Here is a 228,631-nt window from a genome sequence, read left to right as displayed (position 1 = left end):
CCTCTGTGAGCATATCATGCATCCGCCCGCACCCGGCCCCAAAGGTCAGAGAGAAATAGGTTACGGTCCGCACGTAAATGCTCTGGCGAAGGCCGAAAGGTTGAAAAGTTAGAATGATAAAACTTGAATAGTTGACGCGCTCAATTTGCTGGAGTTTCCAAAAGTTAATCTGGTATGTAGTAGTGTAGTGTTTCATATCACACCAAGTTCTCTATAATCACATGCTCTTCAAAATACATAGTTGGATACATTGGTAATATATACTGAACAAAAATATGAACGCAATATGCTACAATTTCAAAGATTTTACTGAGTTACAGTTCATATAAGGAACTCAGTCGACTGAAATAAATAAATTAGGCCCTAATCTATGGTTTTCACGACTGGGAATACAGCCGTACATTTGTTGGTCACAGATACAAAAAAAGGAAGGGGCATGGATCAGAAAACCAGTCAGTATCTGGTGTGGCCACCATTTGCCTCATGCAGCATGAAACATCTCCTTCGCATAGAGTTGATTGTGGCTCTTTGGAATGTTGTCCCACTCCTCTTCAATGGCTGAGCGAAGTTGCTGGATATTGGCTGGAACTGGAACACGCTGTCGTACACGTCAATCCAGAGCATCCCAAACATGCTCAAAGAGTGACATGTCTGGTGAGTATTCAGGCCATGGAAGAACTGAGGCATTTTCAGCTTCCAGGAATTGCGTACAGATCCTTACGACATGGGGCCATGCATTATCATACTGAAACAGCGGGTGATGGCGGCGGATGAATGGCACTACAATGGGCCTCGGGATTTTGTCACGGTATCTCAATATCTCAGTATCTCAATATCATTCAAATTGCCATCGATAAAATGCAATTGTGTTCATTGTCCGTAGCTTATGCCTGCCCATACCATAATCCCACCGCCACAATGGGCCCTCTATTCATAACACTGGCATTAGCAAACCACTCGCTTACACGACGTCATACACGACGTCTGCGGGTTGTACGAACTAGCAAATTCTCTAAAACAACGTTGGAGGCGGCTTATGGTGGAGCAATTAACATGAATTTCTCTGTCAACATGGACATTCCTGCAGTCAGCAAGCCAATTGCAAGCTTCGTCAAAACATGAGACATCTGTGGCATTGTGTTGTTTGACAAAATTGCACATTTTAGAGTGGCCTTTTATTGTCCCCCAGCACAAGGTGCACCTGTGTAATGCTGAATCATACTGAGTCATGCTGATCCACATTTTTGGGGGGAGAAATAGGCTTTTTGTGCGTATGAAACATTTCTGGGATCTTTTATTTCAGCTCATGAAATATGGGACCAACACTTTACATGTTGCGTTTATATTTTTGTTCAGTGTCTTTCTTTTGCATTGAAAATCAAGGGGGAATTCCGACCCGAGTTAAATTGAATATAATTTCCTTTTTATACACTTTTCTCTCTACGCTTCTTCTGACCTTGACTGAATTCCCTCATAATTCCACCACCTCTGCGTGCGAGAAATAAGGTCGAGCAACCTGTACGTTCCAAGTGGAACAACATCTACTTTATTTTCCCCCATAGAAATAACACCTTTCTTCATGTACTTTAAATGACAAATTGATAAGAGCCTGAGCTGTTGATAATAGCTAGGTAAATGAGTAAGCCATTTGGATACATCTTTTTATTTTATTTAACCTTTTATTTAACTAGGCAAGTCAGTTAAGAACAAATTCTTATTTACAATGACGGCCTACTTGTAATGACGTCCTACATGACATTCTAGACGATTCTGTGCTTCAAATTTGTGGCAACAGTTTGGTGAAGGCCCTTTCCTGTTTCAGCATGAGAATGATGAGTTAGTTCTTTTGAATCAGACGTGTAGTGCTAGGGCAAAAACCAAAACGTGCACCCCGGGGGGCCCCTAGGTCCAACTTTAGGAAATCCTGTTGTAGATTATTTAGGCAAATTTTTGGTCTGAGTTCCATAATGATTCAAATAGGCTAGATGTCCCAAATTATTTGCACAACGTTAGTGTAACATGATCCACTAATGCTAGCGACCCTCAGGAACAACCACACAGACGTGGCAGAGGAGAGAAAGGTCAACGGAATGGAATGATGCAAAATGTAGGCTACAATTCAAGGAAACGAGCACTAGGTGACAGTTATGAATGTATGTGGGTATTACTGATGGTGGATTCCGATACTGGCTAATATTTAACATGATACAAATTGTAAAATAAAACAGAGAAAAGCCTGGGCATATAATAAAAACGTTTTAAAGTGCACACGTCAACTCGGCAGGTCTCCAAATTTCATCCACGCAAATTATGAGGGCATACAATTACAATTCGGAAATAACGGCAGAGCTATTTATAGCCTACTTGTTGAAAAAGGGCCACAATACATGTCATTTTGATATGATTTTCAGTTTACTTCCATATCACTAGTTTCCAGTGGTGGGCCGTCAGGGCCTGCAAGGCCTTCTCTGCTGGCCTAAACATCATCAGAATATAATTTTTTTTTAAAATATATTTTCCCACAAATATGTATTAAATGATTCCCCAGAGTAAGAGTTATACTCTTCATTTCATAGCTTTCCTCTTGGTTGCACTGCTTCCAGCCCCAGGTTGAGATTTTGAGGGCTGGTCTTTATGTTAGATCTTTTATCCAATCATATTCAGCCATCATGTGTTGCCAGGGGTCTAAAATCTGCCCTCAGGCCTTCAGAATCAACAGTGCGGGCGCTTGTAGCTTATAGTGAATGGAAATGAAAATTTAGTGTCAACCAATCAGCTTTAGAGTTGGCTATTGTACACCTTCTGGCTGGCTCCAGTGTTACACAGGAGCCAGCTAGCAGGCGTAGTGCGTGTACGTCTTTTGATTGGATTACCAATATTGAGAGGCAGGTCCTATGGAGATCTAGGAAACTGAATTTGATAAACGAATTAATTCGCGTACTACTAAGCTGTTTTTTCAACCCACAATGGCGGAAGGAGGAGAAGATATCGATTTGGTCGAGGATATAATTATAACGCCATTCTCAAGACGAACTTTTCAAGAAAAGTTAGACATTGTAAGGAGAGGTCGCCCGACGCCACAAAGCCTGTCACAGGCGGGAAAGTGCTTCGTTCGCTCGCCACTTTCAAAGTTTCAACTACGAGCGCTGTCAATGGCTCACAGGCTCCTTGGCTCCGAGAAGCACTGCAAACTGTACTGCTGGGAATGCCTATTATTTGCAAGTGATCGATTTGGTGTTTGGAGCCACACTGGCTTTGCAAACTTGAGTTGTCTAACCAAGGCAGCAACGAGACACCAAAGTACGTCTGGGCACTAACAAGCAATGGTGCTTTTGAAAACTTTTGGGGACACCGGAGTGGATCTACAGCTCAAAGAACAAACGCGCAGGGCAACGGAGCTGCACAATGAAAAGGTGAAGGGAAATATTGAAAAGACTCATTGATTGTGTCATGTTTTTGGGTAAACACTGTTTACCCAAAAATGTCAATTTGTCAATTTCAAGGTGACGCAACGCCTGGTTATAATGCGTTTCTGTCTAAATGTATAGTTTCTAGAGCCATGGCATCATAATGAGGTGGATTAATTCGGGTGGGACTGTGTAGTACCTCACTGAAGGCCCAGGCCCCAGGCCCACGGCACGCCACTGCTAGTTTCACATTAGTCTCCAGTGATCATAAGGAAAAATCATCTAAAACAATTACTACGTGTATTTACAATCCCCTTCCACAAACGGATTACATACTCATTTACCTGTAGCTCTTATAAATGTATAAATTACAGTGCATTAGAGAATGCTGTTATTTCTATCTGAGAAAAAAAACAAAGTAGAGGCTTTTTCAACTTGGGACTGGCATGTTTGCTCGACCTTATTCATGGTTTCCTCGCACTTGAAGGTGGTGGAATTATGAGGGAATTAAGTCATGGTAATAAGGCGTATCTGTAGACGCACCTTCATTTCTTTGAACTCCACTCCACGCCGAATGAATAGCAGGTGAACAGCACACTATTCTCATGCTTAAACTGAAGGTCAGAATACACATAGAGATAAAACGTTCCATCACCAGCGCTTAACTAGGGTCGGGAATCCCCCCCATTTAAAAAGTCTTGTTGAGTGATGCAAATTCCATACATCTTACATGTCAATAATAAATAATCACTTTGGGAGAAACATATGTTAAATAATAACATGAAAACCATCTGTGCCCATTGCAGTTGGCTGTGCTGCATGTGTTCTTCAATTTGAGGACAGTAGCTTTATGTTGACATGTGAGGCATTCACTGCAGGAGTGGCCTACGCACTGCCCCAGGAAGTGAATTCATGAAAAGTAGATTGAGCTCCAGTTGAAACAAACCTAGTGACTCACTGATATACTGACACACTAACCCAGAGACCCACTACACTGTGCCACTAAAACCCTAATCCTAATCCTGGCCGGCAGCAGCACTCTACTTAATCTCCAACGCAAATCCCTAATACAGGGTTTAGATGTCAGCCACAACCTGTATACAGGATGTATCCCTCCAGGGGACAGATACTGTACATAGTAAATCAAGGAGAGATGGAATGATAAAATAGGTTTCCATCTAATTGGCAAAAGATTTATGTGAATATTCTAAATTCTTGATGAAACAATATGAGCGTTTTCCCACCAGAGTGATTTATTGTGGATAAAAGGCTGTAGGCCTACGTGATGACATACAGTACCAGTCAAAAGTTTGGACACACCTACTCATTCAAGGGTTTTTCTTTATTTTTTACTATTTTCTACATTGTAGAATAATAGTGAAGACATCAAAACGATGAAATAACACATACGGAATCATATAGTAACCAAAAAAGTGTTAAATCAAAATAAAGTTTATTTTTGAGATTCTTCAAAGTAGCCACCCTGTGCCTTGATGACAGCTTTGCACACTCTTGGCATTCTCTCAACCAGCTTCATAAGGTAGTCACCTGGAATGCATTTCAATTAACAGGTGTGTCCTGCTAAAAGTTCATTTGTGGAATTTCTTTCCTTCTTAATGAGTTTGAGCCAATCAAGTGTGTTGTGACAAGGTAGGTGTGGTATACAGAAGATAGATCTATTTGGTAAAAGATGAAGTCCATATTATGGCAAGAACAGCTCAAATAAGCAAAGAGAAATGACAGTCCATCATTACTTTAAGACACGAAGGTCAGTCAATCCAGAACATTTCAAGAACTGTTGGAGTTTCTTCAAGTGCAGTCGCACAAACCATCAAGAACTATGATGAAACTGGCTCTCATGAGAACCGCAACAGGTAAGGAAGGCCCAGAGTTACATCTGCTGCAGAGGATCATTTCATTAGAGTTAACAGCCTCAGAAATTGCAGCCCAAATAAATGCTTCACGGCGTTCAAATAAGAGATACATCTCAACATCAACTTTTCAGGGGAGACTGCCTGAATCAGGCCTTCATGGTCGAATTGCTGCAAAATAACCACTACTAAAGGACACCAGTAAGAAGAAGAGACTTGCTTGGGACAAGAAACACGAGCAATGGACATTTGACCGGATTGAAATCTGTACTTTGGTCTGAAGAGTCCAAATTTGAGATTTTTGGTTCCAACCGCTGTGTCTTTGTGAGATGCAGAGTAGGTGAACGGGTGATCTCAGTGATTTATTTAGAATTCAAGGCACACTTAACCAGCATGGCTACCACAGCATTCTGCAGCGATACGCCTTCCCATCTGGTTTGCGCTTAGTGGGACTATAATTTATTTTTCAATAGGACAATGACCCAACACAACTCCAGGCTGTGTAAAGACTATTTGGCCAAGGAGTGTGATGGAGTGCTGCATCAGTGTGAAGGAAAAGCAGCCAACAAGCGCTCAGCATATGTGGGAACTCCTTCAAGACAGTTGGAAAAGCATTCCAGGTGAAGCTGGTTGAGAGAATGCCAAGAGTGTGCAAAGCTGTAACTACTTTGAAGAATCTGAAATATAAAATATATTTTGATTTGTTTAAATGAACACTTTTTTAGTTACTACATGATTCCATATGTGTTATTTCATAGTTATGATGTCTTCACTATCTACAATGCAGAAAATAGTCAAATTAAAGTGAAACCCTTGAATGAGTAGGTGTTTCCTAACGTTTGACTGGTACTGTAGTGCACATAAAAATAACTTGTGGTTAAATTCCCATGTACCAAATAAAAAATAAAAGTTAAATGGTTTCCCTTCACATTTTCATCTCTACTGTTGTTTTTCCCCCAAAACTGTTGCGTTATATAGCAAATGTGTCCACTCTAGTCTTGGCACATGCGCTCTAGCCAGCAGCTCGCAGATACAGTGCGGGTAGCTTACCTACATGATGAGATTACTTTCAGCAAGATCATTTTTAATCGTCAATCGGCAGCCAAGCATCGATCCTCATGTCACCAGAATAACACCCTCTATATTTATTGGAAAGTAGCATCAAGCTCATCACCGTGCACTTTCACCACCCCGTAACTTATTTCATCTGCAGCCTAATAAACTATATGCTTGAATGCCCTCAACATAGTGATATGCTTCCTGGTGTTGATAACTGGAGTTCATTGGGCTGTACTTCTCACTTCATTAAGAGTAGCCAGAGACAAGGTGGGAAATCTTTGGAGAGGGATAGAAGGCCAGCCCTACCCTGGTGGTAGAACACTCTCCCTGTAGCTGTCAGGTAATACCAACAAAAGGAAGAGGAAGCACAGGATGCTAACTAATAGGCTACTGAGAATACAACTTAACACTACAGAGAAATGTATAGCAAATACAAACAATATGACATCACCGGACTGCAACAGAAAAAGCATTGCAATCATATATTGTCTCAAACACACAATCCTGTGGTGTATAACAATTTCCATTTGGACTTTCCCTATGTGCTATAGGAATGGCAACAGTGTCTTTTTGTAGAGCTACAATAGAGCTTTTACCCTGGTCCCTGGCCACTGTTGATGATGTAAAGGTAAAACCCTGCAGGCCACAGAGCTCAACTATTAAATTACTCGGATGTGCTTCTCAAGGATTCAGAGAGAGAGAGAGAGGAAAGGGGGAACGAGCGAGCGAGAGAGAGAAAGAGAGAGAGAGAGAGAGGGGGAGAGAAAGAGTGCAGTATAATCAGGAGTCTATAATCACTCAAATCTTTGGATAGAGTCTTACAGTTTATAATAGTTAGTTGATCTTTATTTGATAGCCCTTTGATTTTCTGGTATTTCCACAGTATGTTTCTGGTATTAAGATTACCTGGTAAGATGGTCTTTACTTTCTAGTACTGAAACGGCTGTAAATTAATGTTACCACATGCCCTTTCTTTCTAAGATGCAGGCTTATTCCCTCCTTTCCATTTCTCTCTATTAGTGTCAGCTGTCCACCACTGTCTCGTTGACCTATCCACCCCTTCCCTGACATGAGAGACCTGCAGGAAAAGTGAAACCTAATTAAAAGGCCCCTTACTGCGTCTTTCTCTGTCAGAGGTCCCAGTCAGACCACTCAGGGTTTCTGTCACCTCACCTTTTTTTCTCCTTTTTTTATTTCACCTTTATTTAACCAGGTAGGCCAGTTGAGTTTAAGTTCTCATTTACAACTGCGACCTGGCCAAGCTGTCATGGTCCTGACCTTATTTCCTTTGTTTAGTCTTTGTTTAGTTGGTCAGGACGTGAGCTGGGTGGGTGTAGTCTATGTTATGTGTTTCTATGTGTAGGTTTGTCAATTGGCCTGATATGGTTCTCAATCAGAGGCAGGTGTTTTGCATTGTCTCTGATTGGGAACCATATTAAGGTAGCCTGTTTGCACTGTTGGTTTGTGGGTGATTGTTCCTGTTCGTGTTTTCATGTATTTTGTGTTTCCCATGTTCAGGACTGTAGCTTCTTTGGTTTTCGTCTGTTTATTGTTTTTGTTCGTGCTGAAAAAGTATTCCAATAAATATGGAAACGTACCACGCTGCGCTTTGGTCCTCCTCTCCTTCCAACAACGAGAGCTCTTACACAAGCAGTGTGACAAAAACAACAACACAGAGTTACACATGGGATAAACAAACGTACAGTCAATAACACAATAGAAAAATCTATATACAGTGTGTGCAAATGTAGTAAGAACAGGGAGGTAAGGCAATAAATAGGCCATAATGGCGAAATAATTACAATTTAGCATTAACACTAGAGTGATAGATGTGCAAATGATGATGTGCAAGTAAGTAGAGATACTGGGGTGCAAAAGAGCAAAAATAAATAACAATATGGGGATGAGGCAGTTGGGTGGGCTATTTACAGATAATACTAGGTACCTGCATGCATGTACCTAGTATTCCATGTTGTGCTCTTTTTCTCAACCATGCATGCAAATGAAAAGATAAATAAAATATAAGTTAAAAATATAGATCTTATATGGCCTACACATTACAGAATATTTTAATCATGCACATATGATCCTATCTCTTAACCTTAGTGCACCATTATTCACCAACAAAGTCTGTGAATGTACACATACAACAGCCAATGTAAACATACAAGACCTAGGGTTAAGGCTGTAGTGTCTGCTTTTGCCTTGTGATGTGCGAGCCACCTCAAATAACTCTTAATCACCAGGCTGATCCCATTACGACAGACAGTTATCTGATATACATCAGCCCTGTGTTACATCACTAAAGGGCTAGTTGCCCCACATTGAGGTGAACTAGCTCAGTACTCAGTAGGGTTGAATATTTTCCAGGTATTTCCCGCTAAAACCAGAAGTGTCATTCTAAAGGATCGAAAACAATAGACAGAATCATGTTGTCACGACTTCCACCGAAGGTGGCTCCTCTCCCTGTTCGGGCGGTGCTCGGCGGTCGTCGTCGCCGACCTACTAGCTGCCACCGATCCATTTTTCCTTTTCGCTTGTGTCTGTCTGTATTGTTTACACCTGTGTCCTATTAGTTGATTTCAGTGGGTTTATTTACCTCCGCTGCCTGCTAGTCTTTGTGCGGGATTGTTTGCTGTGGTTACTTTGTTAGGGGTGCGTGTCTGCACCACAGGGTTTTCTTTCACACGGCAGTTGTACCGGTTTGGTATGTGTTTAGGAGTAGAGATTTCTCCCCCGTGTGTAGCGTTTAGTTCCCTGTGTGTGTCGACCTCGTTTGGGCGTATTCCCCCCCATGTTGTTGTTGAGTTGGGACTTCGGAATAAACTATTGTGCCACTGGGACTTCCTTGCTCTCCTGCTCCTGATTCCTGCACCTCTCGCCTTCAAGGAGGCACGTAACTCATGTGCCATTCTATGTGCCTGTCTGGAGTAAACCTGGCACCATCCCTACAGTGAAGCATGGTGGTGGCAGCATCATGCTGTGGGGATGTTCTTCAGCGGCAGGGACTGGGAAACTAGTCAGGATCGAGGGAAAGATGAATGAAAGCCAACTCCGGAGCGCTCAGGACCTTAGACTGGGGCGAAGGTTCACCTTTCAACCAGGCAACAACCTTAAGCACACAGCCAAGACAACGCAGGAGTGGCTTTGGGACAAGTCTCTGAATGTCCTTGAGTGGCCCAGCCAGAGCCGGGACTTGAACCCAATTGAACATCTCTGGAGAGACCTGAAAATAGCTGTTCCAACCTGACAGAGCTTGAAAGGATCTACAGAGAAGAATGGGTGAATCTCTAAGAATACAGGTGTGCCAAGCTTGTAGCGTCATACCCAAGAAGACTCAAGGCTGTAATCGCTGGGGTCTGAATACTTACGTAAATATGATATTTCAGTTTTTTTTCTTCTAAAAACCTGTTTTTGCTTTGTCATTATGGGGTAGTGTGTGTAAATTTATGAGGAAAAAACAATTTCATCAATTTTAGAATAAGGCTGTAACGTAACAAAATGTGGAAAAAGTCAAGGGGTCTGAATAGAGGGCGAACTCCAAATACTGTTGCCATGTTGTGCAATGCTGTGCTCAAGCATGAATTCCACATCACAGAGAGTTTCTCTCTTTTCAGGATTCACTCAATAGGCATGTCAGAGACAAGTGCGTCAAAACATACATCAAGGTGTTTTTTACTCTGCCGTCCCACAGGCACAGGGTGTATTAAGCTTTCCTCATGCTCTTGAGGAAGTTTATTGTCAATGGCGACAGCAGTGGCCACAGGCAGAACATCACTACTGGTCCCCACCAACGTCTCCACCCGATCACAGAGGGTGAAGTATGGTTTCAACATGTTGACATGACACAGACATGACAGACATTATTTTTCCGGTACTGATGATTTAATCCATATTTTTTTTAAATGTCACTATTTGGTAAGGGCCTGAAAAGCAAGCTTCCAACTGTGACCCTAGAACTGGCAACAAAAACAGGACTAGGTCACCCACATCTAGTGTGGCTTCTGACCTTTTGATCGTACCAAACGTTCCTTTTCATTTGCGCCCTTTCCAGATTCTCACTGGCAAACTCACAGGCACGGTTCAATCTGTATCCAAAAGCGCTAACGTGCTCCAACAGATTTGTTTTTGTGTTTAAGGTGTTGCCCTGCAACAACCTCTCTCTCAGCAAGCTCAAAGGACCTCTGACATGATGTCCTAGCACGAGCTCATTCGGACTAAAACCGAGAGTTCCCTGACCAACTCCCACGCTGCAAACAGCACGAGCGATCCCTTCATTCCAGTCTTTCTCAAACTCAAAGCAGTAAGCTCTCAACATAGACTTCAAAGTCTGATGAAATCTCTCAAGAACACCTTGAGACTCTGAGGCACTAGAAGGGCAATGGGCAAAACCCCCAACTGCTGTAGCACTTCCTGGATGTTATTTGACATACAATTCGAATCTTGGTCTGATTGCACTACTTGCGGAAGTCCAAACATTGAAAATAATTTCACCAGGGCCTTAACAATACTGGGAGCTGTGATTTTCCTCAGTGCAATGGCCTCAGGGAATCTAGTGGCAGCGTACATGATGGTCAAGAGAGACTGATTACCACTCTTTGGTTTGGGCAAAGGACCAACACAGTCCACCAGAACAGTTCGCTGAAAGGTTCGTCAAAAAGCAGGAATAGGCTGCAAAGGTGCAACCGGTACAGCTTGATTTGGTTTACCCGTCCAAATGCAACAGGATTTACAGTAAGCCACAACATCCTGTTTCAGACCAGGCCAAAAGAAGTTACGCATGATACGGTCAAACGTCTTGTTGACCCCAAGATGGTCTGCCATACTACCATCGTGAGCCAACCTCAGCATATATTGTCGAAGTGTAACTGGAACGACAATTTGAGATACACTGGACCAATTGTCATTCCCAGAAGTGGAGCGAGAATGCCATTTCCTCATTCGAACACCATTTCTGTCAAAGTAACCCACACAAACTTCATCAAACTCCGGACAAACAGTATCTCAGAAAAGAGTCTGTAGAGGGAAACATCTTTACTCTGTTCAGCAATGAGCTGCTTCCTAGACTTTGATGTGCCAACTGCAGGGACCCTCTCTGTCTTCAGTGGTCCTACAAACTCACTCACCTTTGGGGTTTTCAAAGGAGAGGTCAACTCAGGAGGTTTACCGAAATCAGGATCACTCAAACGTCTTGAACAGATCGACCATGGTGGGATCAGGTTCCTCTACTCTGGGTTCCTTACAAACAAGAGGATTTGGCATGACCTTCCTTCCAGACAAATAATTTCCCAAAATGAATGAGACTCCCTTCACTGCTAGGCTAGGCCTCACTCCAACGACAACAAAACCAGAAGCAAGATTAGACTTGAGTTCCACTAACACACTGTAACCAGTTGATGAAGTGTCAGACAAAGGCATAACACCCTACAAAATGAAGGATTTGGCTGCCCCAATGTCTCACAGTATCTTACCGGCTGCTCAACATAATTGCCACTTGGCAGAGACACGAAACCGTCTGAATCAAAGGGTTCATACACATCGGATCCAAAATCTTGTTTAGGTGATACACCAGTCCCAACCAGAGACTTGATGGGCTGGAGGGCTCCCACAAGAAGAAACTCCTTTTCTCTCTCTCTATTTCAACTTTGAACACTGAAAGACATTGTGTCCTTTGTCACAGCAGTAATGACAAACTGGTGGATACTTCAAAACAGTTTTCGGCTGATCCTTATCTTTTGGGATTGTTGAAAGAAAGACTGAAACCTCGCAGTAGGACGTGGCTTCTCTGGATTGCTTTTTGAGTAGGGATAACTACTGGGTGCTTTGTTTGTGAAGGTAGTTTTATGTGTCAACACAAACTCATCTGCAAAGACTGCAGATTTCTCAGGAGTGAGATCCTTGTGCTCATAAATGTAGGTACCATCCCTTTCATAAAGGCAATTCTTCAACTGCTTGAGAAGTATGAGTGTCTTTAATTCAATCCTCAAGGTCCTTGACCTCTTGAGAACCCCACCACCAATCAAAAAGTCATGCTTGTTCCCTTGCGAACTCAACATGGCTTTGTGATTCGGTCTTTCGTAATTTATGGAACTGTTGTCTGTATGCCTCTGAGACCAACCAACTCATGTGCTTGAATGATAGCAGCTTTAACAGTGTCATAATCTGAGCGCTGGTCAAAAGATAAAGCGATGGACACTTTCTGGGCTTTTTCCCACAAGAACACTTTGAAGGAGCAGTGACCAAATATTTTGTAGACATTTGAGGGATTTGGCAATCGGCTCAAACAGGGTAAAATATACATCCATTTCCTTTTTTTGTTGAAAGGCGGTACAATCCGGCTGTTCCGACCAAGATCAAACTCTGTTGAGTGTGTAGGATGGCCTGATTTGTTTCGGAGTACTTCCAGATCTATCTCTCTTTGTCGCGCTTCCAGCTCCATCTCTTTTAACCAGATGGTATGCGCACGTTCCCCTAGTTCTTGTTCTAGTCTGCCTGCACCTCTTTCCATTTCCTTGTGCTCAAGGTCTAATATCTGTTGATCCCATTTGCCTTTAGTTCTACCTCTCGCAGTTGCACGTCTACAGGGTGTACTCTATCACCCATAGGAACCTTTTCATCATCCTCCCTCTCCGTAAGGATTTCCTCCTCCACCAAAGCAGTATAGACCAGCATACGGACTAGACCGGACATGGTCTCCATCACGCACATGTTGATTTTGTACATCCACACCAGACACGATCAGGACACGCCGTTTGAAATATCTAAACAAACTCTGATCCAACTATATTAATTTGGGGACAGATCGAAACGCATTAAACATTCATGGAAATTTAGCTAGCTAGCTTGCTGTTGCTAGCTAATTTGTCCTGGGATATAAACATTGGGTTGTTATTTTACCTGAAATGGACAAGGTCCTCTACTCTAACAATTAATTCACAGATAAAAGGGTAAACTGAGTTTGTTTCTAATAATCTCTCCTCCTTCTGTCTTGTTCTTATTTTGACTTTATATGGCGGTTGGCAACCAACTTTAAGGTACATTACCACCAACTGGACTGGAGTGTGGACCTCAGATCATCTTTCAATCACCCACGTGGGTTTATGCTCCTAAACACCAATGAGGAGTTGGCAGAGCAGGGACTAGCAGCGTATCAAGCATAAAAAATAGAACCAAGTTCTATTTTAGCTCCTGGCTATGCAGATGCTTGTTGACAGGGGCAAGCAGTTTGGATGAAATGATTGAATAACATTTATTATTACATTTATTACATTTATTTTACCACGCTCGCACACATAACGGGCGGTGTGGTCAGCATGTAACTCTGACTACTGCTTTTGAAATTGCATGTGCAACTTTGATGTCATAATGCTTTGTAATGATAAGCAGATTCACCTTTGTATATTTATCTAGTTTCTCCCATGTAGGGTCTCCACAAATGCTTCCAACTTAAAGTCCATGGCTTTTTGTATATATACCCTACGCCTCTTGGTGGCTGTCAGTGACAAACTACAACAAAAGTGTCTTTTGAACCCTCAAATATCTGGGCACAGTAGAGCCTCAGAGTAAGTGATTAGAACGAATACCATACTCACGAGAAACAATATCCCAGACTAGCCCCGTTTTGTTACATTCCCTAGCAAGAAACCAAAAATGTCGCACAAACAGAAAGGGGGATCTAGGCGGGGTTGTGAACAAAAAATGGGAGTGTCCACTGAAAGTTTAGTAGCAACAACAACTGAGACCTAAAATATACCGACCATGAGCTACCACTAAATTTGCTCGAGAAGAGACAAACAAAATAAAAACCCACACCAAACTTAAAGATAGGGAGCGAACCACAAAGTGGAGTAAAATGAAAAACAGGGAAGATCAGATAGGGAGAGCCAACTAAAAGTGTTAACCCTCCACATCTCTCAAGCCAACTGGAGAACTGGGTAAGCCGCTCTTAAATATCACCTGTACATTAAATGAAAAAAATATTTAATTTATTTAACTAGGCAAGTCAGTTAAGAACAAATTCTTATTTACAATGACGGCCTACCCCGACCAAACCCTAACCCGGACGACACTGGGCCAATTGTGCGCCGCCCTGTGGGACTCCCAATTACAGCCGGTTGTGATACAGCCTGGAATCAAACCAGGGTCTGTAGTGACCCCTCTAGCACCTTAGACCGCTGTGCCACTTGGGAGCACACTTGGGAGCCCATACTGGCTTAAGGTGAGACCAGTTGAAAGAGAGAGGTGGTTTGAAGTGAAGGGACAGGGTTTACATGTCTCTTGAGGAGGCTAAAAAGAGATTATGGCTTGGAATAGTTAAATATTTTCAAAAGGAGTCTGGTAATTGGTTAAGGGAGGTGGATTGGAGTTAAAGAGAGAGGAGGTTTAAAAGACTGAGGAAGGCAGAGGATGGGTTTGAATCTGTTGAAGCTAGCAATAAGGATGAACCAGACTTGTGGAAGTCTACAATTTATTTTCTGAGGTCTTGGCTGATTTCTTTGGATTTTCCCATGATGTCAAGCAAAGAGGCACAGAGTTTGAAGGAAGGCCTTGAAATACATGCACAGGTACACCTCCAATTGACTCTAATTAATGTCAATTAGCCTATCAGAAGCTTTAAAAGCCATGACATCATTTTTTGGAATTTTCCAAGCTGTTTAAAGGCACAGTCAACTTAGTGTATGTAAACTTCTGACCCGCTGGAATTGTGATACAGTGAAATAAGTGAAGTAAGTGAAATAATCTGTCTGTAAACAATTGTTGGAAAAATTACTTGTGTCATGCACAAAGTGGGCGTCCTAACCGACTTGCCAAAGCTTCCAAACCCACTAAAAAGGGTTTGGAAGCAAGTGATGAAGACAGGATATTCACAACTGCTGAGGAGGAGGAAGATCACGTGACCGTCCCTCTGCTCTCATGGATCCCGAGTTGGGACGTACCAGATACTGCTGAAGCTGGTGCCCCCCTTGACCAAAATAGGGACAGAGCCCCATCTTTTTCCGTCTGCGTCGCTCAGCCGCGAGGGAGGCATGTGACTCCTACCTCCATAGTTTCAGGCTCTGATAGAGAGTGGTCACTGAGGGAGGGAGAGAAGTGATGAGGGTACCGATGCTCCCGAAGTAGGTTATACAGATGGATGACCATCGCGATGCGTGCGTCCAAGGAGAGGTTGTCATCTCGACATGCCTCCTCTCGCAATCCTCTTCTGAATAGCTTACAGAGCGCCGGCCCATTCCATCCGCTGGATGCTGCTACTGTCCTACTGTCCGGAAGGTGAGCCGTACTCATCCTATCATAGTTGGAGTCGATGCTCACCCCCCTGCCCTTCGGTGGATTATCGAAGATACCTCTGAGCAGAGCCATGAACCCCTCATATGAAGCCAGCTCCTCTTCTCCTCTCTCCCAGATGGCTGTAACCCACTACAACGCCCGCCCAGTCAGCAGAGAAATAACGGTGGCAACCTTGGACCTCTCGGTTGTGGGAGCTCCCATCTGGTGCGCAAAATAGAGGTAGCACTGGAGTAGGAAGCCACAGCATTTAGATGGTGTGACGACCCTCCCACTCTGTCTGCCGTATTCTCTCTTTGTTCTTGTTTCCTTCTTAGGATGCCGGTGGGCAGAGTTGGGAGGGTCGTCAGTTACATGGGAAACACCTGGGCCCGCTGTGTCATAGGATAAATACACCACTTCCCCATTCATGTAGGAGACTCTCTCCATGCAGACACCTTTACAGTTTTGTTGTGTATTTTGGTGGTTTTTGGTTGTTTGCTTTAGCACCTTTCAACACCCTGCATTATCACATTCATGCATGCAAAACACTCACTTACACTACTGATTACACACACCATTGTATATTGTACTTAGTTAATAAATATATTTTGTTATTCCTTATCTCCACGTTGTCTCCCTTTTGTTACGGGCTTTGAGCCGATTCGTGACAGATGGGGTGAAGTGACAGGAGTGGTGTGGTAAGGTGTGGGGTACACTGTAAAAATTATTCTGGGGTGGAATTGAAGTTGACAAGAAAATGTACATTACCAGTCAAAAGTTTGGACACACCTATTCATTCAAGGGTTTTTCTTAATTTTTTTACTATTTTCTACATTGTATAATAATAGTGAAGACATAAACTATTAAATAACACATATGGAATCATGAGGTAACCAAAAAGGTGTTGAGCAAATCAAAATATATATATTTCATATTTGAGATTCTTCAAAGTAGCCTCGCTTTGCCTTGATGACAGCTTTGCACACTCTGGGAATATATATATTTTTTTTTACAGTTTATGTTCCAACGAGGACAACGTACAGGGGCTACTAGATTTAAATAGTCCAATGATCCAGCGAGAGCCTTCATCGGCACACTTCAAGGAATTAATGTTATGGTCTTGTTGTTCTTCCCACCTTAACCCTCACTTACACTCTTAAGGCTTGCACACCGCACATCGCACCGAATGTGGATCTACCATTCGTCTGCCGATCGTTCAGCGCGCTGTGTTTTAGGGACCACCCTCTGTAGATGTCTGATGCTACATGTAAAAATGGTGTTAAGTCGGTTCGCAAATTACATTCAGAAGTGCTATGTACGCCTACTCTCGGTCAGCAAACGTTATTGGTCTGTCTGAGCCCGTAACAGCTCTTACAGCACCGAATTTCTTGAGACCTAATTATTTCAGTTTGAAGTGAATGGAAAATACCTGGCAACCTCTTAAAGGGGCAATCCGTGATTGGTATATCCATTATGGACTTTTAAATGTAGCCATTGATTCTTGAAGAATATAACTTATGAGTTTATGCCATATAACTAATGATCTTAATTAAACTGTCTTACCCCACCAGAACCCCAAAATATAAGATTTATTTACTTTGTTGTTTGTAAACAATGTCATTGTAAACTAGCAAACTAGCTAGTTAAAACTGTTAGTCCTTGCATCTAGAGCACTGTATTAACTTGAGAGGGGCTACATTTCCCTTAGTCTCATCCTTAATCTGTTTACCAGAGAATTTGGCAGGTCAGCCCGTTCGTTGTTTTTTTAATCCCAGACTGCTGCGTTAATTTGACAGCTAATGGTAAGTGGCAGGTAGGGAGTGTTTCCAAATCAAATCAAAATGTATTGGTCACATACACAATTTTAGCAGATGTTATTGCAGTTGTAGCAAAATGCTTGTGTTCCTAGCTCCAACAGTGCAGTAGTATCTAACAATTCACAACAATACACACAAATCTAAAAAGTAAAAGAATGGAATTAAGAAATATATGAATATTAGGACGAGCAATGTCGGTGTGGTGTTGACTAAAATACAGTAGAATAGAATACAGTAGATACATATGAGATGATTAAAGCAATACAGTATGTAAACATTAAAGTGACTAGTGTTCCATTATTAAAGTGGCCAGTGACTTCATGTCTAAACGCGAAGGCTTCTCCTGAACTCTTGAGTTAACCAAATGCATGCAACATGCTTTTTACGGAATCAACTTTTTACCACATGTATGCCTACTCAGCTCACAGCCCCATCGTGATCTGTTTAAGCCCTGTTAGTGGACTATAAGGACATGGAAGATACCGTATAAGATATAGCCTATGTTAACATAATATATAACGAGCATATACTGTACAAACAGCTTTTAGATTATTTTCTACACAGCATGTTGTATATTGACTGTTGCATATTCTCTGTGATATTAAGGATCAACAATATGATTAGTAGATGCAGTCAATTTATTTGCACTTATTTGCACAAAGGCCTGTGTTTAATTGTTTTACTTGTATTATATCAGCTTCATCATGACATTATTGCTTGTGGTAGTATACCGTATCTGTATCTACTGTATATTTGGTATAGATGGATTAGCTGACAACGTCGCAAGGATTACGTGCGCGCTTCCATGGGGCAGAAGTCAGCGTGTTGTTGTGATTCTGGATGGCCAGGTTGCTAGCAAGAATGACAAGAAACTGTCATGTGGGGAATCGTAAGTGGCTCGTTTCAGCTAGTTTCATCTTGTTCTTGATACCATGTCTTCTTTTGAGGTGGTTCGACTGATTTCATAACAATGCTAATACGGCCAGCTAGCTAACCAACAACTGTAATGATGCATTTGAGAGACAACAAGTGCTCATTGTGCATATGCATTTATTTTTTCAATACACATTGGAGACGAAATATAGCTTACATGTTGTTAACAACCTAAGCCAACTCCGTCTGTTTTGCCCCATAGTTGCGCATCCATCAGTTTTGTTGCTAAACAACCAACCCGTCTATTTGTCCTGCACATTATTAATGTTTTAAATAGCAGCGCTCTTGTGAGTAAGATTTATAATGTATTCATAACAAGAGGCAAATAAACGTAACCTTGAATGGTTTTACAATCCAAATGACATATATGCATGGCTAGAGGCCAAACAGTGGTGTAACTTTGCCTTTATATCAATATGGGGTATCTACAGTTGAAGTCGGAAGTTTACATACACTTAGGTTGGAAACTCGTTTTTCAACCACTCCACAACTTTATTGTGAACAAACTATAGTTTTGTCAAGTTGGTTAGGACATCTACTTTGTGCATGAAACAAGTAATTTTCCAACAATTGTTTACAGACAGATTATTTCACTCACTTGTATCACAATTCCAGTGGGTCAGAAGTTTACATACACTAAGTTGACTGTGCCTTTACACAAAAATTCCCCAAAATTATGTCATGGCTTCAGAAGCTTCTGATCGGCTAATTGACATGATTTGAGTCAATTGGAGTCTGGTTCACCCTTCGGAGCAATTTCCAAACGCCTGAAGGTACCATGTTCATCTGTACAAACAATAGTACGCAAGTATAAACACCATGGGACCACGCATCCTTCATACCGCTCAGGAAGGAGACGCGTTCTGTCTCCTAGAGATAAACGTACGTTGGTGCGAGAAGTGCAAATCAATCCCATAACAACAGCAAAGGACCTTGTGAAGATGCTGGAGGAAACAGGTACAAAAGTATCTATATCCACAGTAAAATAAGTTCTATATCGACATATCCTGAAAGGCCGCTCAGCAAGGAAGAAGCCACTGCTCCAAACCCGCCATAAAGAAGCCAGACTACAGTTTGCAACTGCACATGGGGACAAAGATCGTACTTTTTGGAGAAATGTCCTCTGGTCTCATGAAAACAAAATAGAACTGTTTGGCCATAATGACCATTGTTATGTTTGGAGGAAAAAGGGGAGGCTTGCAAGCCAAAGAACACCATCCCAACCGTGAAGCACGGGGGTGGCAGCATCATGTTGTGGGTGTCCTTTGCTGCAGGAGGGACTGGTGCACTTCACAAAATAGATGGCATCATGAGGTAGGACAATTATGTGGATATATTGAAGCAACATCTCAAGACATCAGTCAGGAAGTTAAAGCTTGGTCACAAATGGGTCTTCCAAATGGACAATGACCCCAAGCATACTTCCAAAGTTGTGGCAAAATGGCTTAAGGACAACAAAGTCCTTATTGGAGTGGCCATCACAAAGCCCTGACCTCAATCCTCTAGAAAATTTGAGGGCAGAACTAAAAAAGCGTGTGAGAGCAAGGAGGCCTTCACACCTGTCTCAGTTACACCAGCTCTGTCAGGAGGAATGGGCCAAAATTCACCCAACTTATTGTGGGAAGCTTGTGGAAGGCTACGTGAAACGTTTGACCCAAGTTAAACAATTTAAAGGCAATGCTACCAAATACTAATTGAGTGTATGTAAACTTCTGACCCACTGGGAATGTGATGAAAGAAATAAAAACTGAAATAAATCATTCTCTTTACTATTATTCTGACATTTCACATTCTTAAAATAAAGTGGTGATCCTAACTGACCTAAGACAGGACATTTTTACGAGGATTAAATGTCAGGAATTGTGAAAAACAGAGTTGAAATGTATTTGGCTAAGGTGTATGTAAACATCCGACTTCAACTGTATATAGTGGTGGACTCTGAATGAGGTGTGTTATGTATTTTGTGTTTTGCTATTACTTACCTACCTATGATGTTACACATTCCTAGACATTCAGATCAAGGGGTTGGTGTGGTGTCAGAAAGGGACCCATGCCCTTTGCCTGCGTGGTTGGAACCCCCCCCCACTGTAAAAAATTTTGTTTCAATAATTTGTTAATTAAATTTTACCTGTAATTTCAGAAAAAATCCTACAGCCAGACTGAGCAAAACATAGATTGTGTGTGTTAAAAGCCAAATAATGATTAACTAGGCTATTGAATCACCAAGACCTATTAGATTATAGTATTATATTGATTTACATTTTTAATACAATCTTTCCTGAAGTTGCATAAAACCTTGATAACTCTCATAGCACACAATCACAGTTACAGAGGGTGTGAGATGTGTGTATCACTTGCGTTTATCTGCTTTCTCTGTGTGACACTGCCCTCTGGTGACGTTGAATAAAGCATAGAGATTGTATTGAATAGAGGTATTGGTCCCATACCCATGGTTATATAATACATTTGCAGTACTATTTGTCATTTGTATGATCATCAAAAGTGAGATGTTTTACATGAATGACTTGAAAACAAATTGTATTATGTTTAAATGACCTTTTATTCGGGAAATGTTACGTTTATGTATCATAAGAGTATATGTATTAGATAATTGTTATGTTTAAGGCCAGAAGGACCATATTCTAATAGGGTAATTTTCCCCCCTTTATCATATCACAATCAACTTCTACCAGTTGAATGTGGACACAAATTTTTGGTATATTTTTTTCTTCTGAAATATTGTATTAAAATTTGCAAATTAGGTGATACCGTGTTAAATATGTACATATTTGCATATGAAGCAAATACCTTTTTCTGGACACTGGATGAAGTCAGTCTAAATATTTTGGTTTCATTTTGTTAAGATACTCCAGGACCAGACTTATACATAGCAGATTCTGGATAAAAACATTTTTTTTTTGTACAACACTAAAGAAAGGTACTAAAATGTTTTTGGGGCATATTTTTCAGAAGAAAATGAATAAAAAAATGACAACATATCAACAATTCCCTATGTATAAGTCTGGAGAATACATCTACGGATAACCACACACATTTTAATGAATGCTTCTGAGGCTGAGGAAAATTTGTGTGGGAAGAGTCTGACTTTCAGAAAATGGCAGTTAAAGACAGTGTGTTTTATTAAGTGCATTTTGGAAATGCCAGAGACATCAAATACTGCATTAATACTGCATATACATATGTTTATATACAATACCAGTCAAAAGTTGACAGACCTACTCATTCAAGTTTTTTTTTCTTTATATTTACTATTTTCTACATTGTAGAATAGTAGTGAAGACATCACGTAGTAACCAAAAAAGTGTTAAACAAATGAAAATATACATTACTTTAGATTCTTCAAAGAAGCCACCTTTTGCCTTGATGACAGCTTTGCACACTCTTGGCATTCTCTCAACCAGCTTCATGAGGAATGCTTCTCCAACAGTCTTGAAGGAGTTCCCACATATGCTGTGCACTTGTTGGCTGCTTGTCCTTCACTCTGCGGTCCAACTCATCCCAAACCATCTCAGTTGGGTTGAGGTCGGGTGATTGTGGAGGCCAGGTCAATATTATGTTTACCATATATTAAGTATATAAATGTACATCTACCACAACTAACTATATTAAACTACTGCATACAGATGTAAAAAACACAACTTATAACACACATAGACATATAACCAGTAACCATCCCAGCTAGCTCAGGAAAACTAGACCATTAGTAGACCTATAGTTACTAAGGCCCACTAATGTGCTCCTATTGAAAAGCACAAGTCCACCTGACTTGAATGAAAGGTCTCCGCACTGACTGTGTGGGATCTCCTGCCAAATTGCAGAGTCAGGTGAAGCATATGGTCGCTGCATCTGTTGAGTCTGTAAGCTCCTATCCTATGTTGGGACCAAAGCCATGACATTCATTCACAATCTGATTTAAACACTGGCCATATGTTGTCAATGGACTCTTCATTCCTTAGTCAGCTCACCAACTGGCATGGCTCACCTCTCATGTTTCACCTGAGGGTGAGTAAGCATGAACAAACAATAATTATACTAAGATATAATTATATATACATATTCATGAATGAATATATATAATGAATATATATATACATTCATTAATTCATGAAATACATTCATGAATTCATGATATACATTCATGAATTCATGAAATACATTCATGAATATGTATATCATTAATGAACAATTAATATACTGCTAATATGTTAGGTTATAATAGATGCAAGCTATATATGTTAGCTTTTCATGTAAACACTTTTGTTAACACTTTATATTATAAGTTGATCTTAATATGTGATATGTTACAATGTTGTTACTAGAGTAATTACAATTTTACTCAGGTAAAATATCTTGATGTTAACTGTTACCAAAATACATTAGCCTACTCTAGTAACAAAATTATATTAACATGCTGTATAGCAATTATGAACATTGAATCTGTAATTTTTCTGTATGTATTTTTTACAAGTTTACTATGACTATTTTCCCATCTATTTGGCAACAGATTTTCATGCGAATATTTAAAAAAAATTGTCAATAACAACACAACGTGTGTTATATTGCAAATGTGCCCACTCTAATCTTGACACACGTGCTCTACGGAACAGCTGGCAGATACAGTGTGGGAGAATAGCCTACGTAATGAGATTATTGTGGACAAAAGAGCGAGATTTTTTTTATCTGTCAAAAGGCAGCCAAGCATCGATCATCATTTTTCCAGATGAAGACCCTCAATATGTATTGGAAAGGAGCACCAATCACCGCGTGCTCTTTCACACTGCATTGTGAAATTGATCATAATTTGTTTAATCTGTAGCCTAATAAACTGCATTCGTTCCCAAGTGGAGCAACATATAATCGCGTGACTATTTGCGCATAAAGGTATTTCTTTCGCTATTTCTCGCAATATTCATTTTACCGACACAAAAAGATACCACCTTTTCTAGAGCATTTTATTTTGACAACATTTTGAAAGTTTACTGACAAATTTGCTGTTTCCAAAAGGCCTGGGGTGACATTTTTTATCCGACATATTTAACTCGCACAAAAAGGTCGGGCGGAAACCTGGTTCTAGGTCAATATTGTGCAATGCGCCTTCAATCTTCAAAATGTATTGCGTTCCTAACCTACTGTATGCATTCCCTCCTAAAACGTGGTGGTCTGACTCCATTCCAGGTTTTGCGGTGTACCTTGGATTCCAGTAAGGCGTAACATTCAAGAATCAGCATCCCTAGTGCCACACACGCTGCTGCTCAAGAAAGAAAAAGTTTTATACCTAAGCGTCAAATGAGACCGGTATCATTTTAAAACCACCATATGACCAAACAATTTAATAAACGGTTACAGATAAGTATCATATGGTAAATATGATAGTGAATTATGATTGTAATTGACAGTAAAACAAATGAATATGTAAAAAAATAATAATAATGTAATTGTAATATAATCTGTTTTAACATATGGTTTATTCTGTTCGCTTGCATTGCATGGTCTTTAGCTAGTGGAAGAAACTATTATTGCACTCCAAGCAGCCAGCATGGTCTTTCTTTTTTATAAGAAAAACAAAACGTGAACTTCCTGTTTCGGGGTGGTCCACATACTTTGGGAAAGGAGGGAGGGGGGGAGTGGGGAGGAGAAGAGAGGTCTCGCATTCCACCATTGACTGTGGAACCAACTTCGGGTTTGCGGGCGTTTGGTTACCGAATATGGGGTTTGTTCAGTGCTGTCCTGCACACTGATTTCGTGAATTACCTATAAAGAAAACTATGGAAAGAAGCTCGTAAAAAATTGGACAAAGACGTGAATTGAACACGGGAGGAATAGAAGAAAGAACTAAAGGATCATTCCTGCAGCTCCATCTGTATGTCTGCCAGAACGCAGAGAGAGAGGGAGCTTTATTGGAAATTCTTGAACCCCCAGCGGGACGCAAGAGATCTCATCCCCAAGCTTCCAAAACGTCCAAAGTATTGGGATCAAGTCAACAAACTGATGCAGACGTCTTCAACTTTTCATAGAAGGTATTGCCGTGCTTAATCTATTCAGTCTCCATTCTACGTTACCGAAAATCGTTGATATGAGTGGTTTTGCAAGGACAAGTGGTACTGAAGGTGTCTTTGTTGTTTGTTTCTATGCAAGTCTTATTTTGATTGACCAGTCATGTTGACTATATATTATTGCTATTGTCAGATTGCTGTCACCTCGGGTGAGGATGGTCTAATTAGGATACATTCAATCTAATAGGTGACGGTGGTGCGCGCTGTGTTTACATTGAATAAACAGATTTAATCAATGTTAGCCAAAATTTCAGCAAATTAATTGTCTTGAGTTATTTAAATGTATTGATTGTAGGCTATTGCTGTCAGTGGCGCACATCTGAAATATCTTCAGTGAATAGTACATTTCAATAGAATACCTTATTTTAACTAGTGAATAATGCCTCTCATTTTCAACTGAGCGTTGGACATTCCCAACTCATCTCTCACTTCTCTTCTTGGCTTGTAATTCTTTCAAAGTGTTGACGGTTGAGAATAGCCTTTCAAGAGTCAATGCATGTTTTGGCGTTTGTCTTTGCACCAAGAGATTTTGCTTATCGTGCCTAAAAAAAATAACCCGAGAGTTTTGGAATTACACGTCTGACGCGTCCCACCAAGACCTAGTAGAGGTTTCGACAGTCTATTAGGCCTGTGACACAGCCACACAGACTCAAAAGCCATGGGCCTGCACGGCTCCTCGCCATGTGTGTCCCAGAATTCCACAGAGGGGTTGTAGGGGCGCATGATAACAGCTGTTTCTCGTAACCTGAAATACTTGAGGTGCCAATATATTTTTCAAATGTCATCTGTCAGGACACCCACAGCCACAGCAAAACAACATCATTATTGACCAGATATGTAGGCCTATGACATAAGATCCAAGTTCTTTGGTGATCATGTTTTTCAAACTTACTTTCTTTCTTTCTTGAGAAATGGCCCAAACCACAATATGAAATCACACATGAAGCTTGTTCATCTCAGTAATTACTCTTAAAGAGTTTTTAGGCGTTGATCTGCTAATGTGGTCAGATTATGACCCGTAGACAACTTTAAACTAATATAGAGGGTTTGTCAATACTAGACTGACCTCAACAGGCAAACCCCTTTGTATCCTTTATTGACAAGGAGGAGAGCCAGAAGACTGTTGTATGACAATCAACACACTCCACAGCCACAATATCGCTCAACATCAACAAATAATGCCTGAATGTTTATCTGGTCTGGTCACACAGTCAGGGAAAACCTAACCTTGCGACCTGATAAGAAAAATCTCCTGACCTTATGGGACAACATGGGACATAATTACTGATGAAATAGAAAGGGATTGAGATTTAGAGCAGCAAGGAGATGAAAAGAGAGGAGAGGACTGAGGAGATGAGCAGAGAGGATGAGAGAGAGAGGAGAGGAGAAAATAGGAGAAGAGAGAGTTGCACTTGTCCCATGACTGGTCTGTGGTCTGTCTGGTTGGTGTGAAAACCTCTGCAAAGGATCTTCCTCCTCCCCCTAGTCTTTATCAGAGTGTGATGGGCCTGTGTTATGGCCAAAAGGCTCCCCGCTAGGACAGGGCTTAAACAAATAAGGTATACAGGAAGTATCTCTCTTCCTCTATATGGCAGCTACCTATCGGAGCAGTAAGATGACTTGTACTCTGTTTTATCACCAGCTAGCTGATAAGTCTGTTTTCTCATGTACCTCAGAGTTGATCTATCTATTTATTTAAACAGACGGCTCAGTTAAGAAGCACATTCTTATTTAGAATGATGTAATTGAGAGGCAATGTTTTTATTACTGTATTATCATTCATCACTGAAGAAAACGGTTTGATCGTAAACATAGCCTATAATGTTTTGAGAAACCTATTTATCATAAACATACATATTGTGACTAACGGGTGAATGTTTATGGAAACATAGGGAAGTGGTCTTGAATTATGGTTGGAGTTTTCAACGAGGCGAGCGTTCAGCGGAGTTAGACACACTCTGGGGATTGTGTCAGTCTGGAAGTCCCTTTCCTACAAAGAAGACCGCAAACAAATCAAAGTGAATACAAATCGAAAGTCCCGGTAAAGACGTAGAAGAAACCAGATTTTGGAAGCTGGCACTAAGCATTGCCGAGAACACACTGGACGCAGGCCAGACAAGACCATGGCGGACCACTGCCGGGCAGACCAGGCAAGCAGCAACAAGTGGTGTGTTTTTGTCCAGCAGATTCCATTTTAGTCCGCTAACCGTGGTACACGTCACGTGACTCACAGCATTGGTCACATCCCCCCTCCCACCTCTCCAAAAGAGAGAGAGAGAGACCACCCTCACTGGGATCAGAGGCCCTCAATCAGGCCCTTTCACACCCTGTGAACCTGAAACAATCCGGCTTTAATAGCAGCTGTCTTTCCCAGGCCCATGGACCTTTAGAGCGGCTGCAGCACTGCCATAGGCCCTCTCAGAGCAGAGCGACTGCAGCTAGCCTAGCGCTGTGTGGTGCAGAGAGCCAGGGACGTGGGACTGGGCTGTGGATGCACCAGGGGAGTCACACACACGTGTTAGCACATGATTCTCGGTGCTCCTAGACCCCTCTCTTTCTTTCTTTATCCCCCTGCAACTCTCCCTTTCTCCCTTCATAATTGTGTCTCATTTTCTGTGAGGATTGGACAAAAAGAAAGAAAGGGTGGTTTTTTTCTGTTCATTTCTCTCTTGCCGTGGTGTTTTGGCATGAAAGCGTGCCCGGTGGCAGTGCTGTTTCTCAGTCTGTTCCGCCTCTTTCTCTCGCTCCCTCTCCTTTCTCCATCTCCTTGAAAGTTGTCGGTAGTTTTATCTCTTCTTCTCCAACATAATAACCGAGTTATTGGTCACATTCCTTGAATCCCTACTGCATACTAACTTAGTTATAAACGTCTTCCCCATAAAACCCTTGATGAAACAGCTAGTGTGGTTAGTCTGCCTTAGAAGGAGGGGAGGAGTGGGGGAGAGAAAGAGAATAGGGGTGGCGGAGGAGCACTTGCTTTACTAAGTAGATGGTTGACACAAGAGGGCAAAGGCATTAGACATTTTGAAAGGTTGAATGGCATTAGCGGTGGATCACACAGAAGGGAATGGGGAAACGCCATAGTCATGGGAAATATCTGGAACATGGTTTTTCACTGTTGGCAGGTTCCATTGAATGGCTTGGAAATTGGCTTGAGAAGTTAAATTAAATGAACTTTCAATTAAAGAAATGTCATTTACATATTCTCATCCCCCAAATGTTTTTATTTATTTTATGTTCATTTTTACCAGGCAAGTCAGTTGAGAACAGAAAACCTTTCACCAATGCCTAGTGATTGTGTCTCTCTGAGTATCTATTCTTACATCAGTTGTAACACAATCAACCGTAATGATTTCCAAGTAGTTAAGAGCAGAGGAAGCTCAAAGTGGGTGTGTGTTCAGAGCCCGCGGGGTGTCGCCTGTGTGTGTGCGTACGTTTGTGTGCGTATGTTTGGCATGCACATGTGTGTGTGTGTGTGTAGTAGCATGTGTCAAAGGAATGTGTGGTGTAGTAGTTCGGGTTGAGAGAGAGGCAGAGATAGAGATAGGGGGAGAAAGAAGGTGGGAGAGAGGGAGAGAGAGAGAGAGAGAGAGAGAGAGAGAGAGGACAAGTGAATTGAAAGAGAGAGTACTGCTGCTGACAGTAACAGGCGGAAAGGGGAAAGGGGGATACCTAGTCAGTTGTACAACTGAATGTCTTCAACTGAAATGTCTTCCGCATTTAACCCTCTGAATCAGAGAGGTGCGGGGGTCTGCCTTCATCGACATCCACGTCTTCGAGCGCCCGGGGGAACAGTGGACTGGATACACCTCTTCTCTCTCTGATCCAACAGGCCTTTGAATGAGGGTGGCGGACTGGGGGAGACAAAGGGAAAGAGAGAAAGAGCGATGGAGAGAAAGAGAGAGGCTGCTGATGTCCCATGTGGTAGATATTAAAAATAAAGCGGGTGGTAATGGGAACCAGGTGAGGGACACACACACACACACACACCCATGGGAGTCGTTACGCCACCACGGTGATCCTTGCTCATTTCCATGTTGTGTTAGCATAGCCCGTCACAATGAGGTCCTAGGAACTGATCAGGGTTTACGGACAGGTACTGATCAGGATCAGTCAGTGGATGTATAGGGGTCAGATAGAATAGGACGAAAGCAGAGTGAAACATTATGAAATGAAATGGCAGTCAGTGGCGGAAATGGAATTCGATAGTGGAGTAAATGGTAGTCAAGTGAATGGGGGTTTGATAGCCAGTCAGGGCACAAGGTGAATGAAACATATTCTATCTGTGTGTGATGAAAGAGGAAAGGTAGAGAGGAGGAGATAACTACAGCCCTTTGGATTTATTTTCTTCAAATCACAACTTGCATTGTCTTGACTTTTGAAAATTGTTGGCTGAACAGGTTGATGTCCTAAATTGTCAACATCATCCACCATCCAGTTCATGTTAAAATGAACAGGACATGCAAGACAGAGCTTCGTATCTGTACCGATTGTGTTCACAATTGAGCTAAACAAGCAAATCTAAATGATTGAATTGGAATATTTGTAAGTTAACAATAAGTCCTTATCGCTTCATGTCTTGTACAGGTTATACCGCACTTGATTGAAAACATCGACGCAAAATACAATGAGGACATTCTATTTGGGGTTGCCGAGTTGCTGAGTGATCGCTTTATCTTTAAACTGTGTGTGTGCGTGTGTGTCTGTGTGCGTGCATACGTGTGAGTGCGTGCGCATGCATCTGTGTGTGAGTCTGTGTGTTCTCTAGTGAAACGCTGTTGATGACTCACACGGTGTCGTTCTCTCTGCAGACAAAAAGAGCCGACGAGACAGTGTTCTTTCATTTCCTTCTGTTGCAATGGCAACCAGGCGTTAGGGTTCCGTCACCCGAGTGATTAGAACACTCTGAATTTTGAATGTTGATGTTCTCTCTCCTCTTCTCTTTCCTCTTTTCTTCTCTTCCAGCTTTCTGTAAACTTAACAAATCAGAAAATCCTCCAGAAACAGATCACTAATCCAAACGCCCTCAGCAACATTTAACACGGGCCTATAAGACTGTTAAACTTCCAGTCAAGTCAATAGCGAAGCTGAGAAGTTCATACACAGTCACTTCATTTCCACAGCGTTTATGTGATAAGCTATTACATTTTACTGCTGGAACAATTATTTCCGACTTCCAGTGGAACTGGAAGGAACGCAGACTTCCGTACACGCACGCACGCACGCCCGCCCACACACACACACACTCTCTCTTCATTGCCTCAGCGGTTAGAACATTGCGTGTGTTGATGGGCCTCCAACCCTCCACAACAAATCTACTATCACAGCTCTGAGATAATGATCCAGATCAAGGAGGGAGTTGGCTGGCAGAGGTCCTGATTCCTGAACCGACAGCCCTGTTCTGTCCTCACCAGTCCCACACCAACACACTGACTACAGGAAGAAGATCCTTTGTCCTTTCTCTTCTGTGTGTGTGTGTGTGTGTCCTCTACCTCTGTCTCTGTCTGTCGCCCTCTCTCTCTTTATCTCTCTATCCTTTTTACCTCTCTCTCTCTATCCATCTCTGGCTTTGTATCACTTTCATGTGCATCTCCATTTACTTGTAGTTCATATTCTGTTTCACTCTTTCAGTGACTAGTAGTAAAACAATAGTAGCTTTAATATGTTTGTTGGGTTCAAAATATGTTGTTTTAATATGTTGTTGGGTACAAAATCTCACGATCGCACACCACTTAAATCAGATCAAATCAGCACACGTGGTCATAACGTTATCGTAGATAATTTACTAGACGTTTATAGAGTAATGTTGTAAATGACACACACACACCTAGATAAGTTACCAGGTAGTTATAGATAGAGTCATGTCAAAAGTAAAGGAAATCACTGAAGCTGGAGACTTATATCTCCCTCACTAACTTTAAGCATCAGCTGTCAGAGCAGCTTACCGATCACTGTACCTGTACACAGCCCATCTGTAAATAGCACACCCAACTACCTCATCCCCATATTGTTCTTTTTTGTTGTTGTTGCTCTTTTGCACCCCAGTATCTCTACTTGCACATCACCATCTGCACATCTATCACTCCAGTGTTAATGCTAAATTGTAATTATTTTGCCACTATGGCCTATTTATTGCCTTACCTCCCTAACATTACTACATTTGCACACACTGTACATAGATTGTTCTATTGCGTTATTGACTGTACGTTTGTTTATCCCATGTGTAACTTTGTGTTGTTGTTTGTGTCGCACTGCTTCGCTTTATCTTGGCCAGGTCGCAGTTGCAAATGAGAACTTGTTCTCAACTGACCTACCTGGTTAAATAAAGGTGAAATAAAAAATCAAATAAATAAAGTGACACTCAAGACTAGATACTGTACTTCACTAGTTGTAAGTAAAAGGACAGACACGCGACTATATACTTTACTAGACATAGATAGAGTGATAGAACACACAAACATGACAATATACTTTACTAGACATAGATAGAGTGATAGGACACACAAACATGACAATATACTTTACTAGACATAGATAGAGTGATAGGACACACACACACGACAATATACTTTACTAGACATAGATAGAGTGATAGGACACACACACACGACAATATACTTTACTAGACATAGATAGAGTGATAGAACACACACACACGACAATATACTTTACTAGACATAGATAGAGTGATAGGACACACACACACGACAATATACTTTACTAGACATAGATAGAGTGATAGGACACACACACACGACAATATACTTTACTAGACATAGATAGAGTGATAGGACACACACACACGACAATATACTTTACTAGACATAGATAGAGTGATAGGACACACACACACGACAATATACTTTACTAGACATAGATAGAGTGATAGGACACACACACACGACTATATACTTTACTAGACATAGATAGAGTGATAGGACATACACACATGACAACTAAATGCCACAAGCACAGTCACCCCAAACAAGTTGTAGATAGAGTTATGGTCTTTTCAGACAACCAGTGGCCATCGTTAGCAATGTCGGAAGTAAGGTGAGGCACAAACATGCAACTAAATGCCACAAGAACTATCATGCACCATCCCCAAGGGATTCTTCTTTTTTTTTTAAAGACAAAAACATACAAAATAATGTATCTTTCGTCTCTCTGTGTTTTATGCATTTACTTCAATTTGCAAGAGGCTAAATGTATCTCACCGGAGAAAGCATCCGAGAGAACGAAACAGTGCCCTTCTGTCTCAGTATGTGTACCCAGTCTATCTGACGCTGTCGGGACAGAAAGACTATGATATTGTTGCTGCCCGAGTGGCGCAGCGGTCTAAGGCCGTGCATCTCAGTGCTAGATGTGTCACTACAGACCCTGGTTCGATTCCAGGCTGTATCACAACCGGCCGTGATTGGGAGTCCCATAGGGCGGCACACAATTGGCCCAGCGTCGCCCGGGTTGTAAATAAGAATTTGTTCTCAACTGACTTGACTTTTGGGGGATTAGTTAAATAAAGGTTAAATAATACAAATAAATAGTAATAATTGAATGCAAGGGAAGCCAGTGAACATCTGGCCTCCATTTATTTAAAAAATAATAGCCAATCAGCATTGAGCTAAATTGAGTGAGCTCAGATGTGAATGGTCCTGGCACACCCCAAAAAAAGTGTCAAGGGAAGCCAGTTTGGATTTGGCTTCAGACCAAATGCCGTTATTGACAGAAAAAAAACTTGAATTGTTGCGTTGTGTTGTTGTCCTCCGGTGGCTAGCTAGCTAAAACTGTCTCTTTCCTAAATTAGCCACGGAGATAGGGATTTGGACATGTGGTTTTACTTAATTCTCCGTACCGGCCAATGGTTATAAAGGTGATTCTAATCCAACCATAAATTCATACATTGTACCGCTGGCTTGAGAGGATAGAACTTAAACGTGTAGCTAGATGTAGTATGCTAATGTTAACTAGCTGGCCTGGCGCTTTGTTGCTCATGAAAGGAAGTTGGCTAATGAGCAAATATTTTTGCATCACCGTGCTTGACCATGCTGTAGATCATGTAACTGTTTGTTACATGCAATATGTTTTGTGGACTTCACCGGACAGATGTTGCTCTCCGGTTTTGTAAACTGTGTCTTCTTATTGTCTCGGCCTTCGGCCTATTTGTCACAGTGTCAAGGCAATTGAACTAACAGGTTATAGAGCAAACGCTGCAATTATCATTAACACATAGGTTGTAATATGTTTTTTTGGGGGGGGATTGGCTTCCCCGGGTGATTTTACCCACACACTGCTACTGCTGAGAAGAGCACTCAGTATGAAGCCATGTCCAGAAGATTCCTACTTTTGACTAAAACTGTCTTTTAGAGAACTCTAGAACTGACTTTATAGAGCAGACTACAACTGATTCCAGAGTGATTAGAATTAGAACTGACTGTAGAGTTCTAAACTGTTAATTCTACACAGTGCTTTGACGTGACAGGAGGAGATTTTACACCGCTCTATCTGTCTGACACACCTTCTAAACGAAGGGACTTCTGAAGATTACAAACATTTACAAAAAATGACAAAATCTGTAGGATTTTATGATTTTCAGAATGAAACGTTTGACAACAAGCAAGGTCCAGGTGATTGTGTTCAGTTCTAGATGTGATATTTTAGCGATATTTGTAATCAGACATCAATTTTACGATGAACCAAAACAGGATACACAACACAACAGCAAACACAATAAAGCCCTCGTTGTCTTTTTGGGGGGGATTAAATAGACTAAAAGTTGAGTAAGTTGTTTGCTCGTTCAAGCTACATCTGTGCTTTGTATTACGTTTCTGTTTACTCATGTTGTATACAAACCGGTAAATGAAACTAGTCAATTAATGCATAAAGGAATAGTCAACTTCCTCTTTGAAAAAAATATGAAACATTGAGACAACTGTTAGTAGTTTTCAAGGGGGGGGGGGGGGGGGAACAATATGGAAGTTACATTTACCCCTTTTGATCTTAACGCTTCTACCAGCGTACGTTTGAATCTTCTTTATCTAACACTTTATGTGGCGAAAGCCGAACAATACAAGTCTCTCACACACACACAGCTAGCTACAGACACACTGATAATACGCACACGTAGCCAGCTATACACCAATACCAATACTGTTTCTGTTCATTCAATGCAACTCACAAGACAAACCCAATTAAGCTTAGAAAAATAATATTGTTGGCAGGAACTGAGAAAGAGTTCGGTTTCATTACCGCTGGGATTCTCTCTCTGGAAAACGACGGAACCAAATAGAGTGAGAGAGGGTGAAAGTGAGGGGATTTTAGAGGGGGGAAAGGAGAGAGAGAGGAGAGATAGAGAGGGAGAGTGAGAGTGCATTTTAGAGGAAGAGAGTAAGAGAAAGAGAAGGAGAGAGGAAAAGCAGAGAGAAAGGGAGGGGGGGGGGGAGCTAGAGACGCAGATTGTTTTAAATCCGCCGTGAGTCAAGCTTTCAAATTTATGCCCATAGGCTGCTTCTTGGGTGGGCTGCAGGCAGCAGCGGGGAGAGAGAGAGAGAGAGGGAGAGGCTGGAGTAGGAAAGCAGGGGAAGGGAAAGTTGCCGACTGATTCCACACTGCTCAGCTCCAGCTTTCCTGCTGGAACACATTTTACAACTCAACCGTCCTGGTCTGACTGGCAGCACACCTCTCCTTTCTCCCCCTCTCGCGCGCTCTCTCCCTCTCTCTCTCTCTCTCTCTCTTTCATTCTACTCCTCCATGGGGCTTGTTTTTTTACTCATCCCTTCAGTCTTAATGTTTGGATTGTCTCTGAAATAGTATTTCCTTTAGGTTAAGACCACAGACCACAGGCACGGACCTTTTGGGGGGGGGGGGGGAGGTGCTCAAAATGAAGAAGAAAAACCGGCACCCCCCATTCCCCCCCGAAAATGTTTTACTTTTTTGATCAGAAATACAGTGTCGACATTGTTAATGTTGTAAATTACTATTGTAGCTGGAGCAGATTTTTTTATGGTATATCTACATAGACGTATAGAGGCCCATTATCAGCAACCAACACTCCTGTGTTACAATGGCACGTTGTGTTAGTGTTCTGATTAAAGAAGCAATAAAACTGGCCTTCTTTAAACTAGTTGATTATCTGGAGCGTCAACATTTGTGGATTCGATTACAGTCTCAAAATGGCCAGAAACAAATAACTTTATTCTGAAACTTGTCAAGCTATTCTTGTCCTGAGAAATGAAGGCTATTCAATGCGAGAAATTGCCATCTAGTACAACGTTGTGTACTACTCCCTTCACAGAACAGCGCAAACTGTCTCTAACCAGAATAGAAAGAGGAGTGGGAGGCCCCGGTGCTGTGCTAACATAATTGCAAAAGGGTTTTCAAATGATCAATTAACCTTTTAAAATTATAAACTTGGATTAGCTAACACAACGTGCCATTGGAACACAGGAGTGATTATTGCTGATAATGGGCCTCTGTACGCCTATGTAGATATTCCATTAAAAATCTGTTTCCAAATACAATAGTCATTTACAACATTAACAATGTCTACACTATATTTATGATCAATTTGATGTTATTTTAATAGACAAAAAATGTGCTTTTCTTTCAAAAACGAGGACATTTCTAAGTGACCACAAACTTTTGAACGGAAGTGTACTTTGTTTACAAACATTGGCGTAAAATACGCTTATATTTTGGGTTCTGGTGGGGTACGACAGTTGAACTAATCCATATGGCATTTCTAAGTTACATTCTTCAAGAAACAATGGGTACATATCATTCATTTATACATTCAAAAAATGTATTTAGCAACTGCAGATTGCCCCTTTCGTGTTATTCAAGGCTCGAGTGTGTTCTTGTTAACTCATGCAGAAAAGGAATGAGGAAGAGTGTGCGTACGTGCCTGTGTGATTCTGTGCATGCGTACTGACTGTGTGTGTCCTTTTGAAATATGCTCTCCATTCCAAATAACATGTGTTTACATAATAATATGTTCTTTTCCATGAAGTGAAAGCAAGCAGTTTATCCAATGGTCAAAGAAACTACATGATTTGCCAAACTTCTACCTCGCTGAGAAGAGGGTATACTAAGTGAAATGACATCACGCACACACAGAGAGAGAGAGAGAGAGAGAGAGAGAGAGAGAGAGAGAGAGAGAGAGAGAGAGAGAGAGAGAGAGAGAGAGAGAGAGAAAAATAAATCCTCCAGTCAGGCCTTGGATCAGATAAGGGGTAATTCTGCCTCATGTGTTTCATGCCAGTATCCCAATGTTTGTTTTGTACAGCATGAGAAAGATCAGGCTCGTCTGCTCAATTCAAAATAGGCCTGTCAAATGTTTAAAAAAAAAATGTAATCGAGATAATCGCAGGAATTTGCTTTGATTAATCATGATTTTTTATTTTATTTTTTTATTTTTATTTTTCAATTTTTTAAATTTTTTATCCCCTTTTCTCCCCAATTTTTCGTGGTATCCAATCGCTAGTAATTACTATCTTGTCTCATCGCTACAACTCCCGTACGGGCTCGGGAGAGACGAAGGTCGAAAGTCATGCGTCCTCCGAAGCACAACCCAACCTAGCCGCACTGCTTCTTAACACAGCGCGCCTCCAACCCGGAAGCCAGCCGCACCAATGTGTCGGAGGAAACACCGTGCACCCGCCCCTTCGGTTAGCGCGCACTGCGCCCGGCCCGCCACAGGAGTCGCTGGAGCGCGATGAGACAAGGATATCCCTACCGGCCAAACCCTCCCTAACCCGGACGACGCTAAGCCAATTGTGCGTCGTCCCACGGACCTCCCGGTCGCGGCCGGCTGCGACAGAGCCTGGGCGCGAACCCAGACTCTGGTGGCGCAGCATAGCACTGCGATGCAGTGCTCTAGACCACTGCGCCACCCGGGAGGCCCCCGATTAATCATGATTAATCGCAAATTCAGAATTTGATCAAATCGAGCTGTAATTTCCGATTTTTGTATATATAAAATATTGACGTCTTGATTTTGTCCAAAGTAACGGTTAGCAAAACCAGGTAAATTGATAAACGCACACTTTCTTTAACCTCAATGTCAACTTGTTTTGACATTGTTGTTTTTCACTGTATAGATTACGCATTTTGAACGTTTTCAGTATATTTTCAACACTTCCAGACAATGTTAATAATCAAACGCATTTACACATTTTCAAATACATTCAAATCCCTTTTAGGCCTGTCTATTAAATGTAACAAAAACCAATGGACGGCTAACAATAACAGAAGATACAAATAGCTAGCTAGGATGAAATGGAAGGCTAGCTATCGCCTATCTATCTGTAAACAATTGTTGGGAAAATTACTTGTGTCACAAAGTAGATGTCCTAACTGACTTGCCAAAACTATAGTTTGTTAACAAGAAATTTGTGGAGTGGTTGAAAAACGAGTTTTAACGACTCCAACCTAAGTGTATGTAAGCTTCCGACTTCAACTGTATGTGTATCTGATAAGCACGTACTCACAATGTCTGGATGTCACATTTCTATCTTACAATCCGGGTGTGCTAGGTATATTGGATAGCATAGCTAGCTGTGAGTGCTAGTTAACTAGCTAGCTTAAAATGCGATTTTTCACGTGTGAAACTGCAAATGTCACATGTCTTTTGTAAGGGTTTCTCTCTCAATGTGCTCTCTCTATTTCTCTCTCTCCACCTCCACATTGGTTGCTCTATTTCTATATGAGCTGGGCAATGTTAACTCACTCAGCAACAAACAAATTATGAAATTATGTTTTTCCTTTTAAGATTTAGAAAGGGATACCAAAACGACGGTCCAGAGTGAAGTGGCTCTACTGTCTAAAGCCGTCATTGGAATGAAATGGGGGAAAACAGTGTAGTACAATCATTTCCGTTCGATATCCTGACTAACAGCTCAAATAGATATTCTTGTGTAGAACAGATTTCTTCGTTTTGTATCGAGTAACCTCCGTTTCTGCATTCTCTTACGTTGAAGGGCCATGTTTTATGTTCTCTGTTCTCTCTCTGCACACCAGCCTATGGGCCCTGGAGACCATTTTCCTAGACCTGTGTTGTTAGTTATCGGCTAGCATGAAGTGGAGAACCTTTTCTAGTAATTAATGGCCACAATTATGCAATGGAGGCAATGGAGGAGGAGAAGAGGGGTCTAGGGGGCCTGCTCTCTACTCTGCAATGAATACCAGATGTCTCCCGGCCTGGCCCGGGTCTGGTCTCTGAAGAGTTCAATTGTTCTCAAACACTTACAGTGGGGTCAACCTGTATACCACGGCTGTTTCCCAAATGGAACCCTATTCTCTATAGTGCACCACATTTGACCAGAACTCCAATGGCCCTGGTAAAAGTAGTGCACTACATAGGGGATAGGAAGCCATTTGGGACGCTACCCAAGCCCTCTGTAGCCCAGTCCACCCCCAGTCAATCTATCCCCCAGAGCCCTACGACAGTAAATAATAACCACCCCTTAATGGTTTACAAGTCTTTCAACAACCATAATACCCTCATGTTGAATTACCTCACAGAGATGTAGACGGACAGGCTTGGCTGAGCTGGCGCAGGAGGGTGAAATATGCGCCGGCATTGCGCCGCTTTGACAAAGATTATAGTCGAACTAAGGCCTTGAACAAATATTGAAGTAAAACATTTTTAAAATGTCTCTCTCTCTAGTTTTCACCACTTCCAATGGCACTTGTTTCAGTGCAGTGTGTCTGTCGGCGTATGTTGTGGTGTAACCAACATCTTAACTTCAGATTATTCATTCATTCAGCTGAGCCAGCGGATTCAAACAGCAATTAAATCATCATCGTCTGTGGTTCTGGTGTAGTACCTTACTGAAGGGGGGGGAAAAACGTGTTTAAGTGCGGGAATTTAAAGAGTGTCAAGTTATTGAACTGCAGCCTATAGGAATGTGACGGCCCAAGTCAACCGCGATGCAATAACCGGAAGACAAATCGTTGGCAGAACACATCAATGAATGCCAAACAACAACCACGCAAAACGTGTCTTCAGTAAACAACAAATGCCTCTTCAGTAACGAACAAAAATACTGGGCATTAAACGAGACACGGCAGCTAGTTTTTTCTTTACTAAATTAGAGAGTGAGTCTGGCCTTTTGGGGACCGGGTCCTTTTTGACCACGCACCAAGCTGCGCAGGTCTCCTCGCAGGGTATAAGATTCATCACCTGCATGTTGTGGTTGTCTGGAGACTGATGTGATTTGGAAGGACCAGTAGGTTTCACACCAATGACTGGCTAGAGACAGCGACTGTCTCGCTACTGTGTGCATGTTACTGTCACGCCCTGACCGTAGAGAGCTTTTTATGTCTCTATTTTGGTTTGGTCAGGGTGTGATTTGGGTGGGCATTCTTTGTTCCTATTTCTATGTTTTCTATTTTGTTGTGTGTGGTTCTCAATCAGAGGCAGCTGTCTATCGTTGTCTCTGATTGAGAACCATACTTGGGTAGCTTTTCCCCACCGATGCCTTGTGGGTAGTTATTTTCTGTTTAGTGTTTTCTGCACCTGACAGGACTGTTTCGTTTATCACTTTGTTGTTTTTGTTATAGTGTTTAGTATAATTAAAAATCATGAACACTTACCATGCTGCGCTTTGGTCCGATCCTTCCTCATGCAACGATGACCGTTACAGTTACTACTGGAGCAAGACCTTTTATCAGGCCTACAATCATCACTTGCTCTTTTGTTTTACTAATTTGTGCTAAATCTCGTAGTAAGTCTCCAAACCTAACTATTTTTAGTTCTTTTGTTATTTTGTTTACAAAAATATCTAAGAAGGAATTTTTTTATGAAAAAAAAATGTGTGGTAACATTGAAAAGGAATGGGGGGGGGAATTGGAATTTCAGTTTCCTTCCTGAATTGCCTGAAGGGAAATGTAGTTTAGGAAGTTCAAATCAGGAAGGCTGGTCTGAATGGCTCGCCCATTTTTTAAATGAGTAATCTCATATAATTCACATCGCATAGAAAGTACTTACACTGAGTGTACAAAATATTAGTAACACCTGCTCTTTCCATGACATAAACTGACCAGGTGAATCCAGGTGAAAGCTTTGATCCTTTATTGATGTCACTTGTTAAATCCACGTCAATCAGTGTAGATGAAGGGGAGGAGACAGGTTGAATAAGGAGGTTTAAGCCTGGAGACAATTGAGACATGGATTGTGTACTGTATGTGTGCCATTCAAAGGGTGAATGGGCAAGACAGAAGATTTAAGTGCCTTTGAACGGGGTATTATAGTAGGTGCCAGGTGCACTGGTTTGAGTGTGTCAAGAACTTTTTCACGCTCAACAGTTTCCCGTGTGTATCAAGAATGGTCCACCACCTAAAGGACATCCAGCCAACTTGACACAACTGTGGGAAGCATTGTAGTCAACATGGGCCAGCATCCCTGTGGAATGCTTTCAACACCTTGTAGAGTTCATGCCATTGAGGCTGTTCTGAGGGCAAAAGGGGGTGCAACTCAATATTAGGGTTCGATGCCAGCTGCCCAGCATAGGGCAACCTTTATCAGCATCTGGCTCTGAGGAGCATTCCACAGAGACGAGGTCTACCGCAAACTATTTAATAATAGTCCATATTGTATTCGGTATCTGTTGTCATTCAGTTAACCCTGTACTCGATTGAAATGGAATTGACCCTGTCGTTCTGGTCTCCTCAGACCCTTAGTGTGATGACCTGTGGCTGCGCTCTGCTTGAAGACAATGTAACTGTCCTGCCTTCTGCAGCTGTTGTCACAACCTCCCTCCCAACCTGTCATCTTCTCCTCTCCTGGAGACTCCCCCGCTCTTTTCCTCCTTCTCTCCTTCCTCTACCTCTCCAAGGGGACACAGGAGGAGTGCACCTGCCATTGGAGGAGCGGGGGAGTGTGAGAGAAAGAGAGAAAGTAAAAGAGGAAAGGAAGGAAGGATGGAAAGAAAGGGAACTGGTGGGGGGAGAGAAAAGGAGAGGAGGAAATTATCCCAGTTAGTCAAATCAAATCAAACTTTATTTTTGATTTGTCACATGCGCCGTGTACAACATGTGTAGACCTTACTATGAAATGCTTACTTACAAGCCCTTAACCAACAGTGTGTGTGTGTGTGAGAGCGTAGCCTGTGACAGTGTGTTGAAGCTCAGTTTGTGTGTGTGTGTGTGTGTGTGTGTGTGTGTGTGTGTGTGTGTGCGTGTGTGTGTGCGTGTGCGTGTGCGTATGTGTGTGTGTGTGTGTGTGTGTGTGTGTGTGTGTGTGTGTGTGTGTGTGTGTGTGTTTGTGTGTGTGAAAAGGAAAGTGTGTGTATGTGTGTGAGAGGCTGTGAGATTGTGTTGTGGCCCTGTGATGCAGGTCTCTCTCTTAGTGTTGGCCTGTTGTGTAGATCCCGGACTCCTGCTGGGCGTTTACACCCTGCTCACCCTGCCTGGCTTTAATACAACAGGGTCAAAACAAGATCTCTACTACGCTCTACTGAGCTCGGCCCTGCTCTGCTTCTCATAGGCAAGTTCCCAAGTTCTTCTGGGTTCCCATCTCTTTTCATGTCTTCTCTGCAATGCAAATATCTTCCCAGAGTAGGAGTTTGTACCAATGTTGCTTGTCGAATAGTAGATTCAGGACGTTTTGACAGAAGAGTTCACTCTGAGAGATGTAGAAAGATTCTTATCAGTGTTGTATCTTGAGTCTATTGTTCTTTATAGTTGATAAAGGTGTGTGTGTGTGTGTGTGTTGGGGATTTGCATGCTGATTCCCGTCACACCTGAACAAACACTGCGAGGCTACCTGAGACCCCCATGTATGGCCCGCCAGGTAACAGACCCATATTGACATTCTATCTTACAATCTCGGATGCTTCCTTCCCCACATGAGGGAAGCTCTGGCAGCTAGCCACTCGGTCTTGTGGTGTTGCAAACATGAACAGGGATGCAGCCACTGCACTCCCTGAATTGACTGAATGGGAAAACTGAATTGACCCAAACCCTGACCCACATGGGGCCGCAAGTGCTCTATAGCGGATGACAGTGCACTTGCCGTGGCAGGAACTGTGGGACTGCGGGCCGGGACCCCGGGTCCTGTTTCCCAGGGTGTTGATCAGAGCTGAGTGTTTCCCCAGCCCGAGTAGCAGGTGCAGTCCACTTGTCTAGTTCACTTGTCTTGTTTTGTCCACTTTGGATGGACAGTTGCTCCACTGTGGCACATTTATTATCATTTAGGGACCCTAATTATTTGGCACCACCTGCAAGAGTCCCTTTCCTTTTCACCAGGCCCTAATTTAGTGACAGGAAATCATCTGCTTTGGTTTGATTTGGTGAAAGTTAAGCTTTGACAAAGACCACACATGTTTTTTAAAAGAGCATCATGAAATTAAATTAATATATCATTGTTGCACGGGGCTCTCGTTGCGCCCGACTGGCGCAGCGGTCTAAGGCACTGCATCTCAGTGCTAGCGGCGTCACTACAGACACACTGGTTCAAATCCAGGCTGGATCACAACCGGCCATGATTGGGGGTCACAATTGGCCCAGCGTCGTCCGGGTTTGGCCGGTGTAGGCCGTTATTGTAAATAAGAATTTGTTCATAACTGACTTGCCTAGTTAAATAAAGGTTAAATAAAATTAAAATAAAAGTTGTGTTCATCTTTTGGTGTTGCTGTCATTTTCATTTGTTTGTAAGGCTCTTATATGGGATCAATATCATGCCAAATGTATCCACAAATGTAAATAACCAATCCACAAATGTAAATCACCTTCCACAAATGTAAATCACTTTCCACAAATGTAAATCACCAATCCACAAATGTAAATCACCTTCCACAAATGTAAATCACCAATCCACAAATGTAAATCACCAATCCACAAATGTAAATCACCTTCCACAAATGTAAATCACCAATCCACAAATGTAAATCACTTTCCACAAATGTAAATCACCAATCCACAAATGTAAATCACCAATCCACAAATGTAAATCACCTTCCACAAATGTAAATCACTTTCCACAAATGTAAATCACCAATCCACAAATGTAAATCACCTTCCACAAATGTAAATCACTTTCCACAAATGTAAATCACCAATCCACAAATGTAAACCACCTTCCACAAATTTAAATCACCAATCCACAAATGTAAATCACTTTCCACAAATGTAAATCACCAATCCACAAATGTAAATCACTTTCCACAAATGTAAATCACCAATCCACAAATGTAAATCACCAATCCACAAATGTAAATCACCTTCCACAAATGTAAATCACTTTCCACAAATGTAAATCACCAATCCACAAATGTAAATCACCTTCCACAAATGTAAATCACCAATCCACAAATGTAAATCACTTTCCACAAATGTAAATCACTTTCCACAAATGTAAATCACCAATCCACAAATGTAAATCACCAATCCACAAATGTAAATCACTTTCCACAAATGTAAATCGCTATCCAAAAATGCAATCCACTATCCACAAACACCTTTTGATTTGTATTTGTAAATCGATATATTGCATTATAATTGATTTATAACTGCAGATATGCAGGTCATTTCCAAAGGCCTTAAAGTAAAATGACTGCCATGAAGACAAATAGTTCTCACGCGTAGAAAGCGTTTTGTAGTCGTAGAAACAAAGTTGATCCCAATGATGCTGTTGACCCGGATCACTGGTTGCTGCGGAAAAGGAGGAGGTCAAAGGGGGGTGAGTGTAACCGGTGTGAAATTGATAGCTAGTTAGCGGTGCGCGCTAATAGCGTTTCAATCGGTGACGTCGCTCGCTTTGAGACCTTGAAGTAGCCGTGCTCTGCATTGGTCGCGGCGATGGGTAACGATGCTTCGAGGGTAACTATTGTTGATGTGTGCAGAGGGTCCCTGGTTCAAGCCCAGGTTGGGGCGAGGAGAGGGATGGAAGCAATACTGTTACAAAGTCTGATCCCATATCCTACTCTTCCCCTCTACCTTTTACATGCCTCTCCTGGGGAAACGGTTAGAGGCCTCAGGAATACTTATGTCTCCTTAATGCTCATCATCTGTGCAACATGAGACAGCGGATGGTTTATAATCACTTACAATGTACGACACAACCTTCACATTTAGTGGTGCTATCACACTGGCCAGCTAATTCAACTATTTGGGTGATGAACAGATGTACACCGCAATAGTGTTGCAAATATAGAGTAATCTAGGGATATGGTTTCGATTATTTACGTTGGACATACTATGGTTGCACATATGGTTAACATATTATGGTTACCGTACCATAATTTCTGCAGCCTCGAAAGGAAGGCATCAACGTGGTCGAACTAGAGGCCGCCATCAATTTATACAAATCGCTTTCTATGGGTACAAACCTTTTTTGCTATGAATACAAATCGCTTTCAACGCGATAACTTTTCTTCTACGCGCGATAACTTTTTGTCTTTCTCTTGTCGTCAAATCCCTGCCAAATGTCAGGTGACCAAAGCGCTTCCAAATATGGAGTTGCAGGTTTTCCATATCTGTCATGTTTGCACATATCTCTCCGATGTGCAAATCTTTATGGCAGTCATTTTACTTAAGCCCTTGGAAAGGACCTGCATATCAGCATTTATTTAAAAAAAATCTAATGCAATATGTAGATTTACTCATACAAATCAAAAGGGGTTTGTTTGTTGATAGCGATTTACATTTGTGGAACGTGATTTATATATGTGGATTGGTAATTTACATTTGTGGAAAGTGATTTACATTTGTGAAAAGTGATTTACACTTGTGGATTGGTGATTTACATTTGTGGATTGGTGGTTTACATTTGTGAATACATTTGGCATGATATTGATTCCATACTCTTCAGCTGAGTTAAGTCATCATATGGAGGAAATATCTCTCGTGTAAGCACATGCCCTCTCATGCAGTTAAAACTTATTTATCGATGGTTGTCTCTCACCGCAGCTGTAAAAGAGAGTTCTGCTCAGCGCATGTGCCGTGTGTGACTGGGTGTTGGGGGGGAAGGAGAGGGTTGAGGAAGGGGGTGGATGTTGTGCAATAAAAAGGACTTTTGTTCATTACTGGCAGAGATCTGAGGTCCACGTCCTCAGGGAGAGGGCTCAGCCAAGGGTAGGTCATCGTTAGGTACCGTAGTGTGCTGGACTCCTCCTTGGGTTAAGGGGTCATGGACTCGATGTCCAGCTAAACCTAGGGTATGGAAAAGTGTGTGTGTGTGTGTGTGGGGGGGTTAATTTACTACATTTCTACACAATTTAAATACTCTAAAACTATAATTGGAGAACAGCAAAAACGAACAAAAATGACCCCAGCCATTAATTATCACCGCAATATTAGGTTTAAATGTCTGTGGAATGGCACATACAATGTCAACCACTACTCAACCTCATCATAAATGTACTCATTTACTTGTGGAGCGGCGCATACAGTGCAACATAACATAGATGCATAATACAAGCTGTCAAGACACAAGGCCGACTTCAAATGCCGACATCCATAGGCTGCATCAGTTTCAAGTTTGGGGAGAGAGAAAAAATCACCCTAAAATTGCACCTTTAAAATAAAGGATTGTATTGGTCATCACATTTGCAGACTAATGTAAGTTAGGCTAATATTCCTGTGATGAGTAGATTGCATAGTCATAATCTAGGCTAATAATATAACTCAATCACTGGTATAATTCAATCATCCATATACATTCTTATTCCATTCCTTTACTTAGATGTGTGTGATTTAGGTTTTTGTTGTGTAATTGTTAGATATTATTTGTTAGATACTAGAGGTCGACCGATTATGATTTTTCAAGCCCGATACCGATGCCGATTATTGGAGGACCAAAAAAAGGCAATACCGATTAATCGTCCGATTTTATTTATTTATTTGTAATAATGACAATTACAACAATACTGAATGAACACTTTTATTTTAACTTAATATAATACATCAATAAAATCAATTTAGCCTCAAATAAATAATGAAACATGCTCAATTTAGTTTAAATAATGCAAACACTAAGTGTTGGAGAAGAAAGTTAAAGTGCAATATGTACCATGTAAAAAAGCTAACGTTTAAGTTCCTTGCTCAGAACATGAGAACATATGAAAGCTGGTGGTTCCTTTTAACATGAGTCTTCAATATTCCCAGGTAAGAAGTTTTAGGTTATAGTTATTATAGGAATTATAGGACTATTTCTCTCTATACCATTTGTATTTCATATACCTTTGACTATTGGATGTTCTTATAGGCACTTTAGTATTGCCAGTGTAACAGTATAGCTTCCGTCCCTCTCCTCGCCCCTACCTGGACTCGAACCAGGAACACATCGACAACAGCCACCCTCGAAGCATCGTTACCCATCGCTCCACAAAAACCGCGGCCCTTGCAGAGCAAGGGGAACAACTACTTCAAGGTCTCAGAGCGAGTGACGTCACCGATTGAAACGCTATTAGCGTGCACCCCGCTAACTAGCTAGCCATTTCACATCGGTTACACCAGCCTAATCTCGGGAGTTGATAGGATTGAAGTCATAAACAGCTCAATGCTTGAAGCACAGCGGAGTACTGACGGCAAACGCACGAAAGAGCCTGCTGCTGCCTACCACCGCTCAGTCAGACTGCTCTATCAAATATCAAATCATAGACTTAGTTATAACATAATAACACATAGAAATACGAGCCTTAGGTCATTAATATGGTCAAATCCGGAAACAATCATTTCGAAAACAAAACAGTTATTCTTTCAGTGAAATACGAAACCATTCCGTATTTTGTCTAACGGGTGGCATTCATAAGTCTAAATATTCCTGTTACATTGCACTACCTTCAATGTTATGTCATAATTACGTAAAATTCGGGGAAATTAGTTTGCAACGAGCCATGCGGCCCAAACTGTTGCATATACTCTGACTCTGCACGTGCAATGAACGCAAGAGAAGTGACACAATTTCTCTAGTTTAATATTGCCTGCTAACCTGGATTTCTTTTAACTAAATATGCAGGTTTAAAAATATATACTTCTGTGTATTGATTTTAAGAAAGGCATTGATGTTTATGGTTAAGTACATTCGTGCAATGATTGTGCTTTTTTCACAAATGTGCTTTTGTTAAATCATCCCCCGTTTGGCGAATTTGGCTGTCTTTGTTAGGAAGAAATAGTCTTCACACAGTTCGCAACGAGCCAGGCGGCCCAAACTGCTGCATATACCCTGACTCTGTTGCACAGAACGCAAGAGAAGTGACCCCATTTCCCTAGTTAAAAGAAATTCATGTTAGCAGGCAGTATTAACTAAATATACAGGTTTATGGCGTTGATGTTTATGGTTAGGTACACATTGGTGCAACGACAGTGCTTTTTTCGCGAATGCGCTTGTTAAATCACCCTTTTGGTGAAGTAGGCTGATTCAATGATAAATTAACAGGCACCGCATCGATTATAGGCAACGCAGGACAAGCTAGATAAACTAGTAATATCATCAACCATGTGTAGTTAACTAGTGAATATGTTAAGATTGATTGTTTTTTATAAGATACGTTTAATGCTAGCTAGCACCTTACCTTGGCTCCTTGCTGCACTCGCATAACAGGTCGTCAGCCTGCCACGCAGTCTCCTCGTGGAGTGCAATGTAATCGGCCATGATCGGTGTCCAAAAATGCCGATTACCGATTGTTATGAAAACTTGAAATCGGCCCTAATTAATCGGCCATTCCGATTAATCGATCGACCTCTATTAGATACTGCTGCACTGTCGGAACTAGAAGCACAAGCATTTCACTACACTCACAATAACATCTGCTAACCATGTGTATGTGACCAATGCAACTTGATTTGATTTGAGCACAATGCATGCCTGAGCGCATAGTGACATAGAGTGGGCCTAATCAGAGACATTTCTTCTCCTTTCTTTGTACGGGAAAGATGTGGCCTTTCATCCATTTCTACTACACAGAAATTAGAAGCCTGCTCTGCTGACACTAACGAACAGATCAGTAGAAACCACCTTGTCTTGAATGCAACCATCTAATCTAGGCCTACGAAAAGGGGGAACACAAATTGTAAAATATGACATCCATCTAGCCTGGAGGAGGAAATTATTGTTGGCCCAAAAACTTCCCAGTGGTACTGTTCCAATGATAAAGACAGTGAATATGCTTGCACTATGGCTGATGCTCTTCGTTGGCGGCGATAAGATAGGCTACTGTTCGCTCAATTGGGAGTTGAGAATTTGGATAACTAGAGACAGATTCGAGTATGTTCTTTGTCTTCTCGGGAACAGGGGGTCCTTACTACAGTTTAAATGCATATGTAATTACACTGTAACAAGTATTGTAATTATGAGATGGGCTCACCAAAAAAAACTTCCAAAAGGACTGATTCGAGGTAGAAGGAGTTGGAGCACTCGACAAAAATAAGCAGAGATTGATTTATTTTAGCTCACTTTAATCCATTGTACCTTTTGGAAGTATTTTTGGTAAGTGCTTCTCATGATTTTTTGTCATTGTTGTTGAGCACCTCTCCTTTGTTTGCTGTAGTGCGAAGGCCCACTCGAACAAGTATTGTAATTAATTGTAATAATGAATAGTTTAGCTGTACTAACAACATGTAGCTGGTGGTAATTGCAGTCTGTAATTACAAAGGTGTAACGACAAATGCTTGTTACCGCGCTTGTTACAAATGCCCACGTTTCCGATAGCATCCGACTGCACTATTTTTCAGCCTGCATAACCCACATAAGTGTTAGCCAATTGAAAGCCAACCACCTCATTGACACAGCTCTGCAATAAAAGGACTCTGGAGACTGATGCCCACCCCCAGGTCAAGCTTTCATTTGAAATGCATGGCAGCATATGGCAAAAAACAGTGCATTTGACCTGAATAGCAACAGTAGCTAAGGAGGGTGGGGCTTAACAATGGGTGATTTACTTTATTATTGATCAATCAACCATTTTTAACAGTACTTAACAGTCACAGTTAAAACTGTGAGAAAGTCATTCGGCGCTTGCCAAATTGTGAGCCTATAAAAGGTCCAATGCAGCAGTTTTATCTGAATATCAAATCATTTTTGGGTAACAATTATGAAGCTTACTGTGATTGTTTTCAATTGAAATGGTCAAACAGAAACTAGCTTTTTGGTAAATAGAAATTTCTCAAGCTAGAATTTTGCTAGGACTGTCAGGAAGTGGTTTGAGTGGGGAGGGGAAAACTGGAAATGTACTGTTATTGGCAAAGACGTTTGGAACTCTCTTTCTTCTTGGTTTATTAATTAATTTACCGCAGGGAGATGTCACCAGGCAGGCCAAAACTCAATTCCAACAAAACAGGCTGTATTTTCAAACAGCTCTTACACTAAAAGGGCATTATAATAATTTTCACAATTTCACAGTATTATTTCAACTAAGTGTGGACATATATATAAAACACAGGAAAATCTCAGTTTTGAGTGCGCTGGGTCTTTAATGTTGTTCAAGGCTGGAGTGTGTTCTTGTTAACTCATGCATAAAAGTACTGAGAAGGAGTGTGTGTGCGTGCTTGTGTGTGTACTGACTGTGTGTGTCCTTTTGAAATATGCTCGCCAGTCCAAATGACATGTGTTTACAGAATAACTATGTACTTTTCCATCAGTGAAAGCAAGCAGTTTATCCAATGGTCAAAGAAACTACATGAGGGTATACTAAGTGAAATGACACACACACACACACATAAATCTCCAGTCAAGGCCTTGGATCAGATAAGGTATAAATCTGCCTCTTATTTGCTTCATGCCAGTATCCCAATGTTTGTTTTGAACAGCATGAGCAGGATCATCTCTCTCTCTCTCTCTCTCTCTCTCTCTCTCTCTCTCTCTCTCTCTCTCTCTCTCTCTCTCTCTCTCTCTCTCTCTCTCTCTCTCTCTCTCTCTCTCTCTCTCTCTCTCTCTCTCGCATTCTTGTTCTCTCTCTCTCTCTCTCTCTCTCTCTCTCTCTCTCTATATGTATTATACATCTCTCTGTCTCAGAATATTGACTGTTAAAAATAGGGCTGTCAAACGGGAAAAAATTGAATCGAGTTAATTGCAGGAATTTGCTGTGATTTGTCACGATTAATCGCAAAATTCTGAATTTGATCAAATTGAGCTCTATTTTAAGATTCTTCACCATGAAAGGGCAAAACACCTTCACTTCAAAACAGGCTGAAATTTCAGGCAGTCTTTTCAAACAGTTCTTACACTAAAAGGGCATTATCATAATTTTCACAATTCCCCAGTATTATTCCAACCTCGTAGGGTGGATGTAATGCGTCTGTGTGTAGCTGGTGAGATGAGTCAGGCGCAGGACAGCAGATACTCAATAATATAACAATACACGTCGTATAAATACAAGGCCACAAATACGGACCGCAATACAATAAACAATTACTCACAAACAAACATGGGGGAACAGAGGGTTAAATAATGAACAAGTAATTGGGGAATTGAAACCAGGTGTCTAAGACAAAGACAAAACAAATGGAAAATGAAAGTGGATCGGCGGTGGCTAGAAGACCAGTGACGTCGACCGCCGAACGCCGCCCGAACAAGGAGAGGAACTGACTTCGGAGGAAGTCGTGACTGTGGAAATATATATAAAACATAGGTAAATCACGTTTTTGACTGCACTGAGCCTTTAAGCTTGGTTGAATAATGGTTTATAAATGCACTTAAAATGGTTATAAGACAACCGCTTATTTCATCATGTAACCTTGCATGGGTTTCGCGGTTGAAGAACATTCTTACTTTTCGATGGGATGCATTGGTGGACTTATTTATCTCAGGAATTAAGATCTGCCAATTTGCGCAACATGCTCGAAATAACAACAACCTTGAACGTGCCCATTATTTTCACACTGACATCCTAGTGACAGCAATAGCGATGTGTGGGTAAAATCACTAGGGAAGCCAATTACGTTCTTTACTCCATAACCTGTTAGTTCAAATGCCTTGGCACCGTTATATATAGGCCTAAAGCTGAGACAATAAGATGACACAGAGTCAGAATAAATTCAACCACACTTTTGTTACATCACAAAACTGGAGAGCAACCTCTGTCCGGTGAAGTCCACAAAACATATTACATTAAACAAACAGTTACATGGCACGTTAATGTTTCCAACATTTTTTGACTACTAAACAACGATTGATTTAGAACCACGGAGAGTTACCATCCTCCTCTCTTTCATGTTGACGAAACAGTCTATGACTCTGACATACATTACATGCCTTTAGTTTTTGTTTTCCTAGGCTACCTGGATAAAAGGCTTGCTCGGTAGCCTATGTTCCTTTCATGGGCAACGATGAGCCAGCTAGTTAACATTAGGATACTACATCTAACTACATCTAGAATTTCCATCCAGAGGTACAATGTATGAATTGATGGTTGGATCAGAATCGCCGTTATAATCATTGGCCAGTATGGAGAATTAAGTAAACCCACAATCCAAATCCCTATCTCCATCCATGGCTAATTTAGGAAAGGGCCAATTTTAGTTAGCTAGCTAGCTAGCCACCGGAGGACACTAACACAACGAGATGCAACAATTCAAGTTTTTTCTGTCAATGACATTTTGCTCTCGATGTGATTGCTGAGAAGCCAAATCCAAACTGGCTTTCCTTGACACTTTTTTGGTGTGCCATGACCATTCACAGTTGAGCTCACTCAGTTTAGCTCAACGCTGATTGGCTATGATTTTATACCTTTTTATCAAGGGAGGCCAAAGTCTTGCTGGCTTCCTTTGCATTCAATGCTTCGGGCGGCAACAATGCCATACACTTTTTGGCCAGACAGTATCAGATAGATGGGCTATACATACAAAGACAGAGGAGCTCTGTTACGCTCGCTCGGAGGCTTTCTTCGGTGAGATACATTCAGCCTCTTGCAAATTGAAATAAAATTATGAAACTAAGAGAGATGAAAGATACATTCTTTTACATGTTGTTTTATTTTTTGTCTTGGTCAATTTTGTGGGGAAGCCAGGCTTTCCTTGGCATCCATGAATACACTCCACTGAGTGACAGTCCACTGGGTTGAGTTCGAAAAGAACGTTTTGTGCAAAATCCAGACATAATAGATGGCCTTGAAAGAAACAAAGGGCTCTATTCAATCTGTAAAGCTGAAGCATTACAGATTCTGCCGTAGAAATTGAAAGGTAATTTTCGATTGAACCAACATATACAGCGTTTATACCGTGAATGTAGCCTCCGCTAAAGCGGGAACATTGCCTATACATTTAAATCCAGCTGTAAAGCCGAACTTCCGCATTGCAGATTGAATAAAGCTGCAGACAAGAAAAAAATGTCCACACACGAGAGCGAAGGTAGGTTTTCCATGTAATTTGTTAACCTTTTGGATACAGAAACAGTGGCAAACGCTAGCTATCTAACCAACTACATGCAATGTTAAAAAGAGCAATTAGCAGATGTTAGCTAGCTAGGCTACTCATCATACTTACTATGGGCTGAAGATGTTATTGAGTAGGCCTATATTTTTGTTTAATCTAATTCATTAAATTATTAATACAACAATAAAATATATTATTATTTTGTAAGAAATGTTTGATTGTCAATACCACGCTGTCTCGCGAAAAAAAAAGATGTGATGTGATTCGATAGCTAGAATGAGCTGTGGCGCAAAGCAGCCTTGTTAGAGCCGATTTGGACATATTTGTATAAAAGACTGAACATACTGAGCTCCATGTACATTTGTGTAAATATATTAAATATTAATGTATATGATGAAATATTAGGTACGTACCTTTATGATTTATATTTACCTGATTGAGATATATTCATTTGTTGTTAGTGTAACTCAGTTTTTGGCCCCCCCTCTTCCCCATTCATTGTACTGTGTTAAATGTGTTAGTATAAAGGCAGGAAGTTGGGCCTTCGGGGGAAGGAGTCCTTGCTAGACACAGTAGCGGTATAGTTTTTTGACCATACAGACATACATACAGACAGGTCATATTATGTATTTTCCATATCAAGTAATCTATGCTTTAAGTTGATTGGATAATAATTTTTTGTTAGATATAAGAAGAATAAAACATTTTGTTGCATGTTTGGCCGTTTGGAAACGTGTGGACTGTATGCGTACGAAACAACCCCGCTTCAGGCTTGGGCAGTGGCTATGGTAAAGAGGAAAGGAAGCCACTACAAGCCTCATAAGCGTTTTCCGTAGGGCTGACCACATTTAGTCAACTGGTCGATTGTTTGGTCGATAGGCTGTTGGTCGACCGAGATTTCTTTAGACGAGCAGTCACAAAAAAATATATCAAAAAATATCGTGGTGTACAAGTCTGATTTGCGTCTGTCTGAGTGGACTGATCCACTGTGGAGTCCGTGGGGATGTCACAGTCCATCAGTCTAATAAAGACATGTCCTACTGAAATTGTATATGGTTACGTTACATTAGAACAATGGTGCAACATGAATAAAAATCATATTATCTTTTAAAAATTATACTTTCTCCCGCGTTGGATAGTGGTTGCTGTCTACACTTTTTTCCGTTAGAACAGCCTCTCTGCTATTATTGGTCATTTATTTCGTGTTGTTTACACTGTTCCAAATGTTCAACATATATTCATAATGATAACAGCAACGCTCCTTTTTCTTGATCACCTTCTTATTGTTATTAATAATATTATTGTTATGATCATAATAATGTAGTCATTAGTAGGCTTAGTATAGCAGCCTTGTATAACCACCATTGAGCTCTAGGCCTAAGAGCGCTTCCTGTTTTGTCTTAACACTGTAAATGACTTAGACCTATATTGAAATACTTATATTAGGCTACTATATCAATCAATCATTCATTCGTGGGTGTCATCACACAGCATAAAAGTCATTCGTGATTCGAAATGCAATCCAGTATTTTAGTTTTAAAATAAAATAGTGAGGCGTGAATAATTAGCTGAAACAATAAATAAAGCGTTCCATTTCGGGAAATTGCATTCACAAATGAATGTGACTGTTTTCAGTCGACAACAGACTCTCTGGTAAGCTTATCATTTATTTAGTGTTGTGTACATTGTTCTAAACGGTCAGACAAACTATATTGCAATCTATAAGGCACCTGTTTAGAACACATAATATGCATGCAGCGCTTGCTCCTTACCTTATTTTTCTTGATCTCTGGCATTTTCCACAACTAGTAAAAATGATTCCACACATCTGACTTTCCCTTTACTTCCTGAGCAACCAGTAAACATTCCCCCGTTTCGTGTTGATTTGTCATGTCCTCTGCATACATTTTGCTGTAACATGTGATTATGATATGCTGTAGGTCAGGCCCTAATGTGCCCTATTCAGACAGGATTCGTTTTACTGAGAGAGGTCGGGTAATGTAATCATGTGCACGAGCACAAAACACCACATCTATCATTTTAGTCCCATCCGAATCGGCCATGTCAGTAATGTTTACATGGCAGGAGAGTAACAATTCCAGCCAGATTAACCTTCTGTTTTTTTGGTGAACTCCAAGTTCCTCTGATAATACTAGTCCCGTGCGAATCGACATCCCCGTGTTTTGAGAGAAATGTCTGAGTTTGACAGGTGTTGCTCGCGGTTTGTGCAAGAAAAAACATTCGCTAAATTGAACTAAGTGCTGCGCATAGCCTATATATGGATGGCCTACATGTAGCCTATCAACTTTCACAGTGAATGCTTTTGTTTATATGTTTTGTGCGTATAAATTGAATATTGCCAAATACATCAGTAAAAGATATTGAGGCTATTTAATGCAACCCCCCCCCCAAAGATCTTTGGAAATTATAAGATAACTTTCTCATCCATAGCCTTAAAACGCATCTCAAGTGCAATTGCACCGTTTAGCTCACATCAGAAGGCTGGGAGGCATGTACGATGTACTGTGGATCGCTAAAATATCTTAATCATTATGATATCACCTCCTCTATTCGTTCAAATATTTTTTTTATTGAGCACACACAAGAATGGTGTATAGGTATAAGACAGGTATACAATTCTTATCTAAACATAAAAGAGCAGACAGAAACAAAAAGACCCAGAGTTCTGGGTACAAAACAAATATTACAAAACAAGACATACAGAATAAGGACAGGTAGAAAGAAAGAGGGTAGGTGTCACCCCCCACTTATTCCCCCCCTTTATCACTCCCCCTCACCTCCTCTATTCAAATATGATGATGACAATATACCCAAGATGCTTTGGTATGGTTTAGAAACTTGTGAACCTAGCTCGAGTTATCAGCGCGGCCCTTTCACCTGGACATGTTGAAATACTGTATCTTCACGCCTACAGTAAAAACTTCCAGACTTCCATCACAACTGTCAATTTATTAAAATGTTTTTAAAAATTATTACAGGGGGCAGTTTGTAAAAACAAATCCCGTCCGAGTCGTCCTCTTTAATAACGGACCTTCTGGAGTAATAATTACATAACCAACGTTCTCTAGTAATACTAGTTCTGTGCGAATAGGTCTTTGGTCAAGTGCACGCGATGCGTACATGTGTCAAGTAAAGAGAGCGAGGGTCGAGGGAATAGGGAATGTTTTTCCTCAACAAATGAGGGATTTCGGGTAACAGAACTTTTCAGACAGAAATGGCTGTAATTATGTTGCAGCTCCAGCAACACGGACAGCGCGATAAACACTGATGTTCTGAGGTGGTCGCTACAGCAGGGAGGAGAGAGAGACAACGGGTGCTAGTCACAGTCACTCGCTGTCTTTTTTTTTAACACAGCCCAGCAAGTCTGAGCCCTGCCCGACACAAACAAATCAGTTGCTGGTCGGCAAAACCTCTAGTCATTTCTGTATCTTAATTATTTAATCAAAGAGTGTGCTTAAAGCATCAGACAAGCCGCAGTGAATATAGTTGATTTGATTAAAACTCATAGGATGTGTCACTATATGGAAAAATACACGTTTAAAAATGTTGACCAATCGATTGGTCGAAGAACAGACGAGTTGGTCGACCAATATTTTTTTGTTGCCCGGGACCGCCCTAGTTTAAAGTCAGACATTCACGCTTGCCATATAGAGTTGAAATATCTAGCCAATACATTTTGAATTTAATAACATTGCATGTAAAAAAGCTTGTCAGAGCTGTAACTATAACATTGCGTGTAATTAAGAGCTTGTCAGAGCTGTAACGCATTGACACTTTGGCAAGTACAAATGAATAGGATGGGTAATGTACTATATAAGTACACATTAATTACAAGTAAGTACCCTCAAGATACATTTAATTTTAGCTAGCTAAATACTGTTTAACACGTAGTAATGACATTGTACTGTAAATATAACATGTACTCTGCGGTGTACTAGTGTGTTTATCCTCCCACTTGGAGGGCAAGGTTCAGGTTGTCATAATGGGTAACGTACAAATTAATTATAACTTTCCATACCCTAGCTCAAGACCAAAAATATGAAGTAGCCAATTTTTTTTTGTCTCAAATCATTCCAATCCAGATTAAAATGCAACAGCTGTTTATCGTATTAGTGGCTGGCTTTAGGACCACGTGGAGCATCGCTCGGAGAGCAGCTGCCAGCCTGCTCCCTTCTCTCTAACTTTTAGAAAGCAGAGAGCAGAGACAGTGCCAGTCTGCTTTGCTAGTCAGCCATTTAGGCAGTGCGCCGATTCCTTTGAATTTGATGTTGGCATTTGAACTCGACCTTGTAAACCTTGTTGTAATATGATAGCCACGGGTACTTTGAATTGGCAATTGGGAGGTGAGGGAGCCCTCCTTTTTGGTGACCATTCAAAACCAAAAACGATTTTATTGCTATTAAAGTATAGGCTGTGTCACGCCCTGACCTTAGAGAGCCTTTTTATGTCTCTATTTGGTTTGGTCAGGGTGGGATTTGTGGTGTTTTCTATGTTTATTTATTTCTATGTTTTGGCCGGGTATGGTTCTCAATCAGGGACAGCTGTCTATCGTTGTCTCTGATTGGGAACCATACTTAGGTAGCCATTTTTCCCTCCTGTCAGTGTGGGTAGTTAACTTTGTTAGTGACACTATAGCCCTGTTTAGCTTCACGGTCGTTTCTTTGTTTTTCTTGTTTTGTGGGCGACATTTACTAAAATAAAAAGGAATATGTACGCTCACCACGCTGCACTTTGGTCCACTTCTTTTGATGGCCGTGACAGGCTGTGATAGCTGTAGGCCTAATTGATATCTTCATTAATTTGCCCAGTAGGCTAGCGCAATTTTGGTTTCATGTATTGGTATGAAAATTAACACAACTGATCAACTTGCTATTTATAGCATTTCCCCCAAATAAATATCCTGTTTTTGGCGTCAAAGACATTAACAATTGTATGCTATAACACATGTACGTTGTCATGCAGTGACAGAAAGATAATTGATGCAAATCATTAATGATTTAATTGGATTAACGTTTTTTTTTTTTACTTCTTGCTGTAGGCCTACTTCATCATCATCCTCTGCCTGCATCCCTAATCGTTACCTGTAGCCTACCTGCTTCTGGTATAATACATTTCCACCTCTTACTCTATCAGTCTTGCTTGTCCATCTTCCTCAATTAAAATGAGATACTTTTACAGATAAATCTTGACGGCAAAACGTCATTAACTATTGCTAAGTTATTTAGCTATAGTGTGGATGTAGGGTTGTTTTTTAAAGTATAATAATCACCCATATAGTGCAACTACTGCGTAGGCAACACAATAGTATCAGACAGAGACAAGCTGGCCCGTGAAAAATGCGCAAGCCGGGCCCTTCGTGGCTAGTATTTTGAAATCAATATTCTTGGAGCCACATTGTTAATACAAAATGTTTCTATATTCTCAAAGCCTCCTTGTTGATGCTTCACTCTTCGCAGAATGTTTCCTTTCCCTGGCGAATAATGCAACTGCAAAAATGAGCTGGGCGTACACATGAGGAACATCTCTGAATCCAGCTCAACGAGAAAACGTTGGTGGGAAGCACACGGGACAATAACACTGTCATGGTACACTGTTCATATAACCTATAGCAGGGGGTCAGGAAACTTTTTCATGTGGAGTGGCAATTTACAATTGATCCTACCATTTCTAAAAATCTGTGAGCCAGTTATGATTTTCATATATGAATTGTAAGGCTACCTAACTGTGGCCCAAAAAATGTGTAACTGCCCAAAATTGAAATAATTCTACAGCTGGCTACTAGACAGAGGCTCAGTCGATTGTGCACCACGCCATGGAGCTCCACTATGCCTACTTGTACCGAGGCGCTGTCCATTCAGCGGTGCTGAATCACAGGCGTGGTCTTGGCTCCCTTTTAAAAAAGACCTGTGTAGATTTTCCTTTTGTATTTCATGATTTTCGTCATTCTTTGGTCTAGTTTGTTTGTCTTCATGCGTCCTTTTTGATTGTAGGCCTAAGTCAATTCTTTGATGTAAGGCTATGCATTTTATGCATGTGTAGGATTTATTCTGGCATAGTTTGCATTCGCGGTCAGCTGTTTTATGCAGCAGTTACTGTCACATTGACGGTGGCATTTGAAGTCGGCCTAGTTGTGACTCGATAGCGTGTATTATACATCTATTTCTTGTTGAGCCTGCACGCAGTTCCACAGACCTTTAAACCTAATTGATGTCATTTTTGTTTGTTTTTGCTGTTCTCCAAATAGAGTGTGCAAAGCTGTCATCAGGGCAAAGGGTGGCTACTTTGAAGAATCTAAAATCTAAAATATATTTGGATTTGTTGAACACTTTTTTGGTTACTACATGATTCCATATATGTTATTTAATAGTTTTGATGTCTTCACTATTATTCTACAATGTGGAAAATAGTAAAAATTAAGAAAAAATGTTTGTCCAAACTTTTGACTGGTACTGTATATTATATAACCTATTGAACGCGCCACCTATGCCGACATCAATGTGAAAGTAACCAGTGCATAAAACAGCTGGCTGCGAGACTTACAAGGCCAAGTTGAAATGCTGACATCAAATTCAAAGCAATCGCCAAACTGCCTATACGTGATCCTAAAGCCAGCCAACCAGTACGCTGCCATTGCATTTGAATCAAGATTGGAATGATTTGAGTCCTCTCTCTCTCTCTCACTCTCTCACTCTCTCACTCTCTCACTCTCACTCTCACTCACTCACTCACTCACTGCTTCCTCTTCTGTCAAGAATGCGGGTGTAGTGTTTGTCCTCCAAGGTAACCAGTGAGAGAGAGTTCGCTACTGCCCTCAGTGTAGACCATAGGAAATTATCAGCCAGGGGTTTCATGGAAATCTCTTGGCCTGTGAGTAGATGGGGAATTTTGCATTATCGATTTATTATTACATCTTTATTGTTACATATTATGTATTTAAGGATGTTTCTAAATTGTATTTAATTCCTAGACATGTTCTATATATAGTGGAGCTCTGCCTCTCACCTTTTGTGTCCTGCTTCTCAAGCCTTTCACTCTGGCTTCCTGTGTGATATACGCCTGCAGGTAAAGAGAACAAGTTCAGTCACACATGCTGAATCTTGTCTGTGTGTGTATGTCTGTGTGTGTCTGTCTGTGTGTGTGCGTGTGCGTGTGCGTGTGTGTGTGTGGTAGACATAGGGGTGTTTTCTTACGTGGGTGGGGGAGCCTGTCTGTCTGTCTGCAACATGATTTTTTTTTTATTAATTTGCAAAAGGTCACCACATCTCTGAATCAACTGTCTCAGGTTTCCTAAACACAACGTTTTGTTTGTGAGTTTTGTCCCTCAGACAGCCAATGGTCTTCTACGAGACAGTAAAACATTCACTATCTCTGGTTACAATGGAAAATAAACAGGGAACGTTCAGCTTGATGGCTGGGCTGCACAGAGGAGGTGCTTCATTTAAAGCATCCCATTTTCCCATCAAATTTTCCCTCAAGATTTAAGCCAGATCATCAGTTACAAGGAGTGATTTAGGAGAGAATCTGTAGCATAATATCAACTGTATATCTCTGGAGCAAGTGTAAGTACGGTGTTAAGTACGGTGTTAAATCAATCTGTAGACACAGTACGCCTGTTTGCTTCTTATTTTCTCTTGGTCGCCCGTTAAGAGTTGACTGTTGGTACATCTGAGGTGTGTGGGTGCGAGGCTAACCACTGTGTCATAGGATATGCTGGGATGGTTTTCTCTTCTGTACACACACACACACACACACACACACACACACACACACACACACACACACACACACACACACACACACACACACACACACACACACACACACACACACACACACACACACACATGGACACATGTAAAACACACACATGCACACACAAACACTCCTTTGGGCCCATTTATACACACGACACACACTGGTCAACAAGAGTTGTTTTAACCTCTGCTCCCCGTCCACTCCTCACGCACACTCTTCACACAAGAAGTACACACACACACACACACACACACACACACACACACACACACACACACACACACACACACACACACACACACACACACACACACACACACACACACACACACACACACACACACACACACACACACACTCCACCACAGCCCTCAACCCGCAGACAGTGATAATTCACTGCCTCATCCCTCTTCTCCTCTCCTCTTTGCAAACACACCACAAAAAGAGGAGAGCAAACGGTGTTGACTTCTCTCGTAGAGTAGCGTCCTCTCCTCAGAGCTCTTCCGCTAACTGACCCAGGCCCTCTGAAGAGCTGCAGTATAACAGGCATGAAACAGGCTCTAACATTGGCTTTTGTGTGTTAGGAGGGTCTTTACATAACCCACATAACCAAGCCGCATTGTCTAGCAACCAGCCGGCTGCTGAAGAGGGAGCCTTGTAAAGAGAAGAGAGAAGGAGGGTGTTTGTGTGGAGGGCTTGTTGAGGGGAGAGGAGAGGTCTCTCGACCCAACCGGCAGGGAGGGTTATCTGGGATGCAGGCCAAGCCGTTAAAATGCTAATGCCCTCTGGGTAGCCTGGTCTGGCTAGTCACAGGCTTTGACACAGCTCTCCGCTAGCTAGATTAGCAGTACAAATCACGGCATCGTTAGGACATTTTACCTGTTTATATTGAGATGAGTTATGGCCACATGTTCGGAAACTGCTGCCAATTTGAAATGGTCAATGCTTGTAAAATGGAAATACCTACATTAAATTCTATTTCAATAATACATTGGTATGTGGAAAATTACATTGGGTATGTGGAAAATAGTATAGTGTATTATGAAAAGCATTATTTTTATTTATTTTTATTATTATTTATTATTTTACCCCCTTTTCTCCCCAATTTCGTGGTATCCAATTGTTAGTAATTACTATCTTGTCTCATCGCTACAACTCCCGTACGGGCTCGGGAGAGACGAAGGTCGAAAGCCATGCGTCCTCCGAAACACAACCCAACCAAGCCGCACTGCTTCTTAACACAGCGCGCCTCCAAACCGGAAGCCAGCCGCACCAATGTGTCGGAGGAAACACCGTGCACCTAGCTACCTTGGTTAGAGCGCACTGCGCCCGGCCCGCCACAGGAGTCGCTGTTGCGCGATGAGACAAGAATATCCCTACCGGCCAAACCCTCCCTAACCCGGACGACGCTAGGCCAATTGTGCGTCGCCCCACGGACCTCCCGGTCGCGGCCGGCTGCGACAGAGCCTGGGCACGAACCCAGAGTCTCTGGTGGCACAGCTAGCGCTGCGATGCAGTGCCCTAGACCACTGCGCCACCCGGGAGGCGAAAAGCATTATTTTAATGAAAACATTATATGGAAACAGTTAAATACTGCAAGATGCATTTTGATAAAGAATGAATAGTGTTAGAGGATTAACAGTGATATGGGATAAACATTGATAAACAGAAGGCTACTGATGCTCTGACTACGTTAGCTATGTACCCAGAGTGACTGAGTGTGTGACTAAGTGAGGAGCCACCCTGTCCCACCAGGTGTTCCTGGTACTTTACAACGGCATCATTGTGACTTCCTGCTCTGATGATAATGGTCCATTTAGCTGAAACTGTCAACCCTCCTGTTCACCTCACTATCCCCCTCCTTACTGTTCTGTTCCTCCTATCTGTCCCCCTCTACTCCCCACGGGATAAAAGGAAGTGATTATTACCTCTGTGACATGGCACCATTGTCTCGCAATACACAAAGACAAGCTGTCCCGTTGGCTACTACCACACTGCTGTTCTCACTATTGTCATTTGGCTGTCAGGCTGTGATCAGGGATGAGTAGTGGGATAGAGGGGTACAGGGTGTCGTGGAGAGGTTGTGGGGACTGCGGAGCCTACCTGGGTTCAAATACTATTCAAAATCTTTCAAATTACTTTGAGCGTTTGCCAGATGGGTGGGATGTACACTTTTGGGACTTTTCTATTGGTTTCCTCACAACAGGCAAGGTCAATCAAGCAGAGTTATTTGAAATGATTTCAAATAGTATTTGAAACCAGGTCTGGTGGGATCTAGGGAGGTGTTGATGGAGAGGTGGTGGGTGTTAGCTGCTATAGAGGCTTTGTAAAGATGGTGTGAAATGGGAGCATTGGTATTAAGGGTCTTATCCCAGTCGGGGGTCCATTGTGTGACAGGCCGAGCCCCCCCTACCAGCATCCATGATCTCCCCCATTCTCTCTCTCTCTCTCGCTCTTCATCTCCCTGTATCTTCTCCCCTCCTCCGTAATTGACAAGCTGTCCCAAACAGCCTCCTCTTCACCTCCCTTCCTTCTGCCTGGAGATGAGACACACTCTCTTTCAGGATTTACAACATACCTGCTAAACCACAGACACACCAACAGGCAGGATTCACAGTTTAACACCACACTTTCTTGGGATGACACTTGCGGTCTCTCAGCAGTGTGCCATTGTCCCATTTGCCAGTTTCGACGCATTTCATTATTTATATATAGGGCCTTGAGTTTTTCCTGACCAGGCGACCTAGTCAGGGAAAACGCAGGGCCCTATTGTGTAATGGCTATTTACAATGGAAACATAAGTATAGTTGCATGATGAAGTAGCTAGGTATAGCCTGTGTCACTCAACAGGTGGCCTCGTGAATTCTCACATCCTATCAAAAAGCCCAAAGAAAGGATTGGTGTCATAAATCGCTTGCTTTTCTCTCCGCCACTTACGTCCGCAGGCAATAGCGGTGCACTTGAATGTGTGTGCTTGGGAGATTGCGGGTCGGCCGGGGGTGTGTGTACATACACATATTTGCACAGTGTTATCCAGTTTGTGTGGGGCCAACAGCAGTCGTGCGATTGTCAATAGTGGAAGTCTATATAAAACTCATTGACAAAGAGTGAACAAACAGCATTGGTTTGCTCAGGACTTCCTAACAAACACTCTGCAAGGAGAGAGAGGGAGAGAGTCAGGTGGAGAGGGAGAGAGAGAGAGAGAGGGAACATTGATGGAGGGAGAAAAGAGGGAGGGACAGAGGGAGCCTTGGATGGGAGAGAGCGGCCGGCAGGGTCCGGCTTAGGTTACGCCCCGGTTCTCTACCCTTCTCCCAAAGTGTGCGCTTGCACACTCCCCGTCTGTCCACGGCATAGCAACACTCACGCAACCCCCAAATAGAAGAGTTGTCCTCAGGATGAGGCTACTGTGTACTACCGGGGATGTTGGCCTGATGATTATGTGACAGCGGCAAATGCTACTGCTCTATCGGTTGGGCTGAGGACAGGACAGGAGAGAGGACGGGAAAGGAAAGTGGAGCCTCATAGAAAGTTTCACTCGTAGTAAGACTGAGTGGAGTGGAGTAATGTTGTTGTAGTCCCCCCCCATCCCCATAGTAGTGGTTTGGCCCTTCCCCTGGGCTGCACTGTCTCTTGGGATAAACTACTACAATAGGGGGTGTTAGGGTTAGAATGCTAAAGCTCTTGTGCAAACAGAGTTCTTGAATGAAGGGGACATTAAAAAAAATCTCTCTCTTCAGCCTTCACTGTCAGATCATGACCATCACTTTCCCTCCCCGTTTGAGACAGGAATTTGGACAGGATCCCTAAACTTTAAATGGGAAAATAGTTCCATCCTTTTTGGGTCTGGAGGGAAATGATGTGCCTCGTTGTGGAGAGGAAAGGATGCGTTACAGTATATAAGATATTGGACTAGAAGCAGGGGATGAGTGGGGAGACTCAGGAGAGAGAGAGAGAGAGAGCGATAGAGAGTGAGAGAGAGCGAGAGATAGAGAGAGGATTCAGACTAAGAGGTGAAAGCCAGGGTGATTCAAATTCATCCCACGGTGCAAACAAAAGAAAGAATGAAAAAAGAGAGAATGCAGCAGGAGAGAGAGAGAGAGAGAGAGAGAGAGAGTGGAGAGGGGGTAAAAGATTTGGGTGAAGAAAAGATTGTAAGCCTCCCTTGTAACCCTGTGGATCCCTGAACAGTTCCCCCTAAATCACAACCCTTTGACTCAAAACACAATTACCCCTGTAGAAAACGGAAGAGAGGAGGCGAGAGAAGAAGGGAAATGGATGGATGAAGAGGGAGGGAGGGAACATTTATTATTCCACAGCCCCCCCCCCCCCCCCCCTCACCAAAGTTCCCTCATTGCTGAACAGGAGGTCAACAATTGACTCGATTACTAGACAAACTATCCAAGGGCCCCTCTATACACTGCCCCCGTCCTCTTTTGGGCCCTACACACCATGTACTCCCTCAGCCCCCATGGCAGCCCCCGGACTCTTGGGACCACTGTTGATTTTTTTTCTAGACCCCTTTATTGATGAGCCAGGTCCTTAGGGGTAAATGTTTGGCCCTTTTCAGGTACCCCTGTCTGGCAGTCGCTCTCTCCGCTCTGGCCACACACTCCTCCCGCTCGCTATAGTTGAACCTTTTCAGCTGGTGAATGATTCTCCTCTCCCTCCTTTTCTTTCTGAAGAGCCGGAGGGAGAAGGGAAGAGAGGGACTAGAGAGAGAGAAGGTAGAGAGAGAGCAGATGAAGGACTAGAAGCCCCCTTTCTTTGTCTGTCTTTCTAGCAGCTAATGAATAGGAAATGGTGGATGTCCCCCCCCCAAAAAAAATTCATCACACAGGTGTTTTATTCCCGATTTTTCTTAATCTTGTATCTTGTGGAACTTAAATCTTGCGGGAAATTAATACTGATTCAAATGCACATATGAATGTCTGGATTCCTTCCAGCACTTTATATGAGTGAGTATTTTATAGACTTATCCTAACATACTATACCGAAAGCAAATACCACCAGCCTATGGTTGTGGCAACAAATGAATCTGAATCTGAATGTAAAATGATGGAGAAATATAATTCAGCTGCTGCTTTTCTCAGACGCAATGTGAATGGGCGACTCAATGAGGTAAAAACACAAACACACAGCTGTGGGATGGGGTGGGCTGAGCTGACGACCCTACATTTATAAGGTCAGACAATACAGTGAGGAACGGCCTCCAACAATAGCCTTCAGTCTCTCACGTCACTCAAAAGGATCGTTCAAGCATAGAGGAGGACGAAGACGCTACTCGGCTCGCTCTCTTTCTGTGTCGTTTTCTCTCTTTCTCTCCCCCGCCTTCTCTCTCCCTCTCTCTGTCGCTCTGTCTGAGTCCTCCTATCGCTCTCTCTCAGTGGGAGAAAAAAGAGGGGGGCATAAATGCCACACACAGTCATTGACTCACCCACCCTGCACAGCTAACAGTGCTCTACTCACAGACAGATTTGTGAAGCACTCTGCTTCGTCCTTTCAGATAGGGAAAATATTTTCTACTCCTTTACATGTGTGTGTGTGTGTGTATGTGTGTGTGTGTGTGTGTGTATTGAGTGTATTTACATGTGTACATATGTTTCATTTGTATCTAATGGCTGCATGCTAACCGCTAGCTAGATTAGTGATAGGCAATAGCTAGTCTTCTATTTCATCCTAGCTAGCTATTTTTATCTTCTGTTATTGTTAGCTGTCCATTGGTTTTTGTTACATTTAACAGACAGGCCTAAAAGGGATTTTTAATGTATTTGAAAATGTGTCAATGTGTTTGCTACTGGAATGAATGTAAACAAATCATTTTCTACAAGGAGATGCTTTTGAAGTAGGACTGTCAGAGTTAATCAGTTAACTCTAGTTAACTTTTTGTCATTTTTGTCCACAATTTATTTTGAAACGTGATTAATCACATTGTCTGGGAGCATTCAAAATATACTGAAAACGTTCAAAATGCGTAATCTGTACAGTGAAAAACAACAATGTCAAAACAAGTTGACATTGAGGTTAAAGAAAGTGTGCGTTTATCAATTTACCTGGTTTTGCTAACCGTTACTTTGGACAAAAGCAGGACGTCAATATTCTTGAAATGCATTGTACAGTATATACACAACAATCCTAAATTACAGCTCAATTTGATCATATTCTGAATTTGAGATGAATCATGATTAGCCAAAGCAAACTCCTGCGATTATCTTGATTACATTTTTCCCAACGTTTGACAGCCCTTTTTTGAATTGAACAGTCGAGCCTGATCTTTCTCATAACGTACAAACCAAACATTGGGATACTGGCATGAAACACATAAGAGGCGCAGAATTACCCCTTATATGATCCAAGGCCTTGACTGAAGGATTTCTCTGTCTCTCTCTGTGAGTCTGTGCGTGTGTTCGGTGTGTGTGTGTTACGTGGGTGCGAGCATGTGTATTATGACCAGTCCACCCCCACGTGTTATGGTTGGTTTGAATGGTTAATTTGCCAATTAGTTGCTGACGAGGATTATCCCCATTCCTTACCCTTTGTGATGATTGATGTGCTGCTCTATCTATCCCTCCACCCGTCAACCCCTCTACTCCTCCACCCCTGCTCGTCTGCCTGCAACCTACGCTTCACTGACTAATGCTTGGATATAGAGCAAAGGAGTCAGGAATTTAGAATTTGAATCTTTCAAAAAACTCTCATGTGATGGGATGTGTGTTCTGTAAGAAATGCATTCTTCAATCAGACTGGTTATGTGGTCAAGGTTAGCAGAGTTTGGAATGTTTTCCACCTGGCGTATTGCGCTAGACAGCATTTTACAGTCTAGTTTATTCTAATCTCAATGATTCCGGTTAAATTCTCATCATCGGGTTCACACTCTCTCAGCTTCGTCTATATGTTATATCTAGTTACAGTTGTGGGCACTAACAATTCGTTTTGTAAATCACTGTAATGCGCTACAGGTTTTTGTGACAAACTATTCGCGAGAAGACATTAGACTAGAGCAGTGGTTCCCAACTCCGGCCCTTGACTACCCACAATAAAAATGTGTTTTGTTGGGGGTACGCGAGGACCAGAGTTCGAAACAATTGAACTGGAGCACTGTGTTATACACACATTGTGGCAATTGTTCTGCCAATACTGCAGTGGTAACTCAGATTTTAGATCAGTTTCCCTCTCTTGGTTCTGAGTGTTTAGCTTCCATCAGCAGTAGGCCAGACAAGAGCTTCTCCAAGTGACACTTCTCTGGAGAGGTGCAAGTCGTTCTCTGCCCTCTCACTCATGATCTCTGTTTTCTGTATATCTCTCTTTGTGAGGACACACACACACACACACACACACACACACACACACACACACACACACACACACACACACACACACACACACACACACACACACACACACACACACACACACACACACACACAGCTTTTCCAGAGTCCAGAGCCTGTTCTGTTGATGAGGTGATTTGTTGCCTCTTAGTTATGTAAATGGACCTTAATTGTGGAACTGTTGGGATGCCCCCACTGCCTACCCCTCACCACCCTCTGTCCCTGTGTGAAAGGAGACATTCTGGGCTTCAGGAGTTGTGTGAGGGAGGACAATGGTTCTCTGAGAGAGTTTGGCTGGGCTCAGTGGCTGAGAGGAGATCTGTGACACTGTGTCACAACACTGGCTACAGGTGTCCTTCTTAGAGGACAGGGGGACAGAGGGTAAACACTCATGCCTTTATCATCTGTGTGCACACATGGTGATGAGGGAGGGATTAGTGGTGTGTTAAGGGGTCACCCGAACTCAGCTAGCCGAACTGAATGAGTGTGCTCTCATACTCCCTTAAAAGTAGAAATAGTACTGTTTGTTCTTCTTGAGACGCCTTAGCTAGTATACACTTCTTCAAAATAGTCAGAATTAATCTAAGATAATGTTTTTACCGAACATATCTTTGTCGTGCAATTTTACATTTAACTAAGATGTTTAGTGCAGTATTTTTCAATAAAAAAAGTTTGTATGAGAACGAGTCGTCTCTCGTTGAATGAAAACAAAGACTTTATTGAAGAATCCCTACTCTTGACCAATCACCAACGAAGGGGCGTAGACTTCGGCTCCAAACTTCGTCTTGCCTCCAGAATTTTTTTTTGTGTGCCACGAACAGCTGAAAAAACCCTCAACGTTGTCCAAAATGAACAAAAACGTCACAAAATGTCGTCGTAATATATTCAGGGAAGCATGTGGACGCCTTTTGTCTGCAAAGCCTATATCACAGTATGTCTTAAACCATGACTACATTGTTCTTATGTTGCATTTTAATATTGGCATGAATCGTACTCGACACTCTTAGAAAAATAAGTTCCATAGAACCACTTTTTTTTTTTTGCACTTCCTTCATATATGCAACCCCTTAAAGTTCTATATAGAACCCTTTTTTACTAACAAAATAGTAATATTACTATGAAAATAATATAATAATTAATGAAATAATGCACAAATGAATGTCATTATAATCACATTCAAACACAAAACAGTTTAGTTAATGCAAACTGTTTGGAAATATGCACTGGTGGCCAGGGAGGCTCTTTATTTGAATGATAGCCAACACCAATATTGGTCATTCTGGATGCCTTCAGTGGGTTTATGCCTTCTTTATGGAGCAGTATAGTATGGGTTAATGCCTGGCTGGTTCCTGAGAAGAATAAAAAATGAGCAGTAACTTCAGTCAATCTTATACCTGCAGGAATGAAGACAAAATGCTCTGCAGACATACTGTACACTCAGTGGCCAGTTTATTAGGTACACCATATTTTATTTTATTTTATTTTATTTCACCTTTATTTAACCAGGTAGGCTAGTTGAGAACAAGTTCTCATTTGCAACTGCGACCTGGCCAAGATAAAGCATAGCAGTGTGAACAGACAACAACACAGAGTTACACATGGAGTAAACAATAAACAAGTCAATAACATGGTAGAAAAAAAAAAATATAAAAAAAAATATATATATATATTAAAAAAATAAAAAATAATAAAAAAAGAGAATCTATATACAATGTGTGCAAAAGGCATGAGGAGGTAGGCAATAAATCAGATAATTACAATTTAGCAGATTAACACTGGAGTGGTAAATCATCAGATGATCATGTGCAAGTAGAGATACTGGTGTGCAAAAAAAGCAGAAAAGGAAATAAAAGCAGTATGGGGGGGGTGAGGTAGGTAAATTGGGTGGGCTATATACCGATGGACTATGTACAGCTGCAGCGATCGGTTAGCTGCTCGGATAGCAGATGTTTAAAGTTGTTGAGGGAGATAAAAGTCTCCAACTTCAGAGATTTTTGCAATTCGTTCCAGTCGCAGGCAGCAGAGAACTGGAAGGAAAGGCGTCCAAATGAGGTTTTGGCTTTAGGGATGATCAGTGAGATACACCTGCTAGAGCGCGTGCTACGGGTGGGTGTAGCCATCGTGACCAGTGAACTGAGATAAGGCGGCACTTTACCTAGCATAGCCTTGTAGATGACCTGGAGCCAGTGGGTCTGACGACGAACATGTAGCGAGGGCCAGCCGACTAGGGCATACAGGTCGCAGTGGTGGGTCGAATAAGGTGCTTTAGTAACAAAACGGATGGCACTGTGATAAACTGCATCCAGTTTGCTGAGTAGAGTATTGGAAGCCATTTTGTAGATGACATCGCCGAAGTCGAGGATCGGTAGGATAGTCAGTTTCACTAGGGTAAGTTTGGCGGCGTGAGTGAAGGAGGCTTTGTTGCGAAATAGAAAGCCGACTCTAGATCTGATTTTGGATTGGAGATGTGTGATATGAGTCTGGAAGGAGAGTTTGCAGTCTAGCCAGACACCTAGGTACTTATAGATGTCCACATATTCTAGGTCAGAACCGTCCAGGGTGGTGATGCTAGTCGGGCGTGCGGGTGCAGGCAGCGAACGGTTGAAGAGCATGCATTTGGTTTTACTAGCGTTTAAGAGCAGTTGGAGGCCACGGAAGGAGTGTTGTATGGCATTGAAGCTCGTTTGGAGGTTAGTTATCACAGTGTCCAAAGAAGGGCCAGAAGTATACAGAATGGTGTCGTCTGCGTAGAGGTGGATCAGGGAATCGCCCGCAGCAAGAGCAACATCATTGATATATACAGAGAAAAGAGTCGGCCCGAGAATTGAACCCTGTGGTACCCCCATAGAGACTGCCAGAGGACCGGACAACATGCCTTCCGATTTGACGCACTGAACTCTGTCTGCAAAGTAGTTGGTGAACCAGGCAAGGCAGTCATTAGAAAAACCGAGGCTACTGAGTCTGCCGATAAGAATATGGTGATTGACAGAGTCGAAAGCCTTGGCCAGGTCGATGAAGACGGCAGCACAGTACTGTCTTTTATCGATGCCGGTTATGATATCATTTAGTACCTTGAGCGTGGCTGAGGTGCACCCGTGACCGGCTCGGAAACCGGATTGCACAGCGGAGAAGGTACGGTGGGATTCGAGATGGTCAGTGATCTGTTTGTTGACTTGGCTTTCGAAGACCTTAGATAGGCAGGGCAGGATGGATATAGGTCTGTAACAGTTTGGGTCCAGGGTGTCTCCCCCTTTGAAGAGGGGGATGACCGCGGCAGCTTTCCAATCCTTGGGGATCTCAGATGATACGAAGGAGAGGTTGAACAGGCTGGTAATAGGGGGTGCGACAATGGCGGCGGACAGTTTCAGAAATAGGGGGTCCAGATTGTCAAGCCCAGCTGATTTGTATGGGTCCAGGTTTTCCAGCTCTTTCAGAACATCTGCTATCTGGATTTGGGTAAAGGAGAAGCTGGGGAGGCTTGGGCGAGTAGCAGCGGGGGGGGGCGGGGCTGTTGGCCAAGGTTGGAGTCGCCAGGAGGAAGGCATGGCCAGCCATTGAGAAATGCTTGTTGAAGTCTTCGATTATCACGGATTTATCGGTGGTGACCGTGTTACCTAGCCTCAGTGCAGTGGGCAGCTGGGAGGAGGTGCTCTTGTTCTCCATGGACTTTACAGTATCCCAGAACTTTTTGGAGTTAGAGCTACAGGATGCAAATTTCTGCTTGAAAAAGCTGGCCTTTGCTTTCCTGACTGACTGCGTGTATTGGTTCCTGACTTCCCTGAACAGTTGCATATCGCGGGGGCTCTTCGATGCTATTGCAGTTCGCCACAGGATGTTTTTGTGCTGGTCGAGGGCAGTCAGGTCTGGAGTGAACCAAGGGCTATATCTGTTCTTAGTTCTGCATTTTTTGAACGGAGCATGCTTGTCTAATATGGTGAGGAAGTAACTTTTAAAGAATGACCAGGCATCCTCAACTGACGGGATGAGGTCAATATCCATCCAGGGTACCCGGGCCAGGTCGATTAGAAAGGCCTGCTCGCAGAAGTGTTTTAGGGAGCGTTTGATAGTGATGAGGGGTGGTCGTTTGACCGCGGACCCGCAGCGGATACAGGCAATGAGGCAGTGATCGCTGAGATCTTGATTGAAGACAGCAGCGGTGTATTTGGAGGGCAGGTTGGTCAGGATAATGTCTATTAGGGTGCCCATGCTGACGGATTTAGGGTTGTACCTGGTAGGTTCCTTGATGATTTGTGTGAGATTGAGGGCATCTAGCTTAGATTGTAGGACTGCCGGGGTGTTAAGCATATCCCAGTTTAGGTCACCTAACAGAACAAACTCTGAAGCTAGATGGGGAGCGATCAATTCACAGATGATGTCCAGGGCACAGCTGGGAGCTGAGGGGGGTCGGTAGCAGGCGGCAACAGTGAGAGACTTATTTCTGGAGAGATTCATTTTTAAAATTAGAAGTTCGAACTGTTTGGGCATAGACCTGGAAAGTATGACAGAACTTTGCAGGCTATCTCTGCAGTAGATTGCAACTCCTCCCCCTTTGGCAGTTCTATCTTGACGGAAAGTGTTATAGTTGGGTATGGAAATCTCAGAATTTTTGGTGGCCTTCCTAAGCCAGGATTCAGACACGGCAAGGACATCAGGGTTGGCAGAGTGTGCTAAAGCGGTGAGTAAGACAAACTTAGGGAGGAGGCTTCTGATGTTGACATGCATGAGGCCAAGGCTTTTTCGATCACAGAAGTCAACAAATGAGGGTGCCTGGGGACATGCAGGGCCTGGGTTAACCTCCACATCACCCGAGGAACAGAGGAGTAGTAGGATGAGGGTGCGGCTAAAGGCTATCAAAACTGGTCGCCTAGAGCGTTGGAGACAAGGAATAAAAGGAGCAGATTTATGGCCGTGGTAGAATAGATTCTGGGCATAATGTGCAGACAGGGGTATGGTGGGGAACGGGTACAGCGGAGGCAAGCCCAGGCACTGGGTGATGATAAGAGAGGTTGTATCTCTGGACATGCTGGTCTCAATGGGTGAGGTCACCGCATGTGTGGGAGGTGGGACAAAGGAGGTATCAGAGGTACGGAGAGTGGAACTACGGGGTCCATTGCAAACCAAAACAATGATAACTATGATAACTAGCCTGAACAACAGTATACAAGGCATATTGATATTTGGCAGAGACATACAGTAAGGCATAAAGTGATTGCAGGTCTTGATTGGGAGAGCTAGCTAAAACAACAGGTGAGATAACAGCAGCTAGTCAGCTAACACAGCAACAGCAGGTAAAAATGGCGACGACTAGGCAGAGAGGGTCGGATTAACTACACACAGAGCCTGAGTTAAAACACAAACAAACAGAATGGAGTACCATGAATTAATGGACAGTCCGGCAGGCATCAGCTATGTAGCCAGGTGATCATAGTGTCCAGGGGGCAGCCGTAGATGGAGCAGGGAAGTCGCCGCTAAGCTAGCACGCGGTGTTTAAAGTTAGTAGCCCGGGGGGGTGAGTCTGCTCAGACGGAGGCCGGTTGAGGGTACAGCGGATGGGGTATTCGTCTGCAGACCAGATGTGGTCGTGTCGACAGAGAATCCAAGCCGGATGGCGAAAGAGAGGTTGTGATTGTAGAATTGTGTTTGCTAACTGATGCTAGCTTCGTAGCAGTGGCACTAGCTGTGCTAGCTGCGTTAGCTGCAGGCTAGCTGTGAGGATCAGAAGTAGTGGCTCAGGGATTACGGCAGGAATCCGGCGTTGTTGTCGAGAGACAGTCCGATGCTGGTAAATTGGTGAGTAATATCCAGGCTAATATCAGGGCTGGTGTCTGTGCCGAAGGTAAAAGCTGCTAGCATCGGTTAAAAATGGCTAAGTAGCTTGTAGCTGGTAGCTTGTAGCTGGTTAGCTACTGGGGGTTCTTGAATGTGTTCCGAAGTTTAAAAAAATAATAGCGATTCCGTACCACATTGGGTGAGGTAGGTTACCGGAAGGTATAATTGAATTAAAAATCGAAAAGAGATAGCAAAAAAAATAATAAAATATATACAAGAAGTACGAAAAAATACAAACGTGCCCGGGAGCACTAAACAGACACGTCTACACTGCTACGCCATCTTGGATCATATGATACCGGTTTGGACACCTGTTTGCCTCTAGAATAGCCTGAATTCTTCGGGGCATGGAAACGTGTCTCAATTGGTATCAAGGGACCTAATGTGTGCCAGGAAAACACACACCATTACACCACCAGCCTGCACTGTTGACACCAGGCAGGATGGGACCATGGACTCATGCTGCTTTTTGCCAAATCCTGATGCAACAGGCACCGGGATTCGTCAGACCAGGCAATGTTTTTCCACTCCTTAATTGTCCAGTGTTTGTGATCGCGTGCCCATTGAAGCCGCTTCTTCTTGTTTTTAGCTGATAGTAGTAGAACCCGGTGTGGTCGTCTGCTGCAATTGCCCATCCGTGACAAGGACCGACGAGTTGTGCGTTCCCGAGATGCCGTTCTGCACAGCACTTTTGTACTGCGCCATTATTTGCCTGTTTGTGAGCTGCCTATTAGCTTGCACAATTCTTGCCATTCTCCTTCGACCTCTCATCAACGAGCTGTTTTCGCCCACAGGACTGCCGCAGACGGGATGTTTTTAGTTTGCCGCCTCATTCTTGGTAAACCCTAGACACTGTCGTGCATTAAACACCCAGGAACCCGAACGTTTCTGAGATACTAGAACCGGCGAGCCTGGCACCGGCGATCATACCACGCTCAAAGTCACTTAGGTCTCTCATTTTGGCCGATCTAACATTCAATTGAACAGTTACTGAATGCCTCAATGCCTGTCTGACTGCTTTATATAGCAAGCCACGGCCACGGCCACGTGACTCACTGTCTGTAGGAGCGAACCATTTTTGTAAACGGGGTGGTATACCTAATAAACTGGCCACTGAGTGTATCGTTATTTTAAGACTGACTTACATGCTGTTGTTGACATCAGCATCAGCCAGTAGAGGGATTCTCTCTGCCTGATAGTTGAGTTCAGCGGAAAATGGCTAGTCCCCCCATTCGAGTCCACCATGAAATACTGAAATAAAAATAACAATTAGCTAATTGTCAATGTCAGACTGGGTCTGTAGTTCTATTTGGCACGTTCTATATGTAAAATGAACGTTTGTTTGTAAGAGTTAGCTGGCCTGTCAAATGGCTAGCTAATTCAAAGGGCCTTAGCTAGCTAACAAATGGTAGTCCAGTGGTCACCAACCTTTTCTGAGTCAAGATCACTTTCACAGTCAAAAAGCCAGCCAAGATTTACCGCTCAGATTGATTTAAAACACAACTTAAAAAAATGTAACATTAACCTAATAAAAACAGTTCTGTAGGAATGAGGTTTGGGCTATATGCCTGGCTTGCCAATATTGTTCTTCTCAGGCCATATTATATTTCAAAACTTGAGCTTCGATAACGAAACAGATCAGTTGGTGTAGCGCTTCCGAGGCACTGCGGAGCATAAATTGAAATCATTTGCTTTTTTATTTTACTGGACTGATGGTACCTGCATGTGATGGTCATGGTCCTTTCAAGGCAACTGGGAACTCTGGGGAGGGGGGGGGTGAGGTCAAATAATGACGTTAGTGATCTTCAGGGCGGAAGGGCGGAGCTCTAAAAAGATTGCCAGAGTTTCCGATTTGGAATTCCGAGTTGGATGACTGTTAAGAAAATAATAATCACAGTCGAATCTAGTTTTTTCCTGAGTTCCCAGTTGTTTTGAACACGGCATTAGTATCGGCGTAGGGAGGGAGAGAGCAACAAAGGTTCCGACTCTCACGGTCCCTGCTCTCTCCTTCCTTTCCTCCGGTGAGACCGACCAGAGAGAGGGGACACCATCTTCCACCTGATGTCAAAACTCGAGTTTCTGCCTCATGCACAAATGTATGTTGTTCCTATGATCAGAGAACGTGAAATATGCCTTGATATTAAAATAGACAACACGAGCGGCTATTAATACAAAAAATGCTGGGCTATCGATACACTTGGCTACGCATTCATTGCAGCGCGTGTTGAAGTATGGAGAAGCTGTAATGCGCTACAGGTTTTTGTGACAAACTATTCGCTAGAAGACATTAGACTAGAGCAGTGGTTTCCAACTCCGGCCCTTGAGTACCCACAATAAAAATGTGTTTTGTTGGGGGTACGCGAGGACCAGTTGGAAACAACTGGACTGGAGCACTATGTTATACACACATTGTGGCAATTGTTCTGCCAATACTGCAGTGGTAACTCAGATTTTAGATCAGTTTCCCTCTCTTGGTTCTGAGTGTTTAGCTTCCATCAGCAGTAGGCCAGACAAGAGCTTCTCCAAGTGACACTTCTCTGGAGAGGTGCAAGTCGTTCTCTGCCCTCTCACTCATGATCTCTGTTTTCTGTATATCTCTCTTTGTGAGGACACACACACACACACACACACACACACACACACACACACACACACACACACACACACACACACACACACACACACACACACACACACACACACACACACACACACACACACACTGGATTACCAGAGTCTGTTTCGTTGATGAGGTGATTTGTTGCCTCTTATGTATATAAGTGGGCCTTTATTGTAGAACTGTTGGAATGCCCATTCCCTTGGCAAAATTATCAAAATGTTTGTGGAATGAAGCAAGCATGAACACAGCTCAAGGTGGACTTTCTTTAGTAAATAGCCCTACTAGTTCCATACGATTCCCTTGTGTTTCGAGTAAGTGTGTGTAGTAGTTCAGACGAGAAAGGGGCGATGGGCACTGCAGGGAGAGAGTAGCACAATGACACGAGCCCTTGTGAATGTGTTGGTGACGTAACATAATGAGACACACGTATCCACAAGCACACACACACACACACACACACGCGCACGCATGCAGACCTGGTACACAAACACTCTCCGCTGTCTGTCTGTGAACTGATGAAGACAAGTCTTGACATGTGCTTTCAGCTGCTAGTTCAGATACAAGGCAATCACGCAGAGACATAGGCAGGAATGCTGTGCAGGAAGACAAGGAGTCCTTGCCGATGCCTCTCGAGGACAACATCGTTTGAAGTAGACATTTTTGGCAAAAAAAAATGTACTTATTTCAAAATGCTGATAAAGGGCCCCTGGGTTATAACTACGAAAACTTTGGGCCCTGCCTTGAGATATCAGGAAGTTTGTCATGTCCGCCATGCTGTCATGCTGCCGCGGTAAACCAACGATTTGGGTCGACGTCCATCGTGGTTTCTCCCACAGTCTGCCCTCTACACTCGCACACACACACACTCAGGGTGTGTATTTCCGCTGTGTCCACCCCCGTACCCCTGAAATCCCTCTTCCTCTCTCTATTGTCCAGAGGTTTCTAACAGCTGCCTAATATTCCCCTGTTATAGCCGACTCTACTCTGGGCCCTGTTATAAAAGTGGAAACAGACAGACTAAAAATACCCTCCTGGCTCCAAACTCCCCTGCTCTGGCCACCCAGGACCGACCGTTATGATTATTATTTCTCTTGTAATCACTGCGGTGAACTATAAACTGAACACATTATTATTTGGTTTGGCTTCTCTAGTACTCCCTGCTTAAAGGGCAAGCTCTGTGTGCGCGCGTGTGTGTGCATTGCGAGCATGTGTGTGTGTGAGTGTTGCATGCGGAGGCTTTGACGAGTATTGTGCATAGCTCAAAGCGACAGTACCGACCTGGGTATCGCGAGGACAACAGAGAAGGAAAGAATGAGTGAGAACAGCGAAAGAAGGAGAAAGCGAGAGAGACACGGAGAAGAAGAGAGAGAGGCTCTCGGTGATGTTCAGAAGCGGTGGTAAAGTTGAGGAGGAGTGCTTTTGGGGGGGAGTAACGATGACAAAGTCCTTTTTTTCCCCTGTTGGGTTTCGGTTGTTTATCCGTTGGTGCTGTTCCCTCTGAGAGAGCTGCAGCTGGTTCACAGCTGTGAATCAGTCTATTCCTACACACACTCCTCATCTGCTCTATCCAACCATCCCTCCCTCTTCTCCCCTTCCCTATTCCCTCTCCCTCGCCTCCTTAAATAGAGTTCAAAGAGATGTTTGTGGTTCGGGATATTACCAACCGTGATAGGTTACGGGGCTCTGGTGGAGAGGAAAGTGTAGTAGGATGGAAGGAGATGAAGAGGTGGTTGGAGGTAAAGAGAGAGAGTGTGTAGTGAGGGAGGAGAGGGTGGAGGTTAAGAAAGTGGAGAAAGAGAGAAGGTCGAGGCTAGGAGAGTGTAGTGAGAGAGGAGAGGGTGGAGGTATAGTAAGAGGAGTAGAGAGGGAGGAGAGGGCGGCAGGAAACCGCCAGTATGTGCAGGATGGTGGGTGGGTGGCCTGAAAAGAGGGAGAGAGGTAGGGAGGGAGAGGAATAGAGAGGGAATGCAGTGGGAGTGAGTAAAGGAGGGAGAGAGGGAAAATTGAGACGGTAGAAATGGAAAAAAAGTAGGGAAAGGAAAACCTCCACAAAATGTTTAGTCACAACGGCTATTACTGTATTACTGCAGTCTCTCTCTTTCTCTCTCTTTCTGTCCAGTGAATTCTACTGTGTTAACCGATTTAACAAGCATGAGGTATATGCTTCTAGCAGGTGACAGGAGGGACAGGTGTGTGTTGCGGTGTGTTTAAAGGTGTTGAGCAGCATGTGATCTGTCATCAGTCACTCAGTCGCTGTAGCAACAAGGGATCAACGTTTCAGTCTGACAGTTATCCTGAACACAGCATGGGAAAATCAGCAGCAGCCTACCAGCCTATCAGAGTTAACTGTAGTCATAACACACACACACACACACACACACACACACACACACACAAAAAAAATGTGTTTACATGGATACAGTCATATACTGTATATGCCCTTTTAGCAAACACTTTTATCTAATGTGATTTACAGTACAGTGAGTGCATACATTTTTTAAATGTTTATTAGTGATGCACGGGTTGACTCATAACCCGCAGTCCCCGCGGTTACATCCTTATATCCGCAGGGCGGGCGGGTTTATGGTCATGAAATATTGTGTGGATGAAAGGCGGGTGGTTGGCGGGCTGGTTGAATACAGATGAAACAATACATAAAAAAATCCATAAATATATCATTCTTGTGCAATTCATATCTATAGGCTACATTGAAGTTTTTCTTTCATAATTTTTATCTGCCATTAGTGCGTAAGTCTGAGCTTTAGGGCCTAACTGTACGCACGCCAAATGCACGCCAATCGCCAAATGCCTTTTGGGGACTTCGGTAGAAAAGGTTACCGTCGATCCACTGAGGCAAAAAGGACAATGTCGGAGTTGAATTCCACGAGGACAATGTCGGAGTTCTCAAGAGTTGAATTTAATAAGAGGAAAGCTGTGAAATGGAGAGTTGAAAATAAAGAGAAGGGAGGGCCAGAACAGTAATGTTTTGGAAAGATTTTGTGAGATGGTAAAAGAGAATGATAGTAGTGCCGGCTATTTCATGTGTGATGATTGTGAGGCGCTATACAAATTAGATGGGGACTTCAAATATGGCACGTCAAGGGAACTGTAGCCTTCTGTTCAGATGGGTTAAATGGAATAGGAACGGAAATATAGGTCTATAATCTCTCACCTAATATAATATTAACTCCTGCAGAATTAATCATTTCTTGCAGTAAAATTATACACCAAATGTACATTTTGACTCAGAAACAGGAGTGGAGAAATAGGATTTCTTTCTTTCAGCATCTTGACAGAATGTGAATGCGCAGTTAGGGAGTGTCTGTAAAGGTGCAATCTTTATCAGCATCATGAAAGCTGATAGTATTTCAACCACATCAAATATGTATCCAAGCTGACCAGGAATCTTAACAGAAACATGTTGGGTCATTTTCACTGCTTTTCATTTCCTTAATACCGCTCAAACTGATGTCATTTTGAAAAATTGTGGGGTTATTGCTTTTTCTCCCAGGTTCCTAAATGTCACTTGGGCGATAAAAGCAGAGATGAAAGAGAACTTTACCGATGCCAACTAGATTGAAGCATTCATCGACTTAGGGTTTATTTAGTCTTCTAGGACAGTAACAACAGAAGCTGCATGTATCTAATTATAGACTAACAAATAGTCTACCAAAATATCGGAAATTATAATCCAAAACATATCTGAATTAGGCTTAAAAACCAAAATCACGCACCCCCCTGTCAAAAAACATTCCGCCATCGCTGACTGTAGAGCACATTTTCTATCGGCCTATTTGCAGGTTATGGTCAGAGATTTTCACTTTATCACATAACAGTATGCGGGAACAGTTATGGCAATGTACGGCATACACCGATTATAGAAAACATTAAGAATACATGACACAGACTGACCAGGTGAATCCAGGCGAAAGCTATGATCCCTTATTGATATCACTTGTTGAATATACTTCAAATCGGTGTAAATGAAGGGGTGATTTTTAAGCATTGAGACAATTGCAACTCAATATTATGAAGGTGCTCCTAATGTTTGTTATACTCAGACAGGTTATTAGCAATTGCAGGCGGGTGCGGAGTGAACAAACAGCTGACCCGTGCATCACTAACATCTATCTAATCCCTGCAGGAATTGTTAGCAATTGCAGGCGGGTGCGGAGTGAACAAACAGCTGACCCGTGCATCACTAACATCTATCTAATCCCTGCGGGAATTGTTAGCAATTGCAGGCGGGTGCGGAGTGAACAAATAGCTGACCCGTGCATCACTACCATCTATCTAATCCCTGCGGGAATTGAACCCACTGCATTGGCTTTGCTAGCGTCACACTCTTACCAACTGAGTCACACGGGACCACACATATAGACACATACATCCATGAGCTTAAGTAGGTGGAACACTTGGACAGGGAGATTCTCATAGACTTGTACTGTAGTAATTTCTTGCCAATGGGTCCAACTCCAAATGTAGTATTAATATGAATCGTACATTAATATACTAGCTACAATGCTTCCTCTTGGAGAAAAAAAAGTGTATAATTTTTACAACAGTTAACTGTTCACTGTGTTGTTTTAGGCTGGCTTGTCCAGCAGGGCAACAATGTTTTGCATTTTTGTTCATGTAGTCCGGTGGCTGGACTGTCTGGCAGGGCGTATACAGTATAATACAATGGCCTCTCCACACTGGCCTTTAGTCCTGTAGATACTCACTGATTGGCCCCCATTACCCCAGCTGACAGGAATTCAGAGAGGGAGTGGCCAGGAGGAGGAGGAGAGAGAAGAGAGAGGGGTGGGGGGTTGACGGGGAAGGTGGGGAGAGGAGGAGGGAATACATTTTAAAACAAAGTTTACCACTGCAGGAAATCAACAGGATTGAAAAAGTGGGGGAGCAAGAAGAGAAAGAGAAGAGAGAAAGAGAGAGATTGAAAGAAAAAAGAGAGATAGAAAGCCGGACATCTCTCTCTCTCTCTCCCTCCCTCTCTGGCCTTAACACAACAGACTCCCCCACAAGTGCAGCCACATCAGGAACGGCTGGCTATATTATAGCTCCCATTATCGTCTCCCAAGTCATAACAGCCTGAGAACACCCACTTCGACTGCTGCTCCACTCAGAGGCTCAGCGCTCAGCCCAGAGAGGGAGGGAGGGGAGATGATTGGAGGGAGGGGAGGAGGCAGGTTGCAAAAGCAGGAATGAGCCGAGAGACGGTGGTGGAAGAGGCAGAGAGATGTAAAGAGTGAGGGAGGGAGAGAGAAAGAGAGAGAGATGGAAAAAAAGGGAGTGAAAGAGGAGAACAAAATGCTTTCAGATGACTGTTTATGTTCCTTAACCCGCTCCAAAGATGTGCTTTAGTTTTACCCAGTATGTACGACTGTCTGCGGCGCAGAAATCTAAATTGGTTATCACTTTGACCACTTTGTAAATATGTGTTTTTAATCACATTGCAAATGTACATCTTGTTAATGTATGCCTTTTTTTGCAACAGAAAAACAAGATTCAATTCAACTCACACATTTTCTCCCAACGAGTCATTAAATGTAACAGAGGAATGGGCCAAAAGGATTTGGAGCTAATGTGGGATTGTCCCCCCAAAAATGATCACGTAGACACGTTTCTCTCAAATTGGAATGAAAGAAACTTATTTCCCCACTTAAGCCTCTTCCTGGAGCAACACAGGGCCAGAATAAGACAGAAGGGGCTATAAGGCAGTTATAACATGTGGCTTATGTGAGAGGTAGTTCTGTGTTACCTTGGCAGCGAGGTGGTCAGAGAGAGCAGGGCTGTATTATATTTGGGTAGTACTTTGTGTGTGCGAAGTCACTGGCCTGTGCAGTCACTGGAGGAGCAGCTAAGGGAATATAGAACACACACACACACACAGTCACACATGCGCATGCACAAACACACAAACACACGCACACACACCTTGGAAATATTCATGTCATTAAGCCAATAGTAATTTAACCGAAGTTGTTGTTGATTTTCCTGCTAGGTTTTTAACCACAATGGTGGCTGTCTGTGGTGAGGAGTGTGTGTGATGATGTTGAGGAGTGTATTTGGCCAGGTTTTGTGGTGAGGTAGGCACAGGTAGAAGATGTAGAATATGCTAAAGGGGTTGACAGATCCTCCTGTTGTGTCTCTTGTGGTGGTTTAGCACCAGGTTGTGACTGAGGGCTGGCGGCTGGGTGCTCGGGGCGGTCTGGGGCTGACAGAGAGACTTCTGCTGTGGTGGTTTGGTATCAGGCTTTGCTTTGGGTCTCTGGGCTTGGGGCTTAGGGCTAGAAGATGGTTTGGGGAATGGGGTTGGTTGGTGGCTAGTTGGTGGTTGGTTGGGTGTGGATAGAGGCTGAACATCCAGGCCTGCCCTCACTGACCAGCTCCTATACCCTCATGGGAGAGAGAGTTGTTTGGTTAGCAGTTTGATTTATGGGATTGGGTTTTTAATATGCAGCCCTAGCCCGCCTCTCTCAACCCTGTTAAGTTTGAAGGATAGACGCAACCACAGGTGTCAGAGCTAACTGTACTCTTTTAATCATAACGACAACTGAACAATACAGAACGTGGGGGGCGTAACATAACCCCAGGGTCAACCACTGTTACAATAATATATTGTGTGACTCTCCTACTGTACGTACTAAACAGACAAAACACCCCTCCCATATCAAGCCGGGTGTGAAAGTCATTCACAAAGTCATGCAGACGCCCAGGCCTAGTATGAGTGCGGACTGGCCGGGGCTCAGGCACATTGACAGTAGGTTGGGGACCTGTGACTTCAGGCTACAGCGGAGGAGGTGGAGCCGCTGATGTGTCCAGCCAGGCGGCCGGTAGGGCTGCAGGGTTGGGCGAGTTAACCCCGGGCCCCGGAGGTGCTTGCACTTTGCAAAGACTGCTTGCATGCCAGCATAAAATGTCCGAGACCTGGAATGTGGCTGGTCCATGCTGCCATCTGACCTGAACAGGGTTTAACAAGAAGGATTAGAGCTTGTTGTCGGGGTGGGGCTGTCGGATCCTGACCTAGTCGGAGGCGGCTATGATCGGCGGCCTAGCCCGTCGTGACTTGTCAAAGCGGTCTTTCATCTGCTGCTGCCCGGGCCGTGACTGTGGCCCGAGCATTGGGAGCTGGTGGTTGAGTTAAACGAGGGCGAGGATGAGGGAAGAGTCTATCCAGGGCCAGCTGCAGCTCACGTCCCAGCATGAGGGACGCTGGGGAGACCGCTGTTGTGGATTGCTGCATGGCATGGTAGTGCAGCAGTGTTTAGAGCAGATTGGTGGCAAACATGCACCCGTGTGCGAGGTGTGACCTAATGCCATTTTTGAGCGTCTGGTGTTCCCCTGAGGTTGGTAGTACGCTGTGCGGATGTGGCGAGTCACCTCCCCTTCCAAGTAGGAGGATAACTCATTGGACACCATCTGGGGGCCATTGTCAGTGGTGATGGCCTTTGGTAGGCCCCAGTGGGAGAAGTGTGACATGGGCATGAACAGCACTTGCACCACAGTGCAGAGCCCTCGCAAGACACAGGTGTGGATCTAGCAGGACAGCTCCTCTTGGACCATGAAGTACGGCGACAGCTCCTCTAGCGCTTTGTTGGGCCAGCCCTGTCCGATGAAGGTCACCAGTTTGGAGAGAGTGGGGTGGTCTGCCGATGCCTGCTGGAGTTCCTGCAGTGACACAGTAGCCTAGATTGGAGTATGCAGGAGCTGGTTATGCTCAGCCTGGTCATGTCCATGAGCCGGCACTGACGCTATGTTTGGGCTGGGAATGGAGCGGGAGAGGAAGTCCGCCACAACGTTGTCACGGCCTGGTGTGAACTGGAGGCAGAAGTTATACTGCTGCAGACAGTCTGACCAGCGGTAGAGGAGGGGTTTGTGGTCTGTTCCAGACGTGGCCAGAAGGGATGGGGAGAGCTTAGTGGTCCATCCGATGTCTAAATGCACATCTAAATGCACATTCCTGATTCTACAGGTGAAATTCAAATGTGCTCGTTCTAGCTTGTGGTGAGGAGATTTTTTATGTTTATGACGAAAACGTAATGTTGTTGATATAGTAATGACTATATAGTGGCCGGGACGACAGTGAAAATTTCCTTTAACATTTGGCGACTACGATGGCTTAATTTTCCCTACCACCACCCTCTCCTTTTCTCACTCTTCATGGTGAGTCCCCGGTTCCATGGACTTGATCGATTCAGTCCTTTGACTGAAGCTGGGCTTGCAGAATGTGAGTGATACTACGCTAAAAGCACTGCTTCTACACTGTCTGGGCGCAGAGGGACAGTGAGTGTTTGGGACACTGCTGAATAGTACTTCGATGCTGTTGTTCTCTTGGAGACACACTTCTCTACTCCCCAAAGTTCAGTACCGCTCCAAGGCCTGAGTCTTCCTCTGCGCAGGTGCCCAGTCCAGGCACGGCGTCCGGTCCCGCTCCATGGCAGGAGCCTTCCCCTGCGCCGATGCCCAGTCCAAGCAAGGCGTCCAGTCCAGCTCCAAGGCAGGAGCCTTCCTCTGCGCCGATGTCCAGTCTGAACACGACGTCCAGTCCAGCTCCATGGCCGGAGCCTTCCCCTGCGCCGATGCCCAGTCCGAGCACGGCGTCCAGTCCAGCTCCATGGCAGGAGCCCTTCTCTGCCCCGATGCCCAGTCTAGACACGGCGTCTAGTCCCGCTCTATGGCAGGAGTCTTCTTCTGCACCTAGGTCCAGTCCAGGCACAGTCTTCAGCCTGGATCCATGGCTGGATCTGCGGGATGAGTGGGTTCTTCGTCCCGCACCAGAGCCGCCCCCGATGCTGGCGGATCCGCGGGATGAGCGGGTACCTCGCCCCGCACCAACGCTGCCACCGACACTAGACACCCCCCTAACCCTCCCTTTTGGTTTCAGGTTTTGCGGCCAGAGTCCGCACCTTTGGGGGGGGGGGGGGGGGGGGGTACTGTCACGTCCTGAACATAGAGAGACTTTATTTTCTATGGTGGAGTAGGTCAGGGCGTGACTGGGGGGTTAGTCTAGTTTATATTTTCTATGTGGGGTTCTAGGTGTTGGGTATGATTCCCAATTAGAGGCGGCTGGCTATCGTTATCTCTAATTGGGGATCATACTTAAGTAGCATTTTTTTCCACCTGTGGGTTATGGGATATTGTTTATGTTTTGAGTTAGTGTTTTAGTCACGGGTTCGTTTTTTGTTAGTTTTTGTTTATTGTTTTGTCTTTGCTAAAGTTTCACTTCTTTAATAAATTATGTGGAACTCAACATACGCTGCGCCTTGGTCCGTTTCTACAAACGACCGTGACACCATCAGCTAAATCATATACATTTCGGATACAGTGTCCATCAATTTAGCTTATGCTATGGTAGTCACTTCTAGACTGGTAGTTACCTTTAGCAGAGTAACGTACACATGTTTGTTAGTTCTATCTTTGACCAACATTAGCTAGCTAGCAGTGAGATGTTTCTTTGTGGCAGGGACACTGTAACCGATACTGTTTGTAAATAATGCCATGCTATTCCTTTGTATTTCAAAATGTAGATCGATTTTTGTACAGAGAAAGGTCTCACTTTGAACAGCTATAGCTTTTGACAAACTGTGATAATGTTTTGATTCATTATCTGATTAACAGAACTAACCGTCTAATGCCAGTTCCCTACTACAGGATGGAACCACTACAGTACCAGAATCCTACAGGATATTTTCTCCTTCATTCTGTAGGTTGCATTATTCTAGTTCTGCCCGATTTGGCAATGTTCTCCTACTAGAGAACCAGAATAAGATAACTAAGCTGAACCAGGCAGAACCTGAAGTATGCAACCTACAGCTGAAAGTATTGTATTGGCTCCTGGGATTTTAAAAATGGAAATAAAAGCGAAACCAAAAATGTGTTTGGCCTGGCTTTTTATCAATCTTCTAAATATGTCTTCCTGCATAGATTCACAGAAGATATTTACACTGAGTGTATAAAACATTATGAACACCTGCTCTTTCCATGAATTCAGGTGAAAGCTATGATCCCTTATTGATGTCACTTGTTAAATCCACTTCAATCAGTGTAGATGAAGGGGAATAGACAGGTTAAAGAAGGATTGTAAAAGCCTTGAGACAGTTGAGACATTGATTGTGTATGTGTGCTATTCTGAGGGCGAATGGGCAAGACAAAAGATTGAAGTGCCTTTGAACGGGGTATGGTAGTAGGTGCCAGGCGTACCGGTTTGTGTCAAGAACTGCAGCGCTGCTGGGTTTTTCACCCTCAACAGTTTCCCGTGTGTATCAAGAATGGGCCACCCCCCCAAAGGACATCCAGCCAACTTGACACAACTTGTGTGAAGCATTGGAGTCAACATGGTCCAGCATCACTGTGGAACGCTTTCGACACCTCGTAGAGTCCATGCCCCGATGAATTGAGGCTGTTCTGAGGGTAATATTTGGAAGCTGTTCTTAATGTCTTATACACATCTGATACTAGACATTCAGATGTATCCAAATGATGTTCATTCGTCAAGGGGAGTGTACACTAATGCTAACTCAAAAAGAGAATTGGGTATTCAACAAGAATGTTGTGTGGTAAAAGTTACATACAAAAAAAACTACAAGATGAACAGTGTAGTGCATTTCAGTGTGCCTGAGTATGTCTCCTGTGTAGTAAAGTGGTCATGATGAAATTGCCATTCAAAGACACATACAGTATGACAAGTGTAGTGAAGTTCAGGGAATAGTTGTACAGTGTACAGTGTGACTTAGCAACAGCTGCTGTGTCGTGTGTGAGCGTGCCTGAGGTGTAAAGTGCAGACATCTGTTGATCAACAAATGATGGGAGGGGTGTGGTCATGACCAAACTGCCATTCAGCTCCTCTTGAGTCATCTTCTGCTTGACATCCAGCATAATGTCCCGTCCATTGAGAGGGATACAGTTCATGGGATACTGTTCTGCTCCAATGACACACACAGGCAAAGGAATTCTGTTTCTGTATCTAGAATCCACTCCAGGAAGAAGCCCAGGCAACACACAACACGGTATTGTCTGTAAGACAAAAAATAAAATGACACTCTATTGTACAGTTTGAAATACAGAGGAACTGTGCCAGCATAACATCAACATTAGGGTAGGCTAGTTGAACATGCATACATGTGTATATGCACAGAAATTACATTTAGAACAATAAGTGGCTGATAGAGGCATAGCCCTCAACTTTTGCACAGTGGTCAGGCAGTGAACATGTACCTAGGTAGCCAGACAGTACCTAGCTACATGTCTATCAGGCATGCTTAGGCAAATATTTTTCATAGTAAAACCAGATCATGAGTTTTAGAGATTTACAACAGTAAAATTGTTGTATTATTGTTTATTGTTATTGTTAGGAAACTTAGCTAGCTAGCTTGCTGGTTAGCCAGTAAGTGTTATTTACTGTATGTTTGGAATCCTAACTATATATTGCTTCATGCCTCTGATTTTGTGAGATTGAAATGCATTCACTGTCTTAATCATAATCAATATGTCAACTCTAGTCAATTATCTTACCCTAGTCAATTCCTTCGACCTCATGGCTTGGTTTCTGCTCTGACATGCACTGTCAACTGTGGGACCTTATGTAGGCAGGTGTGGGCCTTTCCAAATCATGTCCAATCAATTAACTTTACCACAGGTGGACTCCAATCAAGTTGTAGAAACATCTCAAGGATGATCAATGGAAACAGGATGCACCTGAGCTCAATTTCAAATCTCATAGCAAAGGGTCTGAATACTTATGTAAATACATTTGCAAAACATTCTACAAACCTGGTTTTGCTTTGTCAATATGGGGTATTGTGTGTAGATTGATGAGGGAAAAAATTATTTGATACATTTTAGAACAAGGCTGTAACGTAACAAAATGTAGAAAAATCCAAGGGGTCTGAATACTATCCGAATGCACTGTAACAGTAAAACATTCTTAAGATGACAAAAAAAATAGTTGACTCCTTCAATTATTGAACATTTTCACATAAAAAGTAGATTTCAACACTCGGCCGCTCAGGCGAATTTGACGAACTACTGAACGTGGAACCAATCAGAACTCTCGTACCTACCCCTCGTGAGGAAGGCAGCCAATGGCCTGATTCTATTTATGATGTAAACACAGCCTCTTGTGAAAACGCGTGCTGGTGTCTGATGAAGAGGAACAGATATAGCTAGCGCTCAACACTAAAATAGATAAAGATAAATAGATAAGATAAATATCTGTTTTCGAGTGCACTTGAAATATGCATCAGACAAATTGTCTTGATCATAAGAAAAGGTAACTCCGTTGACCATTTCGCCAATTTATTGAAAGCTAGCCAACGTTACAGCAGAACTGTCAACTCTCACACATTGTCAATGTGTGTTTTATTGGCCATCTTTCTGGCAATTAATGAAATTGTTGAATCATGTTTTGGCATGATTATATGTCACATTTCAAATAACTATCTATAGGCTTTAAAGAAACATTCAATCACAGACCTTGCATAGAAACCCCAAATAAAAGCATGTAGATAGAAAGATGTGTGTGTCATGTATGCTAGAATGGAGGTTTAAAAATGACAGCTGCATATTCACATAAGCCATTACATATAGCATAGCCTACACATAGCATACCTTGCAATACAATCATCTGTATAAACAGTTGTACAATGTGCTCTGCAATAAGATAACCATAGTTTGATTTGTAAACCAGAAGCATTCTCATATAGCAGCTGCCCGATACCATTGTGGGCATGCATGATGTTAGATGCATTGGAATATAATGTATGGATAATGATAAAGAGCCTGTAGGATTATATAAAATGCAGTTGGGAAATGAATCTTTGAGTTTCAAATACTAAATGTTCAGTGACTGTGAGTGCATTTAGGTGGTTTAAATGATTAACTTACCTACTAAACTCCTAAAAAGTTAGCAATGCCAAAATCTTGCCAATCTATTCTTTATTCTACGATGACATTTTTTCCATAATGTACGTTTCATGCATATACATTTGAACAAAGAACACCATCACAAATAGTGTTTCACCATTTATCGAGTACGGAGACAAAAAACAACGGTGTCTCAGGCAATATTGGAAGTATCTAAATATAGTGTAACCTACCAATCAATGAATGGGGCGGCAGGTAGTCCAGTGGTTAGAGTGTTGGGCCACTAACCGGAAGGTTGCTGGATCGAATCCCTGAGCTGACAAGGTGAAAATATGTTGTTCTGCCCCTGAACAAGGCAGTTAACCCACTGTTCCCTGATAGGCTGTCATTGTAAATAAGAATTTGTTCTTAGCTGACTTGCTTAGTTAAATAAATATTGTATGTGGCGGGCGCAGTACAGAAATGAGCGCTTTACCTATTCCTAAAAGCCTGGGCCTCTGATGGAGACTGTAGAACTGTCATCAACACATGTTTCTCTAGGAGTATTTGTGTGCCCAGGCCCCATTTGCATTTTGGAAGGATCCCACCCAATGTCATTTAGCAGATGCTCATAGCTAGGATTAAGTGCCTTGCTCGATGGCAAATCGACAGGTTTTCCAGATGGTTGGCTAGGCTACATGCTACCCTGACAAGACTGTGTGAGACAAAACCCACAATGAAAAGACAACATGCAAATGCATATGATGTCCCGACGTCTAAATAGTGAGAGCAGGGCTAGTTCAAAGTGCAGTAGGATGGTTCTCCTCGCAGTTGAGTGAATGAGCCCGTGCTTGGTGAATAGCACTTGGGAGCGGGACACAGGAGAGCTGAATAGATCATGTGAGACAAAAGTGAGAGACAAGAATGAATAAATAAATCATCACAGCAATGGAATGTGTTTATGAGCTAGAAAATGAACATCCTAACAGTCTGAGGCAGGGTGCTCTGCAGTCATCCTACTCCAAATATTGACAGGGATAATGTTACATTTTTGATTTGTCTGTTTGAATGAAATGAGTGGGTCCTGCCTTGATGACTGTATTAGATTTACACTACTTGTCCAATAGATTTAGTAGTTATTAATTATAATAAACTGACAGCAAAAAGCTCCTTGTCCCAGAATGACATGTTAGCTAGTGATAAAGCGATCTGTTCCTGCTAGCTAGCCACATATCTACTTGTAACAAGCTAGCTAACTAGCAAGCTAGCTACATTACCAAGGTTGCTGTGTTCTAAGTTGAGATGTCACCAGCTGTCCACTATCTTAGATGCGAATAACGTGATTGGCAGACTTGACCAGCAGAGATAGTACCATGGATAGTACACATGTTTTGATTGGTTTACAGTTTTGCTAGCGAACATAAAAGTATTTTGAAATAATTTGCAAGAGTTGACTTGATCAACAAACGGAAATGTGTTTAGAATAAATAAATATACACAATATGTAAAAAACAGATCCTCCCTGGACAGAGACCGATCATCTAAAGCAGATAGCTTGCTACGGCCCACCACCTACCTCTCTCCAGAGAAATATGCCATCACACACATGCACATGGACATGCGGGTGTGCACACATAAGGTGGCAGGTAGCCTAGTGGTTAGAGTGTTGGGCCAGTCACCCAAAGGTTGCTAGTTTGAGTCCCCGAGGTGACAAGGTGAACAATCTGTCATTGTGCCCTTGAGCAAGCACTTAACTGTAATTGCTCCAGGGTTGCTGTTGATAATGGCCGACCCTGGCCAGAACCCCACTCTCTGAAGGGTGTCTCAGGGGGAGTAGGCATATGCAAAGAAAACTGGGCAAATATGAGCACCCACCAAATGATTATTCCACACACACTTCTCTATTGATCTTAACTCCTCTTTATACAGGCAAGTTGTCCCGCTGTCACACAATTTTCTGTCACATACTCCGACACACACACACATGCACAACCATTGAGATTTCATTCACAACCCCACCCTGTCATACACACACTCTCTGGCGTAGACATATGCTAAATACCCTTACACAATTAAACATGAAAAATACATGTCGTTTTCAGACACGTGTGCAGTTTCACGTGGCTTTTCACATGACTCAGACATTTGATTTCCCAACATTCCACATGTGATACTCTCAGTTTCATATGTGTGCTTTTGTGCCCGGCAGGATTAGACCCAAAGTCTCCCAGGGGAGAAGCCAATGTCTTGACCATTAAACCAAGAAGGCTGACACTGGATTTCTCTCCCAATGTATATTTATTGTAAATTTGTCTCAATCTCAGAATATTGACTGTTCAATTCGAAAAAGGGCTGTCAAATGTAAAAAATAAATACGTAATCAAGTCATGATTAATCACACACTTTATTTCTTTTTTATTTAACCTTTATTTAACAAATGCAGAATTTGCTGAAATTGCTGAAATGTAAGAATATTGACTTCTTGATTTTGTCCAAAGTAGTGCAAAATCAGGTGAATTCAAATCAAATCAAATCTATTTATATAGCCCTTCTTACATCAGCTGATATCTCAAAGTGCTGAACAGAAACCCAGCCTAAAACCCCAAACAGCAAGCAATACAGGTGTAGAAGCACGGTGGCTAGGAAAAACTCCCTAGAAAGGCCAAAACCTAGGAAGAAACCTAGAGAGGAACCAGGCTATGAGAGGTGGCCAGTCCTCTTCCGGCTGTGCCGGGTGGAGATTATAACAGAACATGGCCAAGATGTTCAAATGTTCATAAATGACCAGCATGGTCAAATAATAATAATCACAGTAGTTGTCGAGGGTGCAACAAGTCAGCACCTCAGGAGTAAATGTCAGTTGGCTTTTCATAGCCGATCATTCAGAGTATCTCTACCGCTCCTGCTGTCTCTAGAGAGTTGAAAACAGCAGGTCTGGGACAGGTAGCACGTCCGGTGAACAGGTCAGGGTTCCATAGCCGCAGGCAGAACAGTTGAAACTGGAGCAGCAGCACGGCCAGGTGGACTGGGGACAGCAAGGAGTCATCATGCCAGGTAGTCCTGAGGTATGGTCCTAGGGCTCAGGTCCTCCGAGAGAGAGAAAGAAAGAGAGAAAGAGAGAATTAGAGAGAGCATACTTAAATTCACACCGGACACCGGATAAGACAGGAGAAGTACTCCGGATATAACAGACTGACCCTAGCCCCCGACACATAAACTATTGCAGCATAAATACTGGAGGCTGAGACAGGAGGGGTCAGGAGACACTGTGGCCCCATCCGATGATACCCCCGGACAGGGCCAAACAGGCAGGATATAACCCCACCCACTTTGCCTAAGCACAGCCCCCACACCACTAGAGGGATATCTTCAACCACCAACTTACCATCCTGAGACAAGGCCGAGTATAGCCCACAAAGATCTCCGCCACAGCCCAACCCCAGGGGGGGCGCCAACCTAGACAGAAAGATCACGTCAGTGACTCAACCCACTCAAGTGACGCACCCCTCCTAGGAACGGCATGGAAGAGCACCAGTAAGCCAGTGACTCAGCCCCTGGAATAGGTTTAGAGGCAGAGAATCCCAGTGGAGAGAGGGGAACCGGCCAGGCAGAGACAGCAAGGGCGTTTCGTTGCTCCAGAGCCTTTCCGTTCACCTTCACACTCCTGGGCCAGACTACACTCAATCATATGACCTACTGAAGAGATGAGTCTTCAGTAAAGACTTAAAGGTTGAGACAGAGTCTGCGTCTCTCACATGGGTAGGCAGACCATTCCATAAAAATTGAGCTCTATAGGAGAAAGCCCTGCCTCCAGCTGTTTGCTTAGAAATTCTAGGGACAATTAGGAGGTCTGCGTCTTGTGACCATAGCGTACGTGTAGGTATGTACGGCAGGACCAAATTGGAAAGATAGGTAGGAGCAAGCCCATGTAATGCTTTGTGGGTTAGCAGTAAAAGCTTGAAATCAGCCCTTGCCTTAACAGGAAGCCAGTGTAGGGAGGCTAGCACTGGAGTAATATGATCACATTTTTGGGTTCTGGTCAGGATTATAGCAGCCGTATTTAGCACTAACTGAAGTTTATTTAGTGCTTTTTCCGGGTAGCCGGAAAGTAGAGCATTGCAGTAGTCTATCCTAGAAGTAACAAAAGCATGGATGAATTTTTCTGCATCATTTTTGGACAGAAAGTTTCAGATTTTTGCAATGTTACATAGATGGAAAAAAGCTGTCCTTGAAACAGTCTTGGTATGTTTTCGAATGACATCACCAAGAGGTAAAATATATAGTGAAAACAATAGTGGTCCTAAACCGGAACCTTGAGGAACACCGAAATTTACAGTTGATTTGTCAGAGGACAAACCATTCACAGAGACAAACTGATATCTTTGCGACAGATAAGATCTAAACCAGGCCAGAACTTGTCCGTGTAGACCAATTTGGGTTTCCAATCTCTCCAAAAGAATGTGGTGATCTTTTTTTTCCAATTTTCTTTGAGAGGAATGGAATGGAATTGATAAAGCTTTAACATCAATGTCAATTTGTTTTGACATTGCTGTTGTTAGCTGTATATATTATATAAAAGTATCTGTTTACATTCATTCCAGTAGCAAACACGTTCACACATTTTCAAATACATTAAAATCCCTTTTAGGCCTGTGTGTTAAATGTATCAAAAACCAATGGACAGCTAACAATAACATAAGCTAAAAATAGCTAGCTAGGACAAAATGGAAGGCTAGCTATCACACATACACCAAAATGACCAGAAAACTCAACACAGTTTTGTAAAACATGTTATCTCTGGATGTTGAAAACGTAACCATGCGTACAAACCGGAAAACAGCATAAAAAATGAGGAGACATGGAGAGCTAGACTTCTCTTTTCTTTTGACTGGGCTTCTTCCAACGGTCACGGACAAATGTACAAAGAAGAGAGGCCCGCGCCTGCAGAAGTAACACTCCGAATGCCTCTCCCTAGTAGTACCACTCAGTACATGTATATCAATGCAATACCGTGGAGGACTACAGTAGTATAGGAGTGGATGGCTCAGAAATAAGAAATCATTATTTTTTAATACACTCTAATTATTATACTCAGGTAGGCTAAGTAACCATTTTACAAAATGCCATTACTGTATTTGCATGCACATGTGGAAACTTTGATACTGCAACATGTAAACACCAACTTTTCACACGTGATGAGAATAACACTATTTCACCCCCACGTGTGAAAATGCAATGCCACATGTGAGAATTGTGATTTTCAAATGTTAATGTTTGTCAAATGTGAACTTGCAATTCCACATGTGAAAGTGAGATTTTCACATGTGGAGTTTTCGTACGTGTGAAACTGCACATGTGAAACTGGCATGCATCTTATTGCTATTAGCCATCTGTTTACAGTGAAAGGCAAGATGTGTTGCTCTGTTCTGGGCCAGCAGCAGATGTTCTATGCTCTTATTTGCAGCTACTCACCATATAACCGTGCAATAGTCAAGATGTGATAAAAACCAGAGCCTGCAGGACTTGTTTGGTCGAATATGGTGTTAAAAAAGCAGAGCATCTTTATCACAAACAGACCTCTTCCCATCTTTACAACAATTGAACCAATACGCCTTGACCACGACAATTTACAATCTAATGTAACACCAAGAATGTTAGTTTCCTCAACTTGCTCAACAGCCACATCATTCATTACCAGATTCAGCTGAGGTCTAGAACCACATGCAATGCTTTTAGCTTTTAGCTCTAGTTCAGGACTCGTTTATTACTAGCCACCCATTCCAAAACGGACTGCAACTCTTTGTTTTAGGGTTGCAGTGATTTCAATAGCTGTGGTTGCTGCTGCGTATCATGTTGAATCATCAGTGTACATAGATACAGAGGCTTTGTTTAAGGCCAATTATCAGTAATTTGTGTCAGTGCAGTACATGTTGAGTGCCCTTCTCTATACGGATGCTGAAAGTCTGTTGTTCATTTGCAATTTAATGTAATTTGTTCACAGAGAAATAGCATTGTATCTGGTCAAATAATTATTTTCAAAAGTTTGCTAAGAGCCTGTAGCAAGCTGTTTGGTCAGCTATTAGAACCAATAAATGGCACTTTACCATTCTTGGGTAGTGGAATCAGGGCTGTAACCAGGGTTTGAGTTTTAGTGTGGTCCGGAAGGGTGTGCCCCCAGGAATTGACCTTTATATAAAATAAAATAAAACGTTAAAATGCTGTTTGGAGAACAGCAAAAACGACCCCATCCATTATCACCTTGACTGCTGTAGGTCCATTCACATCAGTCCATCTACAAACACATAGCCTATTAGTTATACAATTGTAATGTTATACCCCTGAAAGGGGGGAAATATGGGAAATCATTCACACTGATACGTAGCATCAGCGACTGTTCAGTCAGTTGTAATGATGAATTGCACGAAATCATCAACTCTTTACATAGCTATCTCTTTTCTTAAATTATATAGCGTATTCCTAGGCATTACTAATCAAGCTCCGAACAAACAGACATCAATGGAGCACACAGATGATCGTATGATGACATTCATGTGAATTATTCGAATATTATTTACGATTCTTTATTAATATCAGTGATGTAGTGGTAAAAAAAGGTGGTTAATGGGTAAACTAAAAACTCTAGAGGGTGATCGAGATATGACAAACAACCACGAATATAAACAAAACGTATTACATTTGGATTGCATTTTAATGTAGGCCTAGGGCATTATGGAAGACAGGCCATCTTGAGATGTTCATATTGAAACATATCTTCTTTTTTTAAGTTCCTAATTTATTTGATAAGATTAGTACAGATTTTCTTAGGGCCCCGGCCCCAAGTTCAGGAACCACTGTACTAACCTCTCTCCTTGATTGCTTCCTCTCTCTCTGTCTCCTCTGCTTTCTCCTGCATGCATCGCAGCCTGCCTCAGCCTCACCACTGAGCACCACATCACTGCCTGTCTCAGTAGCCTACTCTCTGTAAAGCAGTTATTATGAGAACTTAGTAGCCTATTTTCTGCTCCTGCTGAGGTAGGCTCCATTTAACTTCATCCTTCTAGCTGGCTAAGTAATACTAGCCAGAGCCCTTCAACGTTGTTGCTAGCTACCAGTTGTGCACTCATTCTCTGATAGAAGGTTTTTGGTTGTTTGGGATGTCTATAGACATGGCAGAAGTCGCAGGACGGTTTTAAAATTGGCCTTTTGTCCGGTAATCTCGCAAAAACACAGTCATCAGCGTCTCTACTTGCTTATTGGAGCTGACTCCGACCTGGGGTAGTTCATTTCATATCTCAGGCCCTCGGACTGTGCCGCGAGAAGGCGTAGTTTGGCGCCGTTTGAGAATATAGTTAATGTGTTGCTAAAAAGGCAAATCCAGGGACGCGAGCAAATCAAGATATAAGCATTCTGAGCTTTGATCAACGCTTTGAGCTATATTCAGATGTTGACCCATAATTGATTTTCTTTATTGTATACAAAATATATATTTGTATTATTATATATATATATATATTTTTTTTATTAATTACGTCGGTCCGGACCTCGGTGTCCTCATACTGCATGTCCAGTAGTTAGGGTATTGAGCGGAATGAATTTATGTCTGAGGACAAAGGCTCAGATTAAAGATATGAGAAACAGGAGTGGAAATATAGTCCAATACCATGCTCAGTAGCTTTCCATCTGTTGTCAATGTCAGGTGGTTTCTCATTATTGATGGACAACAATAATTGTTCCACCACTGCCACACTAACTTTACAGAATTCAAAATTACGTTTTTATTTCATTATTTGGTCTTTTATGCATGAAGATGATGGCTCACAGTATTTTGAGTTTGATTACTTTGCCAGTGAAATATTAAAATAAGTGGCAATATCAAAAGGTTTTGTGATGAATGAGCCTTCTAATTCAATGAAAGATGGCGTTGAATTAGTCGTTCTGCCCATACTTTTATTTAAAGCACTTCAAGGCTTGCCAATCAGCCAGACATTAACCACTCCCTTTGCTTCTAGATGCTCCTTCTCACAGACATCAGACCAGGATGTCACGGCCGTTTAAAGGAGTGGACCAAGGCGCAGCGTTGTGAGCGTACATACTTACTTAATATAAGAATTCACCAACAAAACATCAACCGAAACGTGCCGCCAACGTAGTGCTCACAGGCAACTAAACATGGACAACTACCCACAAAACAACTTAGAAAATGGCAACCTAAATAGGCTCCCCAATCAGAGACAACAATAAACAGCTGTCTCTGATTGGGAACCCATCCAGGCCACCATCAACCTAATTACCCCTAGACAATACAAAATCTCCATAGATAACAAAAACCCTAGACAAGACAAAAACCCATAGACAATACAAAAACTAAACAAACCACCCTTGTCACACCCTGACCTAACCAAATAATGAAGAAACCAAATATAACTAAAGCCAGGGCGTGACACAGCAACTATTATTCACATCTTCAACACAGGAATCGTTTCAAAACGTTTGTACGATCTCTTATACACTATTTTAGTCCCCGCCTTTGGAACTTTTGCTTTTCTGGATATAACCATTATACTACGGTCACTATATTCAATGGGTATGGATACATTGGTAAAAATGTGATCAACACACGTGGATGATGTAGGTCCTGCACTCTTTGTAAATACTCTGGTCGGCTGATTGCAACACCCCTAAAGAAGAGCCGGGGTAAACGGGGTAAACTTGGGGTAAACTTGTAACCACAGCACTTCAACAACATTAGACATTTGTCATGAGGTCCTCTCTAAGATGTATAGGAATATGGCTATGAACATATAAAGCAACCCCCCCCCTCCCCTCCCCCCATAGGCATCCCTGTCTCTTCTGTAGTTGTGATATCCTTGTATTGCTACTGCTGTATCATTAAAGGAATGGATCTTAGACCGTTTCGACGATGGCCAATGTATGAACGTCATCCAACGTTAGCACGTTATTGATGTAATATGATCTATTGTTAGGCCTTTCCTAGGTAGCTTGTCGAAGATGGACATAATAAGAAGAAAGAAAACACACAAATCGTGACAAGAACGTGGTTCGCCTAATAGAGTCAGTCAATCAGACACTTGTGGGTGACAGTTGGTGTATGTGTGAGTGACGTTGTGCTACTGACCTGGAAGCTATGCTCTCTCACTCCTCCCAGTCTTTTGGGAGGGAGAGTGTACAATGAGCCCATGGTAGGCAATGTCCCCACGCTCTCTGGCAGCTTTCATGGCTGGGATAAGTTCTTTCCGCCTCTGGCGCACATCTCCCGAGTAGTCCTCGTTAAGAAAGATGTTGGTTCCTCTCAAGTTCTTGGCTCTCTCCAGAACAGCCATCTTGTCCTTAAACCTCAGGAATTTGACCACTATCGTCCTGGGTCTGTTACTTGGGCTGGTTGCAGGTTTGCCAGACCTGTGGGCGCACTTCACCTCAATCTTCTTATGATCCATCTGCAGCTTTTCAGTGATCATTTTTCTTACTTTCTCCTCAGACTCGGCCCAGTTCTCATGTGAAGACTCTGGTATGCCACCCACAACAATGTTATTCCTCCTGGATTGTACCCTCTAGAATCTACATTTACATTTACATTTAAGTCATTTAGCAGACGCTCTTATCCAGAGCGACTTACAAATTGGTGCATTCACCTTATGATATCCAGTGGAACAACCACTTTACAATAGTGCATCTAACTCTTTTAAGGGGGGGGGGGGTTAGAAGGATTACTTTATCCTATCCTAGGTATTCCTTAAAGAGGTGGGGTTTCAGGTGTCTCCGGAAGGTGGTGATTGACTCCGCTGACCTGGCGTCATGAGGGAGTTTGTTCCACCATTGGGGTGCCAGAGCAGCGAACAGTTTTGACTGGGCTGAGCGGGAACTGTACTTCCTCAGAGGTAGGGAGGCGAGCAGGCCAGAGGTGGATGAACGCAGTGCCCTTGTTTGGGTGTAGGGCCTGATCAGAGCCTGAAGGTACGGAGGTGCCGTTCCCCTCACAGCTCCGTAGGCAAGCACCATGGTCTTGTAACGGATGCGAGCTTCAACTGGAAGCCAGTGGAGAGAGCGGAGGAGCGGGGTGACGTGAGAGAACTTGGGAAAGTTGAACACCAGACGGGCTGCGGCGTTCTGGATGAGTTGTAGGGGTTTAATGGCACAGGCAGGGAGCCCAGCCAACAGCGAGTTGCAGTAATCCAGACGGGAGATGACAAGTGCCTGGATTAGGACCTGCGCCGCTTCCTGCGTGAGGCAGGGTCGTACTCTGCGAATGTTGTAGAGCATGAACCTACAGGAACGGGTCACCGCCTTGATGTTAGTTGAGAACGACAGGGTGTTGTCCAGGATCACGCCAAGGTTCTTAGCACTCTGGGAGGAGGACACAATGGAGTTGTCAACCGTGATGGCGAGATCATGGAACGGGCAGTCCTTCCCCGGGAGGAAGAGCAGCTCCGTCTTGCCGAGGTTCAGCTTGAGGTGGTGATCCGTCATCCACACTGATATGTCTGCCAGACATGCAGAGATGCGATTCACCACCTGGTTATCAGAGGGGGGAAAGGAGAAGATTAATTGTGTGTCGTCTGCATAGCAATGATAGGAGAGACCATGTGAGGATATGACAGAGCCAAGTGACTTGGTGTATAGCGAGAATAGGAGAGGGCCTAGAACAGAGCCCTGGGGGACACCAGTGGTGAGAGCACGTGGTGCGGAGACAGATTCTCGCCACGCCACCTGGTAGGAGCGACCTGTCAGGTAGGACGCAATCCAAGCGTGGGCCGCGCCGGAGATGCCCAGCTCGGAGAGGGTGGAGAGGAGGATCTGATGGTTCACAGTATCAAAGGCAGCCGATAGGTCTAGAAGGATGAGAGCAGAGGAGAGAGAGTTAGCTTTAGCAGTGCGGAGCGCCTCCGTGACACAGAGAAGAGCAGTCTCAGTTGAATGACTAGTCTTGAAACCTGACTGATTTGGATCAAGAAGGTCATTCTGAGAGAGATAGCAGGAGAGCTGGCCAAGGACGGCACGTTCAAGAGTTTTGGAGAGAAAAGAAAGAAGGGATACTGGTCTGTAGTTGTTGACATCGGAGGGATCGAGTGTAGGTTTTTTCAGAAGGGGTGCAACTCTCGCTCTCTTGAAGACGGAAGGGACGTAGCCAGCGGTCAAGGATGAGTTGATGAGCGAGGTGAGGTAAGGGAGAAGGTCTCCGGAAATGGTCTGGAGAAGAGAGGAGGGGATAGGGTCAAGCGGGCAGGTTGTTGGGCGGCCGGCCGTCACAAGACGCGAGATTTCATCTGGAGAGAGAGGGGAGAAAGAGGTCAAAGCACAGGGTAGGGCAGTGTGAGCAGAACCAGCGGTGTCGTTTGACTTAGCAAACGAGGATCGGATGTCGTCGACCTTCTTTTCAAAATGGTTGACGAAGTCATCAGCAGAGAGGGAGGAGGGGGGAGGAGGGGGAGGAGGATTCAGGAGGGAGGAGAAGGTGGCAAAGAGCTTCCTAGGGTTAGAGGCAGATGTTTGGAATTTAGAGTGGTAGAAATTGGCTTTAGCAGCAGAGACAGAAGAGGAGAATGTAGAGAGGAGGGAGTGAAAGGATGCCAGGTCCGCAGGGAGGCGAGTTTTCCTCCATTTCCGCTCGGCTGCCCGGAGCCCTGTTCTGTGAGCTCGCAATGAGTCGTCGAGCCACGGAGCAGGAGGGGAGGACCGAGCCGGCCTGGAGGATAGGGGACATAGAGAGTCAAAGGATGCAGAAAGGGAGGAGAGGAGGGTTGAGGAGGCAGAATCAGGAGATAGGTTGGAGAAGGTTTGAGCAGAGGGAAGAGATGATAGGATGGAAGAGGAGAGAGTAGCGGGGGAGAGAGAGCGAAGGTTGGGACGGCGCGATACCATCCGAGTAGGGGCAGTGTGGGAAGTGTTGGATGAGAGCGAGAGGGAAAAGGATACAAGGTAGTGGTCGGAGACTTGGAGGGGAGTTGCAATGAGATTAGTGGAAGAACAGCATCTAGTAAAGATGAGGTCAAGCGTATTGCCTGCCTTGTGAGTAGGGGGGGAAGGTGAGAGGGTGAGGTCAAAAGAGGAGAGGAGTGGAAAGAAGGAGGCAGAGAGGAATGAGTCAAAGGTAGACGTGGGGAGGTTAAAGTCACCCAGAACTGTGAGAGGTGAGCCATCCTCAGGAAAGGAACTTATCAGGGCGTCAAGCTCATTGATGAACTCTCCAAGGGAACCTGGAGGGCGATAAATGATAAGGATGTTAAGCTTGAAAGGGCTGGTAACTGTGACAGCATGGAATTCAAAGGAGGCGATAGACAGATGGGTCAGGGGAGAAAGAGAGAATGTCCACTTGGGAGAGATGAGGATCCCAGTGCCACCACCCCGCTGACCAGAAGCTCTCGGGGTGTGCGAGAACACGTGGGCAGACGAGGAGAGAGCAGTAGGAGTAGCAGTGTTATCAGTGGTAATCCATGTTTCCGTCAGTGCCAAGAAGTCGAGGGACTGGAGGGAAGCATAGGCTGAGATGAACTCTGCCTTGTTGGCCGCAGATCGGCAGTTCCAGAGGCTGCCTGAGACCTGGAACTCCACGTGGGTCGTGCGCGCTGGGACCACCAGGTTAGAGTAGCAGCGGCCACGCGGTGTGAAGCGTTTGTATGGTCTGTGCAGAGAGGAGAGAACAGGGATAGACAGACACATAGTTGACAGGCTACAGAAGAGGCTACGCTAATGCAAAGGAGATTGGAATGACAAGTGGACTACACGTCTTGAATGTTCAGAAAGTTAAGCTTACGTTGCAAAAAATCTTATTGACTAAAATGATATAGTACTGCTGGCTGGTGAAATAGGCTAGCTAGCAGTGGCTGCGTTGTTGACTTTGTTTGAAAGTGTAGCTGGCTAGGTAACCTCTAACTGGCTAGGTAACCTCGACAATTACTCTAGACTACACAATTATCTTGGATACAAAGACGGCTATGTAGCCAGCTAAGATCAAACAAATCAAACTGTTGTACTGTAATGAAATGAAATGTAATACTACCTGTAATACTACCTGTGGAGCAAAGCGGAATGCAACTACTCGCTCCAAACCAAACCGGAAGTGCGTATCGTAGAGGGAGAGGCAATAGAAGTGTTGTTTCTTGTATAATTGTCTTTTGTGTCTTTAGAGGACTGCTTCACCTTAATGTCCCCTTTCCCTTTTCTTCTGTCCTTATTTTGTCCCACTTTGTCCCTTCTTTGTCCCTTCTTCTCTTCTGCCAACTAGACACTCCTTGTTAGCTAGCTAGCTTCTTTCAGGAATGTCCCTAGCAACTGCCTAGCAACAGGTAAACAACTTAGCTAGCTAAGAAAACGGTATAATTTTATGAAAAATTGTTACTTTTTCAAAAGCCTTTCTTCTTTGTTTGCTGCTTGTTTGGTCTCCTATTCAGTTTGCTAATCTAGAGTCTAGATAGTCTGTTTTTCAAGTCATTGTTAATAATGGTTCACAGACAGTGCTGATGTCCTCTCGCGTGGATTTACAGTTTGCTGTCATCTTGTTGAAAGTCTCTTTCAGGACATCCACCTGTGCCTGCGGGGAACTGCAAACTGTTCGTAAGGTCTTGGACTTCTCTGGTCAGATTGTCCATTCTTTTGTTAGTTGAGTCCATCAGTATTTGTACAAAGCTCTTGAAGCTATTTTGAGAGGGACAGAGTGAAGAAGGGAAGAGAGAGAGAGAAGGGAGATAAGTGGGAGAAAGAGAGAGTAGAAGAGAGAGAGGGAGGGAAAGAGAGGAGGGGCGAGAGGGCGAGAGGGTGGAGACAGAAGGTGGAGGGAGAGAGAAGAGGCAATAGAGAGAAAGAGAGAGGGAGAAAAAGAAAATAAGAGAGAGGGAGAGAGAGAGAGAGAGAGAGGGAAGAGCGAGATGGGGAAAAGGGGATTAGAGAAGAGAGAGAGAGACCCATTGACAAATGTTGACATAATCATCAATTGGTTGATGCTCATCTTTTCACATTGGCTGCAATGTTTATTTATTTTATTTTATTTCACCTTTATTTAACCAGGTAGTCCAGATGAGAACAAGTTCTCATTTACAACTGCGACCTGGCCAAGATAAAGCAAAGCACTGCGACAAAAACAACAACACAGAGTTACAAATGGGATAAACAAACGTACACTCCATAACACAAATAGAAAAATCTGTATACAGTGTGTGGAAATTAAGTAAGGGGGTAAGGCAATAAATAGGCCATAGTGGCGAAGTAATTACAATTGACCAATTTACACTGGAGTGATAGATGTGCAGATGATGATGTGCAAGTAGAAATACTGGTGTGCAAAAGAGCAGAAGAACAAAATCAAATATGGGGATGAGGTAGGTAGTTGATTGGATGGGCTATTTACAGATGGGCTGTGTACAGCTGCCGCGATCGGTATGCTGCTCTGACAGCTGACGCTTAAAGTTAGTGAGGGAGATATAAGTCTCCAACTTCAGTGATTTTTGCAATTCGTTCCAGTCATTGGCAGCAGAGAACTGGAAGGAGAGGCAGCCAAAGGGGGTGTTGGCTTTGGGGATGACCAGTGAAATATACCTGCTGGAGCGCGTGCTACGGGTGGGTGTTGCTATGGTGACCAGTGAGCTGAGATAAGGCGTGGCTTTACCTAGCAAAGACTTATAGATGACCTGGAGCCAGTGGGTTTGGTGACGAATATGTAGCGAGGACCAGCCAACGAGAATATACAGGTCGCAGTGGTGGGTAGTATATGGGGCTTTGGTGACAAAACGGATGACACTGTGATAGACTGCATCTAACTTGCTAAGTAGAGTGTTGGAGGCTATTTTGTAAATGACATTGCCGAAGTCAAGGATCGGTAGGATAGTCAGTTTGGCAGCATGAGTGAAGGAGGCTTTGTTGCGAAATAGGAAGCCGATTCTAGATTTAATTTTGGATTGGAGATGCTTAATATGAGTCTGGAAGGAGAGTTTACAGTCTAGCCCGACACATAGGTATTTATAGTTGTCCACATATTCTAAGTCAGAACCGTCCAGAGTAGTGATGCTGGTCGGTCGGTCGGGCGGGCGGGTGCGGGCAGCGATCGGTTGAAGAGCATGCATTTTATTTTACTAGCATTTATGAGCAGTTGGAGGCCACGGAAGGAGTGTTGTATGGTGTTGAAGCTCGTTTGTAGGTTTGTTAACACAGTGTCCAAAGAAGGGCCAGATGTGTACAGAATGGTGTCGTCTGCGTAGAGGTGGATCAGAGAATCACCCGCAGCGAGAGTGACATCATTGATATATACAGAGAAAAGAGTCGGCCCGAGAATTGAACCCTGTGGCACCCCCATAGAGACTGCCAGAGGTCCGGACAACAGGCCCTCCAATTTGAGACACTGAACTCTATCTGAAAAGTAGTTAGTGAACCGATAAGAATACGGTGATTGACGGAGTCGAAAGCCTTGGCCAGGTCGATGAAGACGGCTGCACAGTACTGTCTTTTATTGATAGCGGTTATGATATCGTTTAGGACCTTAAGCATGGCTGAGGTACACCCGTGGCCAGCTCGGAAACCGGATTGCATAGCGGAGAAGGTATGGTGGGATTCGAAATGGTCGGTGATCTGTTTGTTCACTTGGTTTTCGAAGACTTTAGAAGGGCAGGATGGATATAGGTCTGTAACAGTTTGGGTCTAAAGTGTTTCCCCCAGAACAATGTATTGACATAAGCGTCAATAGATTGACACTCGTCCTTTCCCATTGACTCCAAATGTATTGATAATAAGCTTCAACCCTGTGACACTCATCTTTTCCCATTGAATGCAATGTATTGACATAAGCGTCAATTGGTTGATGCTCATCTTTTACCATTCGCACCGCAAAGCTTGCTGGGAGCATGGCCAGCTGACATAAGCGTCAATCAGTTGATGCCTAACTTTTTGCAAAAACGTAACAGGATACATTTTTGAGGCTGATAATGGGTCTTATGATGGATGGCAGTTCCTCATGTCCTGAAGTTCTCTGTTGGCTGACTGTGTTTGATGTCTACTCTGTGTGTACTGTAATATGTTATACTAATTGCGGTGTTAAGTGCCTACCAGAGCCTACAGCAATAATAGTAATAGTACCTGGAGTGATGTGGGTGGTTGTAATGAGCAGGTGCTCACTAGCTTTCTGAGGCTAATTGCCCACATACAATTCTACGCACACACGCACGCACGCACGCACACACACACAGTGCCCAAAACATGCCTGTTGATCTCTTGATTTCTGGTAAGGCTCCATTGTGGCATTCCTCTTCAGTTTGGGGACACAGAGACAGTCCATTGGCTCTGTATACTGCAGTATGTCTCTTTTGGCCCGTGTCTTCAGTTTGGAGACAGACAGAGAGAGATTGGCAGTGGGGCGAGAGCCTAATGCAGTAAATCATTGTTTGTGTCCCTAAAGACAGGCTAATCTCTCATAGCCTGTCCGGGCATGTCAACAGTACGATCACAGGACTTCATTACCACACGAACACTTTGGGTGGCATCAGAAAAAGCTCATTTAGACACTCTGTGCCTCGTGTACGGGCAAGACAAGTGTGTTTGTGATTCAGCGTGTGTCTACAAGAGAGTGTGTCCATGACAGGGTGGTTGTGAATAAAAAGTACAATGGTGTGTGTGTGTGTGTGTGTGTGTGTGTGTGTGTGTGTGTGTGTGTGTGTGTGTGTGTGTGTGTGTGTGTGTGTGTGTGTGTGTGTGTGTGTGTGTGTGTGTGTGTGTGTGTGTGTCTACGCATTCATATTTCAGTTCAGCATGTTTTTTCCAGAACAATGCTATTGCTAACCTAAGACACATTTCAAGAAGTCGTTAGATGGCTTGCGGATGGTTCTAATTCTAGGTTCTAAGTTCAAATGTTGGTTTTCTGTCATTGTGTTTCCTAACGGTTTTCCTAACGGTGGTTCTAAGTTCTAAACGTTATTATTGTGTTTACGTCTCCTAACGGTGGTTCTCGTTGTCTTTCCCTCAGGGCGTGAGGCTGCTGGCTGGCTGTCCTGTTCCGTCACAGAACAGAATAGAGCACTGAGCAGAGGACAGAGCCCCAATGCCAGTGGACATGCAGCCACATCAGGGGCTGTATCATTATGAGTCTACACCCAACCAGCCGCCCAGAGGGTAAGATATATTTTGTGACCAACTTTTTATTTTGGTGTGTATACAAAAAATACATCAACAGAGAATCGAAAGACAGTAGAAAATAAGAACAAGCATACAAGACAAAACGCCAAATAAAAACAAAAAATTAATAAATTAAGAAGTCAATAATTGTCCTGTCTATCCCATCCAGAGGGTAAGACAACACAACAACACCATCAACAACAACAGCAACCGCCACTCCTCCTCCTTGTCCTTAGTCTAACCAGTCTAACCTAAAACTATCAACACTTTTCTACCATAATCCCTGAACTTGAAATCAAATCTGGTGCACTGGCCAGCTTCTTACTGTGATATTATGTTATTGTAACATTTATCACACAAGAGACTGTAAAGACACTAACAAACAGACAGATATGAATGATTCACTCTCGTTCCTCCATACGTACTGTAAAACAATCTGACGACTCGTCTAGTCTAGGGGCTCTCTTTATTCTACTCACAGACAGACGGCATTCTCTGAGTAGCTAAAAGCCTAAACTGCAATTGTTTTGGAGATAGAGAGAGAGAGCTGATCTCTCTCTCTCTCTCAGCTGCTAATTACAGGCCGGCCAGGCTCTGCATGACTGCCCTCCCTCCCTCCCACCCTACCTTACCCTGCTCAGGTTACTCTGATAGCGGGAGAGAGGAAGAGAGGGATAGAGGGAGATGAAGAGAGAAAGTAAGGGAGGGAGAGAGTGAGAGAAAAGAGAGAGAGTAAGATGTGGGAAAGAGAGGAGAAAGAGAGAGCAGGGAGAGAGAAAAGGGGGACAGGGAGGCAGAGAGAAACAGAGGGAGAAAAATCAGAGGGAGGTGGAGAGAGAGAGAGTGAAAGAAAAGCTTAATTTACTTCTACCAGATTCGAGAGTAAGAAAGAGGGAGAGAGAAAGGGGGAGAGAAAGCGGGAGGAGGAGGAGGAATACACATTGTGGAGAACGAATTAGAGAGCTGAAAGGGAGACTTAGAAGGTACAGGGATGAATGAAGTCTGCTCTACGGGAGAGGAATATAGGGAGAGAGAAAGAAAGACAGGGGGAGGGGGAGCGGGAGTGAGAAAGAGAGAGAGAAAGAGAGAGTGTGTGTGTGAGTGGAGAAAAGTTCTGAATCCAGAAAGAGAGAGTGAGAGAGAAAAGGGAGTAAAGAACACATTGAAATGTATGAGAACATTGGAACGTTCCAGCTAGGCTTCCCTAGTCTGTTCAGCTGAGAAGGGAAACCCCCATCTGGGTAGCTAGTAGCTACAGCTTTAACAACATTACTGTGAATTAGAGTACATCACCATCTGGTGGGGAGTGGGAAACATCACAACACCTCAGAATTCATGGCTGTTCAGATCAGGGATTCCCAAACTCGGTGCACATTTTGGTTTTTGCCCCAGCACTACACAGCAGATTTATATAATCAAAGATTGATGATGAGATGGTCATTTGAATCAGCTGTTTAGTTTGCACTGGCAATTAAACCGTTTACAGAAATAATTAGACATGACGCAAACGTAACATGAATATAAACTAAACTTATTGAAACTCAATGCCCCCCTTGCTAAAAATAATTTCAGAATACTCTAAAATATCAGGATATAAAATGAACGTGAAAAAAACCAGGAAATAATGGCAATAGGAAAAAGAAAAAGAATAACTCATTATCTACAACAATTCTTTAAGTGGACCACAAAAAATATCAAATACTTAGGATGCTTAACAAGTGACAACAAACAACAAACATTTAAGTGATAATGCCCAAAAAGCCTGTGATTGGAGGATATATTGGCACGGGTTTTGTTACGCTCGAGACAAAGTCAAAACGTGCCAATATATCCTCCAAATACCGACTTTGAGGGCATTATAATTTTTATACAACGGGTCACCAACATATTCAAATAAGAATTATGTTAATGAATTAATTCATACAATTTCATCCTTCCACAAGATACAGTCCTGACACAAATCTAGGGTTGCTACCCAAGCCGGCTGGTCTTTTGGTGCAACAGCTGGAGATCAAATTTCAATACTGAAACAATGTTGCAAATGTCAGAGAGACAGCCAGCAAGATATATACAAATGTTCGCTACTGAAAACGAATTGCTAATCTAAAGGAAATGGGAGATAATATCTAGATGCTTTTTACAGTGGAGATCAAGTTCATAAATTGTCTGGCTTGGCAAATGAGACAGTGGATTGCGCTGTCAGATGGAGCATAAATAGGCATTTCAACATCATAGCTTTAGCCGGTGGTAACTTGTGCAATAGACACCGGCTGGAATGCGGTTTTAACCAATCAGCATCCAGGATTAGACTCACCCGTTGTATAAATAAAGATAACTTTATCCCATTACTCAACAAAATGAAAGCTTGAATAAACCTCTTCAGAATGGCATGGCTCCCAAAGTTTTTATATTTATTCTCTGTAATACCAATTAGCTCACTGAAGACATTCTTTCAAAAAGTATACTCGGTCATAACATACTTTATATGGGCAAATAAAACTCATAGAATGAAAAGCAAAGTCTGACATCTTCCTAAGTCTGAGCTTGGTTTTAACTTTCCAGACTTGGAATTATATCAACTCGCCTCCCAGGGATTTTACTTACATACACTGAGTATACAAAACATTAAGAACACCTTCTCTTTCCATGACGGATTGACCAGGTGAATCCAGGTGAAAGCTATGATCCCTTATTGATGTCACTTGTTAAATCATATTCAATCAGTGTAGATGAAGGGGGGAGACAGGTTAAAGGAGGATTTTTAAGCCTTGAGACAATTGAGACATGGATTGTGTGTGTGTGCCGTTCAGAGGATGAGTGGGCAAGACAAAAAATGTAAGTGCCTTTGGACGGGGTATGGTAGTAGGTGCCAAGCTAACATATGCAATTACTTTAAGATGGTCATACCATGGATCATTTAGCTATTTCAATTGGAATTTTAGGAGCCCTTTAGGTATATAAAAATAATAAAAGATTATTTGATAAAATATTGAATTTGGCTTTTACTGCTACTGTAGCCCATTGAAATCATTGAATAACACATTCATAAATGGCAACAGAGACAGTTGTCAGTTGTCACAAGGCTTCGGCCTTGGAGTGGGACTGGACGCCGTGCCTGGACTGGGCACCGGCTTAGAGGAAGGCTCCGGCCTTGGAGCGGGACTGGACGCCGTGCCTGGACATCGGCGCTGAGGAAGGCTCCGGCCTTGGAGCTGGACTGGACGCCGTGCCTGGACTGGGCACCGGTGCAGAGGAAGGCTCCGGCCCTGGAGCGGGACTGGACTCCGTGCCTGGACTGGGCATCGGTGCAGAGGAAGGCTCCTGCCCTGGAGCTGGACTGGCCGCCTTGCCTGGAAGCTACGGACCGTGGACCGTCGCAGGAGGTTCCGGACCGTGGACTGTCGCAGGAGGTTCCGGACCGTGAACCGTCGCAGGAGGTTCCAGACCGTGGACCGTCGCAGGAGGTTCCGGACTGTGGACCGTCGCAGGAGGTTCCGGACTGGGGACACGCACTTCAGGGCGAGTGCGAGGAGCAGGCACAGGACGTACCAGACTGGGGAGGCGCACTGGAGGCCTAGTGCGTGGAGCTGGCACAGGTGGTACCGGACTGGTGACACACACTTCAGGGCAAGTGCGAGGAGGAGACACAGGACGTCCCGGACTGGGGAGGCGCACTGGATGCCAGATACGTGGAGCCGGCCCATGTTTCACCGGACTGATGACACGTTCCTCCAAACGCCTGCGTTGCCGCATCCTCCTCGCCAACTCCATTCTCCGGTCTCCCTCCTCACACTGTTCCAACGAATCCCAGGCGGGCTCTGGTACTCTTCTTGGGTCGACCGACCACCTCTCTATCTCCTCCCAGGTGGTCTCTGGCTCTCTCTGTTCACTCTCTGGTTCCCTCCTCGGCTCCGCTGACCACCCCGTGTGCCCACCCCCAAAAATGTCTTGGGGCTGTCCTTTGGGCTTCCGATGTGGCCGCGAACCCCGGCGTCAGGCACTGTCCTCCCTTCTCTCCTTGCGTCTGCCACCAAGGAATGCGATCCTGTCCTGCCAGGATTTCCTCCCAAGTCCAGGATCCCTTCCCCTTCAAGATCTCCTCCCAAGTCCAGGATACCTCCTCCTCCTGGGCACGCTGCTTGGTCCTGGTGTGGTGGGATCTTCTGTCACGATCGTCGAAATAACATTCGGACCAAGGCGCAGCGTGATATGTGTTCCACATCTTTTTATTCGTGAAACGCACAAAACAATAAAACGATACGTGAAGCTATGGAGTGCTCACAGGCAACTACACATAAACAAGATCCCACAAAACACAGTGGGGAAATGGCTGCCTAAATATGATCCCCAATCAGAGACAATGATAAACAGCTGCCTCTGATTGGGAACCATACCAGGCCAACATAGAAACAAAACAACCTAGATTACCCACCCTAGTCACACCCCGACCTAACCAAAATAGAGAATAAAAAGGCTCTCTATGGTCAGGGCGTGACAACAGAAAAACAAATGAATTAAGGTTTTGAAGTGTCTGTCCTATATCTATGAGATATAAGAAAGCTCTGGAAATATATATATTTTTTTTACACATATTTAACCCTTTATTAATAGTTTGTAGGCCAAACCGTTCAGACGCTGCAGATGTTATCGTGAAAAGACCAATTTTCGGTATGTCTCATGGTCTAACAAACACCACTGTAGCTCTGCCACCTTCCACCGCAGATGCGGTCGATTGAGACGCAGCCAATGCAAAAAACCTGATATCTCCATCTTAAACTGACAGATTTTTATGGGGAGTTTTTATTATGTTACTTAGATTGACGCACGGCTGCATCAATAGACTCTTAAGGATTTTAATATAAGGATTTTGAAATTATTTATACTTTTACTTTTGATACTATTGGTAGTATATTTTAGCAATTCCATTTACTTTTGACACTTAAGTATATTTAAAACCAAATACTTTAACTTTTACTGAAGTAGTATTTTTCTGGGTTACTTTTACTTGAGTCCTTTTCTATTCAGGTATCTTTACTGTTACTCAAGTATGACAATTGGGTACATTTTCCAACACTGGTATTCAGGACCAAAAGTGAATTGCTTTGCCACATTTTTGCAGTATTACTTCAGTGCTTTGTTGCAAACAGGATGCATGTTTTGGAATACAGTATTTTATTCTGTACAAGCTTCCTTTTCACTCTGTCAATTAGGTTAGTATTGTGGAGTAACTACAGTGTTGTTGATCCATCCTTATTTTTCTCCTATTACAGCCATTAAACTCTAACTGTTTTAAAGTCACAATTTGCCTCATGGTGAAATCCCTGAGCAGTTTCCTTCCTCTCTGGAAACTTAGGTAGGAAGGACACCTGTATCTTTGTAGTGACTGGGTGTAGTGATACACCATCCAAAGTGTAATTAACAACTTCACCATGCTCAAAGATATATTCATTTTGACCTACTGTATCTACCAATAGGTGCCCTTCTTTGCGAGGCATTGGAAAACTTCCCTGGTGTTTATGGTTGAATCTGTGTTTGAAATTCACTGCTCGACTGATGGACCTTACAGATAGTTATGTGTGTGGAGTACGGAGATGAGGTAGTCATGTTAAACAGTATTCTTGCACACAGATTGAGTCCATGCAACTTATTATGTGTCTTGTTAAGCATATTGTACTCCTGAACTTATTTAGGCTCGCCATAACAAAGGGGTTAAAGTACTTATTGACTCAAGACATTTCAGCTTTTCATTTTTTATTAAATTGTAAAACAAATTGAAAAGCATTATTCCACTTTGACATTATGGGGTATTTTGAATTTAGTCCCTTTTAAATTCAGGCTGTAATACAACAAAATGTGGAAAAAGTCAAGGGGTGTGAATACTTTCTGAAGGCAATGTAGTTAAATGCACTAAAGAGGAACAATGGGTACATATTGAAGATAGGTGAAAATATTCTGGGGATGAGCATGCGTGTCTATTTTCAAAGGATAATGCTAAGAACATTAACAACTTCTGACCAATGTATTTTCATACATGCAACTTAAAGGTTTCTATTTGAAATCTTTTTGGACATCAGAGCAAACTTGAGGGAATCCTATTTGAGTCAGAGAAGGATGTTCATATGATGGGGAAGATATACTAAACCTTGCAGAGTGCATATCCAACTGACAGTCTCTTAGAAAAATATAGAAACTATTGGAACCAAGACTTAAAAATAACTGATATTGGCACAAGATGGAGGGAATGTTGGAACATAACTAACGAAATTACAGTTAACTAAAATGTACTCTTAAAACCTCTTCATATGGCTGCAATCCCGGCAAGGGGATCGATATGACAACAGCCAGTGAAAGTGCAGGGCGCCAAATTCAAAAAACAGAAATCTCATAATTAAAATTCCTCAGACATACATGTGTCTTATACCATTTTAAAGGTAATCTTGTTGTTAATCCCACCATAGTGTCCGATTTCCGATATGCTTTTCAGCGAAAGCACTACAAACGATTATGTTAGGTCACACCAAACCACAATAAGCACAGCCATTTTTCCAACGAAAGATAGCAGTCACAAAAAGCAGAAATATAGCTAAAATTAATCACTAACCTTTGATGATCTTCATCAGATGACACTCATAGGATTTCATGTTACACAATACATGCATGTTTTGTTTGATAAAGTTCATATTTACAGTGGGGAGAACAAGTATTTGATACACTGCCGATTTTGCAAGTTTTCCTACTTACAAAGCATGTAGAGGTCTGTAATTTTTATCATAGGTACACTTCAACTGTGAGAGACGGAATCTAAAACAAAAATCCAGAAAATCACATTGTATGATTTTTAAGTAAAGAATTAGCATTTTATTGCATGACATAAGTATTTGATACATCAGAAAAGCAGAACTTAATATTTGGTACAGAAACCTTTGTGTGCAATTACAGAGATCATACGTTTCCTGTAGTTCTTGACCAGGTTTGCACACACTGCAGCAGGGATTTTGGCCCACTCCTCCATACAGACCTTCTCCAGATCCTTCAGGTTTCGGGGCTGTCGCTGGGCAATACGGACTTTCAGCTCCCTCCAAAGATTTTCTATTGGGTTCAGGTCTGGAGACTGGCTAGGCCACTCCAGGACCTTGAGATGCTTCTTACGGAGCCACTCCTTAGTTGCCCTGGCTGTGTGTTTCGGGTCGTTGTCATGCTGGAAGAACCAGCCACGACCCATCTTCAATACTCTTACTGAGGGAAGGAGGTTGTTGGCCAAGATCTCGCGATACATGGCCCCATCCATCCTCCCCTCAATACGGTGCAGTCGTCCTGTCCCCTTTGCAGAAAAGCATCCCCAAAGAATGATGTTTCCACCTCCATGCTTCACGGTTGGGATGGTGTTCTTGGGGTTGTACTCATCCTTCTTCTTCCTCCAAACACGGCGAGTGGAGTTTAGACCAAAAAGCTCTATTTTTGTCTCATCAGACCACATGACCTTCTCCCATTCCTCCTCTGGATCATCCAGATGGTCATTGGCAAACTTCAGACGGGCCTGGACATGCGCTGGCTTGAGCAGGGGGACCTTGCGTGCGCTGCAGGATTTTAATCCATGACGGCATGGTGTGTTACTAATGGTTTTCTTTGAGACTGTGGTCCCAGCTCTCTTCAGGTCATTGACCAGGTCCTGCCGTGTAGTTCTGGGCTGATCCCTCACCTTCCTCATGATCATTGATGCCCCACGAGGTGAGATCTTGCATGGAGTCCCAGACCGAGGGTGATTGACCGTCATCTTGAACTTCTTCCATTTTCTAATAATTGCGCCAACAGTTGTTGCCTTCTCACCAAGCTGCTTGCCTATTGTCCTGTAGCCCATCCCAGCCTTGTGCAGGTCTACAATTGTATCCCTGATGTCCTTACACAGCTCTCTGGTCTTGGCCATTGTGGAGAGGTTGGAGTCTGTTTGATTGAGTGTGTGGACAGGTGTCTTTTATACAGGTAACGAGTTCAAACAGGTGCAGTTAATACAGGTAATGAGTGAAGAACAGGAGGGCTTCTTAAAGAAAAACTAACAGGTCTGTGAGAGCCGGAATTCTTACTGGTTGGTAGGTGATCAAATACTTATGTCATGCAATAAAATGCAAATTAATTACTTAAAAATCATACAATGTGATTTTCTGGATTTTTGTTTTAGATTCCGTCTCTCACAGTTGAAGTGTACCTATGATAAAAATTACAGACCTCTACATGCTTTGTAAGTAGGAAAACCTGCAAAATCGGCAGTGTATCAAATACTTGTTCTCCCCACTGTATATAAAAAAATCTGAGTTTACATTGGCGCGTTACATTCACTAGCTCCAAAAACATCCAGTGATAGTGCATAGCCACATCGTTTCAACAGAAATACTCATCATAAATGTAGATGATAATACAAGTTATACACATGGAATTATAGATCTACCTCTCCTTAATGCAACCGCTGTGTCAGATTTCAAAAAAAACTTTACGGAAAAAGCAAACCATGCAATAATCTGAGACGGAGCTCAGAACAAGAGTCAAATTAGCCGCCATGTTGGAGTCAACAGAAACCAGAAATTACATGATAAATATTCCCTTACCTTTGATGATCTTCATCACAATGCACTCCCAGGAATCCCAGGTCCACAATAAATGCTTGATTTGTTCGATAATGTCCGTCATTTATGTAAAATTAGCTACTTTAGTTAGCGCGTTTGGTAAACAATTCCAAAGTCAGAAAGCGCGTTCACTAAAACGTGACGAAATGTCCAAAAGTTCCGTAACAGTCAGTAGAAACATGTCAAACGATGTATTGAATCAATCTTTAGAATGTTGTTAACATACATCTTGAATAACGTTCCAACCGGAGAATTACATTGACTTCAGTTGAGCGATGGAACGGAGCTGCCTCTCACGTGAACGCGCGTGGTCAAAGCGTGGTCACCTCCTGGCAGTGGTTACTCATTCCTGTCTCCTTCAGCACCCCTTCACAGTAGAGTCATCAGACAAAGTTCTATTGACTGTTGACATCTAGTGGAAGCCGTAGGAAGTGAAAACTCATCCATATCTCGCTGTAATTTCAATGGGAGCTTGGTTGAAAATCTACCAGCCTCAGAAAAAATCCAAACAGGAAGTGGAACTTCTCAGGTTTTTGCCTGCCATATGAGTTCTGTTATACTCACAGACATAATTCAAACAGTTTTAGAAACTTCAGAGTGTTTTCTATCCAATACTAATAATAATATGCATATATTAGCAACTATGTCTGAGGAGCAGGCCGTTTACTCTGGGCACCTCTGTGCACCTTTCATCCAAGCTACTCAATACTGCCCCTGCAGCCATAAGAAGTTAATCACATTAGCCTACGTTAGCTCAACCGTCCCACGGGGGACCCACTGATCCTGTAGAGGTTTTAAACCAGTATAAACTAATGCATAGAATGTGTTACACAAGAGACAAAATTCACAAATTCTTTAGCACAACATCAGTGCCATATCATAAGTGTAAAACTAACGACGACTTAATAATCCATACCTTCTGGGAATGCTATAAAGTCCAAAAGTTATGGGTGGGTTTAGAAGGTTGGCTGTCATAAGTATTCAAATGTAAATGTACTTTTAATTCATCTGTCTGCATATTTCAAGACATGGCATATGGGGGTGCAGTGAGATACCCGATGGGTTGGACGATACTTTTCTCATCAATCACCTTGAAAAAACGCATACTTAAAAACTGTAAATCAACCAATCGTTAACACAATGGAAAGGTCAATGCTTTATTATCAAAAAAATGTTGGAAGTGCGTGTGCGACGGAGAGAAACAAAATGGTGCAGTTTAAGGCCATGTGGCGGAGAGTGATGCGGGCGCTGGAGATGGGGGTGTGAGCAGGTGGGTCTGGGCAGGGGTGATTTTGTCGTTTGTATGTGTATGTTTTGTATTGTTAATCTTACCAAAAAAAATGAATTAGCTGTGTAGTGTTAGGGCACAAACAAAAACCTTCACCCAGGGGGTGCGCCGGGACCGAGTTTGGGAAACACTGGTTTAGATCACTGTTCTTTACTCTGTGTGCAGGCTTTTGTCCTAGCCCAGCACTAAACACACCTGATTAAACCAATCAACGTATGATCACAACCTTGACTAGCTGAATCAGGTGGGTTAGTGTTAGGCTAGAAGGACCAGAATTGAAGAATACTGACTTAGAGAACGTACCAGCCATACTTTAGCTTGGTTCAACCTTACATTGGAGTGACTAAGACGCTGATATCTTGGTCTCTTTGTACTGAATGTCTGTATGGGTATGTTGCTTTCTATGTATGTCTATGTCCCTCTGGATGCCTCTGTCTGTATTTCTATGTCTTTTTGCATATCTGTCTGAATGTCTCTCTGTATGTCTCTCTGACAATGTCTGTCTGTATGTCTAGCCTTGCTCCTTCAGGAAGGTCTCCCTACAGTGAAGTGTCATCCCTGCACGCTCCGCTCCACAACGGCCATCCTCAGGACTGCAGGAACATGTATAACCCAATGACCCCTAACCCCAGAATCAATCCTAACTCCGGTGTCAACCCCATGGACCAGTACATGCGACCCCCTCTGGCTCCCCCACTGCACAGCATGATGGGACACCGCAGCATGAATCAGTCCTCCGACGGTGAGTCAACAGTCCTGCGTCACGTGAAACACTTCTTGACCTTACCCTCATTACAACCAAAGACAGGCTCTATCTCAATTAGTATTCTCTCCATTCCTCCCGACTGATGAATTGAGAAAAAAAACAGAAGAAACCTCTTCGTGATGCTCCGGTCCCTCAGGAGTCAGTATGGCTGTGTTCTAAAGCCTGTAATAATGTAATAATTCTTATCCTCTGTGTTTGTCCAGGTGGTAATAGCACCCCCTACTGTCACAACAACCTCATGTCATCCCACCACGGCTTCCCCCACGGACAGGGATTAGACCATGTGGGAGACGGTAAGAAAAGAACTGGATCGTGTTTATTTCCGCTGCAAAACGCTTTGAAATGTTTTCCGTTGCAATGCCCCATCTCCGCTCCTCATCTCCTCACCCATCCTTTACCTCCCAATCCTCTCTATCTCCCCCACTCCCTGTCTCCTCTTTTCTCTCCCCCCTCCTCCTTTCGCCTCCCCAGGCTCGCGGTTCTCAACGCCTCGCTCCATGCTGAAGCTGAGTAAGAAGCGTGCCTTGTCCATCTCTCCGCTGTCTGACGCCAGCGTGGACCTACAGACGGTCATCAGGACCTCTCCTAACTCCTTGGTGGCCTTCGTCAACTCACGTTGTGGACCCAACGGAGCCAGCTCCTACGGACATCTGTCTGTGGGCGCCATGAGGTCAGGAGCAGGAACCCTACACTATACTATGCTATGACATATACACCACAGTGTATTACACGATACTATGCTACATTACACTGTACTCACGCTGCTGACCCAAAGGAGCCAGCTCCTACGGACATATGTCTGTCATGAGGTCAGGAACCAGAATACTATCATCTATAACGCAACACTACTTTACATTCTTTGGCGTCAGTCACTTTGTATTGGAATGCATACTTTCCCAATGAAATGTTAACGTCAGTTTTAAATCAGTAACATAACCTGTGATCAGTGTAATATTCTTAAACGTCATGATGATAAAAAAATATATATATAATATGCCCCCCCATGCACCTGTGAAACTGCTTATGTTACCCCTATCTCTTGTCTCGTGTATTGTAGTCCATCAATGGGTTACTCCAACTCAATGAACTACCAGTCCAGACAACACGGCTCTATGTACGGTGGACACACCCCTGGACCCTGCCACGCCCCTCCCCCCCGACTACCCCCCCACAACCCCCGCCTCCACGCACCAAAACATGGACACGTAAGACTATTTATGATTGTATTCAGACACTTGCTATGGGCTCCACCTGCGTACTAACAGTTTCGAGAGAGTGCATACAGAAAAGTAGAGAGACATTCCAAAGCTTGTACCAAAGTACTGTATGTACATGTGCTTGAGTGGACCCATTTCCCGGCCGCGTCATGAAAGCTGTGCGTGCAGTTCGCCATCAGAAACCTCTGTTTACCTAGCAGTGGATACGATCACATGCAACTTCAAATGCAGATCGTGCAAGTTAACAAAGCACATCATCAGATGGTTATTGACTACAATTTCTTAGATGTCATCAGAGGATTGATTACCTAGCACGCTTGTAAGCCAGTGAGGCAAGGTAAAATATCACAAATAGAGCTAGATAGAGCCAGAAGAATTATATATAGGTGTAGGATCTTAATTTGAGCCAGTTTGCTACAACAGGAAAATAATGTGAAATAGTATGTGCATTATAATTAATGGACATTTTTGTAGGGGTTGATACATTTTTTGTTACGGCAAATCAAGTCTAAAATTTCAAAGTGGAAATGAATACACTCAAATACGCTACATGTTTGCGTTACCTGCTGAGCATAAACATTCTCAGCAACATAAGAGTGATCAAATTATGATCCTACATCTGTACTTGTTGAACATAGCTATAGCCATCAGTCTTGTGTGTTTTCATGGTCATCACTTACTCACTATTCAGTTTGTCAAGGCCCCGACATCAGTGTTAGAAATTTTAATTGAATTTCTTTAGGGGGTAGATCAGCTTTGATATTGCAGATAGATTGAAGCTTCCATCAATGTAATTTTCTGCATCATTTCCAATCATCCGTATATATGTTTTGTAAATATATACACACACACACACACACACACACACATACAGTATATATATATATTTTTTTATTATAATTTAAAAAATAATAAATATTCTTTTACATTTCCCCTAACCCTACCACCCATCCCCTAATTTGAGTAAACTACTGCCTGGACAACAACACAGGCTTCTACTTCCAGCTTAGACATACTATATACATTTTACGAACACAATGAATTTTACAATAGTTATCTTTTGTTTGTTTTTAATCCCATCCTTCAGCTCCACTCAACCCCTCCCATCTATGTCTAAACACCATCCAGTTTGATTTCTACTTGCCATATATTTGAAACTGTGCGGTTTAACAAAAGTTCTGAACCTATATACATTTTACCGACACAGTATATTTTACGTGAGTTATATTGTTGTTTTTAGTCCCATCTTTCAGCTCCACTCAACCCCTCCAATCTATCTCTTAACACAGACAAAAAAAAAGTTTTGAACCTTTCTATTCTCATAGTTTCTACAGATTGTAAATTAAAGATACATTTTGCTAAAAGTATTATTATATTATAGATCGATTGACTATGACTTTTCAAATCACCCAGCAGTGCTATTTGCAGAGTTTAGCTCCAGAAAACGTTGCAATTCTTCAGCCATTCCTGGACCTGCGACCAAAAACAAGCTACATACGAACAGTATCAAAACAATGATCTAGTGATTCTGTTTCTTCACAAACAAAATCTGCAGAGCTGCGATGGTTGTATCCCCCATACACAGTATATAACATTCTATTGGTTGAATTGTTTTTTTTTTAAATTATAATTTAAGTTGAAAAATTCAACGTTTTGAATATGCCGTCGTTTTGCGGAAACGTTCATAAACTATGTGCCATGGATTCGGTAAATCAAAATAATTTCCTAACTATTTTGCAATCTATATAGCATAACTGTACATTTTTTGGTCCTTAAATTAAACCGTTTTTTTTTGCGGTAATGCTGTAGTTAGTTGGTTGTAATTTTGGCAGACATTTCCATATATTTTTGTTAGCTGCATGTATGACATAACTCCACCAGTTGTCACGTTCTGATCCTAGTTCTGGTGTTATTTCTTTGTTTTAGTTGGTCAGGACGTGAGTTGGGTGGGTATTCTATGTTTTGTGTTTCTATGTTGGGTTTCTCGTTTGGCCTGATATGGTTCTCAATCAGAGGCAGGTGTTAGTCATTGTCTCTGATTGGGAACCATATTTAGGTAGCCTGTTTTCTGTTGTGTTTTGTGGGTGGTTGTCTTCCGTGTCTGTATGTTCCACACAGAACTGTTTCGGTTTTCGTTCGTTACTTTATTGTTTTGTATTTCAGTGTTCAGTTTTGTTCTATTAAAACTCATCATGAACACTTACCACGCTGCGCATTGGTTCTCCGATCCTTGTTACTCTTCATCTTCAGAGGAGGAAGAGGAAAGCCGTTACACCAGTCCTATTTATGATATCATTTACAAAGATTATACCTTTTTATTTTACTTTTATTCCAAAAATAATGTTTTTTTTTAATCTATTACTATATTTGAGTTGAACTATATTTGAGTGTCTTTTCTGGTGGATTAAACTGAAATTGCAACCAACTTTCTATGGCTTATTTTAAAAATAGTTTATATAATTTGGAGATTATTTCACTTTTAAATAAATGAAAGTAAGTGGTTGTAATCTGAATGAAGGGAAAAGGGCCATTCTTGACCATGTGGCGAGATTCTTACTAATCTGCAAAAAAACTAGTTCAGATCTAAGTATAACTTTTTATGACTGAAGCCTTTAGTGAGGGGTCTAAGGCTATAATATTTATTCATTACTACCCTCCGAATTCATATTCATTGTCACGACTTTCACCGAAGTCGGCTCCTCTCCTTGTTCGGGCGGCATTCAGCGATCGACGTCACCGGCTTTGTAGCCATCGCCGCTCCATTTTTCATATATCCATTTGTTTTGTCTTGTTTTCATACACACCTGGTTTTCATTTCCCCACTATATCTACTTGTATTTAACCCTCTGTTTCCCATCATGTTTTGTGTGTAATTATTTTTCATGTAATGTTGTGGTTGTTAAGCGCTTTACTTTATTGTTCCGTTTTTTGGAGCGCGTTTGTTTTTGTTGTGCTCCCGGTTTGGAACTATAATAAAGTGCGCTTTATTTAATCATACTCTGCTCTCCTGCACCTGACTTCGCCTTCATACACAGCCTGACATTCATTATATAAATAGGCCTGTTTAATTTGGACTGGCTTGCCATTCCAAATAAAATTGAATATTTTAGGTAAACTGGGATTTGACTAAAGAGTTAATAATGGTGATTGTTCCACAAATACACAGGGACTCTCCTTTTTTTGCTAACTTTCTATTCAAATGTATTGTAGTGAGATTATTTATTTATTTCGGGATATGAATACTGAGTATGTCCACATCACCGTCAGACCTTATTATTGGTCAATCTAAAAGTTATATATTTTTTAGTGATCCAATATGTAATATTAGTACACTTATCATTTGGTTGTAATCCAGAGAGGTAAGAAAAAGTTCAATGGCCAATGCAAATAGTCCGGGTATCTATTTGATTAGCTTTTCAGGAGTCTTATGGCTTAGAAGCTGTTAAGAAGCCTTTTGGACCTAGACTTGGCACTCTGTTACCGGTTGCCGTGCGGTAGCAGAGAGAACAGTTTATGACTAGGCTGGCTGGAATCTTTGGCAATTTTTAGGGCCTTCCTCTGACACTGCCTGGTATAGAGGTCCTGGATGAAAGGAAGCTGGCCCCAGTGATGTACTGGGCCGTACGCACTACCCTCTGTAGTGCCTTGCGGTCGGAGACCGAGCAGTGTCAGGCAGTGATGCAATCAGTCAGGATGATCTCGATGGTGCAGCTGTAAACCTTTTTGAGGATCTGAGAACCCAATTGTCACGTTCCTGACCTGTTTTCTTTTGTCTTGTATTTATTTAGTTGGTCAGGGCGTGAGTTGGGTGGGTTTGTCTATGTGTGATTTTCTATGTTGGGATGTTTGTGTTCGGCCGGGTAGGATTCTCAATCAGAGGCAGCTGTCAATCGTTGTCCCTGATTGAGAATCATACTTAGGCAGCCTGGGTTTCACGTGTGTTTTGTGGGTGTTTGTTTCCGTGTTTGTATTCGTGCCACACGGGACTGTTGTCGGTTGTATTCATTTTGTTATTTTGTTTCATGTTAGTGTTCAGTTTCGATTTAATAAATTATCATGAGCACTACCCACTATGCGTGTTGGTCCGATCCATGCTCCTCCTCGTCTGAGGAGGAGAACGACTATGACGACCGTTACACCAATGCAGAATTTTTTCAGTCTCCTGAGGGGGAATAGGCGTTGTCGTGTCCTCTTCACGACTGTCTTGGTGTGTTTGGACCATGATAGTTTGTTGGTGATGTGGACACTACAGCCCCGTCGATGAGAATGGGGACGTGCTCGGCCCTCCTTTTCCTGTAGTCCACGATCATCTCCTTTGTCTTGATCACGTTGAGGTAAAGGTTGTTATCCTGACACCACACTGCCAAGTCTCTGACCTCCTCCCTATAGGCTGTCTCATCGTTGTCGGTGATCAGGCCTACCACTGTTGTGTCATCATTAAACTTAATAATGTTGTTGGAGTCGTGCTTGGCCAAGCAGTCATGGGGGAACAGCGAGTACGGGAGGGGACTGAACACGCACCCCTGAGGGGCCCCTGTGTTAAGGATCAGGATGGCAGAAGTGTTGTTACCTATCCTTACCACCCCAGGGCGGCCTGTCAGGAAGTCCAGGATCCAGTTGCAGAGGGAGGCGTTTAGTCCCAGGGTCCTTAGCTTAGTGATGAGCTTTCGAGCACTATGGTGTTGAACGCTGAGCTGTAGTCAATGAATAGCATTCTCACATAGGTGTTCCTTTTTTCCAGATGGGAAAGGGCAGTGTAGAGTGTGTCTTCTGTGGATCTGTTGGGGTGGTATGCAAATTGGAGTGGGTCTAGGGTTTCTGGGATAATTGTGTTGAAGTGAGCCATGACCAGCCTTTCAAAGCACTTCATGGCTACAGACGTGAGTGCTACGGGTCGGTAGTCATTTAGGCAGGTTAGCTTAGTGTTCTTGGGCACAGCGACTATGGTGGTCTGCTTAAAACATGTTGGTATTACAGACTCGGTCAGGGATAGGTTGAAAATGTCAGTGAAGACACTTGCCAGTTGGTCAGCGCATGCTCGGAATACACGTCCCGGTAATCCGTCTGGCCCTGTGGCCTTGTGAATGTTGACCTGTTTAAAGGTCTTAATCACATCAGTTACGGAGACCGTGATCACACAGTCGTATGCAACAGCTGGTGCGCTCATGCATGCTTCAGTGTTGCTTGCCTCAAAGTGCGCATAGAAGTTATTTAGCTCGTCTTGTAGGCTTGTGTCACTTTGCAACTCGCGGCTGTGCTTCCCTTTGTAGTCCGTAATAGTTTGCAAGCCCTGCCACATCCGACGAGCATCGGAGCCGGTGTAGTAGGATTCAATCTTAGTCCTGTATTGATGCTTTGCCTGTTTGATGGTTCGTTGGAGGGCATAGAGGGATTTCTTAAAAGCATCCGGGTTAGAGTACCACTCCTTGAAAGCAGCAGCTCTACAATTTAGGTCAATGTGGATGTTACTTTTAATCCATGGTTTCTGGTTGGGGTATGTACGTACGGTTACCTTGGGGATGACGTCATTGATGCACTTATTGATGAAACCGGTGACTGGTGTGGTGAACTCCTCAATGCCATCGGAAGAATCCCGGAACATATTCCAATCTGTGCTATCAAAAGAATCCTGTAGCTTAGCATCTGCGTCATCTGACCACTACCATATAGAGCGAGTCACTGGTACTTCCTGCTTTAATGTTTGCTTGTAAGCAGGAATCAGGAGGATATAGGTATGGTCAGATTTGCCAAGTGAAAGGCGTGGGAGAGTTGTGTACGCGTCTCTCTGTGTGGAGTAAAGGTGGTCTAGAGTTTTTTTCCTCTGGTTGCACATGTAACATTCTGGTAGAAATGAGGTAAAACGTATTTAAGTTTACCTGCATTAAAGTCCCCGGCCACTAGGAGTGCCGCCTCTGGATGAGCATTTTCTTGTTTGCTTATGGTCTTATACAGCTCATTGAGTGCGGTCTTGATGCCAGCATCGGTTTGTGGTGATAAATAGACAGCAACGAAAAATATAGATGAACAATTTCTTGGCAAATAGTGTGGTCTACAGCTTATCATGAGATACTCTACCTCAGGTGAGTAAAACCTTAAGACTTCCTTAATTTTAGATTTCGTGCACCAGCTGTTATTGACAAATAGACACAGACTGCCACCCCTTGTCTTACCGGAGGCAGCTGTTCTATCTTGCCGATGCACGAAATACCCAGCCAGCTGTATGTTATCCCTGTCGTAGTTCAGCCACAACTCGGTGAAACATAAGATATTACAGTTTTTAATGTCCCGTTGGTAGGATATTCTTGATCGGAGCTCATCCAGTTTTTTATTCAATGATTGCGCGTTGGCTAATAGTACGGAAGGTAGAGGCAGGTTACCCACTCGGTATCAGATTCTTCCTACGTCCCCTATATCTTTCTCTCTTCTTCATGCGAATGACAGGGATTTGGTTCTTGTCCGGTGTCCAACTCGTTAAAGAAAAAATCTTTGTCCAGTACGAGGTGAGTAATCACTGTTCTGATATCCAGAAGCTCTTTTCGGTCATAACGGTGGCAGAAACATTATGTACAAAATAAGTTACAAATAACGCGAAAAAACACACACAATAGCACAATTGGTTAGGTACCCATAAACGGCAGCCATCTCCTCCTGCGCAATTATCCATATTTTAATAGCTAACATTTCGATGGCCACAATAAATAGATATACAGTAGAGGACAACCTTGTTTTACTCCTCTTGACTGTTTAATACTTTCTGAGAAGTAGCCATTATTTACTATTTTAAACCTAGGATTAATATACTGTACATAACTTTAAACCATTGTATAAGAGCTTTGCCAAAATGGAAATTTTCCAGGAATTTATATATAGATTCCAGTTGTACTTCATCAAAAGCCTTTTCAAGTCAACTATGAATACAAGGCCTGGTTTTCCAGATTTTAATAGTGTTCTATTGTTTCCAGTACTTGTCTTATATTATCTACAATGTATCGTCCATGTTAAAAACCTGTCTGATTTGGATGAATAATATCTGACAATACCTTTTTAATTCTATGCGCTATGCATTTTGCATCACAACACTGAAGTGTAAGGGGCCTCCAATTTTAATGGACTGGATCTTTATATTTACCACTTGCGTCCTGTTTCAGTAATAATGAAATCAGACCTTCTTGTTGAGAATCTGGTTAAAGTGGTTAAAACATGCTAATAACGGTCCTCTGAGTACATCAAAAAAGGTTTGGTGTACCTCAACTGGTATGCCATCCAGCACAGGAGTTTTCCCGGACTTAATAATAAATATTCTTCGGGATCGGTGTCCTTTCCACTGGACGGTTGAGCTAATGTAGGCTAATGCAATTAGCATGAGGTTGTAAGTCACAAGAACATTTCCCAGGACATAGACATATCTGATATTGGCAGAAAGCTTAAGTTCTTGTTAATCTAACTGCACTGTCCAATTTACAGTAGCTATTACAGTGAAATAATACCATTCTATTGTTTGAGGAGAGTGCACAATTTTGATTATGAAAAGTTATTAATAAACAAATTAGGCACATTTGGGCAGTCTTGACTCAAAATTTTGAGCAGAAATGCAATCGTTCATTGAATCAGTCTAAAACTTTGCACATACAGTGGGGAGAACAAGTATTTGATCACTGCCGATTTTGCAGGTTTTCCTACTTACAAAGCATGTAGGAAAATATAGATTCCAGTTGTACAGACCCGAAACCTGAAGGATCTGGAGAAGGTCTGTATGGAGGAGTGGGCCAAAATCCCTGCTGCAGTGTGTGCAAACCTGGTCAAGAACTACGGGAAACATATGATCTCTGTAATTGCAAACAAAGGTTTCTGTACCAAATATTAAGTTCTGCTTTTCTGATGTATCAAATACTTATGTCATGCAATAAAATGCAAATTAATTACTTAAAAATCATACAATGTGATTTTCTGTTTTAGATTCCGTCTGTCACAGTTGAAGTGTACCTATGATAAAAATTACAGACCTCTACATGCTTTGTAAGTAGGAAAACCTGCAAAATTGGCAGTGTATCAAATACTTGTTCTCCCCACTGTTCATTGCTGCCATCTAGTGGCCGAAATCTAAATTGCACCTGGGCTGGAATAATTCATTATGACCTTTCTCTTGCATTTCAAAGATGATGGTACAAAAAAAATACAGAAGAACGGTTGTTTTTTTCTTTGTATTATCTTTTTCCAGATCTATTGTGTTATATTCTCCTACATTCCTTTCACATTTCCACAAACTTCAAAGTGTTTCCTTTCAAGTGGTACCAAGAATAGGCATATCCTTGCTTCAAGGCCTGAGCTACAGGCAGTTAGATTTGGGTATGTCATTTTAGGTGAACATTTAAAAAAGGGGGCGGATCCTTGAGGGCTTTGATTGCGTCAAGATGTTCCTCCTCTGTAATTTGGCCTTCACATGAGTCTTTCTGTACAGCTCTTAATTTTACATTATTAATAGAAAACAAATCCATACAATTAACTTCAGTTAGTGGAGATGGAGGAGACTGAAACATATGCTTAAAGTACTTTGCTTCCTCTTTAAAAATATAGTTTGGTGAATCATGGGTGACTCCATTTGTAACAAGTTCAGTAAATTATTTTTGGAAGCATTTCTATGTTGAAGATTAAAAAATAATAGTGCATTTTCCCCGTACTCCATCAGGGTTTCTTTATTTTTTGCAATATTAACTAAGCAAAAAAAGAAACGTCCCTTTTTCGGGACCCTGTCTTTCAAAGATAATTCGTAAAAATCGAAATAACTTCACAGATCATTCATTGTAAAGGGTTTTAACACTGTTTCCCATGCTTGTTCAATGAACCATAAACAATTCATGAACATGCACCTGTGGAACAGTCGTTAAGACACTAACAGCTTACAGACGGTAGGCAATTAAGGTCACAGTTATGAAAATTTAGGACACTAGTGTTCTTTCTACTGACTCTGAAAAACACAAAAAGAAAGATGCCCAGGGTCCCTGCTCATCTGCATGAATGTGCCTTAGGCATGCTGCAAGGAGGCATGAGGACTGCAGATGTGGCCAAGGCAATAAATTGCAATGTCCGCACTGTGAGACACCTAAGACAGCGCTACAGGGAAACAGGATGGACAGCTGATCGTCCTCGCAGTGGCAGACCATGTGTAACAACACCTGCACAGGATCGGTACATCCGAACATCACACCTGCGGAACAGGTACAGGATGGCAACAACAACTGCCCGAGTTACACCAGGAACGCACAATCCCTCCATCAGTGCTCAGACTGTCCGCAATAGGCTGAGAGAGGCTGGACTGAGGGCTTGTAGGCCTGTTGTAAGGCAAGTCCTCACCAGACATCACTGGAAACAACGTTGCCTATGGGCACAAACCCACCGTCGCTGGACCAGACAGGACTGGCAAAAAGTGCTCTTCACTGACGAGTCACAGATTTGTCTCACCAGGGGTGATGGTCGGATTCACGTTTATCGTCGGAGGAATGAGCGTTACACCGAGGTCTGTACTTTTGAGGGTGATTGATTTGGAGGTTGAGGGTCCGTCATGGTCTGGGGCGGTGTGTCACAGCATCATCGGACTGAGCTTGTTGTCATTGCAGGCAATCTTAGTGCTGTGCGTTACAGGGAAGACATCCTCCTCCCTCATGTGGTACCATTCCTGCAGGCTCATCCTGACATGACATTCCAGTATGACAATGCCACCAGCCATGCTGCTCGTTCTGTGCGTGATTTCCTGCAAGACAGGAATGGAAGTGTTCTGCCAAGGCCAGCGAAGAGCCCGGATCTCAATCCCATTGAGCACGTCTTGGACCTGTTGGATCGGAGGGTGAGGGCTAGGGCCATTCCCCCCAGAAATATCCGGGAACTTGTAGGTGCCTTGGTGGAAGAGTGGGGTAACATCTCACAGCAAGAACTGGCAAATCTGGTGCAGTCCATGAGGAGGGGATGCACTGCAGTACTTAATGCAGCTGGTGGCCACACCAGATACTGACTGTTTCTTTTGATTTTGACCCCCCCCCCTTTGTTCAGGGACACATTATTCAATTTCTGTTAGTCACATGTCTGTGGAACTTGTTCAGTTTAATGTCAGTTGTTGATGCTTGTTATGTTCATACAAATATTTACACATGTTACGTTTGCTGAAAATAAACTGATTTGACATTGAGAGGACATTTCTTTGAGTTTATTACACTTGACCTTTCTTGAATAAGTTCCTCCATTTGTTTTTCCTGTAACTGTAATGAATGCTCATGGAGAAAAGTGTGTAGATTCACGCACAGAGTGCGGGGGATGTTTATTAAGCCGTCACAGAAGGCAGGAGTCGTGGTCACAGGCAGGCAATGGTCAAACACAGGTAGGTAGTCAAAAACAAACAATACCTCACAACCATACAAACAGAAAGAACTGAACTAAATAGGGAGCTGATGAGACCAGGTGAGAAACGAACACAGGTGAAATCAATTAACAAAAATGAAAGACAGGGCTACGTTGCAGAACACAAAGAAACAGAGCTACGTTCAAGAACACAAAGAAAAAGAACACAAGGTTGACTAAGAATAGGAAAGCAGAACCTTACACTAACTTATTATGTGCCTCTATGGTACTGTTTTTATTGTTATCTATCTGTACTATTAGTCTTTATTTTTGCTTTGTTAATATGGACTCTTTTGACCTAAATTGCTTTTGTTTTAGTATTGAGTATTGAATTGCATGGCCTCTAAAGGCACATTTAAAAGTGTCCTATACAATAAGGGGATCTTCTGTAGCTATGTAATTTCTGAACATTCGAGACGTGTAGTCCACTTGTCATTCCAATCTCCTTTGCATTAGCGTAGCCTCTTCTGTAGCCTGTCAACTATGTGTCTGTCTATCCCTGTTCTCTCCTCTCTGCACAGACCATACAAACGCTTCACACCGCGTGGCCGCTGCTACTCTAACCTGGTGGTCCCAGCGCGCACGACCCACGTGGAGTTCCAGGTCTCAGGCAGCCTCTGGAACTGCCGATCTGCGGCCAACAAGGCAGAGTTCATCTCAGCCTATGCTTCCCTCCAGTCCCTCGACTTCTTGGCACTGACGGAAACATGGATTACCACTGATAACACTGCTACTCCTACTGCTCTCTCCTCGTCTGCCCACGTGTTCTCGCACACCCCGAGAGCTTCTGGTCAGCGGGGTGGTGGCACTGGGATCCTCATCTCTCCCAAGTGGACATTCTCTCTTTCTCCCCTGACCCATCTGTCTATCGCCTCCTTTGAATTCCATGCTGTCACAGTTACCAGCCCTTTCAAGCTTAACATCCTTATCATTTATCGCCCTCCAGGTTCCCTTGGAGAGTTCATCAATGAGCTTGACGCCCTGATAAGTTCCTTTCCTGAGGATGGCTCACCTCTCACAGTTCTGGGTGACTTTAACCTCCCCACGTCTACCTTTGACTCATTCCTCTCTGCCTCCTTCTTTCCACTCCTCTCCTCTTTTGACCTCACCCTCTCACCTTCCCCCCCTACTCACAAGGCAGGCAATACGCTTGACCTCATCTTTACTAGATGCTGTTCTTCCACTAATCTCATTGCAACTCCCCTCCAAGTCTCCGACCACTACCTTGTATCCTTTTCCCTCTCGCTCTCATCCAACACTTCCCACACTGCCCCTACTCGGATGGTATCGCGCCGTCCCAACCTTCGCTCTCTCTCCCCCGCTACTCTCTCCTCTTCCATCCTATCATCTCTTCCCTCTGCTCAAACCTTCTCCAACCTATCTCCTGATTCTGCCTCCTCAACCCTCCTCTCCTCCCTTTCTGCATCCTTTGACTCTCTATGTCCCCTATCCTCCAGGCCGGCTCGGTCCTCCCCTCCTGCTCCGTGGCTCGACGACTCATTGCGAGCTCACAGAACAGGGCTCCGGGCAGCCGAGTGGAAATGGACGAAAACTCGCCTCCCTGCGGACCTGGCATCCTTTCACTCCCTCCTCTCTACATTCTCCTCTTCTGTCTCTGCTGCTAAAGCCAATTTCTACCACTCTAAATTCCAAGCATCTGCCTCTAACCCTAGGAAGCTCTTTGCCACCTTCTCCTCCCTCCTGAATCCTCCTCCCCCTCCTCCCCCCTCCTCCCTCTCTGCTGATGACTTCGTCAACCATTTTGAAAAGAAGGTCGACGACATCCGATCCTCGTTTGCTAAGTCAAACGACACCGCTGGTTCTGCTCACACTGCCCTACCCTGTGCTTTGACCTCTTTCTCCCCTCTCTCTCCAGATGAAATCTCGCGTCTTGTGACGGCCGGCCGCCCAACAACCTGCCCGCTTGACCCTATCCCCTCCTCTCTTCTCCAGACCATTTCCGGAGACCTTCTCCCTTACCTCACCTCGCTCATCAACTCATCCTTGACCGCTGGCTACGTCCCTTCCGTCTTCAAGAGAGCGAGAGTTGCACCCCTTCTGAAAAAACCTACACTCGATCCCTCCGATGTCAACAACTACAGACCAGTATCCCTTCTTTCTTTTCTCTCCAAAACTCTTGAACGTGCCGTCCTTGGCCAGCTCTCCTGCTATCTCTCTCAGAATGACCTTCTTGATCCAAATCAGTCAGGTTTCAAGACTAGTCATTCAACTGAGACTGCTCTTCTCTGTGTCACGGAGGCGCTCCGCACTGCTAAAGCTAACTCTTTCTCCTCTGCTCTCATCCTTCTAGACCTATCGGCTGCCTTTGATACTGTGAACCATCAGATCCTCCTCTCCACCCTCTCCGAGCTGGGCATCTCCGGCGCGGCCCACGCTTGGATTGCGTCCTACCTGACAGGTCGCTCCTACCAGGTGGCGTGGCGAGAATCTGTCTCCGCACCACGTGCTCTCACCACTGGTGTCCCCCAGGGCTCTGTTCTAGGCCCTCTCCTATTCTCGCTATACACCAAGTCACTTGGCTCTGTCATATCCTCACATGGTCTCTCCTATCATTGCTATGCAGACGACACACAATTAATCTTCTCCTTTCCCCCCTCTGATAACCAGGTGGTGAATCGCATCTCTGCATGTCTGGCAGACATATCAGTGTGGATGACGGATCACCACCTCAAGCTGAACCTCGGCAAGACGGAGCTGCTCTTCCTCCCGGGGAAGGACTGCCCGTTCCATGATCTCGCCATCACGGTTGACAACTCCATTGTGTCCTCCTCCCAGAGTGCTAAGAACCTTGGCGTGATCCTGGACAACACCCTGTCGTTCTCAACTAACATCAAGGCGGTGACCCGTTCCTGTAGGTTCATGCTCTACAACATTCGCAGAGTACGACCCTGCCTCACGCAGGAAGCGGCGCAGGTCCTAATCCAGGCACTTGTCATCTCCCGTCTGGATTACTGCAACTCGCTGTTGGCTGGGCTCCCTGCCTGTGCCATTAAACCCCTACAACTCATCCAGAACGCCGCAGCCCGTCTGGTGTTCAACTTTCCCAAGTTCTCTCACGTCACCCCGCTCCTCCGCTCTCTCCACTGGCTTCCAGTTGAAGCTTGCATCCGCTACAAGACCATGGTGCTTGCCTACGGAGCTGTGAGGGGAACGGCACCTCCGTACCTTCAGGCTCTGATCAGGCCCTACACCCAAACAAGGGCACTGCGTTCATCCACCTCTGGCCTGCTCGCCTCCCTACCTCTGAGGAAGTACAGTTCCCGCTCAGCCCAGTCAAAACTGTTCGCTGCTCTGGCACCCCAATGGTGGAACAAACTCCCTCACGACGCCAGGTCAGCGGAGTCAATCACCACCTTCCGGAGACACCTGAAACCCCACCTCTTTAAGGAATACCTAGGATAGGATAAAGTAATCCTTCTAACCCCCCCCCCCTTAAAAGAGTTAGATGCACTGTTGTAGAGTGGTTGTTCCACTGGATATCATAAGGTGAATGCACCAATTTGTAAGTCGCTCTGGATAAGAGCGTCTGCTAAATGACTTAAATGTAAATGTAATGTTGGAAAAAGTCCGTTATAAATTCTTCTGTCCTAGTTAAAATCAAGTTATCATCCAATAGGCTTTGATTCAATTTCCAATATCCTCACCCACGTGGAAATTCTGTAAGAGGAATGGATATGCCAATTATTTTATGGTCCAATCGCATTGTGTCCCCTATCAACACTTTTCAATATTTTGGTGCCAGCGAGAATGACATAAGAAAGTAGTCAAGACGACTACTTTGATTGAGCCTCCGCCATGTACATCTCACTAGGTCAGGATATTTAAGCCTCCATATATGCACTAGTTCCAATATATCCATGATGTCCTTAAGTGCACGAGGGTGATCGTTTGTAGTGTGATTTCCTTTACGGTCCATTGAGGTATTTAAAACCCTATTATAATCTCTTGTATTGCTTGTAGGTTTGATAAAGTATTATATATATTTTCAAAGAAGCATGGATCATCATTATTTGGACTATATAGATTAATGATCCAAATCTGTTTATGGTCCAATATATATATTTTTTATAATCCATCTACCTTGCCAATCTGTTTGGACAATTTGCACATTCTGATCAAAATAGTTGTTCATAAATTGAGTTTCTTTGCCCATGGGAGAATATATATACCCCCCGTCCTTTTTCTACAAAACTTAATCTAAAATTGTTGAATGAGTTTCCTGTAAACAATAGATATTATATTCCTTCTCTATGATCTGCTAAGCCATTACAATTATAACTAGCTATACATATTTAACAATTTACCATAATGAAAGGTTTCAGTTCTATTTATCATAATATATGTTTGTAAACTTACCGTTAAAAAGTACCATCATGATTGAGTGTTCATATAGCTGTACCATGGTATTTGCACTGCTTAACACAACCAGTCATGATGTTTTCATCCGATTGTCAAAGAATCACTTCAAAAGATCGCTCCTGTTGGCTACCCGTGCACCTTTGTCCACTCACAAAATAAATCCACACAGTGCACTGCAATTTGATGAATGGAAAGAGACATCTGTAACAAAAAAAACTGAAATTGTAATGACATTCAGCGATTGATGCGTCCACTGCTGTACACGCGTGTCTCGGTCTTGACCACTTTTCTCCGCCTTGGCAAAATGTTAGTGTTCTCGTCAAACCACAACACAATTTGGAGGCTATACCGCCCGTTTTCACTGTGTGCTCTTTTCGAAGGACGGCTCCCTGTCTCTCAGGGGCCCTGGGATCCAGGGGGACAGGGGTGGTCTGCCAGTCACTGGGACGACAACCCAACTTGGGATGGGGAGAGGTTTTAATGGGTGGAATAATGGAAAACAATTGGAGGTTTACTTAGTAGCAAAACAAAGATTGTGGACACTCAATCATTATTGTACTTATCAATGGCATGTTTACAAGCATAGTGTTAGCAATCCTGCTTATCTTTTGATGTCAGGATGTGTGCGCATCGCTCGAACGCGACGTTTCATGGTGAACAAGAAATGGCTCTATATAGTCCTGACCTGTTTCTCTGTGTGTAGCCGAAGACAGAGGTGGTACTGGGCAGTGTGAGGTTTTACCAGACATTCTAACGTACCAATGTTATAACTGAGTGCAATCCTGTCTTTGCGTGTGTGTGTGTAGCTAAAGACCGAGCCAGTGCTGGGTAGTGTGATGGATGGGATCACCATTAAGAGTCTGGAGGAGAGGTCTGAGGGTGACGTGGCCAGCCCATCCTCTACTGGCACACAGGTAACAGGTTACACTACACTACACACACAACCTCAGGTAACACTACGCTCATTACACACGGCACACAACATACAAGCAATAGGTTACACTACACTATCCACAATACACACACAAGCAGGGGTGAAAGTAAGCCAGTTTGATATGGTGCGGTATGGTGTCCCAGGAAAATAAATAGTTGGGGTACGTCGTACCGGTAAAACGTGAGCCTATCACAATGATTAGAATGTAATGCCAAGAAAACTATAGGCAATTACACCGTTATTTAACATTACCACATGTCAGCTGCATAAAAAATGCAAATTTACTTGAAAACGGGCGGTATACCCTCCAAATTGTGTTGTGGTTCGGTGAGCCGAGACCGAGACACGTGACTCATGAATCGCTGAATGTCATTACAATTTCAGTTTTTTTGTTACAGATGTCTCTTTCCATTCGTCAAATTGCGGTGCACTGTTTGGATTTATTTTGTGAGTGGAAAAACGTGCGCGGGTAGCCAACAGGAGCGACCTTTTGAAGTGATTGTTTGACAATCAGGTGAAAACATGACTGGTTGTATTTATGCCACATTAAAAGGATGATAAAAGTTATGACATATTTTTACTTGCCTACTAGGCCCACGGAGATTATACTAAATCAATAGGGATTCTATATGTAATTCTATGATTAGACCCATAACATTTTTGAAAAAAATAGAAGGTCCCTTACCGATACAGGCACACCAAGAAATCTGACTGGCGACAGGTACTGTGCTTAGCACAATAGGAGGCTGTTCCTTCTCTTGCTAGAACAAAAGCTATCCCTGCTGTGTACTGACCTGGTACCAACGATCCTGCCGTTTATACTTGTAGAATCGCAATGCTCGTCAGTGGCCAAGAACTTGACTTTGAGCCAATCAGAGAGCACAAACCTCCATGTGGGGGAGCCGACAAAAAAAATGCCAAAATAGGGCACATTTCCCAGTGTAATCCACCCCTTTTTCATCTGTATTGTTCTTACTAAAACATATTTTTATTCTTTATTCCTTTTACATCTAGCTAAGGAGTTTTGTGTTTGAATAAAAAAAAAATTGTTAGGTTCAGTTTGATAATATGCACCTGCTCATTTTGTTAGCTAGCTAATTAGTTAACGTTAGCTTGATAACTGAGCCAGGAAGTCACATACACTAAATATGAAACTAATGGTGTGGTAAGTGCAGCACAAGGCACACAACACTAAATGCTTGCCTTTACCAAGCTAGCTTTCTACCAATAATTGATTTCACCTTCCATTATCCCGTACTGCCAATGCCAGTTCGCTTGCTAGCTAATTTTGGCTAAATGTTTAGCACAACATAGCTAGCTAGCTACTCCACCGACTCTCAACAGCTAACAGGCATTTAATTATATTTAATTATATTTAATTATAATGTTGCTACCTACACCAGTTATTTAGTTGTGGTCATCTGGTTAGTATCAATAAGGGCTTACTACAAATTCTAGCTAGCTAGCAACAACATTAGCGCAGCTTGCCAGTTAGCTTCCATTAGCTACAGCAGGCACAAGCCGAACAAGCTACTGCCCCCTTGTGGCTGGAAGTATTTATGCGAGGCAAAAATCAGAGGTAAAACTGTGAACAACAAAAACTTAACTGCCGACACTCTGGGCAGTACCTGTCGGCAGTCAGATTTCTCTGTGGGTCTGACCCGCAGGAATGAAATCTTCTGCACACAAAACACACACACACACACACACACTTTGAAAAGAAGGTTGACGACATCCGCTCCTCATTCACTCAGCCTATTGAGTCCACTCCCACAGATCTACCCTACGCCTGGACCTCTTTCTCCCCTCTCTCTCCAGATGAAATCCTGCGACGAGTGAGGTCTGGCCGCCCGAAAACTTGGCCGCTTAGCCCCATCCCCTTCTCCCTTCTCCAGACCATCTCCGGAGACCTTCCTTTCCTCACTTTCCTCATCAACTCATCCCTGACCACTGGCTGCATCCCCTCTGACCACAAAATGGCTAGAGTCGCTCCCCTCCTCAATAAACAAACACTCAACCCCTATGATATAAAAAAAAAACTACAGACCAGTATCCCCTCTTTCTTTCCTTTCCAAAACACTTTCTGACAACTGTCTCAGAACGATCTTCTTGACCCTAACCAGTCAGGGTTCAAGACGGGTCACTCAACCGAGACTGCTCTCCTCTGTGTCACGGAGGCTTGCCGCACTGCCAAAGCTGACTCGTTCTCCTCAGTTCTCATCCTCCTAGATCTATCTGCTGCCTTCGACAGCATGAACCATCACGTCCTCTGCTCCTACCAGGTGATGTGGAGAGGATCTGTGTCTGCGCCAAATACTCTCACTACTGGTGTCCCCCGGGGCTTGGTTCTAGGCCCATGTCTCAGCTTGGATGTCGGCCCCCCCACCTCCAGCTCAACAAGACAGAGCTGCTCTTACTCCCGGGGGAAGGCATGCCTGCTCCAAGACATCTCCATCATGGTTGACCACTCTACCACTCTGTCCACCTCCCAGAATGCAATGAACCTTGGCGTGACCCTGGACAACACCCCTGTCACTCTCTGCAAACATCAATGTAGATACTTGCTCCGGTAGGTTTATGCTCTACAACATCCGTAGAGTAAGACCCTACCTCACAAAGGAAGCGGCGCAGGCCCTAATCCATGCAATTGTCATCTCCCGTCTGGTCCACTGCAACTCTGTCTTGGCTGGGCAGTCGAAGCTTTCATCCACTACAAGACCATGGTACTTGCCTATGGAGCAGCAAACCCTAAACCCAACCTGAGTACTCCGTTCTGCCATCTCTGGTCTCTTGGCCCTCCCGTCCCTACGGGAGGGCAGCTCCCGCTCAGCCCAGCAATGGTGAAACCAGCTTCCCCCTAAAGCTAGGGTAGCTGAGTCTTCCCGAAAACATCTGAAACCCTACCTCTATAAAGAGTATCTAAATGAAGATGAATGCACAAACTGTAAGTCACTCTGGATAAGAGTGTCTGCTAAATGACTAAAATGTAAAAATATTTAATGAAGAACATAACACACAGGTAACAGGTTACACTACACACTCAACCACACAATCCCACATGGTAACACTCAATCACAACTTTAAAACATTTCGCTAACAAAATGTGTGAGATTGTCATTGTGAGAGAGAGAGAGAGAGAGAGAGAGAGAGAGAGAGAGAGATTGTGTGTATGCGCCTGCATGTGTGTGTGTGTGTGCTATGTGTTTCAACAACTGTTTCAACTATGTGTATTTAATGTTGCTCGTCTGAGAACTGCCCATGTACTTCCTGTTGTGTTGAACCCTGACTTCTAACCAATGACCCGTGACCATTGACCTCTACCCAGGATCCTCTGATGGGTCTGCTGGAGGGGCGGGAGGATCTGGATAAGGAGGATAAACCGGAACCAGAGGCCATCTATGAGACCAACTGCCACTGGGAGAGCTGCAGCAAGGAGTTTGACACGCAGGAGCAGCTAGTCCACGTGAGTATGGACAGGACAGGAGGTTTTCCTGACTACGTGACTTGGCCTGGATAAACTCAGGGCCCCCGGCACTAGTTAGGGCCCAGAGTTTTTCTGGTCAGGTCATGAGGAAAAACTATTCCCTTCTCTCATATACACACTGTATGAGAGAAGGGAAAGGAAGGGAACCGTTGGTTTGAGTCAGTCCCGAGTAGCGGTCTCCAACTATGGTCCAAAACACAGGATCCGTGTAAATCAACCATAACATCCCTCTGTCTTCAACAGCACATAAACAACGAGCACATCCACGGAGAGAAGAAGGAGTTTGTGTGCCACTGGCAGGAGTGTTCCAGGGAGCAGAGACCTTTCAAGGCCCAGTACATGCTGGTGGTTCACATGCGCAGGCACACAGGAGAGAAACCGCATAAGTGTACTGTGAGTATACTACAGTATCCTGGTCGCTCTCTCGCAAACTGAGCTTTGAAGTTGATCGTTAAATGAATTCAAATTCAGTTTAGAATCAAATGTCAAATTCATCAAATAATGAATTTCATAGATCAGTTTGAGAGAGAGAGATACAGTATAGGTAGTATACTCACAGTGCATGTATGTGGCTTTAATCGAAATACGCTACCTGACAGTGATTACATCAGACCTTGTCTTTCAGTCTACGTTACATGTTGGTATTTGTACAGTATGTGTGTATCAGTTTGAGCTGTGTTATAATGTGTTATGTGTGTTTCAGTTTGAGGGCTGTAATAAGATGTGCATCTATAGTTTCAGTTTGAGGGATAATATACAATGCATTCGGAAAGTATTCGGACCCCTTGACTTTTCCACATTTTGTTACGTTACAGTCTTATTCTAAAATAGTTTTTTTCCCCTCACACAATACCCCATAATGAGAAAGCAAAAACAGTTTTTTTTAGATTTTTGCAAATGCATTAAAAAATGTAAAACTTAAATATCAAATTTACATAAGTATTCAGACCCTTTACTCAGTACTTTGTTGAAGCACCTTGGCAGCGATTACGGCCTCGAGTCTTCTTGGGTATGATCCTACAAGCTTGGCTCACCTGTATATGGGGAATTTCTCCCATTCTTCTCTGCAGATCCTCTCAAGCTGTGTCAGGTTGGATGGGGAGCGTCGCTGCACAGTTATTTTCAGGTCTATCGAGAGATTTTCGATCGGGTTCAAGTACGGGCTCTGGCAGGGCCACTCAAGGACAGTCAGAGACTTATCATTCAGAGACTTGGAAGGTGAACCTTCGCTCCAGTCTGAGGTCCTGAGCACTCTGGTGCAGGTTTTCATCAAGGAACTCTGTACTTTGCTCCATTCATCTTCCCCTCGATCCTGATTCGTCTCCCAGTCCCTGCCACCATGCTTGAGTAGGGATGGTGCCAGGTTTCCTTCAGACGTGACGCTTGGCATTCAGGCCAAAGAGTTCGATCTTGGTTTCATCAGACCAGAGAATCTTGTTTCGCATGGTCTGGGAGTCCTTTAGGTGCCTTTTGAAAAACTCCAAGCGGGCTGTCATGTGCCTTTTACTGAGGAGTGGCTTCCGTCTGGCCACTCTACCGTAAAGGCCTGATTGATGGAGCGCTGCAGAGATGGTTGTCCTTCTGGAAGGTTTTCCTATCTCCACAGAGGAACTCTGGAACTCTCTGGCTTGGTTTTTGCTCTGACTGTCAACTGTTGTCAACTGTGGGATCTTATATAGACAGGTTTTCATTTTGTTTTCATTTTGTCATTATGGGGTATTGTGTGTAGATTGATGAGGGGGGGGTAAATTATTTAATCAATTTCAGAATAAGGCTGTAACGTAACAAAATGTGGATAAAGGGAAAGGGTCTGAATACTTTCCTAATGTACTGTAAGTTTGAGCGTGTGTTGTAATGCGTTATGTGTGTTTCGGTTTGATGGGTATTATAAGACATTGTTAACCTCTGTTTCAGTTTGTGGGTTGTAATAAGGCCTACTCTTGGTATGGGTCTTGTGTGTTTCACCTTGAGCTGTGTTATGATGCTTTATGCGTTGTTTCAGTTTGAGGGCTGCAATAAGGCCTACTCTCGCCTGGAGAACCTGAAGACCCACCTGCGGTCTCATACAGGGGAGAAGCCGTACGTCTGTGAACACGAGGGATGCAACAAAGCCTTCTCCAACGCCTCGGACAGAGCCAAGCACCAGAACCGCACACACTCCAACGAGGTACAATCAATCAACCAATCAATCAATCAATCAACCAATCACACTAACTCCAACTGCTGACATCATCACCTGCTTAAAAGGATTGTTCACTCAAGTTATAGCTTTAAATTGTGTCACGAATAGCTGGCGAATGATCTATCAGCCTCGATTACATTGAAATCTATGATTTATCTCACAGATTTTTCTCGTGTTTTGACATCATGAGAGACTATTTGAAAGGCGGATGGCATAAGAAATAACTTAAAATAGCTACAAATGTCTGACATCTACCTGAATTCAAGTTTTGTTTCCGTGTCCAATCGTGTTGTGTCCTCCTGTCCCACGACAGAAGCCGTATGTGTGTAAGATCCCTGGGTGTACGAAGCGCTACACAGACCCCAGCTCTCTGCGGAAGCACGTGAAGACAGTCCACGGCCCTGAGGCTCACATCACTAAGAAGCACCGAGGGGACACTGGGCCCCGGCCGCCTGGCTCATCACTGACCCCCGGTGGACAGTCTGGTGAACTGCTGCTGGAGAAAGAGGAGACTAGACACAGGGAGGACTGCAAACTGCTGGCGCCTGAATCTGCTCTGGTGAGTGAGGGGAAGGGGAAGACGGCTCATAATAATGGCTGGAACGGAGCAAATGGAATGGCATCAAACACATCGAAACCATGTCTTTGATGTATTTGATACCATTCCACTCCAGCCATTACCACAAGCCCGTTCTCCCCAATTAAGGTGCCACCAACCTCCTGTGATTTAGACTGGAGAGCTGAGAATGAAATCATCTTCTGACTCAACTCCTGCTTTCTGTGCTGTCCCGCTGCTATAGAGTTCTTCCAAATGGTTTAAGCTACATGTATTAAGCTACATTATCATCTCTCCAGAAGTCTCAGCCCAGTCCGGGTGGCCAGTCGTCCTGCAGTAGCGAGCGTTCTCCGCTGGGGAGCGCGAACAACAACGACAGTGGTGTGGAGATGAACCTGAACGCAGCAGGGAGCCTGGAGGACCTGACCGCTCTGGAGGACGGAGGGGCGGGAGGAGGAGGTGAAGCTGGGGGAAGAGGGCAGGGCATGGCAGGAATGGGGGGCACGTCGGCTCAGGCCCTAAAGAGACTAGAGAACCTGAAGATAGACAAGCTGAAACAGATCAGAAGGCCCACTCCACCTGGACGCTGTGGTCGGAGTAGCAAGCTACCAGCACTCACAGGTTTGTAAAGTCGCTTGTAGAGGAAGAACGATGGTTGAACCAGTGATTTTAAACCTGGTCCTTGTCTATAGAGGACCTCGTCCTCTATAGACAAGGATTTACCTAGAATCAGACCTGGGAGTAAGATGCTGAGCTTGGATTCAGTTCACAATACTTATGCTTTCTTCTTGAACAGCCCTTGAAGAGTGAGGCTAACTAAAATGTATGTGTTACCCTTCCAATGAGCTTATCATATAAACTACAATGCGAAAAGTACGGTTTACTTCACTTTTAATCAGGTCAGCACAGGTAACAGCCGTTTACAGTCTTTCTTTCGTTTTTCATTCTTACTCTTCCCAATTCACTTAAACTATATTTCTTTATTTCCCATGGGCTTCACCAGAGTACCCCCTAGTGGCTGGAATACAAGTGTATTAAGCCTCTTACAACACCCCCCTGCAAAAACGAAATGTTGTCCCAAACATTTCACTGGCCTCAAAACAAACAGATGATGTAAGTACTGGTCATGAGAACAACAGAAAAAACTGGCCTAACAGCCATATAACTATCTAGACATGACCAGTCTGCCTTTATAGGCAAAGACGCAACCCCCACTAAACATTATCACACTGTGATTACTAAAGGTAAACGAGAAAATATATACACATCAGAACATCTCTAGTTGGTATCCTGATAAGAGCTTGGCAGCCCTAAAGTGTTATAGGTTAGAATGTCTCTGGGCCTCCTCTGCCGGGCTGAACGGCAAGGTCATGGGTGACCCCAATGAATCAGTGTCCACTTCATCATGAGATGATTGAGTCTCTGAGCCCTCAGCCTTTTCCATATTTACCCCTGTCCTCTCCGGGCTCTCTCTGAGGACTGGCTGGCACTCCTTCACAGTGAAGTTTCTATCAGTCTGGCCCCGTTCCTCACTATTATCTGATAATAGTTGTGTGCTACTCTGTCTGCTCTCTTCATCCCTACGTGGCCTATTGATGAATACTGGATAAGAATCCTCATCCGAGCTCTCAGACTCAGCGCTCTCCCCATTTTGCTGCTTTTGCTGGGGTGGATCCCTTCTCCACAGACCTCTACTGGGTGTTTCAACAGGTTCCTCAAATGGTAGGGAATTACATGACATGAGCATATTGCGATGCAGAACCCCGGGCCCTGCCTGTACCCCTCTCCGGTTTGACCTCATAGACAGGGCTGTCATCACCTTTCCTGGTTACCACCACATGTATTTGGTCCTCCCAGTGTGATCTTATCTTTCCCGGCCCCCCACGTTCTGACATGTTCCTCACCAGTACACGAACCCCTGAGACCAGAACCGAACTCGTTTTCTTCTGATCGTAGTAGGCTTTTCCCTTTGCTGTTGATTTCTCCATGTTTCTACTGGCGATGTCATAGGCTATACGTACAGTTCTCAAAGGCTCTGAATAACTAATTTTCAAACTCTTTTCCCTGATCATGATGGATTTTTGACACAAAGCCAAACTTTGGGAAAAAATCATCAAAAAGCTTTTTTGCTGCAGTTTTCCCTGACTTATTTCCGGTGGGGTAGGTTTGTGCAAATTTTTGTAAAGTTATCTAAAATAACTCAAATGTACTCATAGCCCCCTCTGCTTTTCTCCAAATGTACATAGTCAATTGAAATCACCTGGAAAGGAGCTGTAGCTCGTACATGTTGCATTGAGGCCCTAGTTATTACACTGGGTTTCTTTTGTTTGATACACTTACACACTTTGGTGATAAAGTGTTCAATGTCATGTTGCATGCGCGGCCAATAAAAGCGTTCTCGTGCTAAGTTCAACACTCTTTCTGTTCCTAGATGGGCCATTTCAGTGTGTAAGCACTTGTAAATCAGTGTTCTATACTGACTTGGTACCACAACTTGTGTCCTTTCTGCTGTTTTGGTGAGATATGGAGCCTGTTCCACTCTTGCAGTAACTGTTTGACTTTGTATGACTCTTGTTGACATTCTGCTGGTTTAGGCTTAGTCCTTTGACTTTTCAGTTCCAATATTTTCGATACAGCCGCATCCTTTAACTGAGCCTGCATGATATCGTGTGGAGACAGTCAGTCGGTCTGTAACTGTCCCCCCCCCCACCATGACAGCTCATCTTGCACTGATGGCCTTAGTGTGACCGTGGATTTCCACGTTACACAGTCATTCTGTTGTGTCTGAACATTATTGAGTGTTGCTTTGACCATTTCAAGTGAGTGTTTCTCTGTGCATTCTTCCATGTAATGTTCAGCATGCAAAGGAGAGCGTGACAGAAAGTCTGCGTCATTGTTTACCTTTCCAGGACGATACTTCAGTGTGAGATTAAAGTCAGACAGCTCCGCCACCCAGCGATGACCGGTGGCATTCAGTCTTGCTGTAGTTAGTACATAGGTCAAGGGGTTATTATCACTGTACACTGTCACAGAGGGAGCATAAAATAGGTCATCTCAGAACCACTCAGTCACTGTCCATTTGAGGGCCAAGAATTCCAGTTTCCCTGAGCGAAGGTGATAGTTTCTCTCTGCTTGAGTCAGGGTGCGGGAGCCATATCCAATGACTCTCAGTTTGCCACTTTGTCGTTGGTATAACACCCCTCCCAATCCCTCTTCGGAGGCATCAACATGCAGGATAAAAGGGTCCTTGAAATCTGGGTAAGCAAGCACAGGTGGATTAGTCAACACACTCAGCAAGTGTTCCAATGCTCTCTGGTGAGCATCCTCCCATATAACTTTCTGGTGGGGCAGAGCCTGTCCCGACTGCATAGCTACCTTGGTCCTTCGCTTCCCGGATGCTGGGGTCTTCGTCTTCACTGCTAGTAAGTCATAGAGACATTTAGCATGTTGTGAGAAGTTCTGTACATAACCCCTGTAGTACCCTAGAAACCCCAGTAGTTTCCTCAGCTCTCTCACGTTTGTTGATGGCCTGTTTACCAGTTCTTGCACTGCTACAATTTCTTCAACATCCATTCTGTAACCCTCAGCAGAAATTATTTTTCCTAAATAACAGACCTCATTCTTGAATAGGTCACACTTATCAGCCCTGAGTTTAATACCCCATTTCTTTTGCTGCCTGCCTGAGTACCTGACGGACATCTTCCACATGTTGTTCAAATGACTGACTAAAAATAAGAAGGTCATCCAAATATGGTATACAGATTCTATCTCTTATCCCCTCTCAACTTTCCTCCATGCTTCGTTGGAAGGCAGAGGGGCTGTTTGATAAGCCAAAGGGAATTCTATTCCATTCATATAAGGCCCAAGGGGTGCTGAAGGCAGTGTATTTTCTGGACTCCTCTCCCACAAAGCCTTGGTGGTATGACTTTCCTTGATCTAAAACTGTAAACCATGAGTTTCCTCGCAAACCATCAAGTATTTCCTGTATACAGGGTATGGGATGCCTGTCCAGAACAGTCTTCTTGTTTAATCCCCTGTAATCAACACAAAGTCTTAAACTCCCATCCTTTTTACGTACGCAGACCAAAGGTGATGTGTATGAGGAAGTTGACTTCCTGATGAAGTTTTTTTTCAGGAGCCCCTGAAGGTGGCTTTTCACCTCAGCATACAAGGGGCGTGGCACACCGTTGTATCTCTTTGCCACTGGTATGTTATCAGTCAATGTAATCTCCATTCTGAGATTTTCAATACACCCTATGTCCATGTCATCTTTGGCGAAAACAGCTGATTCCTCTCTGAGCATCCGTTTGACTAATTCTTGTTGTTCTTGGCTCAAGTGCTGGACCTCTACAGGTGGGTCCCACCACTCTATTTGACCGTTATCAGGGCCAGGCTCCAGTGGGGATCTGTCCTGAACCTGTGCTACAGTAACCTTTTCTCCCCTGGGCACAAGAACCGGGTGACACGCTACTACTCTCTGTAATGTCCCTATCACTGTTTGTCTTGGTAAGGTAATGTCATGTTTGGTAGTATTCACTAATGCAATGTCAACTTTTCGAGATGGCCGTTTTGATGTTTTCACGACCTGGCTTTGTAGGTCCAGGCCCCAGATCACTCTCAAGTCCGGTTCAAATAACACAATTTCATCATTGAAGGGAGCCACTCTTGGGATACAGGGATGAATCCATTTTGTTTGTCCACCTGGAATGACAACGTCACGTCTGCCTGCTGTAAGCAAGCATTCCTCCGTGTATTCTGAGTGCTGAAGCAGATTGAGTAGAGTCTTTGCCTTTCCCTGTCCTAGCTCAAGTGCATTTCTAAGCATCTTTACTGTATACATCAGCTCTGAGGGCTCCTTGTTACTTTTTGTTTGAACTATTTCTTCAATTACATTAAACCCAATGATTGGTTTCTCCAGGCTTTCATTTGTGACTAATATCGGAACCCTCGACTGTTTTCCTGCAATGACCTCAGCTTTGGAATCAAGCAAACTAAAGCAAATGTCCATCTAACCCAGCAAGGGAATTTCAGTGCCATTGGCTGCCCTCAGATCCAGTTTCTCTGTATTGCCCATGATTTCTGCCAGTGGTCTAATTTGTGTGCATGGCAAATGACATTTTCTCCATTCCTCACTTATGATGGATACCTGAGCCCCTGTGTCCCATAGTGCTAGAGACTTTACACCCTCCATATAACACCACACTTGACATTTTTTACCAATGAGCTGTGCTATATTACAATGTCCTGTGTCATGGGACAAGGGGAGTTGTAAGACTGCTCACAAGACTGACCACATGTTGGTTGGTGCTGTTTCCAATGATCCTGTTGGCACACTTTGGAACAGCAGGCAGCTTTATGACACAATGAACACAACTTCAACTCTGAGTTTCTCTCTACCTTTGCACTGCAACACTGGATGGAACTAGATGTATCTGAGGTCACTCCCCGTTTCATGGTTGTGACCCCCAGGCGTTTCCCGATGGATGTGCGTTGCCCCTGATCCACATTTGTAGCAACGATGGCAAGTCTGTTGACCAGTCTCATAACAACTTTTGCATTTTCTTTTCTCCCTGTTGGTTGGACTTGGTTTTCTGTTGGAGCGATTCCTAACTGAACTGTCACCCTGGCCCTGCACTGACTGTACTAATGAGGCAACCTGACAGGTCAGTTCTTTGATTGCTTCATTGCTCGCATCAATTTTACTCAGGAGAGGATTATATTTATTTTGTTTTCGGACTGTGGTCTGTGAGGGCTCTGCCTGTGCACATTCCTCTCCGCTATCCCCGTTATCCTCACTCTGTACTGCGTTCGCTCGTGTGGGTGTGAACTTACGGGAAGTCCTGGCCTTTTGTATGCGTTCGCTTTCATTGCTCTGGGCAATTTGAATTTTCTCAAGCAACAGTTCATCACGGGTGTTAATATTCTGGAGATGCACTCTAATCTCTGCCCTGACGTTATCATTTGTTAATCCTGTAACAATGGCCTGTAGGCATTGACTCTTGACTAACTCTGTGCCATATTTCAGTTCTGATTGGGCACGAGCTGAGGCTGATAACACTTTCTGTGTCAGGTCAAGGACTCGGACTAGGAAGTCCAAGGCAGACTCTCCCGGCTCTTGTGTCGCTTCAGTCAACTTGTGATACAGTTCAGTAGCATCCTTCTCTGCATATTGTGTCCTCAAGATTTGCCTTAGGGTGTAGAGTGTCATGTCTGTTTTTCCCTCCAGATAACTCCTCATCTTAAGCCCTGGGCTCACAGCTCTGGTTACTGCTTCTATGATTTCTAATGCATGGTACCCTTTTCTCCGTCCATTTTCAATCTGATGTTCTAGGCTGCTAAAGCTGATCATTTTGATTCTGATCTCTGATCTGTCCATGAATTTTAAAGTCTTTATAACTGGACATACTCCATTCGCTCTCTGTGGCGGGTGCCTTTCTGGAGCTGAGACCACTTCTCTGCTGGGCTGAGTCCATGAACTCTGTTTGATTTCATCCAACAACGTTTCCCTCTCTCGGCTCATATGTCCTACTCACGTGGCAACAACGACAATGCAGGCAATGGCAAGACAGCTACACTCCGTTAGGTGGTTAGCCTGCTAACGTTATCTAGCTAGCTACCCTCCCAATGTCTCTCACTCGTTGTTCGTTCCAGGAATATGGGCCGGTGCTCACATGAAAATAAATCTCAGCAGTGCCTCCAAATTTGTTACCCTTCCAATGAGCTTATCATATAAACTACAATGCGAAACGTACGGTTTACTTCACTTTTAATCATGTCAGCACAGGTAACAGCCGTTTACAGTCTTTCTTTAGTTTTGATTCTTACTCTTCCCAATTCACTTAAACTGTATTTCTTTGTTTCCCATGGGCTTCACCAGTGCCCCCTAGTGGCTGGAATACTACTGTATTAAGCCCCTTACATATGCACTACAGTGCATAGATGATATCGACTGAAGCAAAAAAAATGACATTCACTCTCAAATTGTAGCAGTATTTTCTGTGCCAGTCATTTAACCTGATGATTCTCATCCTGTCTTGTTTCTCCAGGTTGTCCAGGAGAGATGATGGGAGGGATGTGTAGTCCCTCGCCCCTCCTCTCCAACCGCCGCGTCATGGAACTGTCCAATCACGAGCTGGGCGGCGTACCCTCTGGCATGCCCCCCCCTATCAGTGACCGGAGGGGGAGTGGCACCAGCAGCCTGAGCTCTGCCTACACAGTGAGCCGCCGTTCTTCCATGGTGTCCCCCTACCTCTCTAGCCGGCGCTCGAGCGAGGTCTCCCAGTTAGGAGGAGGTGGAGGAGGTAATATTTGTGTTTTGTAACTGTCTTCTTTTAATTGTTACATGTTATTTGTTTACCCTTGGAGGACCACTTTGTAAACAACTGTTTTAATTCATGTTTTTAAAGAGATTCTCTTGTACCTTTGTATACTTTTTAGCCAGTAGTTCTGAAAGTAGTACTCATGAGCCAAAATTTGTCTCCCGGGGGATATATGTGCAGATACAGTACCAGTCAAAAGTTTGGACACACCTACTCATTCAAGGTTTTTTCTTTATGTTTACTATTTTCTACATTGTAAGTGTTAAACAAATCAAAATATATTTTATATTTTTGATTCGTCAAAGTAGCCACCCTTTGCCTTGATGACAGCTTCGCACACTCTTTGCAAAAGGGAATCTCAAATATATTTTGATTTGTTTAACACTTTTGGTTACTACATGATTCCATATGTGTTATTTCATAGTTGTGATGTCTTCACTATTATTCTACAAATGTATAACAGTCAAAATAAAGAAACACCCTTGAATGAGTAGGTGTGTCTAAGCTTTTGACTGGTACTGTATATGTGCAACATGTCATTGCTCTCTCGCTCTGGTGTGTGTGCATGTTGCTAGCTGTCACTCAAATGGTGAGGGGCTGAAGCTCATTGGCTAGAACTTGTGTTTTTTACATTGGATAAAAGTAGAGACACAGAGCTAGAAAATGGTATATGATACACTACAGTTGAGGAACAATGGGAAAGTAATTATGCTTTGGAAGTTGATAAACATGTAACCTCAATTTTGAGAAAATGGCTCCTGAATGTTTTGGCACACCTACTGGGCAGGTCTTCTTTCTCTACACCCATTCAGCATCGTTCACACCCTCTAAAGCCTTAGCCCCACCCATATCTTTAAGGATTCACATGTGAGGCCGTGTACTAAACAACCAAAGTTTCAAGACTAAAGCCTGGTTTACACTACGGGTGTGTTCGTACATTTAATCTGGAGTGCCAGAGTGTGCTCAGATTGCGCTCTGGGTGTTCCTAAATCCAGAGCGTTGTCAGATTGTCCATTCGTAAATTCAGAGCGTTTCGCTCTCGTAGCATTCAGAGCGCACACTGGACACTCTGGCCGAGGAGTAGGGTTGATCTGAGCGTTCTGACCTAACTACAGCAGTCAAGCATCCAAGTTAACTGGCTAACCTTGACTAGCTACTTCCAGACACAAATGAGAGAACAGCTCACTGACCATTTTACTCGCCCTAGCAGAGCTGGTGAGGCTGTTTTTATGTTATCCAGAGTGTTGGTGACATCAACTGTGCTTCTGGCAACAATATAATTATGCTTTTTTGCCAACGTTTACTGACACCGGCCATATTCAACGGGTGTTGAGCGTTCGTAAATTCGTCAGTTATTCTCCAGTTATTTACCAGCTACATCTATCAACAGTTGTATCAGTGACATCATTAACATTCTACTGAAATTGTTACTTGCATAGTGCGGTCTTTTGTTCAGACAATGAACCATAATCCCAACTCATAACGTTACTACCTTGCATGAATCTGTAGGTAGCTAACCAACCAGGTTCAATGTTACCTAACTCAGCAAAAAAATAAACGTCCTCTCACTGTCAGCTGCTTTTATTTTCAGCAAACTTAATGTGTGTAAATATTTGTATGAAAATAACAAGATTCAACAACTGAGACAAACTGAACAAGTTCCACAGACATGTGACTAACAGAAATTGACAGTCAGTATCTGGTGTGGCCACCAGCTGCATTAAGTACTGCAGTGCATCTCCTCCTCATGGACTGCACCAGATTTGCCAGTTCTTGCTGTGAGATGTGACCCCACTCTTCCACCAAGGCACCTGCATGTTCCTGGACATTTCTGGGGGGAATGGCCCTAGCCCCCACCCTCCGATCCAACAGGTCCCAGACGTGCTCAATGGGATTGAGATCTGGGCTCTTCGCTGGCCATGGCAGAACACTGACATTCCTGTCTTGCAGGAAATCACGCACAGAACAAGCAGTATGGCTGGTGGCATTGTCATGCTAGAGGGTCATGTCAGGATGAGCCTGCAGGAAGGGTACCACATGAGGGAGGAGGATGTCTTCCTTGTAATGCACAGCACTAAGATTGCCTGCAATGACAACAAGCTCAGTCCGATGATGCTGTGACACACCGCCCCAGACCATGACGGACCCTCCACCTCCAAATCAATCCCACTCAAAAGTACAGGCCTCGGTGTAACGCTCATTCCTATGACGATAAACGTGAATCCGACCATCACCCCTAGTGAGACAAAACCGCGACTCGTCAGTGAAGAGCACTTTTTTCCAGTCCTGTCTGGTCCAGCGACTGTGGGTTTGTGCCCATAGGTGACGTTGTTGGAGGTGATGTCTGGTGAGGACCTACCTTACAACAGGCCTACAAGCCCTCAGTCTAGCCTCTCTCAGCCTATTGCGGACAGTCTGAGCACTGATGGAGTGATTGTGCGTTCCTGGTGTAACTCGGGCTGTTGTTGCCATCCTGTACCTGTCCCGCAGGTGTGATGTTCGGATGTATCGATCCTGTGCAGGTGTTGTTACACGTGGTCTGCCACTGCGAGGACGATCAGCTTTCCGTCCTGTCTCCCTGTAGCACTGTCTTAGGCGTCTCACAGTACGGACATTTCAATTTATTGCTCTGGCCACATCCTCATGCCTCCTTGCAGCATGCCTAAGGCACGTTCACGCAGATGAGCAGGGACCCTGGGCATCTTTCTTTTGGTGTTTTTCAGAGTCAGCAGAAAGGCCTCTTTTAGTGTCCTAAGTTTTCATAACTGTGACCTTAATTGCCTACCGTCTGTAAGCTGTTTGTGTCTTAACGACCGTTCCACAGGTGCATGTTCATTAATTGTTTATGGTTCATTGAACAAGCATGGGAAACAGTTTTTAAACCCTTTACAATGAAGATCTGTGACGTTATTTGGATTTTTATGAATCATCTTTGAAAGACAGGGTCCTGAAAAAGGGATGTTTCTTTTTTTTGCTGAGTTTAGCTAACATTAGGCTATAACTAGCAATGCAAATGGCTCTGAGATAAGAATAATATAACTACACAGATCATACATGTAACGTTAGCTAGCGAGCCTGCCAGCTAACGTTAGCTAGCTAGCTAACAGTACACTAACTTGAAATGAAAACGACTTTCTGATCAAATTAGAAATGTGTAATATTTGAAAATGTAGCCATCTTACCCGTATACATGGACTGACGCTTCTCCCTCTCTGCCACGGATGCTATGGTTGCCCTTAGTTTGAAGATGTATTCCGGAGACAGGTGTTTTATACAGCAGCCTTCTGTGTGTTCTCTTTTCAACTCCCTCTGCATATTTGCATCCAAACGCTAGAATTTTCTCCATCTCCTTAGCCATCATGCTGTAATTCCACTGATTTCAAACCTCGGTCCTCCAGAAAGTGGAGAGCAACACTTATGCAGTTCAACTACGTGATACCTTTCAAAAAAGCGGCATTAGAAAGGATTGCCTTGGCCTCCCAAGAGGCGCAGCGGTCTAAGGCACTACAGTTCCGGGTTTAATCCTGACTGTGTCGCAGCATGCTGCGACCTGGAGACCCATGAGGCGGTGCACAACTGGACCAGCGTTGTCCGGGTTAGGGGAGGGTTTGGCCAGCTGGGATGTCCCTGTCCCATCGCGCTCGAGCGACTCCTTGTACCGGTCAGGTGCATGCACGCTGACTTCGGTCGCCAGCTGTACGGTGTTTCCTCCGACACATTGGTACTGCTAGCTTCCGGGTTAAGCAAGCAGTGTGTCAAGAAGCAGTGCAGCTTGGCGGGGTCATATTTTGGAGGACACATGGACATTTTAGCCAAAAATATACTTGCCTCTTGCTAGGAGGCTGAAACTTGGCTGCAAGTGGATCTTCCAGCAAGACAATAACCCCAAGCACACATCAAAGTCCACTAAGAAATGGTTAATGGACCACAAAATCAACATTTTGCAATGGCAATATTAGTCTCTGGACTTATACACCTCATTGAGAATCTGTGGTTTGAATTGAAGAGGGAAGTCCTTAAGCACAGACAAAGGATCAGGAAAGAGCACTTTTGACAACAACTTAGAGCGTATGACATCTGTTATTTACATCTGAAATAAGAACAGATATAACTTCTACCACTCAGGAGGTACAGCTGTTTTAGTAACCGCATCCACTACATTCATTAAGCTAACTTCCCACTGTTGAATTAACTTTCATAGAACTTGAAGAAATTTTAAATTTTTGCACTTGGGGAGCACAATCTAAGCATGAGACGATGAGTTAACATTGTGACTTTTGACACAAATCAGCTACTTTGACCATTTTCCCAACAAGCTAAATAAAAAGTTAGAGGGTACTTCTCCACTATTACAATCTGAAATCAGAATAGAAGCATATTTTACCAATCAAATCATAGCATTGGGGGACAGGGTTGGGTAATAATGGATTTCATGTAACAGGGACTATGGAACCAATTACAAATATGAACTGTAATCAGCTCGGATTACTTTTTCAAAATGTGTAATCGGATTACAGTTACATTCTTAAAGATGTCTTCCAGTGATTATTTTATTTTTAGTGTTTTTTAGACAACTGCAAACTTCAAGGAGTTGGTCTGATAGGAATCTGATGTCTTCGGCCTCCCCCCTTGCTTGAGGAACAATAGAGGAGCAGCCCTCCCACTTGTGCTATGTCATGATTTACCAGGACCACCTATTGAGAAGTAAACCAGGTGTTAAATGAGGTCAAAAGGAGGAATTTATTAAATTGTCAGCGTTGCTGTCATTTAGCGCACCCTCGAGACTTCTCACATGCTTAAAGATTTTATTGTTCTGCTGATTGCCCATCAAGGGTTGATAGCTAATTTTGTATTCCAACACGTTTAACCTCTAATTCCTCCCAAACCCGGATCCGGGAGCACCCCCCACAGTAAAAAAGCTGACGAGCATAGCCTAGCATAGCGTCAAGTAAATACTAGCATCTAAATATCATTAAATCACAAGTCCAAGACACCAGATGAAAGATACATATCTTGTGAATCCAGCCATCATTTCTGATTTTTAAAATGTTTTACAGGGAAGACACAATATGTAAATCTATTAGCTAACCACGTTAGCAAAAGACACCACTTTTTTACTCCACCAGTTTTTTACTCCATCAGTAGCCATCACTAATTCGACCAAATAAAGATATAAATAGCCACTAACCAAGAAACAACTTCATAAGATGACAGTCTGATAACATATTTATTGTATAGCATATGTTTTTTTAGAAAAATGTGCATATTTCAGGTATAAATCACAGTTCTACATTGCAGCTGCAATCTGAAATAGTGCCGAAGCTGCCAGAATAATTACATAGACCAACGTCAAATACCTAATTACTCATCTTAAAACATTTCTGAAAAATACACAGCGTACAGCAAATGAAAGCCCAACATCTTGTGAATCCAGCCAATGTCAGATTTTTTTAAAGTGTTTTACAGCGAAAACACAATATAGCATTATATTAGCTTAGCACAATAGCCAGAAACACAAGCAATTTACCAGCAGCACAGGTTAGCGATCGTAACAATACAGCAAAAGATATATAATTTTGGACTAACCTTGATATACTTCGTCAGATGACAGTCCTGTAACATCATATTACACAATGCATATAGGTTTTGTTCGAAAATGTGCATATTTAGCAGCACAAATCGTGGTTATACAATGTGATCAGTGGCAACAGGTCATGCATTCTGGCCGGCGCCATCTTGGAAAGGCACCTAATCTAATCAATAAATAATCGTAAACTTGACAAAAAAATACAGGTTGGACAGCAAATGAAAGATGCATTAGTTATTAATGCAACCGCTGAGTTAGATTTTTAAAATTAACGTTACTAGACATACAGTGTGCGTTACAGCCAGACTAGTGCCGCAATAATGGCGGACAAATGCGTTTACATTTTTCCACATAAATACGGAATAACATCATAAATAGCTCTTACTTTTGGACGAGCTTCCATCAGAATCTTGGGCAAGTGGTCCTTTGTCCAAAAGAATCGTTGCTTGGTTGTAAAACGTCGTCTTCAACTTCGGAATTAGCAGCTAACATTAGCTATGTGGCCACAACATGCCCAAATGTTCTAAGCGCAATACTAAGGAAATTCCGAAAATAGCAATATACTCGCATAAACTGATATAACTCGGTTTAAAATAACTTCGTTATGATGTTTCTAACACCTATATCGAATTAAATTACAGACGGATATAGCTAAGGCCGATAACTGAGCGTTTCAAAATGCCATCTTGAGGTCTTGCTTTGCGCAATGACGAACGTCGAAAAGAAAGCTCCCTTCGTTCCTTGGCCTTTTATAAGCTCTGAGAACTACGTAGAAACTCCATTCCACTTCTCATTGGTTACTGACATCCAGGGGAAGGCGGGTGCAGTTCATGTCGACCCATAGGATACATACAGAGCTTTAAACTGATCTGAGAACAGAGCCTCGTTTTCAGACCTTCGCAGTTCCTGTCATGGATTTCGCTGCAGAAAGAGTTCTGGTTCACCCACAGACATAATTCAAACGGTTTTAGAAACTAGAGATTGTTTTCTATCCAATAGTAATAATAATATGCATATTGTACGAGCAAGAATTGAGTACGAGGCAGTTTAATTTGGGAACGATAAATGTCCAAGTTGAAACAGCACCCCCTGTAGTGTCAAGAGGTTTTAATGAAAGCCCACTGGTCAATCAAACAGTCGTCTGGACATCTGAATAAAAGCTCAATGCAAAAAAGCAGAAAAAACACTATCGTCAACGCAACCACTGTTGTTACTGTAGAGAAGAGGGCCAAAGCTTTCTGTAGGTCTGAATATTATGTATCAACTTCATTTTGAACACCCCGGACATTCAAGGTGAGTGCATTGGCCTATTCATTCAATTGACTGATATAAATTACACTGCTAACTATAAGTAGCCTAAATATGAGTCTATATTATTTAGAGTAAATGATCTAGCTAACCATTTCCTCGGGTGGTGAATTAGCCCCAAATGAATTAGCCTATGTGATATTAGTGCCCAAAAAGATTTGTCTATCTCTATTGAACAAAAATTTGTATAAATCAGGAACCCTATTTTAGCAGTAAAATAATACAACAAAATTCATGACGATCACAGGTTTAGGTTGTGCTGCGCCATAAGCTGGGCCATCTCCTTGGCTGAAGGTAACTTCGGAAGAGGGATGAAATGAGCGGCCTTGGAGAATCTGTCAACCACCATCAGGATGGTGGTGTTGCCTTCTAACGGAGGAAGCCCAGTGACAAAATCCATGGAAATATGGGACCAGGGGCGATGAGGGACAGGGAGTGGCTGTAGGAGGCCAGACGGAGCTTGCCGCGGAGTCTTGCTTTGCGTGCATACCATCCATGTGGCGACGAAGGCCGAAACATCAGGAAACATGGTGGGCCACCAGAAGCGTTGACGGAGGAAAGTCAGGGTTCGACGAGTACCAGGATGACAGGTAAGCCTGGAGGAGTGAGCCCATTCCAGGACCTGAGACCAGACCAAGAACAAACAGCCGGTTAGCCCCCAAACAAGCGTCAATTCCCCAAACAGAAGCCGCCAAACAAGAGCAGGGAGGATGGTCTCAGATTGAGGGAGTGGCACTGTACAGTCAGGATAGAGCGTCCGGCTTCACATTTTTTGACACAGGGCGGTAGGAGATGGTGAAATTGAACCTGGTAAATAACAGAGCCCAACGAGCTTGCCTTGGGTTGAGGCGCATGTCAGTGCGGAGGTATTCTAAATTCTTATGATCCGTGAACCAGAAATGGATGTTCCGCCCCTTCCAGCCAGTGTCTCCACTCCTCCAGAGCCATCTTAACAGCTAGAAGTTCCCGGTTCCCAACATAGTTCCTCTCCGCAGAGTTGAGACGATGGGACATGAAGGCACATGGATGAAGCTTTTGGTCCTGGACGGATCGCTGGGAAAGAACGGCCCCTACTCCCATGTCGAAATCATCAACCTCAACCACAAACTGACGAGTCGGGTCCGGAAGGATGAGAGCAGTAGTAAATTGCTACTTTAGATCCCCCAAAAGCCTTGTCCGCTACTTGTGACCATGTGAACGGTACCTTGGGAGAGGGGAATGGAGAGAGGGGAGCCGCCAGGTTGTTGAAATGTGCAAATCCCAGAAACCGTTGTAGCTGCACCCTGGACGTGGGATGGGGCCAATCCACCACCACTCTCACCTTCTCTGGATCCATCTGAACATTCCCCTCAGCAATAATGTATCCCAGAGAGGAGGTAGTGGAGCGGTAGAACTCACTTCTCAGCCTTTGCAAACAACTGATTCTCCAGGAGGCGCTGAAAGACCTGTCGAACATGGAGAATGTTTTTTCTGGGCAGAACGAAAGAAAACCAGAATGTTGTTGAAGTAAACAAAAAAAAGGAGTCAACATATCCCGGAGCACATCGTTGAACAGGGCCTGGAAGACAGGGGGCGCGCTGGGGTGTCCAAACGGCATAACCAGGTACTCAGTGTCCACTGGCAGTGTTGAAAGCTGTCTTCCACTCGTCTCCTTCGCGTATCCGCACAAGGTGGTAGACATTTCGAAGGTCCAGTTTGGAAAAGATAGTAGCCCCCTGGAGAGGTTCGAAAGCTGAGGAGAGTGGTAGAGGGTACCGATTTTTAATCGTAACGTCATTAAAACCTCCAGGAGGTCATGATACTCTGCGGGCACGGCAGGAAGAGCCGAGGCCGTACTTATCCCTGGAGGCAGACGTTTCGGAGAAGACTGTCGCCTTTAGGCAGTGTTTATGGCAGAACGAGCTCCAACCCAGGATGAAACCCAATATCTGGATTGTGTTTCTGGAGCCAAGAAAAACCCAAAACAGCCATGTGAGGGGACTCAATGAGGAGGAGCTGAATTGACTCACTGTGATTTCCAGATATCTGCATATTAACGGGAACTGTGCTGTTCGTGACTCTAAAAATGGAGTGGTCGTCTAGTGTCCTGGCATCCATGGGAAGAGAGAGGAGTTGAGTAGGGAGACTTATTTCTGATACCAGGGTAGCATCCATGAAACTCATTTGCCCCAGAGCCAATAAGCACCCGGAGAGACTTAGAATGGTCTCCCCACAGCAAGCTCACATAAAAAGGAGTTTGGGTAATGGGACTTAGAGGGTTCCCAGTCAGACTCACCAGAGTACTTGTACCTACTAAGGATTCAGGTCTCTTTACTGGGAAGGTGGCTATGTAATGCCCTACAGCTCCACAATACAGACAACAATTAGAGCTTAGCCTGTGGAAACGTTTCCGCGGCGATAACCTAGCCCTTCCCAGTTGCATAGGTTCTTGTGTATCAAGCTCACCCATCATCGATGATTCTCGAGGGAGCTCAGGTGGCTTTGGATCCTCTCGGAAAAATAGCTTTCGGGGACTTCCGGATTCCTTGAAGATGAGTGAGGTACTGCGGATGAACTAGTGTGACCTAGGCCAGACCTCCTCTCACTCTTGCGTTCCCTTAGACATCAATTCAAATGGTGAGGGAATCGAGGTCTACCAGTAATTCCTGAGCAGCTAGCTCATCTTTTATCACCTCGGATAGTCCGTGAAGGAAGGTATCGAAAAGGGACTCCGGATTCCAGGCACTCTCGGCGGCCATCGTGCGAAAAGCAACAGCGTAATCTGCCACACTACGGGAGTCTTGATGTAATTCAAGAGGTTTTTGGGCTGCCTCTCTCCCAGATACCAGACACCTTCCTCACCTCTTGAAAAATAAAGGAGAGCCGCACACTCTAGGAGCTCAGATGCAAAAATGTAATGTCCAACGTTTCGACAGACAAGCTGTCTTCATCAGGGTATAATGAAAAACACTGCGGGGTGACTCGTTTATATAGTGTCAAAAGACACACAGGTGTCTAATCATGGCCGGGTGTGGCCTGATATCATTCGTTAATTCTCATATATTAAAATAGCATACAAAAAACATAAATGGATAGCGTACGATCATAGATACAATTTGGCTATATAAGCCTACAAACATTTACAATAGCAAAATCACAATAATGGCTTCAGATCAAAGTCTATGTTGAGACTGAAGGGAGCAAGGGTCTTTAAATTAAAGATCCAGGCAGCCTCTCGTTTTAACAATAAATTATCGAGGTCACCCCCTCTCCTAGGGAGGGTGACATGTTCGATGCCAATATAACGTAGAGACGAAATCGAGTGGTTTGCTTCCAAAAAGTGGATCGCAACTGGGTAAGTCGAGTTTTTGCACCTAATGGTGCTACCTTCCTCACCTCTGTCATGAAATCCTCCAGATGATGACAAATGGTGGATTGTTGCTCCCAAACTGCCGTAGCCCAGGAGAGCGCCCTTCCCGACATTAACGTAATGATATACGCTATCTTCGATCGGTCCCAAGGAAACGAAGATGGCTGTAGCTCAAGAATAAGGGAGCACTGAGAACGAAAACCCCGGCAGGTACCAGGATCACCAGAATATCGCTCCGGAGGTGGTAAGCGGGGTTCTCAGGGGGAGCCGGGGTAATCTGTACAAACGCACCACTAATAGGAAAAAAGTTACTGGGTGGTTGTGGACTCTCAGAGGTGGCAGGCTGCCTATGAGCTAACTCCCTGATTTGCTCCATAATAGCCTTAAACCCTTGGTCGTGGCGTTCCATCACGTCCTGTAGTAGCTCCTCATGCCTCCCAATGGTGGCTCCCTGCAGGGAGACAGCGTGGCAGAGCTGGTCCAAGTCTGCTGGGTCTGTCATGGCCAGTTCGTACTATAAGGGCACAAGGCGAGACCTACATGCAGACACGGGAGGCAGATGGTTGGAGTCTGATATTTATTATAATCCAAAATGGTAGCCAAGAGAATGGTCATGGACAGGCAACAGGTCAAAACCAGTTCAGAGTCGAGGAGGTAGAGAGTGGCAGGCAGGTGTCGTGTCTTTGGCATCATTAAATTGAAGAATGTTATTTTATCAAATCAATTCTCTGTAATTATTATTATGTGATCAAACTAATCATGTAACTGTAATTAACTAGGATGTTTTCCTAATATAACTCTTCAGATATTTTAATATCTGATCAATTAGTCTTCTAGTAAATTAATTATTATTTACCTCACGTTAGTCTCATTCCAAACGTCGTAAATTGTTGGTTATCTGCACGAACCCAGCCTTTACTATGAATCATCCATACACCAATTGTCCAGCCTTTACTATGAATCATCCATACACCAATCCATACACCAATTGTCTTACTAACTAAATAATCACAGAAATGCATAAACACACAAACAGTAGATACGGTTACAAGGAAATGATAGCGGAGGTTCCCTAGTGGGCTAAGCCATTATGACGGCTTGGCGGACAAAGCGAAGTTGGTGTGGACTGAGAAGGGCGGGAAAGACAAAAAGGAGGTTCCACACAGTTGATAATTATATTAATTTAAATGCTAATCCTTTGCACATGAACGCTCAATCATTCAGGAATAATTGCAATCAATATATATTTACGCTCAGTGGGTCGTCGTGATCTCTGTTGGAATTGTCCGTCTTTCTGTCGGAGAGTTCGTCCGAGCGTCTCTCTCTACTTCCTTGAAGTCTTCCGTGGTTAGAATGCATACTTCAGAGTACCATTCAGAATTGTTCTCATAGAATAGATGTTTCGGCGGTTGTCGGCCTTCGCATCCAATTTCTAGCTGCAGACTTGTAATTAGTATATAAGATTTGCTCTTATTCTGTCTTAATCGATAGTCTCAGAGTTTAACCATTTCCCGCCATGTAGCCAATGCTCCACGTGGTATGGTTAGGAGTTCAACAACCATTACAACCTTAGCTTAGACTGAAGTTTTTGTGGTCTCTACTCAAACCTTTGCCCCCTCAGCTGACCGAGGTAAGCATGGTCTGACGAGGATTTCTTCACGTGGGGGTTTTATTCATAACAGTAGAAAAGGGCTGTCCCATGAGCCAGATCATGTCTGTGCTCATGGGGGCGGGCCAATGACTTAGTTAAACTTTAAAGGGAATACAATTCTCACATTAACGGTTCCACATCACCTTACATCATTTCACAAATAGTTTCATCTTTACTAATTCATTTTATACAATAATTAGACGCAAACCTCATAACGGAGGCACCTGTATAAACAGAGTTATGGTAATGTATTGTCTTTCATGAGGTCACAAACATGAAACAAAATGGACCGGGTCGTAGCTGGCTTCTACACCGACCGTTTACACATTCTCCAAAACATGGATATTGTTCAGTTATCAAGTTCTGTGATGTAGAAGGAGTTCCTTTGTTCTCCCTATGTGTCGCTTTCTGCATGGCCAGGGGGAGAGAGTCTCCTCCAGGAATTTACGACCTGAGATAACAGAACCTGGGTGTAGGAGAAGAGAGAGGGGGAAGGCACTCGCTATACCCAAAGAGGGCCACGTCATGACACAGGTCAAGTGTTACGAATCCCTTTGGCCCGACAGTCTGGGGGGGGATGGTAATGGGACCCGTAACACAACTCACGCAAATTATAACAGTGACAAACGGTGAGAACGAAATAACACAGCCAACTTAATTACCGTCAAACACTCAGGGTTTATTTCTAAACACACGGTAAAGGGGGGCAGGAAAAGGGGCTGAGCTGGACCCAAGGAAAGAAATAATAAGTATCCAAAAATACCCCTAAGTTAGACTTTCCTACTTCACCAACAGCTAACTAACCAAAAATACAGTGGGTGGTCCGCCCAGTTCTAACTAGTGTTTTTAACAAAGTTTACCTACGGGTAGTGTATGCCCCTGGGCGAACTGTCTGGTTACCCCCTTTTTCCACTATCAAAGAAACACTCAAACACCATAACAAAACCAATACTCACAGGTGGGGACAAAGTGACATGTAGTTGCAAACCACACAATGGATCTACAGACATATGGCATTGACAGAGAGATTGAGCTCTAGAGAAAACAACTGATAGGGTTTTTAAACCAAGGGAAAGGGACTGTGATTGGGTAAGGGAAAAGAAGCAGGTGTCTTCTGATTAGCGACTGATTGATGACTGATTGGGGAATGATGATGGTCACCTGTGAGTAGGGGAGAAGGAGAGAAAAGAAATACACACAGGATACACACAGAATACCTGTATCCGTAACATCAAGGCAGGCAGAATGGTCAGGCAGGCGGGTACAGAGTCCAGAAACAGGCAAGTGTCAAAACCGGGAGGACTATCAAAAAAGAGAATCGAAAAAGCAGGAGCACGGGAAAACCACGCTGGTTGACTTGAACATACAAGACGAACTGGCACCGAGAGACAGGAAACACAGGGATAAATACACCAGGGAAATATGCGACACCTGGAGGGGGTGGAGACAATCACAAGGACAGGTGAAACAGATCAGGGCATGACACTTTGGGCAATGAGGAGCTCGGGATCTTACCCCCACGGCCCTTTCCCCCACCCGTTTCCATGGCAATTCCATTGTTTTGATCGAGTTTGATTGACCTCTTTACCGCATTTATGCTTTCACACATATATAGAACATGTGAATTATAAGATCTTTCTGCTCTCACACTAGTCCCCAATTTGTAAATAGTCACGTTAGGCTACTAAACAAAATAATGCTATAGTTTCTATAGTGATCAAAAAGTAATCAATAATGTGTAATTTGGAGTAATCCAAAGGATTACGTTGCTGATTACTTTATTTTACATGTAACTGTAATCATTAACGGATTACATTTTGGGGGTAATCAGCCGAACAATGCTGAGGGAGCACATACAGTATGACTGATTATGCCACACAGCTCACTCCAACCCACTAAACTAACCCACTATAACAACACTCACTAACCAAACTACAATAGCGACCCCACTTACTATAGCTAACCCATCGCCTACATACAGTGCATTCAGAAAGTATTCAGATTATTATAAAAAGTATTCCGATTTTTTCCACATTTTGTTACGTTACAGCCTTATTCCAAAAATGGATTCCGTAGTTTTTCCCCCTCATCAATCAACACACAATAACCAACAATGACAAAGCTAAAACAGGTTTTTAGACATTTTTGCAAATGTATTACAAATGTAAAACTTAAATATCACATTTAAATAAATATTCAGACCCTTTACTCAATACTTTGTTGAAGCACCTTTGACAGCGATTACAGCCTCGAGTCTTCTTGGGTATGACGCTACAAGCTTGGCACAGTATTTGGGGCATTTCTCCCATTCTTCTCTGCAGATCCTCTCAAGCTCTGTCAGGTTGGATGGGGAGCGTCACTGCACAGCTACTTTCAGGTCTCTCCAGAGATGTTCGATCATGTTCAAGTCTGGGCTCTGGCTGGGCCACTGAATGACATTCAGAGACTTATCCGTTGTTCTGTCCTGTTGGAAGGTCCTGAGCAATCTAGAGCAATCTCCCAGTCCCTGTAGGGATGGTGCCAGGTAACCTCCAGACGTGACGCTTGGCATTCAGGCCAAAGAGTTCAATCTTGGTTTCATCAGGCAAACTCCAAGCGGGCTGTCATGTGCCTTTTACTAAGGAGTGGCTTCAGTCTGGCCACTCTACCATAAAGGCTTGATATGTGGAGTGCTGCAGAGATGGTTGTCCTTCTGGAAGTTTCTCCCATCTCCACAGAGGAACTCTGGAGCTCTGTCAGAGTGACCATCAGGTTCTTGGTCACCTCCCTGACCAAGGCCCTTCTCCCCCAATTGCTCAGTTTGGCCGGGCTGCCAGCTCTAGAAAGAGCCTTGGTTCTCCAAAACTTCTTCCATTGAAGAATGATGGAGGCCACTGTGTTCCTGGGGACCTTCAATGCTGCAGAAATGTTTTGGTATCCATCCCCAGATCTGTGCCTCGACACAATCCTGTCTCGGAGCTCTACGGAGAATTCCTTCGACCTCATGGCTTGGTTTTTGCTCTGACATGCACTGTCAACTGTGGGATCTTATATAGCCAGGTGTGTGCCTTTCCAAATCATGTCCAATCACTTGAATTTACCAAAGGGTTAGGGTTAGGGTTAGATACTGCATCTCCGTCTGTAAAACTCCTTGAGTGGTCTGGACCTGGCTGTTCTCTACCCAGGGCTCTGTACCTCCATCGGTACAATCAAGTTGTAGAACCATCTCAATGATGACCAATGGAAACAGGTTGCACCTGAGCTCACTTTCGAGTCTCATAGCAAAGGGTCCGAATACTTATGTAAATAAGGTATTTTTGTTAATATTTTTTTAATGTACAAAAATGTCTAAAACCTGTTTTCGCTTTGTCATAATGGGGTATTGTGTGTAGATGGACGAGGGGAAAATAATTGAATCAATTTTAGAATAAGGCTGTAACGTAACAAAATGTGGAAACAGTCAAGGGGTCTGAATACTTTCTGAATGCACTGTAACTAAAACATTCACTATTAGTACTGCAATATACTGCTACTAGTACTTCTGGGCTATTTACTACTAATAATACTACTATCTAGTCTCCCACTGAAGGCTCCAATCAATTATCTAGAAAACACTACTGCACCAGCCTAAATTTTTCAACACACACTAACTTCTAAACTTCTTCTTCCACTAGATGCACCATCATATTTCTCTCCCCAAACGATAGCTTAAAACTTTTCTAATTCCTTGTGAGTAAAAGTATAATTATTTGCGCTCGAATATGTGACCTAACTTCCCCATACTCCAAAGTAATAAGGTTTATATAGTAGTCGATCAACGTAATCAGACCAGATATATGTTAACCTTTGACCATATTTCACTGCTTCAGTAAAATATTTGAAACGTCCTCCACTACCGCAAAAATACTTTTAAAGAGCCGAAGCAAGTCCCACAATTTTTCTTCATGGAAAATGACCTTCTAGTTTAGTTTAATAACTGCATTTCTAATTCAATTGAAGGGTTCCTGGGTCCTGACCAGGGAGGAGGTGACCCCCTCTCCCCTGAGACCAGCCGCCGAAGAGGGCCCTGCCATGGTGTTGGAGGGGGAGGAGGGTTGCCAGGTCTGCCTTGTCTAACACCCGCTCAGCAATACAGCCTGAAGGCTAAGTATGCAGCAGCAACTGGCGGCCCACCCCCTACCCCGCTGTCCAGTATGGAACAGGGAGCAGGGACACCCGGGAGACGAGGAGTGCTCCTCAGCGAGTACCAGGTACAGACTCTTCTTGTTAGTTTGGTTTTTAATTATTCTGGCTTGGGTTGCAAAATTCTGGTAACTTTCTCAAAATGTCCAGCTTTTCTGAATTCTGGAAAACCTGGGAATTTTGGCATTTTGCAACTCTCAATATGGCTAGTTTTGTATTCTTTTTAATATCTTATTCCTATGTATTTTTTTTAGCATTCTTTGCTTTTATTTATTTTATTATGGACAGCAACTTGAGTTGGCGGCAGGTAGCCTAGCGGTTAGGAGCGTTGGCCCAGTAACTGATAGGTGAAGAATTTGTCTATGTGCCCTTGAGCAAGGCACTTAACCCTAATTGCTCCTGTAAGTCGCTCCTGATAAGAGCATCTGCTAAATGACTAAAATGTAAATGTATGAAATGTGCTATCCAATTATTATTATCCCCAGGGTCAGCCGCTACCTGCGTTCCTGCAGCAGGGGGGTCAGAGGAGACACAGTGCCAACACGGGGGAGTATGGCACTGGGGTCATCTACCCCCACCAAGCCCCAGGGAATGCCACCCGGCGTGCCAGCGACCCCGTCCGCTCCACCGGCGACTCACAGGCCCTTCCCAAGGTTGTCGTTGTTGTTGGTAGAAGTAGTAGATTAAATGACTAAGACTGCTTTATTGTTGTTGCTAGCTATGTATTTGAGTATTTACACTTTTTAAATAAATGTTCATTTGATTTTGTTTCCCAAGGTGCAACGCTTCAACAGCCTGAACAATGTGGCCATGATGGGCCGGAGGAACGCCCTGCAGCATTGTGGGTCAGACGCCAACATCGCCCGCCACATGTACTCGCCGCGGCCACCCAGCATTACAGAGAATGTCATGATGGAGGCCATGGCTACGGACTACCATGGAGGAACCACGGATGCCAGGAACCACTGCATGATGCTTTCCCCAGGAGAGAGAGGCTTCCAGGGCTACCAGTCCCACCACATGGGGGGTCCCACCAGCCTGTTATCACCCAGCCACGACAGCCTGGGATGCCCAGAGCAGGGCTACCAGACACAGGGACAGATGTTCATGCAGGGTGGGCACTACCAGGGCACCTCCAGAGGACCAAGTCAGGGCCAGATGGGGCAGGGGGTACCCATTCACCCAGAGGGGATGTCCAACATCTTGCTGCAGCAGGCTGAGTACAGTATGAGTACCTGCCAGCTTAGTCCCTCTGGACCACACTACCCCAGCCTGGACCAGGGTGGTCCCGATGGAGGTACAGGGGCCTGGGTAGAGAGCAGCCAGGTCCAGACCACTCATGGAGTTCTTCAGACAGAGATGCAGTATCAGGACCAGGGCTCTATGCAGGACCAGACACAGGGTCTGTACACCCAAGAGCCCGATGGCGGACACAAACTGATCATCAAACCAGAACAGCAGCAGTACCACCCAGCCCTAGCCAACCCAGATGCCTGCCAGAAGCAACTCCACCAACACCAGCAGCAGAGGCTCCATCCAGGGCAGACACCCATGCCCATGCGACCCATGTCCTCCCAGAGCGGTTACCCCCAGCAGGGGCAGCCTGGCCAGGGCATGATGAGGACCACCAACCTCAGCTGTGACTTCCATGGAGGAGGCATGGAGAACCAGAACCAGGCCTCCATGCAGCAAGGGAAGCAGCAGGGTTCCTTCCCCCAAAGCGGCGGCATCAGCCTGGGGTCGGCTGCGCTGGGTGCTGGGGGTCGCTCCCAGACACCCATGATGCAGGTGAAGGAGATGATGGTGAGGAACTATGTGCAGTCGCAGCAGGCTCTGATGTGGGGTCAGGGGCAGGACCAGAGGGGGATAGGAGTGGACGGGAAACCTCTTCCTCTGTCAGACAGCATGGACATGACAGGACAGCAGGTGACTTGTTTTCCCTCTCCCTTCTTCTTCTGCTCTTTGTTCCCCCTCTTTTTGTAAAGTGTTTTGTGACGTTTTCAAAGAAATTTCTTGAAGAAAATGTGCGTGTTTGTTTGTCTTGAAGTATTTATCGTAGCACTTGAACTAAATGTTGATCTCATTTCATTTGTTTCAGGTGGCCATGATGCAGCAACAGCATAGTCCTCAACACCAACATAATCTCTACCCCAACCCAGGCTCCAGCTACCCAGGCTACCCTACCAACCAGAACCTGATGAGCCCCCCAGCACACAACCGAGTCCCCAGCTCTAGCTCCTCCATCCCCCCGACGGAGGTACCCATGACGGGTCTGCCTGGAGGCCCAGGGTCCTGCTACGGCCAGGACATGGGGGCTCCTGTAGTCCCAAGACCCCCCCAGTGCCGGAAGCCCATCAGCAGGCAGAATAGTCTCCAGTCCCAGGGAGGTGGAGCGTACCTGGGCAGTCCTCCCCACCTCAGCCCAGTTCACTCCACCTCCAGCCCCAGACGTGTGGTCCGTCTGCCCCCTGTCCAGGGCCACATGACCCCCCATCAGACCCACCAGGAGATCTTCCCCCCCTTAAACAACATCAACAATAACATGTACTACTCTGGCCAGATCCACTCTGACCTGGACAAGCAGCAGATCCAGCAAATCAGCCACCCTCACCAGGACCCAACTCAGACCGGGCCCTGCCTCAACCAGCACCAGCACCAACAGCACATGGTAACCCACATGGATCACCAGGGCAATAAGTCTGCGTCCCTAGCCTACCTTCATGAGTCGACCCCCATCTCCAATGCTCTGGAGAACCTAGATCTGGACAACGCCCAGATAGACTTTACCTCCATCATCGACGACCCAGACCCCTCGTCATTCAGCCCCATCAACCCTCCTCTCCATGGGGGTTCGTCCCAGACCTCGTCCCGCCTCACCACCCCTCAGACATCCATCACCATGCCCCCCTCTGGGCTCCCTAACATGGCTGTAGGAGACATGACCTCCATGTTGACATCTCTGGCCGGAGAGAACAAGTACCTTAATACACTGTCTTAGAACCCAAAGACTCTGTTCTAGAACAAGAACAAGAACAGAACCTGAACACCCTCATAAAGTTAACTAGATGGGCTAAGCTCCCTGGGTGGGGAGAGAAAGTACCTAGACATACTCTCCTAGGCTCAACTCCACTGAACAAGTACCGAAACATTTGTCATTTACTAGACAAGTACCCGAAACACATTGTTCTAGAACAGGTGCGTGTGGATGGACACACTGTCATAGACTAGACTAGGGTGCTCAGCTCGGTGGCTCTGGTGTTAGGTCACCTATAAAGATAAAGGTACTGTAAATATTACCTTTCCGTCTTGACCTCCCACACACTCTTTCCCAGCTACTCCTAGAGACTTTCAACTCAAACCAAAGGTACCTATCGATCTTGATCTTGCTCACGGTGTACTATACTCTACTCACTTTTCTGGCTCACAGGGAAAGGGAAGGGTGACAGAATTGTTTGCCTAAAATGACTTGCAGAATGTTTCCATGGGACGTCAACACCATGACGACGTCATCTCCGTAATGGCGTCATCAGCATAACGACATCATCACCGTAATAACATTGTCACCATAATGACACCAACACCATAGTGATGTCATCTCCATAATGATTTAATCCCCATAACGACAGTCATTCCAGTCACAGAGGTTTTATAGGGCAACAGTTGAACAGAGAGGATAATATGTAAATAAGTTATACATTTACATATACAGTACAAGTCAAAAGTTTGGACACACCTACTCATTCAAGGGTTTTTCTTGATTTTTACTGTTTTCTACATTTGAAAACATCAACTATGAACATCCAACTATGAAGTAACACATGGAATCATGTCGTATTTTACATTTTAGATTCTTCAAAGTAGCCACCCTATGCCTTGATGACAGCTTTGCACACTCTTGGCATTCTCTCCAGCAGCTTCATGAGGAATGCTTTTCCAACAGTCTTGAAGGAGTTCCCACATATGCTGAGCACTTGTTCGCTGCTTTTCCTTCACTCTGCGGTCCAACTCATCCCAAACCATCTCAATTGGGTTGAGGTCGGGTGATTGTAGAGGCCAGGTCATCCGATGCAACACTCCATTACTCTCCTTCTTGGTCAAATAGCCCTTACACAGCCTGGAGATATTGTCCTGTTGAAAAACAAATGATAGTACCAATAAGTGCAAACCAGACGGGATGGCGTATCGCTGCAGAATGCTGTGGTAACCATGCTGGTTAATTGTGCCTTGAATTCTAAATAAATCACTGACAGTGTCACGAGAAAAGCACCATCACACCTCCTCCTCCATGCTTCATGGTGGGAACCACACATGCAGAGAACATCCGTTTACCTACTCTGCGTCTCACAAAGACACGGCGGCTGGAACGAAAATGTTCTAATTTGGACTCATCAGACCAAAGGACAGATTTCCACCGGTCTAATGTCCATTGTTTGTGTTTCTTGGCCCAAGCAAGTCGCTTCTGCTTATTGGTGTCCGTTAGTAGTGGTTTCTTTGCAGCAATTCGACCCTGCGGTCTCCTCTGAACAGTTAATGTTGAGATGTGTCTGTTACTTGAACTCTGTGAAGCATTTATTTGGGCAGCAATCTGAGGTGCAGTTAACTCTAATGAACTTGTCCTCTGCAGCAGAGGTAACTCTGGGTCTTCCTTTCCTGTGGCGGTCCTCATGAGAGCCAGTTTCATCATAGTGCTTGATGGTTTTTGCGACTGCACTTTAAGAAAGTTATTGAAATGTTTTGCATTGATTGACCTTCATGTCTTAAAGCAATGATGGACTGTCGTTTCTCTTTGCTTATTTGAGCTGTTCTTGCCATAATATGGCATAATATTTTACCAAAAAGGGCTATCTTCTGTATACCTCCCCTACCTTGCTCAAACGCATTAAGAAGAAAATAAATTTCACAAATTATCTTTTAACAAGGCACACCTGTTAATTGAAATGCATTACAGGTGACTACCTCATGAAGCTGGTTGAGAGAATGCCAAGAGTTTGCAAAGCTGTCATCAAGGCAAAGGGTGGCTACTTTGAAGAATCTCAAAAATAAACTATATTTGGATTAGTTTAACACTTTTTTGGTTACTACATGATTCCATATGTGTTATTTCATAGTTTTGATGTCTTCGCTATTATTCTACAATGTAGAAAATAGTAAAATATAAAGAAAAACCCTGGAATGAGTAGGTATGTCCAAACTTTTGACTGGTACTGTATGGTGTGTACACTACATATAAAAAAGTATGTGGACAACCCTACAAATTAGTGAATTCGGTTATTTGCGCCACACCCGTTGCACGCCAGTTGTATAAAATCCAGCACACAGCCATGCAATCTTCATAGACAAACAGTGGCAGTTGAATGGCCTTACTTAAGAGCTCAGTGACTTTCAGCGTGGCACCGTCATAAGATGCCACCTTTCCAACAAGTCAGTTCGTCACATTTCTGCCCTGCTAGAGCTGTCCCGTGTCAACTGTAAGTGCTGTTATTGTGAAGTGGAAACATCTAGGAGAAACAATTGCTCAGCCGCGAAGTGGTAGGCCACACAAGCTCACAGAACTGGACTGCCTAGTGCTGAAGACTGTTGCGCTCTGGAAGCAACGTCAGCACAAGAACTGTTTGTAGGGAGCTTCATGTCATTTGTTTCCATGGCCAAGCAGCCGCACACAAGCCTAAGATCACCATGCACAATGCCAAGCATCGGCTGGAGTGGTGTAAATCTCGCCACCATTGGACTCTGGAGCAGTGGAAACGCGTTCTCTGGAGTGATGAATCACGCTTCACCATCTGGCAGTCCCACGGACAAATCTGGGTTTGGCGGATGCCAGGAGAATGCTACCTGCTCAAATGCATAGTGCCAACTGTAAAGTTTGGTGGAGGAGGAATAATGGTATTGGGCTGTTTTTCGTTGTTCGGGCTAGGCCCCTTAGTTGCAGTGAAGGAAAATCTTCACGCTACAGCATACAATGACGTTCTAGACGATTCTGTGCTTCCAAGTTTATGGCAACAGTTTGGGGAAGGCCCTTCACTGTTTCAGCATGACAATGCCCCAATGCACAAAGCGTGGTCCATACAGAAATGGTTTGTCGAGATCGGTGTGGAAGAACTTGACTGGCCTGCACAGAGCCCTGACCTCAACCCCATCGAATACCTTTGGCCTGCACAGAGCCCAACATCAGTAACTGACTTCACTAATGCTCTTGTGGCTGAATGGAAGCAAGTCCCTGCAGCAATGTTCCAACATCTAGTGGAAAGCCTTCCCAGATAAGTAGAGGCTGTTATAGCAGCGAAGGGGGGATGAGCTCCTTATTAATGTCCATAATTTTGGAATGAGATGAGATGTTCGACTTACTTTTGGTCATGTAGTTTATATGACAATGTTGACAGTGACAGTGACAGTGACGGAACTCTACTGTCTCGTGTACTGCTAAGGGAATTCCGAGACCAACAGATCAGATTCTAGATTCTCATTCTGGTTCCGTAATGAGAACTGAGGTCAACAAATCTGTTCCGAGGTAGAATGTTTTGTAGAAAGTGTGCCTGAAAAAAAGATTGACTGAAAAATGCATCAGTGCTTTGAAGCTTCATCTATATCCCTAGGGACACAACCCTGTCAGTGACACACAAAACATTATGATGACACACGCACACATACAGTTGAAGTCGGAAGTTTACATACACTTAGGTTGGAGTCATTAAAACATGTTTTTCAACCACTCCACAAATTTCTTGTTAACAAACTATAGTTTTGGCAAGTCAGTTAGGACACCTACTTAGTGCATGACACAAGTAATTTTTCCAACAATTGTTTACAGACAAATTATTTCACTTATAATTCACTGTATCACAATTCCAGTGGGTCGGAAGTTTACATACACTAAGTTGACTTGGCCTTTAAACAGCTTGGAAACTTCCAGAAAATGATGTCATGGCCTCTTTGCTTGACATCATGGGAAAATCTAAAGAAATCAGCCAAAAATTGTAGACCTCCACAAGTCTGGTTCATTCTTGGGAGCAATTTCCACACGCCTGAAGGTACCACGTTCATCTGTACAAACAATAGTATGCAAGTATAAACACCATGGGCCCACTTTGGTGCGAAAAGCACCATCAATCCCAGAACAACAACAAAGGACCTTGTGAAGATGCTGGAGGAAACAGGTACAAAAGTATCTAATCCACAGTAAAACAAGTCCTATATCGACATAACCTGAAAGGCCGCTCAGCAAGGAAGAAGCCACGGCTCCAAAACTGCCATAAAAAAGCCAGACTACGGTTTGCAATTGCACATGGGGACAAAGATCGTACTTTTTGGAGAATTGTCCTCTGTTCTGATGAAACAAAAAAAGAACTGTTTAGCCATAATGACCATCGTTATGTTTGGAGGAAAAAGCGGGAGGCTTGTAAGCCGAAGAACACCATCCCAACCGTGAAGCACGGGGGTGGCAGCATCATGTTGTGGGTGTGCTTTGCTTCAGGAGGGACTCGTGCACTTCACAAAATAGATGGCATCATGAGGATGCAACATTTCAAGACATCAGTCAGGAAGTTAAAGCTTGGTCGCAAATGGGTCTTCCAAATGGACAATGACCCCAAGCATACTTCCTAATTTGTGGCAAAATGGCTTAAGGACAACAGAGTCAAGGTATTAGAGTGACCATCACAAAGCCCTGACCTCAATCCTATAGAAAATGTGTGGGCAGAACTGAAAAAGCGTGTGCGAGCAAGGAGGCCTACAAACCTGACTCAGTTACACCAGCTCTGTCAGGAGCAATGGGCCAAAATTTACTCAACTTATTGTGGGAAACTTGCGGCAGGCCACTCAAAATGTTTGACCCAAGTTAAACAATTTAAAAGCAATGCTACCAAATACTAATTTAGTGTATGTAATCTTTTGACCCACTGGGAATGTGATGAAAGAAATAAAAGCTGAAATAAATCATTCTCTCTACTATTATTCTGACATTTCACATTCTTAAAATAAAGTGGTGATCCTATCTGACCTAAGACAGGGAATTTTTATTAGGATTAAATGTCAGGAATTGTGAAAAACTGAGTTGAAATGTATTTGGCTAAGGTGTTTGTAAACCTCCGACTTCAACTGTACATAATGATGACAGACATAGCGTAATGATGACATATCATATCAGTATTCACTCAGAGGCCTTTTTTGGCATTAATCTGCCTCCATACTCTGAATCTGTTGTACGGTAAAGTACATGTTTTTAGACATGTTACATGTTTATTGTAGCTAAGTGTTCTTAAAGCAGCTCACTATTTTACAAGTATAGGGGTTATAGGATAAGAATATCAAAAAGTGCCTTTGTCTAAACTTATCCGTGACGCTTGAGAGGTACAGAGACTAAAAGAGATAGAGGGAGACAGAGAAAGGTGGAACTTCAGAATTAAATCAAATATTGTATCTGGTACAGTATCATACGACCCAACTTTTGACACGGTCACATTTGACAAGGTCTTAAAGATACCTTCCCTCACCCTGAAAACCTTAAACAGTATATGGAGGTGAGGCCCTCGGACCATAGAAATAGAATCAGTCCACCTATTATGCCACCATTGACTTGAATGGGGAGGTCCTTTCTATAGATTCTAGAGTCTATACCTCTGACAGCCTGTCCGCAGCCATGACCAGTAGAGCTGATATCACATGACATCATACTGTAGCATTGCACTGACTGCAGCATTGCGTGGACGTGGACGAGACTCTCTCCTTGACTTTGTGACATAGAGACTGTCTAGAGGCCAACACATTGGCCTACATGGCTTCGATTTCATGTAGCATCAGCTTGGAGGATGATGGAATATATCTTACAGTAGTATCTATCTGTTTGGATGGTTATTCTAGATCACGTTTACACACGACTACAGGAGATCCTATGAGGCTGTATTTCAAATCAAAAATGTATTGCTCACGTACACGTATTTAGCAGATGTTATTGCAGGTGTAGCGAAATGCTTGTGTTCCTAGCTCGAACAGTGCAGTAATGTCTGACAATTCATTTCAGTATTGGTGCCTTTTCAATCGTGCTTTCTTATTTCTAGTACTTTACTGTTGTTCTTACTGCAGGATTAGAGTTAGTAGTCAGGAAAAAGTGATCTAGTCAGGAGAACTGTGTACAACCTATCAACCAACCAAAGACGATTTGAACTAACAATATTCAAGGAAAAGATGCACAATACTCATCGTCACAGCTATGGAGCTGTGAATGGTTCGATAGTGCTGTTACTTAGAATGTATGAAATGTTTTGTATCAAAGTAACGTGTTCTCTTTTTCTTTCTATAAGAATGAACTTTATCGTGGAAATTTGCCTTTCTTCTCTGTGTTGTGTGTTTTGATACCTGCCTGTCACCATTCAATCATACTTTTTGCTGGCAAAATAATATTCTGTTAAGCAGCAAAGGTTATGATAGTAGCGTTTTCTATTTACACGTGATATATTTTGTGTACAATTTTCTAAATTTTATACAAATGTACTATATTTTACCAATTAAAAATAAACATGTTCAGCTTGGGATGGAAGAAAAATGTCTGTCAGAGCTTTATGTATCTTACTGTATATTTCACTTACTGGATCTTACTGTATTTGTATGAGGTTCTTATTGGCCTCTATTGACTTATCCACACCGCCTCTATTGAGAATGTCTGAGTAAATGTATTGTCTCCATACAGCCACCAGAGGTCAGCGGAGTATGATACAAATGGGAGCGACAGTAACTGTATATTTGGATGGGCAGCCAACCAGATGTGGAAATATAGGGGAACCCCATTATTTAGGTCTATGGGGGAACCTGAGGGAACCAGGTTCTGGCAGGGAAATCATTTTGCCATGTTAAAATGTGCATTTTAATGTGAATTGGACAATTTTTCATTGTTGGGTTCCTGGAGTGACTTTTTTCCATTTCCACTCCTGCAGCCAACACAAACCTACATTGCCTTCAGAAAGTAGTCATACCCCTTGACTTATTCCACATTTTGTTCTGTTACAGCCTGAATTCAAAATTTATTAATTTACATTTTTGAGACATTTTTGCAAATGTGTTGAAAATGAAATACAGAAATATCTCAATTGCATAAGTATTCACACCCCTAGGTCAATACTTTGTAGAAGTGCCTTTGGCAGTGATTACAGCTGTGCGTCTTTCTGGATAAGTCTCTAAGAGCTTTCCACACCTGGATTGTACAACATTTGCCCATTATTCTTCTCAAAATTCTTCAAGTTCTGTCAAATTGGTTGTTGATCAATGCTAGACAACCATTTTCAGGTCTTACCATAGATTTTCAAGTAGATGTAAGTCAAAACTGTAACTCAACCACTCAGTAACATTCGCAGGCTTCTTGGTAAGCAACTCCAGTGTAGATTTGGCCTTGTGTTTTAGGTTATTGTCCTGCTGAAAGGTGAATTCCTCTCCCAGTGTCAGGTGGAAGGAAGACTGAACCAGGTTTTCCTCTGGGATTTTGTCTGTGCTTAGCTCCATTCTTTCTTTCTTATCCTGAAAATCTCCCCAGTCCTTAATGATTACAAGCATACCCATAACATGATGCACTCAGTATTGTGTTGCATTGGATTTGCCCCAAACATAACATTTGTATTCAGGACAAAAAGTGAATTGCTTTGCCAAATTTGTTGCAGTATTACTTTAGTGCCTTGTTGGAAACAGGATGCATGTTTTGGAATATTTTTATTCTGTACATGCTTCCTTATTTTCACTCTGCCAATTAGGTTAGTATTGTGGAGTAACTACAATCTTTGTGGTTGAATCTGTGTTTGAAATTCCCAGCTCGAATGAGGGACCTTACAGACAATTGTATGTGTGGGGTACAGAGATGAGGTAGTCATTCAACAATTATGTTAAACCCTATTCTTGCACACAGAGTGAGTCCATGCAACTTATTATGTGACTTGCTAAGCTAATGTTTACAACCTGAACTTATTTAGGCTTACCATAATAAAGGGGTTGAATACTTATTGACTCGAGACGTTTCAGCTTTTCATTTCTTATTCATTTGTAAACATTTCGAAGAACATAATTCCACTTTGACATTATGGGGTATTGTGTGTAGGCCAGTGACCCCAAAAAATCTCAAATGAATCAATTTTGTATACTTAATTGTCTTTTTTATTTTTTAAATGTCTTAAACGCTAATTAGAAAAAGCCATTTCCTCTTTTCCCATTAGAAGACAGTTATAAAGGGGTTATAAAAGCAGACCAGCGTGAGGGTGACCACTGAAAGTGAGATCAGCTTCTGAATGGGATCCACTCTGGTCAGTGGGGCGGGCAGGCATGTTCCTCTGGGGCCAGTAGGGATAGGCACCTTGAGCTGGTCCATGGTCCTTCCTTAAACCTAGTGCCTTACCCTGGTGCTCTGGGGCCACAGGGGCTGGCAGACCCTAGGCTCTTCATTGGTCCTGGTCCCTGGTTGCTGGTCCTATGAAGTTAGTAGAGTTGGCACCCTGGGTTCTTCCTCTGAAATCAAACCGCATATTTCTGGAGAAAGCTTTCTCTTGTTCAGAGTGCACTTACCAGGAGTCGACAAAGTTAGACCTTCGTCTAACTTCTCTCCCGTGTGAATGAGGGGGCGATTTATGAGTTGCAAAGTGAATATAAAGGGTGAACCTAACAACACTCCTGACCAAGAGATTTGAAAAGCGACTTTAATGGCCTATTCTCCCGAGTAGTAATCTTCCTTAATAATAAACAAGTAAGTAACACCACACAGAGAAGATCCGATGCTGGGCCCATCTGATCATGTAAATAAGAGAGAAATAGTTATCTGAACTACTCAATATCATCATATATGCAATGGTATCTATCTTTAAAAAAATAATCATATTGATGAGAGGATAGCGTGAGCAGGACTGAGGCCCTTTCCCCTCACAACCGCAACAACGTGACTTATACAAATGTAAATCTCCCAAAATAAGTTATTTTTTTCAAATGCAAAAAAGTTTCATAGGCTGAGAATAATGACTTTTTTTATTTTCTTGTCTTGCCATCTATTCAAGCGAAAGCTTTTTCTCTGCCTTTGTCCCAAAGGTTGGCATATAATTAACTTGTGCTTAATATGCGGTTAAAGAGGTCTCCTCCCCATGCTACCAGCTTTGAACCCTGGCCACAGACAGGGACAAAACCTCAGTGGGACAGTTCAGAGAGAGAGAGAGAGAGAGCGAGAGAGAGAGAGAGCGAGAGAGAGAGCGAGAGAGAGAGACAGAGAGCGACAGAGAGCGACAGAGAGAGAGAGAGAGAGAGAGAGAGAGAGAGAGAGAGAGAGAGAGAGAGAGAGAGAGAGAGAGAGAGAGAGAGAGAGAGAGAGAGAGAGAGAGAGAGAGAGAGAGAGAGAGAGAGCCGTGAACACTTCATGACTCTAGGACTAATCAAAGTAATTCAAACACCTTGTGAAGTTGTGTGACTTCAAAGCTATAGATCTGAAAATTCCATTTTTATTTTTCAAAAATCCAGGATGCCAACGATATGTTTGGATGCTTACCCCATCAATGTGTACACTCTGATCCACACTACTGGTATGTACAGGCACAGAAGTAGAGGGAGCAGCTCGGAGTGTTCTGCCGACACAATCAAAAGCATGGAGAGAGGTAATAATGTGTATGCAAGAGTTATCTTTTATAAAAACGAAGTCAACTCTTTAATTTGCTGCTGGTGGTGGTGTGCTTGTTAAAAATAAATAAAGATAGTCAAACAATCTATACTGTATATGCTCCGAATATTCTAATGGATATTAAACATCCATGGTGTGCATGTCATTTCCTCAGGGGTATCAGCTCTCCCAGGAGTTCTGCACTCCTAGCTCAGTCCCCTGACCTACTGGGTTTATGGTGCACCCCACTGCCCTCCTCTTCCATCGCTGGACAAAAGGGCCATGACCTCCCTCTCTCTCTCTCCCTGCTCCCCTCCCTCTCTCTCCTTGCAACTAGGATGCACTCTTTTCTAGAATCGAGATGGCTTTTAACAAGTCGGAGGATAGCTGTAAAGAGGCCACAGAGAAAACATTCTTAACTTGAGAATACAGGTGATTGGGGAAAAAAGAATACTAAAGGCCTACAATAATAATATGAGTGATTGCAAATTGCACAGACATGATGCTGTGTTTTCAACAAGTTGCAAATGACAAACTGACAAGTTGACAGGGGGAAATAAAATGCATAAGAAAACATGTATAACAGAAAATGAACATTACAATGACATTGTCCTTCTTCATCAATGTTAAAGGAAAAAGGTGACTCCCATGTCCCACTCGGATTATCATGATCGAAAAACAGCATCCAGGGGTTTTCTAAATATTCTAAAGAACACCTGGGAGAAGTGGGGGTTCTATTGGTTCTACAAGGGTTAGAATGCCAAGGTAGGGGTCCTCAACACCGCGTTAGCGTTTTTTCTTTTCTCGAATGTTTTTTTTTTTCAGTTGCAAAACAGATTACGGTCCAGTTCTTCACACAAAAGAGTGACAATTCCCCACTTCCTCGAGCTATCCAGGGGTGAATAGGGCGCAGGACAGGGGGCACGACAGGGCACTTCAGTGCAGGTGTGATGCCTATAACATTCAAGCCACAAAGCATCAGGGGGGCTTCGAATACCTACAGTGACCATATATAAACATGTTTGCATTTGGTAATGCCGATTTGTTGTGTGGTGTTTGGGACAGTTTGCAAGTTTTGCAATGTCAAACTTCTCCGTTTGGCCATATGTACATTAAGCAGCCTAGTGCTCAACATGAACAATTCTTTAAGAAATCAATTACAAAGAATAGGTTGTTCGCATATTAATAACCTATTTATTTTTTTATATATATATTTAGTGCAAGAATTTGTTAAAATATTATTGGACAATATAACGTTTACAAAGAAAAAACGTGCATCACACAAGACTGTTAAGAACCTATACGAAAACATATCAGATATTAAATAAAGATACTTAGACCACCAAAACGAACTGTTGGGATGTGAACTCTCCGCTTTACGCACGCGGCTTGCTGCTTCTTTGTGCAAGTCATGCTCTATTTGTGGCTGGAACTCGATAGAATTGAGAGAGGATAACTTATAATTGACTGTGTCTAACTTTAAACCATAACTTTTAAATGGCGTTTTTAGATGCCACAGTGAATGCGCCGGTGGAGAGAATCCACTCACTACATCACGGACAGGAGGGACTAACCTTCTCCAATGACATCACTCACTTCTCTCCTTGCGCTCAGCTCATCGACTTGAGGTTACAGAAGGGCTGCGGACGAAGGCAATGTTTCACACCATTCGTTGTCAATTCTCACGCACCGACACTCCAAAAAGTGCTTATTCGGGCAAAGGGAGCCTTGAGCGGCATGATGGCAGAGGAGAGCAGGGGCAAACGAAGGAAGCAAGCGAACCCAAGAAGGAATCGAGGTATGGAATATGACTTGTTCAGCGCATTGTGTAGTTGAAGTTGTTTGAACACATTGTTATCACGTCCTTGTGATGTCGTTCACATCTCATGGTGTAGCGGATCTTTCATTATTGCGACGGTATTGAAAAGTATCGAATAGTAAATGACTCGGGTTGGTTTCTCTAAGTAGAAGTTTTTTTTATCATTTAAAAACTTTGGAAAATAACAGCACATTCTAGAGAAGTATGAACATGTGGTTTCGATGTCACTGATATTATCATTATGCATTTTTGCCATAACAGCAATTGATGGCATGTTTAGAGAGAGAGATTTGCAAAACAGCGAAACATGGTAAATTTAACGAGTAGACACGTGCCAGTACAGAAATAACCCTAAAATTCCAGAATTGTGCGGCAACGTGAATGCAGTGCGAAACTGCACATCTTTAGGCTACTTACTGATAGACCCATACGTTTCCAAGTGTTGCTATTAGAATTAATTATAATCAGACGTTCTTATATTTAAGTATAATGCCTTGTTTGAAAATGAGTACATATTTTCAACTGTAGCCTATTGTCATAAGATTTAGCTCCCACGTTTTTTTGTTCGTTTTGTTTGTCTCTCCGTGATTGTTGTAATATATCCATGTATTTATTTTAAAACACTTGTAAAGTATATTGTAAAGAAGAAAGGGGTAGACAAGAACAGCAGCATTTGTCATGCAACAGGTCGCAATATTTCCTCCAAGACAACAATGCATAACAGGCTTACATTTTGGTTACAGTGATCATTGCGCGCATAATAATCACTGGTTTTGAATATAATAACTCAATTGAAACACGTGTTACAATTATTAAAAGCGTTGTATTGGTTATATCACCCAAACAGAAAAAAACGTTTATTCTAGACACGACAAAAGACACCAAGAGTAAAGGGACTGAGTTGGACAGGGTAGGTATACAAACAAATTAAACGATTATTTACAAAAAAATCCTAAGAGGCCTACTATTGTGATCCATTGATCAAAAATAGATATTTGTATTCCTGCATCATTTATATTTAGCAAATGATTAAGAATAACATCATTCAAATGAGTTGAAAAATAGAACAGATAAATACTTTTGACTTTCCTTTACCAAATAAAAACGCATTGTATTATAATATACAATTCGTTTTTTTTATTGCGCGAGTATTGCAAGTTAATATATTCATCTATTTGATTAACTGTATTTTCAAACAAACAAAAATAACTACATTTCAATTAAGACAATTGATTTACCAATGCCATCTCCAAGTCCTTCCTCATTTCCCCACACTTGTAGTCTACAATTAAAACATGCGTGTTATAACAATCTATTTGTAATGTATGTAGGTTATTACTGAGGTAGCTCAGTGTTTTCATATGTAAATACTGAATAGCTTCTCATCAAGCTGCTGATGTCAATCATTTAACAGTGACAAGTGGAGCTGAAGCCGGAGAGTGCTACAGGGAGTCACACACACACACACACGCACACACACAAATTTGAGAGGGACCGTAAAAGCCACTTTCTCACATCGTGGAGACAATAAGTGATTATCAAACACACACACACACACACTTGAGAGGGACCGTAAAAGCCACTTTCTCACATCGTGGAGAAAATAAGTGATTATCAAACACACACACACACACACACACACACACACACACACACACACACACACACACACACACACACACACACACACTGCAATGAGAAACTGTAAATTATACTGTAATTTTTTTGTATTATCAACAACAAAATACTCTGAAACGTTTTACTGCAGAACACTGTAAATGCATTATGGGAAATGTGTGGGGGAAATAATTGCTTTATCATGATACCTTATCTTTGGAGCTCCAAAAACCTTTTGACCACTAGTGGTGCATGGTACTGTAGCAGTAGCAATTCTACACATTTTGCCATGGGGCAACAAGAAAATGTTGCAGTTTTATAGATCATTTCATGTTATTCTACACTTTTTGCCATGAAGTTGAGAGAAGAATTTGCTATTTTAAAGCTAATTTCCTGCAAATCTACACGTTTTGCCATTGGGCAGAAAGGAACATGTGCAGTTTTATAGATAATTACATGCTATTCTACACATTTTGCCATGAGGCTGAGAGAAAATGTAGCATTTTTACAGCTAAAATATACTGTAGGTGTTGACTGTGATAAAGGCACTGGATTGTTTTTTAATTGTTATTTTATTGAACCGTTATTTAACGAGGCAAGTCAGTTAAGAATAAATTATTATTTACAATGACGACCTACCCCGGCCAAGCCCTCCCCTAACCCGGACAGCGCTGGGCCAGTTGTGCACCACCCTATGGGACTTCTGATCACGGCCGGTTGTGATACAGCCCGGGATCGAACCCAGGTCTGTAGTGATGCCTCTAGCACTGCGATGCAGTGCCTTAGACAGCTGCTTTTCCACTCAGGATTTTGAGTTGTCTTTTTGCTAAATGAACAGATGAAGAAGGCAGTGGCATGGTGCATATAGTCATAGAAGCATAGTGAGATATGCCTCAGTGCGGTCATGTTCCTTTCCCCCTTCTGATGACCAGGTGGCGAATCGCATCTCTGCATGTCTGGCAGACATATCAGTGTGGATGACGGATCACCACCTCAAGCTGAACCTCGGCAAGACGGAGCTGCTCTTCCTCCCGGGGAAGGACTGCCCGTTCCATGATCTCGCCATCACGGTTGACAACTCCATTGTGTCCTCCTCCCAGAGCGCTAAGAACCTTGGCGTGATCCTGGACAACACCCTGTCGTTCTCAACTAACATCAAGGCGGTGGCCCGTTCCTGTAGGTTCATGCTCTACAACATCCGCAGAGTACGACCCTGCCTCACACAGGAAGCGGCGCAGGTCCTAATCCAGGCACTTGTCATCTCCCGTCTAGATTACTGCAACTCGCTGTTGGCTGGGCTCCCTGCCTGTGCCATTAAACCCCTACAACTCATCCAGAACGCCGCAGCCCGTCTGGTGTTCAACCTTCCCAAGTTCTCTCACGTCACCCCGCTCCTCCGCTCTCTCCACTGGCTTCCAGTTGAAGCTCGCATCCGCTACAAGACCATGGTGCTTGCCTACGGAGCTGTGAGGGGAACGGCACCTCAGTACCTCCAGGCTCTGATCAGGCCCTACACCCAAACAAGGGCACTGCGTTCATCCACCTCTGGCCTGCTCGCCTCCCTACCACTGAGGAAGTACAGTTCCCGCTCAGCCCAGTCAAAACTGTTCGCTGCTCTGGCCCCCCAATGGTGGAACAAACTCCCTCACGACGCCAGGACAGCGGAGTCAATCACCACCTTCCGGAGACACCTGAAACCCCACCTCTTTAAGGAATACCTAGGATAGGATAAAGTAATCCTTCTCACCCCCCCCCTTAAAAGATTTAGATGCACTATTGTAAAGTGGCTGTTCCACTGGATGTCATAAGGTGAATGCACCAATTTGTAAGTCGCTCTGGATAAGAGCGTCTGCTAAATGACTTAAATGTAAATGACTTATTGGGGGTGTGGCTTTCAGTTACTTATTTTCGGCCACCCATCCCATGAGAGTGAATGTCATTCCAGTTCATCTGAACGTCATTCCAGTGCACTGCTTGCTATGAATTCTATCAGATGGTGTTAGCATGTTTAGGTAAAAAAGTAGGTAATGTCCCATTTGGAACACTGACAAGTAGAGAGCATTAAAAAAATGCCTAGGCATGCCTCCATGGCTTTGTTTCTGGCTCATGAATATATTTGGAGGCGTGCCTTTAAGAGGTTATAATTGTTGCGCCCATATGAGTGAGACGGCAGTACCAATTGAACTCCTATGTGGTTATAGGACCCCATCAATGTAAAATGTACACGAGACAGATTGGAGTGGCAGCAAGCCTTAAACCTTAGATGGTTGAGCATTTTGCCATGTCCTTTTGTTCCGTTTCGCCCTGTAGTCACTGCACGTTTGGAAGCCTTTGTTAAGGCCTCTACTATGAAATACAAACCCCTTCTCATCCATTCATTAATTCATTCCGATTACGGTAGCATTTACTGTTTCACAATATAATACAGTAAATGTTATGGTATTGTACTTTGTGTCATTACACAGTACTTGCTTTGATAGCGTATTTCTATCACAGCAGGTGTACTTCATTTTAGTTGCAACTGAGCTGCTTGTAGGCTACTGTTAAATTCATGCAACGTTGACTTGAACTATGGCTGTGATGAGATGTAGGCCACACACAACAGTTGACTGCTAGGAGTGTTCCCCATTTTGAGGCAGAGCGAGGTGTGTGTGGTCGCTTGTGCGCCTCCCAACACCGTCCCCTCCGTTGTTAAATATAGCGCCCGTCTTCCCAGGTCCTCCTTTTCACAGTTCTACTCACACTAACGCAAAGGTAGTCCAAAAAAAAGACATATTACCGTAATTACTTACAAGGAACTAGAAACAGCAAGCGCCACATTACTTGTAGATCAGGGAAGTTCCTCTCATCAAACCAAGAGATTTAGGTGTGTATATTTTGATGATGCATGTTGTGTTTAGAGGCATGGTCAGAACTTGCTTGTGGTTTCTGAGACAAAGAAGTTCAATGACTTTCCTTTGTGGATTTGGGGGTCAGCTGTCGTTGAAAGTGAAATGGTGTTGTGACTGTCGCAGCTAAGATCAAGGAGATGTTCCTAAAAGAAGGTCATTTTGCCAACACGATTTTGTGACTGAATTCAATGTGATTCAATACGACTCAGAGGACTATAACGCCTGGGATATGTGTTTTGTTCATTCACACAACAAGACAAGGTGAAATGGCTCCGACACATGTAGCCTCAGATGTTTGCTGACGTCTCCTCTTGTGTTGGTACAGGACTTAATGCAAAAATGTACAACAGATGGAAGTTAGGGAAGAAAATACATGAAAACAGTCCTAAATATTGAACGTTTTCGAAGATTTTTGAACTATGTATATTTGCATAGTTGCCTCATAGAAAAATATTGATGGCAAGAGATGGTAAGGGGACATTTTTAATTGCCGTCTAAAGAATGATCAGGTGATGGGACTATTTAATCTCCCTTTTTTTTGTAGCTTCCATTCTCTGGGAGCCGTGTGTGCTTGAGTGTGCGTCTGTGCATGCGTGTGTGTGTGTGCGGAAACCGCCGGAGAGAATGTGTATGTGAGGAGTGGGGCCTCAGATAAAACCAAATGAATTTGGCAACACTAACACAACAGACAGAGATTAAAGTGTCTGTCCAAAAAAAGAGAAGCTATGACATCGTTTCTTCTGTCTCCAAGACGCTTATTGATTACAGTCTCTGTCTTCCAAATAAAACTGTCAATGTCCACAGATATCAACCAAAGTTGAGACTATTGCTGTCCATCGTCTCCAGATTGCAGGAGGTCATGTTACAGGGTATTCATGGAGACAAGTCCATTGAAAATGGTGTACAATTTCAAAAGATGTGACTTCCCTAGTTTGATATGAGAACGATTGTAAGCATGGTGATGCAGGTACGCGTTTGCACTCAATGTGTGACATTGTTAGCACGTCCTATGAATACCTTCTTCATAAATGCATATAAGCACATTTGTAATGCCTAGTGAACTGTGTGTGGTGCATCATAATGCATGGCATCGCAATAACAACTGCCTAAATAAATAGGTACATTCATGAAGTGTACACATATTATATCTCACAGCACTGTCTCTGAGTAGGTGGACTGATAGAAGAGTTCATGTTGTGCTAAGATGCAGCAAGAGTCATCCCCCTTTAACCTCTTTGCATTACGACTTGATCTTGGATTCATTTACAACTGTGCTGTACTGTTGAGCTGATAGTCTATTTAACTTTTTCCTCACAGTTCTCTCTCTCTCTTTCCCTCACTCACTCTTTCTCGGTTTCTTCTTTTTTCAGGTGCCAATTTATTTAAACTCTTTCCACTTTTTCTTCTTTCTCCTTCATTGATTTCCAAACCCCAGTCTTTGTGTGCAGCTGGGGCCCAGCTGTGTGTGTGTGTGTGTGTGTGTGTGTGTGTGTGTGTGTGTGTGTGTGTGTGTGTGTGTGTGTGTGTGTGTGTGTGTGTGTGTGTGTGTGTGTGTGTGTGTGTGTGCATGTTGCGTGGTGTGTGTGTGTGTGTGTGCATGTTGCGTGGTGTGTGTGTGTGTGTGTGTGTGTGTGTGTGTGTGTGTGTGTGTGTGTGTGTGTGTGTGTGTGTGTGTGTGTGTGTGCATGTTGCGTGGTGTGTGTGTGTGTGTGCATGTTGCGTGGTGTGTGTGTGTGTGTGTGTGTGTGTGCATGTTGCGTGGTGTGTGTGTGTGTGTGTGCATGTTGCGTGGTGTGTGTGTGTGTGTGTGTGTGTGTGTGTGTGTGTGTGTGTGTGTGTGTGTGTGTGTGTGTGTGTGTGTGTGCCCAAATGTGTCTTTCTCTGGCACAGAATTGTCACAGGGGGCATGAGTACAGGAGAGAGAATCGAAGGCAGAGAGAGAGAAAGTCGAAAGGAGTGAAAAACACATCGAGAGAAAAGAGAGAGAGAGAGAGGGAGATGCTGTGGTATTATATGAGCAGCAGAGTGAGTGACCCTAACCCTAACCCTAACGAAAAACGTGAATTTATATGGTAATTTTAGGTAAATATCAAAAGTAAACAACTCTGAAATATTTAACTGCAGCATACTATGAATTATGGTGCACTGTGGGAAATTACTGTATTTTGAATGGTACTCTAATTCCACCCCACAGAATACAGTGCCGTACCGTATCTTTGGAGCGGCAAAAAACTTTTGACCGCTAGTGGACTGCAGCATACTGTAAATGATGGTGCATTGTGGGAAAATTACTGTATTTTGAATGGTACTCTAATTCCACCCCACAGAATACAGTGCCGTAACGTATATTTAGAGCGTCTAAAACTTTTTGACCACTAGTGGGTGTATGGTATTGTTGTTTCTGGCTCATTAACATATTTGGAGGCGTGTCTTGTAAGAGGCTATATTTGTCGCACCTGTAAGTGAGAATGCTGTACCAATTTAGCTCCTATGTGGTTGTAGTGACCCATCAATTTAAAATGTATAGGGGACAGATTAGAGTTGCAGCAAGTCTTAAACATGAAATGGTTGAGCATTTTGCCATGTTCTTTTGGTCTGTTTTGCCCTGTAGTCACTGCCACAGGCTAAACACCTTCTTCGCCCACTTTGAAAATAACACGGAGCCACTGACGCAACACCCTCCCAAGGACTGTGGGCTCTCGTTCTCCGTGGTCGACGTGAGTAAAACATTTAAGCGCGTTAACCCTCGCAAGGCTGCCGGCCCAGACGGCATCCCTAGCTGCGTCCTCAGAGCATGCGCAGACCAGCTGGCTGGAGTGTTTACATATATTCCCAGTCTGCTGTTCCCACCTCAGTCCACCATTGTTCTTGTACCCAAGAAAGCAAAGGTAACTGAACTAAATTACTTTCGCCCCGTAGCACTCACTTCTGTCGTCAGGATCATATCGACCATTCTGTCGTTAAGGGTCACATATCACCTCCACCTTACCTGACACCCTAGACCCACTTCAATTTGCTTACCACCCCAATAGATCAGGGCCCTCACATCCTCCCGAGTGGCGCAGTAGTCTAAGACACTGCATCTCAGTGCTAGAGGTGTCACTACAGACCCTGGTTTGATCCTGGGCTGTATCACAATTGGCCCAGTGTCGTCCGGGTTAGGGGAGGGTTTGGCCAGGGTAGGCCAACATTGTAAAATAAGAATTTGTTCTTCACTGACTTGCCTAGTTAAATAAAGGTACAAAAATAGATCCACAAACGATGCAATCGCCATTGCATTGCACACTGCCCTATCCCATCTGGACATGAGGAATACCTATGTAAGAATGCTGTTCATTGACTAAAGCTCAGCCTTCAACGCCATAGTACCCTCCAAGCTCATCATTAAGCTCAGGCCCTGGGTCTGAACCCTGTGCACCTGGGTCCTGGGCTGCCCCCACTACGCTAATCCTCAACACAAGGGTGCATGCTCAGCCCCCTCCTGTACTCCTTGTTCAACCATGACTGCGTGGCAATCACGCCTCCAACTCAATCCTCAAGTTAGCAGACGACACAACAGTAGTAGACCTGATTACCAACAATGATGAGACAGCCTACAGGGAGGAGGTGAGAGCCCTGGCGGAGTGGTGCCAGGAAAATAACCTTAAAGTCAACAAAACAAAGGAGATGATCGTGGACTTCAGGAGACAGCAGAGGGAGCACGCCCCTATCAACATCAACAGGACCGCAGTGGAGAAGGTAAAAAGCTTCAAGTTCATTTGCGTACACATCACTGATAATCTGAAATGGTTCACCCACACAGCCAGTGTGGTGAAGAAGGCACAGCAGCGCATCTTCAACCTCGGGAGGCTGAAGAAATTTGGCTTGTCCCCTAAGACCCTCAAAACTTTTACAGATGCACAATCGAGAGCATCCTGTCGGGCTGTATCACCGCCTGGTACTGCAACTGCACCGCCTGCAACCGCAGGGCTCTCCATAGGGTGGTGCAGTCTGCCCAACACATCACCGGGGGCACACTGCCTGCCCTCCAGGACACCTACAGCACCCGATGTCACAGGAAGGCCAAAAAGATCACCAAGGATATCAACCACCCAACCCACGGCCTGTTCACCCTGTTATCAACCAGAAGGCGAGGTCAGTACAGGTGCATCAAAGCTTGGACCGAGAGACTGAAAAACAGCTTCTATCTCAAGGCCATCAGACTGTTAAATAGCCATCACTAGCCGGCTACCACCCAGCTACTCAACCCTGCACCTTATAGACTGCTGCCCTATGTACATGGACATGTACATAATGGAACACTAGTCACTTTAATAATGTTTACATACTGTTTGAATCATTTCATATGTATATACTGTATTCTACTGTATTTTAGTCAATGCCACTCCGACATTACTCGTCCTAATATATTTCTTAATTCCATTCTTTTACTTTTAGATTTGTGAGTATTGTTGCGAATTGTTAGATACTACTGCAATGTTGGAGCTAGGAACAGAAGCATTTCGCTACCCCCGCAATAACATCTGCTAAATATGTGTATGTGACCAATACAATTTTATTTTATTTGAAGTTTGGAAGCCTTTGTTAAGGTGATATAAAACACCAAATATACAATAATATGTTGTAATGTGTAAACACTTTATCAAGCAGCCAACCTGCTTGCACCAATCCCTTGTAATTACAGTAAAATACTGTGAAATACAAACCCCTCCCCTCGATGAATTTCATTCATCTGTTCATTAATACATTATGATTATGCTAGCATTTACCTTTTTTACAGTATAATACAGTCTATTCTAAGGTATTGTACTGTTTGTCATCACACAGTACTTGCTTTGGTAGTCTATTTCTAATACAGCAGGTGTACTGTGATATGAAATACAGACTTTTACTCGTCACTGAGCTACTTGTAAGATACTCTCAAATTGTGTAGCTGCAGCACTGAGTTAGGCCAGATTCCCACAGTGGTAGGAAGGCGAGACCAGGGGAGAGTGAGACAGCAACAAGCCCAGGCACCAGGCTTGAGTTGGTCCTCAGTTCTATCCAGTTCTGCTCTGTTCCGACCCAACCCTCTCCACCCCTCCTTTGCTCCTTCACTCCATCCCTCACCCTGACCACAGCACTTGATCCTCTCTTATCATCCTTCCTCTCCCTCCATCCCTCTCGCTCACTGGGTCTGATGCCTGTGTCGAGCCTCATGAAGAGGGCTAGTAACAGGGCCTATTAGTATTTTTCTGTAGCAGGGACCAGTAGATCTCACAGATAACATAACTGGGGAGGTGTGTGTACTGTCATAGGCAATATTCACACCTTCAAGTCTTCAACTGTATTTCCTGTGGTCTCTCACTCATTTAGATGTAGCTATTTTCATTCAGTATGAAGATAAAAAATCCACATCCTATTGATACATTGACACATATGGGACAATTGCTACCACTGCAATGACACAACTTTGCCAACACGTCCCATTTGGGGTTGCTATTTTGCATGCTCCATCCTGAATGCCCCATGCAGGTGAAAATAATCTGCATTAACTTTGCAGACTGTGTTGCATGTACATGTGTTTAGCAGAGAGAGGTTTTTCAAACAGCCAGCCAGTCAGCTAGTCAGCCGGCTAGGGTTGGCTGGCTGACTAGCTGGCTGGCAATTTATAGATATGTGCCGTTTAATCACACCTCAAACCCTACTTCAGCTGTCATGTGTTACAAGACCCAGATGAGTGGCAAAGAGAGAGAGAGAGAGAGAGAGAGAGAGAGAGAGAGAGAGAGAGAGAGAGAGAGAGAGAGAGAGAGAGAGAGAGAGAAAGAGAGAGAGAGACAAAGCTGTTAACATAACATTTGAAATGCCTTTATATTGTTCAAACCTTTGTGATTGCAACCTAAACTGTTCATTTCTATTGTTGTTGTTTGATTTTTTGTTTCTTCTCATTTTTGGATTGTTTATTTCACTTGCTTTGGCAATGTAAACGTATTTCCCATGTCGTTAAAGCCCCTTTTGAATTTAAATTGAATTAAGAGACAGAGAGCACGACAGAGACAGTGAGAGACACAGATACACAGACATAGGGAGAGAGAGACAGAGAGAGAGAGCTAGACAAAGAGAGAGAGACAGAGAGAGAGAGACAAAGAGAGAGAGAGAAACAGAGGGAAACAGAGAGAGAGAGAGAGAAACCGAGAAAGAAAGAAGGGGGGAGAGAGGCAGGGTGTATAACCAAACTTCACCCAACTGACTTCTTTACAAAACTGATGTCATTGTTGACTAGCAAGGGAACTAGATGTTGAACTAGAGGTTGGATGGGCATGGTGTGGGTAGGATCTTGCTCTGATCTGGACTGTATCAACAGAGAGAGCAACAGGTGGGCATTTGCTCAGGACGTTTGTCTTGATCACCCCAACAGTGCTGTAAACATTACACCTGCTAGGAGTGGACATGGATGTACCGGGCCAGATTAATGCAGGGGTTTACAGTGGGTGAAGCCTCTGGGGCCACACAGTACATACAAAACAGTATATATTATATACAGTTGAAGTCGGAAGTTTACATACACCTTAGGCAAATACATTTAAACTCAGTTTTTCACAATTCCTGACATTTAATCCTAGTAGAAATTCCATGTCTTAGGTCAGTTAGGATCACCACTTTATTTTAAGAATGTGAAATGTCAGAATAATAGCAGAGAGAATTATTTATTTCAGCTTCGATTTCTTTCATCACATTCCCAGTGGGTCAGAAGATTTTTGCCACACCTTTTTGCCACAGTTTTGCCACAACTTTGGAAGTATGCTTGGGGTCATTGTCCATTTGGAAGACCCATTTGTGACCAAGCTTTAACTTCCTGACTGATGTCTTGAGATGTTGCTTCAATATATCTACATAATTTTCCTACCTCATGAAGCTATCTATTTTGTGAAGTGCACCAGTCCCTCCTGCAGCAAAGCACACCCACAACATGATGCTGCCACCCCCGTGCTTCACGGTTGGGATGGTGTTCTTTGGCTTGCAAGCCTCCCCCTTATTCCTCCGAACATAACGATGGTCATTATGGCAAACAGTTCCATTTTTGTTTCATCAGACCAGAGGACATTTCTCCAAAAAGTACAATCTTTGTCCCCATGTGCAGTTGCAAACCATAGTCTGGATTTTTTATGGCGGTTTTGAAGCAGTGGCTTCTTCCTTGCTGAGCGGCCTTTCAGGTTATGTCGATATAGGACTCGTTTTACTGTGGATATAGATACTTTTGAACCTGTTTCCTACAGCATCTTCACAAGGTCCTTTGCTGTTGTTCTGGGATTGATTTGCACTTTTCGTACCAAAGTATGTTCGTCTCTAGAAGACAGAACGCGTCTCCTTCCTGAGCGCTATGACGGCTGCGGGTCCCATGGTGTTTATATTTGTGTACTATTGTTTGTACAGATGAACGTGGTACCTTCAGGCGTTTGGAAATTGCTCCCAAGGATGAACCAGACTTGTGGAGGTCTACAATTTTTTTTTCTGAGGTCTTGGCTGATTTCTTTTGATTTTCCCATGATGCCAAGCAAAGAGGCACTGAGTTTGAAGGTAGGCCTTGAAATACATCCACAGGTAGACCTCCAATTGACTTAAATTATGTCGATTAGCCTATCAGAAGCTGCTAAAGCCATGACATCATTTTCTGGAATTTTCCAAGCTATTTAAAGGCACAGTCAACTTGGTGTATGTAAACTTCTGACCCACTGGAATTATGATACCGTGAATTATAAGTGAAATAATCTGTCTGTAAACAATTGTTGGACAAATTACTTGTGTCTTGCACAAAATAGATGTCCTAACCGACTTGCCAAAACTATAGTTTGTTTAACAAGAAATTTGTGGAATGGTTGAAAAATGAGTTTTAATGACTCCAACCTAAGTGTATGTAAACTTCCAACTTCAACTGTATGTAGTATATATTTTTTCTTTTTTTACTGCAACTGCCAACCACAGGAGGACTTAGGAGCCCACTCTCAATGAGTGTAGACAGCCTGATACTGCCTGATGCCGCTCTGCTAATCATCAGACGGGGGGGGAGAAGAGGTAGCGGGCCCATGTGGGTAACTGGGGGAGAGACAGGGCCAGAACTAGCCTTTTGGGGGCCCTAAGCGAGATTTTGTTGCTCGACAACCATTTTCAAGTCTTTCCATAGATTTTGAAGCAGATTAAGTCAAAACTGGAACTCGGCCACTCAGGAACATTCACTGACTTCTTGGTAAGCACCTCCAGTGTAGATTTGACCTTGTGTTTTAGGTTATTGTCCTTAATTAATCTCCCAGTGTCTGGTGTAAAAAATAGTGATTTAGGTTTTCCTCTAGATAAAACTTTTTTATCCTGAAACACTCCCCAGTTCTTAACAATTACAAGCATATCCATAACATGATGCAGCCACCACTGTGCTTGAAAATATGGAGAGCAGTACTAGGTAATGTGTTCCATTGGATTTGCTCCAAAAATAGCACTTTGTATTCAGGACAAAAGTTAACTGCTTTGCCACATTTTTTGCAGTATTACTTTATTGCCTTGTTGCAAACACGATGCATGCTTTGGGATATTTTTTATTGTGTACAAGCTTCCTTCTTTTCACTCTGTCAATTAGGTCAGTATTGTGGAGTAACCACAATGTCTGTTTAAAACAGTTACAGAGTTTAATGGCTGTGATAGGAGAAAATTGAAGATGGATAAACAGACATTGTGGTTACTCACACTTCCTTTGAGTATTAATTAAGCTTTGGATGTTACCTTCAATACACCCAGGCACTACAAAGATACAGGCGTCCTCCCTAACTCAGTTGCCGGATAGGAAGAAAACCACTCAGGGGTCATGAGGCCAAAGGTGACTTTAAAACAGTTACAGAGTTTAATGGCTGTGATAGGAGAAAATTGAAGATGGATAAAGTCACCTTTGGCCTCATGACCCCTGAGTGGTTTTCTCCCTATCCGGCAACTGAGTTAGGGAGGACGACCAGAACCAACCAGAATTTCTTTTTTTGAGACCCCAATCTAGCTCCCAGAATGCAATTCCTACGGCTTCCACTGGGTGTCAGTTGTCTTTGTTCAAGGTTTCAGGCTTGTTTCTTCCAAAACGAGGAAGAATAATGAGTTTTGATACAAGGACGCAGACTTGGAAATTCGTGTATGCGCTCGTGACGAAGAGGACACGCACCTGCTAATATCGTTTTCCTATTGAACATACTTCTTTCCGTATAAAACATTATATTTTATTTACATTTTAGGGTATCTGAGGATTAAATAGAAACGTATTTTGACTTGTTTTAACAAAGTTTAGCGGTAGCTTTTTGGATTCCTTTCTCTGCATGTTGAACGAGTGAACTACTCAAATCAATGGCGGCAACTTAACATACTTTTTGGGATATAAAGACGGATTTTATCTAACAAAACGACACTACATGTTGTAGCTGGAACCCTTTGGATGAGAAATCAGAGGAAGATTTTCAAAAAGTAAGTGAATATTTAATTGCTATTTGTGAATTTATGAAACCTGTGCTGGTGGAAAAATATTTTGATGTGGGGCGCCGTCCTCAAACACTCGCATGGCATGCTTTCGCTTTAAAGCCTACTGTAAATCGGACGGTGTGTCACGTCTGCTCCTGCTACACCCCCTAGTGGACATCCGGTGTCTCCTTGACCTGCAGCCATTCCTCCAGTTCTCTCCCTCTTCTTCTCTCTCTGTGTGTGTGGTTGTGTGGTTGGAGACAGGTGTGCTGGAGTCAGAGCAGTTCCCCACCAGCTGCAACCCGTTCTATAATCAAGTCTTGCTTCTAGATATTTGTTGTTATTTAAGATCCTGTATCCTGCTGTGCCTGACGCTGTTTCTCATCTCACTGCAGTTTTGCCGCTCTGACTCTGGTTCCTGTCTCCTGTTCCACATCTCACCACCCTGCTACCCTGTTCTGGATTCAACTCATCATCACTCCCTTGGATTCCCCTCTGGACCTGTTTACCCTGTCCCTACCCAGCTCAGTCCAACCTCAGCCTCCATATCTGGTTTCCTACAACTCATCCAAGCTTCCCTGGACCTGCACTTCATCTCTCCCCGTGTTAAAATAAATATCTTGGTTCATTCATCCCTGTTTCCTGGTCTGAGTCTGCTCTTGGGTTACCCTGTGCTGCTCCGCTTAACACAGTGCAGTTAGATTAACAAGAATTTAAGCTTTTAACTGCTTTAAGACACTTGTATGTACCTAAATGTTTAATATCCATAATTTTTTACGATTATTTATTTGAATATTTATTTGAATTGTGCGCCCTTCTGTCACATCTGCTCCTGCAACGCCCTCTGCTGCTCATCCTGTGTCTCCTTGACCTGCTGCCACTCCCCCAGTACTCTCTCCCTCTCTGTGTGATTGTGTGGGCAGCGACGGGTGTGCTGGAGTCAGAGCAGATCCCCACCAACTGCAACCTGTTCCATAATCAAGACCTCTACAAATACTCATCCCTGCCACTTCCGTGCTGCCAGATCGTAATCTCTGCTCAGTCAGTCTATGTTTCTAGCCGTTTGTTCCTGTTAAGATCCTGTTGTGCCTGTTTTCCCTTGCCTGACGCTGTTTTCCTCTCCGCTACAGTTCTGCCCGCTCTGACTCTGGTCGCTGTCTCCAGTCCCACGTCTCGTCATCCTGCTACTCTGTCCTGGATTCCACACTCTACTACTCCCTTGGATTCCCCCCTGGACCTGCTTACCCTGTCCCAACCCCTCTCATTCCAGCCTCAACCTCCGCACCTGGTTTCCTGCAACCCACCCAAGCTTCCCCTGGCCTGCACTCCATCTTCTTCCCGTGTTTCAATAAATACCTTGGTTGCTTCATCCCAGTCTCCTCATCTGAGTCTGCTCTTGGGTTCCTCTGTTCCACTCCGCGTAACACCTTCTTTGCAAGGCATTGGAAAACCTCCCTGGTCTTTATGGTTGAATTTGTGTTTAAAATCCACTGCTTGACTGAGGGACCTTACAATTATCTGTATGTGTGGGGTCCAGAGATGAGGTAGTCATTCAAAAATCATGAATACTTATTGACTGAAGACATTTCAACTTTCCATTTGTAATTAATTTGTAAAAATTTCGAAAAACATAATTCCACTGTGACATTATTGAGTGAGAGTGACTAACAAAAAATGAATGGGGGCCCCATGGAATTAAGGGCCCCTGGGAATATGCCCTGCATGCCCGGTCGGTATTCAGCCATTTCTACTACAAGTTTAGATAGCTGGCTAGACTAATTTATCAATTTTAGCTGACATGCCTAATTGAGTGACATAAGAGAAACTGTTGATGCGTAACACTATTTAAAAATGCACCTTGTGTATTCTCACTGTCAACAGTAGGTTGAGAGCCTGACTGAGTCTCCCCCCCCCCCCTCCCCCCCCCAAAAAAAACAGGCGGCTATGATTTGTTAATCTGGTCCTGTGAATGTTTGCTGCTTGGTGTCTCCCTCTATGTCCCTGTCTGTCTCTCTCTCCCTCAATCCTTCTCTGTCATTTTTACCACTATCGCTTATTCTCTCTCTCCTCCCTCTTTACCTATTCGCCAGTTTTCTTGTTATCTCTCGCACTCTCACTTACACATGCACATACAAACACACCAGTTACAGTGCAGTACAGGTGAACTCAGAGCTGACAGTGAGAGAGCATGGCATTGGCATTGGCAGAGACTTGGCTGTTGGGTGTACTTTACTCCTACCTCTCAGTACCTGTGATCAACAGGTACCACCTTGATATGCTCTGTACACTAGCTGCCCTGTAGACCAGCTGCTCTGCCGTGCCCTCACTCCCACCTACAGGGAGAGAACACATTCCATCAGCTGCCCTTCACCTGTGGTGTTACTGATAAAGGAAGACTGTGTGCATCCCAACTGGCACTCTATTCAATATATAGTGTGTTACTTTTGGCCAGAGCCATGGTCAAAACTCTTGCCCTTTATGGTGAATAGGGTGCAATTGGAGACACTACCTAGCAGCTGGGCTTACCTGAACAACACATTTGTATTTATGTAGCGCAATTAGGCCATCATTGTAAATAGGAATTTGTTCTTAACTGAGTTGCCTAGTTAAATGAACGTTTTTTTGTTTGTTGCCAGATTCTAATGGAGTAGGTAGAAGTTGCTGTTCCCAACCACAATGTCACACATCTTTCTTTATATAGTGAAAAGCGCTTCAACTCTTGTGCTACGGTGTAAAAATTTGCTTGATTCTAACTAAATAGATCGAAGTTGCTGCTCATAATCACCGGTACGGAGTCAGATAATCTGGTTAGGTTTAATCTGACCCTAGATCTGTGGTTAAGGATATGTTTTAACCAAAGACGTTCTAACTGCTAATCAATAGCAGAGAGCAATAAACAGTAATGTTGTGAATGGAATGAACTGCAGAAGCTCTTTTTTCAGCTTTCTACAGAATTAAGACGAGACATTTTGATTAAATAATCATTGCTAAGGATCAGTGTAGTTCTGGTATGATACCCCCTATCATACCAGAACTACACTGATCCTTAGCAATGACAGGATCATTGAGGCCGGAAACTGTGTGTGAGAAATTTAGGCTTAACGGTTTTACACATAGGATCTTTTTTTTTTGCAATGTAATTTCTGAAAATGTCTATAATATATCTGCAGTAATAGTGGAATGATAGTGTTTCACAGTATTACTTAGCCGCCAGTATTGTGTTTGGATGTGAGATTCGCCTATTGATTTGTCCCGCCGGGCCGGCTTCTGTAGTCAAAGTGTGAAAGCTGTTTTGACTTTGCGGCTGTGTTGTCTAGTGGAAACCGTGGAAACCGGGGAGCTCTGTAATTTCCCGGTTCCTAAAATTCAGGTAATGTCAGGTAATGTGAGAAAACAGGCACTGAATAGTGTAGGGAATCATTGTACCATCTAAATCGATGTGAAATATATTTTCAATAACAAAAAACATCGTTTTTACACCTGTTTGAAGCTGGTGGACTAAAACCGAAAGTAAAAGGCTCAAGCGTGAGTCTCCGTCATGTTAATGGGAAATGGGATGCGGGGGAGGGGGGATATTTGTTTTGAATGCAGGCTCGTGCTGTTTCAATTCGCCTAACTTTATTAGCCAACGGAGCTAGGTAGTCAGCTAGCTTCCCTTCCACCGGAGGCGTGTAGACAAGCCCTGCCCCCTCCATCCCCTCCACATCCATGAAGTGGGAGACCCATGCAACATCAGGTTGGCTGAATGCGGCTGGCCCCATTAAGGTCTTTAGCTCATCGACAAAACGTGTCAAATACTCCAGTCACCCAAGTCATAGACTGTTCTCTTTGCTACCGCCCGGCAGGTGGTACCAGAGCTAGGTCCAAAAGGCTCCTTAACAGCTTCTACCTCCAAGCCATAAGACTGCTGAACAATTAATCAAATGGCCTCCCGGACTATTTATATTGACCCCCCCCCTTTGTTTTTACACTGCTGCTACTCGCTGTTTATTATCTATGCATAGTCACTTTACCCCTACCTAAATGTACAAATTGCCTTGACTAACCTGTACCCCCGCACATTGACTCGGTACCAGCACCCCCTGTATATAGCCTCATTATTGTTATTTTATTTACTTAACTTTATTTAGTCAATCTTTTCTTAACTCCATTTCTTGAACTGCATTGTTGGTTAAGGGCTTGTAAGTAAGGATTTCACGGTAAGGTAATACCTGTTGTATTCGGCTCATGTGACAAATAACATTTGATTTGACTTGACTGCGGCCTGCACCGGTGGCGGTTATTTCCCACCGAACCAAGACGCATTCTGCCTTAGGGGGACGGAAACAGCCGCTCCGCGACATAGCTCAATGAGCGACCCCCGAAGCCTGTCTCAAACGTGTCGTCATCCGAACATGAGTCCTGTGTAACACTGAAGGAAAACGAGATATCAGCCAGCTCTATATCACCATGCTGGGAGGATAGCTTCATGTGACCCGGCCACGAGCCCAGATCCACCCCAGTATCCTGCAACTCCACAGAGGTACAGTCACTCAGGAGAGGAAAGTCAACTTCAGTCCCACCAAGCCTTCTAAGGCTACATGCCTATCGAGTGAGCTTGGACGCAGCCAGCAACAGTTGTCGCACGAGCTGGTTCGATCCAGGGAAGCCTGAGCATGCACCCAGATGAGAAATGCAAAGCAACACACGTGAGTATCATTCTGAGACACTGTGAAACCAGATGACTGTGGGCAAGGTCCTGAACTTAACAGCCTGCTAGTCAGGTTAGCGAGGCTAAACAGGCAGAAGAATAACTAACAAATTGACCCTCCATGAAGATAGACTCAGCGATATGACGTAGATGCAGAAAGTAAACCGCATAGTGTGTCAATTTCCACAACAACTAAGAGCGTTAATGCGCGAAGCTCAACTTCTCTGCTCTTTTGGTGCCCTGGCTACCACGCTGTGAAAAGTGAGAAGCGGTCCCGTGCACATGCACAAAAAATACTGTGTGTAACTGTGTGAGAGCGAGGTCTTGCATCTCGTTCATCTCAATATCTGCGGCCTGATATGCCTCTGCGTTTCAATGTTATTTTTTAAAAGAAATGTGTGAATCGTTCTGCCCAGCTCGAGGTGAAGAGCAGAAGAATTGAAGGAATGAATCCGTGTCTCGGGTGTATCAGCTGTGGAAGGCTTCAGGCGAGGCACGGTGTTCATTGGCATTGTCCGGCATGATTCTAATGTTTTTCAGTAGAGGGCGCTGGCGAGCAAACTCCCCATAGCTGTTGTACCGAGTTGACCGACTGACTGAAAGGGAACCTCTGGTTATCACTGTGAAATAATAGGATTATCTGACGTTTGAGGAATTGAATTGCTTACGTAAAACATTTTTTTTAAATTGAGAAATCAAACAAATTCGAGAGAGGTCACAGGGGTGTTCAACGTAAGCAACATGTATAGTTGCAGTATAGCTAACATGAATATGAAACCCCAAATTACTTTTTAACGCACTCGTCATGGTACCTAATAGCAGGATTTTCCGTCAGAGGTAGAGAGAACACATATTGAAACCTATAGTGAATTTTCTTCAGGCTCTTGTCACGGTGGTCATGGAGCAGTGGTCACACACACACACACACACACACACACACACACACACACACACACACACTCATAAACACACTCATAAACACACGCACATTGGAGGGGAAGGGTTCTAACACGTATTGGACGTGTATCTGAGGATGGTTGCATCATCACAGTATGTGTGTGTGGATGATATCAGAGCTCTGACTGTGCCTGGTCCCAGACCCTGGATCTGAAAACCACCCAGCCGGCACCACAGCCGGCACTCAGCCTTCTTCTTCTTCTTCTCTAGCATTCCTTCTCCTCCTCCCTCCTCTCTATCCCTTTTCTCTCACTCTCTTTCCACCCTGGTTGAATCCCCCTCAGCCGGTGCTGTCGCCACCCTTGCTCCCCCTCGGAGCTACTCTGTCACACTCTCTCTCCTCCTCCTTCTCTCTCTCCCTGCCCCGTGGTCGGGTCTCCCCACACTCTACCTCCCCTCCACCCCCCCCCCGCTCCCCAGCCCCGTGCTGTCGCCTCCCTGCCTCTCCCCTCCCTCCCTCCCCAACTCTCCCATGTCTCCCACCTGCCTCCCCCTCCGCCTGCCTCCCGTCTGTCCCACTGACGCCACACGCTGCTCCCATCCCTCTGCTAACCACTTCAAACACCACAGCGCAGCCATCAAAGCCCCATGGCCAGGCACACAACTTCTGCTTCGACTTAACACAGCTCTAATCCCAGTCACAGGGCTTGTGATATACTTCAAAGATACTCTTAAACTCCCAGTTCGCTTTTTAAACCAAACCCTTTTTTTTCTGGTTGAATTTGAGTTTTTATTCCATAGATTTTTTTTATTTCTTTTTTTTTATCCCTTGCCACACACACACGCGTGCATGGACACATGCACACACACTCTCGCTCGCTCTCTCTCTCTCACTCTTTCTCTGTTCTGTTCTCTTTTTCTCGATCTGGGTCAGTGTCAGTAATGCAGGCAGTAATGACATGCACATACTCTCTGGTGCGGTGGGTTCTGCACTTTTCGCACAGTTTAATTAGTCGATTTTTCAAGGTGTTGGCTCTGTTTCACACGCACATCACCACACACATACAAATACACACACATGAATGCACTGTCGCTAGTGCACACACACACACACACACACACACACAGTTGCGAGCATGCTCACATATGACAGACGCTCACAATCGCAATCACACATGACTACACACACACAGACACACAGTTGCGAGCATGCTCACATATGACAGACGCTCACAATCGCAATCACACATGACTACACACACACACGTGCATGCACGTATGCGCACACACACACACACGCCAGGTTGTTTGGGAGGTAAAAAGTCCTTAATGTCGTTTTATTAGACATCAACTCAAAATTCTAGAAAGCACTTCAACACTTCAGCAGCTCACTGAACTGAAGTTTTCTCACAGAGCAGAAAGCACATGACTCAGTTTACACTGTATCCTATCAGAGTGTGTGTGTGATCCTACCAACAACGTGTGTGTGTGTGTGTGTGTGTGTGTGTGTGTGGTCATATCTATAGCAAGGCCCGATATATTGGTGTTAAATGAAGTACAATATCAGCCAGATAGTCCATGACTCAATTCGTCTTGTGACGATTCCTTGCATTCTCTTTTTCTCCTCCTTCAACCGTATTGAAGGAGAAGGTCCATGGTCCAGACTTTCTTCTCCAATGCGTTTTGAGATGGAGGAGAGGAGAGAGGATGCATCTAGGAAAGATGAATTGTGAAAAATCTCTTCATATATTCACCTGGGCGGCATCACCAAGACAAATGATAAACAGAGGCTGAGTTGTGACATGACTGTGAAAGAGGGTCTATTGAAACAATGTAATACCGGTATGTACCAGAGGGGGGTGCCCGGTATGTGTGTAAAAGGAGGGAAAGAGTGGAAGAGTCATGGGGCTCGTTTGACGTTTGAGTGGTAAGGCGAAAGCAACCGGCTATAGAGGAGAGAAGTCGGGGGAGGTGCGTCTGCGAAACCCGAAAGTCGGACACTGATGTGGTTTTCCAACAGCAAGGCTCAGTGCAGCGTCGTTAATAACAGTTGTTCTTTATAATGTCGGAATAAACATGTCTCCATATCACAGTCTCATAAACGGAAAAAAGAAATCAAATGGTGAGAGAGAAAGCCTCACATGAATTGCGGCAAAGTTGGTTCCTGTTTCAGTCACCTCTTTGGTCACGTTCGCTTGAGTCTAACAAAATACCCGAATGACTGCTTCACGATAGAGCCTCCCACAGGCTCTATTGTGAAATTGGTGAAGCTACTGTGAAGTCGGTGAAGAGCAACTGCAGAAACTTGCAGTCGACCTTTGATCACACGAGTTCTGTAAAGTTCATGTAGTCACATGTAAGTGCAAGTTAGACCATTCCCCCCCCCCCCCATAATGCAACACACTTTGAAAGGCGGTGACCAACAATGTCCAATGTTTCCTTTTCTCCTTGCTGATGTGCTGAGTCACCCAAGAGTACCATGCAGCAAAGAACAACTCAGAGAAACAACCTTTTATAGATCTTGACTTTATGTTTAAATCTGATCCTTCTGTTGTCTAGATTTAGTTTTGGTCGATGAAGCATGAAGTCTTTGATGATTTTAATGCAACATTTCATTCCTTTGTGTTTATTCCTTTGTGTCTGTATTTGTATTGCTGTGAAAACACCTCATTCCTAATCTCATACAGATGTTTTAGATCATAAAGATGTTGTAGAGAGACAAATGTTTCTATATGGAATAGGGAGCCGTTTGTGGTTTCACTCAGTGTTGTGGATACCAGGCATACCAGTCAGACCTCAGCCCCCTGATCTCTCGGACCGTAACAGAAAAGAAGTTGCAATTCAACTAGAAACTAAACCCATAACTGTCCCACATTATATAGCTGTTAAACTCAAAGAGGAGTTTTATTTAAGACTACCCTATTAAAACTTCAAACCTTTTGTCTTCCCCCAGGAGAATGTTTTAATATTCTCGACGCGGAACCACCATTGTGTGGTTTGTTCAAATGTACAAAATAAAGAGCCCACATCAGAAAGAACTGGAAGATGCAGTAAAGCGTTTTCATGTGCTGAAAAAAGAGGAAAACAATTTTTTGGGGGAAAGTAAGGTATTTATAGAGTGGTGTGAGAGACTTTGAGATGACAGAGCAGTTAATGAACTGAACTGGAGTTGGGTTTTTGATTCATATGCGGTGTGGTGTGTGTTTGTGTGTATGTGTGTGGTGAGTGTGTGGGACTGGTCCCTCCATGTGTCCTTGCATTCCTACCCAACCCAACATCCCACCGCTCTACACGGAATAGAACAGAGCTCAGGCAAGGCACAGCTGCACAGGGATAAAGCAAGACACCTCAAGAAAATGTGCACAACTCCACTCACTGACATTTGAGGGGCGGCAGGTATTTTGCCAGTAACCGAAAGGGCGCTGGTTTGAATCCCAGAGCTGGCAAGGTGGAAAAATCGGCCGTTCTGCCCTTGAGCAAGGCAGTTAAAACCCAACAACAACTGCACCCCGGATGACGTGGGTGTTGATTAATTAAAGCAGTCCCCCGCAACTCTCTGATTCAGAGTGTTTTGGTTGAATGCATTCAGTGGTGCAACTGACTAGGTATCCCCTTTCCATTTACACACACAGACACATGCATGCACACACACACACACATACATACAGTACCAGTCAAAGGTTTGGACACACCTACTCTTTCAAGGGTCTTTCTTTATTTTTACTATTTTCTACATTGTAGAAGACATCAAAACTATGAAATAGTAACCAAAAAAGTGTTAAACAAATGAAAATACATTTTAGATTTTAGATTATTCAAAGAAGCCCCCCTTTGGCTTGATGACAGCTTTGCACACTCTTGGCATTCTCTCAACCAGATTCACCTGGAATGCTTTTCCAACAGTCTTGAAGGAGTTCCTACATATGCGGAGCACTTGTTGGCTACTTTTCCTTCACTCTGCGGTCCAACTCCTCCCAAACCATCTCAATTGGGTTGAGGTCGGGTGATTGTGGTGGCCAGGTCATCTGATGCAGCACTCCATCACTCTCCTTGGTCAAATTGCCCTTACACAGCCTGGAGGTGTGTTTGGGGTCATTGTCATTTTGAAAAACAAATAATAGTCCCACTAAGCGCAAACCAGATGGGATGGCGTATCGCTACAGAATGTTGTGGTAGCCATGCTGGTTAAGTGTGCCTTGAATTCTAAATAAATCACAGACGGTGTCACCAGCAAAGCACCCCCACAACATCACCTCTCCTCCTCCATGCTTCATGGTGGAGCACACATGCAGAGATCATCTGTTCACCAACTCAGCGTCTCACAAAGACACGGCGGTTGGAAACAAAAATCAAAAATTTGGACTCATCAGACCAAAGGACAGATGTCCACCTGTCTAATGTCCATTGCTCGTGTTTCTTGACCCAAGCAAGTCTCTTATTATTATTGGTGTCCTTTAGTAGTGGTTTCTTTGCAGCAATTCGACCATGAAGGCCTGATTCACGCAGTCTCCTCTGAACAGTTGATGTTGAGATGTGTCTGTTACTTGAACTCTGTGAAGCATTTATTTGGGCTGCAATCTGAGGTGCAGTTAACTCTAAATAATTTATCCTCTGCAGCAGAGATAACTCTGGGACTTCCATTTTTTTACGTTCAAACGGCTCTCCTGTGTAGTTGTGACATGCAACATATGCCTAGTTTCCTGAATCGGATCACATATATTTTCATTTGTTTAACACTTTTTTAGTTACTACATGATTCCATATGTGTTATTTCAAAGTTTTGATAACTTTTTACACATTTTGTTACGTTACAGCCTTATTCTAAAATTGATTTGCTTTAAATATTCAGCAATCTACACACAATACCCCATAATGACGAAGCGAAAACAGGTTTTTAGACATTTTTGCAAATTTATTACAAATAAAAACAGAAAAACCTTATTTACATAAGTATTCAGACCCTTTGCTATGAGACTCGAAATTGAGCTCAGGTGCATCCTGTTTTCGTTGATCATCCTTGAGATGTTTCTACATCTTGACTAGAGTCCACCTGTGGTAAATTCAATCGATTGGACATGATTTAGAAAAGCACACACCTGTCTATATAACATCCAACAGTTGACAGTGCATGTCAGAGCAAAAATCAAGCCATGAGGTCAAAGGAATTGTCCATAGAGCCCCGAGACAGGATTATGTCGAGGCACAGATCTGGAGAAGGGTACCAAAAAATATCTGCAGCATTGAAGTTCCCCAAGAACACAGTGGCCTCCATCATTCTTTAATGGAAGAATTTTAGAACCACCAAGACTCTTCCTAGAACTGGCCGCCCGGCCAAACTGAGCAATCGGGGGAGAAGGGCCATGGACAGGGAGGTGACTAAGAACCCCATGGTCAATCTGACAGAGCTTTAGAGTTCCTCTGTGGAGATGGGAGAACCTTCCAAAGACAACCATCTCTGCAGCACTCCACCAATCAGGCCTTTATGGTACAGTGGCCAGACTGAAGCCACTCTTCAGTAAAAGGCACATGACAGCCCGCTTGGAGTTTGCCAAATGGCACCTGAAGACTCTCAGACCATGAGAAACAAGATTCTCTGGTCTGATGAAACCAAGATTGAACTCTTTGGCCTGAATGTTAAGCGTCACATCTGGAGGAAACCTGGCACCATCCCTACGGTGAAGCATGGTGGTGGCAGCATCATGCTGTGGAGGTGTTTTTCGGCGGCAGGGACTGGGAGACTAGTCAGGATCGAGAAAAAGATGAATGGAGCAAAGTACAGAGAGATCCTTGATGAAAACCTGCTCCAGAGCACTCAGGACCTCAGACTGGGGAGATGGTTCAAACTTCAACAGGAGTGGCTTCGGTACAAGTCTCTGAATGTCCTTGAGTGGCCCAGCCAGAGCCTGTACTTGAACCCGATCGAACATCTCAGGACAGACCTGAATAAAGCTGTGCAGCAATGCTCCCCATCCAACCTAACAGAGCTTGAGAGGATCTGCAGAGAAGAATGGGAGAAATTCCCCAAATACAGGTGTGCCAAGCTTGTAGTGTCATACCCAAGAAGAGTCAAGGCTGTAATTACTGCCAAAGGTGTTTCAATAAAGTACTGCGTAAAGGGTCTGAATGCTTATGTAAATGTGATATTTCTGTTTATATTTTAAATAAAGTAGCAAACATTTCTAAAAACCTGTTTTTGCTTCGTCATTATCGGATATTGTGTGTAGATTTAGAATACAGCTGTAACCTAACAAAATGTGGAAAGACTCAAGGGGTCTGAATACTTTCCGACTGCACTGTACACACAAGTACATGCATTCACACAAGTACACACACACAGACCCAAACACATCCATATAGGCTAATCTCTCACACCATATCTCTCTTTCTCCAAATGTAGAAGTTTAGGGGAAATGGTGGGACAGGACAGGTGAGGTTTTCTTGGTTTGCTATCTAGATGACTTTGGATAATTGTTGTTTGTGTACGTTGCCATAAGATCAGGTGTTACACTGTAACATCCTAATGTGAAGTCCCTGTCGAAGACTTGGTAAACCAAAGATGAAAAAAGGTTTCGGTTTAAAATCAAACTGGGAGTTTAAGCCAAAACTCTACACTCTATCTATTTGCCGATCTTCCCCTTCTCCTATTGTCCTATTCTGTTCTCAGCCTCCCCTTGCTTCACAACACAGTGAGTGAAGTGAGTCAAAATGAGACTAAACAACAGTACAGGTACATCCGTTGTTAACCCTTTCTGTGGTTTGGACTGTAGCTGTGCATTTCCTTCATGAGACCCCGATCCCCTATCACTGATGTAGCTCGATAGATAACAGTAGATTGGCGCTCTGCACTTTCTAATCCTCTAGACCCCCTGCTCGCAGTCCTGTTGCATTGCCTGAAGAAGATCTGGTTGAAATGTGTTGCATGCTGTCGATGCCAACAGACCTGGCTCTTAGATGGTGACAGACAAGGGAGTCCACACGTTGGTAGTTAAATATTTATTAAATAACTGACGAAGTATAAAACTACAAAGGAAAATTAACCTGTGAAGTGTGAAAGTAGGCATGTGAGGGGGGTAATGGAGATGCATGAGGTGAAATGTGTTGAAGGGTGCGCCTAATCAAAAAACATAATCAACCAGATCACAAAACAAAATGGTGCTTGTGGAGAGAGAGAGCCATGCCTGGGCACCAGGAACTTTTATCTCCTAGTTGATCCCAAATCCAGGTGCAACTTGTCACCTTAACTACCCAATCAGCTCCAACTGTCCCCAATCTGAAAATAAAAACACAAACACAGAGAAGGCAGGGAGAAGGGGGGGCATAACGCCCCCTCCCATAAAAATCAGGGACTAACAAGGACCCCCGAAAACAAAACCTACAATCACACCACACAAATACACAAATACAACTGATCAAAAACCATAACCATATCATTAACTGGCATGTACTTCATCTCTGAGTCCAAGTTACGTAGCTTCTCCAATGAGACACGATAAAAACGTTGTTTAATAGGGACAGCATCCCAAACATCAATATCGTGCACTGCGGGTCTCTTTCCATTTGTAGGCTATGCATGTGGACTTTGTGACTTTTTGTTGTTGTTGTATGTTTAAAACCTTCCGGTGATACATGAGTAGGCTAATTTAACTATAGCCAATCAGATTTTTTTAAGAGCGAGTTTTCACACTTTTTTTCGTTTTAACTTTGCATCCCTACAATTCTCATTGCAATAGTCGTACATGTAGCCGCCAACAAAAACAAATCCTTATGATATTCCCTTGCCTGCATACGCCAAAGCATACATACAGTCTCAACCGTATAACATTGAAATGATTTCTGTCTCACCAGAGCAAACCAGAGGAGGGCTCTGGTTTGGTCAGACAATTATTAAGGCCTCTTCCTGTCAGGTCCGGTGTTATGGGCGGGCCTTAGGAGGCCTGGCCCACCCTACCGCACCTCCTTGCCTGTCCAAATAAAATATAGAAATATCAACAGTTCATTTGAGCGAGACACGCGCCTACAGAAAGACGCAGCAGTCTTCCTGTCTCAGTCTGTGTAGACCATGTACGGTTGTAGTCGGAAGTTTACATACACTTATGTTGGAGTCATTAAAACACGTTTTTCAAGCACTCCACAAATGTCTTGTTAACAAACTATAGTTTTGGCAAGTCGGTTAGGACATCTACTTTGTGCATGACAAGCAATTTTTCCAACAATTGTTTACAGACAGATTATTTCACTTATAATCCACTATCACAATTCCAGTGGGTCAGAAGTTTACATACACTAAGTTGACTGTGCCTTTAAACTGCTTGGAAAATTCCAGAAAATTATGTCATGGCTTTAGAAGCTTCTGATAGGCTAATTGACATAATTTGAGTCAATTGGAGGTGTACCTGTGGATGTATTTCAATGCCTACCTTCAAACTCTGTGCCTCTTTGCTTGACATCATGGGAAAATCAAACTTATTTTGGGAAGCTTGTGGAAGGCTACCCGAAACGTTTGACCCAAGTTAAACAAGGCAATGCTACCAAATGCTAATTGAGTGTATGTAAACTTCTGACACACTGGGAATGTGATTAAAGAAATAAAAGCTGAAATAAGTCACTCTCTATTATTATTCTGACATTTCACATTCTTAAAATAAAATATAGATCCTAACTGACCCAAGACAGGGGATTTTACTAGGATTAAATGTCAGGAATTGTGAAAAACTGAGTTTAAATGTATTTGGCTAAGGTGTATGTCAACTTCCGACTTCAACTGTATCTGATGCTGTCTGGACCAGAAGAGTATGGTATGTCATACTTTTTCTGTCCAGACAGCATCAGATACATTAACTTCATATAGAAGGGTGCTGTTTCGCTCGCTCAGATGCTTTCTCTGGTGACAAACACTACATGACCCAAAGTATGTGGACACCTTCTCGTTGAACATCTCATTCCAAAATCATGGGTATTAATATGGAGATATAACAGTCTCCATTGTTCTGGGAAGGCTTTCCATTAGATGTTGGAACATTGCTGCGGAGACTTGCTTCCATTCAGCCACAAGAGCATCAGTGAGGTCGGGTGCTGATGTTGGCCGATTAGGCCTGGCTCGCAGTCGGCGTTCCAATTCATCCCAAAGGTGTTCGATGGGGTTGGGGTCAGGGCTCTGTGCAGGCCAGTCAAGTTTTTAACATCCATTGTGATTAAGTATTTGAAATATCTTTGTAGCAACACTCCCGGCTTCGATAATCGCCAAGCCTTGGTGTGAAAGAGCATAATGATCTGATGATTCCATATATCCAGTGGAAACGTCATTAAAAAAGAGCTCTCTGTCCCGACGGTCTGTCCTGAGCTCACTGGTGCGGGAAACTCTGAGGGCCCGGAACAGGCTAGTTAATGTAATGTTGCAAGTTCGCTAGCTACAGCGTCGACTGACGCGGTTGATGATTTGATACAATGTTGCACTTCACCATTAATAGCTCAAGTCAAGACAGACAGAGAGGAAGGCAGACAGACAGGCAGAGTAGAGAGATGAATGTGAAATATTTTCGACTGTTTTTATTTGTCGACTTTAGGCCTATTTACATATTTTACTTAGTTGACGATGACGTTATAGGCTTATTTCTGCATTGGCCTATAGGCTATCTCTGAGTTCTATGCACTCATTTCTTTAGCCGCCAATGGATCACAGTGTATCAATGTGTCCATATGGCAGAGGCTGATGCTCTCGCCTTAGTTGAATTTTAACATTTAGATTTTTATGATAACCATGTGACAATGATTTTAAGGAACGAAACCGTAACTGGCACGCTGATTGGGAGAAATGGTTGGATAAATTGTAAACTTCCCCCAACTTGAAACTCACGAGCTGCCTAAGGTCTTTAATACCAAACCCATTTTAACAAGTTGTGAACGAGCAAGCACGTGCACACATAGGAGGTCCCGTGAAAAAACCTGCCAGCCTATGGAAATCAAAGGCCTGTCCAACTCATTATTTCTGGTGCTGGCTCTGCTTCCTGTACTGGGTTTAGTGAGTAACAGGGTATCACATCGTCGACTATGTGGGCATGAACTCATACATAGACACTCCTCTGCACAGGCTAAACCTATGGGCTTAAGATGACTGGCAGGAAAGATACAAGGTGCTCAATTCCTCCCTGCAGCTCCCTTCTTTCTATTTTTCTCTTTTTCTATGTTCATCTCTTCATCTCTGACACAGCAATCTGTGTGTGGATTACTTGATAGGGTGATGTCTTTTTAATTATTACATCATGCTCTCTGAGGACATCAAAAGAGAGAAGGAGTGACTGATCTGTGATGCTGCACTGTGTCTTTTGATGCAGTGGGTCTGGTCTCTAGCTGACTTGAGAGAGCTCAGGGAATTTCCCCCCGCTATCTTCTTTCGTTTCAATATCCAACAGAGGATCTGAGACGGGGGCAGCGTGACACACTATCTCTTGATCTTGATCTCTCTCTCTCTTCTCTCTTCTCTCTCTTTCTCTTCTCTCTTCTCTCTCCTCTCTCCTCTCTCCTCTCTCCTCTCTTCTCTCTTCTCTCTTCTCTCTTCTCTCTTCTCTCTCTCTCTCTCTCTCATATATATATATATCTGTCCCTCTATCTCATTATCTCTTTCTTCCACAAACACATTCACACCTACGCAGTTGCAGAGAGAAGCAACACACTCCACAAAGACATTACTGATCAACACCCACGTATTACTAATGGTAACTTATGCTCTCCACCCCATCATATATGGAACTGATGTGATACATGTTGGCCATCCCAGTAGAAAAAGAAAAGGAGAGCACTCTAGGAGCACAGATTTTTAGAACCAACGTTTCGACAGGCAAGCTGTCTTCGTCAGGGTATAATGACAAACATATAATGTTCGAAACATTATATAGTTTGAAAGGACACACAGGTGTGTGTAATCATGGCTGGCTGTGGCTTGACTTCATTGGTTGATTTAGTGATATAAATAGAACATATAAAAAAAAAAAAAGCATGAATGGATAACATTAGATCATAAATACAATTTGGCTACATAGGCCTGCAAAACATGATTTACAATGGATAGCAAAAAGACAATAATCACAAGGCTGGCTTCACATGAAACTCTACACTGAGACCGAAGGTGTCGAAACATTGGTTATAAAATGATTGCATCTGAGCTCCCAGAGTGTGCAGCTCTTCTTATCTCTTTTCATATGTTCTTCTCTGCAAGCCAGCACCAGGCCTAAACGGGTGTGCGTTTCATTCGCCTCCAGATTGGCCATCCCAGTAGCACAGTTTTATAGCATGACTGTTCACTCTTCTGCAGCAATACAACAGCGTGGCCTCCTGCACAGTACGCCAGGGCAAGTGTCTCTGCAAGTCTGACGGTAGTGTGCCTAAAATATACACACTTTCGGGTAGTGGGCCTAAAATGTCCACACTTACGGCACAGTATGTATCTGTGCTGTTAATAACCTGTAGGTTATTTATTTTACCATCAATAGACAGACACTTGTTCTATACTTACTCTACTGTAAGAATGTTATAACGCTGCAGCTAAATATAAGGCTTTATCGACATGAGTTTGATGCAGAGTAATTATTAAGGATTTATTCAACCACCAATCAATTGAACAATACAAATGGTTGCTCTGCATATTAGTTGAATATGTGGGGCCAGTACCGTAGTTGATGTCTAATCTATTACCAGTTTTTAATTTAGAGACAAATAGGCATCTTTGATATACTGAATGCTTTGCTATAATGTCCTGGTTTCCCGCTCTGCGATGTGGCCTCGCTCTCTCTGTGTGCTATCAGACCAGGCCAAACGAGGGCAGAGAGAGCGATGGACCTGCCTGCCTCCCTGACAGACTGACAGTGTTGATAGAAGCGCTGGAGTGGGAGGTGTTTGTTCTTAGATGTGGTGCCTCTGACTCATTGCAAGAATGTCAAATAGCTGCTTTGGTATTTGCTATAATTCAGACATTGCGTTGCGTTAGTGTTTGGGGCTAGTTGATCTCTAAAATGTCTTAAATAAATCCTCTTTATCATCATCATTGTGGAACTTCTGTCATCATAGGTAGGCTACTGTAACTATTTCCTGCATGTGTGTCTCTGTCTAAATATGTGGCTTGTGTAACATAGCATTTCACATTTTGGTTATTGTGAGAGAAATGGTATCTTGTCTCTTAGGGAGTTTGTTTGTTTTTCAAAACATTATATATATATTAAAAAAAATAGTAATTAGCCGCATTTCATCTAATACATTCCCTGTATCAATTAGATGTTTTTTTTTTTAAATTGAACTTGCACAAGAAAAGTAAATTAATGTAGATAACTTTTATGAGTTTTAGTTCTATACTGCGCGAGTGTGTGTTTTGCTCGCCCACCATTACAATTTCCTCTGTGTCTTGAGAAGTACTGCTGCCATTACTGTCAATGTGGCCTCCTCTCCTGTACCTTGCATGTGGTAACACAGCTGTAAAATTGTGATTTTTTTTTTCTTCTTCTATTTCTTCAGAGAGTTGAGAAACATACTGCTTTTCTGGATGTTATGTTGAACAACAGTTGGCCGTATGAAAGGGCTTGTTTACGGCTGCCCCAATGGCATCTTTGCCATGTCTGGTTGTTGCTAAGTCAAGGCATTCAGATATTTTGAATGTGTACATTTGACATTCTATCCAAATCGTTCACCCCTTGAGTATCACCCCTTTAATTCATCTGAAATACGGTTCAAAATACTTAGCCATTTTACTAATTTAACTGTCCCCCACGAGGAAATCGGGGAGGTGACTGTGCATCTGTCTCTCTCCGAATGGACGTTAGTCACATGTGATTAGGACGGAACTTGGGTGAAGGATGCGTTTAGCCATAGAGATTCGGCCTTTCCAAAATGACACTGAATGGCCCAAGGCGGGAGCTATAGTAATTAACAAAAATGTGGTAGTCACATGCAACTCTCAATTGACCCAGGGGGGGCGCTGCATAATTTGTGGGGTACGGCATGTTTACTGTTGCCATCAAATCAAATTGTATTTCTCACATGCGCCGAATACAACAGGTGTACCGAATACCTTTCAGTGAAATGCTTACTTACAAGCCCTTAACCAACAATATAGTTTTAAGAAAAACAAGTGTAAAGTAAAAAATAAAAAAACAAATAACAAATAATTCAAGAGCAGCAGTAAAATAACAATAGCGAGGCTATATACAGGGGTTACCGGTACAGAGTCAATGTGCGGGGGCACTGGTTAGTCGAGGTAATTGAGGTAATATGTACATGTAGGTAGAGGTAAAGTGACTATGCATAGATAATAAACAGAGAGTAGCAGCAGCGTAAAAGAGGGGTTGTGTTCGGGTAGCCAAATAGTCCGGGTAGCCATTTTGGTTAGCATTTCCTTGTTGTTTTATCATTACAATGCATGTCAGATTCCTCAAGATCAATAATAGTGAGTCACTCCTTTTCCCCTCCACCATTTAAAATCAACAAAATATGCATAATTCCCTATTTTTTTCAGAAATCTTTTTAGCTGTAGCGATAAATTAATTTACTGTCATATGGGGCCCATGTGGTTTCTTCTCCTTTTCGAAGATTGGTATTTCATTTCCTTGGAAGTCATCAAGTCTGTGCAAATCTCCTAACCTCAAAAATATTGTCAGAGTATAATTTAGGTTTATAATAAAATCAAAATGTTTGAGTGAACCAATTTCACTTTTAGAATGTCATTTTAATAATAGAGTTTGAAAAACATACAGTGAGTTCCAAAAGTAATTGGGCAGTGACACATGTGCCGGTGTTTTGTCTCTGTACTCCAGAATTTAGGATTTTAAATGATACAATATGAGGTTAAAGTGCAGACTTTAACAGACTTTCCAGCTTTAATTTTCATCGATATCGGGTTGCACTTACAAATTACATAACTTTTTGTACATAGTCCCCCATTTTAGGGAACTAAAAGTATTTTGAGAAATTCACATAATTGTCACCCTTGATACAGATGAGCAAAAAAGACTGTAAAACATTTTGGGAAATTATATTATTTTGTACAAATACAATTACTCAGAGAAAGAGTCTTGTTTTAACAAGTTATTTAAAAAAATCTCAAAAATGTTGTGGTCAAAATGATTGGCACCCCTGTTTTCAGTACTCTAGCACCCTCACCTTGCGAGGATAATGACACTGGCCTTTTGTATAAATGCTTTATGAGATTTGAGAACACATTGGGTGGGATCTTAGACCATTCCTTCATACAGAATCTTTCCAGATCCTTGATATCCTTAATCTGCGCTTATGGACTGCCCGCTTCCATTCAAACCACAGGTTTTCAATAGGGTTCATGTCCGGGGACATGCAAAACGTCGATTTTCTGGTCAATTAACTATTTCTTTGTGGATGTTGATTTGTGCTTGTAGTTATTGTCTTGCTGGAAGATCCACTTGCGGCCAAGTTTCAGCCTCCTAGCAGAGTCAACCGGGTTTCAGGCTCACATGTCCTGTTACTTGGTATAGTTCATGATGCCGTTGACCCTGAAAAGGGCCCCACGACAGTGGAAGCAAACTAGCCCCATAACATCGAAGATCCACCACCATATTTTACCACCAAATATGATCAAATATATATATATTTTTCATCAATTATGGTCAAATATGGTGGTGCATATTTGATGTTATTGGGCTCTTTTGTTCTCCAATCTCATAAAACATTTTAGAAAAAATATTGTTGTCGTTATCCTCACAAGGGTAGGGTGGCTGGAGTACTGAAAACAGGTTGTGCCAATCATTGTTAGATTTGTAAAAAAATTACTTCTTAAACTAAATCTCTTTCTCTGAGCAGGTGTATTAGTATAAAATAATTTCAGGGGCCTTTATCTCATTTATGAACGGTACCAATGTAATTATGACTTATACCAATATTAATGATTAATGGGATAATTGACTTATCAAAAGTTTTGCTAATAATGCATTTGTATAGCTTTATAATGACGGACTGACAGAGAATGGAGTAGGCTGCAGAATTGTTTTATATTTAAACACTTTTCAAAATACAAATGATTTTCATCTATTTTATAGTCAGATTTAACGTCAACTTGGTCGCCACACCACATGATATAATATCTTGCTACAGTACAGTATATGTACATGTACAGTATATGGCTCCAGAGTTAGACTTGGTAGCTCCTACTGTGTCTCCCTTCACTGAGATCTAGCTGAACTGTGGAAAGACAGAGAGACCACATTTACATTCCTTTTACAGGGGATGAAATTATGATCCAATCTGTTTCCTGAAACGACGGGAGATAGAGAGGTACAATTATATGGCCCATGTTGCAGCATGTTGTTGAGACGAGACTCTTATCCCTGCTGGGATTTCTCTGTAAGACATATGGACACCCCAAATCACACCCTACTCACTATATAGCGCACTACTTTTGACCAGGGCCCATAAGGCTCTGGTCAAAAGTAGTGCACTATGTAGGGAGTAGGGTGCCATTTTGGGCTCCGCCAATACAGTCAGCTCCAACCTACCAGTGAGAGGGAGAACTTTGGTCTGGTCCACATTACCTCTCAAATTGGATGACATTTTTCTCTCCTATAACAGTGATTGACACTGTACGGCATGTGCTGTCATTAAAGTAGCATCGCACAACCTGACCTGGGGATTGCTTTCATTAGTTGCACACTTGATTTATTTGTTTGGATAGCGAGTGCATTCTTCACAAACTCTTTTCTATTGGGTAAGAACCAATAAATCCAAGAGAGGCTGAACAGTGCAGGGGGCTAGGAAGGAGAAGACAGGAGAGAAGGAGAAAAAGAGAGAAGGAGAGGAATTGGAGAATAGAACACAACTGAGAACACAGGACAACTGTCATTTTGCATGTTTCGTGGGATGGGATTGTAACCTTTTGTCGTGCTACCCTGCTGCATCATGGCTGAGGCTGTCGATCAGTGAGTCCTCAAGGGGACTGTTTGGATGACTGTCTGAGAACAAGAACACTCACCATATTAATATCTACATCACTGTGCTGACACCAACTTCAGTGATCAGATAGACAGAGGAGATGCCCAGCAACTCTGCCCAGCACATTCTCATTTTGGCTCTTCAAAGTCTTTATAGGAGTTACCTCACACTCTCAGCTCGTAGCAGAGCAGGAAAACAGCTCCCTCTGTGCTTCTAATATCTGGTACGGCAGTGAAGGGTAATCTTGTTGAACACGGAGTTCGTGACTAGTGAATTTAGCGTGGGGGGGCCTTGTGAACCATGCTCCCTGCATGTCAGCCGGAGCATGCATTTACTGTGAGAGAGCAGAGCGAAAACCGAGGACGCTGGAAATGAAATAGCTGCATGTCTGGGCTGCCCCTGGGGCCCACCGGCCCACCTCTCCACGACAGTCAAAGCATCACAGTCACAGTCATAAAGGTCACGTCTGAATTTAGTCACCTCAGCTCTTCTGTATATGCAGTCAGTGAGAATGATACAGGTGTGTCTCGTCTTGACTACTCATTTGACCAATCATATTTTTCTTCTAAAATGGCAACGGGTTCCCCAAACATGAACTCATCTGCTTACTCACCGCGTGTGAACACAATCACATCACGTAAGACAAAAACCTAGGGGGTTATTTCACCTTTTTTTTTTAAATAAGAGAATAGAAATCTAGTCATACCTGGAGTCATTCCTTGGAGATGTAAATATAGAACGGCTTCATCAGTAGCCATTTACAATGTACTCGTAGCAAAGCCGCAAGTAATTCACATGCATATGACCTGAATACAGGCCAGCGATTCATTCCATGACTTCATAACAGTAAATGCATCATAGAACATCTCCTTCAAAGTGTGTACACATGCTGCACTCGACAAATCCCTCCCTGAGTTCTCATTTGATAAGGTATCAACTTTTGTGTTCATGTTGTATGTTTGTGTTTGTTTAACTAAATACATGTTTTGCCTTCATTTGATGTCACATGAACAGCAGGAGATTCAAACAATAAATACACGAGGAAACAAACTGTAGGATGACATTTTTACTTTGCCAACACTGGCAAATATCAGTGCCAATTCAGCACATACTGTATCTAGTGGAAAATACTGTCAAAGTCACACACATCAGAGCTTCGTCTTTAGTGAAGGGTTATATGCAATGTTGTATGTAAACCCATCAAAGTGAATGGTTCTATGGAAGTGCTAGACTCATCAAAGTGAAGGGTTCTATGTAGTGCTAGTCACATCAAAGTGAATGGTTCTATGCAGTGGTAGTCACATCAAAGTGAAGGCTTCTATGCAGTGCTAGACACATCAAAGTGAAGGGTTCTATGCAGTGCTAGTCACATCAAAGTGAAGGGTTCTATGCAGTGCTAGACACATCAAAGTGAAGGGTTCTATGCAGTGCTAGACACATCAAAGTGAAGGGTTCTATGCAGGGCTAGTCACATCAAAGTGAATGGTTCTATGCAGTGCTAGACACATCAAAGTGAAGGGTTCTATGCAGTGCTAGACACATCAAAGTGAAGGGTTCTATGCAGTGCTAGACACATCAAAGTGAATGGTTCTATGCAGTGCTAGACACATCAAAGTGAAGGGTTCTATGCAGTGCTAGACACATCAAAGTGAATGGTTCTATGCAGTGCTAGACACATCAAAGTGAAGGGTTCTATGCAGTGCTAGACACATCAAAGTGAAGGGTTCTATGCAGTGCTAGACACATCAAAGTGAAGGGTTCTATGCAGTGCTAGACACATCAAAGTGAAGGGTTCTATGCAGGGCTAGTCACATCAAAGTGAATGGTTCTATGCAGTGCTAGACACATCAAAGTGAAGGGTTCTATGCAGTGCTAGACACATCAAAGTGAAGGGTTCTATGCAGTGCTAGACACATCAAAGTGAAGGGTTCTATGCAGTGCTAGACACATCAAAGTGAATGGTTCTATGCAGTGCTAGACACATCAAAGTGAAGGGTTCTATGCAGTGCTAGACACATCAAAGTGAAGGGTTCTATGCAGGGCTAGTCACATCAAAGTGAAGGGTTCTATGCAGTGCTAGACACATCAAAGTGAAGGGTTCTATGCAGGGCTAGTCACATCAAAGTGAATGGTTCTATGCAGTGCTAGACACATCAAAGTGAAGGGTTCTATGCAGTGCTAGACACATCAAAGTGAATGGTTCTATGCAGTGCTAGACACATCAAAGTGAAGGGTTCTATGCAGTGCTAGACACATCAAAGTGAAGGGTTCTATGCAGTGCTAGACACATCAAAGTGAAGGGTTCTATGCAGTGCTAGACACATCAAAGTGAAGGGTTCTATGCAGTGCTAGACACATCAAAGTGAAGGGTTCTATGCAGTGCTAGACACATCAAAGTGAAGGGTTCTATGCAGTGCTAGACACATCAAAGTGAAGGGTTCTATGCAGTGCCAGACACATCAAAGTGAAGGGTTCTATGCAGTGCTAGACACATTAAAGTGAAGGGTTCTATGCAGTGCTAGACACATCAAAGTGAAGGGTTCTATGCAGTGCTAGACACATCAAAGTGAATGGTTCTATGCAGTGCTAGACACATCAAAGTGAAGGGTTCTATGCAGTGCTAGACACATCAAAGTGAAGGGTTCTATGCAGTGCTAGACACATCAAAGTGAAGGGTTCTATGCAGTGCTAGACACATCAAAGTGAAGGGTTCTATGCAGTGCTAGACACATCAAAGTGAAGGGTTCTATGCAGTGCTAGACACATCAAAGTGAATGTGTGGTTCTATGTGGTAATGATTAGATATTGCCAATGCGGTCATAGCGAAGCTGAAAAGGTTCCCCACTTTATATATCAATGCCATTTAGCAGACGCTTTTATCCAAAGCATCTGAAAGTCACGCCTGCATATATTTTACATATGGGTGGGCCCATTGAACCCACTACCCTGGCATTACAAGGGGGGGCAAAATGCAATTTTAGAATATGGAAATGTCCCTGTCATACCCAGTGAAAGTTGCAGACCTGAATTTTATAGTTTATGAACTGTTTTTGTGTGGCTTTGTTTCAAGTGACTTACACCGTTTTTCATAGAGAAACACAAACATATATTTTCATGTGCCAACCCTGTGCCTCAAAGAGCTCCCTGTTAAAAAGTAAAGTTCTGTGCAATGATGTATATAAACCCATCAAAGTCAATGTATGGTTCTATGTGGTAATGATTAGATATTGCCAATCAGAGGGAGGGGAATGAGATAGAAAGAGAGAGACCTCAGAGGAGTTTGGGAAATAAGAGTCTACAGTTGAAATCCCCTTCATGTGTTTGTGATCCACATGAATTGTCTCCACGATGGGAAAAAGTGGCTTATACGGTCCCTCTCAGATTTGTGTGTGTGTGTGTGTTTGATAATCATTCATTGTCTCCACGACGGGGAAAAGTGGCACTGGATTCAATAGCACTCGCACACTTTGATGTGTTGTACTCTGCTGTTTAATACACTCTCCAGTTATTCCTGTGCATTTTGCCTTTTAAAATGTTCTCTCGCTGTGTTAGATATGTCAGTGACGCAATGTCAAAAATATAGAGCAGATAAAATTACCTTTAACTGATAAACCTCCTTCTCTCTCTCTCTCTCTCTCTCTCTCTCTCTCTCTCTCTCTCTCTCTCTCTCTCTCTCTCGACAGTGGACATTGAGCAGGCCAGTTCGCTGGGCTCGGAGGGGAAGGATGATGATAAGGTGGGTTTGTGGAGCCTAGAAGTCCAGGACTATCAGGACAGCCTGGACAAGACCAGTCTGACCCCCAGCGAGGGAGAGGGTGACGGGGAGGGGACTGAGCCAGCAGGCAGCCCCAGCCCTAGGGGCCTCTCAACTCGGCCCCACAACCTAAGCCTCAGCCCCAGCCCCAGAGGGGGCCACTGGGCAGAGGGGGCCGAGGAGGAGAGCCCTGGGAGTGGGCTAACCATGGAGGACAAGGATGGAGAGAGGGAGCAGGGATCACTCAAGACCTATAGTAAGCTTATCAACAAAGGTCACACTTTTTCTTCTTCAGTCTTGGTTTGTCCCTATTCTTATATGGACAGACTACGTAAACATGGATGGTTCCGTAGATCTGTCATGATACAACGGGATGCGTGAGATAACGAGCAGTATTAGTTCCGGTGCTTTGGACAAATCACGATTACGCAGGTTTTTGTATCTTTCGAATTTTGGAAGGGGAGGGGACATTTAGCACATAGACTTACCTGCAACTTAAAAGAAAAAGGGTGGAGCTTTTCGTTCCGCTTCCGATACTCGTTCTATGCCTTCTCTTAACACATATGATCCAGAACTTAATTGAGCATCTGACCAATTATGCAAGACTTTAGTTCTGGGTTAACCGAGATTTGTTTGTCCCAAATATCCCAAATGGCACCCTATAGCGCACTACTACCACAGAGCTTTGGTCAAAAGTAGTGTACTATACTGAACAAAAATATAAACGCAACATGTGAAGTGTTCCATGAGTTGACATAAAAGATCCCAGAAATGTCCCATACGCTCAAAAAGCTTATTTCTCAAAACTGTTGTGCACAACTGTGTTTACATCCCTGTTAGTGCCAAGATATCCATCCACCTGACAGGTGTGGCATATCAAAAAGCTGATTCAACAGCACGATCATTACAAAAGTACACCTTGTGCAATAAAAGGTCACTCTAAAATGTGCCGTTCTGTCACACAACACGATGCCACAAATGTCTCAAGTTTGTGCAATTAGCATGCTGACTGCAGGAATGTCCACCAGCGCTGTTGCCAGAGAATTTAATGTTCATTTCTCTACCATAAGCCACCTCCAACGTCATTTTATAGAATTTGGCAGTATGTCCAACTGGCCTCACAACCGCAGACCACGTGTTTGGCAGTGTGTGGGCTAGTGGTTTGCTGATGTCAACGTGGTGAACAGATGCCCCATGGTGGTGGTGGGGTTCTGGTATGGGCAGGCATAAGCTATGGACAACAAACACAATTGCATTTTATTGATTGCAATTTTAATGCACAGCGATACCGTGACGAGATCCTGAGGCCCATTGTCGTGCCATTCATCCGCCGCCATCACCTCATGTTTCAGCATCCTAATGCATGGCCCCATGTCACAAGGATCTGTACACAATTTCTGGAAGCTGAAAATGTCCCAGTTCTTCCATGGCCTGCACACTCACCAGACATGTCACACATTGAGCATGTTTGGGATGCTCTGGATTTACGTGTACAACAGTGTGTTCCAATTCCAGCCAATATCCAGCAACTTCACACAGCCATTGAAGAACAGTGGGAAAACATTCCAGGCTGATCAACTCTAAAAGGAGATGTGTCGCGCTGCATGAGGCAAATGGTGGTCACACCAGATACTGACTGGTTTTCTGATCCACTCCCCACCTTTTATTTAAGGTATCTGTGACCAACAGATGAATATTTGTATTCCCAGTCATGTGAAATCCATAGATTAAGGCCTAATACATTTATTTCAATTGACTGATCCCCTTATAAGAACTGTAACTCAGTAAAATCGTTGAAATTGTTGCATGTTGTTTTTAGATAGTTGTTCAGTATATATGAGGTATTAAGTGCCATTTAAGATACAACCGTAGTCTTTGAATATGCTGCAGCATGACAAAAGAGTCATCCCACCACAATGTCACAATATTTCCATGCACCAAAGAGGTGATGTTACCGTACCGAAATCAGAATGGAGCAGAATCTGAGAGGCTTTCCCTTTCATTTTGCTCAGAGACACACACACACACGCACACTCACGCACACTTTCCCTTTTATTTAGATAGGAGATCATAGGCTCACACAGCTCGCCTCCTAACAATCACTTGTTGCTCCCTTTTCTCTTTCTTTCTTTCTCTCTCTTCTCTCTCTCTCTCTCTCTCTCATACACACACACTCTTTCTCTCTCACTTTTATAAACACACGCACACACACACACACACACACACTCTCTATCTCTCTCTCTCTCCCCCGTTCTCTCCCTCTCTCCTCTCTCACCTCATGTGATTTGGCTGTGCCTGATGAATGCAAAGCCCAGTTTTTACAACACTCAACCACACAGGCTCTTCCCTCGCCACATGAAGAACGGATCAAAAATATGCCAACATCTGCAAACATTTGAAAAAAACTTCCTCAAAGTCTGTCACAGGCAGGCAGCTCAGTGCAGAGCACTCTGATTGTGATAGAAAGCAAAGCGCCCTCTCGTCTCTCGTCTTCTCTTCACATTACATTACATCTGTGGGTTTCTCTGCCAGTTACTGCACTCAAGGTCAATGAGAAAAGCTTATTGGCTAGTCCTGCAGATGCCCAGAGCAGACAACTTCTCTCTTTCATAGTTGTTCATAAAATTCAAAACACAGTATAACTATGTATTTTATCTTAGAGTGTTAAACAATGACTAAAACATTGCAAGCACGAGGGTGAAATATTCTCTAGATAGTGCACTGCATTTGACCAGAGTAGTGCACTTCATAGGAAATAGTGTCATTGTGAATGTGCCCTCTCTGTCTATCTGTTCTATTTTGTTTACTATATGGAACCAGACCAGTTGACTATTAATGAAATTCACTACACATAAAATACTGTCATTTGGGATTTGCTCACAGTCTCTGTTCATAACATATCATTACATCATATTTAAGCAATATGGCATGAGAGCCTATGGTTTATTTGTTGGGTGTCCTTAGGCACAGCACACGTTTTATCCCCTATCCCTCTTTTTCCCAGCAGGTCAGAGGTCAGACAGTCAGGCCCTGGAGGACATGGCCCACTATGACTTCCTGGTGCAGCTGAGAAAGGCATCCTCCCACCACCCTGCCTCCCACCACTACCACCAGCACAATCAGCCCCCTAACGGAAGCGCTACAGCCCCAGCCATGTATCACCCTGGCAGCCTGAACCTCCACGATGACCCCCTTCCCATCTGGTCTCCTGGGACGCAGCGCTCACCTGAGGGACAAGGTACTGTAGGCTACTCTCTGCCTGCTTTGACGCAAATGTCTCGATCTACTGCATGCCAATAAGGCTAGTTTTCCAGGTAGACTACTGTCTGCTTTCACTCAAACACCTTTCTCGTAATCTCTATTTATACGGCCGGTAAGGCTTTCTACAAGATTCGTAGAGCTACTTTTTTTCAAAATTGCAGGGGGAAAAATATGAAGCATATCTTTAGAGGCCTATAGATATACGTGCAGTTGAAATCGGAAGTTTACATACACCGTAGCCAAATACATTTAAACTCAGTTTTTCACAATTCCTGACATTTAATCCCAGTAAAAATCCCCTGTCTTAGGTCAGTTAGGATCACCACTTTATTTTAAGAATGTGAAATGTCAGAATAATAGTAGAGAGAATGATTTATTTCAGCTTTTATTTCTTTCATCACATTCCCAGTGGGTCAGAAGTTTACATACACTCAATTAGTATTTGGTAGCATTGCCTTTAAATTGTTTAACTTGGGTCAAACGTTTCACGTAGCCTTCCACAAGCTTCCCACAATAAGTTGGTTTGTAGGCCGCCTTGCTCGCACACACTTTTTCAGTTCTGCCCACACAATTTCTATGGGATTGAGGTTTGTGATGGCCACTCCAATACCTTGACTTTGTTGTCCTTAAGCCATTTTGCAGCAACTTTGGAAGTATGCTTAGGGTCATTGTCCATTTGGAAGACCCATTTGCGATCAAGCTTTAACTTCCTGACTGATGTCTTGAGATGTTGCTTCAATATATCCACATCATTTTCCTACCTCATGATGCCATCTATTTTGTGAAATGCACCAGTCCCTCCTGCAGCAAAGCACCCCCACAACATGATGCTGCCACCCCCGTGCTTCACGGTTCGGTTGGCGTTCTTCGGCTTGCAAGCCTCCCCCTTTTCCTCCAAACATAATGATGGTCATTATGGCCAAAAAGTTCTATTTTTGTTTCATCTGACGAGAGGACCTTTCTCCAAAAAGTGCGATCTTTGTCCCCATGTGCATTTGCAAACCGTAGTCTGGCTTTTTCATGGCAGTTTTGGAGCAGTGGCTTCTTCCTTGCTGAGTGGCCTTTCAGGTTATGTCATTATAGGACTCGTTTTACTGTGGATATAGATACTTTTGTACCTGTTTCCTCCAGCATCTTCACAAGGTCCTTTGCTGTTTTTCTGGGATTGATTTGCTCTTTTCGCACCAAAGTACGTTCATCTCTAGGAGACAGAATGCGTCTCCTTCCTGAGCGGTATGATGGCTGCGTGGTAACATGGTGTTTATACTTGCATACTATTGTTTGTAGAGATGAACGTGGTACCTTCAGGCATTTGGAAATTGTTCCCAAGGATGAACCAGACTTGTGGAGGTCTACAATTTTTTCTCTGAGGTCTTGGCTGATTTCTTTTGATTTTCCCATGATGTCAAGCAAAGAGGCACTGAGTTTGAAGGTAGACCTTGAAATACATCCACAGGTACACCTCCAATTAACTCAAATGATGTCAATTAGCCTATCAGAAACTTCTAAAGCAAGCTGTTTAAAGGCATAGTCAATTGAGTGTTTGTAAACTTCTGACCCACTAGAATTGTGATACAGTGAATTATACGTGAAATAATCTGTCTGTAAACAATTGTTGGAAAAATGACTTGTGTCATGCACAAAGTAGATGTCCTAACCGACTTGCCAAAATCTATAGTTTGTTTACAAGAAATTTGTGGAGTGGTTGAAAAACAAGTTTTAATGTCTCCAACATAAGTGTATGTAAACTTCCGACTTGAACTGTATGTAGATATAGTTTGAGCACTGGACATTGTATCTTCCTGAAGGTTTAGTTCACCCTCTCTCTCTCTCTGGTGTGTGTGCACCCTAGATGGCATCCCTCTGAGTCCTGATGCTACGAGGAACCTTCAGGCATGTCCTTTCTGCCAGCGCCCCTACCACCTCGGTGCGTCTCTACGCGAGCACATCAAGTTCTGCCATGAGCGGGACGGGGCGCACATGGTGTGCCCGGTCTGTGGGTACACTGCCCGCTATAGGGCACAGATGGAACAACACATGGCACTGCACAGTCAGGTGGAGGATAAGGTGAGACACTGGAAGAAATATAAAATCATTATTTTGGAGTCCATCTACTTCAAGGTGGCACTCTTTTGAATGGTCTTTTGAGCTGGATCTGAGCCAGCGATCTCAAGTGAATTCTTCATCTCTTGTAGGCAGGCCCACTGATTTGACTGTATGTATGGCTATGTCTGTGTGTGATTGGTGCAGCACCCTGTGTCCGACCACGGCATAGAGAGCAGGAAGTTCAAGTGTCTCCAGTGTGGGAAAGCCTTCAAGTACAAACACCATCTCAAGGAGCACCTCCGCATCCACAGTGGTAAGGATAAAGGAAAATCCAAATCAGTCCTGTCAACTTTACGTCGTGTCAGATAAGGTACTGTAGGTTCAGAAGAATCTTATATAGGTCGCGCCTTATGTACAACAGGTTTATTATTAAGGATAGGTGGGTAAGAGGGTAGAATCAAGAGCAGGAGAGCATGATCTGCTCTATGAAGTCTATTCTGGGTTTTTTTGGACAATGAAATGTTTTCTGAACTGTCATCTCTTGGATTGATATTCCCTATCTGCGCTTCTTCCTTTAGGCGAGAAACCGTACGAGTGCTCCAATTGCAAGAAGCGTTTCTCTCACTCCGGCTCCTACAGCTCACACCTCAGCAGTAAGAAGTGCCTGACCGGAGGAGGAGGAGGCAGCGGAGGAGGAGGGGGCAGTGGAGGAGTAGAAGGCAGCGGAGGAGGAGGGGGGAGCTATAACAACGGACATGGCCACCATGGGGCCTACTACTCCTCCCTTGCGTCGCCCTCTGCAGGTAGTGGAAGGAACAGCAGTGGGATGGGCTCTCCCTACCCTCCCCACACCCAGGAGGAACGTCCTCCAATGGGGTTAGAGAGGAACCTGTATCTCCCTAGGGACCATGGTACGCGTCTCCACCGGGGCCAGGAGCTAGGCTGGGAGTTGGGCCGGCGGTGGGACCCCACGCCGGAGCGCTTTCTCCGGGCCAGTGTGTTCAAGGACACCACCCTGCTGCCGTACCTACATGCCGGCACCGGGGGAAAGTTTGAGCAGATGCTGCAGGAGATGCTGCACAGGGAGGAGGGAGGGTCTGGCTCAGCCAGGGAGGAGGGGAGACTGGGGGTTCACAATGGAGGGAGAGACGGGAAGGCATCACCGGAGGCTCCGTTGAAACTAAAATGCGACCGTGCCGGCTCGGGTGATGGCCAGGGGGTAGGTGGAGGGGTAACATGTCGTTGGTGCTCCCAGCTCTTTCCCAGCCCCGCCATCTTACTCCAGCACGAGCGCTACCTCTGTAAGATTTACCAAGAGGCCATGGAGGTGTCTGAGGATCCTCACAGCAAAAAACACCTCTCTCCCCTCTACTTCTCCACCAGACCCCCTCTCCACCCACCACCATCACTAGATAACCACAAACCCCCAGCGATGACCAACGGTTTCCCGAAAGACAAGTCTCCTCTCCAGAGACCCAGCTGGAACTCTGTCCCTCAGCAGCTGCTGGTTGCCATGCACTCCCCCCTCCCGCCCAGCCCAGACTCACTTGCCACGAGGTCCCATTGGTCCAGCCAGGAGAGTGGCAGGAGTGGCGGCAGCCCTGGCCAACCAGCACCAACCAGCCCTGCTACAGACATGTCATCCCCTCCCCCATTGGGGCGAAGACGGGTCCCCTCTACAGGGTTCGGCTCGCACCTCTGCCTGGACCTGTCCTCTGCCGTCCTCACCACTCCTGCAAGCCGAGCCGCCCCCCAGGGAAGGACCCACCGGTCGTATAGCTCCGAGAATGACCAACCCCTGGATCTCTCCCTCCCCAAGCCCCAGGAGGGGAAAGCCCTAGAGAACAGCAAGCCCTATAATGGACACCCTCACTGGGAAGAGAAGAGACAGAAGACCCAGAGAGACCCAGCAAAGAACCAGCACCACCGGAGGCTGAGTGTCAGTCTCAGTCCACCTCCTCACCAGGTAGAGTAGCTGCTACATGTGCAGTAGCTAATGGGGATCCTAATAAAGTAAACCATGTGTGTGTGCAGATGTGGGGCAGGAAGAGGGGGTACTATTTATGTCTGACTATGGACTGTTGTTTGTTTTGTGCTGTGTTTCTATGCAGTTGATGTATTTCATGTGTGAGCACTGGTAAGAATTCCCGCCTTAAACTTCAATCTACAGTAATCTACTCTAATCTCACCAGCATCATGCAGTCTACAGTGGCGCTCATATCGCCGGGGGTTCCATCTACAGTGCCTATCCTCTGTTTAACCCTATGATGCTTGCTGGGCTAGCGGGCTCGGGGCATGACGGAGTCCCCTCCCTGCCCCTCGGCCGTCCAGTTAGCAACCAGGGATTCCTCTCACCCATGACCTACATGATGGAGTCAGACACAGACGCTGTGCTGAAGAGGATCCACCAGGAGAGACGAGCATTAATGGTCAAATTTATGTTTTTTTCTCAGATGGGCTGACAAATACTGTACATGCTACTTCCAACAGTGTAACTGTATTTCATGTCACCTCCAAGCGTAGATATTCCAAGCAATGGATTTCACATTGATCTTGTCATGAAAAACAAGGCTTGACCTAGTTACGTCAACCAGTTGGTTGATGTCTTCTCAGTCAGAACAAGTATACAACTAGAAAATAACACCACCAAGATGTCATGTGCCAAAGGTTTGACAAACATTTGCCCGTTGGGTAGACACCTCTCCGACTATCAATCTGCGTGTGTCCTGCAGGGTGAGGTGATGGGCCGCGGGAGTCTGGACTACCTCTCTCTGATACAGGAGGGAGGAGAGGGCGAGGGGGGACCAGGGAGGAAGAGACTAAAGAAGACAGACGAAGGCCTGTACGCTTGTGACATCTGTGACAAAACCTTCCAGAAGAGCAGCTCTCTGCTCCGACACAAGTACGAGCACACAGGTACATACAGAGTCTACTGTAACTATCTTACTCGCTGTATTTTGAAGCATATGATTGATATTGGTCGATCATGTTTCTGTTGTATTGCTAAAGTGAGCAAAGTGTTCCATGATCCGGCAGATATTATCCAAAACAGAACAAGGAACTGAACTACATAGGTATATTGTTAAAGGATCTTTAACAATTGCAAAAGAAAAAGCAAATGTACCAGATCAAGAAATTGCCACAGTTACACATCCGCCTCTGTTTTGTTGTATTCCCACAGGTAAGCGTCCTCACGAGTGCAAGATCTGCAAGAAGGCCTTCAAGCACAAGCACCATCTAATTGAACACAGCCGCCTGCACTCTGGAGAGAAGCCCTACCAGTGTGACAAGTGTGGCAAGCGCTTCTCCCATTCGGGCTCCTACTCCCAGCACATGAACCACCGGTATGCCTACTGCAGCCTGCACCAGGACCAGGAGGAGGGTGAGGAGCTCCCTCGAACCCCAGGACGGTCCACCGATGTGGGCCACATGGCCGTGGACACCCCCCTTTCCATGGAGGACACCCCAACATTTCTTAGTGACTCCAGTCTAGACGGGGGGGTAGAAGGGAGAGTAGATGAAGAGGAGGAAGACGAGGAGCACGAGACAGAAGAGAATGAAGGCGGACGTATGAAGGAGGCATGTAGTTTGTCAGGGTATAGGTCTGGTGAGGGATTGGAGCCGAGCCCCAGTCTGGTACAGGGGTCCCCTGTGGGGAGGGACAGGGAGAGAGAACAGAGGGAGAGAGACGAAGAGCAGGTTGACAGACACAATGGAGAGAGAGAGAGTGCTAGTCTAGGGACTCACGGACTGGAGACCAACCATCACTGGGACAAAGACACATTGGAACGAAATGGAGACCAGACAGACACATACGAGCTGAGCCCGGAAGCTCCAGTGTCACAACAGTGGACAAGTGTGCCAAAACAATGCATCTAGCTACATGTACAAATAAGGATTAATAGGTGTGGAAAATATATTTTAAAAATGCACTGTTCAAAATATAGCAGAACGTATACTGTACAGGTACAGTAAGTGACTTCCAATGCTAAGCCATATGAACACAACCAAAATAAGGACCACATGAACTGACAGCATAACATAAAGTGCATAGGAAGAGCCATGCGTATGATATTCACGCTGGTCGGTATGTTAGCATGCACAATATTGACCACTACATATCTGTCATCACAGCTACCAGTTGACCACTTACGACTGGTTTAAGGTAAAGGTACAGGAGTATGCACTGCAAGGTGTTGTTGTTCATGTTGTCCTGTAGCAAGCAGTGTTGTTCAATGTGTTTCCAGTTGCCTTATCAGTATAATACAGTATTTTTTATTTGGCAATACAAGTAGTGACTTTTGAAGGTTTTTATATTAGATTTGACATCATATTCTCCAAAGACCAAGAGGTCTCTCTGTATCAAACAATTGACCTCTGTGTTTTAAAATGAATAGGCATTAAATCATTATTATTCAAATTAAAGTAAAGGATTGAAGATGTCTTATTTTTTGCCAAAGCTACAAATTGGTTTAGGATATATCCATTATGACTGGTCAGATGTGCATTAATTATGGGCATTAGTATGGAGATTGATTAGTGCCGCATTATGTAAATTCTTATATTGGCACTAATATACTGTATCTCCATACAAACACAGATTTACCATTGGGTTTCCATGGTGACTAATGAATGGCTAATATAGTGTCTAAAAGATCAACAGGGAAGCCGGTCACTACAAACGCTCACTGACTTTTACACTGAGCCATTAGGAAGTTGAATGTTGGGTAGCCACCCTAAGCCTGGTAAAGTAAATCGATTTCTCCATACCTTACAGTACTTCTACACACAAGGGAAAAACGAGAGTATATATATATCAAAATTAAAATGGTTTTATTTTGTTTTCTTTGAAGAAGGAGCAAATAAATGAAACTTGTACTGCCTCACAAAATGTTCCATATCTCTTAACAGACATGTGGAGTTGCTTTGTCTCTATTAGAAAAACGCAAATACATTGTCTCGCTCTATGAAATATAAGTGCAGTACTATGCTTGTACCACAGTGTAGGTCGTACTAGAGTTGCACTCTAATATATTAGCCCCCTTGCACGATTCACTATTTCTTCTCAAATAAGTTCAAATTGAAAAAAAGTTTAATGTTCACAAGTTTATTTGTTTGGTTAATAACTGCACAGGACCAAGATTGTTTTTAAAGGTCCAATGCAACCGTTTTTATCGCAATATCAAATAACTTCTGGGTAACAATTAAGTACCTTACTGTGATTGTTTTCAATTTAAATGGTTGAAAATTAACAAAAATATATTCTTAGCAAAGAGCAATTTATCAAGCAAGAATTTTGCTAGGACTGTCTTAGAGTGGGGAGGGGAAAAGTGAAAACTAGCTGTTACTGGCAAAAAGGTTTGGAACTCTTTTTTCTTATTGGTCTATTAGCTAATTTACTGCATGGTAATGTCAACAGGCAGGCCAAAACTCCATCCCACCAAAACAGACTGACATTTCAGGCGATCTTTTCAAACAGCTCATACACTAAAAGGGTATTATAATTGTCACAATTTCACAGTATTATTCCAACCTCAGTGTGGAAATATATATAAAACACAGGGAAATCATGTTTTTGACTGCACTGGGCCTTTAATCAAAACTGAATGGAGATTCTTCACTTCAAATGGCCTGGAATAAATTACTCACAATTCCAATTAATTTGGTTGGAGGCAGGTGATTCTCGTTTACTGTGTAATTGATCTAACCTGTGGTAAGTAGCAGGTGGCAACAGGGTAAAAATAGCCATTCAACCAGTTTTGAAAAGATCCATTCTGATCCATTGCACTCTATTGTAAAGTTTAAGGGTGCCAATAGCACAAACTGTATAACGCCACCACAATGAAAGCAGTGTCACTTATTTCAGATCTGGTGTAAACATAAAAATTGAATTACTAGAACTGGACATTCCCATTCTTTCAGTCTCTATTTCTATGGGTGTGTCCACAGCGACAGAGTCAAGCAAGGTCTCAGAACAGATTCTATAACATTTATCGTCTTCATACTTCCTCTATCTGACTGTGGTGTAGTCCACGTGAAAAACCGCCTCAGATATACAGTATTCAGCCACTGTGAGTCGTCTGTAACTTCTCTGCTACAGTCGATAAGTTTGCGTTACAGAGAGCTGAGACGTGTCCAAGCCAGTGTCTTCAGTACATACTTGACTACTGTACCTGTGTGGTAGTCTGGCTAACATCTAATCTGAAGTCTTCCTGACTTCAGAGTCTGGAAAGGCTGTTTTGATGTTGTCAGCACGATGTGTCGATAATTAAGGGGGGCTGTGCTTTTGCTGGTTGGTTCTCCACCGTGTCTTTCTCACTCAAACACCCACATGCACAGCCACACACAGCCCCCCGAGCGCTGCCCCCGCCCCTTCCGTTACAACTGTTGGAATTTCAAATCCAAACAATGACAGGTCTCAACTCCCCAGGGAAAAACAATCGAACATTTGAGAGAGCTAATTAATGCGTCCACTCAATTTCTGAGCAAATATTGCATTTACAACGAACGGCCTCGTGTTCAGACCAGTGTGTCACGCAGGGCCGTCATACCTTTGCTCAAGACCATAGATTTAAAGTATGCTGAACAAATGTACCAAAATCATTCAAATCCCAATTAAAATGCATAGCAGAGACCAGAGACAGTGCCAGCTTTGCTTTGTCAGTTAGTCAGTGCATCCGATTGCTTTGAAATTGACGTTGGCATTTGAACTCGACCTTGTATACCTCGTTGTAATCTGATAGCCATGTGTTAATTTAATTGGGAATTGGGAGGTGAGGGATCCCTCCTTTTTGGTAACCATTCGAAACCAACAGCTATTTTATTGCTATTAAAATATAGGCTGTGATAGCTGTAATACATTTCCACCTCTCACTAGATCAGTCTTCCTGGATTAAAATGAGATACTCTTACAGATCAATCTTGATGGCAAAATGTCATTAAATATTGCTAAGTTATTTAGCTATGGTATGAATGAAGGGTTGTTTTTTAAAAGTATAATAATCACCCATATAGTGCAACTAATAGCAGATAGACAAGCTGGCCCGCTCCAGCCATTACCACGAGCTCATCCTCCCCAAATAAGGTGCCACCAACCACCTCCGTGTTTGCAATCAATATTATCGGAGCCGCCTAGTTGATACAAAATGTTTCAATATTCTCTGAGCCGCTTTGTTGGTTGATACAACGCTTCAATATTCGCAGAATGTTTTGCC

General features: G+C 43.4%; 2 protein-coding genes and 1 long non-coding RNA gene across 6 annotated transcripts; 2 read left to right on the top strand and 1 right to left on the bottom strand.

The window, feature by feature from the left end:
• The first annotated feature begins 24,008 nt into the window (after nt 1–24,008).
• LOC139535389 (zinc finger protein GLI1-like) lies at nt 24,009–173,419 on the top strand. Its single transcript, XM_071334747.1, has 17 exons — nt 24,009–24,392; nt 105,094–105,239; nt 115,664–115,890; nt 116,118–116,207; nt 116,386–116,584; nt 116,972–117,119; nt 132,707–132,814; nt 136,160–136,297; nt 136,562–136,711; nt 138,321–138,485; nt 138,814–139,059; nt 139,356–139,677; nt 146,103–146,357; nt 162,249–162,499; nt 162,917–163,084; nt 163,209–164,357; nt 164,530–173,419. The coding sequence occupies exons 2-17, from the start codon at nt 105,169–105,171 to the stop codon at nt 165,427–165,429; spliced, it is 4,587 nt and encodes a 1,528-aa protein (XP_071190848.1). The 5' UTR covers nt 24,009–24,392; nt 105,094–105,168; the 3' UTR covers nt 165,430–173,419.
• Nucleotides 85,170–86,862, bottom strand: LOC139535388 (uncharacterized). Its single transcript, XR_011667116.1, has 2 exons — nt 86,805–86,862; nt 85,170–86,306 (listed from the first exon to the last, which is right to left on the bottom strand). It is a non-coding gene; the product is annotated as an uncharacterized lncRNA (long non-coding RNA).
• A 3,159-nt stretch (nt 173,420–176,578) lies between the features above and the next one.
• On the top strand, nt 176,579–225,842 carry LOC139535387 (zinc finger E-box-binding homeobox 2-like). Of its 4 annotated transcripts, none has more exons than XM_071334743.1 (9): nt 176,579–176,836; nt 216,040–216,366; nt 219,118–219,348; nt 221,224–221,438; nt 221,622–221,730; nt 221,996–223,383; nt 223,610–223,846; nt 224,150–224,333; nt 224,599–225,842. In XM_071334743.1, exons 1-9 carry the CDS (start codon nt 176,776–176,778, stop codon nt 225,294–225,296), a joined length of 3,450 nt encoding a protein of 1,149 aa, XP_071190844.1. In that variant the 5' UTR covers nt 176,579–176,775; the 3' UTR covers nt 225,297–225,842. The 4 variants fall into 4 exon arrangements, with proteins under 4 accessions (XP_071190844.1, XP_071190843.1, XP_071190846.1 ...); XM_071334742.1 differs by having other exon boundaries at nt 176,580–176,836; nt 219,115–219,348; XM_071334745.1 differs by having other exon boundaries at nt 176,582–176,836; nt 216,040–216,092.
• Nucleotides 225,843–228,631: the final 2,789 nt, after the last annotated feature.

The sequence above is a fragment of the Salvelinus alpinus genome, chromosome 12, assembly GCF_045679555.1.
Source record: "Salvelinus alpinus chromosome 12, SLU_Salpinus.1, whole genome shotgun sequence".
Classification (NCBI taxonomy): domain Eukaryota; kingdom Metazoa; phylum Chordata; class Actinopteri; order Salmoniformes; family Salmonidae; genus Salvelinus; species Salvelinus alpinus.
Note: the sequence above shows the minus strand (reverse complement) of the source record. Positions and strands in the feature narration are given on the sequence as shown.

Excerpts from the sequence above, each read along its gene's own strand:
- LOC139535389 (XM_071334747.1), top strand. The coding sequence starts at position 105,169 with ATGCCAGTGGACATGCAGCCACATCAGGGGCTGTATCATTATGAGTCT. Across the intron at positions 117,120-132,706 it reads ACGCACCAAAACATGGACAC|CTAAAGACCGAGCCAGTGCT; the intron begins GTAAGACTATTT and ends GTGTGTGTGTAG. Across the intron at positions 139,060-139,355 it reads TGGCGCCTGAATCTGCTCTG|AAGTCTCAGCCCAGTCCGGG; the intron begins GTGAGTGAGGGG and ends TCATCTCTCCAG.
- LOC139535387 (XM_071334742.1), top strand. The coding sequence starts at position 176,776 with ATGATGGCAGAGGAGAGCAGGGGCAAACGAAGGAAGCAAGCGAACCCA. Across the intron at positions 219,349-221,223 it reads GCGCTCACCTGAGGGACAAG|ATGGCATCCCTCTGAGTCCT; the intron begins GTACTGTAGGCT and ends TGTGCACCCTAG. Across the intron at positions 221,439-221,621 it reads ACAGTCAGGTGGAGGATAAG|CACCCTGTGTCCGACCACGG; the intron begins GTGAGACACTGG and ends TGATTGGTGCAG.